Genomic DNA, 259,645 nt, shown 5'->3' with positions numbered 1-259,645 from the left:
AGACTGGAGAAAACGGGAACGCTCACACTCTGTTGGTGGGAACAGAAGTTGGTACAGCCACCTTGGCAATGTCGAATCAAGTCTAAAATGCACATGCTCATCATTGTAATCACAGTAGCTAACCCGCAGGGAGTGTCTCTGAAGTACTGTTCTAAGCACTCTATCTACATCTACTAACTCATTTAACCTCTACAACCCATGAGGTAGAACTTCTGCCCTATTTTACAGATGATGAAACTAAGGCAGAGAGGTTAAGGAGCATTCCCCAAATTACCCAATAAATAACTGAGAGTCTACATGTGAATTCCACTAGTACATAAATTCTTGTTCGGGGATTGCTAGGTAATAGAAAATACATATACTGGTCCCCAACCCCGGTTCCTGGCACAGAGCTCCTAAAACCCTTGTAATTTCCTAAATGGTAAGAACACTAGGAGCATCTTTTATTCTAGTGAGGTGGCTCTGGGTGGGCTCCTGGATGGGGCTGGTCACCAGAAAGACCAAGCCTCCATCCGAAGCTTGGAATTTTCTGCCCTGCTCCCCATTCTCCAGAGAGGGGAGGGGGGCTGGAAATGGAGTTAGTAACTGATCGTGCTTATGTGAAGAAGCCTCCATAAAATTCTAATAGTAGGGGTTCAGAGAGCTTCCAGGTTGGCAGACACACCCACACCAGAAGGGTGTGCACCCCAGCTCCCGTGCTCAGGACCCTCCCAGACCTTGCCAATGTATCTTGTTCATCTGGCTGTTCATCTGTGTCCTTTTTTTTTTTTTTTTAAGATTTTATTTATTTGAGAGAGAGCACGAGTGGTGGGGAGGAACAGAGGGAGGAGAAGGAGACTCCCCGCTGAGCAGGGAGCCCGATGCAGGGCTCCATCCCAGGATCCTGAGATCATGACCCGAGCCAAAGGCAGACAACCAACTGAGCCACCCAGGCGCCCCTCATCTGTGTCCTTTATCATACCCCTTAATAAACTGGTAAACATGTTTCCTTGAGTTCTGTGAGCCACTCTAACAAATTAATCATGCCTGAGGAGAGGGTCATGGGAACCTCCACCCTGTAGCGACATCGGACAGAAGTTGTGGGTAACCTGGGGACCTACTACTGGTGATGGGCATGTGTGTGTGTGGTGGGGGGCACGCTCGTGGGACTGAGCTCTTAATCTGTGGGATCTGATGCTATCTCCAGGTAGGCAGTGTCAGAACTGAGTTAAATTGTAGGACACCAGCTGGTGTCACAGAGAACTCCCTGGTGTGGGGGAAACCTCCACACATTTGGTGACCGGTAGTGAAGTGTCATGTGTGAACACAGCAGTATTGTAAAAGTAAAGGAGACATGCAGCAACACAGGCTGGGCTTTTCAACACAAGGATGTTCCCTCAAGGTTGTTTGCTAGAGAAACTAGAAATGCCGAAATGTTTGCTATTGGAAATCAATACACAGTGGCGTAGTCAGAGAATACAGAATGCCAGGTAGCAGTTAAGAGGAATGAACTAGGGCGCCTGGGTGGCTCAGTTGGTTAAGCGACTGCCTTCGGCTCAGGTCATGATCCTGGAGTCCCGGGATCGAGTCCCACATCGGGCTCCCTGCTCGGCAGGGGGTCTGCTTCTCCCTCTGCCCTCTTCCCTCTCATGCTCTCTCTCATTCTCTCCCTCTCAAATAAATAAATAAAATCTTTAAAAAAAAAAAAAAAAAAAAAGAGGAATGAACTAGGGCGCCTGGGTGGCTCAGTCGTTAAGCGTCTGCCTTCGACTCAGGTCATGGTCCCAGGGTCCTGGGATCGAGTCCCACATCAGGCTCCCTGCTCCATGGGAAGCCTGCTTCTCCCTCTCCCACTCCCCCTGCTTGTGTTCCCTCTCTCACTGTCTCTCTCTTTCAATTAAATAAATAAGTAAAATCTTAAAAAAAAAAGAGGAATGAACTAGATATATATATATGTAACCACATGTTATTAAACTAATACTGAGTGAAAAACTCATTTGCAGAATGAAGTGCACAAGATATCCATTACATAACATTTTAGATATACAAAATAAGGCTACAAATTGATGGAGAATATATATGTATATAAATATACAATTTTTTTTAATGGACAGAAAGGATCTATTACTCTCATTTCTCAACAGTGATTGTCACTACGGAGGGCGGGCAGGGAATGGAACCTGGCAGAGATGTGTAAAAGAATTCAGTATTGGACGGGGCGCCTGGGTGGCTCAGTTGGTTAAGCGACTGCCTTCGGCTCAGGTCATGATCCTGGAGTCCCTGGATCGAGTCCCACATCGGGCTCCCTGCTCGGCGGGGAGTCTGCTTCTCCCTCTGACCCTCCTCCCTCTCATGCTCTCTGTCTTTTATTCTCTCTCTCTCAAATAAATAAAATAAAATCTTTAAAAAAAAAAAAAAAAGAATTCAGTATTGGGCACCTGAGTGGCTCAGTCGTTAAATGTCTGCCTTCAGTGCAGGTCATGATCCCAGGGTCCTGGGATCGAGTCCCACATCAGGCTCCTTGCTCAGCGGGAAGCCTGCTCTCCCTCTCCCACTCCTGCTGCTTGTGTTCCTGCTCTCACTCTCTGTCAAATAAATAAAATCTTAAAAAAAAAAAAAAAGAATTCAGTATTATCTGAAATGTTTCAGTTCTTAAAATATCTGAAGCAAATATGACAAAATATTAATTTTAGATCTTAGATGACATTACTCTCTCTACTTTTCTGAACAGCTGAAAAGTGCCGAAGTGGATGCCTCAATATTTCCAGAACGGGGAGCGGCGAGTTGAGGGCGAAAGTGTGGGGAAAGCGGGACAGCTGGGGATAAGCACGCTGTGAGAGCCATTGGGGGCACAGGCCCCGACAAACCCTGGGCACGCAGGGCTGAGGGCCACGGACCAAGGACAGGGCCACCTGGGAGAGCAGGGCGGGCACAGGGGAAGAGGAGAAGCCAAGGCCAGGCCGGCACTGCTGTACTCACTTGGCAGGGAGGGGCGCAGTGAGTAGGACAGCAAGGAGGAAACCGGAGCAAGAAGAAACCCAGGAAGGGCTACCAGTATCTCAAAGGAGAACTAGAGGGCGGATTTCACATCCACAAGGTGAGAGAGAGCTGTCACGCTCACCATTCCTCATTGCTGCCCCCACCGAGCCAGGAGCAGGTGCTGGAGAAGTCCCTCCTCACTGGCTTCCCAGGGGACTAATCCAATTCGCTTTGCTAAGGTTGAATGATCTGAACAGTGCAGAAGACACCTTCTGGGGGTCTCCGCCTAAATCAAAATCAACTCTCCCTCGTCTGGGAACTGCACCCTTCCCCGGGCCCACCTTCTTGTTACAGGGGCGGGTACGGTTGGTACCGTGTGGTCTCACTTGTCTGGCCGCAGCCAGTGATGGAGATCTGACCTGAGCTGGGACATGGTCCCTTCCCCAAGAAGCTGGACTGGGACTGAGAGATTCCAGCCCCTCCTGAGATAATATCCTAAGCAGACACAATGAAAAACTTGGAAGCTGGGGGTGCCTGGGTGGCTCTGTCAGTAGAGTGATGGTCTCTTGGTTCCAGCCCAGGTCATGATCTCGGGGGTTGTGGGAGTGAGCCCCGAGGTGGGCTCTGTGCTCAGAAGGGAGGCCGCTTGAGATGCTCTCTCCCCCTACCCCTCCCCTGCTCCTGCAGGCACTCTCTCGCTCTCTCCAAAATAAATAAATAAATCTTAAAAAACAACCAACCAACCAACCAACTTAGAAGCTGGGCAAGTCCACCTTTCACCGGTGGGGGGCCAGAGAGGCTGGTGAGCACACAGAGGCAGCAGCAACGCCAGTGGGAGAGACAGACCCAGCTCTTGGTGGCTCCCATTTCTGGATTCTAGTCCCTCTGAAACCCTGGGTACCAAAAGACTATGAACTTCTTTAAAAATTTACTTTGGTTGGATGTGGTTATTTTCCTACAACCAGAATCCTCCCTGATACAAAGGGCAGCCTAGGACTATACTGCCAGAAGAACGTGCTCTCCTTCTGTCCCTCCCACCCCTCCCCACCCCCTTCTCGCCTCTACCGGGGCTACTTGCCTTTTTTTTTTTTTTTTTTTAAGATTTTATTTATTTGAGAGAAGGAGCGCACAAGCTGGGGAGCAGCAGAGGGAGAGGGAGAGGGAGAAGCAGGCTCCCCACTGAGCAGAGAGCCCAACGTGGGGCTCCATCCCAGGACCCTGGGATCATGACCTGAGCCGAAGGCACACGCTTAACCGACTGAGCCACCCAGGCGCCCCATACCCACCTCTTTAAATCTCATACTGGCCATCTGCTAAAATGAGATATACAGGGGCGCCTGGCTGGCTCAGTCGTTAAGCGTCTGCATTCAGCTCAGGTCATGATCTCAGGGTTCTGGGATCGAGCCCCACGTCGGGCTCCCTGCTCCACAGGAAGCCTGTTTCTCCCTCTCCCACTCCCCCTGCTTGTGTTCCCTCTCTCGCTGTGTCTCTGTCAAAAAATAAATAAAATCTATTAAAAAAATAAAAGGAGATATACATATAAATACAAAGAACTTTTAAAAAGAAAAACCAACTCCATAAAATTAGAAAAGTATCAATCTGTAATTGAGCCACTGAGAACTCAGAAAGCATTTCCCAGGGAAACCGTGTTATAAATGCTGAGCTGAATCCTGGCTTGCCAGTCTCGTTCAGCTACGACATTATGAAACTTATCTCAGGTCATTCCACTTCTCTCCATCTCACCCCAGTATCCACACCACCATCACCTCTTACCGAGACACTGTGACAGCCCCCTGCTTTTCCTCTACCCGCTTTCCAATCCACTGTCCACAAAGCAGTGGAGACCGTCCAAAAACATGGATCAGGCCATAATATTCCCTTGCTTAAAACCTCCCAACAGTTTCTCTTGATGTTTAGAAGGAAACCCAAATGGCTGATGTGACCTTCCTGTCCTTGCGGTATCACCCCTGCCAACTCCCGTCTATCACTCAACTTTTCACCAGGGCCTAGAACAAGTCAAATGTGTCCTAGGACCGGGCCTTCGTGCCTACTGTTCCCTCGGCCCCAGGGCTGTTTCCTTAGCTCCTCCCATCCCTCTCAACCTCCAGACCCCAGCTTAGATACCTCTTCTCCAAAGGCCATTCTGTCCAGGGTAGGTACCTCCTCCACACTCCTCTCCACCACTGCACCCTGTTTACTTCCACCACAGCCTTAGCACTATTAGAGGTGACCCAGTGCCTCTGTTTGCTTGCAGCTCCCCTTTCCCCACTGGTATGTTCTTTTATGGGAGCAGGGACCCTAACTGTCGTATTCTCCGCTGTACCTGCCGGACCTACCACAGGGACTGGCGAACTGCAGTGCAACATTTGATGGAATTATGAAATACTTTATAACCGCAACCGAAAAGAGAAAACAAAACCACAGCAACGCTTATAAATAAAGGAAACAGGCAGCTCAAGTTGAAAAAATATTTTAACTATATCACTTAATATCACTTTTAACTATATCATTTAATATCACTAGCGATAACGGGCCCATCTGCCTACTTACTATGAGCTGAGGGCCCTGCACTGAATCTCGGTGAGGGAAAGTACTACAGTGAACCTCATGCTGGGGATGAGGAGGAGGCTCAAAGACACACCATGCCATGCAGCACACGGTGTGGAACGGAGTCTCGCCAACACCTGCCCTGAAAGAAGGTCATTCTTTTTTTTTTTTGGTGTGTCTGAAGAGGCCTTTATTTTCCCTTCACAAGTGGTTGCTCCTTAAATTAAGGTTCGGCATTGAACTCTAGGATGGAAATCACTTTCCCTCAGAAAACTTCTTTTTTTTTTTTAAAGATTTTATTTATTTATTCATGAGAGACAGAGAGAGAGAGGTAGAGGGAGAAGCAGGCTTCCCGTGGAGCAGGGAGCCCGATGCGGGACTCGATCCCAGGACCCTGGGATCATGACCTGAGCCGAAGGCAGATGCTTAACCATCTGAGCCACCCAGGCGCCCCCCTCAGAAAACTTCTATAGGCGGTGCTGCTGAGGAGAGTGCGCAGTCATTGGAATGGACTCTGGGCGGCCTCCCTGGGGCCCCCTCTTTCTCCTGGTGCTCTGAGAGGTCACAGGGGGGTACCTCCGTGTGAGGCTTTTTTCACTCCTTGCCTTGACCACTTAGTGAGCCCTTTCAAGCTGGAAACTCATGTCCTGTCATTCTGAGACATTTTCTTGTATTACCTCTTTGATAATTCCCATCCACCCTTTTTCCTCTGGGATCTTTTCGGAACTCCTATCAGGCAGATCCTGGACTTCCTAAATGGCTCCTTTAATTTTATCAGTTCTCTACTTTTTTTTTTTTTAAACCTCTTTGAGGTTTTTGTTCTCATTTCTAGATTTCCTCAAGTTTGTATTCCCATATCACTCTCACATTTATCTTGGTTGTCTTATTTTTAATTGCCAGGAGCTCTTACTCTCCGATTGTTGGTTTTATTCACATTCTTTTCCAGTGCCACAGATGTAATTGCTTATCTCTGAAGATAGTAATTCTAGGCTTTTTTTTTTTCTTTTTTAAGGTTTTCTTTGGCTCCCTGAGTTGTCGTATTTTCCTTCCAAGTTGCTTTTTACTTTTTGTTGGTTTCAGTCTATCTTTCATGTTAGAGGCTTTCCTCAGATGTCTGGCTGGGGGTCCCCAGCTCATGGTTCATGCTGAAACGAGGCACTACAAAGCTAACTGGAGGCTCCTCATGCAACAGAGCTTACCTTCTTGTGGCTTCACCTCACGGGAGTCAAGAACAATCCTGATTTCTTGAAGGACTCCAAAACCTCAACCTGTAGATCTTTTCTCTAGGGCCAGTCAGGTTTTCCAGAGACAGGTCTGCCAAACATCAGCCTAGCAGATAATAAGCCTAGTGGCTATCATTCTGGGAGCTGAGTGGGAGGAAAGGGGAGGGGGAGGGTATGGGTTTTCAGTGTGGTGTCTCACCACCATCCTGTGCTTATTACCTTAGTCTTGTACTTCTCTACTTAAATTGCTCCAGAGAATAAATTTTGCTTCTCTTGTCATAGTGGGGGAGGAGCAGTAACTTAGATGTGCACTTAGGGGAACTGGCAGTTTGATCATTCCTTATATAGAAATGATTTTTTTTCGACAAGAAGTCCCATTTTTAGCTCCATGCACTGATCTCTACCTTCCAAAGGATCTTATGCATCTAATTCCTGACCCTCTCTGGAGCTATAAAAAGTGAATCTGCTCCCTTCCTGTCAGTGCATCCTTCAGAAGCATAAAGGTTTCAGCTTTTTCAGCTCTGCTGAAACAGTTACCACTCATTCATCTGCTTTCTGCGCACTCCCCTCAGCAGCACCGCCTATAGAAGTTTTCTGAGGGGGGCGCCTGGGTGGCTCAGATGGTTAAGCGTCTGCCTTCGGCTCAGGTCATGATCCCAGGGTCCTGGGATCGAGTCCCGCATCGGGCTCCCTGCTCCACAGGAAGCCTGCCTCTCCCTCTGCCTCTCTCTCTGTCTCTCATGAATAAATAAATAAATAAAAGACATGTTGATGTCTTTTATTGACTCCCCTCTCCTTTCCTGTTCTCTTGGCCCTTGTGGGTTTATCACTTTTTATTCTTTGGCTACCGGGTTATTATTACAGTTTAAGGAGGAAGTGAAGACAAACACATCAATCTACCCCTTTTAATCAGTACTTAGGTGTTACTGTCTCCTCCCCATGACTGCTCATTTCTAGTCACTAATAATTCTGATTGCCAGGCATTGTGTTTGGTTCACAAAAGAAACACAAAGAAAGAAAAGGATGAATTTTTTCTGAGGCATCTGGGCAAGAGTTAGAAGAATAATGAGTAAAGAATAAAAAAACAATGAGGGCACATGGGCGGCTCACTCAGTTAAGTGTCTCCTTTCGGCTCAGGTCATGATCTTAGGGTTCTTGGATCGAGTCCTGCATTGGCCTCCCCGCTCTACGGGGAGCCTGCTTCTCTCACTCCCTCTGTGCTCTCTCTCAATCTCAAATAAATAAATAAAATCTTAAAAAAAAAAAAGGTATCTTAGTTTCCTTCACTGACCATCAGGTGGCACTACGGACCTAACACAGCCCTGTGGCTGGGCATGCGGCCAGTGGGTAAGAAAGGAAGAGCAAGGGCGCCTGGGTGGCTCAGTTGTTAAGCGTCTGCCTTCGGCTCAGGTCATGATCCCGGGGTCCTGGGATCGAGCCCCACGTCGGGCTCCCTGCTCTGCAGGAAGCCTGCTTCTCCCTCTCCCACTCCCCCTGCTTGTGTTCCTGCTCTCGCTCTCTCTCTGTCAAATAAATAAATAAAATCTTTAAAAAAAAAAAAAAAGAAAGGAAGAGCGAGCTGCAGGTTGTTTCCACATGCAAATCTGGGGCAGGGCTGAACCTTGGAAAACGGTTTAAAGGAAGTGTTAGATTGAAGAGCTGTTATTAGACAAGAATGATACAGTTGGAAAACCTGTAGGAGAGCTGCTACAGCCAGACTAGTCAATCCCAAATCTCAGTTACCATCTAGAATACTCCAGACCTACTGAATCCAAATTAAATCCCTGATCCCAGGGATGGAGCCCTAGGATCCATTTTAAATGAATGTCCCAGAGGTTCTGATGTATAATTTAAGATTGGAAACAACTGAAAAGAACAGGCTCCAAAAGTGATGCTATTTTTTGTGTATGTGTGTGTCTGTTTTTAGAGGAAGGTGGGGAGGGGCAGAGGGAGAGGGAGAGAGAGAGAGAATCTTAAGCAGGCTCCATGCCCTGTGCAGAGCCCGATGCAGGGCTCAATCTCATGACCCTGAGATCATGACCCAAGTCAAAATCAAAAGTCGGATGTTTTAACCGACTGAGCCACCCCAGAGCCCTGTGATTCTGTGTAGTTTTAAACACCCAAACACATCTGAGTAGTGGGGACACTGACATAGAAGGCTAACCCTTTGCTGCTGACAACCCAAAGAATCTGTCCCCCAAATATGTACAGTAATTCTTGGTACTTTCTTTCTTTAAAAAAAAAAATAAATAAAACAACATATAATGTATTATTTGTTTCACGGGTACAGGTCTATGATTCATCAGTCTTATATAATACCCAGTGCTTATTACAACACATACCCTCCCCAATGTCCACCACCCACTTACCCCATCCCCTGACCCCCTACCCTCCAGCAACCCTCAGTCTGTTTCCTAAGATTAAGAGTGTCTTATGGTTTGTCTCCGTTTTTGTCTTGTTTCATTTTTTCCTCTCTTCTCCTACAATCCTCGGCCTTCTTAAATTCCACAGATCAGTGAGATCATGTAATGGTCTTTCTCTGATTGACTTATTTCACTTAGCATAATACCCTTTAGTTCCATCCATGTCATTGCAAATGGCAAGATTTTTTTAATGGCTGCATAATATTCCTGTGTGTGTGTGTGTGTGAGTACACATACCACAAACATACCACATCTTCTTTAGCCATTCATCTGTCGATGGACATCTGGGCTCTTTCCATAGTTTGGCTATTGTGGACATTGCTGCTATAAACATTGGGGTGCATGTGCCCCTTTGGATCACTACATTTATATCTTTGGGGTAAATACCCAGTAGTGCAATTGCTGGATCATATGGTAGCTCTATTTTCAACTTTTTGAGGAACCTCCCTACTGTTTTCCAGAGTGGCTGCACCAGCTTGCATTCCCACCAACAGTGTAGGAGGGTTCCCCTTTCTCCGCATCCTCGCCAACATCTGTCCTTCCCTGACTTGTTAATTTTAGCCATTCTGACTGGTGGGAGGTGGTATCTCATTGTGGTTTTGATTTGGATTTCCTTGATGACAACTGATGTTGAGCATTTTTTCATGTGTCTGTTGGCCATTTGGATGTCGTTGCAGAAATGTCTGTTCATGTCTTCTGCCCATTTCTTGACTGGATTATTTGTTCTTTGGGTGTTGAGTTTGGTAAATTCTTTACAGATTTTGGATATTGGGCTTGGTACTTTTTTTTTTTAATGTTTATTTATTTTTTATTTATTTGTCAGAGAGAGAGAGGGAGGGAGAGCATGAACAGGGGGAACAGCAGGCAGAGGGAGAAGCAGGCTCCCCGCTGAGCAGGGAGCCCGATGTGGGACTCGGTCCCAGGACCCTAGGATCACAACCAGAGCCGAAGGCAGACGCTTAACCGACTGAGCCACCCAGGCGTCCCTGGGCTTGGTACTTTCTAAAGGCTCTTTTGTTTGTTTTTTAAAAATGGAAATTTACTGTGTTGTAATTATATTTTTTCTATATTAAAAAAAATACCCTCAAAATAAAACCCCTCCCCAAGGGCACCTGGGTGGCTCAGTAGGCTAAGTGTCTACTTTTGGCTCAGGTCGTGATCCCAGCCCCACGTCAGGCTCCCTGCTCAGCAGACAGTCTGGATCTCCCTCTCCCTCTGCCCCTCCCCCTGCTCATGCTCTCTCTTGCACACTCTTTCTCTCTGGAATAAATAAATAAAATCTTTAAAAAAAAAGCCTCCCTTCCTTTTTTAAAATTAATATTAGAGCAGTTTTAGGCTTATAATATAACTGAGTAGACAGCACAGAGATATTTACGAAAAGCCTCTCGTGTGCATATCACCGGCCACTACTCCTGAACTCTCTGCTGGCATGAAAGTCAGCATGGTATTTTCATGCAGTGACAGTTCTACATCCTTTTCAGCCAACCATACGTACCGTTCTTGAATAGCTTTGTTGTAAGCCCCAGCATTCAGTGTTTTCCTGATCAGGTCACAGATGTGAGAGCTCTCCCCTGGGCACCGAGGGAGTCCATAAACACCTACAGCAGAAGGCAAAGATCCGTTCCTTCAGTAGCGGTGTACTGAATACCTACTATGTGCAAGGCATGGTGAGGAACACAACAAACCAGAGCTAGCCTCTGATCTCATTCATTTATTCCTCAAGAAAATAACATATTGAGAATTCATACCATAGCCAGCTTCCCCCTGGTGCTCCTTTTTCCTGATCATAGTTCCCATTATCTGTATTTATTTATTTACTTGCTTCATTGTCTATTTCTTAGCCCTCACCCCCCAGAACGGAAGTTTCCTGAAGACAGGGACCTTGTCTGTTTTATTTATAGATTTTCAATAAATATTTGTTGACTGAATGAGTGAATGATAAAGTTGTTTTTACCAATTTGCATTTGAATATTACTTGTGTTTTTAAAAAGTATTTTTTGGGGGCGCCTGGGTGGCACAGTCGTTGGGCATCTGCCTTTGGCTCAGGTCATGATCCCAGGGTCCTAGGATGGAGCCCTGTGTCAGGCTTGCTGCTCCGTGGGAAGCCTGCTTCTCCCTCTCCCACACACCCTGCTTGTATTCCCTCTCTGGCTGGGTCTCTCTCTGTCAAATAAATAAATAAATAAATTTTTAAAAAATAAAAAATAAATAAAAAGTATTTTGGGGGGCACCTGAGTGGCTCAGTCAGTTAAGCGTCTGCCTTCGGCTCAGGTCATGATTCCAAGGTCCTGGGATCGAGCCCTGTGTCGGGCTCCCTGCTCAGAAGGGAGTCTGTTTCTCCCTCTCCCTCTGCCCCTCCACCCACTTGTGCTCTCTCTCAAATAAATAAATAACATCTTAAACAAAAAAAAAAGTATTTTTCTACTTATTATCTCACTTCATCCTCTGAAAAATTCCCACAAAATGGGAAAGGCCTTCTTTCAGTTTCCCTCATCTGCGAAAGGGATTTAAAGTACCAAATTATTTGCCCATCGGCAGCAGTTAATTGGGTGAATCCAATTTCCTGATTATAAGGAGAATCCTTCTGCTCTTACACTATGCCACCTGATAGCTGTATCAGAGAACAGAGATAAAAGTTGTATCAGCTGTATGAGAACAGAGATAAAAGTTCTATCCCAAAGACGCATCCTTCCCCAAAAGTATATAATTCTGCCTAAACAGAAAGCCTGTTGTTTTTCAAAGGATTTAATTTCTACTGTTAAGTTTACAGACAAAAAAGCTTAGATGCTACTGTTTGCCTGAGTCTAAATTCAATAAGACATCACCAATGTCAGAAAACAGGGAATGCAGGGCACCTGGGTGGCTCAGTCCGTTAAGCGTCTGCCTTCAGATCAGGTCATGATCCCAGGGTCCTGGGATCGAGTCCCACATTGGGGGTGGGGGTGTCCCTGCTCAGGGGGGAGTCTGCTTCTCCCTCTCCCTCTGCCCCTCCCCCAGCTCCAGCACACGCCTGCACACGCTCTCGCTCTCAAATAAATAAAATCTTTAAAAAAAGAAAGTTTGTTAGCCCTTCCTGACTCCTCAACCAGCACCTGCCATGTAGCTGCAACCACCGCACCTGCAGGAAATCATGTCAATTAAACCGGAGAGAAGCAGCAGGCAGTCCACTGGTTCACCTGTGATCCTGGCTTCTAGAATCCAGTCTCTTCCTATTTCTTCAATTCTGGCTAGTTTGTTATGAGCCGGAAAGATGGGATTCTCCAAGGATGGCTGCCTTCTTGTACAAATAGAGCTGCTGGAATGTTTTAAAATCAAGTGGTCACATGGATTAGAACAGAGAAAAAAGGAGGCAAAGAGGCCAAAGTTACCTTGATGTTGTCCCCCAACCGAGATCAGATTGATCATGGGAGGTGATGGGCATCTCTGAGCCACTGCCCTCCTGGGGAAAAAAAAACGATTATCAGCTCCAGCTGTCAGATAAAAATGTATCATCAACAACCAACTTCGCAGATTAAGCTATTTCATCCTCTGTGAATCCCCAAAGCCATGGAGTGTCAGGATTTCCCCCGATAGGGCCAAATGCAAATCTTTATTCTTTCATAGAAAATAAATTAAGTTCCGGGGCGCCTGAGTGGCTCAGTCGTTAAGTGTCTGCCTTCGGCTCAGTTCCTGATCCCAGGGTCTTGGGATGGAGCCCCACATCGGGCTCCCTGCTCGGCGGGAAGCCTGCTTCTCCCTCTCCCACTCCCCCTGCTTGTGTTCCCTCTCTCGCTGTGCCTCTCTCTGTCATATAAATAAATAAAATCTTTAAAAAAAAAAAAAAGAAAGAAAATAAATTAAGTTCCATAAAGCTTTTTACATGGAGACATTTTAGAATAGTTTTCCTTCCAAGAATAGACAAAATGCTCAAAAGAATTAGAGGAGTGGATCTACCTGAATATAAGAAAAAAATCAATTCCATGTAAATGGTACGATCGAACAAAAAGGGACTTACAGAAATTGGCCTCCCTGGGAGAATCCCATAGCATTGTAGCCTTGCTGCAATTTAGGATCCTTAGCAAGAATCTGACACACTGTTGTTACTTGGGAATTGACATTCAAGAAGAAGCTGTTCTCCACATCCTGTAAGAGAAGCCACAGAGAAAGGTCGGGATGAAAACCACCAATGGCATCTTCCCTAAGAGGCCAAACTTATTCAGGTTGGAATCCTCACATAAGCCACTCGAGAGTTAAAGTATCATTGTATGACCCACTACTAAAAATGCAAGGCAAAGCATTTTAATAGTACATTTTATGAAATCAGTCAGCAAACCTTCAAAGGAACAGAGCTGTGAAGGGCCTTACCTCCGTCAGGGTCTTCCCAATCTCTAAGGATAAGACATAAATTCCTGGTATTTTCTTCTCAACCATTTTTTTAATAGCACCCATGCTTAAGGGATTACAACAACTGTCTCCTAAACAACAAAGACAATGGCAGATACTCGTGAGCCAAAACATTACACTTTTTTTTTAAAAAGTTCTATACTTCAAAAGGCCATTATTAAGAATGTGAAACATACAGAATAGGAGAAAATATTTGCAAAACATATACCTGATAAGGGTTTAATACTCCTGATATACAAAGAACCCCTACAACTCAACAAGAAGTTAATCTAATTTAAAAATGGATAAAGGACTTGAACAGACCTATCTCCAAAGAAGATCTACAAATGGCCAACAAGCACATGAAAACATGCTCAACATCACTGGCCATTAAGGAAATGCATATCAAAACTATAATGAGATACCACTTCATACTTACTAGGACAGCTTTAATAAAAAAAAAATTAATTAAAAGATGGAAAGTAGCAAGTGTTAGCAAGGATGTGGAGAAATAGAAACCTTGTACATAGCTGGTGGGACTGTAATATGATGCAGCCACTGTGAAAAGTTTGTGGTTCCTCAAAAAATTAAACCTAACAATTACCACATGACCCAGCAATTTCACTTCTAGATTTCTACCCAACAGAAATTAAAACATGCCCACACAGAAACCTGCACATCAATGTTCATAGCAGCATTATTTGTAACAGTTAAAGGGTGGAAATGACCCAAATGTCCATCAATGGATGAGTGGGTAAACCATCTATAGTATACACACACCGTGGAATATTATTCAGCCATAAAAAAGAATGAAGTACTGACATGCTACAATGTGGATGAACCTAAAAAACATTATTGTACGTGAAATAAGCTAAACACAAAAGGTCACATAATGTATGATTACCTATATACATACACATATATCCAGAAGAGGCAAATCTATAGAGACAGAAAGCAGATTGGACATTTCCAGGGGGTGTTGGGAATGGGGAACAGTGTAATTACTTAAGGGGTACTGGAGTTTTCTGGGGCAATGAAAAAGCTTTGAAATTAGAGAGAAGCAGTGGTTGTACAACATTGTGAATCCACTAAATGCCACTGAATTGTATATTTTAATATGGTAAATCATAGGTTATATTTGTTTCACCCCAATTAAAAAGAAAGAACATTTTTTGCTTGGCACATGTTTATCAAATAATAACGAACTTCAAAAGCCCATACAATATAATTAGGACACCGAATTCATAACCGAAAAATAAGCAGAGGTACATATTATGCTCCCTTATCATCTGGAACATTTGGGGTTAATCGACTCAAAAGCACTCAGGAGTCAGACTCGAGGGCTAGGACAGGGAAAGGCAAGTGAAGCGCCTAGGACACCAAATTTGAGGAGGTACTCACAGCCTTGTGCAAGTGCTGACCCTAAACTTCTACAAACTAGAGAGTGAGTGCCTTCTTAAATTTTGCACTGTGGGGGCCTCCCTGCCTCACTCTACTCCCAGTCCTGTTTCCTGTTTCTAGGAACCAAAACTAAAAACCGGAAGCGAAGTGACCAGCCACTCAATCAGAGAAATAGGCTGAGGTCATTTCCCATTTTGAGCTGAATCATCACATTTCTAACCTGAGAAGAAGCTCAAGAATTCCTTTTTAAGGGAAAAGCTAAGGCTTAGAGCACCTTCTTTTTCTCTCATAATTTCTTTTTTTTAAATTAATTTTTTAAAAAGAATTTATTTATTTATTTGACAGAGAGATAGAACAAGTACGCAGAGAGGCAGGCAGAGGGAGAGGGAGAAGCAGGCTCCCCGCTGAGCAGGGAGCCCGATGCGGGGCTCGATCCCAGGACCCCGGGATCATGACCCGAGCTGAAGGCAGCCGCTTAACCGACTGAGCCACCCAGGCGCCCCTCTCTCATAATTTCTTTTAACTCTACTGCGATAGCCCCAGAGCCCAGCACACAGTGCTGAAAAAACTGTCTATATTTGCTGACTCTAATTCCTCTGAACAGTTTTAACTCAATCCAATAAGGCTGTCATCCTCATCATGTTATCCAAACTGCCTTGGTTAAGGTCATTAGTGATCTTCAAATTGCTAAATCCAATAACCCATTCTCAGTTGCCCTGCCCATAAAATTCCATACAGCTGATTGCTCCCTTCCTCTTGAAACATTTTTATTGGACTTCCTGGACACTGCACTCTCCTGACGTTCCTCCACCATCACTGTCTCCTCAGCTCCCTTCCACCTCATCTCCTCAACCTCCAAATGTTGGCAGTGCCTCAGGGCTCAATCTTGAGACCTCTTCCCTCCTGTGGACACTCATGCCTATGATCCTGCCCAGTTTCATGGCTTTAAATGCCAGCCATATGCTGAAAACTCCCAACTTAAATCTCCAACTCATATCTCTGTTCTACCTTCTGAACTCCAAATGCCTCTACAACACCTCCTGGATGTCTAACGTGCATCTCACATCTAGTAAGTCCCAAAGCAGATTCTTGATCTTCTACCCACCCCAAATTTGCTGGCCCTACAGGCTTCCCCATTTTGGTAGAATGACAACTTCTTCCTTCTACTTGCCCAGCCCCAAACCCATGGAATTGTCCTTGACTTTTTTCTTTCTCTCATCCTGAATCTAATCTGTTAACAGATCCCATTGGCTCTGCCTTCAGAAGATATCCAAACTTTGACCACTTCTCAGCATCTCCCGTTACTATATTGTTTCATGCCACCACCATCTCTTGTTGAAATGGTTGCAATAGCTTCCTAACTTGTCTCCCTGCAAATGTCTGAAACCTCCCTACAATCAATTCTTTTTGGATTTAAGTAGGCTCCCCGCCCAGTGTGGAGCCCAACATGGGACTTGAACTCACGACCTTGAGATATAATATATAGCAATCAGAGTGGTCCTTTTAAAATGTAAGTCATGGGCGCCTGGGTGGCTCAGATGGTTAAGCCATCTGCCTTCGGCTCAGGTCATGATCTCAGGGTCCTGGGATCGAGTCCCGCATCGGGCTCCCTGCTCCTTGGGATCCTGCTTCTCCCTCTGCTTCTCTCTCGCGCTCTGTCTCTCATGAATAAATAAATAAAATCTTAAAAAAAAAATAAAATAAAATGTAAGTCATATCATGTCACTCATGTGCTCAAAACCCCCCAAGGACTACCCATCTCGAATTCTAGCCAACTCCCTTAGTTGGCCCAACACTGGCACCCCCCCAACCTAAACCCCCATTTTCTTCTCCTTGCTCACTCAGTTCCATCCCCACTGACCTGAACGTTGTTCCTTCAACATAACAGACATACTTCTGCCTCAGGGCCTTTGCATTTACTGTTCCTTCTACCACCATGGCATCTTCCCTCATCCACTTCAGGGCTTTGCACAGATGTCACTTTCTCAGTGACTACTTTCCTGACCTTGCTTATAAAATTGCAAGCCCTACCTCCCATTTCTATCCCCCTCCCTGCTTTATTTTTTTCCATTGAACTTATCACCATTTTACTGAAAACCGATTATACGTTTTACTTATTTCTTTATAGTCTGCCTCTCCCCCTGGAAAGTAAGTTCTGAAAGAGCACAAAGAATTTGGTCTGTTCACTATCTTCAGCATCTAGTAGGTGCTCAGTAACTACGTGTTAAATGCAAAAATGAACTACAGGTGCCTAACACATCTCTATTCAATGTGTCAATGAATAAAAGGCTGGATGCCCGGGTCATGCAGCCACAGCCAGGACTGGCGACCAAGTGCCAGACGCCGCACCCTGACACCACTGTCGTGAGGGTTAAACAAGAACAGCCCGAAATACCCTAACGCAATGCACGGCTCCCTGTGAGCACTCCCCAAAAGACAGTCCCTTCCCCTTCTCCCTTTCCAACGCAAGAGCAGCCCCCCAAATCCTAAGACGTCGGGCCAGCCGAGCGCTGTGCGACCTCGGTCCTCGCCCTACACGCTCGCATTTTGCAGACGCGAGCCCAGGCTGGGAAAGGGAAGGAGTCGCCAAACCCTCCTGACTCTCTTCTCCCTCACTCACCCATCCCATGCCAGATCACCAGCGGCAGCGGCGCGGCCGGGTCGAGATGCCCCAGCGCCCGGGCAGCGCAGGACCCCTGCAGGAGAGCGGCGGCCAAGAGCCACAAGCAGCCGGGCGGCGCCATCTTGACCCAGTCATGTGACCGCGCTCCCCCGGCCTGGGCTCGGCGCTTGCCCGGGCGCACCGCCCGCTCCGCACCTCCTGCCGCCGTCAATCAAAATGAACGTGCGGGTTTATTCAGCGCTTACTGCACATCAGACATTATTCTAAGTGCTTTATAGCAGTGAACGGATTTAATCCTCATAACAACGCTGTATACACGTCTCCCCGTTGTACACGTCTGGACACTGAGGCACTGAGACTTTGGGTAAGGTGCAAAGTTCACAGAGATAGCAAGTTGGTGGGTCCCAGGTTGGTACTGAGCCACAGCACTGAACTACCTGGGAGAGAAAAATGCTCTGTGGAAGGAAGAAAGGAAGGAGGGATTCAGCTCCCTATTAGCAGTGGAAGGGGAGGGATCATTTCCAGCCAGGGATAATAATGACCAGGAGTGGTATTTGTTCTGGATGTTGAAGGAAAATAGGATTTCAGCAGGCGGAGATGAAATGCAGGAGGACTGGAACGAGCCCAGACGGAGAGGTAGAAAAGAATGGTGTGGCAGGGCAGCCAGACTGACAAGAACATCTGTTGGATGTGTAGACCACTGGCACTTTCTGGTTTAATTTCAGAGCTGGATGACTGCAGGAGCCTCTCATTCACCATTTCTCCCTTTTCCATCCTCCCCTCTTTAATCCACTTCATGTTCTGTTGCCTGTTTCATTATCTTAATCCACTTTCATCCTCTCAATTCCCTGTTCAAAAAAATTTTTTTTTCAGAAAATTATCAAAATAGAGAATTTGGTAAGTAAATTAGGATGTATCCACTATACAATGGAGTATTATGAAGTGAGTTTTATAAAGGATAAGGTAGATTTTTATATAGCTACATGAAAAATGTCCTCAAGGGCGCTTGGGTGGCTCAGTCCATTAAGCGCCTGTGTTTGGCTCACGTCATGATCCCAGGGATTGAGCCCTGCTGCATCAGGCTCCCTAGTCAGCAGGGAGTCTGCTTCTCCCTCTGCCCCTCCCCCTGCTCGTGCGCGCTCTCTCGGAAAAAAAAATAAATAAATAAAATCTTTCTTAAAAAAAGAAGAGGGGCGCCTGGGTGGCTCGGTCGTTAAGCGTCTGCCTTCGGCTCAGTTCATGATCCCGGGGTCCGGGATCGAGCCCCGCATCGGGTTCCCTGCTCAGCGGGAAGCCTGCTTCTCTCTCTCCCACTCCCCCTGCCTGTGTTCCCTCTCTCGCTCTGTCTCTCTCTGTCAAATAAATAAATAAAATCTTAAAAAAAAAAAAAAAAGAAGAAAAATGTCCTCAGTATATTGTAAAGGAAAAGCTGGTTATACACCAATCTGAAGCCCTTTTAACTGATGCTGTTGGACCGGATGGTTAGTTGTTACTTGAAAAAAAAATCAATTAAAATTCAGAATTTTAAAACATTATACAGGGCGCCTGGGTGGCTCGGTTGGTTAAGCGACTGCCTTCGGCTCAGGTCATGATCCTGGAGTCCCGGGATCGAGTCCCGCATCGGGCTCACTGCTCGGCGGGGAGTCTGCTTCTCCCTCTGACCCTCCCCCTTCTCATGTGCTCTCTCTCAAATAAATAAATAAAATCTTAAAAAAAAACAAAACAAAACATTATACAGCATACAGTTTTGTTTATTTTAAGAAAAGTAAGTTTATGGGCGCCTGGGTGGCTCAGTGGGTTGAGCGTCTGCCTTCGGCTCAGGTCATGATCCTGGTATCCTGGGATCGATCCTGCATCAAGCTCCCTGCTCACCTGGGAGCCTGCCTCTCCTTCTCCCTCTGCCTTCCCTCCCCCCACTCCCGCTTGTGCTCTCTGGCTCTATCTCTCTGTCAAATAAATAAATGAAATCTTAAAAAAAAAAAAAAAGAAAAGTGAGTTTATGGTATATTATAAGCCACTCTGTTTTCTTTAAACTTAAGACTCGTAAATGTAAATTGCTTCATCAATCTTTTGAGATAGCCTCAGGCTTTTCCTGTGATTATGCGGCCAGTGGTTGAAGTGTTTCTTAGAGTGATCTGTACTTCTTGCCTTTAACAAATCACCCATAATTTCTTTAAATGTTTATTTAAAGTGGAGCAGTAACTGGAAGGCACTTGTGAAGCAATCTGAATGCAAAGTTCTAGATGTATTTCTTCCAGTCACAGAATTCTCATCTATACCGAATTTAACAAGTTTTTAGCAATTTGGTTTTAACAAGCCTTTCCAAAGCATTCAACTTAGTTTTCATAGAAACATCTTTCTTTATGCTCACATATTATAAATTTTCCAAAATTTAATTAAATTACAATAGCAAATTTCACTGACATAAGAAAGTGGAATAAACCCAACTGACATTTGGTAGTCAGGTAGCTCAACTGGCGAGAACAGAACTACCCAAAAGCTTTCAAAAATAGCCTCCTAACCATGTTTAGCATGCTGTGGGCATTGGTAACTACACTTTAAAGTTTTTGTTTTAATTTCTCCAACCAATGGGGGGCTTGAACTCATGACCCTGAGATCAGGCGTTGCATGCTCCACTGATTGAGCCAGCCTGGCGCCCCTTTTTTAGAATTGGGAGAATAGGTTAAATAGGAACGAAAAAAGTTACTATTTATTTTTGCAAAAAGTATATATGTTGTGGTGATGGTTGTACCACTCTATATTTACTAAAAATCATTGGATCATACACATGAAATGGGTGAATTTTATTGTATGTAAAATCTACCAGAATAAAGCTGTTCTTAAAACATCTATGTATTCACGTATTTCTAGATTTTCACCAAATTTCTAATTTTCACTGAATGGCTAAAGCACTGACAAAAAACCCCAGAATTTTCACTATTCACTTCTTCTTTTTTAAAGATTTTATTTATCTGTCAGGGAGAGAGAGAGATCACAAGCAGGGGGAGTGACAGACAGAGGGAGAAGCAGGCTCCCCACTGAGCAAGGAGCTTGATGCGGGACTCCATCCCAGGACCCTGAGATCATGACCTGAGCCGAAGGCAAACACTTAACCAACTGAGCCACCCAAGCGTCCCCACTTTTTTTTTTTTTGGAACACTTCACCAATCTGTGAGTCATCCTTGCGTAGGGGCCATGTTATCTCCTCCGTTTTGTTCCAATTTTATTATATGTACTGCTTTTACTTTTTTTTAAAGATTTATTTATTTATTTATTTGAGAGAGAGGGAGAGAACACACGTGCATGCAAGCAGGGGAAGGGGCAGAGGGAGGAGAAGAAGAGAAGCAGACTCTGGACTGAGTGTACTGATCATGGAGCCTGACTCAGAGCTCCATGTCACGACTGAGATCATGACCTGAGCTGAAACCAAGAGTCAGCGGTCGCTTAACCAACTGAGCTTTTCAGATGCCCCGCCACTTTTTATTTTTTATACTTTCGTATGGTTTGCATTTTTACAACAAAAGATACATAATGTTTATTTTATTTTTCCCCAGGCTTTTTCCCCCCAGTTTTACTGATATAATTGACATACAACATTGTATTAGCTTAAGGTGTACAACATTATGATTTGATATATGTATAGATACACAACTTTTTATAATCAGAAAAATTTAAGATATACATATATCAAATGTATAATGAACAAATGTATAATGTATATATACATTAAAAATTATTGTACTTTTTGTTTAAGATAATGAAATAAAGCTTCCTTATAGACTCTGCTTCTTTCAATACCTAAGAAAGTTAAAATTTCATCCACAACAAACAAAGGGTCACAACTCAGTATCTTAAATGTCAACAAGTGGCAGTCAAGGAAAGAAATAGAAGATTCTGGTCTGGAGTAAGTCAAGGCTTCCAATCCTGCCTCCATTCTATCAAAATTCATGTTGTTGGGTTCACAAAATCCTGGGAATTAACACATACATATGCACATATACCCAAGAGAAAGGAGAATTAAGAGGTTTCTTTATCTTCAACCTCTTCTCTCTGGAAAAGTAAAAATGACAATTGGGGAGAAGGTGAAGTGAGAGGTGGAGAATAGGTTAGGTGTTTTAGGTGGCTGTGAAGACTCCAGGAAAACATACTAAATTGGGGGAGGTTTCAAGGATTGAGACTCTTTTGTATCGGAATGAAAGACCACAACCCCTAGAAGAGTGAATCCTGAAATAGACTCCTAAAACTTCAGAAGACGTGGGGGAATGTGTGTATTCTAACAAAGGCTGCATACCACTTCCCTTGAGTTCTGCCCTCCTCTCTTTCAGACAAGCTTATAAATCATAGAAAAAGTGCGTACAGCATTAAATAGCAACCTTCAAGCTGCAGTTCATTAGGAAAACCAAGTCCATTTCAGATAAAGAGGGAAGGAATTCAGGAGGCAAGTAGAGAAACAGAAAACATTCCCGCCAAGTGCTTTGAGCACTAGAATAACCTAAAAAGAAAATGAGCTCAGCAGACTAAGAACTCAAAAATGAGATAAACTGAAAGAGATGAATAGGGAAATTACACATCTTACAAAACAAAGACCAAAGTAATATCATTTTAGAGCTAATAAATACATCAAAACCACAAGGAGAAGAGTAGACATGGCTGGAAATGGAATTATTGATGTGGAAAGAAGGCTTGAAATAATCACAATAAAGGCAAATGAAAACCACAAAGAGATTAAAACAATCACCCCCAACCCAAGCATTTTTTAATCAAATACTTCGAAGTATCCATGTAGAAAATACCAACAGAGTTCTTACTTCCTCTGGATTTGGTTTTAAGAGGAACCATTTAGGGGCGCCTGGGTGGCTCAGTCATTAAGCGTCTGCCTTTGGCTCAGGTCATGATCTCAGGGTCCTGGGATCGAGCCCCGCATCGAGCCCCGCATCGGGCTCCCTGCTCGGCGGGAAGCCTGCTTCTCCCTCTCCCACTCCCCCTGCTTGTGTTTCCTCTCTCGCTGTGTCTCTCTCTGGCAAATACATAAATCTTAAAAAAAAAAAAAAAAAAAGAGGAATCATTTGGTGAGAGACAACTAAGATTCTTTCAATTTAAGTCAATGCCAAGTTGTTATTTTAATAAACAGCCTCTGAAGCTTATTAATACTGTAACAGTAAGTGAGAACTTGCAGAGCCTGAATTTCAGTGTGACTTCAAAGAGTACTGAAAGTTAGTAAGATACATATCTATTCCCAGAATAGACAAGGAACAGTGAGAACACGGAGTAGTACCTGAATGCTCATAGGTTTCAGTTGTGTTTTGTTATTATTATGGGCTTTTTTTTTTTGCACACAAGAAATGAAACTGCTTTATATAAATGAAATTTTTAAATTAAATTGCTGGCAATTAAAAACATATCATGCTTATTAATAATCCAGAGTTAGATGTCTACTGGCTTTTAAATAAAATGAACAGAGATTTCACCAAGTGACCACTTACAGTGAATACTTTCAGACTGAGAAACAATATTTCCTGAGCCATAAAAAAAATCATGATACCATTACCTAGTGGCAGCAATGGATAAAAGTAATACCAAAATTTCTTGGTTTGGGGGGGCACTTGGCTGGCTCAGTCACTAGAGCATGCAACTCTTGATCTTGGGGTTGTGAGTTTGAGCCCCACAATGGGTGCAGAGATTACTTAATGTAAAATCTTTAAAAAAAAAAAGAAAAAGATTTCTTGGTCTGTTAACTATTGGGAGCTACAAAAATGATTAATAAAAGTGAAAAAGTTATATTAGACATGCCATCTACGTTAAAAAACTTTTGAGAAAAATGCTTTCTTCTTGCCCAATGGAAAAGAGTATCATCCCTTTTTTTGTAACATTGAGACAACTTTTAAAGCTTTTGATATTTTTTGTCATATATAAACACATACAGTGTTTAAATTTTAAGAAGGACATGAAAAAGAAAATAAGGTCTCTCTTCCTCCCCATTTCTTATTAGGTCTCACTCCCTACAGGCAATTCTGTTAGCATTTCTGCGGTTTTGTTTTCTTGATATCTATCATGATTTCTTCAATTGATATTATTTGTTGGTTTGTTGATTTTAAACTGTATCTCTCCGCAGTAAAAGATAAATTAACAAATTTCCCCTTCTTTCTACTTCTCCTCTGCACCTCTAAATTTTTGTTAATTATTGTAAATAGTTATAACATTTATAGCATGCGCACAAGCAGGGGGAGCGGGAGAGGGGGAAGCAGGCTCCCCGCTGAGCAGGGAGCCCGATGTGGGGCTTGATCCCAGGACCCTGAGATCATGACCTGAGCCAAAGGCAGATGCTTAACTGACTGAGCCACCCAGGTGCCCTAACATTTATATTATTTTTGTGACTAAATTAAATACTAAATTAATTTGTATATAGATCAACTAAAAATTAAAAACTAAAACCCAACACTTACCATATTATAATTTTATAAATATTAACTATAGAATCAAGTAGTATGATTAGACCTTAGTGATGAAAATATATTCCTAGGTCATTAAAATTTTGCAACTCAAAAGGGAGGCTTCCATGTATCCGGATCTTATGGATCTTTTATTTTTTCCCAAGCTTTTTTTTTCCCTCAAGCTTTTTTAACTTTGGTCTTATACTTCTATTACTTAAATTCCCCGTGGTCTTCTTTGTTAGATTCCATTTACATTTTGCTGGAGTATATCTATTGATGTGAAATGTTGGCAGGTTCGGGAGCAAATGGTCAAGAAAAAATTCTTGAGACATCTTCAGTGCAAAAAAGGTGGTTTAATGAAGCATGGGGACAGGACCTGTGGGCAAAAGAGAGCTGCACTGGGATTGTGAGGAGTGACTGATTATGTACTTTTAAGTTGGGAGCACAATTAGGGATAGTGTAAATCTCTAAGGAATTTGGAAACAAGGTTTCTAGGACCTTGAGCGGCTAGCTGTTGTTAGGAAAAGGTCATTTATGACTGTCTAGTAAAACTTTAGTCATGAGACCCTTCAGGGTATATCAGGGGGGCCATATGCATGGAGAATGATTGCTAACATATATCTTGGGGGTAGAGATAAAGGAAATTTCCAAGGGGATTTTCACAGGATCCTGGAGGTCAGGCTAATGTCCAAGCTAAGGTTGCCTTTTGCCTCTAGCCAAGTATTAACATTGAGGCAGTTGAGCCCCTTGAGGAAGGTCACTCTGCCTGTCTCAAGGACTTGTCAAAGGGCTACAAGATGTAAGGAAATCTAATTTTTTTCTACATTTCTTTTGCCTTTGTTCTCCGCATCATCTATGAGTAAATTTTTTTTCACAGCATTTGATATTAAGCATTTTGAGTTCCTACATATTTCTTATTTTCTCTCACATTCAATTGGCAGTTTGGCTAGGTATAGAATTCTGAAAAAGTTTATCTCCTTGACCCGACTTCAGACTCCTTTGCCGTTCTTGGGATCTGTCCTCAGCCTGCACAGTCCAGTTTTAGCAAGAATCCTGCTAAGTCAGTTTGGTAAGAATTCCATTGATATCTTTTTTTTTAATTCCATTGATACCTGATCACCTTTGATATTTGATCAAGTTCCTCATTCCACACTCTTGTTGTCTAAAGAATCCGGTTAGACAAGTTTATCAAGAATCCCCCTACCCTCAGGGCACGTGGCCGGCTCAGTCAGTACAACTTGCAACTCTTGATCTCAGGGTAGTTTGAGCCCCATGTCGGGTAATAGAGATTACTTAAAAATGAAATCTTAAGGGTGCCTGGGTGGCTCAGTTGGTTAAGCGACTGCCTTCGGCTCAGGTCATGATCCTGGAGTCCCGGGATCGAGTCCCACATCGGGCTTCCTGCTCAGCAGGGAGTCTGCTTCTCCCTCTGACCCTCCTCCCTCTCATGCTCTCTCTCATTCTCTCTCTTGCAAATAAATAAAATCTTAAAAAACAAACAAACAAATAAATAAATAAAATAAAATAAAAAGACTAAAGAATCCCCTGAGTCCCCTTGCTGTGCAGCTGTCTTTGCTGCATTTGGAGTTGAGTTTGTCTTACGGAAGCCTCTTTGCTCTATTGCAATAGTACTGAATAAAATCTATCTTTGCTGCCTTTAACTACTGTCTGGCTCTCTTTCTTGACAACTCTGGGTTCAAATAGTTTTTCCCTCACAACTTTGAAGACATTCATTACTAACGATGACAAGTCTCACTCCTTTACAGAGAACTTGTTTTGTTTGCTTGCTTCCCCCCCCCCCCCCTTTTTGGATGCCTGGTTGCCTACTCATATCCCTATAGAGAGAGCTAGCCTGAGTTTCCTCTGCCTGTGTGTTTTTTCAATAGACCTATCCCTTAACCTTGAACTCTACGTGAACAGGAGGTATGCATCATATCATCAGGCAGGCTTCTTCGTAGGTTGCCTGGGGAGTAGGCAGGTTGTCCAGTGACATGACTGACTCCATCATGAGGGTGGAGTACACTGCATGAATCATCCCTGAATAAAGCCGTCGTTACCCCACCCACACTACCTTTTATGCAGAACTGATCTGCTTTTTGTCAGGCTAAATATTCTGTCCAGGAGCCTGCTCTAGGTAAATCCTCACTGTCTTCAGAAAGCATCTATGCTGTGATTAGCAGACAAACCTTTAAAAGGAAGCAGTGGGTTCTTCCTCTGGTGGATTGTCTTCCTTTGCCAGATTGTCGGTTGGAAATTCACCCTCCTCTGTGCTATTCCACATCACAAGGACTGGAAATTTGGGATCTGCATTTTCCCAAATCCCTTCTCAGTGGAGTTCAGGTTAGTGCCAGTCAATGAAAGGCATTCAGAAGAGATATGGGCAGAAAACAAGAAGCAGAAACCATGCATTATTCTTCCTCAGGCAGCAGCAAGAAAATAGGTTTTGCAGTGGCTTCCAGGTAATTTCCCACAAACTGCCCACCTAAAACTTCTAGTGGCAAGTCTGAGAGCAAAGGATGACTTTCTCTGACTTTGAATCCTCCAGTTCTTCTAATGGTTTGGTAAAACAGCTATTTTCCTGAAATAAATTCCTTCCTGCTTAAAATATCTAGAGTAGTTTCAGTTTCCCTGACTGATCCCCAACTGACACAATGACCAAGACAAGGAAAGCTGGGAAGATAAGCCTACTTTCAGACAAAATTGGCTGGAGAAAGTCCCATGCTGTGAAGGCAGGAGGTGGCCACTCTGAGAAGAAACAAGAGCCATGTCACTAGAGCTCACACAAAGAACAAAGGGCCAATAGCCCTTAAAGGAAAAGGTGACTGGGAGGGTGGGGGCTTTTAGACTGTGAGGACACAATTTTCTTTGTTTACTACTGTATCCCTAGTGCATGGCATGTGCTTGATACAAAATTAGTGCATGAACATGTTTAATAAATGAATAACCCAGTAGAGGACTGCACCTGTCTTTTGTGCTTCAGTTAGGATGCTTTTGGTTGGAAAATCCAACTTGAACTGGCTTGAGCAATTAAGGAAATACATTATTCCACATACCTGAAAAATTTTTAGAGCTATGCTGAAACTTGATACTAGAACTTCAGGCAAGGCTTTTCCCAACAGCTCAACAAAGATCTAATTTCATTTCATCCCTTAGTCTCTGCCTTCTAAAATGTTGGCTTCATTAAAACTAACTTCTTTTGGGGGTGCCTGGCTGCCTCCATCAGTAGAGCATGCGACTTGATCTCAGGGTCATGAGTTCAAGCCCATGTTGTATATAGAGAGTACCTTAAAAAAAATACTTTTTTAAAAACAACGACAACAACAAAAACCCTGACTTCTTTTGTCGTTCCAACACTGATGCCTATACTTTCACGGTTACACACTTTCTCTTTCATGTCTTATAGAAAACAGGGTATCTTTGGTCTAGCATTCCTAAAAAGCATAGATTGGATCGTATTAGATCACATACCCACTCCTGGACCTATCGCTGTGGCTAAGTATTTACTGATAACGCTCCACTCACGAGTCAGAGTCAGCTTCCTTGGTCAAAATGAATGCTATGAAGGGAGGCAAAAAAAATGTTTTCTATTCTTAACATCTGGTCTACTGTGTTGCCAGTTCTTGGGAGACCCTCATCTCTTGTATAGCTGGGGCTGGGCACAGGAACTACTTGCATGGGGAGTCACTGGGTAGATGGAGACTCCACAATGGATGAGACATATCCAAATGACTCCACTTAGTGGGAGAGGAGCCTGTCTACCTCAACAACAAGCCCCAGCCATTTTCCAGGCAAAGATGTTCATTCTCTGGAACCAGTGTTGATAAGGAAAGGGTATGCCTCCATCTAGGATCCAACCACAAGAGGCAAGGCCTGGGGTCTTTAGAATTTCCAAAGCTACTGAAATGAGTGATCTAAAACCCTGGATCCCACTTCTCTTACCTACTCCATGACTTAGCTCATTAATTTGTTCCCTTTCACTTGTACATCATCAGAATGTCCCTCCCTACTTGACTGTTTCCAGGAGGGTATAAATACGTTGTAATTTCTCCTATCATAAAAATGTACCTCCTTTGAACTTTGCACCTTCTTCTGGTTATTGCCGTTTCCCAGATCCCCTTTTTTAGAAAAAAAGATCCCTTGTAAAGTTGTATGTACTTTAAGGCTCTGTTGCCTCTCCTCTCATTTTCTCTTGAACACATTTTAATCAAGCTCATATGCTTATAACTCCACTAAACTGCTCTCATCAAGGTCACTGATAATCGCCACTTTACTGAATCCAAGGGTTACCTTTCAGTCCTCATGTCTCTCAGCTTCTCAATAGCATTTGGCACAATTGATCACACCCTCCTTCTTGAAACCCATTTTTCACCTGGCTTCCAAGACCACATGCTCCCCACACCTTTTCTGCACCTCACCTGCTCCTCCTTTTCAGTCCCCTTGGCTTGTTCCTCCTAACTTCTAAAGGCAGAATGTCATGAATTGGTCCTCATAACTCTTCTCTATTTATACGTATTCCCTGGGTAATATCATCTGGTCCCATGACTTTAAGAACGGTCTATTAGATACTTAAGTATTTACAGGGAGAACAGTAAATATCCAGAATTTGCTTTAAAATACTTCAGCCGTGGGGCGCCTGGGTGGCTCAGTCGGTTAGGCGTCTGCCTTCTGCTCAGGTCATGATCCCAGAGTCCTGGGATCAAGCCCCACAACGGGCTCCCTGCTCGGTGGGAAGACTGCTCTCCCTCTCCTACTCCCCCTGCTTGTGTTCCCTCTCTCGCTGTGTCTCTCTCTGTCAAATAAATAAATAAAATCTTTAAAAAAAAAAAAATACTCCAGCCTTAGGGTCACCTGGCTGGCTCAGTTAGAAGAGTATGTGACTCTTGATCTCAGGGTCGTGAGTTAGAGCCCAATACTGGGATTAGAGATTACTTAAATAAATAAACTGAAAAATAAAATAAAATAAAATAATAAAATACTCCAGCCCAGGGAGGAATGAGGAGGGATGCGACAAGACTAACAAAATATTAATCATTGATAAAACTAGGTGATGGGGGGCGCCTGGGTGGTTCAGATGGTTAAGCGTCTGCCTTCGGCTCAGGTCATGATCCCGGGGTCCTGGGATCGAGTTCCACGTCAGGCTTCTCGCTCAGCAGGAAGCCTGCTTCTCCCTCTCCCACTCCCCCTGCTTGTATTCCCTCTCTTGCTGTCTCTCTCTCTGTCAAAAAAAAAAAAAAAAAAAAAAAGAAAAACTAGGTGATGGATACACAAATATTCATCATATTATTCTCTCTACATTTGTATATGCTTAAAATTTTTCTATAATAAAAATAAATGAATAAATAAATACAATCTGTATACTGAACACTTCTATATTCATGCTTCCAGGCCATTTTCCCTAAACTCCAAACATGTGTTTTCAACTGCCTCCTCAACATTTCTACTTGATGGTTCAACAGTCATTGCAAACTTAACATGTCTAAAATGAACTACCTACCACAACCTCCCCATCCCATAAAAAACTCTGCCTCTCCCAGGGTTTCCTGTCTCTGTAAATGACATTACATTCACCCAGTTGTTCAGACCAAAAACTTTGGAGTCATCCTTCCCTCCTCTCTTTCACTTATAAGCCACATCCAATCCCATCAGCAAATTACACTCAGTATCTGACAACTTCTCACCACCTCCAGAGTTACCATCCTTGTCTGTCATTATACCGAGTCTCCAGCCTCACGTCCGGGGCTGCAGCTCTCCGTGCAGCTCTCCCTGCCCTCCCCCTGTTTACTGGGCTCCAGTACACTGGCCTCCTGCTGTTCCATGAGCCCATGAAGCAGACTCCCACCTCCAGAGATCTGCTGTTCCTTCTGCCTGGAATGCTTTTCCCCCAAGCATTTGCCTGGTGTAAACTCTCTCTTCATTCCAAACTCCATTCAATCATTACCATGCAGAGCTTTCCCCAAACAATATATGTGAAACAAATGCTGCGTTCACTGTCTGTCTCCTTTCTTGTTTAATTTTCCTCCTACTGTTTTATATATCTATTTGTTACCTACTTTGTAAGCTATGTAAGAACAAGAACTTTGTCTTGTTTACTGCTATATCCCCAATACCCAATGGCTTGTGTTATGGCACAAGGAGTATAAGTAAACCGTATTTGTTGAGGGAATGAATGATTAGATGAATGGGTCTCAGATAAGGGGAGAAGATAGCTCTGTATTTGAATGCTTCAGGATGAGGGGAAGTAACTCTTCCCCACTTCCAACTTCTCCTGTGCTCCCCAGAACCATTCTCTGTCCCTTTAACAACCAAAAGGTTTTTTCTTAGGGTGGAATCAACTAAGTGGGTGTAACCTTAGACCTACTATCCTTTCAGGAGGAAGGCAAGGAGGATCTCTCTGTAACCCCATGAAAGCACCAACTTGCCCAAGTGAGTCTATCACCTGATCCAATAATGGGTTTGTGAATGCTGCTAGCGAGTCCCTCAACTCCTATTTGCCTTGGTAAGCCTAACTTTTATGACACCACCTGCTGCTCACTTCTAAAACGTTTGCCAGGCTCTGCAACTCTGCTCTGCTTCAGGATCTCAGGTGACTGAATACACAATTCATAGACGGGCAGAGGGTAAATCCAAGCTCTTTCATCATGACCTACAGATTCTGCCTCCACCTATCTTTTCAAACTCGTCTTGGACTACTTTCCTTCTTGCTCACAAAGTTCTAGCCAAAATAATCTTTCTGTTTCTCAAATACCCCAAACTCATTCTCACTTCAGGGCATGGGCACTTGCCTCTCCCTCCTCCTAGAATGTTCTATCCCCAGATCTTGGCATGACTGGCTCCTTCCTTTTATTAGTTTTTCAGCTCAAATGTCAGCTCTTCAGAGATGCTTTCCCAAAGACCATCCATCTCTATGGCATCATTGTCTTTCATTTTCTTCAGAGTAATTTCTTTTTTTTTTTTTTAAGATTTTATTTATTTATTTGAGAGAGAGAGAGAGAATGAGAGAGAGAGAGCATGAGGGGGGGAGGGTCAGAGGGAGAAGCAGACTCCCCGCCGAGCAGGGAGCCCGATGTGGGACTCGATCCCGGGACTCCAGGATCATGACCTGAGCCGAAGGCAGTCACCTAACCAACTGAGCCACCCAGGTGCCCTCTTTTTTTTTTTTTTTTTTAAGATTTTATTTATTTATTAGGGAGAGAGAGAGAAAGCACAAGCAGGGGGAGTGGCAGGCAGAGGGAGAAGCAGGCTCCTCGCTGAGCAGGGAGCCCGATGTGGGACTTGATCCCAGGACCCTGAGATCATGACCTGAGCCGAAGGCAGACGCTTAACCGCCTGAGCCACCCAGGCGTCCCTCTTCAGAGTAATTTCTATTCTTGTCCATTTTTGTTTACTTGCTTATTGTCAGACTCCTTTCTCTAAAATAGTGCTGACTAATAGAACTTTCTGCAGTGAAGGAAATGTTTTTATATCCAAGCTATCTAGTACAGTAGCCACTAGTTGCCAAAAGACTTAAGCAGTTGAAATGTGGCTGGTGCAACAGAGAAAATAAATTTTAATTTGTATTGCATTTTAATTAATTTAAATTTAAATAGCCTCATGTAGCCAGTGGCTATTATACTGGGCAATGCAGTTCTAGAATGTAAACTCTTTTTTTTTTTTTTTTAAAGATTTTATTTATTTATTTGACAGAGAGAGACAGCGAGAGAGGGAACACGAGCAGGGGGAGTGGGAGAGAGAGAAGCAGGCTTCCCGCGGAGCAGGGAGCCCGATGCGGGGCTCCATCCCAGGACCCTGGGATCATGACCTGAGCCAAAGGCAGACGCTTAACGACTGAGCCACCCAGGCGCCCCTAGAATGTAAACTCTTAGAGAACAGGGACTTTGTTCATTTTATGCTTTGCTGCAACCCCAGAAATTAGAACAATTAAATAGTCCTAACCAAGATATTCTCTAGAAGATGAATTCTTGCCAAGGTCTAGGGTGTGGGTTGGATACAGCCAGCACTAAACCCTCAATTGATTTGACTTTCGTCTTAAGAACATCAAAGTGAAGGTCAAGATCCCCTTTCTGAAAAACAAAATGTTGCCAAAAAGTCAGTATAACAACATCGAAAAAATTTCTTACGCAATTAACTTCGTAATTCCCCCAGCAAACATTGCAACTATTTTTATTTTTGCATACCATTTTCCAAATTTTGTCCACATGCAGATAGATGTATTTTCAACCTTTGCAAACACAGAAGACACCATCAAAATTTTGTCCCTGGGGGAACAACTCCAAGGCCAAGGTCTGTGGCTCAGATGGAGCCTGATTCCAGAGTCATTTGCCTGTGGCTCACCCAGGGGGGAGGAGCCTTTGCTTCTCACAGGCACTGGGAAAGATCTGTGAGTGGAGACATGGGGCTTGGCCCTGGGTTTGCAGCAACTGATGATCCTTTGTGGCCAGACATGGACCACAGCAGGTGTTCTGCTAGTTTATTCGTTCATCCAGTAACCACTATACTCTGCTGTAGAATCTCCTAAATATTCTCTTTGATTCTAAGTGCTCTATTTTTTCCCTTAACATGGCTGGATAGTAGACCAACCATAATTTATTAAACCTATTATGTACTCATTTTTGGACCTTACAGAATTTTACAATTGATTCTTCCTACATGGAACTTTTTACTTTCATTGTACCATTACCTTACAGGGTAGTAGTTAGGAGTGCAGGTTCTAGAAAGAGAATGTCTGTTTTTTGACACTAGTTCTATGACTATCTGTGGTACTTTGGGCAAATTACTTCTCTGTCTCAGTATTTCCTCTCTAAAATAGGGTCACTGGAGGGGCGCCTGGGTGGCTCAGTTGGTTAAGCGACTGCCTTCGGCTCAGGTCATGATCCTGGAGTCCCTGGATTGAGTCCCGCATCAGGCTCCCTGCTCGGCAGGGAGCCTGCTTCTCCCTCTGACCCTCCCCCCTCTCATGTGCTCTCTCTGTCTCAAATAAATAAATAAAATCTTAAAAAATAAATAAATAAAATAAAATAGGGTCACTGGGATGCTTGGGTGGCTCAGCTGGTTAAGGGTCTGCCTTCAGCTCAGGTCATGATCTCAGGGTCCTGGGATTGAGCCCCTCATTGGGCTCCCTGCTCAGCAGGGAACCTGTTTCTCCTTCTGCCTGCCACTCCCCCTGCTTGTGTGCTCTCTCTCTCTCTGATAAATAAATAAAATCTTAAAAATAAAATAAAATAAGAGTCACTAATACCACCTTCCTCAGGATTGTTGAGGGAATTGAGAGATACATTACATGTAAATGCTTGGTCCTAAGTTTGTACTCAGTAGGGGTAACGACTAGTATTATTACTTATTGACACAGGAATAATTTCAAGGATACTAGTATCTTCAAGACTGTTTCTAGATTGTTGCAATGGGTGTACAAACTAAACATATTACATATATGGTAAATATATTAAAAAACATTGAATTGTATACTAAATGAAAGACTATGGCTGGTTATGACCATTCTGTTTTTCCAAATGGTATTCTTTTTATTTTTTAAGATTTATTTATTTATTTTAGGGAGTGGAGAGAGGGGCAGAGAGAGAGGGAGAGAGAGAATCCCAAGCAGGCTCCATGCTCAGTGCAGAGTCCGACGTGGGGTTTGATCCCATGACCCTGAGATCATGGCCTAAACCGAAATCAAGAGTTGGACATTCAACCGACTGAGCCACCCAGGCGCCCCACCAAATGCTATTCTTGTCTTCATTTCTATTCTCACCTCAATTTTATCACAGTCGCATCAGCAGTAGAGGATATTATTTTAAATACAGCATTCTTTTTTTGCGAAGGGTCAAACGGAATCCTAAATGTGCTTTCTGTGGGGTTTTTCTCCCCTCATTACTAGCAAGGAGGAATATTGTTACACGTATTGTTTACAGTTTGTTCCTCTTCTTCAAACTCTTTGCCCACTTAATTACTGCAGCTGAATCCCTTTTTAACAATCTATTCCTTAATACATCTATTTCGGGGGCGCCTGGGTGGCTCAGTCATTAAGTGTCTGCCTTCAGCTCCGTTCATGATCCCAGGGTCCCGGGATCGAGCCCCGCATCAGGCTCCCTGCTCAGCGGGGAGACTGCTTCTCCCTCTCCTACTCCCCCTGCTTGTGTTCCCTCTCTCGCTGTCTCTCTCTGTGTCAAATAAATAATAAATAAAGTCTTTAAAAAAATACATCTATTTCGGTCACAGGAATGGATTGGTCTCCAACAGGCGAGCTTCAAGGAAGCCCATTGTTTCTCTGTAAAGGACTCCTCAGTGTTCCACCAGACCCATTTTCCTCATTAACCAAGGATCTTCCCATTAACTAGAGCCTCTCCCAGCATAGTCTTTCTATCACGAAGTACCTACAGAACAAGAAAATTGTTTGAATCACACTCCTCTCTTCTTGATCTCTGCAACTGCTGATTGGGCCTGGGAATTCTTCCAAGGCAAACATATCCTCTATTTCAGGGAAGTGCAAGGTTCTTAACTATCTTTGAGGGTCCTATTCCAGCTAACAGTTCCACAGCATGCTCACAGTATAGCTTCGGGTTGACAAGACCCCCATTTTGGAGACAATAAAGCTCCAACTGGAAAGAAGCCACCACTACCTTTTCCTAGCAGGACAGTGTTTATTAAAATATATGGAATGTTGTCATTGTTAAGGTTGCATCTAAATAAACTGAGGATGACATGCAGAGAAGTTGGTCACATGCCCAAACAGGGGCCTCCTAGTCCAGAGTCTAAGCTCTGTTAGTGAACCAAAGAGGATCAGGATCAGAGAGTTGACTCACAGTATCCAAATTCACAAGAGTCGAAGCCTTCATAAAGGAATTCTGAAAGTTCTTGTTTGCGATAGTCATGCCCTGAGAGATGAGAAGCAGAGTACAAGTGTTAGTTTGTTTATGTGGGAAAAGGGGATGGTTCAGCGGTAGAGGAGATTGGATGCTCTGGGGGTGGGCTCCTGTTGGTGCATCCTGCTTGTTCAGATGATATCCTGAGACCATAGATAACTCAGTGGCTTTATTCCTTCTAAAAATAGCCCAGGAACAGTCTGTAGTTCAGGAGGGGCCACTCTCAGAACTTCTAGCCACCCCCATGCTGAGGGAGAACACTGCTGGCAGAAGTGAGCAATTAGGGAGAATGAGGTTATTGGTGCTATTCCTTATTCCTTTGTCTGCTGGTACCCAGTAAATAAGCACCCTTCCCCCTCTTATTAATAGCCTTGTGTTAGGAGAGATCCAGTCAATGGTCTCTTGTGGGTGAATTAGAAAGAATTGGAAGTTCTTCTATCTTTAATTCGTCCGGCTCGTTTGGGAGCCGTTTAGGACAATACAAATGCCAACTTATTAATAAATATTCTCTTTGATGAGATAATCTTGTCTGCTGAGAAGCAAAATAAAAGGCTAGCCATTTAGCCCTGAAAAGCACTGGGATGCTTCAGGCTCAGCTTTATTGGAGATCAGCCAGAAACACTAGGCCATCAGAGTAAACAGAGTCTACTCAAGTGGACGTAGTTTTTTTCTCAGAACAAATAAAAACTGTTATTTCTAAGTGAAATAGAAAATGCACACAAGGTTATTTCATCATAAGAGCAGTTATCAAAATTTGCAGACTACACAAGGTAATTAAACTATACAGAGGTCAGCAATCCCTGACTGCTTGCTGCTTGCCCTCAGAGTTATCACAGTAGGAAACTTGGAGAATGTAGCTTGTCTCAAATATACCTTCTATTTGGGACTCATTCTTTTTAAGGTCACCGCTGCCAGCAAATCAGAGGTTAGAGTACTAGGATTTTACCAGAGAACACAAGCTTCAACTCTATGCTGCCAACACCCTTAAAAGTCTATTGTAATAACTGTAAAGCATATTTTTCAACTACAAAATAGTTTTTTTTAAGATTTTTATTTATTTATTTGAGAGAGAGAGAATGAGAGAGAGCACATGAGAGGGGTTAGGGTCAGAGAGAGAAGCAGACTCCCCGCCGAGCAGGGAGCCTGATGTGGGACTCGATCCAGGGACTCCAGGATCATGACCTGAGCTGAAGGCAGTCGCTTAACCAACTGAGCCACCCAGGCACCCTACAAAATAATTTTTTAATATTAAAGTCTAACTAAAAGAACTTATATTTATGGATGATTCCATGAGCCATATTCATCTTCAAAACATGTTTTTAATTTTTTTAAAGATTTTATTTATTTATTTGACAGAGAGACTCAATCTCCAGCCCCTTACCCCTTCCCAGAGGATGGGTGGGGGGCTGAAAGTTCCAAGTACCTACTCATGGCTTGGTCTTTCTGGTGACCAGCCCCATCCTGAAGCTATCCAGGAGTCTACCAAGAGTCACCTCTTTAGAACAAAAGACACTTCTTTTGCCTGGGGAAATTGTAAGAGATTTAGGAGCTCTGTGTTAGGAACCAGAATCAGAGATTATCTAATTTAAGCCAACAACAACATGATGAAGTGAGCTCAATCATCCCCAACTTGCACATGAAGAAACAGACACAAAGCCCAATGTGAGACAGCAAGTAAGAAATAGAATGATAAACTTAGACTTTTTCCAATTTGACAATTACCACACACTATTTAACTTACTTCAACTTAAGTGATTAATAAAATTCATAATTTTTCAACATAAAAATTTCAGAATGATATATTTGTGGACCAAATATATTACAAAGTGAATAATAAATAAAAGTTGCCTTAAGTAATTATGGTTAAAAATTAAGAATTAGCTGATTGTATGTGGTGTAGTTGTTGATTGCTAAGTAAGAGCTGCGTGACACATGGGAATAATTTGGAGTTTTTCTAAGTTCTTATTTTAGACATTTTACAAAATGAACATTTTAACATTTAACAAAAATAAACTATTGTTTTTAAAGATAAATTATTGCTGCAATTTGTGCTCATGTGTATGTATGTTTATACCAGAGGAGTGTTTTCTGTGTCTGCAGTTATTTGGAAAATTTGGGGGCAAAACAAAAATGAACAGAGATTGATTTAGTTAATTTTCTTAATATCTAAATGCAATGTGTTTTTAGAATGCAATGGGCAGAGCTCAGGTAAGTAGGCTGGCCCAGAATGCAATTTTGTCTTGAATCCTCAATATGGAAGCAGTGAGATTCTGGGAACTCAGAGTTTAATTTATGCAGTTTATTTCCTGCAGACCAGCATAGTGAAGTAAGATACTGGTCTATGGACTTTTAGAAAGTTTTGTCTGCAGGTGAAAGTTTACTGTTGGGTATAATTTGTAATATGTAATTGGATTTTTAAAACAATTCTTGAGTTTTAAAAGTCTTTTGGAAATTTGGGATTGGTAGTGAATAGAAAATACCTATGTTTTAAAAGGCTTTCAGGGCACCTGGTTGGCTCAGTCAGGTAAGGGTCTGACTCTTGATTTTGGCTCAAGTCTTATCTCTGGGTCGTGAGATCAAGCCCCACATCGGGCTCCCCTCTGGGCGTGGAGCCTGCTTAAGATTCTCTCTTGCGGCGCCTGGATTGTTCAGTTGGTTAGGCGTGCAACTCTTGGTTTCCACTGGGGTCATGATCTCAAAAGTCCTGAGATCTAGTCCCACTCCGGTTCTGCACTCAGCACGTGCCCCTCCCCTCTGCTTGTGCACTCGCTCTTTCTCTCTCTTTCCCTCTCAAATAAATAAATGAAATCTTTTTTTTTTTAAAGATTTCATTTATTTATTTGACAGAGAGAGAGATAGCGAGAGCAGGAACACAAGCAGGGGGAGTGGGAGAGGGAAAAGCAGGCTTCCCGCTGAGCAGGGAGCCCCATGTGGGCCTCAATCCCAGGGCACTAGGATCATGACCTGAGCCAAAGGCAGATGCTTAACGACTGAGCCACCCAGGCGCCCTAAATAAATGAAATCTTAAAAAAAAAAAAATTCTCTCTCTTCCTCTCCCTCTGGCCGCCCCCCAACTGTTTCTCTCGCTCAAAAAAAAAAAAAAAAAGGCTTTGTAAATTATGAAGTTCATCCATTTAATTCATTCAATTAATATTTATTGACAGCTCCTATCTGCCAGGCATCATTCCAGGCACTTGGAATAGGTGAGTGAGCAAATAGGACAAAGATTCTTGTGGTGCTTGTAGGGGAAATGGACAACAGCAATAAACATAATAAATAAGCAAACTCAATAATATGTTGAAAAGTGATGAGTACAATGGAATTAAAAAAATACAACAGGGCAGGAAAGGATTGCATTTTATTTATTTTATTTATTTATTTTTGGGGGGGTGTTGTCATTTTAAATAGGATGGTCGTGGTAGGTCTCATTGAGAAAGGACATTTTTTCAAAGACTTTTTAAGGAGGGGAATTTAGCCATGTGGTTGGGGAAGGGGGAGGCCCTTAACAGAGGAGCTGATATGTGCAAAGCCTCCAAGGCAAAAGTGTGCCTAGTGAGTTTGAGAAACAGTGAATAGGCCAGTATGTCTGAAGGAACAGGAAGCTAACAACAGGGGCAGACAGCACCAGATCAAGGAGAGCTTCATAGGCCATTGTAAGGACTTTGCTTTCTTTGCTCTAGATCAAAGTGTCTCAGTCTTAGCACTGTTGACACTTTGGGCAGGACAATTCTTTGTTGTGGAGGACTAAGATAGTAAGCAGCATCCTTGGCTTCTCCCCAGTAGATGCCAGAAATACCCTGCCAACGAGACAACCAAGAAGGTCTTCAGACAATGTCCAATGGCCCCTGGAATGGAACCTTCTTCCTCTCCCTGGTCAAGAACCACTACTACAGATGCTATGGGAAGCCACTGGAGGGTTGAAAGCAGAGGAGTGACATCTTACGTATTTTTAAACAGCTTTATTGACATATAATTGCATGTCATAAAACTCGCCTATTTAAAATTACATTTCAATGCTTTTTAGTTTATAGTTATGTAGTCAAATCATTTGTTGAAAAGACCATTCTTTCTGATTTAATTGTTTTAACACCCTTGTCGAAATCAATTGACTGTAAGTATAAGAGCTCATTTCTGAGCTCTCACTTCAATTCCGTTGATCTGCTTGTCCATCCTCATGCCACTACCACACTGTTTTCACTCCTGTAGCTTTGTAATAAGTTTTGAAATCAGGAAGTATGTCTTCCAACTTTGTTCTTCCTTTTCAAAATCGTTTTGGCTATTCTAGAGCTCTTGTATTTTTTTAAAAATATTTATTTATTTGAGAGAAAGAGTGCAAGCAGGGGAGGGGCAGAGGGAGAGGGAGAGAATCTCAAGTAGACTCCTTCCTGAGTGCAGAGCCTGATGTGGGGCTTGATTTCACAACCCTTAGATCATGACCTGAGCCAAAACCAGGAGTCAGATGCTCAACTGACTGAGCCACCCAGGTGCCCTGAGATCTCTTGCATTTTCATATGAATTTTAGGATCAGCTCATCAATTTCTGCAAAAAATCTGGCTGGGATTTTGATAAGCATTGCCTTGAATCTGTAGATCCACTTGGGGGATATTTCCATCTTAGCAACATCAAGTCTTATGATCCACAAATATTTAGCTTATTTGTTAAATAAGCAAATCTTTTTGCTTATTTAGATCTTTAATTTTTTAACAACATTTTTAGTTTTCTTCCTTTTTTTTTAAAAGATTTATTTATTTATTTATTTGAGAGAGAGAGAGCATGAGCAGGAGGGGCAGAGGGGGGAGAGAGAGAGAATCTCAAGCAGACTCCATGCTGAGCTTAGAGCCCAACCTGGGGCTCGATCTCAGGACCCTGAGATCATGACCCGAGGAGAAACCAAGAGTCAGTCACTCAACCAACTGTGCCACCCACGTGCCCCGACATTTTTAGTTTTCATTGTACAAGTCTTACACTTCTTTTTTCAAATTTATTCCCCAGTATTTTATTCTTTTTGATGCTATTATAAATAGGCTTGTTTTCTTAATTCTACTTATTTCAGCTACAAAATAATTTTTTTAAAGATTTTTATTTATTTATTTGAGAGAGAGAGAAATAGAGCACATGAGAGGGGTTAGGGTCAGAGAGAGAAGCAGACTCTTTGGATTATTCATTGTACAAAGGCACCTGATTTTTTTATATTAATCTTGTTATCTTGAAATCTTGCTCAATTTGTTTATTAGTTCTAATAGTGTTGTGGTTTTCCTTTTCCTTAGTAAACCTCTTTTTCTTGAGACACCTAGGCGGCTCAGTTGGTTAAGCATCCGGCTCTTGGTTTCGGCTCAGGTCATGATCTCAGGGTCCTGGGATTGAGCCCTACACTGAGCTCAACACTCAGTGTGGAGTCTGCTTGTCCCTCTCCCTCCCTTCTGCCCCTTCCCCTGCTCTCTCTCTCTTTCTCAAATAAATAAAATCTTGAAGAAAAAAAGCTTTCCCCCTTGTGCTTATCTTCATATTTCTAAATAATACACTATGTCACCATTTTTTTTCTTTTTAAAGATTTTATTTATTTATTTGAGAGAGAGAGAGAGCATGAGAAAGTGGGGTGAGGGGGTGAGGGGGTAAGGAGCAGAGTGAGAAGCTGACTCTCCACTGACCAGGGTGCCCGATGCAGGGCTTAATCCTGAGACTCCCGGATCATGACCTGAGCTGAAGCTTAACCTACTGAGCTGCCCAGGTGCCCCAGTGTCATTATTTCTTGATTTATCATCTATTTTTGGCTTCCTGTTATAATAGATAGGGGTTTAGCTTACTTAAAGACAACCCATCTCCTGCTCTCTTCTTAATTAGTAATTCTAATCAGTATTTTACATATTTATTTTATGTCTAGGCAACAATAGAAAGATATCTAGACTCCACATTTTTGTAAAACACAAATATCAGCGACCTTCCTTCCCTTCAGCATTCTTCGCCACATTCACCTCCCAACTTCTATCATTTGTATGTCTACTTTTATGTGACCAAGATGAAAAATGTTTACATTCAGTCTTCTGTGCCTTGTCTAGAAGTTGACTCCAAAAGTTGAAGTCAACAACATAATATTTCTACTGTTTTGACTGTGTACTTATCATTCATAGCAAAGCCAAATCATAACTTGTAATTTACATAAATTAATTATATTTTCTTTCTTGCTTATTTTTTTCTTTTGTGTTTTTTAAAATTAAATTATTGGCAAAGTTGTTTATGATGAGCAAAGGAACTCATTTTCCCCCTATTGACAGGAAATAGCCAAAGTAGGGTTTTTTTGACATGATCTCCTCGATGTGAAAATTCAAAGAGAGATGAAAATAAACAAAAGATTTTATTCACATGGTAAAAATAACATAAATTTAAGATATATGGTAAATTATGGGACATCTCAATTTATGTTTTATTTATTTATTTATTTTTTTAAAGATTTTATTTATTTATTTGAGAGAGAGAATGAGACAGAGAGAGAGAGCACGAGATGGGGGAGGGTCAGAGGGAGCCCGATGCAGGACTCGATCCAGGGACTCCAGGATCATGACCTGAGCCGAAGGCAGTCGCTTAACCAACTGAGCCACCCAGGCGCCCCTCAATTTATGTTTTAACACCATGTTAGTGACCTAGTCTAGTTTATAGGCAGCTATTTGTTGTGATACGGATTTTATGCAGTGTTTCAATGTTTTTTATTCTATGTAGTAATCTTTTTGAATCAAATGTATATTGTTTGTCAAATGAGTCTATACATTAGTTCAAATGTCTAAAAAATTATTCTATTGGATCCTATGTGCCTGCCCCTGAATATTTCTTCATAATGTCCTTAGATAAGATCAATTTTAGTGAATTTGGTATTGCTACTAGTATCTTGAATCCGTTACCTATGAATATATTAATATTTAGTTGAGTAAACTGGAAAGGTTAAATTCATTTCCAAAGGAAATGAAGAGTCATAGCATAAATTTAATGGGAACAAGTTGCCATATTTAAAATGGAATATAAATGTTTCTAAAGGTTTGAGTTGCATTGTAATTTTATTTTATTTTTTTTTAAAGACTTTATTTATTTATTTGAGAGAGAGAGAATGAGAGACGGAGAGCACGAGAGGGAAGAGGGTCAGAGGGAGAAGCAGAACCCCCCCGCTGAGCAGGGAGCCAGATGCGGGACTCGATCCCGGGACTCCAGGATCATGACCCGAGCCAAAGACAGTCGCCCAACCAACTGAGCCACCCAGGCGCCCTGCATTGTAATTTAAACATAAGATTTGGTGTGGCCATATATGGCGTGTGTCGGTGTCTGCCAGCGGGAGACCAGAAGGAACACACCTGTAGTCAATCAAAGTAGGGTTTATTGGCTCATCGCCATCCGGGAGGCAGTAAGCCATGGGGTCAGTGGGGTGTCTCCCTAAGAAGATGTCATAAAGGACTTACAAAATGTGAGCTTGGGCTGGATGATTTGGGAAAGGGTTTAAGGAAGTGTGGCTTTGCCCTGGACTGGATACTTTCAGGAAACAAGAATAATTCAATGAGAGAGTAACTTAATAATGTTTATCCGAAAGTCAGAAGGAACAAAGCAGAGTTAAAGCTCTAGGGGTAAAGGAGCAGAAACAGTCATATTATCCGGGAAAAGGGCATGTGCTCACTCGCTTTTGTGATTTAGACAACATTATTGTTTTTGTCTATTCCGATGTGATCATGGAGTGGTCTTGTTTTGTATGCCTCTATCATAGAGTGCCTTTATCTGATGTCTGTGTTTTGCAAAGTGTTTTATGGTCAGCAGGAGAACACCATGGCTAAGCCATGAGTACCAGGCCAGCTCCCAGCTGTGCTAAGGCTGAGGTAAAAGTACAAGGACAGCTCCACATGGAAGGGGCTGCTTTTCTCTTTCTCATGATATTAAGAATGTGTATAGTAAAAAAAAAAAAAAAAGAGAGAGAGAGAAGAAGAAGGTAGCAGGAGGGGAAGAATGAAGGGGGGGAAATCGGAGGGGTAGACGAACCATGAGAGACGATGGACTCTGAAAAACAAACTGAGGGTTCTAGAGGGGAGGAGAGTGGGAGGATGAGTTAGCCTGGTGATGGGTATTGAGGAGAGCACGTTCTGCATGGAGCACTGGGTGTTATGCACAAACAATGAATCATGGAATACTACATCTAAAACTAATGATGTAATGTATGGGGATTAACATAAGAATAAAAAAAAAGAATGTGTATAGTATTGGGGGGGTCTGGCTGGCTCATTCGGAAGAGCATGTGACTCTTGACCTCGGGATCATGAGTTCGAGCCCCATGTTGGGTATAGGGATTACCTAAATAAATAAATAAGTCAAAATTTAAAAAGAAATGTATATGGTATGGATACATCATGTATCACAAATTAAGCAGCTGACAGTTCAGATAAGAAAATAAGTGCAAATTGAGAGAGGTATATTGAAAATTTTAAGTACCATGGTAAAAGTAGAGCAGATGAGGGAATGTTAGAGAGATGGAATTGCACTGTTGAGGAATCCAGATTTTTGCATAATTTTGTTTAATTTCTATTCAAATTATTATTTGTATTAGACTACGATAAAAATAATGAAGTGAGGGCTAAAGGGAGCTTAAGACTAAAAGCCTTCCACTCAGTCCATAAGATGGTTAAAGTCTGTTTTGTTCTAGGCCAGCTGACACCCCACAGTCACTGAGAACAGTACAGATGCCGCCTTAGGTCCTAAATCCCTCACATTCTCCTTCATGAAAAGAAACCAGGGCTTCTTGGAGGGCAGCCAGTGCCAAATCTCCAGGCAAAGAAACTCCTGGTACATCTTGTTACTGACGGGAAACAGCAGTTCGGGGATCTCACGCATGGTGTTGGAGGAGGTAAACAGGCCGGTGTGAGTAGATGTTCACACTTGGGGACAGTTACACCACATATTGAAATCAATGACTGTCATCAAATGGAACAAGTTAAATCTATAAAAAAGCCTTAAATCCAGGATAATATGAAAAAAAGAGATATTAACATGAAGTAGGTTTGTTTTTTATTTCAATGGTTTTTTAACTTGAAGTAGGTTGAAAATATAATTGCTATGTAGAGGTCAATGATCAATGTATGTTTATAAACATTTGGAAATACTATTTACTGATTAAGCCAAACTATGAGAAGTCCACATTAAAGCTAAATAATCGCAAATTGTTACCCTGCAAGGCAGCACTAGAGATAAAATGTGAGCCACATATGCATCTTTAAATGTTCTAGAAGCCACATTTAAAAAGACCTGAGCCAAAGGCAGATGCTTAACTGACTGAGCCACCAGGCGTCCCATTCTACCTTTAATCCTTTTTTAACATCAGAGTTTGTTCTAGTCTTTACCATTTCCATATTTGTAACTGTCTCCCCCAACAGTGAGAAACTTGGCTCTCATAATTCTTGATATATTCACTTTTTACTCAATCTCCTGACCACAGGAGCCATCTGCTTGGCCCCATCCCCACTGATTCTGAATGAGAGAGCTGCCTCCTTTGCCCTGAGGGCCTACTGGTCCTGACGTTTCAAGCCACACTTCAGCCCCAGCCCTGACAGCCCAGATCAACCCACCAGAGTTGCCTTCTTAGCCTGGGCCCCATCAGCCTTAAACTCATTAGCTAAATCTTGACTTTACCTCCTCACATTTCCTTGTCTCTCTTCCCATTAAACATGTCTGTTTCCCTATTGTTTTTGAGCTCATGGTTTTGAGTAGTTAATTTATTCATATGGGTTGCCAGATAAAATACAGGAAGCCCAGTTATGTTTGAATCTGGGACATACTTATACTAAAAAAGTATTTGTTGTTTATCTAAATTGGAAATCTAACTAGATGTGCTGCATTTTAATTTGCTGAATCTGGCAATCCTAGTTAGAGAACTACAAATAAGCTTCCTTTAATCCTAATCACAGTCCCTGGGTCATCTGAAACATGATCTGTAACTCCAGACTTCCCTGCACACACTGGCCTTCTGTTTTTCCTGGACCAAGTCCTATCCAACTCCTACCTCTGCTTGAAAGACAAAGGTAAGTCCCCCTTCCCGGTCTCACTTCCTGTACAGCATCCTTTCTCTATCCTGCTTTTGCTTCCCATCAAACAACCACCAGATTACAGACAGAAGCACACAGTTTAGTATACAACTAGAGGGTTTGGTTTACTAATGAGTTCGCGTGTTTTTATCGTGGAATACACACAAAGAAGATGAGGCTGTCCCATCAATCCTCCAGGAAGCTTTACCTAAGCTAAGCTAGCTAGTAATCTGTGGTATTCCGCGGAATCCACTGCATTCTTTTCATCCCTCTGCCACGATTTTTACGTCCTTATATTGAAAACTCTGGAGTGGGGGGAGAGGGGGAAAGAAATAAAGAAAGGAAGGAAGGAAGAAAAGAAAGAAAGAAAGAAAGAAAACCATCTGTTTGATATGTTTTATTATGGAATTATACATATACATATACCATACTGAAACGGGGGGACTGAGACAGGGATCGCAGAGAGACTTATTTTTACTATTTTTCTGTGCAGATTTTTTTTTAAGATTTTTTATTTATTTATTCATGAGAGAGAGAGAGAGAGAGAGAGAGGCAGAGGCAGAGGGAGAAGCAGACTCCCCGCGGAGCAGGGAGCCCGATGCGGGACTCGATCCCAGGACCCTGGGATCATGACCTGAGCTGAAGGCAGACACTTAACCGACTGAGCCACCCAGGCGTCCCTCTGTGCAGATTTTTAAAAAACAAGGGCATATTTTAATTATTCAAAAATATTTAATTTTTTTAAAAGACAAATTATCTGTTTATGTGTGGGTCCCTCACTACACAGTAAGCTGCTGCTTGAGGTGGGGGACCATGTCTATTTCAATTTGTAGTCCAAGAGCCCAGCACTGTATCCAGGTCAGAGTCATCATCTGGCCTGTTCACATGTATAATAGAAACAGGATTTCCTCCCACTGATTCATTTCTATTACTGATAGTATGATATTATCATGATGTTATTTAAGATAAATTAATATTTATTAAATTATTTAATGTCAAACATAAGTTAATGAATAGTAAAAATAATTTCAAATTCAAATACTACTTGAATCAATTTAAATAAAAGAAGTATTAAAATAATAAAACCTATGAAAGGATTGGATTTTTCTTCTTTTTTTTAAAAGATTTATTTATTTGAGAGAGAGGGAGAGAGTGCGCATGAGGGGGAAGCACACTCCCCGCTGAGCAGGCACTCCATCCCAGGACCCTGAGAACATGACCAGAGCCAAAGGCAGACACTTAACCAACTGAGCCACCCAAGCACCCCGAAAGGATTGGATTTTTAGAAAGAATTAGCTCCACTGAGGTAATAACTAGCATACAGTAAAATAACAACATAAATGTACAGTTCAATGAACTTTGATAAATGTATATACACATGTAACAATGACCACAATCAAGACATAGAACATTTTTGTCAGCCCAAAAGGTTCTGTGTGTCCCTTCTCAATCAATTTCTATTCCCTATCCCTGGCCATTGGCAACTACTTAATAATTATATTACATCTATTAATGGATTTTAAATATATTTAATTGCACACAATAACAGAATGTCTGTGTTTCCTTTTTAAACCAAAAAGCAAAGGGCTGCCTACAAAAAAGTACATAGTTTGACCGTATTCTTGTTTTGTTTTTTTTTTAAGATTTTATTTATTTATTTGACAGAAAGAGAGAGAAAATGAGCAGGGGGAAGGGGCTGAGGCAGAGGGAGAAGTAGGCCCCCTGCTGAGTAGGGAGCCTGACATGGGGCTTGATACTGTTTTGAAGACACTTAACTGACTGAGCCACCCAGGCGCCTCGACCCTATTCTTGTTTTAATCCACTTTTTTCTGATTCTTTATTTTTAGAGAATAAATTTGCCATTTGGCATAAGCAAGAAAAGTGGAAAGGCTGCCTAATTTTCTTTTCTTTTCTTTTCTTTTTGTTAAGATTCTATTTATTTTTTGCTAGAGAGAGACACAGCGAGAGAGGGAACACAAGCAGGGGGAGTGGGAGAGGGAGAAACAGGCTTCCTGCAGAGCAGGGAGCCCGATGCGGGGCTCGATCCCAGGACCCTGGGATCATGACCTGAGCCGAAGGCAGACGCTTGACGACTGAGCCACCCAGGGCCCAAGGCTACCTAATTCTCAAGAACAATAGTACCAGTTGCCAATTATCAAGCATCTATTATGTACCAGGCACCATATTCACACTTTACACAAATCCATCTTCTCATTTGATCCTCACAACAACCCTGAAAGGTGGGTATTTATTATTATCTTCATTTACTGTGTGGCTCAGATACACCCATAACCTCATCTAATCATGGTTAGCACAAATGTACCACACATGTAGCAATAACCCCAATTTTTAAGCTCTAAGCATCCCACCAAATGCTTAAGTGGCAGTAAATCTGGTCTTTCAACCAGGTCCCCTCCCCAATTCTCAAAAATAACTAGAACTACCACTGTCACCCTGCTGCTCAAGGATTGCTGCCCTCTTCCAGGCCTCTGAACTTTTCATCTGTGGCCCAGCGTCTATGCTGGGGGCCGACTGCCGCAAGGCTGCGAAGGGCCCCACCCCCCCTCTGTCGGGGTCAGTGTAGCTGGCAAAGACCTTCAAACATTCCTGGGATTCTGAGTCCACTATTCCAGAAACAAAAGCCCTCTAGGGGGCAGTGTAGCTTAATACCTTGGCCCAACCTAGCAAGGTACCTCTGCCCACGTTAAAATTCTGTTACATATGAAGCTTGAGGCTCAGAGAAGTTCAGTAACATGGTCGAGATTGCCCACGAGTCAGTAGCAAGATTAGGGTTCGATCTCAGTCTGTCTGACTTCAAAACAGTAACGGCTTTTCACTCTGTTGGCTCTCTTTCCTGACCATTCATTAGACAGAAGGGAAAAGGACATAGCAGAAAGCAATTAAATATATAGAGAGCAACTACTCTGTGCCACACCCCAATCCATGAAGGAAACAAAAGAGGAGAGACAACACTTGAGGGGTGGGGAGAGCCAGGTGTAAGTTAAAGCAGAGAAGAGACTGAGAATACAGGTGGTTTTGCTGATGATGGACCACGAATTCCGCACATTATAACCCATTCAGTCGCTCCAGTCAGGCATCCAGCGAGTGTTCATGCTTGCCATGGCCTCTGTGTTAGGCCCTGAAATAGCGCGGGGAACACAGAGGCCTGCACGTTTATGATCTAGTGAGGTGGTGGCAGGGGGTCTTAAACAAATAAACTAATACTTACATGCATAATTACAGATTTTAGTAAGTGCTAGGAAGAAAAAAAGAACAGGCTGCTAGAAGAGAGACAAGCAAAGGACCTACTTTAAGAGCAGAACCCTGAAGATTGAGAAGGAGCTGGATAGGTAAAGAATGTTCCAGACAGACAGAACAGCAAATACAAAGCCCTTGAGGTAAGAAAAAGATAAGGGTTTGAGGGGCTGAAGGAAGGGCCAGTCTACCATGACTGAATAATACTATCTCTTCATACCATTTAGTCTAAGTCTCAGGGAGTTCCACGAAGAGGTGACAAATTGAGCAAAGACACAAAGGTAGGAAAAATGTATAAGGGGTGATGGTGACATGTTTGGGGAGCTAGCCAAGAGCTCTGTGCTCTTAGGAATAGCAAGTGGCAAGTAGTTGGATTTAAAACCCAGGCTGAAGATTTTTATTCTTTTTGAAGCAAGAAAGGGCTGAACATTTTTAAGCCATGGAGGTGAATTTAGGAAGATGAATTTCAGGGAACAAGTGGGGTGACCTAGAAACAGGGATAACTGTTGGGACACTCTTGCGATAGCTCAAGCAAGAGAAAAGTAGGGCTTGTCGAATGGTGGTGGGACAGAGAAGGAATCGGTCCTTCCATAAATCCAACAAATGTAAAATCCCCCAAAAGGAAGAGCAAAGAATAGTTCTCTGGGGGTGGGGGGGATCTCTGGCAGGAAGGAAGCCTGAAACAGCGTCTGTGAGGTTTTCGAGTTTGCATCTCCTCTGAGGGTTCTCTGCCTTTGGGGCCCCCCAGCCCTTCGTCAAAACACAGCAACAAAGCCTCCCAGAATAGAACACTAGGCTCCTGGGATCCCAGGGAGGTGATGAGTCCAAAGGAGAGAGACTGGGAGGGTGTGGTGACAGTCACGGGGGCTAAGCATTCAAAGGAGGTTCTGGAGTATAGACACTGCTCCCTCACCTTGCAGCTACTCTCTCCCCCTCCCTGCTCTTCTCAGACCTTTAGAGGACATTATGCTGTGTTCTGTATATGTACCCATTCCCAGGGCATGAATCGGTAGGAATGGGTCAGAGAAAAGACGGTTGGAAGAAAGTTTCCTGAGGACAAATGGATAGGATTTGGAATCTAACCTGATTAGATCTTGAGGAAAGGAAAGAGAGAGAATAGAAAATAATTATGCGGGTGCTGGGTGGCTCAGTCATTTAAACATCTGCCCTCGTCGGGCTCCCTGCTCAGTGGAGAGTCGTTTCTCCCTCTGTCCCTCCCCCTGCTCAAGCTTGATTGCTCTCTCTCTCTCTGAAATAAATAAAATCTTAAGAAATAAATAAAAGAAGTAAAAGAAAATAATTATGAAGAAGCCTGGGTGTGGAATGGGGTGATTTAAGATCTTTTAGCTCTCTTTACACCCATCCTACCCGCCCTAAGCAAACTTCTGATGCTAATTTTGTTTCCCAAGTTGACTTTTCTATAGGGACGCCATTATATTTCTTAGGGTGAATTAGTAAATTGGGCTCTTGTGACTTAATCACCGCCTAGGTGAAATGATAGAGTCAAGTTCTTGAACTTGCAAATTGGAAATTCTAGCCTAATCAGCAACTTTAATGATCCACAATATAGGTCTGTCCTCTGATCATTTTGTGTCTCACACAACAGTCACGAAAATAGACTGTTTCCATAGTCACAATGTGTGGGAGTCTACAATAAGGGAAGCTAAAGTTATTCTCCAAGACTCAACCTCATAGAAACAATAGTAATCATATTTATTGAGCACTTATTATGTGTCCAGACCTCTTCTGGTCACTTCAACGATCTTTCTCTTTTATTTTATTATTATCATTTAAGAGGTGGGGAGGGGCAGAGGGGGAGGAAGAATCTTCAGAAAGTTCCACACTGAGTTTGGAGCTCAACACAGGGTTCAATCTCACAACCCTGAGATCATGACCTGAGCCAAAATCAAGAGACAGATGCTTAACCGACTGAGCCACCCAGGTGCCCCTAACGAAAGCTCTTTAGATGCATGCTAATATTATGTCCATCCTAAGATGAAGAACCTGAGGCTCAAAGAAATTAAATGATCTAAAGGCCCACAAATAGTACACAGTGGAACTGGGATTCAAACCCAGCAAACTTAACTTCAGAATCCTCTGCTTTTCATGTATTTTGAAAAGAATTTACCACAACCGTGGTAGATATCCACAATGTTTTTTGAATCTGAAAAGATGAATCTGCAAAATGAAACTACCCTAAATCATCACTTGTAAATGTATTACTGATGGTGTATTGAGGGATACCCAGCTTCATCAAGGAGAACTGGGTGTATCTGTAGAACTAGAATTGACTCAAAGTTGCAAATAAGTTAACTGTATTGTAACTTCTGGGGGAAAAAAAAAACCAATATGAAACCCAGGGACATCCTTTATTCATGACACTTTTTTTTTAAGTAGGCTCCACACCCAATGTGGGGCTTGAACTCATAACCCTGAGATCAGGAGTCACATGCTTTACTGGCTGAGTTCAATGTTCAATGACCTATTTCTGCCCCTAGGACAGTACCTGAAACATAGCAGACTGGCTATGAATATTTGTTAAACAAATGAAGAATACCACTCAACACTGCCCTTCAGTCTTCATGCATGCATTAGTAAGTATTCTTTCCCATCTCGCTCTGAAACAGCTCTAACTCTGAAGTTTCTTCTCTCCTCCAACGTTCAACATTGCCTCTCCCCACCTCCTTAGTGTCAGCTCAACACTTTATCTTGTACTTCATGGAGGAAGAAGCCCTCAGGCAGCGACTCGAGTCTTCCACTGCCACATTGACACACCTCCCCACATCCATACCCATATTTGCCAGCGTCCCTCCTGTTAAAATTAAAGCATGTCTCTCATTTCTACCCTAGACCAAACCTTTCCCTGTATTCTGGATGCCATCTCCTCTTGCCTTCTCAGGGACTTTTCTCTTTTCCTCTTTTTTTTTTTAAGATTTTATTAGTTTATTTGAAAGAGAGAGAGAGCACGAGGTGGGGAAGGTCAGAGGGCAAGGGAGAAGCAGGCTCCCCGTTGAGCAGGGAGCCTGATGTGGGGCTCGATCCCAGGACTCTGGGATCCTGACCCAAGCCAAAGGCAGATACTTAACCAACTGAGCCACCCAGGTGCCCCTGTCCTCTTTTCAACATCACATTTTTTCCTGTTTTCTTGTATCATTTCCATATGCACACAACCATACTATTTTGAAGTAAGATAAGAATTTCCTTATCTTTAAGAATTCCTTCCAAAATCTCACATCCCCTTATAGCACAGCCCCATTTTTATGTTCTTTTTTCACAGAAAAAACTTCTCAAAAGTTTAAAATTCCTCTCCTCCCCATCCTACCCTTTTCACTTCCTTACCTCCAGTTAATTGTTCAACTGTCACGAATCAGGCTTCCTTCCAGAGGTGCACAGAAACTTCTCTAGTCAAGGCTATTAACAATACCTATGATGTCATATCAAATGGCCACTTTTCTGTCCTCATCTTACCCAAATTCTTGTTAGCAGTCTATACACCTGACTCTTCTCTTCCTGCCACTTTCTTCCTTTGTCTTCAGGAATATTCCACCCTCTGGTTTGCCCTCCACCTCTTTGGTGGCTCCTTCTCAACATTTTTGCTAGCTAGATTCTACTCTTGTGTATCAATGTTGGGATGATTCTGGACCCTCCTCCTTTTTTTATGTTTGAGGTCACAAATTATGGGTTCATCATCCAAACCGAATGCATAGGTGGACATTATATGGCCTGCAGCTTTAAAAATGGGGAATTATGGGGCGCCTGGGTGGCTCAGTTGGTTAAGCGACTGCCTTCGGCTCAGGTCATGATCCTGGAGTCCCGGGATCGAGTCCCGCATCGGGCTCCCTGCTCGGCGGGGAGTCTGCTTCTCCCTCTGACCTTCCCTCCTCTCATGCTCTCTCTCTATCTCATTGTCTCTCAAATGAATAAATAAAATCTTTAAAAAATAATAATAAAAAAATGGGGGGACGCCTGGGTGGCTCAGTCGGTTAAGCGACTGCCTTTGGCTCGGGTCATGATCCTGGAGTCCCGGGATCGAGTCCCGCATCGGGCTCCCTGCTCCACGGGGAGCCTGCTTCTCCCTCTGCCTCTGTCTCTCTCTCTGTCTCTCATGAATAAATAAATAAAATCTTTAAAAAAAAATGGGGAATTATGTTTAAAAACCTGGATTTCCAATTTCTCTGGGAGAATTCGAAGATCTAACAAAATGGGATCTACATTCTCCCATAGCAATAATTTGCTGGAGCTGAGTACTTGTGGCCTGGGTCATTTCTTAATCAGTTTATTATTTCAAATACCTGATATCCAGCCTGCTTCATTCACTGAGGTTATTTGCCAAAGGTGTATAAGAATATGAGTTTGTTGGGGGACACCTGGGTGGCCCAGACGGTTAAGTGTCTGCCTTCGGCTCAGGTCATGATCCCGGGCTCCTGAGATCGAGTCTTGCATCGGGCTCCTTGCTCAGCGGGGAGCCTGCAACTCCCCTTGCTTGTGCTCTGTCTCTCTCTGACAAGTAAATAAATAAAATCTTAAAAAAAAAAAAAAAAGAATGAGTTTGTGACCCTTAATTCACACTTTCCCTAGGAGAGCTCCTCCAATTCCATTTATTTATTTATTTTTAAAGATTTTATTTATTTATTTGAGACAGAGAGAATGAGAGAGAGCACATGAGAGGGGGGAGGGTCAGAGGCAGAAGCAGACTCCCCGCCGAGCAGGGAGCCCGATGCGGGACTCGATCCAGGGACTCCAGGATCATGACCTGAGCCGAAGGCAGTCGCTTAACCAACTGAGCCACCCAGGCGCCCCTCCTCCAATTCCATTTAAACACTCAAACTTTTAAAGTTTCTCCTTGCATTTAACATACAGTTGCCCACAATATGCCAGGGCCTATTGTACCAGAGGCACTAGGGTTACAGCATTGATAAAGTAAGTCACCCTACTTTCAAAGACCTTACCTTCTGTTATACGTCAGTTATATCTCAATTAGAAAAAACCAACAAACAAATCTACCTCCTGGCAAGGGGAGACACACAAAATAATGATAAGGTAAAGCCAATTAATTTGAAAAATTTAAAGAAGAGAAAGGGATAGAGAAAGCTATTTCAGATAGGGTCATGAGGAAATGCCGCTCTGAGGTGATACTTGAACCTGAATAAAATGAGAAAAGGAAACGTACACTAGAGAAAGGAATAAGTAGGTGCGAAAGTCATGGACCTGGTTTGTCTTGTTCAAGCATGCTAAGGCCATTGTGCCTGGAGCCACAATGGAGTGAATAAGAAGTGGTGGGGAAGTGAATTTGGAGAGGTAGCAGGGGCCAGTAAGGTAGGACTTTGTGGGCTCTGGTAAGGATGATGGGAAGCCACTGGAGTATTTTGAGCACAAGGATGCAATCTGTATTATGTCTTAAAAGTATCAATGTGGCTATTGTTTGGAGAATTGACTGCAGAAGGACAAGAATAGAAGTAGCTAGTTCACCAGGAGGATTATCACCTATGTTTAGATGCCGGGGCGGGGCGGGCGGCGGGCGGGGGTGGGGGGAGCGGATACTAGTGAAGAAGTCTGTGGGGTAGAGCTGAAGAGGTAAGAATGGATTCGATTTGAGAATATATTTTCAGTCTAGGGCATGGATTAGATAAGGAGTGTGTGAGAGAGAATGGAGATGAGCATGACTCCAAAGTCTTGGGGCGCCTGGGTGGCTCAGTCAGTTGGGCCGCTGCCTTCGGCTCAGGTCATGCTCTCGGGGTCCTGGGATTGAGCCCCGCATCGGGCTCCCTGCTCTGCGGGAAGCCTGCTTCTCCCTCTCCCACTCCCCCTGCTTGTGTTCCCTCTCTCCCTGTCTCTCTCTCTCTGTCAAATAAATAAATAAGAAATCTTTGAAAAAAAAAAAGTCTTTGGCTTATGCAGCTGAATGAGTACACGGTCATTTACTGGGAAAGGCAAAGTTTGGGGCATGTTTTGTATGAGATGCTTGTTAGATATGTAGAGGAGACAGGAGGCAGAGTCTGGATGTCAGGACAGTGGTAATAGTAGGTTCACTCTTATTATTTGTGATGTCAGGAATAAGAGCACAGAAGGCCATCCATATGCCATATGTTTAGCTATTTAGAAGTTATAACTAGAGGCTCCTGGATGGCTCAGTCGGTTAAGTGTCTGCCTTTGGGTTCTGGGATCGAAGCCCCCATTGGGCTCTCTCTGTTCAGCAGGGAACCTGCTTTCCCTCTCCCTCTGTTGCTCCCCCTGCTTGTGTGCTCTTTCTCTCTCTGTCAAATAAATAAATAAATAAAATCTTAAATTTATATTTATAAACTGCCAAAAATTGTTTTTTGTGTTTTAAATGTTATTTTTGTCTTAAAATATTCAAATTACCCATTAAAATGCAAAATAAAATACAAAAATATCAGAATTTTAAAGATTTACTTATGTAAGTCATCTCTACACCCAGTGTGGGCTTGAAATCACAACCCTGAGATCAACAGTTGCATGCTCTACTAACTGAGCCAGCCAGGTGCCCCCCCCAAATATCAGAATTTCAAATAAAAATTATATAAACAATGCTGGAAATAGAAAGTTATCCTTTAAAAACCAAATTGCCTTATTAAATATTTTTTTACTTTATTTTTTGCCTTATTAAATATTTTTATACAAATAAAGTTACTCCCAATATATTCCCAACTCATTGCTTATCTATTGACAATATAAAGAATCAGTCTCTCCACCTATGTTACAAGTTACATATGAATATAAAATTTAAGCGTCAAAAGAATTGTTTAGTATTGCAAAATTTTCTTCAGCCACTATGGAAAATTGTGCTAATTCATCAATTGTTTCTGAACCATGAATTTGAACATGAAAAGAAGCAATTTTAAAAAAGGAACATTCACTATTACTGAGAAATAATACTTGGTTATGCAAGAATATGTTGCATTTGTGCTCTAAGAGGAAGAGTATGACAGATTAATTTGTGTTGTCTCTTACCTAAGTACTTCTGCTGTTCACATTCTCTTGGCACTGCAAAGCGGTACCTGTTTCTCTTAAGTGGTTCCACCCAAAACCGTAAAGGCATTAGGATGCAGTTGCCTTTCGGTTTTGTTTTGTTTTTTAAAGATTGTATTTATTGGGCAACCTTTCACTCTTGAGAGCTTTTTCTGTACCTTCACTTTAAATAAACTTCTCGCTTTACTCACAGACACACACACAAAAGATTGTATTTATTTATTTGAGAGAGAGAGAATGGGAGAGAGCACGAGCAGGAGAGAAGGGGCAGAGGGAGAGGGAGAAGCAGGGTCCTTGCTGAGCAGGAAACCCAACCCCAGGACGCCAGGATCATGACCCAAGCCGAAGGAAGACACTTAACCGACTGAGCCACCCAGGCACCCCTCAGTTTTTTTGTGTGTGATAAAACATGCATAATGTAAAATTTACCAGTTAACCATTTTTTTTAAAGACTTATTTATTTATCTGGGGGGGAGGGGCAGAGAGAGAGAGAAACCCAAGCAGACTCCACGCTGAGCCCTGAGCCAGACACAGGGCTTGATCTCACGACCCTGAGATCAGGACTTGAGTGGAAACCAAGGGTGAGACACTTAACCAACTGCACCACCCAGGTGCCCGCCATTTAACCATTTTTAAGTATATGGTTCGGTGGCATTAAGCATATTCACATTATTTTTTTTAAAGATTTTATTTATTTATTTGACAGAGAGAGACACAGTGAGAGAGGGAACACAAGCAGGGGGAGTGGGAGAGGGAGAAGCAGGCTTCCCGCTGAGCAAGGAGCCCGATGCGGGGCTCGATCCCAGGACCCTGGGATCATGACCTGAGCCGAAGGCAGGCGCTTAACGACTGAGCCACCCAGGTGTCCCGCATATTCACATTATTGTGCAACCATCACCACCATCCATCTCCAGAACTTTTTTATCTTCCTAAATTGAAACTCAGTGCCTATTAAATACTAACTCCCTATTCTCCCTTCTCCCACTTGCAACCACTGTTCTACTTCTTGTCTCTGTTTTTAAAATCTTAGGGTACCTCACATAGGTAGTATCACGTATTTGTCTCTGTGACTTACATATTTCACTTAGTATAATGTCCTTGAGGTTCATCTATTGTGTAGCATGTGTCAAAATTTCCTTCCTTTTCAAGACCAAGTAATATTCCATTGTATGTATACACCACATTTTGTTTATCCATTCATCTTGGGTTGAAAATGAATGCTTGGGTTGTTTCCACCTTTTGGTGATCATGAATAATGTTGTTGTGAACATGAGTATACAAATAACTGCTCAAGTCCTTGCTTTCAATTCTTTTGGTGCCTTTCAGTTGAGGACATAGAGCAAAAGATATGGAAAAGATGTTCCTGAGCTTAAATAGTGGTAGTTACAAAAGCAAATATTTAGAGTTGTACTTTGTGGTGAGTGCTAGATCTTGAAAGACAGAGAAACCTGTGTTCTTTAATATAGTTATAGAGTGTATGTGTGTGTGTATGTGTATGTGTACAGAGAGAGAGAGAGAGAGAGATTTTTGCCAGGGCATGGTGCCTTTGGATAATATTAATGGACATAAGTATGTAAATGGTATTAGAACTGGGTGAGTATAGCAATGAGTGTAGAAAGAAAGGTTAGGATGCCTGGGTGGCTCAGTCAGGTAAGTGTCCAACTCTTGATTTCAGCTCGGGTCATGATCTCAGGGTCGTGGGATTGAGCCCCGTGTTGGGCTCTGTGCTCAGCATGGAGTCTGCTTGTCCCTCTCCCTCTGCTCCTCCCCACTGGCCACACTCTCTCTATCAAATAAATAAATAAAATCTTTAAAAAAAAAAGTTTGAAGGGCTGTGCTTGTGACATTTAGAAATTAGAAAGAGAAGGGAGAGCAAGAAAAGAAACCAGGAAGAAACACCAGGAGAATATGGAGACATGGAAGCCAAGTGAAATCCAATGTTGTGGAATGATCAAGAAGCCCAAACACTGCCAAGAGACTAGATAAAGGACTGATAATTTGCCATTTGATTCAACAAAAATGGAAATTACTGGTAACATTAAAAAAAGCAGTTTCAGGGGCACCTGGGTGGCTCAGTCGTTAAGCGTCTGCCTTCGGCTCAGGTCATGATCCCAGGGTCCTGGGATCGAGCCCCGCATCGGGCTCCCAGCTCTGCGGGAAGCCTGCTTCTCCCTCTCCCACTCCCCCTGCTTGTGTTCCCTCTCTCGCTCTCTCTCTGTCAAATAAATAAATAAAATCTTAAAAAAATATATCTTTAAAAAAAAAAAAGCAGTTTCAGGGACGCCTGTGGCTCAGTCAGTTAAGTGTCTGCCTCTGGCTCAGGTCATGATCCCAGGGTCCTGGGATCGAGCCCTGCGTCAGGGTCCCTGCTCAGTGGGAAGCCTGCTTCTCCCCCTGCCTGCTGCTCCCCCCTGCTTGTGTGCTCTCTCTCTGACAAATAAATAAATAAGTAAATAAAATAAATCTTTAAAAAAATAAAATAAAAATTAAAAAAGCAGTTTCAGTTAGGAGTGGGGATGAAAGCCTGGCTGAAAAGTGTTCAAGAGAGAATGAGAAGAAAAGTACAAATGGAGGGTTTGGCCAGCTCTCTGTAGGAGTTTTTCTATAAAAGAGAGCAGAGAAATGGGACGGAAACTAGAGGAGGATGTGGTGGAGTCAAAGAAGGTTTGTGGTTTTCTCTGTTGTTGTTGTCTTAATAGCAGGAACATAACATGGCTCTGCATATCCAGCCCTGCCCTCCCTGAAGTTCCAAAGACATATATCCAAGTACATCCATTTGGATGTCTTACAGGAAAATTAAAATTAACCTGTACCTATCCCAAGCAGAACTCTTGGTTCTCTCTCCCCTTTTCCCCAACCTGTTCTTTCTCTAATTCTTCATTTTTCTCGGTAAGCATCATTGCCAACCATTCAACCCCAAAGCCATGTGGCCATTTCAGATTCCTCTTTCCCTCACTCCTCATAACCAGTGCGTTGTCTGTTGGTTCTGCTTCCAAAATGTTTTCTTAATCTGTTTACCTTCACAATTGGGACTGCTACAATAGCTTCATTCTTGCCTCCCACCACCTATTCTGCATATGGTGGCAGCAAGGGTATAAATCAGATGATATCATACAACCACTTAACACTTTCCAGTGGTTACCTGTCACACTTTATAAGATTTATTTATTTGAGAGAGACAGTAAGAGAGAGCACGAGTGGGAGGGGGGACAGAAGGAGAGGAAATCTCCAGCAGACTCGCTGCTGAGTGCGGAGCCTGTTAACGACATGGGGGCTATATCTCACAACCCTGAGACCACAACCTGAACCAAACTCAAGAGTCAGATGCTTAACAGACTGATCCACCTAGGTGCCCCTACCTGTCACACTTTAAATCCCCACTGCTTGCCTTGAGCTATAAAATCCTATATTATCTGGTCCTTTTCTCCTCACCACCTTCCCTGTCTCGAACCACACTACAGATACACTGACCTTCTCTCCACTCCACCAATCCTGCCTTTTTAAAAACCTAATTATTTATATTCTAAAGATACCAAAAAAGTACAGAGAATATTATAGAAAACCATGTGTCCACTACCTAGATCTAACCCATTAATATTTAGTCACATTTGTCCATTAGAATATGTTGTTCTCTGAATCTCTATTACCTGGGAAAGTGTTCAGCACACAGTAGGTGCTAATCATCAATGTGGATGTATGCAGTTTACTATGCTAATATCTGAAGCTTTCATTCATTCATTTACTGGCTGTATATTTCCATGTGTGAGTATACCATAATTTGTTTATCCATCTCTCTACTGTTGAACATTTAGGCTCTTTTTGATATTTTATCATTATAATAGTGTTGCAATGAACATCAGCAACATAGTGGTTAAAAGGTCAGATTCTGGGAGTGCCTGGATGGCTCAGTCAGTTAAGCGATGGACTCTTGATTTTGGCTCAGGTCATCATCTCATGGTCGTGTGATCAAGCTCACTGGGCTCCGTGCCAGAGAGATTCTCTCTCTCTCTCTCTCCTGCCCCTATCTAAAATAAAAAGAGGTTAGATTTTGGAGCAGACTACTTGGGATTGAATTCTGGGCACCATAACTTACTAGTTCTGTCACTTTGGTCATGTTACTTAAATTCTCTGTGACTGTTGCCTGAATTATAAAATGAAAGTAATAATAGTAACTTTTCATGGTATTGTTAGTAGGATTAAATGTGTTGAAATATGTAAGGAACCTTAAAAAGTGCCTGACATATTAAATCTCAATGAATATCAACTCTTATTATTATCATTAGGAATTGCTGAGTCACAGGACATGTATCTTCAATTTTATTAAATATTACACATTCTTCTAAGTGATGTACCAGTAAGTGCCTCCACCAGCAATATATAAATTCCATATTCCTAAATCCTAAAACACGGTACTAATTTTAAAATTTCTGCCAATCTAATGGATATGAAATTATATCTACATGTATTTTAAGTTTATTTAATCTCTACACCCAACATGGGGCTGAACTCACATCCCTGAGATCATCACATGCTGTTCTGACTGAGCCAGCCAGGTGCCCCATATATTGTTTTTAATTTGTACTTTGATAATTAACAGTGAAGTTAAACATCTTTTCATGGGTTTATTGGCCATTCATATACCTTTTTTGGTGAACTAGTTCTGTATATCCTTTATTCACTTTTCTACTGGATTGTATGCTTTTTTTCCTTTTGATTTTGGGAAATTTTTTGGATATTAATCTTTTGATGGTTTTGTATATATGAATACCATCTAGTTTTTGGCTTTTGTGTTGCATCTTTTTAAACTTACGTTGTTACGGAATTAACAAATTTTAATGCAGTCAAATCTAACAGTATTTTCCTACATGGTTTGTGCTTTTTGGATCCTATTTAAGAAATTCCTCCTGATTTTGATATCACACAGATATATTTCCTGAAAAATATTTCGAGGCCTTTAATCCATCTGGGATTTATTTTTGGATATGGATTGAAGTAGAAATCTAATTTTATTTTTTTCCTACTGGAAAAAATTTTTTCAGCACCATTTCTTGAAGAGTTCATCCTTCCCCTACTGATTTGTAACGCCCACTGTTATAAACCACCTTCTCACGGAACTAGTCTTCATTTCAGCTTCATAACCTTTGCTTATGTTCCTTCTACTGGGGATGCTTTTCTCTCGTTCTTTAGATAGCAGCTCAAGTGTCATCCCTCTCATATCTAGGTTATGTCTACATGTATGTCAGGCCCGGTGACTCCGTGACTCCAAAGAGTCTGGAAAGGCTGAGACAGGTAGGAGTGAGGCCAGTTGCTTCCAAGCTGTTGCCAGGGCGGCTGTTAGGAAGGCCGCCGAGAGGAGGAACACCCTGAGTCCCCGTGACGGAATCCGGTCGGCGCCCGCGTCGCCAAGGAGTGCGTCACCACGTGCGGTCGGCCGGGGGCGGGGCCAAGTCTGAATCACGTGGCTTGGTTGCCTACGCGCTGCTGGGCCGTGGGAAGATGGCGGACGGAAAGGGAGACGCCGCCGTCGCCGCCGGGGCCGGGGCTGAGGCTCCGGCGGGAACGGGAGCCGGAGACGGAACCGAGACTGAGTCCATGGCTCGGGGTCATCGCCCTACATCTCCGGCGCCGGGAGCCCCGGGACTGCGACCGTGTCTGTGGCAGCTGGAAACAGAGCTGAGGGAGCAGGAGGTGTCGGAGGTCTCATCTTTGAACTACTGCCGGAGCTTCTGCCAGGTGAGGGGCTGACTGGCTGGCTGAGGGCGGCGGGGTGGGGAGGCCAGGGGAAGAGGCCCCCGGATCCGTTGCCGCAGCCGGGGCCGGACTGAAAGGCGCCACCTTCGTGTCTCGCCGCGCCCCCGGGCCGGGAAGGCCCAGCTTGGGAAGCTCGACCGCTGGCCCCCCTTCACCACTGCCCGACTTTGGCCACCGCCAGGGCGGGTTGCGCTGGGCCAGACTGAGAGCCCGGAGGGCGCCGGCGGCTCCCTGGAAGGGCCGTGCCCTGTCGCCGTTGCCTGTCCCCCTGCCGGGTGGTTGGAGCGCCATTGCCTCCTGAGAGATTGATTGCTCGTTCCTGCTGGGAGATCCTTTTTTGAGTGCATTTCTCCAAACTGGAAAACCTGGGTTTTCCTGAATAATCCGGAGATATGTGTTGGGGCCAGAGACTTATCTTTGGAGTCAACGTCATGTGGGCCCCTAAAAGGTCTGACAGTTGGCTTTGAAAGGCGTCTAGGGCTTTCTCATTAGGGATTGTGGAGCCCATTGGTTGTTGTTTTTTTTTTTCCTTATTTTATTTTATTTTATATTTATTTATTTATTTATTTTTCTTTGAGGCGGGGAAGGGGGAGATTGTTAAACTGTTCTTTCGCCTCTTCTGTATTCCTTTGAGGATTGTGCTACCAGGAATGAGGCTATGGAGCTTTGTAGTGGTTATTACGGTCTTTGAGTAGAAGAGGATTGAGAAAGATGTGGAGTGTGGTCTCTTTTGGCAGTGGTATGACCATTTCTGTGCTGTAGCGGGTCCTAACCCGTGGTTACATATTTATTGGTATGTTTAGTTTGGTCTCCATGGCCACTTCGAGATTTTTCTCTATAAATTTAAAGATATGCCATTATTACTTCTACGGTTTGTTCTACCAGGTTTCAGGGCAACCCTCTGCTCCTCACCTGGTGTATCTTAGAAAATGCAAAATAATAGTAGTATGTTGGTACTTGGACTCTTGATGAGTAGTTGAGTGTGCTGAATAAATTGCAGTGTTCCAAAGTTGTAATTTTAGGGGACAGTTTGCTCTGTTGGTCCAGTGGAAAATAAGAAGTAGACTTGCTTGATTGCTTTTCTTCATCCACTCTGCTGAGCTAGAGACATCTCACCTTTTCAAATGGAATTTTGTCCTTGCTAATACATTGTATCATTATAGTTTTTATGTATACACTCTGCAGCATTTCCCTGCACTAGGAAGTGTGGAGGTGTAATTGTTCTTTTGCTTCTTCCCTAGTAATGAACCTTCCTACTTTACTACACACATTTATTCTACAAACTTTTACTGACTGCATTGGATGGTGTCAGGCACTTTACCAAGTGCTGAGGAAATGAGTAAGACAGCACTTACCCTTGATGAGCTTACAGTTGGGAGGAGGTGATAGAAATAACAGTATTTCCAAAAAACAGTTTTGGTAATGATGGAAAAGGAGGTGTTGTAGAGACAGTTGAGAGGGGAAAGCCATCCTGGGACATCCTGATGGGAACGGCAGTTAACTAGTAAAAATAAATTAAAAGTTTAACTATGGGTTGTAGTTACGAACTTAGAAGTAACTGGGAGAGGCCACTTTAGATAGGGTGGTCCAGGGAGCCCCTATGTCTGAAAGGATAAAAATGAGTCATGGGAATGTTGGGGGAGGGGAGGAGAGAGGAGCAGAGCATTTCAGCGCCAAAAGGTAGAGATGAGAAGGAAAGTTGAAGCTTTGGGAGAATGGGGAGCCAATTGGACAAGGAGGAGGAGTGAGGAGGAGGACAGGAGAAGAAATGTGGGTTTGGGGGAATCCTTCTTAGCTTGTGTTGTTATCTTAGAAAGATAACAAGAATGGATGTAACTAGTCAAATTGAAGCTTGTCAGAGGATACCATATATATATATATATATATATATATTTTTTGGTTTGTTTGTTTATGCCTGGTGCTTTCAGCTTTCATCTCATTTTAACAATGTTTTAATATCTTGAGTCTTGGTGACACCTAGAAATGTAAGGCCACAGAAGAATTTAAGAAGGAAAATACTTTTATAATTTTTTTCTATGAGTTTTCCTTTTGGCCTAAAATTTTTCCCAAAATATTTTTTTGGACTAATAAATGAAATAAGAAAGAAGTTCCTATGATGACGATATGTTATAATAGGAAGCACATTGGATTGAGAGCTAGTTGGGTCCTAATTGTAACTCTACCACTTATTAGCTAATAACCTTGGGCAAACCGTGCCTGTGGAATTTATTTTGTTTTCTGGCCTTTATCTCCTTATAATGCTTTATACAAACAGTAGAATAGAAAGTTTATATACAACTCTTCACAATATTTGTCACAATATTTTTGTCACTTTTTTTTTTCAATAGCTCAGATAAAATCAATTCAGGGTGTCCTTGTTCATAATTTTATGATGAAGGAGGAACAATATCACCATTCAAATTTGGTTGAATAGCTCTTGGTTTCACATTTGAAAGGCAGAATAAGATTTATTCATCCACTCACTGTGGTGTGCCTGACATCGCACTAAGTGCTAGCCATAGGAACATGCCCTCTAGGAGCACTTAATATGTAAAGGTAGGTAGCTTGGCTTGTGCTCTCTGGGATACTTAACTACCACAAAAGTATTTTCATCAGGTATTTAGTTTTTTGGGGGTTTTAAAAGATTTTATTTATTGATTTATTTAAGAGAGAGAGCACAAGCAGGTGGCAGGGCAGAGGCAGAGGGAGAAACAGACTCCCCTCTGAGCAGGGAGCCGATTAGGGGCTTGATCCCTGAACCCTAGGATCATGACCTGAGCCAAAGGCAGATGCTTAACTAACTGAGCCACCCAGGTGCCCCATCAGGTATTTAGTTTAGAAGTGTTCCAGAGACTTAGGTTGTACCAAGTAGATCCCTCCTGCAACAGGCTGGGACCATATTCTCTCTAGCTCTTGCAGTATGGCTCTATCTTTGGAATTGCACCAGATCAAGAAATAAACCAACATATGAAAGGATAGAGAGCTTGTCTCATTCTGGGCATGTTTTCAATTTTCAGAAGTTTGTGAAGATGATAAAAATGAAACTTCAGAAGTAATAGTTACTAAGAAAATGATACTTAGATGAACTTGTATTCAGTGAACATTTGTATTCAATGACAGTGGGATATGGCTTTTCCCTCCTTTCCCTTAATTCCTTTTCTGAAAACATTGTCTTCCAAATGGTGTGGATAAGATTAACTCCAGAAAACAAGTCTTTGTTTTGTTGAAAAATTGCTAATATCCTCTCAAGTTTCTGCTGTATTTTGGGCATCATGATTCCTAAAGTTTTACAACTGGTAGTTTCTTTGTAATACATATTTTGAAGGTTTTTTAAGTAACATTAACAAACTTGAAATTATTGGATGAATGATTATACTTTGAGAATACCAGACAAAGTAGTTTTATGAGTAAACCTTGTTTATATGAAACAGTTCTAGGTTCTAGTCTAATAGTGACTTTATAGATTTTTAAATGTTAAAATAAGTAATTACAGCATATATTTAAGTTTCTCCTAGGTCAGTGACTGAGTACAAAGGGTCTAAGTCAGATAGGCATACTGGCTTCCCCATTTAAGCTAGAGATGTGACCTTGGTATGTTACTTTCTTTAACTCTTAGTTTTCTCATTGGCAAGTAGAATAATAATAGTACTTGTTATCCATGTAAATGTATTGTTGTATGGACTAAATAAGATAATCTGTAAAAAAAACAATGTTCCCGGAATTGTCGAGTTGCCCAGATTTCTTAACTTGAGAATAAAAAGTCTTCACCACCTTACCCCCAGTTTACTTATCAGCTCTTAACCAAGCCAGTCCCATCACCATAATCCTACTCTTCTTTAGGGGTACTGTACTTGGGGTTCTTGGACCAAATGTGATCTCAGTTACTCCTGTGATTAAAATTTTGCCTGTGAATTTCCAAGTGTGTTATTTTGGGAAAGGTGATCTTAATTTTCATTTGATTCTTCAAGATCCGAGGCCTGTCTTAGGCTTTCAGTAAATATTTACCAACTGCTTGATCTCCAAAAGGATAGAATTGCTACTTTTACAAGATCTCAGGTCATTAAGCATTCTGTCTTTCCCTTTCACTGTGCTGTTCTGTCCTTTTCTCTCATTTTCTGTAGGGCAAATTTTCCTTGTTTAGGGCCCAGTGCAAATACCACCTCCCCTGTGAAGCTTTCTCTGATTTCACTAGATAAATTTCCTCTTAGATGTTTGTGTTCTTTTGACACTTTGAACATACCTATGCTTTTAACTCTTGCTTTTCTTGCTGTCACTGTCTTAGTTCAGCCTTCATAATGTCAGTGGAGCAATGTTTTCACTAATTCTCTTGCTTTCTGACTGGCTTCATCTACAGTCCATCTTGGTATTCTTTCTAAATTGTAAATATAGTCTCATTAGGCACTATATTCCCTAAAATTCTTAAATAGTTTCTTTTTTTAAAAAATTTTTATTTATTTATTTGACAGAGACACAGCGAGAGAGGGAACACAAGCAGGGGGAGTGGGAGAGGGAGAAGCGGGCTCCCGTGAAGCAGGGAGCCCGATGCAGGGCTCAGTCCTAGGACCCTGGGATCATGACCCGAGCCGAAGGCAGACACTCAACGACTGAGCCACTGAGGTGCCCCTTAAATAGTTTCTTACTCCAAAGACGAGATAAAATTCTGACTTACTAGCCTAGCCTGGCAGACAAAGCCTTTTAGAATCTGGACACTGCCTCCCCCTTTACCAGCTCCTAGCTCCCACCTTTCCAGCTTCTTTTTTTGGCAGGGCGGGGGGTGTGGGGGAGTCTACCTTCACTACAGTATCCATCTCTCAGTTGGCCTAATTAACCTCAAGGTCCTCCCTTCCCCATCTGCCTATTTATCTTTTAAGAACAGGTTCAGATTTTAAGTCTTTCAGAAGTGTTTTCTTTTTTCAGCAGACAGAATGAGGTGATTCTTTCACTTAATGTACATCTTTTATGTAGGTGTGGTACCTGAACAGTTGTTTCTGGTTTTTGTCTGTTATTGACTAGTAAGCCAACCTGAGCAGGGGTCTTGTTTAGTCTTTTTTGTATACTTGGTACCTAGCAATTAATACAGTGCCTGGCATAAAACTAATTTGTTGAATGAATTATATGTAGAACTTCATGATATACTCAAGAGGTGAGTACTTCAAAAAGAACACTTGATGTAAAATCTGGTATGTTAAAAAGCAACTTTATCATAAGAAATTACTGTAAAGGAACAGGAGAGGACACTTGGCTCATTTCTTGGAAACATAACTTGTCAACTTAGCCTACATTCATATAATAATGTACACATTTACATCGGCGGAACGAGGAGTAATGTTGTTGGAGGGAGAAAATTGGAGGCATTATAGTATTGAGGAAGAGTTAGCAACCTAATAAGGTAACAGTTTGAAGATGTTGAGCTGGAGAGGAATCAGTCTTCCTAACTCCTTGAGATTGGTGGTCATGAAAACTCTTGAGCTCTTGCTCTTTATTTTAAAGGATTTTTAATACTTTACCTTTTCTTTTTTGTGCTGCCTTCTCTTGGGAGATGTCTAGAGACTAGATGACAGGTAGTTATAATGGCAGAAGCTAGCATTGCACTGCATTATGACCAAAATGTAATTATAAATGTGACTTGTGAAGCAGTGAGAACTTTGGATGCTGTCATGTACTTGGTACCACCCAGTCTCTTTTATAGTAGTGATTCCTGTGTCTACCTGTGGATCATGCTCTTCTGAACAATGTTAATAAAAAGTCTAATACAAAGCACCATTTATTTCAAGCCTGCAAAGGCATTGGTAAACTGAAGTGTGCTTTGTTTTCACTTAGTTCTAGACACCTGTCACCTCTCCCAGAGGCCTTCCTTGACTGTCTTATCTTAACGCTTCCCCATCTTCCAACTCCTTAACACTGCTTTCTGTTTCTTTAAATCACCAGCTACTATCTGATGTCTATGACAAATATGTCTGTCTCTCTGTCTGTCTCTGCATCTGGAATGTAAGCATCATGAGGGTGTTGATTGTCTTGTTTGCCCAGTGCCTAGAATTGTCCCTGACACTTACTGGGTATTCAATCAAGATTTGTTGATCTTTTTTTTTTTTTTAAATATTTTATTTATTTATTCGACAGAGAGAGACATAGCGAGAGAGGGAACACAAGCAGGGGGAGAGGGAGAGGGAGAAGCAGGCTTCCCCGCGGCGCAGGGAACCCGATGTGGGGCTCGATCTGGGATCACGACCCGAGCCGAAGGCAGACGCTTAACGACTGAGCCACCCAGACGCCCCAAGATTTGTTGATCTTTTATCTCCTCCCTTCCTTAAATCCCTGACTAGACTTCTTGAGAGTACCAAGTCTTACCTGTCTTTATTAAGAAATAGGGACATGTTTTGGTTAGCCAGTTTATGTTGCTTCCCAGTAGAGATCCGGTCTTATTCTTTGTTATCTTGATTACTAAAGAGTAGAAATTAGGGCGCCTGGGTGGCTCAGATGGTTAAGCGTCTGCCTTCGGCTCAGGTCATGATCCGGGGGTCCTGGGATCGAGTTTGAGTCCTGCGTCAGGCTCCCTGCTCAGCAGGGAACCTGCTTCTCCCTCTGCCTCTCTCTCTGTCTCTCATGAATAAGTAAATAAAATCTTTAAAAGAGTAGAAATTAATTTTATTTATGCTTTTTAAGAATTTCCCATGGTTGGGCGCCTGGGTGGCTCAGTTGGTTAAGCGACTTGCCTTCGGCTCAGGTCATGATCCCGGAGTCCTGGGATCGAGTCCCACATCTGGCTCCCAGCTCAGCGGGGAGCCTGCTTCTCCCTCTGACCCTATCCCCTCTCATGCTGTTTCTCTCTCTCTCTCTCAAATAAATAAATAAAATCTTAAAAAAAAAAATTTCCCATGGTTATCTATATTCCACAAATATTTAAAGTAAAGCCCCCCCCCTTTTTTTTTAACAGAGTTTGCTTAGCCAGATTGAAACATTTATTTTGGATATGATTGACATCAAACTGGAAAACTTGTACATAGATAAGGGATTGGGCAAGATGGTATAAAAAGATCCCTCAAGCTCTCATTGCTCACTAAAGCCAGTTATAAGCCATTATGTGAAAAATTTAGAGGGACTATTTATTTACTTATCAATCTTTTATGTGCCAAGCACTCAGGTAGATGGTGTTATTTTCTTTCTTTTTTTTTAAAAGATGTTATTTATTTATTTGACAGAGTTAGTGAGAGCAGGAACACAAGCGGGGGAGTGGGAGAGGGAGAAGCAGGCCTCCTGCCGAGCAGGGAGCCCGATGTGGGGCTCGATCCCAGGACCCTGGGATCATGACCTGAGCCGAAGGCAGACGCTTAACGACTGAGCCACCCAGGCACCCCTAGATGGTGTTATTTTCATTTTACAGATAGAAAACTGAGACTCAGGGAAATAAAGTAACTTTCCCAGGGTCACACAGTTAGTAAGCTGTGGCAGTCTTCAGATTCCTAAGTCCATGCTCTTTTTCCTATATCAGCATTTCCTAAACTGTTTTTTGTTCCATGAGTTCTGTGTATTAGTAAGTACTTCTTGAAGTAAGGATTGTATGTTCATGTAAGTTGGGATAAATGTTTTTTAATGTGTCATCTTATATATGTTAGGATGCACTGTGAGTCTCCTAGAGAGCATTAAGTGTTGTGCAGCATTTGCCAAACTTAGCCGGTCCAGAACATTTAACATTTTGCCGTGTTCTAAACCTGGTATCACCCCCTATCATATGTTTTTCTTTCATTATAGCAAAGTAAATCACTGGGGAAGAGTGGATTGCTTTATGTCTGCATACCACTGAATTTTGATTCCCCAGTTTCAGCCTAAAACATGACTATGAGCTTTTTATGAAAAAATTTCCCTTCAAAGTTTTTGCAGGTTTTGAATTATACTTACTGTCCCATATGAAAAATATTTCCATGTATTGTAATTTTTTGGAAATTAAGATTGAATTCTATTTCAGACCTATCTTTTTTTTTTTTTTTAAAGATTTTATTTATTTATTTTGACAGAGAGAGAGACAGCAAGAGAGGAAACACAAGTGGGGGGGTGGGAAAGGGAGAAGCAGGCTTCCTGTAGAGCAGGGAGCCCGATGCGGGGCTCCATCCCAGGACCCTGGGATCATGACCTGAGCTGAAGGCAGACGCTTAATGACTGAGCCACCCAGGCGTCCCTATTTCAGACATATCTTGAGTTAAGGGGTTATTCATTTAGTTTTACCTGTATTTCTGCAACATAGCTAGCTGGAGAACTACAAATGTGTTTGTCTATTTCTTCTCATTTTTGTGCTATGTTTGAATTCTTTAATATGTTTTTTTAATGCCTTGCTTGTCCTTTTTGGGGGGAATCTATTAGGTTATTGTGCTGACATTTGATTGCATAGTATTTTTACTCCTAAGGAAATAGCCTAAGCGTGTAACATTAGTCAGCACAATAATGCTTTATTAATACGGACACACGTAGGAATTATTATGTGTATGATAGATACGATAGAATGAATGGCCTAGTTTTGAAATTGCATTTTTATGGTATATGGTTGTATAAAATAGGCATATTTTTAATTGTGCTTTCATTTTCTTTAGTTTGCTTTTTAAATATGTATGCTTAAAATACATAAGGTATCTTAAAGTAATAAAACTCAATATGGGGGCCACTAGGTGGCTCAGTTGGTTAAGCAGCTGCCTTCGGCTCAGGTCATGATCTCAAGGTCCTGGGATCAAGCCCTGCATCAGGCTTCTCCCTCTCCCTCTGCTCCTCCCCCCACCCCCCCACCCCTGCTCGTGCCTGCACACTCTCTCTCTTCCTCTCTCAAGTAAATAAATTCTAAAATCTTTTAAAAAGCCTAAATATTTACATTAAAAATTTTTTGTGATTCTTATATGTGCTCATTCTAAAAGCTTAAGACAGGATGTATAAATGAAGAAAGTGAAACCACTATGTAATCTCACTGGTGTTTCACTCTGATTTTTGGAAAAATATGTATACAGTATGTGTGTATATATAAGTATTAAAATTAAAAAAATTTTGAGTATAGTTGACAGCATTACTTTAGTTTCAGGTGTACAAAATAGTGATTCAAATTCTCTATATGTTATGCTATGCTCACAAGTGTAGCTACCATCTGTCACCATACATGTTATTACAGTGTCATTGAGTATATTCCCTATGCTGTCTTTTATTCCCATGACTTATCCATTCTATAACCAAAAGCCTGTATCTCCCACTCCTCTTCACCCTTTATTTCCATTGTCCTACTTCCTCTTCCCTCTGGCAACCATCTGTTTGTTCTCTGTATTTATAGGTCTAATTCTCCTTTTTGTTTATTCATTTGTTTTTTAGAATCCACATGAGAGTGAAATCCTTTGTTATTTGTCTTTCTCAGTCTGCCCTATTTCACTTAGCACCATACCCTCTAGATCCAACCATGTTGTCACAAATGGCAAGATCTTATCCTTTTTTATGGCTGTGTAATACTCCATTATATGTATGTATATGCATTTGTCTGTTGATGGACACTTAAGTTGTTTCCATATCTTGTTTATTGTAAATAATGCTGTAGTAAGCATAGGGGTGTGTTTATCTTTTTGAGTTAGTGCTTTTGTTTTCCCTGGGAAAATACCCAGAAGTGGAATTATTGGGTCATACCTACTTCTATTTTTATTCCCCCCACCCCATTTTTACTTTTTGAGGAGCTTCCATACTGTTTTCCATAGTGTGGAAAAAAATTTGCTATACCAGTTTACATTACCACATGTACAAGGGTTCCTTTTGCCCCCACATCCTCACCAGCACTTGTCATTTCTTGTCTTTTTGATTCTAGCCATTCTGATAGACGTAAGATGGGTATCCTTGCGGCTTTGATTTGCATTTCCCTGATAATTAGAGCTGTTGAGCAATTTTTCGTGTGTCGACCATTTGTGTGTTTTCTTTGGAGAAATGTCTGTTTAGGTCCCCTACCCATTTTTTAATTGGATTATTTGCTTTTTTGGTGTTCCGTTGTATAAGTTCTTTTTTTTTTTTTAAAGATTTTATTTATTTGACAGACACAGCGAGAGGGAACACAGGCAGGGGGAGTGGGAGAGAGAGAAGCAGGCTTCCCGCTGAGCAGGGAGCCCGATGCGGGACTCAATCCCAGGACCCTGGGATCATGACCTGAGCCGAAGGCAGACGCTTAACGACTGAGCCACCCAGGCGCCCCTAATAAGTTCTTTATATATTTGGGATATTAACCCCTTAGCGGATATATCATTTGCAAATATCTTGTCCATTCAGTAGGTTGTCTTTTTGTTTTGTTGATTGTTTCCTTTGTGGTGCAAAAGGATGTAGTCCCAGGAGTTGATTTTTGCTTTTGTTTCCCTTGCGTTAGAGATATATCTAGAAAAATGTTGGTAGGGCTGATGTTAGAGAAATTAATACCTGTATTCTTTTCTAGGATTTTTATTATTTCAGGCCTCACATTCATTCATTCATTCATTCATTCATTTTTAAAGATTTATTTGACAGAGAGAGAGAGACAAGTGAGAGGGAACACAAGCAGGGGGAGCGGGAGAGGGAGAAGCAGGCCTCCCGCGGAGCAGGGAGCCCGATGTGGGGCTCGATCCCAGGACCCTGGGATCATGACCTGAGCCGAAGCCAGCTGCTTCACCAACTGAGCCACCCAGGCACCCCTCAGGCCTCACATTTAGGTCCATTTTGAGTTTATTTTTGTGTATGGTGTTAGAGAGTGGTCCATTTTCATTCTTTTACATGTAGCTGTCCAGTTTCCCCAGCACCATTTATTGAAGAGACTGTCTTTTCCCTATAGTATATTCTTGCCCCCATCATCATAGATTAATTGACCACATAAGCGTGGCTTTATTTCTGGGCTCTTTTTTCTGTTCTGTTGATCTATATGCCTGTATTTGTGCCAGTATCATACTGTTTTGATTACTACAGCTTTGTAGTATATCTTGAAATCTGGAATTAATGCTATCTCCAGCTTTGTTTTTCTTTCTCAAGATTGCTTAAAGATTGGAATTTTTAATTGTCCAAGCAATTCATAAATACATTCTAATTGTTAAAGAAAAATTAGAACAATGTAAAAGAAGAGAGTAAAGGTTGAAAACTGTCACACCCTTATACTTCAGTACTATGTTTTTCTAGGTTAATAGTTTTCTTAGGTTAACAGTTTGGGAATGTATACTTACAGAATTTTTCTATATATGTACATATTTTTAGAAAAATAGTGTCGAGCTTGTATATTAACAATATATTACAGACATCTTTCTTGTGGAATACACACATTTACTATTTTAGAAAAAACTGCATAGTATTCCATTGAAAACTACCTTGATTTTAAATTCTGCAGGTAGCAAAGCCTTCAACACTTTTTTAAGAATAAAATTATTTATTTTTTAAAGATTTTTATTTATTTGAGAGACAGAACACAAGTGGGGGGAGGGGCAGAGGGAGAAGCAGGCACCCTGCTGAGCAGAGGGAGCCTGATGTGGGGGCTCAATCCCAGGACCCTGGGATCATGTCCTGACCCAAAGGCAGCCGATTAACTGACTGAGCCACCCAAGAACCCCCTTTAACACTCTTTTTTTTTTTTTGACAGAGAGGGAGGGAACACAAGCAGGGGGAGTGGGAGAGGGAGAAGCAGGCTTCCCGCTGAGCAGAGAGCCCCATGTGGGGCTAGATCCTAGGACCCCGGGATCACGACCCCAGCCTAAGCCAGATGCTTAAGGACTGAGCCACCCAGGTGCCCCTCAACACTCTTTTAACTGGAAAAAAAAAAAAAAAATCAACTATAAAAGCATGCTCAAAATATATAATGTTACAGGAAGGCTTAAGGAAAAAAGTAAAAGCCCTCTTCTGCCCCCTCAGTCCCTCCAGTCATTCCCCAGAAGAGTTAAATCTCTTGTGTATTCTTAAAAGCTCAAATCTGCAGTTTAGGTTTTAATTTAATATATTGAGAACAATTTTCTATATCAACACATGTTGAGCATGTATCATAATTAAGCCATTGTGTTCTTTATTGTTATCATAAATAAGGTTGCATTGAACATCCTTAAACATTAAGCAGTGGTTATTAATACCTATAGCATAAAGTCTTGGAATTGAAATTACTGTATTAAAGAGAATGTTTATTTTAAATTTTGCTGGATACTGGCCTACAAGAAGTTGCATATGTACTCCTATCAGTAGTGTTTGGGAGTCCCTGTTTGACTATATCCTTGCTAACTCTGGTGTTACTAAACTTTTTAATATTGGCCAGTCTGATAGTGGCAAATAATTGCTCTTATACCATTTTACTAATTTTCATTTTAACAGCATTTGCATGCTTTTTCACATGTATTAGATATTTGAAATTTTTTCCTTTTGAGGTTTGTCTTTACTTTTTTTTTTTTTACATACCTGTATTTTAAAATGTTACTAGTTGAAAGTCACTAAAATGTGATTGTCTAATCATTGAGTATGATCATGTAATCTTAAGATTCCATGCTGCTTTGAGGTTCTCAAGACACATAGTTAGTTGCAGCCTAACCTGAAGCCATTGGAATATATGATACAAATTAGTGATTGATTGTTGCTGTGAGAAATGTCCGTGTACTCATTTCCAGCAAACATATATTGATGTTTTATATACCAGTGCTACTAGACTCTAGGAAGACTAAGTCATAGCTGAATAACTGGAAAGACCCTAATGTTTTCCATTAGTTAACTTTTTCTTGTATTGTTATTTTGATAAGTTTTCAAATAATGTGCCACTGAGTGGATGTATGACCTTGGGCCAAATCAGTTTGTTTTGGGGGTTTCAAATTGCTGCTTAAATGAGATAATCTCACTACGTCAAAAACTAATGATGTATTGTATGGTGACTAACATAACATAATAAAATAAAATTTTTTAAAAAAAGGAAAAAAAATGAGATAATCTTTAAGGTTTGATTCTCCTTCAAAATTATATAATTCTGTTGAAAAACATTCGCCAAGGACTATTTTCTAAGTCGTCTCCAAACATTTGTGTATCCTTATTGAAATAAATGAATAATAAATGTTTTATTTATGCAGTACCTATGTTATAAGCAATCACAGAAAAATATAAAAGTGATGAAATTTTTGGGGCGCTTGGGTGGCTCATTCGGTTAAGCGTGTGCCTTTGGCTCAGGTCATGATACCAGGGTCCTGGGACTGAGCCCTGCATCAGACTTCATGCTCAGTGGGGAGTCTGCTGCTCACTCAGCCCCTCACCCCTCTCCTGCTCTCTCTCAAATCTTTAAAAAAAAAAAAAAAGTGATGAAGTTTTTGAAAATCATTTAAAGTGTTAATACTATATTTCTGCCCCCAGTGGGTTATTACTTATCCCTCTAGTATAAATGCCCACACAGTGGAAACCACTCTACTAATTTGAACTGAAGTTATTTGTTTACATTAGTTAATGTTCATTATCCTTATTTGGCTTTTTCCTTCAGAGTGAAATCTTTATTTCAGTGTTTAAGGGACTTGCTAAATGAAAATATTAAATCTAGAACAAAATTATCCCATAAAGATCTAACAGTAAGTGTGGATACATCAGATTTGGTCAGTCTTATGTTTTATTGTCTTATGAAATGGATAGCATATTCAGTAGAAAGTAGATTTGAAGTTAGGCGATTTCACTCTAAATCCTCATTCTAGGGGCGCCTGGGTGGCTCAGTCCGTTGAGCGTCTGCCTTCAGCTCAGGTCATGATCCCAGCGTCCTGGGATTGAGCTCCCTCCTCTGTGGGGGGACCTGCTTCTCCCTCTCCCTCTGCCTGCTGCTCTCCCTGTTTGTGCTCTCTCTCTGTCAAATAAATAAATAAAATACTAAAAAAATAAATCCTCATTCTAACATTCTTGTGACCTTAAACATTGCCTTGGATCTTTTTCTTGTTATAAAATTTGGGGGTAATGGAAAGTTCCCCGATAGGTGGTTGTGAATATCAAGTGGGACAGTATAACACTACCGTTAGCATAGGTTTTGGTAGCAGATAGGTACCCAGTGTGTCAATTTCTTTATTTCCTTTCCATCCTGAATAATGTTTTTTTTTTTTTTTAAGATTTTATTTATTTATTTGAGAGAGAGAGTGAGAAAGAGTGAGCACGAGAGGGGGGAGCGGGAGAGGGAGAAGCAGACTCCCTGCTGAGCAGGGAGCCCGATGCGGGACTTGATCCTGGGACTCCAGGATCATGACCCGAGCTGAAGGCAGTCGCCCAACCAACTGAGCCACCCAGGCGCCCATCCTGAATAATGTTTTTTTTTTTTTTTATTTGAGAGAGAGAGAGAGCACATGAGAGGGGGAGGGCCAGAGGGAGAAGCAGACTCCCCGCCGAGCAGGGAGCCCGATGCGGGACTCGATCCCGGAACTCCAGGATCATGACCCGAGCTGAAGGCAGTCGCTTAACCAACTGAGCCACCCAGGCGCCCCCTGAATAATGTTTTAAAGAAGTATTTCATGGGGCACCTGGGTGGCTCAGTTGGTTAAGCGACTGCCTTCAGCTCGGGTCATGATCCTGGAGTCCCGGGATCGAGTCCCGCACCTGGCACCCTGCTCGGCAGGGAGTCTGCTTCTCCCTCTGACCCTCCTCCCTCTCCTGCTCTCTCTCATTCTCTCTCTCGCAAATAAATAAAATCTTAAAAAAAATTAAAAATAAAATTTTTCATGGAGGGCAGCTTTCCACCATTTTCCTGTTAATGTACAGCTCATTGAAAAAAAAAAAGTTTCCTAGATGTTTATAGAGCGTTTGCAGTATGGGTTTAGATTCAGAGAGCCTGTGATGAGCTTTGTAGACTAGAAGTGTAATTTACAGTAAATTTTTTTTTAATGTTGAAACAATATGGATCCATATATAGTGGATATAATGAGTTTGACCTGTTGTAACTAACAGATCATTCTATATACAATTTTTTTGATTCATTTGATTATTGGTTTTAACTTGGTTTATTGTTTGGCATTTAAATTATGTATTTCATTTTATTGAAATCCATACATATCAAAAGTGATTTGAATTTGTAACACATTGGGTTTGAGTCCCTGGGTAAAAGGTGGTCATGTTTTCATAATCATATGTTTGAGGGAAGAACTTTAGAAGTTACCTTGTTCACTCCCTTTGCAGCTTAAAACTTTTAAGGGGGAAAAGATGTAGGCTGAGGATCAAAATATAATATCAGTAAAATTCTGAATATTGACATATTTATTTACCACCAAACAAAATTCATGGCTAGTGCATCATTAATCTGATGTGAACACCCACCTAAAAAATAGGATCTAACCATTTCCTTTTAAAAATTCCCAGAAGTGCAGTTTGGTCAACATTATGCTGCTCTCCTTTATAGGATTTGAATGAAGCAGTGAGAATCTGGAACCAAATAAGTTGAATTTGTTTTATTTATTTATTTATTTAGAACTTTTTAAAAAGATTTTATTTATTTGAGAGAGAGAGAATGCATAAACGGGGGAGGGGCAGAGGGAGAAGGAGAAGCAGACTCCCTGCGGAGCAGGGAACCTGACATGGGGCTCAATCCCAGGACCCCAGGATCATGACCTGAGCTAAAGGCAGACACTTCACCTACACGGAGCCACTCAGGCACCCCCGAATTTTAGTATACAGTTGTATTTTACTCTCATCAAAGATACGTATCTGAAAAACTGTCTTAATCAAGCTTCAAAAATAAGTTAGCAAATCCTTTAATAATAGTACAAAGCATCAAAAGCAAGTAATTACAGAATACCTGCTATATACTACTCAGTATGCTGGGTTCTGGTCTACAATGATGAAAAAAACAGATGTGTGTGGTTCTTGCCTTCCTAGTTTATTGTCTAGTGGAGAAGATAAACATTAAACAATTTTTATGTTATCTTTGCTTATTGATACAATAGAGCCGTAGTCAGTGTTTGATTATTTATCCACCTTCAAATTAGTTTGTCCTTAGGTAAGAGGAGCGTAAGTGAAACAATTCCATGCTTAATGATTGTGTAATAATTTTGAGATCTAACATAAATGGTTTTGATTAAGCATTATTGTTCTTTTCCAATTGGTATAGATTATAAAGAAATGATTTTCCATGCCACTTTTCTATAGTCAGCTTCATTGGTCTTGGTTGCCAAACTAAAAAATTGGAAGCAAGTATACAGTTAAGAAGGGAAGCCTTACTAATTTAAGGGAGAGTAGGAATGCCAGAAATCTTTCATATTTTAGGTTTGGAAATGCCAAAAAATAAGTACCCTTTGAACGTTCCCAAACCATAAGACATTTGAGTCCAGGAGATTATTACAAAGAATTGGAAAGCTTTTGTTTATGTACCTAAGGCATTTGTACCAAATTATTTATAGGGGTTATTTGGAGGTGGGGAATTGGGAGTGGAATTAGGTGGAATACAAGTGTGATTTTTCACCTCTTTATTGCATACGAAATTTTAAAGTGGTAGGGTTGCAGGTGGATTTTACTCTTTTGTTGTATTTCAGTATTTTTTCAAATAAAATTTAAACAGATGATAAGGTAGTGCTATATGTATTAGTATGAAAGGATATCCAAGATATAAAGCAGTGATGTATAGAAAAAGTTTTGAAAGAATTACTAAAGTGTTATGTGTTGCATGAATTAGTAGGAGATTCACTTTGTTTCTTGTATTTTTATATGGTTTGTACTTATCCTGTTACCCTTTTATTTTTATTTTATTTAAAAAAATATTTTATTGGGGCGCCTGGGTGGCTCAGTTGTTAAGCGTCTGCCTTCGGCTCAGGTCATGGTCTCAGGGTCCTGGGATCGAGCCCCGCATTGGGCTCCCTGCTCTGCAGGAAGCCTACTTCTCCCTCTCCCACTCCCCTCGCTTGTGTTCCCTCTCTCGCTGTCTCTCTCTCTGTCAAATAAATAAAATATTTTTTAAAAATAAAATAAAATAAAAAAATAAAAAAATATTTTATTTTTAAGTAATCTCTACACCCAGCATGGGGCTCAAACTTACAACCCCAAGATCAGGAGTTGTATTCTCAACTGACTGAGCCAGCCAGGTGCCCCACCTGTTAACCCTTTTAATTTTCTTTTTTTTTTTTTAATTAAAAAAAAATTTTTTTTTAGGGCGCCTGGGTGGCTCAGTTGGTTAAGCGACTGCCTTCAGCTCAGGTCATGGTCCCGGAGTCCCGGGATCGAGTCCCACATTGGGCTCCAAGCTCAGCGGGGAGCCTGCTTCTCCCTCTGACCCTCTCTCCTCTCATGCTGTTTCTCTCTCTCAAATAAATAAATAAATAAAATCTTTAAAAAAAAAAATTTTTTTTTTTAAAGATTTTATTTATTTATTTATTTGAGGCAGAGAGAATGAGAGAGAGAGAGAGCACATGAGAGGGGGGAAGGTCAGAGGGAGAAGCGGGCTCCCTGCCAGCAGGGAGCCCGATGCGGGACTCGATCCAGGGACTCCAGGATCATGACCTGAGCCGAAGGCAGTCGCTCAACCAACTGAGCCACCCAGGCGCCCTTAATTTTCATTTTATCAGCTGTTGTTTCAGTACTTGTCTTTGCTTCTCTCCCTCCTCTCTGTTTCCCTAGCCCTTGAGTCTTTTTCTCCTTTTACTCCTTTACTTTGGGTCTGAAGGAATACCCTCTGATAGCTTTCTGAGATCTCTCCTGTCTCTTGTTTGTGTTAGGCTTGGTGTAAGAATCTAGGTTGAAAACCAGTTTTGCTCAGAACTATGAAGCATATTAAAAGTCAAATACCTCCAACATACAAAGCAGTAAAGAGTGTATAAAATGAACATGACCTAAGAAATTAAATGATGAAGCTACCTATGTCCCTACCCTTTCACAGATTCTTTTATCTCCCACCACCATCCTGATTTTGGTATTTAATCATTCTCCTGCATCTCTTTACTTAGCATTTGTGCATTTTAATACAGTCTTTAGTATTTTATGTATTTTTCAGCTTTACTTAAATGCTGTACTATATGTATTCTTCAGAAGCTTTTTAAGTTCAACATAATGGAAAAATAAATTCAACATAATGTTTCTAAGATTTATCTGTATTGGTATGTGTAGCTTTGGCACATTCGTTGTTCAGTGGCGTGTAGTGTCTTATTATGTAAATATATTATAATTCATTTGTCCATTCTTTTATTAATGGATTTAGAGGCATTTATTTACATTAACTGTTGGGGTGGACATCTTTCCAATATATCTTGATACATGGGTACAAAAATCTCTTCAGGGTATATGCTTAAAGTGGAGTTTCTGGGTTCATATATAGGCCTGCCTTCAACTGTAATAAATACTGCCAAGTTATTCTCCGAAGTATCTGTAGCAGTTTATGCCAGTTACCAGTGTATGAAAGTTAACATTGCCCCACATTCTTGCCAATACTCAGTGTAGTTAAATTTTAGCCATTCGCGTGGGTGGACTGCGGTATCTCATTGTGGTTTTAATTTTTTTTCCTGTTTACTTGTAAGGAGTTACCCGTTTAGTTATATTTATTGCTATTCATATTTCCTCTTCTGTGAATTGCTTTTGATTATTTTTTAGTTGGGTTATTTGCCATTGTATTTTATCTAAGATTTTATTTTTAAGTAATCTCCACACCCAACATGGGGCTTGAACTCAGAACCCCAAGATCAAGATTTGCATGCTCTACTGACTGAGCCAACCAGGCGCCCCTTATTTGTCTTTTTCTTTACCTTTTTTTTTTTTTTTTAAGATTTTATTTATTTTTTTGTGAGAGAGACAGAGAGCGCACACAAGTGCAGGGAGGGAGAGGGACAAGCAGAGCGTGGAGACCAATGTAGGGCTTAGTTTCACGACTCTAAGAATCATGACCTAAGCCGAAATCAAGAGTTGGCCACTTAACCACCTGAGCCACCGAGGCTCCCTTTTTCTTTCTTTTTTTTTTTTTTTTTTACCCCAACTTCTTCTTTACAGTTTTTATGAAATTATGTATGTTAGACATAAATGTTTGGCTGGTCATATACCTTAGGGTTATCTTCTCTCCAGTTTATTGTTTCATTTTTTATATTTATGCACCGAAGTTTTCTATTTTTTGCAGTAAAAATTATAAATCTGACAGTTGAAAAATAAAATTTATTTAAATTCCTTTTTATGATTTTGTGTACTTTTGGCCCATATGTCTTCATTTTATTTTTGGTGCACCTAGTTGGTTTAGTCAATTAAATGTCCCACTCTTGATCTCAGCTTAGGTCTTGATCTCAGGGTCGTGAGTTCAAGCCCCACGTTGGGTGCGGATCTCTATGCCCAATGTGGGGCTCGAACTTACGACCCTGAGATCAAGAGTCACACATTCCACCGACTGAGCCAGCCAGGCGCCCTGTGGCCCTTATGTTTTTTAAAAACAGTGTTGTTCGGGGTACCTGGGTGGTTCAGTCATTAAGCGTCTGCCTTCGGCTCAGGTCATGATCCCAGGGTCCTGGGATCAAGCCCCACATTGGGCTCTCTGCTTGGCGGGAAGCCTGCTTCTCCCTCCCCCCCTCCCCCTGCTTGTGTTCCCTCTCTCGCTCTCTCTCTGTGAAATAAATAAATAAAATCTTAAAAAAGAACCAGCATTGTTGAATTATAATTGACATACAATAAACTGCTCGTAGTTAAAATGTTCAATTTGATAAGCTTTGGCATATCCAAACACCCATGAAATCATCACCATAATCAAGATAATGAGTATATCCATCACCCCTAGAAGTTCCTTCTCACTCCATTGCATTTCCTCTTTCCCTACCATCTTGCCACCATCACTCAACTATTGATCTGCTTTCTGTCTCTATAGGTTAGATTGCATTTTTAAGAATTTTATATAAATAAAACTCTGCAGTGTCTTTGGCTTCTTTCACTTAGTATAATTATTTTGAAATTCAAGTTTATATTACTAGTTAATATGTTTTCTTGCTGGGTATTGTATGGTTCTGTCATGATTTGCTCATTCACCTGTTGATAGACATTTGGCTTATTTCTAGTTTTTGGCTATTACAAATAAAGTAGCTGTGAACATTTATGTATGAGTCTTTGTGTGGACAAATGCTTTCTCTTGGGTAAATACCTAGGTGGAATGGCTGGATCACATGACAGGTTTTTCAGAGTAGTTGTATCATTTTACATTCCCACCAACAATGTGTGAGAGTTCTAGTTTTCCACCTCCTGATCAACACTTGGTGTGGCCACTCTTTTTCATTTTAGCCATTCTAGAATTAGTGGTAGCTCTTTGTGGTTCTAATTTACATTTCCCTAATGACATTTTTATTTTATTTAAAGATTTATTTATTCATTTGAGAGAGCATGGGGCAGGGGCCGGGCAGAGAGAGAGGGAGATGCTTAACTAACCATCCAGGCCCTCGTTTTTTTTTTTTTTAAGATTTATTTATTTATTTTTGAGAGAGAGAGAGAGAGAGATAACCCATGCGTGGATGTGTGAGTGGGGAGAGGGGCAGAGCGAGAGGCAATGGGAGAGAGAGGCAATGGGAGAGAGAGAATCTTCAGCAGACTCCCCATTGAGTGTGGAGCCTAACATGGCTTGATCTCGCGACCTTGAAATCATGACCTGAGCTGAAGTCAAGAGTTGGATGCTTAACTGATTGGGCCACCCAGGTGCCCCACTAATGACTTACTATGTTGAGTACTTTTTCATGTGCTTATTTGCCATCCTTACATCTTTTTTGGTGAAATATCTTTGCCCATTAAAAAAATGGATTGTTTGTTTTCTTATTGTTGAGGTTTGAGAGAGGTGTGTGTGGGGTCTGTTTCTGGACATAAACCCTTCATCAGATGTGTGTATGTGTGTGTGTGTTGGGTTTTTTTTGTTTGTTTGTTTTAGATGGCAAAGAGTGGGCAGAATGGGGATGGTGATTTGTATCACTTCTAAGTTATATACATTCTGACTCTGGTTCACTTGGGACTCTGGAGGGAACACCCTTGGCCATGACACAGATTTCATTGTGGTGATGTGGCCAACAGGGAAAGCCTGAGGTGCTGTGTACCTGCTTATAGGGAGCAAATCACAAGGATAAACTGAGGTGGGTGTCACACATTCTGGACAGAAGTGTGGGTGAACTCATGTGAGATACTGTCAAGAACTACTAGGAAATACTGGGTAAGACAGGAAAGAAAAGTCCTACATAACTAGGTGGGCACACGAGCAGCCAGGCCATGGTTAATTTCTATTAAGTTGATCCCTTCTATAACACAGAGTTGATGGGTCAGGGGAAAAAATGGAATCGAATATATTCTTTGCAAAAATACTCTCCTAGGCTGTGGCTTTTCTTTTTATTCTCTTAACAGTATCTCTTGGAGAACACAAGTTCTTAATTTTGATGAAGTTCTGTCTATCAACTTTCTCTTTTATGAATTATGTTTTTCATGTTATATATAAGAAATCTGCCTGTCTCAAGACTACAAAGATTTTCTTCTGTTCTTTTCCAGAACTTTGTTTGAGGTTTTACATTTAGATCTATGATCCATTTGGAGCTAATTTTTGTGTATTGTATGAGGCGTGGATGGAAGTTTTTTGTGTTTTTAAAATGAATAGCTAAATGTTCCATATCTTTTGTTGAAAAGACTGCTTTCTCATTGAATTAAGAAATTGCCTTTGCACCTTGTTGAAAATCAATTAGCCATATGTATGTAGGTGTATTTCTGGATTCTCTTCTGTTCACCGATCTATTTGTCTACACCCTGATGCCATTTTCCTACTCTTGTGTTGCTTTTTTGAACAGAAAATATAACATGAAAGCAATATTGCACATAGAGATAGGAAGTAGGATGGTGGTTGCCAGGGGACTGAAGGGAGGGAGTAATAGGGAGTTATTGTTTAATAGGTTCAGTTTCAGTTTTGCAAGGTGAAAAGAATTCTATGGATGGATGTTGGTAATGGTAGCACAACAACATAAATACACATCATGCCACAGAGCTGTACTTTTAAAAATGGTTAAGATGATAAATTTTGTTACGTCTTTTTCTTTTTTTACTGTAATCTTTTATTAAAAGCTGTATTGTACAATGTCTGGGGCAAAATGAATACTCAGTTTCAGTTGACTGATTTTAAAGTAATTGAGACCCAGAGAGGTTAGCTGGCAAATGATGAGGGTAAGAGGTTTGAATGCATAGCCACAGGGCATATTATTTCACTATTTTATACAGCTACGTCTGAATTGTAATACTTTTCACCAGTGTGATAAAGCTTGGATTTTAAAATCTCCAAACTTAAAAAGTATTCTAGATCAATCCTTTTATTAATGATAATGCACTAAAGCAGAAATGGGAGATGTTTGAATTTATCCTCTCCTTCTCACCATCTTCCTGTTGTATGCTCACCCACTTATGTTTCTTGAAAGTTGCTAATCGAAAATCTCAAGACATAAAGTTGACTCTTTTTTGGGGTGCTTTTTAAATTGTAGTGAAGTGGGCATAATATAAAATTTACCATTTTAAGCTTTTTTAAGTATACATTCACTGGTGTTAAGTATATTCCATTGATATGATACCATCACCACCATTCATATCCAGAACATTTTCATCTTCCCAAACCAAAACTCTGAACCGTTAGACGCTAATTCCCCATTCCTCCCTCTATCCAGCCTCTAACAACCATACTTCTTTCTGTCTCTAAGAATTTGACTGTGGTACCACATATGAGTGGAAACATACATTATTTGTCTCTTTGTGATTTGCTAATTTTACTTAGCATAATGTCTTCAAGATTCATCCATGTTGTAGCATGTGTCAAATTTCCTTTTTTTTTCTTTTTAAGATTTTATTTATTTATTTGTTTGTTTGTTTATTTATTTATTTGTCAGAGAGAGAGAGCACAAGCAGGGGGAGTGGCAGGCAGAGCAGGCAGAGGGAGAAGCAGGCTCCCCGCTAGGCAAAGAGCCCAATGTGGGACTTGATCCCAGGACCCTGGGATCATGGCTTGAGCCCAAGGCAGACGCTTAAGCAACTGAGCCACGCAGGCGTCCCTCAAATTTCCTTTTTTAAAGAAGATTTATCTTAGAGAGAGAGAGTGGGGGTAGGAACAGAAGCAGAGGGAGAGAGAAACTCAAGCAGATTCTGCCCTGAGTGCCGACAGAGCCCCACGCGGGGCTCAGTCTCACAACCCTGAGATCATAACCTGAGCCGAAACCAAGAGTCAGAAACTTAACCGACTGAGCCACCCAGGTGTCCCAAGTTTCCTTTCATTTTTAAGGCTGAATAATATTCCATTGTATGTTCATACTACGATTTGTTGATGGATTCTTGGGTTGCTTCCACCTTTTGGCTATTGTAAATAATGCTGCGATGAACATGGGTACGAATACCTCATCATGTGCCTGCTTTTGATTGTTTTGGATATATATCCAAAAGTGGATACTGGATCATATGGTAGTTGTTTTAATTTTTGGAGGAACAACCATGACATTTTCCACAGTGGCTGCACCATTTGACATTCCCACCAGCAACACACAGGCGTTCCACGTTCTCCATTTCCTTGCCAGTGCTTGTTATTTTCTGTTTTTGGTTTGTTTTGTTGTTTGATAATAGGCATCCTAATGGGTATGAAGTGGTTATCTCATTGTGATTTTGATTTGCATTTTTTTAAAGATTTTATTTATTTATTCAGAGAGAGAGCACAAGTGTGGGGGAAGGACAGAGGGAGAGGGAGAAAGAGCATCTCAAGGAGACTCAGCACTGAGAGCATGGATCCGATTCAGGGCTCGATCTCATGACCCTGAGATCATGACCTGCGCCAAAACTGAGAGTTGGGACGCTTAACCGACTGAGCTGCCCAGGTGTCCCTGATTTGCATTTCTTCTTCTAATTTGTTTTTAAAGATTTATTTATTTATTTTAGCAAGAGAGAGTGTGAGTGAGCATGAGCAGGAGGAGGGGCAGGGGGAGAGAGAGAGAGAGAATCTGAAGCAGACTGCCCCACTGAGTGTGAAGCCCAATCCAGGGCTTGATCTCATGACCCATGAGATCATGACCTGAGCTGAAATCATGAGTCAGGCACTCAGCTGACTGAGCCTCCCAGGTGTGCCACCCCCGATTTGCATTTCTTAATTAGTGATGTTCAACATGTTTTTATGTGCTTTTTGGCCATTTGTGTATCTTCTTTGGAGAAATGCCTTTTCAAATCCTTTGCCCATTTTTAGTTGGGTTGTTTGATTTTTTATTGTTGAATTTTAAGGCTTCTTTATATATCTTGGATATCAATCCCTTAGCAAATATATGATGTGCAAATATTTTCTCCTGTTCTTTGGATTGCCTTTTTAGCATGTTGATAGTGTCCTTTGGTGTATAAAAGTTTTAAATTTTGATATAGTCCAATTTGTTTTTTACTTTTGTCATCCATACTTTGATATCTTACTCAAGAAATCATTGTCAAGGGCGCCTAGGTGGCTCAGCTGGTTAAGCAACTGCCTTCGGCTCAGGTCATGATCCTGGAGTCCCGGGATCGAGTCCCGCATTGGGCTCCCTGCTCGGCGGGGAGTCTGCTTCTCCCTCTGACCCTCCCCCCTCTCATGCTCTCTCTATCTCATTCTCTCTCTCAAATAAATAAATAAAATCTTACCAAAAAAAAAAAAAAAAAGAAATCATTGTCAAATCCAATGTCATGAAGCTTTTCCCCTGTTTTCTTCTAAGAGTTTTTAGCTCTTACATCTGTATTGAGTTAATTTTTGTATATGGTCTAGGGTAAGAGTCTAATTAATTCTTTTGTATATGGGTACCTAGTTTTCTCAACACTGTTTATTGAGAAGACTGTCCTTTCTCTCATTGAGTGGTATTGACACCCTTGTGGAAACTCACTGTACATGTAAGGATTTATTTCTGGGCTCTCTATTCCATTGGTCTGTCTGTCTTCATGCCAGTATACACTGTTTTGATTAATGTGGCTTTGTAGTAAATTTTGAAATCAGGAAATGTGAGATCTATAACTTTGTTCTTCTTTTCAAGATTGTTTTGGCAATTCAGGGTTCCTTGAGATTCCATAACAATTTTGGGATGGATTTTTCTATTTCTGCAAAAAAAAGTGATTGAGATTTTGATAGGGATTGCATTGAATCTGTAGATTGCTTTGGGTAGTATTGGCATCTTAACAATAGTAAGTCTTCCAGTCTGTGAACATTTCCGTGTCATGTCTTTCCATTTATTTGTGTCTTCTTTCATTTCTTTCAGCAGTTTTGTAGTTTTCAGTGTGCGAGTCTCTTTGGTTAAGTTTATTCCTAAGTGTATTTTTGATGTTACTATAAATGGAATGGTACTTCCTTTTCAGATTATTCATTGTTAGTGTATAAAAATCAGCTGATTTTTGTGTGTTGATTTTGTATCCTGCAAGTTTGCTGAATTTGTTTATTCTCATTGTTTATTTTTAATGTGGAATCTTTATCATTTTCTGCATATACAATCATGTTATTTGCAAGCAGTAGTACTTCTACTTTCTCTCAAATTTGGGCCTTTTATTTCTTTTTCTTGCCTAATTGCTCTCACTAGGACTTCCAGTACTGCGTTGAATAGAAGTGATGAAAGTGGGCATTTTTTTTTTAAAGATTTTATTTATTTGTCAGAGAGCACAAGCAGGGGGAGTGGCAGGCAGAGGGAGAAGTAGGCTCCCCACTGAGCAAGGAGCCCAATGTGGGACTCAATCCCAGGACCCTGGGATCATGACCTGAGCCAAACGCAGATGCTTAACCGACTGAGCCATCCAGGCCATCCCTTTTTTCCCCGATCTTAAAGGAAAAGCTTTCAGTCTCACCATTGAGTAAAATGATAGCTGTGGGTTTTTCATCTAAGGATCTATATTATGTTGAGATAGTTTTCTTCTATTCCTTGTTTGTTGACTGTTTTTTATCTTGAAAAGTTGTTGAATTTTTCAAATACCCTTTCTCCATTAATTGAAGTGATCTTGTGTGGGTTTTTCCCTTTATTCTGTTAATGTAGTTTACATTGATTGATTTTCATGCACTGAACCATCCCTGCATTCTAGGAATAAATCCCACTTCGTCATGGTATCTAATCTATTTTAATATGCCATTGATATTAGTTTACTAGTATTTTGTTGATTTTTTTAAAATCAGTGCTTCTAAGGGATATTGCTATGTAGTTTTCTTGTAGTCTTTTTCTGGCTTTGGTATCAGAATAATGCTGGCTTCATAGAATGAATTAGAGAGTGTTTCTTCCTCTTTGATTTTTTTTTGGAAGATTAAAGTTAACTTTTGGAGCTGTCCTCATCCAAGCTCTCTTCCTTACTGTTATTGATAACTCAGATGAAGATACCTTATAGATGCTATGGTAATTTTTAAGATGATCTCATAAAAGAAATATATGAAAATTTTACTCAACTTCACCAGTAAGGATTGTAAGTTGAATAAACACAATAATTGTATTTCCCCTATCCAGTTGATGCTCAAAAAATTGTATTTAGATTGTAATATACAATAATTTTGACAGCTTCCAATCTGTCACTGTCTTAATACTAATAATAGGAATGTAAATTGGAACATTTTCTGGAGCAGAATTTGGCACTATGTGAAGCCTTAAAAATAATGCATCCTTTGACCCAGCAATTCCATTCATAGGATATTATTCTGAGAAAATTGTCATGGATACATGGAAGAAGTTAGAGCAGTGCTTTCAACATTATAATAATGCAAAGTTAAAACCATAATGTCCAGAAACAGAGAATTCGGTAATAAATTGTGGTGCCACATACAAGGCTGTGCAGCTATAACATACTGAGGTTGGAGAAAATTTTACAAAATAATGTGTAGTATAATTCCACTAAAATGCTTCTATTTAGGCATTATAAAAACCTCTCAAACTTAATATTATCTGTTAACAGTGGTGTATTACCTGGATGGTAGTATGGATTCTTGATATTTTTATTTCTTTTTTTTTTTTTTAAGTTTCTTTTTTCAAAGATTTTATTTATTTATTTGAGACAGAGAGAATGAGAGAGAGCACATGAGAGGGGGGAGGGCCAGAGGGAGAAGCAGACTCCCCGCCGAGCAGGGAGCCCGATGCGGGACCCGATCCCGGGATTCCAGGATCATGACCTGAGCCGAAGGCAGTCGCTTAACCAACTGAGCCACCCAGGCGCCCCTTGATATTTTTATTTCTACTTCTCCATCTCTCTATTTTTTAAACAGTAAGTGATACTAGTTTTATGACAGAACAATAAAATTCTGTTAGAATTCAAAATGAAATGATTTAAGAAAGTATAGTTAAATCTTATGGCAGAATCAGTATCTAAAAATAATCTTGGTAGGCTGAGATGATGGACTGAATCCAATGAAATTTAATCAGGATGGATGAATTAGGTAAGTACGATAGAGTAGTAAGTCATATTTCTGGGTTTAAAAAACCAACTATAACCAGTATGGAAAGTGTGAGGTGGGGCCCAATAGCAACATATGTGAAAGACTTAAAGGTTTTAGTTGACTTTAGCCACCTTCTGTGTGTGAGCAGCCAGCCATTTTCCTCCCCTTCTTTTTCATCTCACACCAGGCTTAGTCTCTTTATGGGAAACCTCACTGAATGATGTTAAGTCTTGTCACCATTGGACCCCATTTGTTTTAGTCATTTCTGACTTTGTTCAACATTGCTATTTAGAGTCCTGTTCCTCTTACTTTTGCTTATTCAAACTTGACCCATATTTCAGAAACCGAACTTAGTCTTGCTGGAAGCCTGTTTGTCATGGTGCGGTCACATTTTACTCAAATATATTTAATTCTGGGACTTTTGATGTGTTGAGAAATTAAAATCAGTAAGGTTTCTCGCTTTATGTGCAAAATTTGAAAAATGCAAATCCTCTTCTATTATTAAAAGTGACATAATTTCCTTTTGCCATAGGACATGTAGCTTTAATGATAAATACCAGATACCTTTTTTCATTTCTTTGTGAACCACCAGCATGTGGGGTGTCAATCAGCACCATTGCCGCAAAACCTTCCCAGAAGCAGTCACTTTAATGATTCTGCTTGCTGCAAAATATTAAAGATAGTGCGAAGGGGAAAAAAGCAGAATTTAAAAGCACACTTAAAATAGTTGTAGAATTGTACATTCTGAGAATCTCAGACCTGAAGCAAAACAATGAAGTGTGGGCTCTGGAGCCAAATGACCCTGAATTCAAATTTAAATCCTGAATCCAGCACTGGATGACTGGGCAAATAACTTAATCTCTCTGTGTCTTTGTTTTTTCGTTAAAAAAAAAAAAAAAGATTTTAGGGGTGCCTGGGGTGGCTCAGTCGGTTAAGCAGCTGCCTTCGGCTCAGCTCATGATCCCGGGGTCCTGGGATTGAGCCCCGTGTCGGGCTCCCTGCTCAGCGAGAGCCTACTTCTCCCTCTCCCTCTGCCTGCCGCTCTCTCTGTCAAATAAATAAAATCTTTAAAAAAAAAAAAAAAAAGATTTTATTTTTAAGTAATGTCTGCACCCAACGTGGAGCTTGAACTTACAACCCTGAGATCAAGACTTGCATGCTCTACCAACTGAGCCAGCCAGGTGCCCCTTTGTTTCCTCATTTTTAAAATGGGCTGGTAATAAGTCACCTAGTTCACAGGGTTGTTGTAAATTGTGTTAGTAGCATGTAAAGCTCCTAGGAGAATGCCTAGCTTATACCATGTGCTTAAAAATACTATGAGTATTCCATTGGGAATATTAGTCTTGAACCATTTGAGTTTTACTTATTATTATTATTTTTTAATGGCATTTTTTAAAAGATTTATTTATTTGAGAGAGAGCACGCACACACATGAGTAGGAGCAGAGGGAGAGGGAGAGAATCTCAGACTTCCTGCTGAGTGTGGAGCCCTACCCATAGCTCAATCCCAAGACCCTGAGATTACAACCTGAACTGAAATCAAGAGTTGGATACTTCGCTTAACTGACTGAGTCACCGAGGTGCCTCACCTTTTGAGTTTTAAATTGCGATACATCTCTACATAAAATATGACCATTCTATAAAATGCTCCCTCTTTGGGGCTCCTGGCTGGTTCAGTTGGAAGAGCATGCAACTCTTGATCTTGGGGTCATGAGTTTGAGGAAGTTGTGTGTAGAGGTTACTTTAAATAAATAAACTTAAAAAAGAAATGCTCCCTCTTTGATAGTTTTAGAAAATAGGATGCCGCCAATCTCTTTGAATCCATGCAGTGAGGAATATAGAAAGAATTCAGATGAGGGGAGGGGCACCTGGGTGGCTCAGTTGGTTAAACATCTGCCTTCGGCTCAAGTCATGATCCCAGAGTCCTGGGATGAGCCCTACACCAGGCTCCCTGCTCAGCAGGGAGTCTGCTTCTCCCTCTCCCTCTGCTCCTCACCCACTTGTGCTCACTCTGCCTCTCAAATAAGTAAATAAAATCTTTTAGGAAAAAAAATTCGGATGAGGGGAGATTTTTTTTTCCCCTCCTAATCGTAAACCTAGTAATGTTCATTAAACTTTGGGAAGTTCAGAAAAATATAAAGACTCAAAATTGTTCATAATGCTACTACTATCCCAGTGCTAGCCATATTAGCATTTTAGTTGAGTTCCTTCTAGGTTTTTTCTTGTGCATTACTTTTTTTTTTAATGTACAAATATGTTCTGATTATAACACATATACAGAGGGGTGCCTGGGTGGCTCAGTCGGTTGAGTGTCTGCCTTCGGCTTGGTCATGATCCTGGAGTCCTGGGACCGAGCCCCACAACCCTATGTTGGGCTCCCTGCTCAGCGGGGAGTCTGCTTCTCCCTCTCCCTCTGCTCCTCCCCTGCTGCTTGTGCTCTCTCGCTTGCTCATTCTCTCAAATAAATAAAATCTTGAAAAAAAAAAAACATATACAGAACTGGAGGGTATTTAGCCTAGAGAAGTAAATTATTGTATAAGTCAAGGTGAGTCCATAGTACTATGTTGGGGGCCTGGTCAGGGTTACTGGCTATAGAAATAAAGTATAGGGGCAGGAAAAAGGTATTTCTGAGGTTGAATCAACAAACTTTTGGGGCAGTGATGTCAAAGATACTTTTTTTTAGCTGTCGCTCATGAAAAAAGGCAGATAGAACATAGGAGGAAGAGCATATTTGCTGGGGAAGATGTTTGTTTTGTACATATTGAGTTTGAGAATTGAGGACATTCAGATGGAAATGTCTAATAGGCAGTTGAGGTATATAACAAAGACTTGAGAGGTAATCTGCCTGGGATATGAATGAGAGCACCCCAGTAAAAATGTTTAAAATTAACAAAGATGGTATCTATAAAGATATAAATGTATTTGACCTTTCAGTATACCTTGCTCTAAAAGGGCAGGTACTCAGCATAGTATTGCTACATAGAAGGCTTTTGTGGAATAAATGAGTTAACTGAAAGAGAGGAGCCATTAATTTGGTCTTTGTAGAATCCTAATGAACTTGTGGGAGTCATATTTATTTTAATTTTTTTTTAAAGATTTTATGTATTTGACGGGGCACCTGGATGGCTCAGTTGGTTAAGCATCTGCCTTCAGCTCAGGTCATGATCGTGGAGTCCCAGGATCGAGCCCCACATTGGGCTCCCAGCTCAGTGGGGAGCCTGCTTCTCCCTCTGACTCTATCCCCTCTCATACTCTCTCTCTCAAATAAATAAATAAAGTCTTAAAAAAATAAAGATTTTGGGGCACCTGGGTGGCTCAGTCGGTTAAGCGGCTGCCTTCAGCTCAGGTCATGATCCTGGGGTCCTGGGATTGAGCCCCACGTCCGGCTCCCTGCTCAGTGGGGAGCCTGCTTCTCCCTCTCCCTCTGCCTGCCACTCTGCCTACTTGTGCTCTCTATCTCTCTGTCAAATAAATAAATAAAATCTGTAAAAAAAATTAAAGATTTTATTTATTTGAGCGTACAAGAGCCAGGGGGGAGGGGCAGAGGGAGAGGGAGAAGCAGACTCACCGCTAACAGGGAGCCTGACATGGGGCTTGATCCTGGGACCCTGAGATCATGACCTGAGCCAAAGGCAGACACTTAATTGACTGAGCCACCCAGGCGCCCCAGAGCCCTATTTATTACTTATCTTTCCTTTCAGTTTTGTTGGTGTCTAAAATTTAAATTTCTTTTTTTTTTTTTTTTAAGATTTTATTTATTTATTTAACAGAGAGAGACACAGTGAGAGAGGGAGCACAAGCAGGGGGAGTGGGAGAGGGAGAAGCAGGCTTCCCGCGGAGCAGGGAGCCCGATGCGGGGCTCGATCCCAGGTCCCTGGGACCATGACGTGAGCCGAAGGCAGACGCTTAACGACTGAGCCACCCAGGCGCCCCTAAAATTTAAATCTCTAAAGATAAATGAGACCTCTGTTTTTCTTTACTGCTTCTGATGGAATGTTATTTGGATGTCTGTAATTCATTTAACTTAATCTTGAATTTTTTTTAAAAAAGGTGATAGTGAGGAAGATTGTTCCAGTGATTCTTCACATGCTCAAAGGATGTCATAATGGATATGTTAAAGGGGACCTATTTATTTGGACTAACACATGAGGGTGAAAAGATTCAGGAATATAAGAATATATAAATCAGTATAGGGCAAGCTGTAAACATAAATACCCATGAGGTATTGAATCTTTGAAATTGTGTAACTTGAAGAAGTCTTAATGGAATGACTGTGTCAGAAGATCCTAGGTTGGTGTCAGGAGCATTCTGAGTGGGAAGGTGGACTTGGCAAGACCCACCTCATCTGTATGCACTGTGCCCTTCTCTTTGTATACTTCAGGCAGCAGTTGGTTAATTTGCATGTGTGGTTTCAACTGTCACACTGTATTGACTCATTCAGAAAGCTCCATGAGGATAGGCCCCCCCATGTCTTTCTCCCCAACACCTAGCATAGGTTAGAGTAGGCTCTCCGTAAATATTTGTCCAGTGAAGAAAATGGTGAATGGATCAGAAAACATTTAGTCAGACTTGAGAGAATATTCTGTGGTGGTGGAAGTGGGTGGAGAATTGTTAGGCCTGTAAAGATTGATAACACATAGTATCTGACCTCAGGGAGCATAAAATCTGGTATTGAGTATAAATTTGTCAAGTTCTCTGGTTTTAGATTAACCAGTGCAGACAATAAGTAGTTCGCTGACCTGAAACAGACTTTGTTTCTATCAAAGATTTTAATAAATTTCTTGAGAGATTGTGTGAACTCTTATTTTTATATAACAGATAAGCACATATTCTGTGTTCCTTCTCTGTACTCATTTAGCTGCAAAAAGAATTGCTATGGGGTGAGTTTTATGATCCTGTGTTATTAAGTTTTTTTATTAAAATTTGGAATTTGATTAAATGAGGACATAATGCTGTTCTGAAAATATAGAAGGAGCTCACATCTCTAAAGTGTGGTACGGCAGCAAGATACTTAATTGAATTGATATACTAAAATAAATGGCTTGATCATTCAGATGTGCAAAGACCAGATAATCCAGTGTGTTAGCTAACAGTTTTTACTATATATGGTGTAATTGTTTATTATATATTTCCTTTAAGGTTCTTTTTTTTTTTTTTTTTTAAGTAATCAAGACTGTTCTTAATTATCGGAACTGATATGGAGACTGTTAGTTTGGAAACTAAAGCTGCAGAAAATCCAGTGGAATCCTGCAATGCTACCACAGCTATTTGTAGTGCTTCAGGCAGAAAAATTAAAGACAAGAAGTTAGGACTTTTTGAAGACATTATTTTGGGGCAGGGGCAGGGGGTAATGAATTCAAGTCACATGTAATTCACTCAAGATAAAGTTACCCTCTGAAAATAAGCCTTTCCTATAGAATTAGCCCCAATCAAAGAGTTAGGACTAACCCAGTCAGAAAGTAGAGGAAAAAACTTGTATCCTGCCTATGCGTAATTCAAGTGGTAACCTAACTAGATACATCAACTGGCCATAAGCAAAACCTAATCAGTTGTTAGGAGGAAGATATATATTAAGAGAGTACAACTCTGTGGAACCTAGAGAATCCCCAAACAAGAATTCAGTAGTGATTTTCTAGCATTGTCCAGAGAGAACATAAGCCAGCTTTCCACCATCATTTGAACAAATTCCTTGTGTTGGACAGATGTAGTTTATCAGGCTTGATTGTATTCCATTTTCCTTTGTTTTAGATTTCATACTACCAGGTACCGTCTTAGATAACCACAGTATGGATAATGGGGTACTCTGTGTGGTAATATGACTATCCCTTATTATAAACAAATTGGCATTTGGCCTACATGTTAATTTTTAAAAATAAACTTAGTTAAAAATACAAATATAACATCATTCTTTCATAAATTGGTTAGTGTAAATCAGGCCTAATTAGTTCTGTGTATGCAGGGAAAAATGGATTTTATGAAGTTATAGAGCTGAGGATCATACTCAGGAATAAGTCTCTTTTTGTAGAAGGTAGGGATCATAGTCTTATACTCGGATACCCAGTGCTTGGCACATGGTTGGGGCTCAATTTAATGTATTAATGAAACTCATCATTACTGAATTTCAGAGATTGAAACTCCAGACCTCTATTGAGAACAGCTATAGACATTTTATGGCTTTACTCTTAGATTTATTCTCATGTCAAAAGAGCAGTTTTGGCTTTTCTTTAACTCAGCAGAATCAGTTCATTAAGTGATGAAAATAGAATCCTCTAAACAAATCAGAGCCTAAAAAGGCAAATAAAAGGTGTATGCATTTATTAGAAAAAGGGGAGGGACCGTGTATTTGAGAACAAAGACAGTCTGTTTTATTGTTTTTATTGTTTAATTAATACTTTAATTTTATTTTTTTAGACCTTATTGCAATATGCAAGCAACAAGAATGCCTCAGAACATATGGTGTATCTTCTGGAGGTATATCGACTTGCCATCCAAAGCTTTGCCAGTGCACGCCCATATTTAACTACTGAATGTGAAGATGTCCTCTTAGTTCTTGGCAGATTAGTACTGTAAGTTTAAGTACTTAAGTCACTGTTAAAATTGAGTACTTTAGATTGTAATGTTTGCCTGACTTCTCTTTACTGTGACATCACGTTATTCAGAGCACCGAAAGTCATACCTTTGAATGAAATTTCCTTTGCTCTGAGTCTTCATACTCTGGTTCCCAGGAGATAAAGTATAAGTGAAGCTCCAGCCAAACATAATCAGCATAATCTTTAATTGCCTTCAGAGTCTCTTTTTACTCAGGCTTAGCATCCAAGAATGATACATTTTCTTTCTGTCCTTAGGTATAGATCAATATAAGTAACAGAGTATCTGGAAACTGTAGTGGTCTTTGAGGGGAAATAACTATGAAATTTTTCAGTTCAATTACATTATTTGAACTAAGAATAATTTTACTAGCAGAAAATATCAGGATATATATAAGATTACCACCCTGAGTCCATGATAATTTAGCTGCTGTTTTAATATTTGGCTGCCTAGTAGCAGATAAAATTACACCTTTAACGTAATTTTCATCTGCAAATTGAAAAGGTACAACAGCTATTCAGTTTTTAGATTGGTTTAGTTTACAAGTTGTTTGGAAGGATAACTTCTAATCTTGAGAGGTAAAGAAATGGCCTTCCCAATCCTTCTTTTCCTCTGCAAGTGACAAGAACCTACGTAGATGACAGTTACATATATTTATCTCTTTATCAGCTGAATTGACAGTAGCATGAGCTCCTGTTTTTGTCTTCTGGAATCAGAACGGTTCTATTCAAGTACCCTCCTATACCCTAATAAACTAAACTGCTTGGAATATTTTTTCTAAAAGGAATATATTATTACCAAATGTTTTAAAGCCACAATGTAACTATAAAGCCTCCTGGTTTTTCTTTTTTCTCTTTTTTAAAGTTGAAAAGCCAATATAACTATGTTGAAGAAAATTTTAAAGAGTAAGAAACAAATTTCAAATAGTCTAAACAAATGTAAAATGTATATTCAGTATCATTGTCATACTGTATTTGATTATGCTTATAACCACATTTATATCCTGACTTCATTATTTTACATTATAGGAGTTGTTTTGAATTACTGCTTTCAGTGTCTGAAAGTGAACTGCCATGTGAAGTCTGGGTACTCTTCCTTCAGTCTCTACAGGTGAGTTGATTTGGGCTGAAAAAAGATGACTGTTTAGGTATCCAAGACACCTAATTAATTTCTCCCAGCAAACTGAAATGGAAAATTTGGAAGAAAAACAAGTATATTGTATATTGATATTAAGTTCATGAAATTTTGAGAAAGAGGTCTTCCAAATGAAGGGATGTGTTAAAAATTGCTTTTGTCTTTCATTTGGTTTTGTTAGTCTTTATATAGCTTAGGAATCAACACAAGTTTTCATTACTCAGAAACAAAGTTTAAAAGCAAAAGCAAAGTTTTAGACAGAATAAAGCTATTAAAAATGTAAAATTGTATGTGGTTATAAGGTAGCAGTATTTGGATCATTCTAAGTACACTTATCTAGTAATTTCCCCCTAACACTTCAGGGATTGTGTCTAGCATTGTAAGTCTCTCAAACAGCCAAAATAGTCATCATAGATTCTATTCATGCATTTTACTTACAGAAGAGCTGCATTGGCTCTCATATTGGCTTGATTATCAGCTTTCTGAATAGGTGAGCACATCAGAAAGTTTATGGAGGATAGAGTAGGATAGGAGGAAAATACAACAGGAGGCAAATTTGCGTGTTACTGATAGAGACAGAAAAACTATTCTAAAAAATAGACACAATGGTAATAGCGGTCATTCATTATCACTGTGTACTAAATACTGCTCTACTGTTTTATGTGTTTTGTGTCTTATAATCAAATTACAAACCTTATAATGTAGGGATCATTTGAATCTCCATTACAAACAGGGAAACAGGAGAGAGTGTTGATGAGCTTGCCCAGAGTTACACTCAGATTTATAGCCAGAGCTTGCTTTTTGCCAGCTGCTCCTCGAGGACACAGACTGTGTAGTAGTCTGGACCTGTGTCGTGTAGGCACAAGTAAGGATTTGAATATTAACAGACATACTTCATTATCTGGAAACTTCTTTCCTCTGGGATATATAACCCAAAATGAAATGATAATAATGTTAATCTTTTTCTTTTTGGGGAAAAGAGGATTGTTTCTGGTTGTGTCCTTGGCCTATTTTAAATTTTTTTTTTTTAATTCTGTTCATGAGAGTCAGAGAGAGAGGCAGAGGCAGAGGGAGAAGCAGGCTCCCCGCCTAGCAGGGAGCTCGATGGCGGGACTCGATCCCAGAACCCTGGGATCATGCCCTGAGCCGAAGGCAGACGCTCAACCTCTGAGCCACCCAGGCGCCCCGAGAAATTCCTTGGCCTATTTTAATCCCTGTGATGTTATCCTAATTCCTCACATATTCATAAAACTGCTAAAATCATCTTTCATACATAACACACTGATTTTGTCACACCATGTTTTGAGGCCTGCCAGTTTTGTCCTGTCATACAACAGTCTAGAAGGGCAAATCTCATTATTCTTATTTGGGTTGTTACTATTATTTATAATAGTATTATTTGCAGAGAGAATACTGTCATATTTCTTTATTATTTTCTTAAGATTGTATGCCTGCATAAAATATTTGCCTTTTCCCTCTACCTGTGTGTCTTTTCCTACTATTTATCATACAGGATATATTTTTGAATATGTGTTCAATAAAATAAATGCAGTAGAGGTACAGATAAATGTAAGACATGGTCCCTGTTGAAATCTAAAAGGTTAAAACCCTGAAGTTTCGTTATTTTAGTGATAGATGGACAAGGCAGCAGATAGTTTTGAGGAAAGTTTTGGTCAGAGAATAGTTTTATCACAGCAGGCCACAGAGAGAACCCTCTCATTCACTGTTCTCAGCTTGTGTAACCCTTCCGGGTCTTTTACCTATGGATATGAAAATATATCCTGAAATGGATTTTCTAATAAACAAAAATGAGATCCTATTTTTTGCAACTTTTTTAAACCTAATTTTATCACAGATGAATAAGTTTGTATGTATAGTTCTCCCTTATTTGGAATGCCTGTGCTTCTGTTATGTGGTTGCACCGTAAATTATTTTGCCAAATATTTGTTATTTATTGTAAATAGTGCTAAAGTGAACTTCTTGTGCTGGTATTTCTGTATCGTAGATTTCAAGATGTGGACTCGTATATTTTTTTACCTTAAAAAAAAAAACAAATTTAAGTTTTGAAATGATTTTTAAAATTCTACCATAGTTTTTTTTTTTTAAGATTTTATTTTTTTATTTATTTGAGAAAGGGAGAGTGAGAGGGAGAAGCAGACTCCCCGCTGAGCAGAGAGCCGGATGTGGGCCTCGATCCCAGGACTTTGGGATCATGACCTGAGCCAAAGGCAGACACTTAACCGACTGAGCCACGCAGGCACCCTCTACCATAGTTTTTAAAGACTTAAGTATTACCCTTTAAAAGTAACATTGCTATTACATATACCTGTTGGTAACAAAGGATTATACACATCATTCTTATGCAGAATATACTGTATTTTGAACAGATGAAAAATAGAAAGCTGCTTTTATTTTTAACCCAGACTGTGGTCTTTTATTTTAGTTTCTGTGATCATGGTGGATAGTACTATTTTCTGCCAAAGTGTGATGACACAGGTCAAATATTACATATAAGGTAATCAGACACTGCAAATTCTGAAATTTTTACATGGAATCTTCATCTTCACTGTAGAATAAATGCCTGTCAGCCTAAGTTAAGGAGAAAGAAGCCTGAGGACAGTTCAAGCCCTTAAAGGGAAAATTGCAGCGTCGGTTAAATACTGCTGTTAGTAAACTGTTAATTGGAAATAGCACTTTCTGTGTCAATTCTCAATTTTAAACCCTTTCTCTGCAGAAGGTAACTCAGCACATTGGGAGTGCGTGTGTTAAAAACCTATAATTTTGACATTAAAGTTAAGGGAAAAAATGAATTTTATTTCTTATATTTCACTTAAGTGGCTATAAGATTATATTCTTAGGTCTGTGGACATCATTAACTTATATTTTCCAGAGAATATTGCTGTAAATGGGAGCTTATGTTTCTTGAGAATTTCAGCATTCTAAAGTAAGAGAAAACACATTAAAATTTTAAAAGATGGGAACAACCAATAATCCTCACTAGTAATAGAGGACAGTGGAGACATATACTTAATCTTTTATGTCAAGTTAGATTTCTGACCCCTTTCTCCTGACCCTTTGTGTACATAAATATTTTAAAGAACAAACTATTGACAATTATATTTTGTTTTCTGAGGACATAGAATGATAGCCAATAACTTAGACTTACCATGACATTTTATATAGAGCCACTGTTCATTTAAAAAGTCATTTGATAGAAGAATTTAAACAATGAAAAAATGTATCAATTGGCCTCATTAAGTAATATTTCTATTAGAAGGAATAGGTTGTCTTTGTGAGTACTGCAGAATCCTTTAAAAGAAAGCTGAACAGTGGCCTTAAAATAATTTAGTAATGTGAGGTTGTAAATTGAATTGTGGTGAAAATTTTACCTAAGGAGAATTTAAGAAAACATTTTAAAGGTGCCCTTTAATTTAGTGAAAACACCCTGGTTTCATTTTTTAAAGAAAATAGTAATAGGGGCGCCTGGGTGGTTCAGTCGTTAAGCATCTGCCTTCAGCTCAGGTCATGATCCCAGCGTCCTGGGATTGAGCCCCGCATCGGGTTCCCTGCTCAGCGGGGAGCCTGCTTCTCCCTCTCCAGCTCCCCCTGCTTGTGTTCCCTCTCTGTCAAATAAATAGATAAAATCTTAAAAGAAGAAAAAGAAAATAGTAACAATTCACAAAGCTTTGAGGATAGGTTTTTTTTCTTGCTTATTTCTTTTTAGGAAATGCAAGATAATAGTTCCTTTTATAGATGTTCAGATACATTGAAAAGGCAAAACTCTTTTTTATGTTGCTTATTAGCCTGTTTTCTGGATGTGCTGTTTTTGTTTTAGGAGTCACATGATGCATTATTGGAATTTGGGAATAATAACCTACAAATATTGGTTCATGTTACCAAGGAAGGGGTGTGGAAAAACCCAGTTCTTCTTAAAATTCTGTCTCAACAGCCAGTAGAAACAGAAGAAGGTAAGCCTTAAAACTTCACTGACTATATTGAAGGAAGATTTAGATCTAAGAGAATTAGAATTCATTAATGGGTTAAAATTTTGTGAGTATCACCTGTGTATCTATACCCAGTCTGTTCTCCTTTGAATAGTAAAAACTAACCGTTAGCATTTAATGTTTTGCCTAAATATTCTTGCATTTTTAGTAGTGTTTTAAATATTTCTTGTACTTACTTTAAAATGTTGCATTGAGTAACAGTGTTCATATGAAGTTCCTGAGATACAAATGAATAATCTGTTTCTAGTCTTTGGTATATAGTAGAGCTTTGCTCATATATTGTTCACTGGTTACTACAACTAAGACCATGAAAAAAATTACTTTTTTATTTTAAACGTATGAAATATTGGAATTTAGCATTTTGTAGAGAAATGCAAAGAATGAACATTTTTATTTACAAAATTATTAAAGACCAGAAGATTTGTGGATTTGAACTGATATTTGCATTTTAGGCACACAAAATTATCTCATTTAATACCACCAATTGTGATTTCATTTGTTTTAAGTTAGTAGAAAATTAAAAGGATCACATTCTGTTAAGTATGTTTCTGGAATAAAAATGAAGTTCAGAAGAGTTTTTATACTTTTGGCATGTCTTTAATTTAGGTCTTGAACAGACAATTTGAATATTGATGCCTTAAAATATTCCAGTTATCTTATTCATTCATCAAGTTTGACAACCTACTATATACATGCTGTTTGGTTTTTCTGTATAGTGAGAAGATTGGCAGTAAGGGTACTTAAGAGTTTTCTCTTGGTTCCTTTTCTCTGCTAATTCTACTGCTTATTAGTCACACTGATGAGGGAAAAAAGAATAAGAGAAAGAGCTGTTAAATAGAAAAAGGTTGGTTTTACTGTTTTCTGTTGAGGTTCCCAGTAAATGTCATCCCTTTTCATACATAGACAGATGGAGGCTAAAATATCACTTTTCTTATTAATTTAAGTTGCTTAGAGGACAGAGCCAAATAGTTTCAGAAGAATCCCAGAATTAGGCAGATCCCAGTCCAGACGAGGCTTGACTAGGGCCGAGAAGAACGCTTACTGTCTTGTTCTCTATAGGCAAGCCTAAGCCCAAGAGGAGGAAGGGTGGAGTGGTGTTAAATGTCCCCACTTTATTTTCTCTTGATGTACTAATCAAATACATCACCCCACCTCAGGAATTAACAGTACTTAATTTCTTTTCATATAGAAAAAAATCAAGAAATGGGGAGAAGCACTGTTCTCCTAACGTCTCATGGTATCATATCTATTCAATAAAAATTAAGTACCCACTATCTATAAGACTCTGAGTGGGTACAGAACACCTACATATCTAAGGAATTATTCTGTGAACTGCCATATAAGTGGCAGTTCATATAAGCCTATATAGTCTGCCTACTTTCTCAGTTGGCCCTTAACTTAATTTCAGGTCAGGAGATTAGGAAGATTCTTTTATGGCTCCACTGCCCTTGTCGCCCAGGTATTAACATATATTTGAAACTAAAAGCAGTGACTGTCATCTCATTGATTGTCCTCTGTTCAATGATGTACTAATCAGAAGCATAAAAGTACACATTTTTTTTAGCCTCCAAGGAACTCAGTAAATGCTTTTGTTTATTTTTTGGATAAAAAAAGATTTTTATTTTTCCTGGGGTGCCTGGGTGGCACAGTTGGTTAAACATCTGACTCTTGGTTTTGGCTCAGTGTGATCTCAGGGTGCTCGGATCAAGCCCTGCATTGGGCTTCATGCTCAGAGTGGAGTCTGCTTGAGATTCTCTCTCCTTCTCCCCCTGCTCCCCCTCCCCCACATTCTCTCTCTCTCCTTCCCTCCCTCCCTCTCTGGAATAAATAAATAAATAAAAGATTTTTATTTTTCCTGCTTTGAATTCTTGAATTTTGTGTCCTCCCCATCCCCTAAAAAAACAGTTTATTACTGAAGTATGTAATAAGTACCAGTTGTTGGCACTTCTGCCTGGCATAGTTGGCAGGGAAATAATGGGTTCTTCCACCAGATGTTAGCCCAGGTACTGAAGGCCTTTCCGTCCCCAACGGCCTATCACAGAAGGTGGGGATGGCAAGACCACGCCCAGCTAAGGCTGCACTGATGGTTCCCATCCTGAGCCCCAGGACTCACGGAACTGCCCCTCCTCGCAGCGGTGATGGCAACAGCTGCCTGCATCCAGGCAGCCCACAGACCAGGAGACCTCAGCCCACCATCAACAGTGGGGACCCCACCACCATAAGGGAGTCATTCCAACTCCCAACTCAAAGGACACCCAGAGCTACCATCTGGTATCTGCTAGTTTTTCCAATTAACTTCTACCCTACCCAGCACCCTCTTTCCCCCTACTTTCCCATAACTTATGACATCAAAACAATGGCTTTTCCCCTTTTTCCTTGAGGCTCAGGAGGGCCAAAGCTACAGTCTTTTGGTTTTTTTCCTCTGTCCCCTACTAAGGGTTGAAGGAAGGGTTCCGTCCTTGTTCAGAGTCACCAACTCCTTTCCCTAAATCAGGCTGACAAGGAACCAGCTCCTGTACCTCCTCCTGGTTGTTTTAGTCCCACCCCAGTTTATTTTTTGTGTCCCTTCTACCCCCTACCTCTGAAGCCATTTTATGAATTGTCATGTGCCACTTCAGCCTCCAGTAAAAACAAAAATGGGCTTTCCTGTTAAAAAAGGGGGGAAAAAAAGGCTGTTTTTAACGATCTTAAATGTTACCATTTTTTTACATGATGAAGTATACACAAGGTAAACTCTCATGATCTTTGCGATTTATTTTTAAATGGTTCAGGAAAAGAAAAGCTAAGTAAAGAAATAAAACAAAACAGTTCAATTGTTGAATATAGATGAAAGAAAGGATATATGATTAAAAATTATTTTGTAAGGGCGCCTGGGTGGCTCAGTTGGTTAAGCAGCTGCCTTCGGTTCAGGTCATGATCCCAGGGTCCTGGAATCCAGCCCCGCATCGGGCTCCCTGCTCAGCGGGGAGCCTGCTTCTCCCTCTCTCTCTGCCTGCTGCTCCCCTTGCTTGTGTTCCCTCTCTCTCTGTGTCTCTGTCAAATAAATAAATAAAATCTTCTAAAAAAAATTATTTTGTACTGGGGTGCCTGGGTGGCACAGTTGGTTGAGCATCCAACTCTTGGTTTTGGCTCAGGTCATGATCTTGGGGTCCTGGGATTGAGCCCTGCACAGGGCTGTGTACTCAGCGGAGAGTCTGCTTGGGCTTCTCTCTCTCCCTCTCCCTCTGCCCCTCTCACTTGGACTCTCTTAAATAAATAAGTGAAAATTAAAAAAAAATTATTTTGTACTAAAATGACAAAAATACAGAAAGAATACAACTGGGAATGAGACTTGTCATTGTACGCTTTATTTTCATTTTAAATATTGAAATGTATGGGTGGATTTCCTTTTTAAAAAACAAAGTTAAGGGGCGCCTGGGTGGCATAGTCAAGTTAAGTGTCTGACTCTTGGTTTTTCTTCAGGTTGTGATCCCAGGGTTGTGAGATGAGCCCCACATCGGGCTTCGTGCTCAGTGTGGAGTCTGCTTGAGATTTTCTCTCCCTCTTCCTCCGCCCCTTCTGCTTGTGCTGTTTCTTGCTCTCTAAAATAAATAAATGTTTAAAAATAAATAAATAAAAAAGTTAAGATGTATAACTTGAAATGAATTTTAAAATGCAAGATTAGGGATGCCTGGTGGCACAGTTGGTTGAGTGACTGACTCTTGGTTTCAGCTCAGGTAGTGATCTCAGGGTCATGAGATCAAGCCCCGTGCTGGGCTCTGTGGTCAGTGTGGAGTCGCTTGAGACTCTCTCTTTCTCTGCCCCTCCCCCATCTGTACTCTCTTGCTGTCTCTGAAATAAATAAATAAATCTTAAAAAAAAAAATAAAATGTAACATTGGTTTGTGTGTTAAAAGTTGATACAGTGGTGTAATTGGTTGTAGTATATTGAGTAAAGTAGTTTTACCTCATAGAAATAATAGCTACAATTTAGGGTGTTTGTTATGTGGTAAGCACCATGTTAATGCTTTCCATATCTCATTTAGTCCATAAACCAGGTAAGATTATACATGCCCAAGTCCACATAGTTAAAATTGGAGGGCAGAATTTGAACCCAGGTGAGGAGATATTAAAAGTTTTTGATTCAAGAGTGATAACCACTCAGTTGCAAAATACATGGTTTTATTAAACTCCTTTAATAATGTAAGGCATCGTGCTTAGTGCTGTAGGGAATACAAAAGTTAACAAGACATAGTATTTGTTTACAGATTGCTGATGGTGTAGGAAGGGAGATGACAAACATAATAGCAGCTAGTATTGAGCATTTACCCTGTGCCTGGCCCTGTGTTAACTATCTGATCTGCATTACTGGTATTTCATTTATGATTGGTCTGTGAGGTAGCTATTACTAACTTTTTTACAGATGAAGAAACTTGAGGCTCAGAGAAGTCAGTTAATTTGTCCAAGGGTCTCACAGCTTAGTATGTGCCAGAATCATGATTCAGCCTCACATTGGTGATTCCAGAACCTGAGCTCTTAACCTCTTTACACTGTAATCCTTTATTCCTGTACTTAAAGAGAAAAGTAAGTGTAGTGAAAGAAGTAAAATGCTGTGAAAATTTAGAAGAGGGTAGGATGTATAGATGACATGCCTGTATTCATGGTGGGATTTGTGAATATGCTTACAACCTGGTAGGACAAATAAACAGCAGAATCTGATGTTAGGCAGAATAGGATATTGGGGTGGCAGATGTGGCAGGCAGTATATGGAAGAATTAAATTGGAGAGTTTAAAAAAGAATTGCTAGGATACAATAAGGATATAGTAATAATTGAAGGACAGAGTTGGTAAGGAAGGATAATGCCAAAATTTCATTTCTGTATGATTGAGAGAATACCATTACTGAAAATAGAAGGAATGAGGAGCTATTTGGGAGATATGATTATGAGTTCATTTTGTGGAATTTAGTGCTTGTGAGACCAAAATGGAAAAATCCAAGTGGAAGTGATCTGTTTTCCATCCATACTTTTTGACCTTGACTACATATTAGAGTATCTATGGAATTTAAAACCAACACACATACTCTCCCTCCCTTCTCCCTCTCCTCCTTCCTCTTGCTCCCTTCCTCCCTCTCCTTCTCTTCTTCCCTCTCTCCCTCCTCCCACCCCGGGACCAGGCTTTACCTGCTAAATCAGAGTTGGAGCTCTAGAATCTAGACCTTTTTGAAGTACCACAGGAAATGGGCACTTTCCACCTATATAGAATGAACTGTATGATATATTTTAGTGGGAAAATAAATAGGTCCTCTGTACTCAGAATATTTCTGGAATGATAAACAAGAAATTGGAAACAATTGTTTTTTGGGGAAGGAGACTAGAGTACTGGAGTTAGGGCAGAAAGGAGACAACTTTAACTTTACAGCATTTTTTGTGCTTTTTGAATTTTGTGTCATGTGCATATACGGTTATTACCTGTTTTTGTAAAGAATTTTAAAAACTATAAACAATAGCCAGCTGATGAATGGATAAAGATGTGGTGTATACACACACATTGCGCGCGCGCGCGCACACACACAATGGAATATTACTCAGCCATCAAAAAGATTGAAATCTTGCTATTTGCAACAACGCAACAACGTGGATGGACCTAGAGTGTATTATGCTAACCGAAATAAGTCAGAGAAAGACAAATACCATATGATTTCATTCATGTGTGGAACTGAAGAAACAAAACATATGAATCTAGGGGAGGGGGAAAAAGAGAGGGAAACAAACCATAAGAGACTTAATGATAGAGAACAAAATGAGGGTTGATGGAGGGATGTGGGTGGGGGGTGGGCTAGATGGGTGATGGGTTTTATGGAGGGCATTTGTTGTGTTGAACACTGGGTGTTGCATGTAATTGATGAACCACTGAGTTCTCCTGAAACCAATAATTGCACTGTATGTTAATTAGCTAGAATTTAAATGAAAATTTGAAAAAATAAAAAACTGTACAGTTTTGATGTAGTTAAGACTGGGCCAGTGGTTTATCCCTCTCCCTGCAGTGGTTATCATTAATATTAATGATTTCTACTCCATAGATGGCCTGTAGACATAGTAGCATGGGCACCATCTGAGAGGCTTGTTAGAAAAGCAGAATCTCAGGTCCTATTCCAGACCTAGTGAATTAGAATCTGCATTTTAATAAGATACCCCTAGTTATTCAGGAGGCACTTTCAAGTTTGAGAAACACTATTTTAGATGAAACACCTAAACAGTTTGTTTGCTCATGACTTGTATTGACATACAATATTATCCATTCTTTAAATAATGGTATATAATGATGTCACATACTTTTGAGTATCTGCTGTTCATAAATTGAGGGATTGTCTGGAACACTGTAAAAGTCAGTGGTCAGATGTGTAATATTTAATACTGCTCAGAGCAGCGTTTTCCAAAGTGTGTACTGAACCAGGAACATATATTTTACATTGTACTAATAATATGTGTAAAAGGGTTCTCTGGTCAAATCAGTTTGGGAGACATTGGGTTAAATAAAAGTGAACAGTTTTCTTTATTGCAGGACTGTTCAGAGATTTGACCAAGGAATCCTTTTTTTTTCTAGGACTATCTCTCAGGTCTTTTGGTCGGTGGAACACACTTTGAGAAATTCCTGGTTTAGAGGAAAGAACACCACTGGCTTTGGAATCCTTGGCAAGTTACCTAATTTCTCTGAATATTAATTTTCCTAACCTTAAAGTGGGGATAATAATACTTGCCTTGGTGGTGGTGTGAAGAATAAATGAAAGGTATATAGAAACATTCAGCCTAAAGCTTGGTACCTCCTAAAAGTGTTCAAGTGGTAGTTGTTAATATTACATAGGTTACTTCTTTTTCTTGCACTTATGCTTACAGTTCAATTCCATATTCCTTAATATCCTTATCAGAAAGTGAGGGAGGAGAAAGTCAAATAATTAATTTTGATAAAATGTTAGTAGTTTTATTAAGAGGTTTGGTGTTCAGAATAAAACTACTAAGTAATGTGGGAATCATTAGCAAATTTATTTTGCTCTCTGCTCCATTAGATGAGTATTGAGGTCAGAATAAACTTCCTAAGTATATCAACTGAATTTTTATTCAGTTGATACAACAAGCCAACAACAAAAGATATCAAACTTTCATCTTAACCTTGATGTGTTATGAGGTATGTTATCAAACTTTTATTTTTCCTTTTTTCTAGTCAATAAATTGATTGCACAAGAAGGACCTTCCTTTCTGCAGATGCGAATAAAACATTTGTTGAAATCTAACTGCATCCCTCAGGCCACTGCTTTATCAAAACTGTGTGCAGAATCAAAAGAAATTTCAAATGTGTCATCTTTTCAGCAAGCCTATATCACATGCTTATGTTCCATTCTCCCTAATGAAGATGCAATTAAGGAGGTGAGTGAAGCAAATAACTGTTCTTGTCATTCACACTTACGAATTTAATAGATTTTGGTAAATGTTGCATGGTAGGATGAAAACCAAGACTTATTTTTTTTCCCCTGACTACTGAAAAGTGCCATTTTACTTGCATATAACTGTTCAACAGATTGAATATATAGTTGTCTTGTAGGTGGATTTGAAAAGTGGATAATTAAAGAATATGCAGATGGGTATTTATGTGTTTGGGCAATGGTTTGCTTTGAAATCTTCAAATGTGAAAGTTATTTTAATTGATTTCTCTGTGTTTGGGGAATGCCGAAATTATTAATACTGACATCAAGGGATAAACTAAACAGAATGGCACTTAGCTTTAGTTTAAGTTACTTCATACATACAAGTGTAAGCAGAGAAGTGTAGGACTTTAGAACCCATGAATACATTTTGAACTATTAAGTGGACAAACTGGATACCGTGGAAAATAATAAAGCAGTTGAGTCTTTTTAAAAAACTATTTTATCAGTCAGATTACATTTTTTTAACCTGAATCATTTTCTTTAAAAAAGTAGAATTTGCTTTCTGTAGTAGTTTTTGATAAATTATACAGAGAAAGATGAGGAATTCCTAGCTATATTCCATCATCTACCTATAATTCTCTTAGATCTGATAGATGGATTCTCACTTTACCTCTACACTGAACTTTTCTTATTAAAGGTAAGAATTCCAAGGGTCTGGTTTATGACATAAAGTAATTCTTAAACTTTAATGACAATTTCAACTTACAGTTTTATATATAATTTCCTGTTCCAAATGCAACTCTCTCTTTCTACCTCCCTCACTCCGAGACCAAAAATCTGTTAATCCTTTCACCTGTTCACTGTCCCTCATCCTTCTCATGTACTCATTTCCCTCCTTACTCTCCTTTTCCATAGTCAGTCAAAATTATCACTCCCTCAGCTCCTCCACTGGTTTCTCCCTTAATTGTGCTTATTTGACTAACTAGCATCCTGATTATCACTAAATCTTTACCTCCTCTATATCTTTACCTGCACCAGTGGGGTCAGACTTGGGTGGAGAAAACCAGCCTACTGATTTTACTTGAAATCAGTCACACTAAATTTTTTTAGGCCATTCTCTTTCCACTTCATAGATTACTATTTCATACTTTGTTATTTTTCTTCAGACCTATATTGTAATGCCTTCTGCCCCATTGCACTTTCCATTGGTGAACTTTCTCCCTATTTCTCTGAGGAAATTGAGGCATTTGGAAGAGAATTTCCAAAGCTGCTTCCATGACGTCTGTTCACCTACCTTTATCTATGCATGCATACCTTTGCTTCCATTACTAAAGATAACTCTTATCTGTTCTCCTACCTAAGGCAATCCCCTTGACTTCAGTATCACATCCCATCTGCCCTCACCCCCTCAAGAATAATGCTACACTACTTCTTTTCTCTACTGCATCATCAGTTACCCCTCTGCTATAACCATCCTGTCAGCATTTATGGTGTTCTTTCTTTCATCTTTAAAAAGGAAATCTTTAGATTCCACTTCCCCTTTCAGAGACCGCCCCATTTTTCTCCTGGCCTTTCAGCATAATTTCTTGATTGAATTGTGTGAATTTACTGTTCTGACGTTTTTCTCTTTGAACACATTGTTTGTTTTATAAGATTTTATTTCTTTATTTAGAGCTCCAGATGTGGGGGGCAGAGGGAGAGAGGGAGAGAGAGAGAGAGAGAATCTTAAGCAGACTCTGTGCCGAGTGCAGAGCCTGACATGGGGATCAAGCCCCATGACCCTGAGATCATGACCTGAGCCAAAATCAAGACTCGGATCTTAACTCACAGAGCCACCCAAGCACCCTTGAAGACATTGTAATACGGCGTTCGCCCCTGCCAGTCCACCACATCACTAAATCTAATGATGATTTCTCAGTTTTCATCTTAGTCTGACTTGTTTGTCTTTTAAACTTTTAACAGTTTTCCCGCTTGGATTCTAGGATATAACTTACTCTCTTGGTTTTCTGTGCACTTGACTGGTCAGTCTTTCTCACTTCTACCTTGCTCTTCCTCCTCATCTCTCTGATGAGTAAAAGTTGCAGTACTCTAGGACTCTCCTTGTGCGTCCTCTGTTTTCTACCTATACATACTCCCTCGGTGATCTCTTTTAGACTCATGGCTTTAAATACCAACTATGGTCAGTATCTGAAATCTCCAGCCCAGCCCTCTCCTCTGAACTCCAGACTCATATCCAGCTGCCTAATCACTATCTCTACTGGCATAGCTAATAACATCTCCAGACTTCACATGTCCGTAATTAAGCTACTGATATTAGGGCTTTGTTTTTATGGGCTTTCTTCTGAATGAAGTCTGTAGCCGTCCAGTCTCAGTGTTGGAAGTGGAGGTGGGCAGGTAGTGAGTAACTAGCTGCCATTTTTTTGAGTCCTTACTATATGTTAAGCACTATGCTAAATGCTTTATATAGATTGTCACATTCAGGGGCGCCTGGGTGGCTCAGTCATTAAGTGTCTGCCTTTGGCTCAGGTCATGATCCTGGGGTTCTGGGATCGAGCTCCACGGGAAGCCTGCTTCTCCCTCTCCCACTCCCCCTGCTTGTGTTCCTTCTCTCGCTGTGTCTTTCTGTCTGTCAAATAAATAAGTAAAATCTTAAAAAAAAAAAAAAAAAGATTGTCACATTCAGTTCTCACAACTCAGAGGTAGCTCCATTTTATTGGTGAGGAAAGACGCTCAGATCAAGTAATAGGTTTATGTTTACATGAAAGTGGTTATGCTGAGATTCAAACCTGAGTTTGGTATACTATCACTAATATGATATTAAAGATACAGGATAATAAATATTATCCTAGGTGATACATACCTAAGGGTTTATATGCCAAATGGTGTCTTAGGCATTGGGGAATCCACAAGCCTCTGAACTGGCCTACTTGTTTACACTCTTGCCCTCTACATTTTATTCTTCCCAAAAGTAATTAGAATAATCTCTTTAAAACTTAAGTGGGGCCATGTCACTCCCTTGATCAGAACCACTCAACAGCTTTCCATCTTCTTCAGAATAAATCCAGAAGTCTTTATTGTGTCATGGTGTCTGGCTACTTCTATAAGTATCTCTGACAGTATCTTGTACAACTTAATACTCACTGCTCTCTAGCCACCTTGTCTTTGCTGCTGTTTGAACAAACCAAGCATATTCCTGACTTAGAGCTTTGTAATTGCCATTTCCCCTGCCTGGAATGCCCTTCCACAAGATCATTTGGATGGCTTGTGCCCTTAACATCATTCACATTCCTCTTCAATATTGCCATATCAGGGAGACCTTCCTCACTGTCCCATCTAAAATAGTATCCTAGGGGCGCCTGGGTGGCTCAGTCATTAAGCGTCTGCCTTCAGCTCAGGTCATGATCCCAGGATCCTGGGATCGAGCCCCACATTGGGCTCCCTGCTCCGCGGGAAGCCTGCGTCTCCCTCTCCTGCTCCCACTCCCCCTGCTTGTGTTCCCTCCCTCGCTGTGTCTCTCTCTGTCAAATAAATAAATAAAATCTTAAAAAAAAAAAAAATAGTATCCTATCCCCCAACTTCGCACTCTTTTTCTTCAAGTAATACCTGTTGTCATTATTATAAATATATACAGATACATCTAAAATGGCCCTTCATTCTCTGTCCCCTTACCTGCCTGTTTCTTCTTTATGTTTATATTACTACTACTGCTAGACATCATATTTGCTGCTGCTTTTCCTTCCACTAGATTGAAAACTGTTAAGGATAGGGACATAGGTTTGTTCACTGCTGTATCTCTACACTCTAGAAGAATACTTAGCAGCGTAATAGGCATTCATGAGAGACTAACTATAAGCCTGTTTGCTAATTTATTTGTTTGCATTGTTGAGAAGGGTAAGGGGATAGGAGGCTGCTTACCTCAAATAACACCTGCAATATTTTGTGTTTGGGAAACTTAATCATAATTAAGTTACAGTAATTGTTATATTCAACACCTGATATACACCAGAAGAATTCAGAAGAAGCAAAAAATACTAGACCATGGGTTGATTCCTCTTCATTCTATAACAGTAACAACTTTTCCTTTAATGTCTCAGCCTTTGTTTATTTAAAACTTGTTTTATTTTGTTTGTAGCATTGTATGAGACCTTGATAAAAACAGAAGAATATGTATTGCCTAGTTTGGTTGCCAGAAACAGTTCTAGGAAGATAAATACTAAGCTGTATGCTATTGCCCCTAAATTCAGTAGAAGTGTAGAATCTTTGTGGACTGGCATATAAGGCTTTATAAAAATTGATCCTTTAGCTGGACCTTGAAATGATGGTAGGGTTTGGACGGGTAGAAAGAATGTTTTTGGGATAACTGCCTGTGATAGTAAAGGCAGAGAAATGAACGTATAAATTACCAGGGGCCACTAGAGCACGCCTTGCCACGGCAGAGTACGGGTTGAGGTCTTAGGAGAAATAAGACCTCTTGGGTGGGGAGAAGGGGAAGTCCTTGTGGACTCTAGTGCATTAGAACTTAGGTTTGAGGGGCGCTTGGTGGCTCAGTCGGTTGAGCATCCAACTCTTGGTTTCAGCTCAGGTCATGATCTTGGTCATGGGATCAAGCCCCACATCAGGCTCTGTGCTCAGCATGGAGTCTGCTTGAGATTCTCTCTCCCTCCCTTCTACCCCTCCCCTCGCTTACGCATGCTCTCTCTCTCTTAAATAAATAAATATTGGGGCGCCTGGGTGGCTGTCGGTTAAGTGTATTCCTTCCACTTAGGTCATGATCCTGGGGTCCTGGGATCGAGCCCAGCATCAGGCTCCCTGTTCAGTGGGTAGTCTGCTTCTCCCTCTCCTTCTACTCCTCCCCCCCACCAGTGCTCTCTCTCTCAAAGTCTTAAAAATAGTAATAATAATAATTAAATATTTTTTAAAAAAGAAAGATTTGATGCAGTAGAAAGTAGGACGGTTTTGAAGGTAGGAAGTAAAATGACTGAAATAGTGTTTTCGAAAGCTTAGACAGAAAGAGGATGTATTAGGTTTAGAAGCGGTTGCATTTAGGGGCACCTGGGTGGCTCAGTCGTTAAGCGTCTGCCTTCAGCTCAGGTCATGATCCCAGCGTCCTGGGATCGAGCCACGCATCGGGCTTCCTGCTCTGCGGGAAGCCTGCTTCTCCCTCTCCCTCTCCCACTCCCCCTGCTTGTGTTCCCTCTCTCGCTGTGTCTCTCTCTCTCAAATAAATAAAATCTTAAAAAAAAAAAGTTGCATTTAGCAAGAGGAGAAAGAACAGGACTTGCTGATAGGACAGAAATAAGAGGATAATGTGCAGAGACGCTGTCAAGAGCCTCATAAGGCCTGGAAGACCAGAAGAATGGTAGTGTTCTGCTAACCGACTAGAATGGCAGAGGTGTGGACAACAGGGAGGACTTGGGAGAATAATCGGCTTTGTTTTATTCATGACCTGTCCTGGTTTAATAACAAGACAACAAAACAGGATTTTTTTCCTGAAGTTACATAATTAATTCCTTTCAACAAATTTGTTGAGTTTGTAAGGAATGGAGTTAGAGGAAATGTGATTTGATTCTGTACAACAGAGGTTGGCAAACTATGGCCTGTGGGCCAGATCCACCCAACTGCATGTTTTTGTAAATAAAGTTTTATTGGAACACAGTCATGCCCATTTGTTTATGGTTTGTGGCTGTTTTTACTCTACAGTGGCAGAGTTGAGTAGCTGTAACAGAAACTACCAGGCCCACGAAGCTGAAAATATTTTATATCTGATACTTTATAAAAAATGTTGGCTGGCCTCTACAAGAATCAGATTTTCCAGTGTATAGAAACATTAAATATCATTTAGTGTAACCCTCTGTGTTTTACCAGTGATGAAACTGAGGCCAAGATGATAATGTTTCCAAGGCCCTACCTGCATTAAACTAGAGAGTTCAAACCCAGGTTGTAACACAGATCTCCTTGCTTCCTGGCAGTACAGTACAACTTATTTCCAGTTGGTAAACATGATGAGCCATGTTAAAATAGGAAACATCTTAGTGGTACATCATTCTGTTCAGATTTATACATTTATATACAGGTGTGATTTAAAACAGTTTTATAATGATTGGGATTAATTAGTTAAATATATCAATGTAAAAACATTTAGCACACATCATAAAATTATTTTAAAAGGAACACTGCTACCATCATAATTAGTCTCTTCTCCAGTGATGTTTTCTTTTGCAACTGACAACAGAATTAAAGAGAATTTTTAATATTTGCTTTGGAAAAGTACTAATGAATCACTAGATGTTCATTAATTGGAGTTTAAAATCAGCATATGTTCTAAGGTAACGAGTTCTATACACATTTGCCATCTACTTCAACTGAGTTCAGGAGAAGAGTCAAATTAACTTGAGCAACAGCTGGGAATAAAAGTACTTGTATGTTGGCTCCTGTGGGTATCACTATAATGGTGTGTGTAATAGGAAACCTCTGATGGGGAATATTTAGCCAAACACATAACAGTTAAGATTAATTGAGGGGATCAGCTTGAAAGCCAAAATTCAGAACCCTGAATTCAGAAGTCAATGGAATCCTCAAGTTCTAGTTTCATTTAGAGTTGAATGAGATGGTATTGCTATTAATTTTACATATAAAAGGTTTTTATTTTATTTTATTTTTTTTAAGATTTTATTTATTTATTTGACAGAGAGAGACACAGTGAGAGAGGGAACACAAGCAGGGGGAATGGGAGAGGGAGAAGCACGCTTTCCGCAGAGCAGGGAGCCCAATGCAGGGCTCGATCCCAGGACCCTGGGATCATGACCTGAGCCGAAGGCAGACGCCCAACGACTGAGCCACCCAGGCGCCCCCATATGAAAGGTTTTTAATTAAAGTTACAGATTTGGCCATGGCCTAGTGTCCCACGTGGATATTTCCTATATTTTTTTCATTACTGAAAGAAGAAATCTTTGCAAAGATCAAGTTTTCCATGTATAATATAAGAATAATGATGTTTTAAACATGAAACACTTCTGTTATTATGAAGAGCCAAGGAACTGGTCAGTAGAACTCTAGGCATAGTTAAGATAGGAGTCCATTTCAGTTTTAATCCCTGAATGAACTGTATCTTCAGTGTCTAATGTTAATAGACACAGCAGGAGAGGTTTGTTTCTTCTCTTGATGGGGAAATGAAAAGACAAACAGGACTTAATTTACTCACTAGTCTAACACTGTTGGGAATTGACACAGTCACTAGGTATAGATGATAAACAGAGCAAATATATTTAAACAGGACCCATTGAGAATTCAGTTTGGGAGTAGAAGAAAAAGTAAACAGGAGCATAGAAATTTGGGGTGTAGCTTAAATAAGAATCAAGATTAAGATGGATCCTGAGCAAGGAATAATAACAAAGTGTATAATTAAAATTAAAATCTAAATAATTTTACTTTATTATATGGGAAATGAATGGTACATTCAAAAAATACATTAAAGGTAAAACGGCTATATGAAGAAATTGAGGATTTGCCTATTTAAATAATTTCTTTCCTAAGGCAGAGTTCTTTTAAATAGCTTTGAAGAGGTATCTTCCCAGGTGCCCCAGTTTTAAAACGTTATGAGGAACAAATTATTTGCATTATGCCTTAGAACTGATCAGGAAAATACTAGATTGAAAACTGCTAATCTAGAGAAAGATAAATGATAAACTATTTCAGTAATGGCACTGACCAGAATACTAGTTTACCTTGGTAGCCTAATCATGAAAATAAGTAGGCAGATATGCTGCCTCTGCTGACCTCCTCTTATGCCACTTGGCTACCTGTTGTACCATTGGTGTTTAATTGACTGATTATTATGAAAGTCTTCTAATTGTATCTGTACTTGTTCCCACAGTTCATTTCCTACAATATCCAAAGTTGTCTTTTTTCTTTTCTTTTTAAAATAAAAGTAGACAGGGCGCCTGGGTGGCTCAGTTGTTAAGCGTCTGCCTTCGGCTCAGGTCGTGATCCCAGGGTCTTGGGATCGAGCCCCGCATCGGGCTCCCTGCTCCGCAAGAAGCCTGCTTCTCCCTCTCCCACTCCCCCTGCTTGTGTCCCCTCTCTCGCTGTGTCTCTCTCTGTCAAATAAATAAATAAAAAATCTTAAAAAAAATAAAAATAAAAGTAGACATTGGGACACCTGGGTGGCACAGTTGGTTAAGCATCCAACTCTTGGTCTTGGCTTAGGTGGTGATCTCAGGGTCGTGAGATTGAGACTTGTGACGGGCTCTGCCCTCAGCAGAGAGTCTGCTTAAGATTCTCTCTCCCTTTCTCCCCCACCCCCATGCTCTTGCATGCTCTCTCTCTCTTAAATAAATAAATCTTCAAAAAATAAATAAATAAAAGATACTTTGTTTTGAGATAATTTTAGATTCACATATTATTGTAAGAAATAGTGTAGACCTGCTTTCCAGGCATTTAACATATATTCATTGGAGGACTCTTGTTAGGCACTAGAGACACAATGATGAACAAGACAAAAAGGAGAAGAAAGGAGACAGTATTCACATACTGTGAGACTGAGAGGGAGAGGTCTGATGGGAAATTAAGAGATCCAAGTTATCAGCATTTGAAACCAGAGAGCAAATAAGATTAACTTTTCAGAACCCCAGAAATTAGCTAAAGGCTTACTGCAGTCCATGGAGGTTTTATTCAAGGAGAACACATGAATCTCACTAAGAACAGTGAAGTTGGTGGCATTTTAACTTGCCCTACTTCTCATGTCCTCCCCAGTTTCACAGTAATCTTGAAAACAAACACCCTCGAAACTACAGTAGCTATGAAAACCAGCAGCCTAGCAGCCAGCTGAGGAAGCAGAATGGATTTTGGAACTCGGCAAAAGCTCATCCCCAGAGAATTGTCAGTATTTGATCTTTCTGGCATCTTTCTGAAAAGCTCCATTCTCAAGACTTGTCTTTATTTGGCTCACAGCTCACCATGCCAAAAGCTCTGTCTTCAGTGTATTTGCCAGAAACAATCAGTGGTAATTGTTTAACATGACAATTTTCCTCAGACAATTGTCTGAGGAGGCGTTACCAGTCAGGCCAACAAGAGACTGGCCAAAAAGATTAAAAAGAAAAACTGGGATATGGGTTGTCCATAGGGGATTTTGAAAACCTCTGATATATTCCTAGAATTCTGTAAGGTAACATGCATGTACAGGGCTATGTGTCTGGTGAGGAATGGGCCAAGATGGTCTTAATCCCTCACCTCCTGTGTACCCTGAGGCTCTCTGCACAAGTAGGAAAAGAAAGGCAAGGCAGAATTTTAACCTGCCTACTGAAATATTGAAAGTATGCCCCAACACACAGAGCCACTTGGCAAAAGCAGGGACTTACTTATTCAGGTATTTAAGTAAATTTCTTGAATATGTTGAACATGTAGCCGCCCATTAAGCTAACCAGGCAGAGACTCGAGTGGCCACACATCTGACAAAGAATTCAGACTTTACAGAATTATTCTAAGAAAGTCATTAAACAAATAGTAATAATCACAAGCCCTAAAGAGGTGGGGGAATCTGATTTCCACAGTTGCCACAATATATTACTTAAAATATCCACTTACCATGTAAAGAAACATGATAGTCCATACACAGGGAAGAAAACAGCCAGTAGAAACTTTTCCTAAGAACACCCAGATATTGGGGCGCCTGGGTGGCTCAGTTGTTAAGCGTCTGCCTTCGGCTCAGCTCATGATCCCAGGGTCCTGGGATCGAGCCCCGCATTGGGCTCTCTGCTTGGCGGGAAGCCTGCTTCTCCCTCTTCCATTCCCCCCTGCTTGTGTTCCCTCTCTCGCTGTCTCTCTCTCTCAAAATAAATAAATAAAATCTTAAAAAAAAAAAAAAAAGAACACCCAGATATTGGACTTACTAGACAAAGAATTATAAATCAGCTATTACAGCTATAGTCAATTCTTGTCATTTGTGGTAGTTATGTTCTATATACTGACTGCAAACACTGACTTACCAAATACCGAAACCATTGCTCCTAGGGGAAATATGTGGTTAGGTTCTTGCAAGGCTCTGGTCGTGACATTTTTGTCAACTGAAGAGTACATAATTTTGTTCTAGGTGTGCTTTTGTTAAAAGACACCTTATTTAATATATATTGTTGATTCATTAACATTGAACTCAAAGGCAATAGCATGGTAACTCAAGCCTGAATGAAACTTATCTAACACATGCATTTTTTTCTGTGAGGCACATCAAAGCTTCTTGCACTTAGACAGCATTTCGCTACTCTGGGGGGCTATTTTAAACAGCGAAATCACCAATGAAAAGCATAAAAATGCAAAAAAAAAAAAAGCGCCACTAAATAGAACATGAAAAAGACACTTGTTAGAGTATGAGAACTGAAACTAGAAGGCATAATGTCACTTTGGCCTTACCTGGGAACGTGCACACCAGAGGACTCACATTTTTCACCACTCTGTGCATGCTCATGAATGACTCTGAAAGCATCATGAGTGGACTTTGGAAATCAAAAATACATTTTAGCAAGTAGTCAAATTTGTGATTACAGAATCTGTGAATAATGAAGATCAACTCTATATTCAGAGAACCAAAGGAACCGAGTGTAAAGAATGAAGGGAAAATATGAGAACAGTGTCTCAGCAAGTATAGAATAGAGAAATAAGTACAAATTACAAAAAGGAACCAAAGAAAGGTCTAGAGTGGAAAAGTATAATAATTGAAATTATTTTGCTAGAGAGACTCAACATCAGATTTGAATTAGCAGAAAAAAGAATCCGCAAACTTTGAACGAAAGAGGTCAATTGAGATTATCCAATCTGGGGAACACCTGAGCCCCAAAATATATGTGTTGACAGAATTGAAGGGGGAAATAATAATTCAAATATAATATTTGGAGGGGGTGCCTGGGTGGCTCAGATGGTTAAGCGTCTGCCTTCGGCTCAGGTCATGATCCTGGAGTCCCGGGATCGAGTCCCGCATCGGGCTCCCTGCTCGGCGGGGAGCCTGCTTCTCCTCCCTCTGACCCTCTTCCCTCTCCTGCTCTCTGTCTCGTTCTCTCTCTCTCAAATAAATAAATAAAATCTTAAAAAAAAAAAAGAAAAAAAATATAATATTTGGAGACTTCATACCCCACTTTCAATAATGGATAAACCACTAGACAACAAAGAAATGTGAAGGGTTGAGCAACACTGTAAACCAACTAGACCTAGCAGACATCTATAGAATACCCAGCAGCAGCAGAATATACATTAGTCTCAAATGCACAGGGATCATTCTCCAGGAGAGACCACATTACTAGGCCACAAAAGAAACCTTGAAAATTTTAAAATTTGATTGAAATAATACAGAGTATGTTCTTCAGCCACAGTGGAATGAAATCAGAAATGAGTAACAGGAGGAAATTTGGGAAATTCACAAACATAAAAATTAAACATCATCTTCCCAAATAAGGATTGGATCAAAGGAAAAAAACAAGAGAAATTAGAAAATATATTGAGATGAATGATGAAAGCACAACGTACCCAGAATTTATGGGGTGCAGCTAAAGCAGTGCTTAGAGAGAAATTTATAGTTGTAAAATGTCAATCTTGAAAAAGAAGGTCTCAAGTTAAAAACCCTACCATCTACCTTAAAAACTAGAAAAGGAAAAGCAAAGTAAGCCCAAAGCAAACAGAAGGAAGGAGATTATTAAAGATTAGCATGTAAGTAACTGAAATAGAGGACATAAAATTAGTAGAGAAAAGTAGTAAAGTTGGTTCTATGTAAAGATCAATAAAATTGATAAACTTTTAGTTGGACTGAAAAGAGGAAAGAATACTCAAATCACTAAAATTAGAAATGAAAGAGGACATTACTACTGACCCTACAGGAATAAAAAAGATTATACAGGAATGCTATGAAGAATTAAATACCAAAAAATTAGATTTACTTAGATGCAATGGACAAATCCTTAGAATTTTTTTTTAAAAGATTTTATTTATTTGACAGAGAATACCCTGGACAAATCCTTAGAATTGATAGAAACTATTAAAATTGACTCACAAAGAAATAGAAAATCTGAATATACCTATAACTAGTAAAGAGATTGGTAATTTAAATTTCCCACAAAGAAAAACCCACATCCACATGGCTTCAGTAGTGAATTGTACAAAATATATATAGATCATAAAGTCTTGCAAATAATAGAAGAGAAAGGAATGTTTCCAACTCCTGCTGTGAAGCCGTCATTATCCTGATAACCAAAACCAAAGACATTACAAGAAAGAAAGCTACAGACCAAAATCCCTAAAGAATAGTGATGCAAAAATCCTCAACAAAAAACAGCAAGATGCCTGGGTGGCTCAGTTGGCTAAGGGTCTGCCTTGGCCTCAGGTCATGATCCCAGGGTCCTGGGATCGAACCCCATGTCAGGCTCCCTGCTCAATGGAGAATCTGCTTCACCCTCTCTCTCTGCCCCTCCCCCCTGCTCATGCGCTCTCTCTCTCTCTCTCTCTCTCAGTAATAAGTAAAATCTTAAAAACAAAACAGGGACGCCTGGGTGGCTCAGTTGGTTCAGCATCTGCCTTTGGCTCAGGTCATGATCCTGGGGTCCTGGGATTGAGTCCTGCTTTGGGCTCCTTGCTCAGTGAGGAGCCTGCTTCTCCCTCTCCCTACCGCTCCCCCTGCTTGTGCACGCTCTCTCTCTGATTAATAAGCAAAATAAAACAGCAAGCCAAATCCAGGAACTTATACTTTGATCAAGTGGAATTTATCACAGGAATGCAAAGTTGGTTTAAGTCAGTCAGTGTAATACACTACATTAATGGAATAAAGGACAAAAGCCACATGGTCATCGCAAGAGAGGCAGAAAAAGCATTTGAAGGTCCTACACCTTTCGTGTTAAAAACACTCAACAAATTAGGAATAGCAGGAAACTTCCTTAGCCTGATAAAGGGTAGCTATGAAAACCTGTGAGTAATGTATTTAAAATAAAAAATTCAGTGGTTTTCCCTTAAGATCAGGGACAAGAATGGTGCTTTTGCCACTTTTATTCACTATTGTACTAGAAGTTTTAGCCAGGACAGTTAGGCAAGACAAGGGGAGGTGGGCATCCAAATTGGAACTGTCTCTGTTTGCATGTATTATCTTGTATAAAAATAATCCTAGTAAGATCAATATACAAAAATTACTTTTCTTTATATACATCTTAACAGTGAACAACATGAAAATGAAGTTAAGGAAACAATTTCATGGACAATAACATTAAAAAATAAAACATTTAGGAACAAATTTTTAAAAGGAAGTAGAAGACGTAGTAGCCACTGGACTTATAAAATGTTGAAAGAAAATAAATGGGACAACATTCTGTGTTCATGGATCAAAAGACTTGATATTGTAAAGATGGAGGTATCCCACCTTCCTCTTTCGCAGAAATTGAGAGGCTGATCCTAAAATTCATGTGGAAATTCAGGGGACCCAGGATGGCCAAAACAATCTTGTAAAAGAACAAGTTGGAGGGGCATCTGGATGTCTCAGTCAGTTAAGCATCTTGATTTTGGCTCAGGTCATGATCTCAGGGTCTTGAGATAAGCCTGGCATCAGGCTCCACTCTAGAGGCTGCTTAAGATTCTCTCCCTCTCCCCCCCCCCCCCAACTCATGCCCCTTCTCTCTCTTAAACTCACACTTCACTAAAAAGTTAGAGTAATAAAGTCTGTGGTACTGGCAAAAAATAGGCAGAAAGATCAATGAACTAGAATCTAGAAATAAGCCTTCACGCTTACGGACAAATGATTATTTATATGAATACCAAGACAGTTCAATGGGGGAAAGAATAATTTTTTCAATGAATGAGTCTTTGACAACTGGATATCCACTTGCAAAAGAAGGAAGTTTGACTTTTAAAACCATATATAAGGTGTCTAGTACCATTGTAGGCACTGAAGATACATTGGTGAATAAAAACAAATTTTTGCCCTGACAGAACGTATATTCTACTAGGCAAGACAGTAAACAAAGACTTAATTATTTGATGCATGTGTCCTACTTGTCTTAATAGCTATAGAATGTAAACCACAGGGATATGAATCATATTTAAGACAAAAAAATCTTTCAGTACCTATGCAGGTATTTCCTTGGTACTCATTGAAATTCTCAGAAGCTTGTCAGTGACCTCAATTTACAGTAACTGAAAAGTATTTTATGGCATAAATTTGGTTTTTAGTGTGTGGTCTTAAGGTATTTATTAGAAAAGGTTGGGGACCAGTAGTATAATCATACTTACTATTGAAGTGTTAAAAGTGTGTCATTTTAATTTACTGGATTTTTCTATTTTTTATTTTCCTGTTACTTTTGTTTCTTTATCGTAACTCTTTTTCTTCTATATTCAAGAAAATACGGGGTTTGGGGGAAAATACTGATATTCTTTTTAATTAACTAAAAATGTTAACTGAATGCTTACTTGTCACATAAAGATTCTAAAGCAGGCACTAAGTGGGATAAAAGCATGAGATAAGATACAGTACCAGCTTTCAAAGGATTTAGAATCAGGGAGAGTAGGTAACAGATTGAAGGATTCAATTTCTTCATTTGTAAGAACGATCAGATTTTTTTTATTACTTAAACGAAAGTGAAAAAAGTCTAGAAGGATGCCCCTATGTTAGTAACCATTGATAAGTATGTGTGAGGCAAATGAGTTCTTGAATTGGAAGGTTGTACAAAACCCTACTATAAACTAGTCCTATTTTCTTTTTTTTTTCTTTAAAGATTTTATTTATTGAGAGAGAGAGAGCACCTGCACTCAAGCAGGGGGGAGGGGCAGGAGGAGAGGGAGAAGCAGGCTCCCAGCTGAGCAGGGAGCCCCACATAGGGCTCGATCCCAGGACCCTGGGATCATGACCTGAGCCAAAGGTAGGCGCTTAATTAACTGAGCCACCCAGGCACCCGCAAAGGTAGTTTTAAAATACTTTGTACATCCCCATTGTAGCAGTTAACATGCACTGTAATTCTCAGCAATTGCCTGCTTCCTCATTTATTATCTGTGACTCAGCTGTGAGTTCATGAAGGCAGAAATCAGGCTAGTTTGTATCCCCAGTACTTAGTAAATACCACTGCTTTGAAAGACGTGTATATTTTAATTTTAACATGGCTGTTTTTTTCCTGTGGATTTTGTGCACAGAGGATTTTGGATATCATTTGGAAGACTATGGTCTTGTCTCCAAGGAATTCTAGTTGGAGAGCTTAAGTTAAAAGCTCAAAACAGGAAAGTAATAAAAAGGCCAGTATGAGTCATTAGTTCTAAAGTTGACCCAAAGTAGAATAAAAAATATCCCAATTAAAAATGTTGATAAGATGCTGTGAATTCACAGCAGGGCAAGAGATCTTGGACAGTAGAGTAGTCTATAAGGAAGACTTCATGATGAAGAACGTTTCCACTGAATGTTGAAGGATGGGGAGGATCAGCTTGTGCGAGAGGAGGAGAGCTGTTTGTTTAGGCTTACTATATACTAACAGGTAGTGTTCATCCATAGAGTATTTGTAATAAATGGAAATAATAGAACTATATATGCCTTATAAACTACTAGTCTGGGTTTTTCATATCATCTCCTCCCCCATTGTTTTAGGTTAGTGAATTTTGACTTGAAATCTGTATTTCTAGCTTCCTTCACTTTTGTCCTGTTTTTCTTAACACTTTGGTTCCAAGGTGAAAGCTCCTCTCTGAATTGTACCCCTTTAAAATGTAAGAGCTTCCCTGTGGGAATAAAATAACATGAGATTCATTTTTCATTTTGTTTACTCTTCTGATTATTAGCCACAGTTGACTGGAGATGAGAAATAGTCTCTTCTTAGGCTCATCTTTTACTTGTGAAGTAGAAATAATATTGCCTCCCTTGCCAATTTTACATATTTATCATGCTGATAAAATGAGATAATACAATTATCTCATTCAAGTTATTTGAAAAGGATAAGAAATGTTCTAGAAATGCAAGTTGTATGTTCTTCCCATTCTGATTTATATGTCTGACTTAGAGAGTTTTTCATGCTATTTCTCAGTGTAGAGATGTGATATTGCTGTTACACTGCAAAATCAAATTTTAGGATTCTTGGTTTTGGACAGGAGCTTGAACATGGCCTGGATGGTAGATGGCTGCTGTGGAACAGCTGTTGTTTTCTCTTGCTGTGGAATTCTCATTTTGGTCCCTCAGTCACTTCAATTTTAAACACCCTATCGTGGGCCTTTTGTCTCTGGATGACCCTTCTGATATATTTAGCTGTGAATGAGGTTATGGTTGTTTAGGGCATCAGTAAAATTCCATCTTCATTAAGTATGGTGAGGTCTTTTTTTTTTTTCCCCTTACCTGAAAACTGAATTTAACTTTATGTTTTAGGCTTTAACAACTTAACTTTACCTCTCAGTACTCCTTTGATACAGATTTGCATCAAGTGTGATCTTGCATCTGAGAGTGATCTTTTGAAATGCTTTCTAAAGTATTAAGGTTGACTTTCTTTTTTTTTTCTTATATGTTTCATGAAAACAGTTTTTAACAGCTCTTCTAACATGCTCCTAACTATTAGCTAATTCCTGTTAGAACATATTTTTTAAGACTTAGCTGTAACTGTAATAGGCACAGATATCACATTTTTAATTGATGTATAATTGACATATTAACATTGTATTATTTCATGCATACAGCATAATATCCAGTATTTGTATATGTTGTGAAATGGTAACCAAAATAACTCTAGTTGATGTCTGTCACCGTACGTAGTCACAAATTTTTTTCTTGTGATGAGAACTTTTATGATCTATTCTCCTAACAACTTTCAGATATGCAATACAGTATTAACGATAGTCACCATACTGTACTAAAACATATTAAATTCTTACAATAACTCCATGAGGGAGGTCCTATTATTTCCTTTTTTTTTTTTTTTAAAGATTGTATTTATTAGAGAGAGACAGCGAGAGAGGGAACACAAGCAGGGTAGGAGTAGGAGAGGGAGAAGCAGGCTTCCCGTGGAGCAGGGAGCCCGATGTGGGACTCAATCCCAGGACCCTGGGACCATGACCTGAGCCGAAGGCAGACACTTAATGACTGAGCCACCCAGGCATCCCTTGTTTCCATTTTCTAGATGAGGAAACTGATACATAGAGTTAATAAGTTATGTGACTTATCCAGGGTCACACAGCTAGCAGCTATAGAGCTGAGAAGAGAATATACACAGTCTGGTTTTAGAATAATTGCTTTTATTTATTTATTTTTTTTAAAGATTTTATTTATTTATATGAGAGACAGAGAGCATGAGAGGGAGGAGGGTCAGAGGGAGAAGCAGACTCCCTGCTGAGCAGGGAGCCCGATGCGGGACTCGATCCCGGGACTCCAGGATCATGACCTGAGCCGAAGGCAGTCACTTAACCAACTGAGCCACCCAGGCGCCCCTAGAATAATTGCTTTTAACCACTGTACTATACTGCTTACTGTGTCATTGCATTGTCTTTGAAAACATGAGAAAACACAGAATTGTATGAGGTTCACTTTGTAAACATGAACATTTTACCCTGATTAAAGTTGATTCATTTACTCCATTCATCAGCACCTACTTTTTCTTTTATGTGTTTCAGACACTATTAGGTGCTGAGTTTTGAGCAAGGTATACATAGCCCATGACCTCATTAATTTTACATTCTAGCAGAGAAGACAAATGCTAGTAAGTTCTTCATCTAATGATTGAATTGTAGTTGTGATAAATGTTACAAAAATGTGGGTTTGTCTTTTTTTAATTGAAGTATAGTTGACTTTTAGAGTTGTTTTTTGTTTTTTTTAATTGATGAGAATAGAGTTTTTGATGGGGATTCTGACATGGTCTTAGAAATGAGATGATTCTCTGAGAAAATGGCATTTGAGCTAAACTTTGAAAGAAGCCTTTCTGTGCCTACCTGAGGGTATGACTAAAGTTAGAGACTTAGAACCACCTATTGGAACTGCATAGCACTTTGGAAGAGATGAGCTAACTCTTACATACCTCATTTACCCTGATATATGCTTCATTTATCCTGAAATTTAACATTGTTTTGTACATTTGGTGTCTGATATAATTAACATTTATAGTGCTGACACATAGACAAATGACAGAGAGATTATCCTTCATCTTCTTTATTAAGATAGGGAAGTGATAAAAAGAGTTGAGAAAGGGTCTTTAGAGGCCTTATTCTCCTGTTTTATTAGTATGTAAAAAGAGCCCCAGAAAACTCTGATTTGCCCAGAGGTGGTAAGATTTCTATATATAGCATAAATGAAAAAATGTATTTCTAAGTGTCTTAGTTGTTTGAAAATCCACTTATACCAAAGATTTTTTTTTTCCTTAACTGTATGAGAAAGCCTTTGAATTTAAAACAGTTTCTCAACCGGCCTCCTTTAGGCTTACTGGCAGTAAGGATAAGCCTTGTATTTTTCTATCTGTAACTAGAGTGACTTGAATAAAAGTGAAAGAGAAATAGGGGTGCCTGGCTGGCTTAGTTGTAGAAGTATGCAACTCTTGATCTTGGGATCGTGAGTTCAAGGCCCACATTAGGTGCGGAGATTATTTAAAAATCTTAAAAAAAAAATGATAGTACTTCAGGTGAAAATCATCTGAAGTTACTATGTATAATTTGACTTATTTATATGGTAGCAGTGTTCATGAATAATTCTTTTTTTTAAAGTAGGCTCCACGCCCATTGTGGGGCTTGAAGTCACAGACCCGAGATCAAGAGTTGGATGCTGTACCAACTGAGCCAGTCAGGCGCCCCATGAATAATTTTTTTTAACTGTACAAAAATGTTTTTGTCTGCATTGGGACTACAGTGGAACCTCCTTATAGTGTCTACTGTGTTCTCTTTAATATTTTCTTTATGAGATATTCCAGAAGACTCAGCCATGAGTTAATAGAAGAAAATTATATCCCTCTAATTGCCTCATCAATTATTAAAGATAGAAAACATTAAAAGAAACTTCATATCTCGTAACAAAATTTACAGGAAAGTCACCATTTTCTTTTTGACTCCATCTTCTCATTTTTGATAGATTGCAAAGGTCGACTGCAAGGAAATACTAGACATCATATGTAATCTGGAATCCGAGGGTCAGGATAACACAGCATTTGTTCTTTGTACGACTTACCTTACCCAGCAGCTCCAAACTGCAAGTGTATATTGTTCTTGGTAAGTATATTTACTTTTCATTCTCTTTATTTGTTTAGCACAGAGTAGGGCATTTAGAGTTTATGTAAAACATTGGCTTGTTTCAAATTTAAAGCCTAACTGATGTGAATTAAATCTTGTTTAGAAGCTAAACCATTTAATTAAAAATATTATTGTTTTTTTCCAGAAGAGTCCAGAAATAAAGTGAAGGTAAAGTTTGAGCTCCTCTTGATCATTCTGTTAACTTTAAGATACATTGTCTTTGAAGACAAAATTATGGCAACATGAAACAAATTGGTGTTAGGTCGTTTTCCTTTACACTTAGAATATCTTCTGGTAGTCATTTTCCCCCTCTTATTTAGAAACCCACTAATTATGTAGGTTTCTAGGTCAACCTTGCACTAGAGAAGGAAATCAATTTGAATAGTAATCTCTTGCAATTTTGGTACTATATTAGCAGAATTGCACTATTTTAGTTTTAATTCAATTTATATCTTGTTTGCCTACAGAGTACTTAGTTGCTAAGAAGGAAACAGTGAGTGTAACCCACGGATCTTTCATTCTAACTGTATGGAATCTATTTAGGCCAAAGGGACAGACTGGTACACAGGAAACCTCTAGAATGTAAGACTGTCAATAAGTATCATATTAGTAGTATGGATAATGCTATAGGATACTAGAGAAAGGTGCTCTCACTGTATGTTTAAGAAAGGTGTCAAGGAGGAGGTATTACCAGCTTTAATTCAAAGAATGGGTTGTATTTGCATGATCTTGATGGGAGAAACCTTGAGCATTTTAGAACCTAAGGATGGCTTGAAGTTGAAAATGAGCATTTTGATTATAGGAAATCCCAGGAAAGCCCTTGGTGTACTTTAACCTTCATTGGTCTCCTTTTGGAGCATCTGTGTGTATTTGTACAATTTTATTATTATTAGCATTTTATGCTACTTTATTTCTTTTTATGTACTATTTTGCATAGAAATATTATTTGTGGGGGCTCCTGGGTGGCTCAGTCGTTGAGCATCTGCCTTCGGCTCAGGTCATGATCTCAGGATCCTAGGATCGAGCCCCGCATCAGGCTCCCTGATCTGCAGGAGGCCTGCTTCTCCCTCTCCCACTCCCCCTGCTTGTGTTCCCTCTCTCACTGTGTCTCTCTCTTGTCAAATAAATAAATAAATAAAATCTTTAAAAAAAAAAAATATTATTTGTGTACTGTAAATTATCCTACCCAATCCTCATAATTAGCATTGTGCAGATGAGGCAGTGGAGGACAGAGGAATCCGAGAAGTCTTGTGATTGCCCAGGATCTTAAGGCTAAAGTGTTAGAGCTAAGATTCACATCCAGGATTTTTGACTGCTAATCCAGTGCTTTTCTTCTCCTTTGGTTGTTTTCTTGGGACAGGGCCAGAATTCAGATTGTAGTCTTCTACCACTCAGTCCACAATGCCAGAGTTATATCTCCTATGAGAAAGGAGATAGTGGAATAGGGAGTTAAATATATTTTGTAATAATCATTGTGGGCATTTTGTCAAGATACTAAAAAAGAGGTGATACAAATAAAAAGTTAGGTAGCAGTAAGGGTTTTGATCATTAAATTAAGTAGAGGAGGTTTTTTTTTCATACATTACAGATTAGAGATCTTAGCAAGTATACTCTTAATCCCTTTGATCTGTTTTACCCATTCCCCCCCACACACACTTCCCCTCTGATAACCACCAGTTTGTCCTCTGTGTTTAAAAATGTTGTTTTATTTGCCTCTTTTTTTCCCCTCTGTTCATTTGTTTTGTTTCTTAAATTCCACCTATGAGTTTAGTCATGGTATTTGTCTTTTTCTGCCTGATTGATTTCACTTAACATTGTACTCTCTGGATCCATCAATGTTGTTAAAAATGGCAAAATCTCATTCTTTTTTATGGGATATGTATATATATTGTATGTACACACACACACACATATATATATCACATCTTTTTTATACATTCGTCTGTTGATAGACACTTGAGCTGCCTCCATATCTTGGCTATGGTAAATAATGTAATAAACATAGGGGTGCACATATCTTTTTGAATTAGTGTTTTTGTGGGTTTTTTTGTAAATACCTAGGAGTGGAACTACTGGATCATATGGTAATTCTATTTTTAATTTTTTGAGGAACCTCCATACCGCTTTCCAGAGTGATCGCACCAGCCTACATTCCTACCAACAGAGCACAAAGTTTCCTTTTTCTCTACATCCTGGCCAATACTCGTTATTTCTTGTGTTTTTTATTTTGACCATTCTGACAGGTGTGAGGTGATATCTCATTGTGGGTTTTTTTGTTTGTTTGGTTTTATTTTTTATTTTTTAAAGAGAGAACTCTCAAGGAGGGGGGTGGGCAGAGGGAAAGGGGGAGAGAGAGAGAGAACCTTATGCAGGCTCCAGGCCCAGTGTGGTGTCAACTGCTGGGCTCCAGCTCATGACCCTAAGATCATGACCTGAGCCGAAAGTTGGACACTGAATTGACTGAGCCACCCAGGCGCCCCTCATTGTAGTTTGATTTGCATTTCCCTGATGATTAGTGATGTTGAACATCTTTTCAGTGTGTCTGTTGGTCATCTATATGTCTTTGGAAAAGTGTATTTTTGTGTGCCCATTTTTTTTTTTAAAGATTTTATTTATTTATGTGTCAGAGATAGAGCAAGAGAGCAAAAGCAGGGGGAGTGTCAGGCAGAGGGAGAAGCAGGCTCCCCACTGAGCAAGGAGCCCGATGCAGGACTCAATCCCAGCACTCTGGGATCATGAGCTGAGCGGAAAGCAGACACCTAACCAACTGAGCCACCGAGGCGTCCCCTCTGCTCATTTTTTAATTGGGTTATTTGTTTTTGTGTGTGTTCCGTTGTATAATTTCTTTAAATATCTTCTCCCATTCAGTAGCTTGTCTTTTCATTTTGTTGATGGTTTCCTTTACTGTGAAAGCTTTTTATTTTGGTATAGTCTTCAATAGTTTAATTTTGTTTTTGTTTCCCTTGCCATAAGAGACATATCTAGAAAAATGTTTCTATGGCTGATATCAAAGAGATTACTGCCTGTGTTTCCTTCTAGGAATTTTATGGTTTCAGGTCTCACATTGAGGTCTTTAATCCATTTTGAGTTTATTTTTGTGTATGGTCTATAAGAAAGTGGTCCTGTTTCATTCTTTTGCATGTAGCTGTGTTGGTTTTCCCAACACCATTTGTTGAAGAGATTGTCTTTTTCCTAGTGTATATTCTTGCCTCCTTTGTTGTAGATTAATTGACCATAAAAGTGTGGGTTTATTTCTGTGTTCTTTATTCTGTTCCATTGAATAATGTATTGGTTTTTGTGCCAATATCATACAGTTTTGATTACTATAGCTTTGTAGTATGATCTTGAAATCTGGGGTTGTGATACCTCCATGTTCCTCTTTTTCAAGACTACTTTAGCTGTTTGGGGTCTTTTGTGGTTCCATGCAAATTTTGGGATTATTTGTTCTAGTTCTGTGAAAAATGCTATCAGTATTTTAATAGGGATTGCACTGAATGTGTAAATTGCTTTGGGTAGTGTGGACTTTTTATTTAACAGAGTGGGAGAGGGGTTGGGGAGGGGCAGAGGGAGAGGGGGAGAGAGAGAATCCCAAGCAGGCTCCATGCCTAGCACGGAACCCGACACAGGGCTCAATCTCAGAACCCTGAGATCGTAACCTGAGCTGAAATCAAGTCAGACGCTTAACTAACTGAGCCACCAAGCCGCCCCAGGTAGTGTGGACATTTTAACAATAATTGGTTTTCCCAACTCATAAGCATGGAATCTTTCCATTTGTTTGTTTCATCTTCAATTTCTTTCATCAGTGTTTTATAGTTTTTAGTACAGGTCTTTTACTTCCTTGGTTATGTTTATTCCTAGGTATTTTATTCTTTTTGGTGCAGCTGTTAAATGGGATTGTTTTCTTAATTTTTCTTTCCACTACTTTATTAATGTATAGAAATGCAGCAGATTTCTGTATATTAATTTTGTATCCTGCGACTTTACTCAATTTTTATCAGTTCTAATAGTTTTTTAGTGGAGTCTTTAGGGTTTTCTGTATATAGTGTCATGTCATTTGTAAATAGTAAAGTTTTACTTCTTCCTTACCAATTTAGATGCCTTTTATTTCCTTTTGTTGTCTGATTGCTGTGGCTAGAACTCCCAGTACTGTGTTGAATAAAAGTGGTGAGAATGGACATCCTTGTCTTGTTCCTGATCTTAGAGGAAAAGCTCTGTTTTTCACCGAGTATGTTTGCTGTGGGTTTTTCATATATGGCCTTTATTATGTTGAGGTATGTTCCTGCTAAACCCACTTCGTTGAGAGTGTTTATCATGAATGGACATTGTACTTTATCACATGCTTTTTCTGCTTCTGTTGAGACAATTATATAGTTTTTATCCTTCCTCTTATTAATGAGACATATCATGTTGATTGATTTGTGAATATTGAATCACCTTGCATCCCTGGAATAAATACACTTGATCATGATGAGTAATTTTTTTTAATTTATTGTTAGATTTGGTTGCTAATATTTTGTTGAGGATATTTGCATCTGTGTTCATCAGAGATATCATCCGGTATTTTTCTTTTTGTGTAGGTTTTACCTGGTTTGGGTATTGGGGTATTGGGGTAATGCTGGCCTGCCTCGTAGAATGGATTTGTAATCTTTCCATCCTCTTCTGTTTTTTAGAATAGTTTGAGAAGAATAAGTATTAACTGTTCTTTAAATGTTTGGACATATGAAGCCATCTGGTGTTGGACTTTTGTTTCTTGAGAGTGTTTTGATTACCGATTCAGCTTCACTGCTAGTAGTTGATCTCTCCACATTCTCTGTCTCTTCTGATTTGGTTTTAGAAGGTTATATGTTTCTAGGAATTTATCCATTTCTTCTAGGTTGTCAAATTTAATGGCATATAATTTTTCATAATATTCTTTTGTAATCCTTTGTATTTCTGTGGTGTCAGTTATTATTCCTCTTTCATTTCTGATTTATTTATTTGAGCCCCCCCTTTTTTTCTTTTAAATGAGTCTGGCTGAAGGTTTATCAATTTTGTTGATCTTTTTAAAGAACCAGCTCCCGGTTTCATTGATCTGTTCTATTTTCTTTAGTTTCTATTTCATTTATTTCTTCTCTAACCTTTTTTATTTCCTTCCCTCTACTGGCTTTGGTCTCTGTTCTTTTTCTAGCTCCTTTAGGTGTAAGTTTAGGTTGTTTATTTGAGATTTTTCTTGATTACAAAGTAATTTTAAAACTATAGTCATACAGTTCTTTTAATATTCCTGATAGAGCTTCCCTTTTAGAGTGACCCTAACTTTTTTTTTCTTCCTTTCTTCACTCAGCCACATTAGCCCTTCCAAGAATGTTAGTGGCTCTAGGATTAATGCTGCTCCCCTGCAGCAGGAAGGGATTAACAGGGATTTCCCTCTTGGCCTCCTGAGGAGCTATAATGAGTAAAGAAAATATTAAGTCACTTCACACTTTGTTAAAACTAAGCTTCTTCCAAGCAATTCAAAGAGAATAGGATCTAAAGTTTTCAAATTTGGAAACATTTTTTTTTTTTTTTTACCCTTGTGTTGTTTTCATAGTTGTTTGTTTTGCTTTGGGATATTGGACATTGGAATTAGAATAACTACAACAAAACAGTGAATTTTACTAAAGAAAATGAAACTCAGGGATTCTGTTCAGATAGGATAGATTCTTTTGTTGTGCTAGAAATGCTAGAAATTTCCTGTGTTGAAGATAGTGGGTTATATGGAATATTTGGAATCTGACAAAAGCAGTCACTTATTTTTTAAAAAATATACTAGGGGTGCCTGGGTGGCTCAGTTGTTAAGCATTTGCCTTCGGCTCAGGTCATGATCTCAGGGTCCTGGGATCGAGCCCCAAGTCGGGCTCCCTCCTTAGTGGGGAGTCTGCTTCTCCCTCTCCTTCCCCTGCTCATTCTCTTCCTCTCTCTCTCTCAAATAAATAAAATCTTAAAAAAAAGAGAAATTTTCTTCAGAGATATTTATAAACCACAATAAAATATATTACTTCATATCAGTCACCATATTATTGATCTCAGAAAGTATATTGCTTAGCTTCTTCATTAACCCTGGCCCCAAATGAGTTTTGGCTCTCTGCAAAAATCAAAGATGTGCTGGAGGAATGAGTTTCCTATAGATGTCTGCAGTGGTAATGTTAGAGTAACCACAAAAATTATAAAGATAACCATTTTTGAATGGGACAGTATACATATAGATGTGTAATTACTATTGCTACTTTTATTTTTTATTTTTATTTTATTTAAATTCAAGTTAGTTAACATATAGTATATTATTAGTTTCCGAAATAGAATTTAGTGATTCATCAGTTGCATATAACACCCAGTGCTTACTTACATAAAGTGCCCTCCTTAATTACCCCAGCCCGCCCCCCCAGCAACCCTCAGTTTGTTCCCTATAGTTAAGAGTCTCTTATGGTTTGCCTCCCTGTTTTTATCTTATTTTATTTTTACTACTGCTACTTTTAAAATAAAGTTCATACAGGTGAACCTTAAACCTCTACAGAAAGCTTTCAGCAAGTTTGATAAGTTGATCTTTGCTTTCTTAGAACTTAGTTTAAATCTTGTATGTTGTACATTTGTGTTTTTCAGATATAATTTCATGCCTATTCTTTCCTAGCCTTGAGTCTAGGCTTTGATATACCAGGGTCAACATGTATGTTGCCCTCAGTGCCTGTCAAAGACCACCATGTATGTTTTATTTAACCTAATTTTGTTGGAAATAAAAAGTTAAAAAAAAAAAATCATGAGAATCAACTACTGTATTTGCAGGAGCTGCCTTTAGGGATGGTCACTCCTTAATTCCATAGTTTTCTTTGCCTCATTCCCAAAGTGCCTAAGTTCTGGATATCAGTGTGACGTATTAGCTGGACTCCACGGGCTTCCTGCTATGCTGTAACACAGTGTAGTTTAAAGTTCTTGCTTGGTAGCTAGATCTCTGCCAAAATGTGTTTCCCACTATTAATAGAACTAAATTTCCTTTCCAGTTTTTATGAATTTGTGTATAATTTGTTGACTTGAGGTAGGCAGGGGGCTAATTTGAGGCATTGGGTTAATAAATTATCTGAACATTGGAAGCATCCATACAGTGGAATCATTTTCAATATATATTCTTTAATGGCTATCCATTTTATTTTATTTTTTAAAGATTTTATTTATTTATTTGACAGAGAGAGACACAGCGAGAGAGGGAACACAAGCAGGGGGAGTGGGAGAGGGAGAAGCAGGCTTCCCACCGAGCAGGGAGCCCGATGTGGGGCTCGATCCCAGGACCCTGGGATCATGACCCGAGCCGAAGGCAGACGCTTAACGACTGAGCCACCCAGGTGCCCCATGGCTATCCATTTTAAAAAATCGTATCATTGTAGTAACTGAAGAAGTATTTGTCCTTCCTAGTGCTGCATGTATGATCCAGCAGGCTCTGAGTTACTATTTATTGGTGGTTTCAGTTTTCCAGTGTGCAGATGTGAATGGATGGCATCATGGCATTTTCAAGAGTAATATACTGTTTGTTTTGGTTTCATTCAGGCAAGTTTATATGTTTGGGTAGGTAATAGCAGTTCTAAATTATTGAAGTGTAATTGTGTAAATAAGTATAAAAACAAAATACATGATAACAATGACCTTTTCTGGTCATGGGTATTTGGATTTAAGATAACTATATTGAAATATTTAATTTGGAATAAATCAAGCCCTAGACATTCTGATTTGTTTGTTTTTTTTAATATTTATTTTTTTCTTTATTTTTTTTAAAGATTTTATTTATTTATTTATTTATTAGAGAGAGAGAGAGACAGCGAGAGAGGGAACACAAGCAGGGGGAGTGGGAGAGGGAGAAGCAGGTTCCCCGCTGAGCAGGGAGCCCGATGCGGGGCTCGATCCCAGGACCCTGGGACCATGACCTCAGCCGAAGGCAGATGCTTAACGACTGGACCACCCAGGCGCCCCTAAATATTTATTTTTTATTTAGAGACAGAGCGTGTGTGCACACAAGCGGGGTGGGGTGGGGTGCAGAGGCAGAGGGAGAAGCAGGCCCCCTGCCAAGCAGGGAGCCTGATGTGGGTTTTGTTTCCCAGCACCTTGAGATCATGACCTGAGCTGAAGGCAGACACTTGACCGACTGAGCCACTCTCAGGTGCCCCTGATTTATTTTTTTAATTTAATGGGTGCCTGAGTGGCTCAGTTGGCTAAGCGGCCAACTTGTGATTTCAGCTCACAAGTCATTTTCAGTCATGGGATCGAGCCCCGTGGTGGGCTCCTCACTCAACAGGGAGTCTGCTTGAGATTCTCTCCCTTCCTCTCCCTCTTTTTCTCACCCCTAAAACAAATAAATCTTAGGAAAAATTTTTTGAGGGGGACCTGGGTGGCTCAGTTGGTTACGCATCTGCCTTTGGCTCAGGTCATGATCCCGGGGTCCTGGAATTGAGTCCTACATCAGGCTTTTTGCTCCGTGGGGAGACTGCTGCTTCTTCTGCCTGCTCCCCCTGCTTGTGCTCGTGCTCTCTCTCTGACAAACAAACAAACAAATAAATAAATAAATAAAATCTTTTAAAAAAAGTTATTTGAGAGACTTTTAAGTCTTAAACTCTACTTAATCACTTTATCAGATTTGCCTAACTTTAAACTTCTAGCCAATTGATGAATTTTAGATCGTAGATATTCCTTGTCCTTTTCTTTTCTCTTCATAATCAGGTTTTACTGATTTGGTAATTTTGTTCTTTTCAAATAGGATAGATTTTATACACGTATTTTGATAGAACTCCTTTTTATCTCTGAGCATATATAATTCTCCACTTCCTTTGTTATTCTGAATTTTGCACTATTCTCAAAACTTTTTATTTCTAAGGTACTTAACATCTAAAAGAAGCAATCTTGTGAGTTTAAAAATGAACAGTCATCCCAGTTACTTGCCTGGCCAGTAGCTCTTTTCAAAGCTGACCTGTCTCAATTTTTATTTTTCCTGGTTAGGAAAGCAACACTAGTCACCAAAGACAAATATTTAAAGTCATTTCAAGTTAATTTTATTTATTATAACTCAAATTTGCCATCACAAAATATTATAAGCTTTCATCATGTATCTTTTAAGGTGTTTATCCATTTCAATCTTTGAGGCAAGTTTTGTATGTTTGTAAGAATTTCACAGTATGAGAACCCCAGTTACCTCTTTAAAAGTATAAGTTCTGTTAAATATGTTTATTTTCTGTTATAAAAAGAAATATGTTCATTTGTTAAGCTTTGTATTTGTGCCCAGCTTCCTAGAATAGTCTTTTAACAGCAGTAAGACATTAGTGTTCTAGAACTGGCTTGTGAAAATAATACTTTTTTAATGAAAATTATTTAACAAATACTACAGTATATATTGGAGTGTACAGAAAAAAAGTCACTTTTTTTAAATGCTAACATTCTCTCTTTAGTTTTACCAAGTAACTTACCTTGCATTCATATTTTACGTTCATATTAGCATTTTTATCCTAGGCATTTTTGAGTTTCTAGTGTTTTTCCTTAAGAGTTTTCTCTTAACCCATTCAGGCACCCATTAAATTAAAAAGCTTAATCTTTCCAAGCTTTTCTTTGTTTCCATGATGAATATTTGTAGGATTCTTGTATTTTAGCCATTTCCAAGAGTGCCATTTTACTAATTGTATTAGTAAATATTTAAACATCCCCAAATACATGCCTAAGTAGCATCATGACATTTTAGAGCTGGAAAGGGGCAGGAGATTAGCGTGGAGAAGTATACTATTAGGATATTTATTATGTGTATATATTTTGTTAGCGGTGTAGGGATGTTTGATGATCCCTGCCCACTAGGATAAGGTTTTAATTCAGTCAATATAATTACCAGTGTAAGGGGTAAAACCTTTTGGAACACTACGGGATCTTAGTGTTTTAAAATGTCAACATAAAGGGGCGCCTGGGTGGCTCAGTTGGTTGAATGTCTGACTCTTGGTCTCAGCTCAGGTCTTGACCTCAGGATTGTAAGTTCAGGCCCCTCGTTGGGCTCCACACCTAGCCTAACATGAAGCCCACTTAAAAAAGTCAACATAAAGGAAGTAGTCTTTGTTGTTTTTACTTTTCCCCACTGCAAAGAAGAAAGAAGTGGTGGAATTATCAGGGAGGATTCTCAACAATTTTACCAGTTTGAGAGGACACAATAGGGAATATAGATAGCTTTTTTTCCCCTAGTTTTTGCTTATTTTTACAAATAAACAAAAGACCAAAATGGAATGGGGAGGTGGACAGCAAATACCAGTTGCTTTAAATGTTTTACCTTAATCTTTCTTTTTATAGGGAATTGACTCTCTTTTGGAGTAAACTGCAAAGAAGAATTGACCCTTCTTTAGACACTTTTTTGGAGCGCTGTCGTCAGTTTGGTGTCATAGCTAAAACACAGCAGCATTTATTTTGCCTGATTAGAGTTATACAAACTGAAGTGAGTAATTTTGCTTTTTTATGATGATTGTCCTGAAACGAAGAAATGAGTGGGAAGATAACTTCTCAGGCAACTCCTCTTAGATGAGGGAAAATGAGAAATAATGGACTTTAATAAGATTATGGAATTGGACATATCTAGCCGTTTCTGCAGATTGACCTTCTGGAATCCACAGCTTTTCTTAATGGAAAATAATGATTTGACGTGACAGACCATTAGAGGAAAGGAAGATTATGTTTTTGGGCTGTCACCTCAACTACTCTATATCTACTTTTACTAGGACGATTTTCTGTTTTTTATGCAGGCATGTTTGTTTACATGTTAACATAATTATTATAAATGAAGAAAATACATTTGTATTTTTTGTATTTTCCTTAAGAATGGAGTGATACATTTTCTAAGTTTTGAAATAATAGAACAGTTCCAGAATCAACTCTATACAAATAGTAAACTTCTGTGCAGAAATATTTATTTCTTAAAAAGAAATGAAGTGCCATGTATAAAGCCTTGTGTTTTGAGTTCAGCCCTATATATATATTAAGACCAGCCTAGAGATTCAGGATGAATCTTATACTGTGCTCTATTTTTATGTTGTTTTTAGTATCTGCTCATGACTGAGCTCTCAATATACCCATAGCTGTAATGGCTGATGGGTATGTTTTATGGGTTACTTCTTTGACAACATCCAAGGATTGTTTATACTGAAGTCAAGGCACAGTTGTATCGTTGATAAATCCAGTCTCCTTTAATGTTGTAAGCGTCTGTAGCCTATATTTTATTTGAAGTTTGTTGGTTTGGACTTCTCCAGGGAAGACTGGAAAAGGTAAAATATTTTATTAAAAGTAAATTTGTGGTCAGATAAGTTAGGTGATAATTATTTCTAATCACTGTGAATGCAGTTGTATCTTCTATCACAGAAACAACATGTGCAAGTAATTATAGAACTTACTTAAAAAATTAGTTTTAGAACTGGCCTTTAAAAAGTTTTGTAACCTTTAAGGAAAGTATTAGTTTTCTATTATTGCATAAGAAAGTACCACAAACTTAGCACTTAAAACAACACCCAATTTGTTAGCTACAGTTTTGTAGGACACAATGTAGCACAGCGAGGCAAGGTTTGCTGCTCATAGTATCACAAAGGTGAAATCAAGGTGTTGGTCAGGTTGCGTTCTTATCTAGAAGCTTTGTGGAAAATCCGCTTCTAAGTTTATTCTTATTGCTGAAAGAATTCAGTTCCTTTTGATTGTAGGACCGAGGTCCTCATTTTCTTGCTGGCGGTCAGCCACATTCTGTTTTCAGTGGCTAAAAGCCTCCCTCATCCCATACCTGCATTTTTTTAAGCCAGCAGAGGTATAAGAAATTCTCCTAATTCGAATCTGCTTCCAGACCTAGATTTAAAGGGCTTAAATGATTAGGTCAGGCCCACCTAGGTAATGCACCTATCTACATAATCATAGGAATGGGTACTGTATTTACAAGATCCACTTAAACTTGAGGAGAGGAGATCATACAAAGGTGAGGGTCACTTGGAGGTCATTTTAGAATTATACTTAAATGAGAAACCACAGAAAATGGGAAAGCTACTAGAGAACTAGGGAAAATGGGTTTCTGACACAGACTAAGGAATTTGCTGTCCACTTGCATAACCAGAACCCATTTCTCTTTAAGTCTAGTCTAGGGTACTTCCACTATAATCATTCGTGATAACTAGCCTGAAGGGTAGAAAAGGTGTGGACTGGTAGGTGGAAGGGGAGTGAGTGTAGAATTCTTTACAAATTGAGACTCACCTGTAGGTTTTTAAGGAGAGATGATCTAACCTATTGCAATGAGGATCTAGTTCTGCAATGAATGGTAGATATCCCACAATAGTAGTGGTCTAAAGAAGATGGAAGTTTCTCCCCCTCTCATATAGGTAGATAAACCAGGCAGAGTGGCCAAAGTTGCTTTTAGTGGCTCCACATACCAGAAACCCAGGTTCCTTTTGTCTGTCTGCCATCAACACAAGTTTCCATCTCATATTCTAAGACCTAACTATTCCAGTCCTAGGTATCATGTCTCCATTCTAGATAGCAAGGTGGCAGGGGGCGAGGAGAGAGGGGCAAACTACACAAACCACACTATGATAAATCTTTTCTCACTCCCTCCAATACACACACACACCACCATATCTAGCTTCAAGGGAGATGAGATATTCATTATTTCAGATTACTTTGTAACCAGATAGAAATCAGTCATTCTGTTTTTGTAGTAAAAGAGGGGAGAGGATATTGGGAGACAACTAATAACCAGTGACATAGCCCTTGGGATGGAACAGGTTAATGATGCTGAAAAGCTTATGTGGGGTTTAGGCCTCTTGCAGAAGGCAACAGTGAGTGTGTAATGGAGAGGGCTTTATATAGTACCTCTTTATTTTCTGGGCTTCCATTTTCTATAAATAGCTTAAACCAGATCATCACATAAAGGTGCTTAGAGTAGGGGCACCTGGGTGGCTCAGTCGGTTGAGCATCCGACTCTTGATCTCAGCTCAGGTCTTAATCTCAGGGTCATGAGTTCAGGCTCCAAGTTGGGCTCCACGTTGGGCATGGAGCCTACTTTAAAAAAAAATTGGGTGCTTAGAGTTGTTAGACTTTAAAAATAGTATGACAGAATGGATGTAGATGAGGTTATATTTTGAAATGAAAGTAGTAAGAAGGATCATCTTGAATCCAGTTTATTTGGCCATATGGCCCTTTTTGGTGGAACATATGGTGCTTACTGTTTGCAAAATAAGACTTTGTCTAGTTGAATTCCTTCTCTTTAGTAATGAAGAAGCTGAAAATTAGAGGTGTGTGACTTGTAAGGATCATAAAACTAGTTTGCAGCAGAGTCAGGACTAGACCATGGGTCTTTTGACATTGCATAATATGATAGAAGATTATCATTTGTAAATCAGAGCACAGGGGACTTGAAGGGTCTAATAAGTTTTAAAATAACTCATAGGTTCTCAACAAATTATTATTAATTTGTTAAAACTCCTTTTTAGAAGACTGAGATAAACAGCAAAGAATGTCCAATCTTTCCTAAACAGCCAAATCTGGTTGAAATGGTAAAATCTATGAAATCACTAAGCACTTTTCAAAAAACAGTCTAAAAACACTGTTAATACATTCTGAACAGGTATAACAAGAAGTTACTTGTTAAAACAGTGGTGAATAAATTAGAATTAGGTTATGGAATGTGGAGCTGAATTTTGAAGGCATTGATAGACATGACTAAATTGATTTTAAACCAGGTAGCTGAAAACAAGAGTGGTGTGGCATATTATATCCAGAGCACATAGGTTATAGCCATGTCAGATAACCTTTGGAATTCTTATAGGCTATAAAGTGGTTAAGAACTGAGGTTATGCACAAAGATTGCTTTAAGTTTAAATCCTTGTTCCTCTGCTCACTACCTGGTGACATTGGGCAATTAACGTGATGAGCCTTGGTTTCTTCATCTATAAAATGAGGATAATGTATAAAAAGAGTATTTGGAGTAGTGCCTAGAATGTAGTAAGGGTTTTGTAAATTGATGATAGTTGTTTCGTTGTGTTCCTAGAATTTGGAATGGTGCCCAACACAGAATAATTGCTTAACAAATTGATTACCGATTTGAACAGTAGAATTTATCCTGTTATTTTACATGGTATTCATCAGAATACTTAATATGCCAGCAATGTAGTAATCACTTTATATTATCTTCATTTTTATAATAATGTTAGGAGGGAAATCTAGTATTACCACTACTGTTATCATTTTATAGATGAGGCAGCAACAGCTTAGGAGTTAAGAACTTGTCACTGCAGTGAAGCTGGGGTTCAAAGGCCATCAAAGTCTATTTGAAAATTCTATGCTCTTGGGGCACCTGGCTGGCTCAGTTGGTAGAGCACGCATGTCTTGATCTCAGGGTTATGAATTTGAGCCCCACATTGGGCATAGAGATTACTTATTTGTTTGTTTGTTTGTTTGAGATTACTTTTTTAAAAAACTTTTATGCTCTTAAGTACTGTATTTTAAGCCACTCTGCCATATAATTCCACTTGTCTTTGCTCATAGTATTTTCACATTCCATTTCAGCCTTTCACATAAGTCATCTTGTATGCACTAGCCTTTTATCACATATGACCAGATCTTTTTCCTGATTTTTGATTAGTTTCTGAGAACCTGTTGCTATAGAGAGATTTTAAAATTTCTCTTGTTTTCCCCATGGGAAGCTGAGATACAGTACACCTCTAGCTAATTAGTACTAAAGTACTAATTCTTTTAGGAGAAAATGGGGAGGGGCCCTTGGGTGGCTCAGTCAGTTAAGCATTGGACTCTTGATTTCAGCTCAGGTTATGATCTCAGGGTTTGTGAGACCCAGCCCCACACTGGGCTTGATGCTGGGCATGGAACCTGCTTAAGATTCTCTCTCTTCCTCTGCCCCTTCTCTCTCTCTAAAAAACGGCGGGGGAAGAAATGGGGAGAATCATTTATTTTAGCCTTGAGATTTTGAAAACACCCAGCTGTTCATGACACACGTGTTTCTTCAATTGAATTCAATCCTAGACTCACTTTTATACAGGTGTTCCCTCTTATACCCATTTATTTAAGCCCTGTCCTTCCTAACCAGCTTAAGACAGTTCTTTTTTGAATCCTTCAATGACCTTATTTATCCTGAATTCCTTTGAATTCATGTACCTTTATTGTTTATACATTTGGCATATAAGCAAATTCCTTGAGGGTTAGAGATTGCTTTGTATGCAGTGCCTTATGAAGTTGGACATTCTGTAAATGTACATTGTTATTGTTCATGGTTGTAACATCTAATCCAGTCCTTTGCATGTTGAGACAAGAAGGATCTAAATGTAACTTGCAGGAAGAAAGATTAAAGATAATTTTAAGAACTCTAAACATTTTGAGAAGTGTATGTCTTACCAGTGAAAGTTACATAATATTTCCATAATGAAAAAGAATAATAACCCCCCCCCTCCGTTTTTCTTATAGGCACAAGATGCTGGTCTTGGGGTGTCAATTTTACTATGTGTCAGAGCTCTTCAACTCAGATCAAGTGAGGATGAAGAAATGAAGGCATCAGTTTGTAAAACAATTGCTTGTCTTTTACCAGAAGATTTAGAAGTCAGACGAGCCTGTCAGCTTACAGAATTCTTAATTGAACCCAGTTTGGATGGATTTAATATGTTGGAAGAACTGTATTTGCAACCAGATCAAAAATTTGATGAAGAAAATGCACCAGTTCCAAATTCTCTCCGATGTGAGCTCTTACTAGCTTTAAAGGCCCACTGGCCTTTTGATCCTGAATTTTGGGACTGGAAAACTTTAAAACGACACTGCCACCAACTGCTAGGACAAGAAGCCTCTGATTCTGATGATGATCTAAGTGGCTATGAAATGTCTATTAATGACACAGATGTTTTAGAGTCATTTCTCAGTGACTATGAGGAAGGTAAAGAAGATAAACAATACAGAAGAAGAGATTTGACAGATCAGCATAAGGAGAAAAGAGACAAAAAACCCATTGGTTCTTCTGAACGATACCAGAGGTGGCTTCAGTATAAATTTTTCTGTTTGTTATGTAAGCGGGAATGTATAGAGGCCAGGATTCTTCATCATTCTAAGATGCATATGGAAGATGGAATTTATACCTGTCCGGTTTGTATTAAAAAATTCAAGAGAAAAGAAATATTTGTTCCTCATGTGATGGAACATGTTAAAATGCCGCCAAGCAGAAGGGACCGCTCTAGAAAGAAATTACTGTTGAAAGGCTCTCAAAAGGGAATTTGTCCCAAGAGCCCCTCTGCAACCCTGGAGCAAAACCAGTCATTGGATGAACAAGCCAAAGGAGAGTCTCATGAATATGTCACATTCAGCAAATTAGAAGATTGCCACCTGCAAGACAGAGATTTGTACCCATGTCCTGGCACAGACTGTTCCCGTGTATTTAAGCAATTTAAATACTTAAGTGTACATCTTAAAGCTGAACACCAAAATAATGATGAAAATGCCAAGCACTACTTGGATATGAAAAACAGAAGAGAGAAGTGTACTTATTGTCGACGACATTTCATGTCTGCTTTTCACCTGCGGGAGCATGAACAAGTGCACTGTGGTCCTCAACCTTATATGTGTGTATCTATAGATTGTTATGCAAGGTTTGGATCAGTGAATGAACTACTTAACCATAAGCAAAAACATGATGATCTGCGTTATAAATGTGAATTAAATGGCTGTAATATTGTTTTCAGTGACTTGGGACAGCTTTACCACCATGAAGCACAACACTTTAGGGATGCATCTTACACCTGCAACTTTGTTGGCTGTAAAAAGTTCTATTATTCCAAAATTGAATACCAGGATCACCTCTCAGTGCATAATGTGGAAAGTTCGAATGGAGATATGAAGAAATCGGTGAAACTTGAGGAGGCTGCACCAGGTGAAAAGCAAGATTGTATTGATCAGCCCCATCTACTTGACCAAACTGATAAATCACATTTACCTGAAGATCTTCTTTTCTGTGCAGGATCAGCTAGTTCTCAAATAGAAACTGCAGAAAATCTGAAAGAAAACAGTGACAGTAATTCTAGTGATCAGTTAAGTCATAGCTCTTCAGCTTCCATGAATGAAGAGTTAATTGATACACTGGATCACTCTGAAACCATGCAGGATATATTATTATCTCATGAGAAAGTCTTCGTGCCCTCCAGTTTAAAAGAAAAATGTTCCAATGTGGCAGTTTGTTTTGATGGGACTAAGTTTACCTGTGGTTTTGATGGCTGTGGTTCCACGTACAAAAATGCAAGAGGGATGCAAAAACATCTACGGAAGGTTCATCCATACCATTTCAAACCCAAAAAGATAAAGACAAAAGATCTCTTTCCCTGTTTGGGTAATGAACATAATCAAACAACTGAAAAGTTTGATGCAGAACCTAAACCCAGCTCAGATACAAACAGTGACTCTCCGGATGAAGGTCTAGATCACAATATTCATACTAAATGCAAACGAGAATATCAAGGTTATTCCTCAGAAGCTTCCATTTGTGCTTCTAAAAGGCCATGTACAGAGGATACCATGTTGGAACTTTTGTTACGCTTGAAACATTTAAGCTTGAAAAACTCAATAACACACGGATCTTTCTCAGGGTCATTGCAGGGGTACCCATCCAGTGGTGCTAAGTCTCTTCAATCGGTTTCACCTACTATCTCAGACCTTAATTTTCAGAATCAAGATGAGAATATGCCAAGTCAGTACCTTGCACAGTTGGCAGCTAAGCCTTTTTTCTGTGAGCTTCAAGGATGCAAATATGAATTTGTGACCAGAGAGGCTTTGTTAATGCATTATCTTAAAAAACATAATTATTCAAAAGAAAAAGTCCTTCAGTTAACCATGTTTCAACATCGGTATTCCCCATTCCAGTGTCATATTTGCCAAAGGTCATTTACAAGAAAAACACACCTTAGGATTCATTATAAAAATAAACATCAAATTGGCAGTGACAGAGTAACTCACAAACTGTTAGATAATGAAAAATGTGATCATGAAGGCCCATGCTCAGTAGACAGATTGAAAGGTGATTGCTCTGCAGAACTTGGCGGTGATCCCAACAGTAACTCTGAGAAGCCACACTGTCACTCTAAAAAGGATGAATGCAGTTCAGAAACAGATTTGGAGTCATCTTGTGAAGAAACGGAAAGTAAAACCTCTGATATTTCATCACCAATAGGTAGCCATAGAGAAGAACGTGAAGGACGAGAGGGACGAGGTAGCAGGAGAACTGTTGCCAAAGGAAATCTCTGCTATATTTTGAATAAATATCACAAACCATTCCATTGTATCCATAAAACTTGTAACTCCTCATTCACCAATCTAAAAGGCTTAATTCGTCATTACAGAACTGTACATCAGTACAACAAAGAACAATTATGTTTAGAGAAAGACAAAGCAAGAACCAAAAGGGAACTTGTCAAATGTAAAAAGATATTTGCTTGCAAATATAAGGAATGTAACAAACGCTTCCTGTGTTCCAAAGCTCTTGCTAAGCACTGTAGTGACTCTCATAACCTAGACCATATTGAAGAGCCTAAAGTGCTTTCTGAAGCGGAGTCTGCAGCAAGGTTTTCCTGTAACCAGCCTCAGTGCCCTGCTGTTTTTTATACATTCAGCAAGTTGAAGCACCACTTGATGGAACAGCATAATATTGAAGGAGAAATACATTCAGATTATGAAATTCATTGTGATCTTAATGGCTGTGGCCAGATTTTCACCCATCGGAGTAATTATTCTCAACATGTATATTACCGACATAAGGACTATTACGATGATCTGTTTAGAAGCCAAAAAGTGGCAAATGAAAGGCTACTAAGGAGTGAAAAGGTGTGTCCAGCGGCACTCACTCAAGGGCATGAACATCAGACTACCAGGAGGTCATTTAATGCTAAGGCTAAAAAATGTAGTTTAATCAAAGAAAAGAAGGCTCCGATTAGTTTTAAAACAAGAGCTGAAGCCCTTCATATGTGTGTGGAGCAGTCTGAGCACACACAGTACCCCTGCATGGTTCAAGGATGCTTATCTGTGGTGAAGTTGGAGAGCAGCATAGTGAGGCATTATAAACGCACCCATCAGATGAGTAGTGCCTATTTAGAGCAACAGATGGAAAATCTTGTCGTCTGTGTTAAGTACGGTACCAAAATTAAGGAGGAGCCACCTTCTGAAGCAGAGCCTTGTATAAAGAAAGAAGAAAATAGCTGTGAATCAGAGCACACAAAGCACAGCCATTCCCCAGGTGACAGTAGCGTGACTGCCCAGAACACGGATTCCCTTCATCCAGGGGAAAGGGAGGGAGGTCAGAAAGGATGTACAGAAAGCAAACCAGTGTTTGATGCAGATAATCTGCTCTACAGAGGAACTTTGAAATGTAATCATAGTTCAGAAACCACTTCTTTGGAACAATGTAATATAGTTCAGCCTCCTCCTTGTAAAATAGAAAATTCCATACCTAATCCTAGTGGGATTGAAAGTGGGACTTACTTCACAAGTTTCCAGCTGCCTTTACCAAGGATTAAAGACTCCGAAACTGGGCAGCAAAGTTCAGGGCAAGAAAACACTGTAAAAAATTCAACCCATGTCCCAAAAGAGAATTTTAGGAAGCATCCACAGCCCAGGTCATTTGACTTGAAGACTTACAAACCTATGGGATTTGAATCTTCATTTCTGAAATTTATTCAGGAAAGTGAAGAGAAAGAAGATGATTTTGATGATTGGGAGCCTTCGGAGCACTTAACATTAAGTAATTCTTCACAACCCAGTAATGACTTAACAGGGAGTGTTATGGCAAATAATATGGTGAATGACAATGACCCTGAAGTTGACATACCTCATTCTTCCAGTGACTCTGCAATTCATGAGAACCTGACTGCAATCCCACCTTTGATAGTAGCTGAGACAGCAACAGTTCCTTCCTTGGAAAACCTGAGGGTTGTATTGGACAAAGCATTAACAGACTGTGGAGAGCTTGCCTTAAAACAGCTTCATTATCTTCGGCCAGTGGTTGTCCTTGAAAGATCTAAGTTTTCCACACCAATTTTAGACTTGTTTCCAACAAAAAAGACAGATGAGCTTTGTGTAGGAAGTTCCTAAATAGCAATTTTGTTTTAGAAACAGACTGGCTCCAACACTGCAACATGGGGACAATTGCCAACTTGAACAAAGGCTGAGAACCAGCCACACCGTTGTTTAGGGTAGAATAGGCTGTGTATTTACATGAATGTATAATATCTATGTCAGCAGTATTGGCTGAGTCCATTAGCTCTCCAGTTGGTTTATTGATTGGGGTTTTTTTTGTTTGTTTGTTTATTAAAAAAATGGAACTGTACTCTTGTTTGGTGCTAATTAATACATCAAAATATATTGGGGCTTCCTTTTTCAAATTAAGTGTGCATGATTGTATATGGAACAAATACTAAGATCCCAGGGTGGGAGGGCTAGGGAAAGGGATATGGAGTTCTTACTTGACTTGAATGTGCACCTGAGGGTGCTTTGTGTAATATATTGTACACTACAGCATCTTATATTTTTTGAGTTGAGTTTCAATAAATTACAATTTTTCACCCATTTCTTGTTTACTCATAATGAGTTTTCATGCCATACGTAAACTGAAACTGCACTTGTATTTTCTGGAATGTGCACTTACATTTTGCCCCAGTAGTTTTTTGTTTCTTATTAACCAAACCATTTAGATGAAGCTTCTTTTTGAATGACTATTGTCTTAAAATTTTTGTGCAAAGAAAATTCTGAAATTGAGTAATTAGCTCTGAGAGTCAAGGTAGCTCCCAAAAGAGGATGTCCAGGGTTTACCTGGGTAGAAAGAGAATACCAAGCAGGACATGAAGAGCATAGATGGATGCAGTCATGTTTCCAGAGAACTACAAATAATTTGGTAGGCTGCAATGAAAGGGGAGCACTGAGGTGGATGAGATTATTGTAGAGAGAGATGGGCAGGAACCCAACCATGAATGCTAAGAAGTTTGGACTTGAGTCCACAGGCAGCTGAGAGCCTTTGAAGGATTTGAACAAAATAACATGATATTAATTGTAATAATGTTAAATTAATAACAATTTGTAGATCACTTGAGTATGATTTGAGGAGCTGAGAATGGAAACAGATACTAAGACTGTTGAAGTACCTGAGGCAAATGTGATGAGATTTTATGCTGATGGTTGCAGCACAAGGAAGAGGAGATGAAATTGAGAAATTTTATTAAAGAGAAGGTTGTTAGGCTTTGGAGGGTGAAAAAAATATTTTGAGGAAAACCGGAAGATTCAGTAGTGATGCATCCAATTGGGGAGGGAATACAAAAGGAAGAAATGAATTTGGGGGAAGAGGATGGAAAGCCAAGATGAGCTTGGTCTTTGGATGTGTTGAGCCTCAGTGGACTGTGAGCCATGTATGTCTGATGACAAGGAAAGCAATGTGTTCTTACAAATACAGCAGCTTTATTCTCTGTTCCTTGTGAGGTTCTCAAGTCACTTTCATTAGCTAGTAACGAAGTGATTCTGACTCTTAAACCTTGTTTTTTTGGCTCTTAAGCAATTTCATTCTGCTACCTCCTTACCGTAAGTCTAAAGCACACCCCTGCCCCATGCCCAAGTGGTTTCTTAGTTCAGATCCTAGTAGGTAACAGGGGGTTCTCAATCTGTTCAAAAAGTGGCAGAAACCGTGGACCATCCTAGAGGCTAAGGCTACTACTGACTCCTGAGGACCTTTAGCTAATTTCTGTGGGCTTCAGTTTCCTCACCTGTAAGTGAGGAGATAAGGGATATCCTCTTGAAAAATCACTTTCTATGATGTGAGTATGAGAAACATCTGGTGGCTTCATTCTTAAAATTCCTTATACTAGAGATTCTTAGCCCAGAACAAGAGAAAGTTGCTAATTGCTTAAGACTGAACTACATCCATTCAACTACTCCTAACTTCTACCCCTGAAAGGACCAAGTGAGTCATTTGTAATGGAACCAAATCCTAATTTTCAGAACTCTACTGAAAGTTTGCTTCAAGTACAAGCCAAAATGGTTCATCATAAGATTACTTTCTGTTCCAGTTGGAGCATCTTGCTTCATTTGATTTTTATCAAAGACAATGTTTTATGTCAAACACAGCATGTGCAGTTCTATGATAATACAGAAGGTCAGAGCTATTTTTGTAGGTTTTAGTACTATCATTTTTACTTGATATGTCTTTGGGATTTGTCCCAATGCTGGTCCAAACCTGGAAGCATTGACTTCGTTTTTAAAGCCTTTTTATTTTTATTTTTACTTTTAAAGATTTTGTTTATTAGAGAGCAGGGGGAGGAACAGCGGGAGAGCAACAAGCAAACTCAGCACTGAGCATGGAGCCCCATGCAGGGCTCTATCCCATGACCCTGAGATCACTACCTGAGCTGAAATCGAGTTGGAGGCTTAATTGACTGAGCCACCCAGGTGCCCCTCGGAGCCTTTTTAAATTCAAGAATGCCCTCTAAATGGTGGGTATAAGGGTGTGCCAGACACTTTCATTCTATCATTTTGCCCAGGATTCTCTTGTTTCAGGGTTTCCCCATGTTCATGAACACCTGTGAAAGAGAGAGGGTGGGGAATGATGGAGAAGAAAGTTTTTGATAGTATTCCTAGAGGTTCCATCCCAAATTTGTCCTCTTCTTTGTCCCAGGTTGCCTACTTCTGACCTGCATTGCCAAGAACATAGTCACTGGAGGATGGAATTTGTCATTAACCAAATATTTAAGTGCACCCCTATTTAGAGACAGTTTCAGATGCTTTGGGAGATAAAAATACCAAAGTAAATTTATCAAGGCATCTGCCAGTGTGGAGCTTTCATGTGAGGGCTGGGGTAGCTTAAACACTGTTAATCAAAGTGTGGCAGTGGACCAGCAGCATGGGCATCACCTCGGAGCTTGTTAGAGATGAATGTCAGGCCAGGCCCCACTCCAGACCTTCTCGCCCCAAATCTGCATTTTAGTAAAATCTCCTAGATGATTCATAGGCACAGAAAAATCTGTGAAGCAATGACTAGAACAAAGTGGAAAGTACTGTGAGAATTCAGGATAATTATACTTTTTTAAAAGCACTTCACATAAAATTATCTTGTTGAATTTTCATAACTTCATGAAGTAGGTACTGTTACCCTCATTTGACAGATAAAAACTTAAGGGTGAAGTGTTTTGAGTTGCCGATAAAAGCTGGGAATAGGGGGCGCCTGGGTGGCTCAGTCATTAAGCGCCTGCCTGCAGCTCAGATCATGGTCCCAGAGTCCTGGGATCGAGCCCCGCATCGGGCTCCCTGCTCCCTACTTCTCCCCCTTCTTGTGTTTCCTCTCTCACTGTGTCTCTCTCTGTCAAATATTAAAAAAAAAAAAAAAAAACTGGGAATAGGCAGAGCCTAGTCTCCCAATTTCTTGATATCAGAGAGGGGAACTTAATGTGAAGGAAGAACATTGGAAGTTGCAAGTGGCATTTAAAGAAGTACCAAAAAACCATAGTTCTGTAATTGAGTATATTGTTTGTGGAAGTGAATAATGGGAAATAAAGTTTGAAGTATAAGTAAAAGCCAGGTCATGCAGATCCAATTCCAATCACACATCTATTATTGACATTTTCTCATTTGAGGAAAGAAAGGAAAACTGGTTCATACTGTTTCTGTGAGTCCATTTTTCTTCCTGAGAGAAACTTGTAAAAGAAGAGTTGCTCAGTCCCTTCTCCCCACTTCCCACCCCCACAATAGACTGTGATGCCTCCTGGCTTTATACTCCTAACTCCGGGGCAAAGCCTCCTCTTAGGTAGAGCTGAGTCTGGAAAGAGTGCCCCACTCTAATCTAACCTGCTTGGTTTACACCTGCAGGAATAGATTCTGTGACAGACTGCATTTGGAGGTCCGAACCACTTTGAGAAAGGTAACCAGGATAGGAGATTTAAAAACCTGTCAACCTGTATTTGACAGGTTTAGCCTGGAAAGTAGAGAAGACTGGAAGCACAGGAAAGATAGCCAAATATTCACTAAGCACGTACCATCTGCTAGCTCCCGGTGTTGAACATGACACAGTAGGTTTCCTGCATTGTGGAGGTTATAGTCTAGTAAAGAAGATAGACAATAAACAAAACACTACAAATGAAGTGCTACTAAGAAGCTATGGCGGTGATGGGACCTCAAAAAAGTCCAGGAAAAGCTTCCTTGAGGAAGCGATGTTAGAACTGCAACCTGAAGAACCAGTAGGAATTAGCCAGAGAGGATAATCCTATTATGTGCAAAGGCTTTGTGGTGTGTTCATGACATTGACAAGTCTGGTATAGCTAGTGCTGAGAGTCAAAATGGGAAGGGGAAAGGAGAGAAGGCTGGGTAGGTAAACAGCAACCAGGTAGTTTAGTGCCATGTAACCAGCTTCTAGATTTTGGATTTTGTCTGAAAGGCCATGAAGAACCTTCTGAAGCCATGAAAGTAGGCACTGCAGGAGTCATAAGTTAGAGTATGTATGCCAGTCCTAATACGGTCTGATGTGGAAGACTACTGGGTGGAAGTGACTGACTGCTGGCTGGTTGGCTGGATAGATGGATAGATGACTCTGTCTAAAGGTGGGCTGAGATGCCTTGCATAGTGATAATTCTTCACTGGAGGTTTTCAGGTATCTAAGAAGGGAGTCAAACTATAAATGGGCTTTTTGGACTAGATTCTTTTAAGGCACCATACACAATTGAGATTGACAATACCTTGTATTTGGTCATGGATGTCACTACAAATAATAGTTGCACTTATCTATACGGGTAGCTTGTTCTTTTATACAAATTATCAAATTCTCGTTACAGGCCTACAAGGTAGGAATTACTCCCACTTCACTAATGAAGATATTAGGGTTCAGGTTAAGTAAATTTGCTCAAGGTAACAAAGTTAGTGAGCAGGAAAGTCAAAAATTTTAACCCAGATCCATTGTACTCCCAAAGGCCTATGCTCTTAACAGCTACTCTGTAAAGATTCTATCCGAACAAGTACACAAATAGGGTAATAGGCACTTGATGAATGAACAGTTTAGGCCATAAAGGTATTTAGAATTCTTCCAGGGGACTTTGCATTCACCTAATATTTTATTTAATGCCCGCTATGTGCCAAGCCCTAGGGATACAGTAGCCAATTAAAGGGACATGGTCCCTGTCTTTCTTAAGTTTACAACAGTCAGGGAAGACATGTTAAATCAAAAATTGCACAAATAACTATAACTGGGTTAAATGCTTTGAAAGGAAAGTGTAAGGTGCCATGTAACAGGGAGATCTAATCTAGTATTGAGAGTCTCAAGTAATGATTTAGTTGTCACAGCCCCATCTTTCTCCAAAAAGTTTCTGGTTACCATTCTTTAATGATAACCTGTAATAGCCAAATCCAGAGTCTTATCTGAGTCACTTTTATTCCTTGCTAGAAAGGATTCTGACTATTGTCACTCACTAGCAGACTGTGGGTCTAACATCAATAGCAGTCAGTCATATATCAGTAGGTCATTTCACCCTGACATAAGTACTGCATTTCCAACAGCACTCTAGACTCCTTTTTCTGGATGTGTCTCTGACACCCCAAGCAACTTGTCATACCACTTCCTACAAGAACAAAACAACCATTCCTCCTATTCCAAGCCTCCCTGTTACTGTTCTTTCAACCAGAATGAACAAATTGGAATAGCATCAGACAGTGTTTTTCTAAAAATTGTCATAACCTTTTCTCCTCTTCCTTTTTTTTTTTTTAAAGATTTTATTTATTTATTTGAGACAGAGAGAATGAGAGAGAGAGAGCACATGAGAGGGGGGAGGGTCAGAGGCAGAAGCAGGCTCCCTGCTGAGCAGGGAGCCCGATGCGGGACTTGATCCTGGGACTCGATCCTGGGACTCCAGGATCATGACCTGAGCCAAAGGCAGTCGCTTAACCAACTGAGCCACCCAGGCGCCCCTTCTCCTCTTCCTTTTTGCCTCTCCCCTCCTATTGGTGCAAACCCTCTTTTGGATTCTTGCTGTCTTCACAATTGATCTCAGTTTAGAATATACACGTTGAGTGAACTCTTACAAGTTTTTTGGGTACAGACCGTAGATACTGTATTTTCATACCTCCTTGCTGAATGTATATAGGTACTAGTCAGTAAATAATTGATTTGATAACATGTCATATAAGTTATTATACAGCACACTACAGTTCACAAAGTGTTTAGAAAATTACACCATCTGTTTCTGATACAAACCTTGCAAAGGATGTGGAATCCCCATCTGTAACCAGATGAGCAAAATGAGGCTCAAATATGTTTAGTCTTCTCAAAGATCACAATTTCTAAACAATAGTGACATGTGAAAAAAGGGAATGCTACAAAATAATCCAGTAATAACCTCCCTACACATTTACCAAGTAAACTATTCATTCTTTAGGAAAGATTTCTTTAAATTCTCTCCTCAAATCTCCACTTAACCTCAGTTTTCTCATTTGCCATGTGAAAATAATTGCTGTCCCTTCCATGTATCATTGGAAATCTTCTATATCTACACTCCCTGAGAAGGTAACCACTAGCCACATTGGCTACTTAAATGTAATTAAAATTAAATGTAAAATTCAATTCCTCGGCCACACTATTCACATTCCAAGTGACTAGTGGCTACCATATTGGACAGAGCAGATAGAGAATATTTCCATCATTGCAGAAAGTTCTATTGGACAGTGCTGTGCTACAGCTAGAACTTGCCAAAGATCAAGGAAAGCAATATGACTGAACTGAAAATCCAGGCCATGTCTGGTTGGTTTGGAGTGAGAAAGTTCACTGGGTGAGTGGGAAGCAAGCTGACCTTTAGAACAGTGACATCACAATGCACAGTTCACTGGCTCTAGAACACCTGGGCTCCAGGCCACTCTCCCTAACTCGTATCTAGGTTCCTGAAGCTTCTCTACATGTAGTTCCTGGAGCTGCTGTCTTATTAAAATGTCAACATCTTTTCCTTCATCTGTCTGGGACAACATCATAGATTATCTTTCTCTGAGCTCGATATGGAATTGGCTACAAGCAAGTCTTCTGGGAGAGACTAGTCCACCTCAGCAAACAAATTTGGGTCTACTAGATAATTTTGCTCCAACTGTGCAAGTTATCCTGGGGATTTCCTTTTTGCTTTTGTTGGGAATAGGAGTATATGCCTTATGGAAACGAAGTGTTCAGTCAATTCAGGTTATACTCTTTTGTTACAGAGGAATTTAAATAGTTCTAAATTGAAATTTGGTTAGCTCTCTCCTGCATTGTGCTACCCAGTTTTAAAATCATGCAGATGAGCAAAGATAAACCCTAGTCTCTGAAATTGGTTGAAACTAGGTTAACCTTAAAAACTTTACCAATTAGGTTTTGAGCATAAAATGCTCTTTCTCACAGTAGTCTTCGGCTTGTTCTAGAATAAAATAGATCAAACAAGTTCATAAACTGAGAAGGCAGCCTAACCCCAAATTTATATGATCACATACTCATCTTTGATTTTCTACTATGTGCCAGACACCATGAGGGGTACCTTTTAAAAGAATAGGCATTACAAATATAATTGGGATCTTGGGTTTGGCCTTTCTGTTCTTACTGTGACATTGTTCTGTAACCGATGGCAAGGCATGTATATTCATTTAGGCATCACAATATTTTCATTATTTCTTTGTTTTAACAATATCAGGCTCAGTAAATATACAGGGGTTCTTTTTGGGAATAGGAGTATAATTGGTTGGGATTGTAAGAAACATTTAGGATTTTACATACTTCTAATCACCAATAATAACTTAATAGTTTAATCACCAGCAATAATAGCTATATTTACAATATAGTCAAAATGCTTTTAGAATCCCAACAATTCCATGAAATGGATAGAGGTTATTTTCATATGACAAACAAGGAAACAGGTGCATTGAGGTTCAGTGGAAATCTAAGGGGGTAGGATTTTAAAAGGACTTTCTTAAAGTTTACTTGGTAAATGCTGAGAGAAGTTATTACTGGATCATTTTGTAGCATTCACTTTTCATATATCACTACTGTCAAGGAATCATGGTCACATGCATTCTCTTAACCTTTCAAAACCCTGCATGGATCATTCTGTAGCATTCACTTTTCATATATCACTATTGTCAAGGAATTATGGTCACATGCATTCTCTTAACCTTTCAAAACCCTGCATGGTAGGCAAGGCAGAGAGTATCATATCCATCTTGTGGGTGAGGGAACTTTGTTATCATTGAACCAAGTTGACATAGATTGTAAAAACTGGCAAATCTGAGATTTGAACCTAATTTTTAGGATTCCAAATTCAAATCTTCTCCAAAATCTCATTTACTATAATCCAACTAACCTAAATCCCCAACAGGGATATGTGGGTACACACACATTTCAATTAGCTAATAGAAGAATATAAGGTCAAAACAAAACAAAACAGAGCTATTACTGTAATTCTCGGTTCTGCTCTTGTTTGGTTAATGTTCAGCTCAATTAGATGAATTTGCAGCCCTCCAGACACCTCAGCCAAGAAAGAGGTAGTATAACAAGTGATTAATAGCATGGGCTCTGGAGTTGGACTGCTGGGGTACAAACCTTGGTCCCATCACTTGCTGTGTGAACTGAGAGCAGCCAGCCTCCAAAACCCCACTTTCCTTATCTGTAAGATGGGTTTGTCAACAGTCCCTCCCTTACGGTGGTTATGAGGGTTAAAGGAGATACTGTGTGTAGAAAGCTCAGCACACAATGAATGCTCAATAAACAGTGCCAGTTATCATAATAAGGAAAAAAGATGATTGGTTTTTAATTTTTCTCCTGACAGGAATCTGTCCTAGGTCGTTTTTAAAAAATGTTTTTCCCCATGACCAGGAAATACAGTTTTTCAGACCACAGTGTCCTGAGGGAACTTACATGGAAGTCAGAATTCCTGGATTTCAGTCCTGGTTCTGTCATTTCCAAATATATGAGCTTGGACAATGTTAGGGTCCAAACGGGAAGGTATTTAAATGGTTACCCAGTTCTGGGCTTTTTCTACATAAATAGGTCATTCGTAGGCAAAACAACCTCCTAGCACAGAGCCATGCGTGTGGCAAATTTTTAGCAAATGGTATCTGTTATTATCATCTTTATTAATTAAATGCAAATAACAATCCCTGACCTGCCTGTCACTCTATTTTGTGATAAAGATCAAAAGACAAAATAGATATGAAGATGTTTTGCTAAACAGAAGGCTTGGCATAGGAATGAGGGATTATTGTTACTACTAGGTTTTTGCTTTGAATCTGAGGCATTCCCATGAATAAACAAGTAACGTTCAACTTCTGTTGTTTTATTTTAGAAAATATTGTTGTTTGTAATCACCCTCTACAAACTTTACAAGAAGGGCTCAGATTTTTTTCAGGCTTTGCTGGTCAGCCCAGAAGGGAATCATCTCCCAATTCAAGACAATAATCTCTTTCTGTCCTTGGGTCTGCAAGAGAGAATTTTGAAAAAACTTCAGGCAGTGGAAAACAAAGTGAAGGACCTGGAGGGGATGATCATTTCCCACAAACCTGCCACGAAGAGGGATTGCTCCTCAGAGCCTTACTGCAGCTGTTCTGACTGCCAGAGCCCCTTGCCCACATCAGGGTTCACGTCCACGTCTGAAATGTGACAGACTCCAATCTTTTCCAGAGAAGCACTGTCTTTCCCTCGTGTGTGTGGTGGTGTATCAATAAAGATAGAGAATTATATTGAAATGACCCTGCAAGGACTGGCTCTCTATTCAGTAGGGCCCGGCTTCTATGTGTGTGGTGGGATAATGTGGCGTGAACTAGTGGTCAAAAATGTCTCAGAGATGATGATGCCACTGGGTAGGCTGGAGGCCATAAACAGCCATATAGAAAAGGAGAGCCAAACTGGGATCCATGGGAAAAGAAGGGAAAGTGGGTCAGGTATATGGCCTTGAGCTCCATGCTGAAGAGGCTGGGTTAGATAGAATAAACACAGCAAAAAAGTGCTGCTGAGGGGTAGTGCTGTGTGCTGTCCTATAGAGGAAGGCTGGCTCTTGTGCTGGCCTTCAGCCTAAAGGTCTGTCTGCATTAATTACCCAGAGATGGACAAGGATGGGGTGGACATAAAGGACTCTTTACTTCTATCCAACTTTTATTGATACTTACTCTGGGCTAAGCATTATGATAATCCTTAGGAATCTGTCCTTTGTGTTTCAGGAGCACCCGGTTTGGCTGGTTGGGCAGCTAATTTCAGAACAAGGAGTTATATATAACACAGTGGAATCACATCATCTTGAACTCAGCTGAATTCTCCTTTGTGAATCCCAGCTTGGCAGGGAGGGAAGGAGGCACCTACCCGTCATTTCACTTGATGAGTGTGTACTCTGACGGGGGTGGGGGGGTGGCAGCAGATCATCCCCTCAGCGGGTGGTTCTCAGATTCCACAAGCCTTATAGTGTGTGCATTTTTGCCACAGTAAATGTGATTATACAGCCATTGAAATACTTTGTAAGTATCTGACACCCAAATGAAATACTTCATTTGTGCAAAGAAAGACACAGTGATTTATTGCCATGCTGAAGAAAAACCTGGCTGTACTATTCAACAGGAGACAATATAACAATCTCCTTAGTGGCATCTTCCTAAGGGATTATGAGGGTAATTTTGATCATAATTTTTGTCCAGTGCACGGCATTAAAATGCAATCTCTGTATAATACAGTGTACTCAGTGTAAAAACAGGTCGGTGAATACAGAGTAGGTCCAGGAAAGGCTTTGCTAAGGAAGTGACACTGAGTAGTCCCATAAAGGGTTACATGGGCAGACGATGAAATGGAAGGTATTCATGCTTCACGAATTACCTTGGAGCCATATAAAAAAGAGGGAGGCTTGGCTGGAGAACAGGAGAATTTCAGGGTGGCTGAAGCACTGGCTATTTCCTAAGCTACAGTGAAGAATTTTGGCTTCAGGGTAAGACACTAATCTCATCCCAGGTCAGATTTAATTCATGATGTGGTGAACAGAACAGATGGAAGTTACCAACAATGTGCATTATCTGACAGTGTGGGTGAGTAGTTTGTTAACTCTGCTGCTGAAGGTGTGCCATGCAATCTTTTAAAGTCAATTTCTCAGGGCACCTGGCTGGTTCAGTTGGTAGCACATGTGATTCTTGATCTCGGGGTCATGAGTTCGAGCCCAACGTTGGGTGTAGAGAGATTACTTTTTAAAAATTTAATTAAAAGAAATTTGGAAAAATTGAAGTCAATGTCTCAATTTTTTGCACTGTCTACATTTCAGTGTCTTCCTGTATAGTCCCAGTCATCTTGTCTTAGTTACATCTCTGGGGTATTTCAAAGGGAAGTGTCAGAAGAAGGGCCTAGAAGAATAGACTGATGTCAGGTAATGAAGGCACTTAAAGGTCATACCATGTTGTTGGAAATGGATCATTGTAGGTTTTTAGACAGGGGAGTAACATAGATATGGTAGTCTGTGTGGGAGATAGAATAGAATGAGCTAGATGTAGAAGATAAAACAGGCTGGCTGCTTCTTTGAGGATACACAGTGTTGTAGAAACTGAGGGAGCCACCTTGTTTCTGGCTCTCAGCTCCCCAGAAAGGGTGTGTGATTCACACCACAATCACAAGAGATTGACACCAAATATTCATTCCCAGTGTGGGGAGTCGGTCATTCTTGAGACCAGAGCACTTACGTCCAGGGCATCAGTTAAGGAAACTTGGATGCGTGGTAAGCAGAGAATCAAGGCAAAATGGAGAAAGGGCTTGAGAGCTACTTTATCCTTCAGGTTAGATGGGGTAGATGAACTATTCTACACCAGTGTCCACCACTCTAGAGAGGAGAATCCTTATCCTCCAAATTCAGGCTGTCTCCTTTGGCAAAATGCTGACAATAATCTGTTTTGAGGCTCCCATTTCAGTCTTTACACACACCAGCCCCTCTATTTACAAACACTATCTGCAGTGAACAAATGATTCACTTTCCATACTTTATTTTCCCTCTGCTGATACCACCCTAGTCTAAGCCCCCATCATTTCTCACCTGGATTCTCAAAATGGCCTCCTAACTGGACTCCCTGCTTCCATCTGTGTTCCCGTTCAATTTATTCTCCACACAGTGGGCAAAGAGATGTTAGTTCTCTGCTCAAAACCTTCCAATGGCTTCTCATTTCACTCTGAGTAAAGGTCAAGTTCTTAACTAAAGGATTGTGCATGTTGACATGATCTGCCCTCCCGCTCCTTCTTACTCTCTTCTTTCCACACCCTCTTATTCCTCAAATATGCTAACCATTGTCTGGTCGTAGGGCCTTTGCACTTGCTATTCACTGTGGCACACTTTCCCCAGATACCCATGTGGCTTCTTCTCTTACTTTCTTTAGGTTTATGCTCAAATGTCAATCTGAGAGGTCTTCCTTGACTACTTTAAACTTTTTTTTAAAGATTTTATTTATTTATTTGAGAGAGCGAGCAAGAGAGCAAGAGAAGGGGGAAGGGCAGAGGGAGAGAGAATCCTAAGCAGACTCCTCACTGAGCCTGGAGCCCAACATGGGGCTCAATACCACGACCCCGAGCTGAAATAAAGAGTTGGACGTCCAACGGACTGAGACACCCCATCTAACCTGAAGGATAAAGTAGCTCTCAAGCCCTTTCTCCATTTTGCTCCTTCTTTGACTATTTCATATAAAGAAGGTGCCCTCATACCAACATGCTGTATCCCCTTTTCCCTGCCTTTTCTGACAGCACCTATCACCTCCTCCATTTTTACTGTTATGTATTTGGATATTATCCATCTTCCCCTCCATCTACCCTAGCCCACTAAGAATGTAAGCTTCAGGAGAGAAAGTTCACTGTCTAGTTCACTGCTATATCCCAGGCACCCAGAATAATGCCTGGTACTTAGCAGATATTCAATATTCATTGAATGAATGAGTGAATTCCAGTCTTCCCTTGAGAAACCTCTTACCAGCTTCCTGTTCCCTTATCTCTTCAGACACATGGTGACAGATCAACACTATGATGAGGTTCTCCCAAGTACGGAGAGCTAGTAGCTAGTCTTTATAGGGCCAGATACATTGCTAAAAGCTTTACATGATTTTTCTCGTTTGTTCCTCACAATAGGAGGTGGTAAGTACTATTACTCTCATTTTACTGATGAGAAACTGATGCACAGAGATATTAAGTAACTTGCTAATATGTGGTGCAACTGTGACTGGCACTCAATCAGCCTGATTCTAAATCTGTGCTCTTAGCCACAAAGTTTGGTTGGCAGGAGTTTCTGTGAGGCTTTTGGACAAACTGCAGCAGGATGGAGCTGGATGAACCCAGACAGATGAAGCAAGAAAACCGAAGAGGGCATGGCAATGACAGGCCAAAGGAGAGAGAATTTTGAAAAAATGTTTATCCCCTCATATTTTTAAGTTGATAACTAAGTTTTCATCATAGGGGCACCTGGGTGGCTCAGTCGGTTAAGCCTCCAACTCTTGATTTCAGCTCAGGTCATGACCTCAGTGTTGTGAGTTGGAGCCCTGCTGGCTGTGGAGCCTGCTTGGGATTCTCTCTCTCCCTCTCCCTCTTCTCGCCCAACCCCTGCACATTCGTGTGTGTGTGTGTGTGCACTCTTTCTCTAAAAATACAAAAAAAGTTTTCATCATAAATATAAATAGCTACAATAAATATAAACTCTGGCAAACTATAAATAATGACATTTGAAGATAAAGCTGTTAAACCCTTTTTATAGTGTATCCAACAGATTCTACGTAACAATGGCCATCATCATCCATTTAAAATTACACAAATGAGCTCTTTTTAAATTTTTAAAAATTAACATATAATGTATTATTTGTTTCAGGGGTACAGGTCTATGATTCATCAGTCTTACACAATTCACAGTGCTCACCATAGCACATACCCTCCCCAATGTCCATCACCCAGCCACCCCATCCCTCCCACCCCTCTCCACTCCAGCAACCCTCAGTTTATTTCCTGAGATTAAGAGTCTCTTATGGTCTGTCTCCCTCTCTGGTTTCATCTTGTTTCATTTTTTCCTCCCTTCCCCTATGCTCCTCTGTCTTGTTTCTCAAATTCCTCATATCAGTGAGATCATATGATAATTGTCTTTCTTTAATTTATTTCACTTAGCATAATACCTTCTAGTTCCATCCACATCATTGCAAATAGCAAGATTTCATTTTTTTGATGGCTGCATAATATTCTATTGTATATATATACCACATCTTCTTTATCCATTCATCTGTTGATGGACATCAACAGCTCTTTCCATAGTTTGGCTATTGTGGACATTCTGCTATAAACTTTGGTGTGCGTGTGCGCCTTCGGATCACTACATTTGTATCTTTGGGGCAAAGACCCAGTAGTGCAATTGCTGGGTCATAGGGTAGCTCTGTTTTCACACAAATGAGCTCTTTAACATTTGGTAATTCTATATTGTTCTTTTATCATCTCTACATTATATTTATGTTCTACTCTCCCATAAAATGTTATCCAAATAATTTTTATGTTTCAAAAACCTTTTATTGATCACTTAATCATGATACAAATATGTATTAAGGGAATTTAAAAAAAATTCCTGTAATTGTATAGCTCTCTGTATTAGAATTCTGAGTTGAGTAATCATTACAAGTATCTTTAATTTACAGCTGCTCAAAATGGCACGATTATAAATTTTGATAATAGATAAATATAAAAGGTAAAATTGTACTGGAAATGCATCTCTCAGTCAGATGGATGGGGCTTCCCCACCAATTAATGAATGTATCTAAATGACTATTTCTTACTGCTAGATTAACAGGGTTCAGTTTCAATTTTCTCTTTTCATAGATACAGTGCCAAGAAATACTACTCACATAAATAGATGGGAATGCTGGTAATTTTGTTATAGAAATATCAGTTGGGCGCCTGGGTGGCTCAGTTAAGTGTCTGCCTTCAGCTCAGGTCATGATCCCAGAGTCCTGGGATCGAGTCCCGCATCCGGCTCCCTGCTCCTCGGGAAGCCTGCTTCTCCCTCTCCCACTCGCCCTGCTTGTGTTCCCTTTCCCGCTGTGTCTGTCAAATAAATAAAATCTTTAAAAAAATGTCAATCAATTCTTTGGTTTCCTTCTGAGTGATATGCCAGAAGTCAAATAGTGTTCCTTCCTCAGCTGACAGTTCAATTAGGTCTACTACTAATTCTGTTGAAGGCAAAAAACAAAAAATAAAACGGAAACAATCTGTCTAGCAAAAGAATTTATCCTGTCATTACAGTCCTTCACTTTCTCAAGTGATTTTTAATTATACTGATTACTTTCTCTTAGAGGCATTTAGAAAGAGTTGGGAAGTTGGAGATGTTAATTTCAACACATCTTTAGCATTACAATATTAACTGTAATTTAAATATATTTTAGTTGCAGCTGCAGATTTAGCTCAATTTATTGTAAATAATAATTATGCAAATTAGCAACGCCAGTCTCTTTGACAAACCAATTAACCAAATTAGACTTTCCTTGGTGAGAAAAATTTTCCCTTTTCACGTCAAACAAATGTGTTAACAGGTGTTCCCCTGACCACATTTCACTTCTCAATTCCCAAGATAAACATGGCACCGGGCTTTGACTGAGTTTGTCCTTAGAGAAAGTAAGGCGCTTTCAGTTCAGCTGTTTTTTGTTTTTAATTTTTTTTTTTTTTTTTTTATTCATGTGACAGAGAGAGAGAGAGGGAATATGAGCAGGGGAGAGGGAGAAGCAGACTCCTCGCTGAGCCAGGAGCCTGATATGGGGCTCGATCCCAGGACCCCGAGATCATGCCCTGAGCTGAAGGCAGACGCCTAACCATCTGAGCCACCCAGGCGCCCCAGTTCAGCTGTTTTTAAACCTATGCTTTCCTTGCTTTGCTCCAGAACACCCTCTCAGGCAAAATGCCACCTCCACCTTCACTTGGGGGGGCAGAGGCAAGGTCTTTAAACGAACATCTCATCACTACCGCCCACTCTCCAACAGGCCTGCACTCAGAACACCCCGATGCGGGCCAAAATACTGCACTTTTAATACCAAGTCTCGCTCCTAGCTATCCCTTTAGGCCTAAGGTATCCCGGGCGTGGACACGGGTCGAAGTCAGCCCCTCGGCCGTGCTTCCCAGCCACCTCAGGGCGGGGGCGGGGGCGGCGGCCCCGTCTGCGTCAGGCCCCGCTTAGTCCCGACTTCCACTGGGCTCGCCTCGGCCGGGAAAGCCAGCGCAAGCCCCCGACCGAAGGATGCGCCTGCCGCTCGGGAGAAAGCGAGAGCTTCCCCGACCCAGGAGGGAGGCCGGAACCCTCGGCGGGAACCGGGCGTGGAGGGGAGGGAGGGGGCAGAAAGCTGGCGTCACGCAGCTCGGCACGATCGCGCCGAGCCGGGGCCGGCTGCGGCCGGAACTCGGCGTAAGGACTTCGGCACGTCTCGGGCCGGAAGTGGGGAAGGCGCGATTGTCCTTTTCCGGCAGAAAGTAGGAGGCCCTGGGGGCGTCGCCATGGGGAAGAGTGTTGGTGTAACACTGCGGGCTGCGCGGAGGGGGTGGGATGGAGGCGGGTGTCGGTGTAGGGGCGCTCGGAACGGACGGATATCGCTGTGGCGCTGCGGGGACGCTCTGAGGGGACTGGTGTCGGTGTGGCACTGGTGCACGCTGAAGGAGCCGGCGGAACCGGGTGGCCATGGGGATGTGGGCGTCGCTGGACGCGATGTGGGAGATGCCAGCTGAGAAGCGTATCTTCGGGGCTGTGCTGCTCTTCTCCTGGACGGTGTATCTTTGGGAGACCTTCCTAGCACAGCGGCAGGTGAGCCTAGACAGGGCCCACCCGACCCCGACACCTGGGCAGCCCAGGCCGGCGTCGATCTCGACCCCGAGTCCCTGGATGATTGCTGTGGCCCCAGCACCCGCTTCGACCCCGGGGGTCCCTGAGAGGCCTCCTAACTTGGCCCGATGGCGGGCTTGGCCTTGAGGGTATCTCGTGCCTCTGGGAGGTTTTCCGCAACGTGATCCTGGGACCTAGGAGGGTCAGGGCCTGGTGAAACGGAAAGCAGGGCTGCCGCCTGGTCAACTTGAGCTCTGTCTGGCCCACAGCTTTCTCAGGCCCCTCAAAAGGAAGGCAGGCAGGCAGGCAAATTTTTGGTAATGTTGTTATAGAAATGTCAGTCGGGGCGCCTGGGTGGCTCAGTCGTTAAGCGTCTGCCTTCGGCTCAGGTATTGATCCCGGGGTCCTGGGATTGAGCCCCGCATAGGGCTCGAAAGGAAGAGGTAAAATTTTTAGAACCACAGCTTCCCCATGACATTCGTGTAATCATGCTCAACTCCGGGGTTAGGAAACCATTTTCTGAAAGTATAAAGACTTCACAGACCTTCCTGAACTTTTTTTCTTAAAAAAAAAAAAAAAAAAAGGATACAGTATGTTGTTTTGCCCAAAGAGCAATATTTTCTTGTTTTACTTAAAAACGTCTTTATTATTGTTTAAGCAATTAGAACTGTAAAGCAGGAAGTGAAAGTTACTCAATAACAAATTTCTGGAGATAATCACAATGAACAGCCCTCTGGGTTAGAGATCTGAACTTTTAAGTGAGATTTTAAGTTTGTCTCCTTTATTGCAATCTCTCACTGCTGATTTGCTTTACCTACACTCTTCTATGTTGTCACTGAATTGTGTCAACCGTGATGGTTATTTATGAGAGCCTTTCTCTTTTTAACTGCTGGAACTCTTTTTTCTTGAGCATTACAGCCATTTTCCTCTGCAAATTTCTTCTCAGATTACATTCTGCATGAATATATTGAAATTTTTAGTTTTTCGTCAATGTCTGAGTTGTATCTTAATCTCTTCTTTTAGTCCAGAATCTTTATTTACTTATTTTTAAATAATCTTTTGAGTCATTTTGTTTGTCTTTTTAAAAGTAATCTCTCTGCCCAACTCAGGACCCCAAGATCAAGAGTCACATGCTCTACCAACTGAGCCAGCCAGGTGCCCCTAGCCCAAGTGTATAGCACTGGGTTCTCGGACACAAATATGTTTGGCTAACTTCATTAGTACAGAACCTTGAGGGCCTAGAGAAGATCCTTTGCATAAAGTAAACACACAGTATATACTGTCTAAATTGGGGATGAGGCACTGAACATCTGTCTTACTTTAATGATAAACCCAATTACAGTAACTACTTTTCAGTAATGTCTCCTTTACTCTCTTATGCTTTAAAGTACTGCCTTTTATTGAGGGTTTGGTAAAGTGCCCAATAATATATAGAGAAGCCATGTGTCATAAAACCATTGCAGGAGATGCAGTCCATTATATTGTTTCGTTTCTGTGCCCTGTATTATGTCCCATGGGCTGAAATTACTGTTTAGAATTTGGTGTAATGATAGAGTTTGTCTTTCTTGAAGACCTGATCTGTTTCTATTTGTCATTCCTCAAATTTCCCTTAATTTGGTTTCTAGGACCACGTTTAATAACTAGTCACAATATCTGTTAATACTTACGGCTAGCATATTTGCTTCCTTCTCCTTTCCATGAATTTGTTTTCTAAATTATATAGGATGTATGTTTTACTTGGAGTGAGTGGTACCCTTTGTGATGTACCATTTTGGTTTACATATGCAGACTGAAGTGCGATAACCCCGATTTTAATTTTACCTAGTCAGCTAGCCGCAGCTTCTCGTTTTGCTTTTACTTTCCTGAATCAATTGTTTTAGTGATCAGTGCACTTGATTAAATGCAGTATTATGTATAAATAAAGCAAATTCAGTAGGCTATACAATAAATGCTATAAACCACTCAGTGTTTGATCATAAATGACTACTGTAATAAAAAATGAGTTGGTTTGACTCTCTCAAAGTGTTTTCTTCAAAATATTTCAGAGACGGATATATAAAACAACAACTCATGTACCACCGGAGTTAGGACAGATCATGGATTCAGAAACCTTTGAGAAATCCCGACTGTATCAGCTGGATAAAAGTACTTTCAGCTTCTGGTCAGGACTCTATTCAGAGATTGAAGGCACTGTGAGTAATTTACTTCTTGGAGAGACTATCAAATTGTTTAATACTTTGTAATGTTTGTTTTTATCTTGTATTTTTGTAACACAAAAGAGGGTACCATATCTACAAATCCCAGAATGCTTTCTTTTTTTTTTTTTAAAGATTTTATTTATTTATTTGAGAGAGAGAATGAGAGACAGAGAGCACGAGAGGGAAGAGGGTCAGAGGGAGAAGCAGACCCCCCGCTGAGCAGGGAGCCCGATGCGGGACTCGATCCCGGGACTCCAGGATCATGACCTGAGCCGAAGGCAGTCGCTTAACCAACTGAGCCACCCAGGCACCCCCCAGAATGCTTTCTTAACCTTTGTCATCAATAGTAATGGGTGTAGAGCAAAAGAGGCTGAAACGTAATTGTTAGGGAGTTGAAAACTGTGGTGTATGATAACTGTCATAGGTCAGGTGTGAAAAACAACCTTGTATTGTTAAGTTATTCTTATAGCAGTCCCTCCTCATCTTCCTGCCTCTTTTTTTTTTTTAAAGATTTAATTTATTTATTGGAGAGAGAGAGGCAGAGGGAGAGGGAGAAGCAGGCTCCCTGCTGAGCAGGGAGCCCAATGTGGGGCTCAATCCCAGGGTCCTGAGATCATGACCCAAGCCCAAGGCAGACACTTAAGCAGCTGAGCCACCCAGGCGCCCCCCTTCCCTTTTTTAAAGTACCAGTTCCTCCTCCTGTTCCTGTCTCTGTCTTTTTTTTTTAAAGATTTTATTTATTTGCGAGAGAGAGAATGAGAGACAGAGAGCACGAGAGGGAGGAGGGTCAGAGGGAGAAGCAGACTCCCCGCTGAGCAGGGAGCCCGATGCGGGACTCAATCCCGGGACTCCAGGATCATGACCTGAGCCGAAGGCAGTCGCTTAACCGACTGAGCCACCCAGGCGCCCTTTTTTTTTTTTAATATTTATTTAAGTAATCTCTACACCCAACATGGGGCTCAAACTCACCACCCCAAGATCAAGTGTCACTCGCTCCACCAACTGAGCCCATCAGGCGCCCCCTCAGAATGGTTTCTTTCTTTCTTTTTTAAAAAATTTTATTTATTTATATGAGAGAGAGAATGAGCACAAGCAGGGGGAGTGGCAGAGGGAGAGGGAGAAGCAGACTTCTTGCCGAGCAGGGAGTCTGACCCAGGGCTCCGTCCCAGGACCTCAGGATCAGGACATGAGCCAAAGACAGACACTTAACTGACTGAGCCACCCAGGCGTCCCCTTCCTGCCTCTATTTTTTTTTTTTTTTAAGATTTTTATTTATTTGAGAGAGAGCACGTGCGCACGCATAAGCATGAGTAGGGGCAGGGCAGGGGCAGAGGGAAAGGGAGAAGCTGACTCCCTGCTGGGAAGGGTGCCCCTTCCTGCCTCTATCTTAACTCTAACTGTCCTTCACATTGTAGCCAAAGGAATTCTGAAGCACAGTTCTGATCATGTTATTCTCCTGTATAAAACCTAACACTGGCTCACTGTTTCCTTCAGGGTGGAGCCCATATTTCTTCATATGGATTTTTGAGGTCCTTTTTTTTTAAGATTTTATTTATTTATTTGACAGAGACAGGGAGAGCGGGAACACAAGCAGGAGGAGTGGGAGAGGGAGAAGCAGGCTTCCCGCTGAGCAGGGAGCCTGATGCGGGGCTCGATCCCAGGATGCTGGGATCATGACCTGAACTGAAGGCAGACGCCCAACGACTGAGCCACCCAGGCGCCCCTTTGAGGTCCTTTTTGACCTGGCCATTGCTTACTTCAGCTTCATCTTTTTATTCCTTCCCCTGAATTCTTTTCCCTTCTTTTTTGTCCATCTCATACCCAGCATGGTTTCCTGTGACTTCAAGTCTTTTCACATGTTGGTATCTTCCAGTGGTGCCCACCTCTTCAAGTCCACTCTCACTGGAAGCTGATTAATCCCCACTCTTCCTATTAGGTTCCAGCTGAGACATCATCTCTTCTAAGAAACAGTTTGAAACTTCCCCTGTCCCTCAGGACTGAATAAGGTATCGTCCTATCATTATTCCTATTAGAGTACTTATCACATTGTATTGAGTTTTCCTGTTGACAGGCAGGGCGTTCCTTAAAGAAAGGATACTTTAAGGTTTTATAATCTTTTGGTACCTAGTGCCTGGTATAAAATAAGCACATAATCCGTATTTATTGAGTGAAACAGGTGACAAATCATTTTTACTTAGTAAAACAGACCCAGTGTTACCCCCATGCCAAAAGAAGAAAGGCTCTATAGTGTAGAGCAGTGTTCTCGGTCTTTTTTTCATGATTGACTCTGGCCTCTGGCCCTGTATATTTTTAGATTTTTTTTTTTTTTAAAGTAGGCTTCATGCCCAACATGGGGCTTGAACTCACGACCTTGGGATTGAGTGTTGTATGCTCTACCAACTGAGCCAGTCAGGTACCTCTAGACATTTTTTTCTTAATCACCCCTCCATGAAATTTTGATACCACAGATATATTATATATCTCTTTCTGAACTATATGTATGTGTATCTGTGCTTTATAAATAAAATGAGTAAGATTTTTTTCCATTCCCAAAAGCCAGTTCTTGGTTTTTCACCTCTAAGAACAATTGAAAGTGCATGGTGCAGAGGTTAAGAGCAGACTCTGAATTCAGGTGGCTTGAGTTTGAATCTCAGCTATGGGACCTCAAGCAAGTCACCACTTCTGTGCCTCAGTTTTCTCGTCTTAAAATTGTGTGGCAATGGGGCGCCTGGGTGGCTCAGTTGGTTAAGCGCCTGCCTTCAACTCAGGTCATGATCCTGGGGTCCTGGGATTGAGCCCTGCATAGGACTCCTTGCTTGGCGGGGAGTCTGCTTCTCCCTCTGCCTGCCACTCCCCCTGCTTGTACTCTCTCTCTGTCTGACAAACAAATAAATAAAATCTTTGGGGCGCCTGGGTGGCTCAGTTGGTTAAGCGACTGCCTTCGGCTCAGGTCATGATCCTGGAGTCCCGGGATCGAGTCCCGCATCAGGCTCCCTGCTCGGCAGGGAGTCTGCTTCTCCCTCTGACCCTCCCCCCTCTCATGCTCTCTGTCTCTCATTCTCTCTCTCTCAAATAAATAAATAAAAATCTTTAATAAAAATAAATAAATAAATAAATAAATAAATAAATAAATAAATAAATAAAATCTTCAAAAAAAAATTGTGTGGTAATAATTTCTCATTTATAATGTTGTTGAGAGGATTAAATGAGTTAATATATGTAAAATGATTAGAACAGTGCCTGATCATTGTAAGTGCTCTGTAAGTGTTGGCTATTATTATTTTTATCATGATCATGATTATCATCACTCTTCCTCCATAACTCTCTTAGATCTCCTAGTACCACTAAGAGGAAGATTCCTATTGAAAATAAATGAGATCAGCTACCACAACTGTTTCATCAATTAAAGAGAAAAGACCAGCTGTTCGTGGCTTTGTTAAGTAAGAGAAACATTGTCTAGCTAGGTACAAAATTTTCCTTGACAGTTATGAACTAGTATGGTTAGAACCAAATATTAGAAAACTTTCCCATCTCCTCAGGATGATGAAAAAGTAACAGAGTTAAGAAGAAGAGTTAGATCTTCCTATTTTAGAAAAATTAGTGGGGCGCCTGAGTGGCTCAGTCGGTTAAGCGTCCCACCTTCGGCTCAGGTCATGATCCCAGGGTCCTGGGATCGAGCCCCACATCAGGCTCCCTGCTCAGCGGGAAGCCTGCTTCTCCCTCTCCCACTCCCCCTGCTTGTGTTCTTGCTCTGTGTCTCTCTCTGTCAAATAAATAAATAAAATCTTAAAAAAAAAAAAAAAGAAAAATTAGTAAATGATCTGAAAAAATTGCTTTGGTTTTTGGCATACATAGCAATTGCTAGTAATTAGTCTTTTCAGTATTGATTTTTTCCTCCAATATTGATTTTTTAATTATACTTTTACTAGTCCAAGCCTATTTTAGTTACTGAGACATTGAAGATTAGTATTGAAACCTGATGCTTTCCAACCAAGCCAGGAAAGGTAGCTTTATTGTGGATTATATTTGGCTTTGGTTAATTTATCTGAAGCATTTCTTCTGTTAGGGTCCAAGCAGGAAATCAGCCTTTAGAGAGAGATGGAAGTAGAGGTGGTGAATTTAGACACCATCTTCTTTCCTCACTAATGTTTGATTCTGTGATATTCTTTGGCTTACCCCCCACAGGGCCATTATAAGAAAAACAGGCAAAATATTTTCAATCTCCTTGGTTATCACTAAGAAACAGTTCCAGGAAAGATGGGCAATAGCTTGGTGGTTATGGTTGGTGAGCATGGGGATGGCTTAGTTTGTTCTAGGAGAGGACAGAGGCAGGGAGAACACGTAGAATGAGAGCTTCGTAGTGTGCTGTAGCTCGAACCAGAAGCAGTACTGGTTTGTACTGGGCTAAAGCTGGGGATAGTAATCGTCACCATCATCATCATCATGTGGGTAGTAGTGATTTTCACTTCATATATTGTTTTTATATTTATTGTTTTGTTTGATGTTTACAAGAGTGCTTGGAGGTAGAAAGTATAGGCATTGTTATTCCCTTTTTATGGACGAGAAAGCAAAGGCTTAGAGAAATTAAATGGCTAGTCTATTTAATGGCCAATGACATTAATAAGTGGTAGAACTGGGTTTCAAACTCTGCTCTTCTGAGTCTTTAAAATTACATTGAAGAAACCATTCTTTTTTTTTTTTTTTAAAGATTTTATTTATTTATTTGACAGAGAGAGACACAGCGAGAGAGGGAACACAAGCAGGGGGAGTGGGAGAGGGAGAAGCAGGCCTCCCGCAGAGCAGGGAGCCTGATGCGGGGCTTGATCCCAGGACCCTGAGATCATGACCTGAGCCAAAGGCAGACGCTTAACGACTGAGCCACCCAGGCGCCCCGGAGAAACCATTCTTTTTTTTTTAAATTAATTTATTTTAGAGAGAGAGAGAGAGAGCTGGGGGAGGGGCGGAAAGAGAGGGAGAGAATCCTCAAGCAGACTCCCCATTGAACCCGGAGCCCATTGCGGGGCTTGATCCCAGGACCCTAAGATCATGACCTGAGCCGAAACCAAGAGTTGGACCTTAACCGACTGAACCACCCTGAAGAAACTTAAAACTCCGGGGACCATATCATAAATGTGCTACATTTATCCTTGGGGAATTAGTAGCTATATTTATCACAGGAAGCATTTTGTGTTACTTTGAAATCCTGTTCTGTTTGAAAACAAGTTCATTAATTCCTATTTTGTCTTGATTAGAATTAATAGGTTTTTATCTTTTGGTCACAAAGAACAAGTGGAAAGATTAAGTTAGATTTTTTTTGCCTCCTTTTTTCTACCTGAGGGAACATAAGTGTAGGCCTTATGTGACCAATTACAGGTGCCACTGTTCACACAAATGTGACAGAGGACCCACAGAGAAGATGTCCAGCCTTTCTGAGACAGACTTTCTTGATAACTCACAGATGTCAGTGAAGACTCGTCAGGAAGTGGAATGGCTGGGCAGTCAAGGAGGGCAGTGTAGAAAAGTTCAAATTGTTGCTTCTCCAATTTCTACGCATTTCTGAGTGAGGACCTTAGCCTTTTTGAGCTTCATTTTTTTCCTCTTTAAGGTGAGAAGTCGAGGGGTGCCTGGGTGGGTCAGTCCGTTAAACGTCTGCCTTTGGCTCTGGTCATGATCCCGGGGTCCTGGGATTGAGCCCCGCATTGAGCTCCCTGCTCAGCAGGGAGCCTGCTTCTCCCTTTCTGTCTGCTGCTCCCCCTGCTTGTGCTCCTCTCTGTCAAATAAAATCTTTAAAAAAAAAAGGATGAGAAGTCGATACATATTACCATGTCTCACGTGATTTGTGGCAAGGACTAGGTGAGTGAGACCATGTAAATGAAGCAGTTAATACAGTGCCCAATACATAGCAGTGACTTTAACCTCTCTGAGTTTCAGTTGCTTCTTCTATAAAGTAGAGATGACTATATGCCATGCCTGCTTTTCAAGACTGTAGTGAAATCGTATATGTAAAAGTATTGGACTTGTTTTTGTTGGGTTCATTAGTTCTAAGACATCTCCAGCAGCATGCTCAGTGAGATTATCAATAGAAAGAAACTTTACTGTTTACTGGGCTTTATATTTCATTTCCCAAAGTATACTAAATAAGGCTTGCAACAGCAGTTTCCAAAAGCATTCATAGATGCATTCAAAGTTCATATTAAAGCTACCCTTGAGGGGCGCCTGGGTGGCTCTGTCGGTTGGGCGTCTGCCTTCGGCTCGGGTCATGGTCCCGGTGTCCTGGGATCGAGTCCCGCATCGGGCTCTCTGCTCAGTGGGGAGCCTGCTTCTCCCTCTCCCTCTGCCATTCTGTGCTCTCTGTCTGTATCTCTCTGTCAAATAAATAAAATCTTTAAAAAAAAAAAAAAAGCTACCCTTGATACATACTTAAAAGCTGGACTTTTAATAATAGGTGTTTCAGCCTTTCACCAGAAGACTTATAAATCCTTAATTTTGCATTATATATTAGTTTTGAGAATAGGCTGAAAGAAGTGCCATCTCAAGTCAGTTAGTTCAACAAGTGGAGCATATACCATACAGTGGTGCCAAAGCATGTCTTTTGGGAAAACAGGGTTTATATCCAAGATTGAGTGAGGTGCAGAAGAATGGAAATAGCTGGACGTAGAGTTAAGGAAGCCTTTAAGACAGCAGTTTATTAAACCAATTATTTTCAGACTTCGGTGTACATCATTTTACCTGGGGACTGCTGGGCTCCTCTTTCAGTTTCTGATTCAGTGGCTCTGGGGTGGAGCCTGAGTATTTGCATTTCTAACACATTCCCAGGCGATGCTGCTGCTGCTATACAGAGACCATATTTGAGATCCATGGCATTAAACCAAGCCAGTGTACAGGGAAACATCTAAAAGATGGATAGCACCAAGTATGCTTGTGATTATGGGGAACAGGAACCATCAGGTACTGCTGATGAGAGTGTAATTTGGTATAAACACTGTAGAGAAGGAACAAGCTGGTAATATACCGAATAAAGTTAACGGATCACCGTGGATGGATCTAAAAATTTGTAGAGTGTAAAAAGCAAGTTGTAGAATGATAAGTACAGTATGATGTCATTTATATGTAGTCTTAAAAAGCATATATAAATCACCATAATATTTATGGACACATATGTAAAAATGGAAAGTAGATTGGAAGGCTACCCATGAAATATATAATAGTGCCCAAACTCCTCAAAACCGCAAGGAGCCATGTGTGAACCAATGAGAAAACTGTGCTTCTAACCAAGGAGTGTGATTGACCATTGTGTTCCTGAGGCTCCACAGAAAGGAAAAATAAATTGATTCCTTTTGAATTTAATATCTGTTGGGGGAAGTTGTGTTTTATAAGCATGTATTCTTTTCAGATTTTAAGACCAGCTCACTCATTCGAATGTCATGGTGATTTGGTGAATATCTTTATTCACTTTATCTGCCCAAGACAAAGGGTGGTGCTGAAAAGGGGGCCTCCTCCTATGAAACCCTGATTCCTACCTCAGGATTCACCTTTTCATTACCTGGGGAAAGCACAGATACCCCATTCTGTCTCTCAGTTTGGTAAGTTGACCTGACTCCACCAACACTGATACTAATACTTTGTCCTGATTGAAGGGGGCTGTTTCCTTTCAAGGAAAAGCCACTTAGGAAGCCACATAGCCTGGTTCACATCCCATTTTCGTTGCTTATCAGGTGTGGGATTCTGGACAAATTGCTTACTTTTTCTCTAAGCTTATTTCCTGATTCATAAAGCCTTTGTTGTGGTCTTTGGCAAGATGTTTTTTTTCCCTTCAACTTTATAGAGATATAATTCACATACCATACTAATTTATCCATATAAAATGTACAGTCAAGGGGCACCTGAGTGGTGCAGTTGCTTGAGCATCCGACTCTTGGTTTCAGCTCAGGTCTCAGGTCTCCCTCTGCTTTCTCTCTCTCAAATAAATAAATCTTAAAAAAAAAGTAAAATAAAATGTACAGCAAAAATCTTTACTGGTCTAAACTTAGTAACTCAATTGGCTTGTATTCATCTAAATGCATAGCTTATCCTAAATAAGATAGGTCTCTTTTTTTCTTTAGAGATAATTATTTTGTCCTTCTTCTCTTTTTTTTTTTTTTTAAGATTTTATTTATTTGACAGAGAGAGACACAGCGGGAGAGGGAACACAAGCAGGGGGAATGGGGGAGGGAGAAGCAGGGTTCCCACCGAGCAGGGAGCCTAATGTGGGGCTCGATCCCAGGACCTCGGGACCATGACCCAAGCCAAAGGCAGACGCTTAACGACTGAGCCACCCAGGCGCCCCTGTCCTTATTTTCTTTATAAAATGCTCTCATATGATAGTTTTTAGTCTGTTCAAATGTAACCAAAGTATGTCTTGTTTTATAGCTAATTCTTCTTTTTGGAGGGATTCCTTATCTCTGGAGAGTTTCTGGACGGTTCTGTGGCTATGCTGGCTTTGGACCAGAATATGAGGTATGTGATTCATTAGCATATATTTTTTAGAGTCTTTTTGCTTGACCAGCTTTATATGAAAATTAATTTTTTGACTCTGTCTTTAGGCTTGCTTCTCTGTTTGTACAGTCATTGTCCACACATGCTTGTTAGGATAATGCTGGTTATTGTAGCAAACTCCAGAATTCCAATGGCTTATCACAATAGTTTATTTCTCAAAAACATAATAGCCTAGTGTGAGTATTTTTGGTCAGCAGGTGACATTCTTCTATGTGGGAAGCCAGGGACCTGGTCTTTTTTAATCTTATGACTCTGCCATCCCCTGAGTGCCACAGAGTTCTCTGCATCCAATAGGCAGATGGAATGAGGGGGTGGAGAAAGTACGTCCTCTTCTTAACTCCCTTGTCTCTGAAGTGTCCTTTGCATTCACATTTTGTTGGCTAACCAGTCATTTAGTATCAGATGTAAGGGAACTGGGAAATGGTGGTCTCTGGTTAGGTAGCTATTTCTCTGGACAGCCCCTTGCAGTGAAAGGGGAAGCCTGAATTTTGTTGAACCCACTAAGCAGATACTCTTTGCCATATGCACTTAGCAGATACTTCAAACAAGGATAGAGGGTGTAACTTCTAGAATCTCCATGGAGCTACTTGAGTTGACTACCCAGTCTTACAGAAGCTCCATTTACTGGGCAAAGCCTTAAGCCTGAGACTCCCCACCTGTGATAGATGCTAGGACACTGTCTCCTGACTTTTTCTTGGGAATTGCCAAGTCTCTTCCCTCTTTCCTGATTATTTATTTGAAATGGTGGCTCTCTTTACATATGTATAGGTACCTTGGGTTTTAATTCAGCTCATCCTGTGTCCCATTTCTATATACCTTTTTCGAAAGCAGCCAAACTCTTTGAAGACCTCTTCTTCCTGGGGTATTTCTGTATCTTCATTGACTCTTGTCCTGGTCTGTTCTATGTGGCATTGTGGTTTACTTACATATTCTCTGCCCTGTTTCAGAAATTTGTAAAGATTTTATTTTTTTAAAGTAATCTCTACCCACTGTTTGGGGCTCGAACTCACAACCCCAAGATCAAGAATCGGATGCTCTACTGACTGAGCCAACCAGGCACTCCATTGTTTCAGAAATTATTTAAGGTGGTTTTATGTAAACATCATGACTGACTCCTTATGCAGTTCTCATCTTAAATGTCTCTTTCTCAGAGAGGCCCTCCCTGACCACTCCATCTAGAGTAACAATTCTGCTGTCACTCCTCAGTGACACACATCACTGTGTTTGTGTATTTCTGTATAAAGGCACTTACCACTCTTGGGGCACTGGGGGGGTCAGTCGTTAACCATCTGCCTTCGGCTCAGGTCATGATCCCGGGGTCCTGGGATCGAGCCCCGCATCGGGCTCCCTGCTCAGCAGGAAGTCTGCTTCTCCCTCTCCCACTCCCCCTGCTTATGTTCCCTCTCTTGCTGTCTGTCTCTCTGTCAAATAAATAAATAAAAATCTTAAAAAAAAAAATAAAATAAAGGTACTTACCACTGTCTGCATTTACCTTGTTTACTTTTTATCTGTCTCCCTGACAAGAATTTTAAGCTCTAAGGGGACAGAGACCTTGTATATTTTCTTCACTGCTGTGTCACCAGTGCCTTCAAAAAGTTTGACACCAGACATTTAACTTTTTTGAATTCATGGAGAATGAATGCATGAATGTATGTATAAAGGGTTCAATATAGCATTGGAATGACTGCTATCATGGAAGTAGCCTAGGTGTCCACTTATACAATGGAATAGTCTAGAGTCATTAATAATGAAGAAATAGCTATATATTGATATGGAAAATTTTTATGAGATATTATGTGAGAAAAGCAAGTATTCACATAATCAGTACAATATGATTGCATTTTTGGAAGATGGGATTCTGATTCAGTAGGTTTAAGGAAGGTCCTAGAATCTGTTAATTTTTTTCCCATCTCCTGTTTGGGAACAGTGCTGAAATAAACTGCCCTGCATGTTATAGCCAGATAAACCTTCCTTTCTTATCCCCTCTCCCTTCTTCCTACATTTAGAAACTTATATTGGCTGCATCTTTGTTACCGAATCAAAGGTGTTTTGGCGGTGGGTGGTATACTGACATTTACCTCCGTGTGGTGAGAGGGCCTCATCACCCTTTCTCCCTCCCCAACTCCTTTCATACCAAGTAGCCCTTTTCCTCCACTATCCTAGGAAAAGTTTGGAAAGAGAAATGAGGCAGTTCTTGGCTTTTGATTTCATAAGGATCTGTTGTGAAGGCACTTAAAGTAGTTCTTGAGGGTAATTTCCCCTATTGGTTTTTGGCTTCTTGTGAAAACTTTAGGACACCCCACCCCACCTGCCCTAGTCCAGCTTTTTTGATGCTCTGGGATAAATTTCTCTGCCTTACCCCAACCTTGTCCCAAAGCCTGTCATCTTGTCCTCTTCCTCTTACAGGGTGCTCCATGCTTTCGCAAATTGCAAGGCATTCCTCCTCCTTTCCTTGTCTTTCCTGTCCCATTAATTCACCTCTTTCTTCAGAGTGGCATCCCGAGTGTCCTCAGCCTAGTAAGTCTTGCTTGAATTCACCAGTGTATGTGGTTGTTTCTCATTTTTTAGTTCTTCTTTGTCTGTATGGCTTCAGGTAACTTTCACATAGTGCCTGGGATAAAAGAGATATTGTTTTATTGTCTCCTTCTCTCAAGTAAACTCAGAGGGTAGAGATGTTTTCAGACCTTGCATTGCCCATAGAATCAAGCACATTGCTTGAGATGTAGTAAGTGCTCAACAACTACTTGTTCATTTGTTCACTAATCATTCATTTGAAGAACGAATTAATATTACACTATAAAAACTGCCATTTTTTTCTTCTTGTGTTTAGATCACTCAGTCCTTGGTGTTTCTCCTGTTGGCTACACTTTTCAGTGCATTGACTGGTTTGCCATGGAGTCTTTATAATACTTTTGTGATAGAAGAAAAACATGGTTTCAATCAACAGGTAAACTAGAGAATACACATGTTCTCTTTTAAATATAAAGACTTTTTTGTGCTTTTTTCCCCTCTGCTGGTAATAATTGAAACATAATTTGCTACTTTATTTTTTTAAAGATTTATTTATTTATTTGAGAGAGCAGGGGGGAGAGGAAGAGGGAGAGAGAGAGGATCCCAAGCAGACTCCCCCACTGAGTGCAGAGTCCATGATCCTGAGATTATGACCTGAGTCAAAATCAAGAGTCCGATGCTTAACCAACTGAGCCACCTAGGCTCCCCCATAATTTGCTATTTTAGAGCATGAATTAATTGAAGGAAAAGGAACTGCAGATATGGTAAAGCTCATAGCTTAAAGTCTTGCCGTAAACTTTTCATACTAAAGTCTAGTGTTTTTCTGCTAACATTTAAATGGTGTATTTTGAACTATAAAATGCCAGACATTTACTTACTGTATTAGGCTGCCTATTGTCCTATAATATAGACTCACTGCCTTTTAACTTTTAAAATTGCTTTAATAGCTTACCTTCTGTATTCATTTATTAGTTACTTTAAAAGCATTTTTTCAGTTTCTTGTGATAATCTTTTCTTTTTTCAGACTTTGGGATTCTTCATGAAAGATGCAGTCAAGAAATTTATTGTGACTCAGTGCATTTTATTGCCTGTGTCTTCACTTCTACTTTACATTATCAAAATTGGGGGTGACTATTTTTTTATATATGCCTGGCTGTTCACATTAGTTGTTTCTCTGGTGAGTAAAATCTTTGTTTCATTTTCTTTTACAAGATATCCTTGGCGAGATAACTATGATTTAATCTTCATTAGCATATGAGCAGTTCTTAAGAAGCAAATGAAATATAAATAAGTGGTCATATAAATTTCCCTCTTGGTTTCTGCTTTTGGGTATAGAAATAGAGAGCTGACTCTGACCATAGATTTTCTCCTCCTAATGCTGACTCAGATCCTAGAAGCTGGTTGTTAGTTATTGTTAATGATCCAGTTGTCAGGCAATTTTGGGCTGTGCATTTGTGAGTTGTCACTAGAATGGATGACTAAGTTTGATCATTTAATGACTCTACTGAGCTCCAGTGCCTAAAATATTGTGGATGTTTTAATAGACTTTATTATTTATTTATTTATTAAAGATTTTATTTATCATTTGAGAGAGAGACAAAGAGTACACAAACAGGGGGAGAGGCAGAGGGAGAGAGAGAAGCAGGCTCCCCTGCTGAGCTGGCAGCCCGACATGGGGCTCTATCCCAGGACCCAGAGATCATGACCCTAGCTGAAGGCAGACGCTCAACCATCTGAGCCATCCAGGCGCCCCTATTGTGGATTTTTTTTTTTTTTTAAAGATTTTATTTATTTGACAGAGTACACAGCGAGAGAGGGAACACAGGCAGGGGGAGTGGGAGAGGGAGAAGCAGGCTTCCTGCTGAGCAGGGAGCCCAATGTGGGGCTCGATCCCATGACCCTGGGATCATGACCCGAGCCGATGGCAGACACTTAACTGACTGAGCCATCCAGGTGCCCCAGCCTATTGTGGATGTTTTAGAGACTAGATTTAAGAGGGATAAGAAAAAGAAAGCATAAACTTACCCAATTTTTTTTCTGCCCTCCTTCCCCTGCCTTTCCCCTCCTCCTTTCTCCCTTCTTTAGCCCTTCTTCTCTGTTCCCTTTTCCCTTCCTCCTCCCTTCCCTTCTCTCGTTTCTCTCCTCCCCTCCTTCTGTTCTCCCTCCCTTTTCCTCTCACCCCCTATCTTCCCTTCCTCACGTCTTTGCTTCTTCTCTCTACCATATTCTAAACCACTTCACAACACACACTACAACACAATGAAAGCGGTCTGTTCACAGCCTCCAAAAAATAGCATCTGTTAGCTGTTCAGCTCCTCTGATGATGAGGTTTACTTTAGTCTGAATTGCCATGATGTTCACTGCTTTACTTTCTACTGGTGGGATCAAACTCTGAAAACAGGTGCTAGTTGGATTTATGCACATCTGTGTATGGCAAATGAAGTGAGAGGAAAGAGAACAGAGGAAATGCTCCTGAAATGCTTAAGGAAGTGCCATTCCAAACACAGTGGATAGTTGTGCACTGCAGGTAATTAATTTTAGCAGACCAACCAAAAAACAGCACACAGTCAAGCTCTAGTAATTATTTTTCTAGCAAAGACTGCAGGTCTCTCATGATTACTCTCAAAGGCAGAATTCTCAGTTATGATGGGCTTATGAAGTGTCAGAAATTCCCAAGATAGTTTTGAATGGACCATTTGACTTTTCAGTTATTACCACATTAGAGACTACTCACTTTGATTTAGTTTAACAGATATTGAGCACTTACTATCTGGTATTATTTGGGGCTGGGAATACCAGAGCAAATAAGAAAAGATCCATGTTCTCAAGGCTGGATCTCAAGGCTGTTTTAATATAATCTATATATATAGCAGTTTTTCTTTAAGAACATTTTCATAGGTTGTTCTGACATTTATTTTTCAGGTGCTTGTCACAATATATGCTGATTATATTGCCCCTTTATTTGACAAATTCACACCTCTGCCTGAGGGAAAGCTTAAACAGGAAATTGAAGTAATGGCAAAGAGTATTGACTTTCCTTTGACTAAGGTATATGTTGTTGAAGGTAAGGCTACCTGGGGGTAAGGAAGTTTTATTCAAGTGATTTGTTTTGATTTGTTAGGATTTTACATTTTGCCTTTTTAAGATTTCTAGGAATTGATGACATAGTCCAGGGATAGAAACTAATAGCCCGATACCAAGCCTGCTGTTACCTGCAGCTGTATTTGGTTGGCTTTACAGTGTTGTTTGGCCAAAGCCTTCTTCACTCCTTGTTTATCATGTGTATTAGATTGATTTATGTACTTCTGTTACCTACCTGGCTCCCTCAGGTAATTGAGTTGGACTTTTGCATAGTCAAGTTTCATTTAGCGCTAGTTTGGGGGCTCATAAATAAAACCAGTGTTACTGGCTTTGTCTCATCCAACAAAACTTCCAGTGTTCTGGAGGAGTATGATTTCACTTGCACATTACCAAAAACTGTAGTACCTTTGGAAACTTCGGATCAGTATTCTCTGCATTTTTGATAATTGCTTTTTTTTTTTAAGATTTTATTTATTTATTTGAGAGAGAGAGAGAGAGAAGAGTAGGGGGAGAGGGAGAAACAGGCTCTCCGCATAGCAGAGAGCCTGATGCGGGACTCGATCCTAGGACCCCGAGATCACGACCTGAGCCGAAGGCAAACGCTTAACTGACCGAGCCACCCAGGCACCCCTGATAATTGCTTTTGAGAGTTAAGCTATGTATTAGTTTACATAAAACTACTAAAGTCTCAGGCCCAAAAAGATGTAGAGTAAAAGTGTTGTATGATACCATGACTTTTGGAATCTACAAATTAAAATCCTCATAAATGCGTGAGAGTGGTTCTGCCTCTGCCACTTAGCAGCTATGGGATCTTAGATGAATCCCTTCACCCCTCCAGGATTCAGCTTTGCTTCCCCTAAACCATGGTTTGGCAAACATTTTCTGTAAAGGGCTAGTCAGTATTTTAGGCTTTATGGGCCACATGGTCTGTCCCTGTTACAGCTGTTCAATCCTGCCATTACAGTACAGAAGCAGTCACAGATAAGACATAAACAAATGAGCATGGCTATGTTTTCTTGGGTTTTTTTTAAGATTTTTTATTTATTTGACAGAGCGAGAGAGCACAAGCAGGGGGAGCAGCAGAGGGAGAGGGAGAAGCAGGCTCCCCGCTGAGCAGGGAGCCCGATGCAGGGCTCAATCCCAGGACCCTGGGACCATGACTTGAGCCAAAGGCAGATGCTTAACCGACAGGCGCCCCATGAGCATGGCTGTGTTCTAGTAAAACTTTATTTATAAAAATAAGTGGCAGATTAGATTTGGCCTGCAAACCATACTTTGCCCATCCCTCTTCTAAACTAAAAAAAAAAAAAAAAAAAAATCACCAGTGAGAAACAGCTGTATTGGATGAAGGAGTGGAAACTGAGAAGTAATTATGGGGTCCAGAAGAACAGAGATGGCCACAATGGGAAAGAATGAATTAACCGCAACTAGAAGAGTATAGAAATCTCAGACATCCGTGGCTTCTGAGGTTATACAGCCCAGCTAATGACACAGTTGGGACATTTCTATGGGGGAAATGGTAGAATGACAATCCCACTACTTTTTAGGCTCTGAGATCACTATTCTTTTTTTTTTATTTATTTTTTATTTTTTAAAGATTTTATTTATTTATTAGAGAGCGAGCGAGAGAGAAACAGCATGAGAGAGGAGAGGGTCAGAAGGAGAAGCAGGCTCCCTGCTGAGCCGGGAGCCCGATGTGGGACTCGATCCCAGGACCCTGGGATCATGACCTGAGCCGAAGGCAGTCCGCTTAACGAACTGAGCCACCCAGGCGCCCGAGATCGCTATTCTTTTAGTTAGTAAACTAGAAGTATATGAATCAGTACAGTAGGACCATCTTTTAGGGACTTTTACTGATGGGGCAACCTAAGTTGCTTATCACTTAAGTGATAATCAGATAATATGAAATGACAACTAATGATATCACAATAGAGGTAATTGATAAGATATGTAATATAGACTGTCAGTGCCATGTGGTTTTAGATGAAATAGGGAAGGCTTTATGGAGAATTATAACATGAGCTGGTACTTTATGGAATATCAGGATTTAGCGTTTTTTTCCTCACTCCCCGACCATCTTGTGGGGCCGGCTCGCACCTAAGGCAGGAAGACAGTGGCTGCAAAGAAGACAAAAGAGCCACTGGAGTTGATCTACTTTGGGCTCCAGATCAATATGAAAAGTGGAAAGTATGTGCTGGGGTACAAGCAGACTCTGTTAATGATCAGACATGGCAAAGTGAAACTGATCATCCTCACCAACTCCCAGCCTTGAGGAAATCAGAAATTTAGAGTGTTGTGCCATGTTGGCCATAACTGGTGTCCATCACTCAGTGGCAGTAGTATTGAATTGGGCACAGAAAGTGGAAAGTACTGTGGAGTATGCACACTGGCTCTCATCGATCAGGTGATTTTGATATCATTGGAAGCATGCCAGGACAGACCGGTGAAAAGTGAGTCATACAAGACTTTTTCTTTAATAAAACTGGCCAGAGCTTGCTTAAAAAAAAAAAAAAAAAAAGAAGGGGCGCCTGGGTGGCTCAGCCGGTTGAGCGTCTGCCTTCGGCTCAGGTCGTGATCCCAGGGTCCTGGGATCGAGCCCCGCATTGGGCTCCCTGCTCAGCGGGCAGCCTGCTTCTCCCTCTCCCTCTGCCTGTCTCTCTGCTTACTTGCTCTCTCTCTCTGTCAGATAAATAAATAAAATCTTTAAAAAAAAAAAAAAAGTTTTGAGTAAGTGGAGGGTAGCATTTCAGAGGTCAGGCTGTGAGGTCATTAGGCTTGGGTTTGAATCGTGGTTTTATCACAAATTTCCTGTGTGACTTTGGCAACTTATCTTTGCTAAACAGAAGTTTACTGATATGTAATATAAGTTTTTGTTAATAATGGTAACAATCCTCAGAAATATTTTGAATGATTAACTGTTGTTACTAATAATAACAACATACATTATGGATTTGTAAGTTGATAGGGATATTGTAGTGAAAAGCCAGCATTCTCCCAAATCATATCAGATAGCAAGTGTTGTGCAGAGAATGAAACTAGTGTGATGTGATCAAGGATGACTGAGTAGATACTTTAGATTGGGTCATCAGGCAAGAGCTCTCTGAGCGAGTGAATCTGAGTTGACGCCTGAAGGAAGAAGCCATCCATGTTGAGATCTGGGAATGTGGTAAGCCCTTCTAGAGCTTTGTGTCTGCAAGAAACAAGTCCAGTGTGGCTGCAGCACAGCAGGAAGGTGTTATGACATGAAGTGTGAGACACAGGCAGGAGTCAGACCACATAGCACTTGGTAAATCAGGATAAGGGTTTTATTGTGAATTTGGGGGGAAAAGCCATTGAAGGTTTTAGTGACATGGTCTGGTTTGTAGTTTTTAAATATTGTGGGTTGCTCTATGGAGAAGAGATTGTAGTGGGAGGGCAAGAGTAGCAGCAGGTGAGCAGTTTGGAGACTGTGGCCGTGGTCAGGGCGGAGATCAGGCAGCTTAGACTAGGACAGAAGTAATTTATGCAGAGAAGTAGATGCACTGGGGATATGTTTCAGGGGTAGAGTTGATGAAATTTACTTGTAGGTTACCTGTGAAGGAATTGAGGAAAGGGAGACATTAAGGGTAATGACCTAGGTTTTTGGCCTGAGCAGCTGGATAAATGGTGGTTTACTGAGATGGGAAAACTGAGCAAAGAGCAGGTTTGTGGGGAATTCAGTTCTGTTGGATGTTACGTGTTGCGGTATCTATTGAACATTGGATTAGAGTTCCTCAGGCAGTGGTTAGCTCCAAGTAAGCAGTCAAACCAACTGTGGCTGATTGAAGCAGGAAAATTCCTTATTGAGACAACCTTTGATAGCTCACAAATCACCAGGAAAGTTAAGTTTACAAGCTTGGAAAATAGGCTGTTCCCAGGGAGATGGGGAGCTCAGAATCTCGCTGTAGAACTGGTCTGGTGAGGACCCTGCTGTTGCCTCCTGCTGTTGAAATCGGCAGTTTGCTCTCTTAACATCCCGCCACTAGCACCCATGGCATTAATTCCTCACTGCCCTGCTTCTTTGCATAATTAGCTAAATCTTCAGTCCCCAGTGGGTGTATCTGATTTACTGAGCCAGGGCATGGGCTAGGTGCCAGGAGTGCTGGGGACACAAATATCTGGCCTTTTAGATTTCTCAGAAGCAGTCTCCCACAACACTCACATGGTGAGAAAGTCCTTGAACTCTGAAAGGAGGGGGAAGAAAAACCACACACACACACATAAGAATATAAACAACAAATCTGCATTATCAACATCCTTATGGAGATGTAGAGATGGCAGATAGGCAGCTGGATTTACGAGTCTGGAGTTCTAGGGAGAGGTCAGGGCCAGAATATTGATAGGAAAGCATCTGGCACAGAGATGGTGTTTAATGCCATGAATGGGGGCATTTAGAGAAGACAAGGGGGCTCAGGCTGGAGTCAGCGGGGGAAGAAGATCCAGTTAACGAAGGTTGAAGTAGGAAGAAAGCCAGGAGAAAGTGGTATTTCTTTTGAGACAGGAGAAAGTCTTTCGAGGAGGGAGTGGTCAGCTGTGTCAAATGCTGCCGAGAGTTGAAGGTAAGACGGCATAAAACATAAAGACACAGATGGCAGTGCCTTACGTTGGTTTTCAGGTCCTCGAGTATATTACTTCGTACCTCAAGTGGTCTCATCAACCCATTCGGTAAACACTCATTATTGAATATATATTACATGCCAGCACAGTGATACAAAAAGCTTATGGTCTAGGGCAGGGACCCCTAAGCTTTAGTGACTGTAAGAATTTTCAGGAGAGTTTGTTAAAAGACAGATTCTTGGGCTGCATTCCCAGGTGTTTTAGTATCTACTTTTTTTTTTTTTTTAAAGATTTTATTTATTTATTTGAGAGAGAGAGAGCATGAGAGGGGGGAGGGTCGGGAGGGTCAGAGGGAGAAGCAGACTCCCCGCCGAGCAGGGAGCCCGATGCGGGACTCGATCCCGGGACTCCAGGATCATGACCTGAGCCGAAGGCAGTCGCCCAACCGACTGAGCCACCCAGGCGCCCTTAGTATCTACCTTTAATAGGCGCCCCGAGGTGACTCTGGTATAGGTATTCCTTGGGCTACACTTTGAGAAAGTTGGACCAGTGGGAGATACTAAAACATTACTTTTATTTTGTTTATAAGCATACAGTCTGCCTACTTCCATAAATAACTTAAGGCAGCTTCTAAGAAATATTTTTATTTAAAAATTAGAATCAGAGAAGACAGAAATGAGAGAGAAGTGTAAGACCTCTGAATGATGATACATAGCTTTCCAGATGCTGAGGTCCTATACCACTGTCAAAATTGGACCACGTGTTTGGCTCTTCTCTGCAACGAAACCAAAAAATGAGAAAATAATAAAATAAATAAAAAGCTACTATTTGTCAAAGCCTTCCTAAATGCTAAACATACTGCCAAGCATACTGCTATATATGTAGAATATACCGTATCCTAAATTTATTGCTAATCATACTTTATAGTAGAAGTATGAGTAGATACAGAATACATATTTTCTGTGAGACATCTCAAATTCTCAAGAGAAACAAATGTTTTATCATTTCTTTGAAAAAATGTTTGTAAGTAATAGTAGTAGTTTATGGATCAGGCAGTACATGCATTGATTTGCTTAGAATTTCTCATGTAATCTTTAATCCAGCTCAATGAGGTAGAGATTAGCCTCACGTTATAAACAGGTAAATAAAGCTTAAAGAAATTAAGCTTAAAGAAATTAAGGAAGTTTCTTATATTTACACAACTACTACATGGCAGAGCCAAGATTTGAACCCAAAGTCTGCTCTTAACCACACAGGTCCCTGCACAGTGTAGAACATTTAGGAAATAAAGAAAAATATAAAGAAGCAAATAAAAAATCACCCATAGTTCAGCTTCTGTTAGCCACGTACTGTTAGGTATGTTTTTTTTCCCAATCTTTTTAAAAATAGCTTTAACTTTTCCTGATTATAGAAGTAAGTGTACTTATTTTATAAAGGAAGGAACAAAAATCCATAGTTCTAGAAGCCAGTGGTAAACACTTCAGTATTTTGAAATATGTCTTCATAGGCTTATTTTATGCTTTTCTATTTACATGTACTTTTTTTTCATGACAATAATGGAACCTTATATATATGAAGTTTTATATCCTTCACAGTATATTGGTGAGCTTTTTCCTATCTTGTTAAGTTTCTTCAAAAGTATTGCTTTTTTTTCTGGCTGGTTAAAATTCCATTTCACAGCTCTACTATAATTTAACCATTCCACTACTGTTGGATATTTAGACTTTATTTATTTACTTATGCTGTAAAGCTGCAACGAGCACAAGTATTTGTTGGCAGGACTGTAGGAAAGCAGACACTCTCCACTGCAGGTGGTGATTTATGTTGATAACAGTTTTCTTCAGATATTAAACAGTTTGAAAATGTTAATGTCCTTTCCACTAATGCAATTTCTAGGAGTCTCTCCAGAGAACCCCAAACTTTTTAATTATTTTCCATGCTTTGAACTGTCTTTCCCTTAGGATCTAAACGCTCTTCCCACAGCAATGCTTATTTTTATGGCTTCTTCAAGAACAAGCGAATAGTTTTGTTTGACACTCTACTAGAAGAGTATTCTGTACTAAACAAAGACATCCTGGAAGAGCCTGGCATGGAACCCCGCAAAGATGGAGAAGGGGACAGTGAAGAAATAAAAGCTAAAGTTAAAGTGAGTTCTTCTTTTCCTAAGAGACCCTGGCTTAGTTTTTATAAACAGTTCCTATGACAACTCAAAATAACATCAGTTTCTATGTAGTGAGTGGTAAATTCAAGGAGACTATCAAATAAGAACCCCGTGGCCCCGTTATAATTCTGGTATTTGGGAGAGATTATTATTGTTATTACATGCTAACTACCTCTCAAGCTTTTACAGAATGTACCCATGAAAATTAGAAGCATAAGATAGGAAAATTCTTATGATTATAAGCTATCTTTAAAACAGGGACGTTGTATATATTCCCTATATGTTTTTGTTCAAAGAATTTCACCAGGCAGGATAAAGAGAAGATAAACATCTGATTTTTAGCTCATTGAGATTTTTAGCTCATGATAGACTTTGGCAATGGAGAGACTTGAATTTGAATCCTGGTTCTGTCATTTAGTAGCTGTGTGTCCTTGGGTACACTGTATAGTGTTGGTCAGTTTTCTATTGTTTGTTTGACAAATATTTATGGAACACATATTCTGTGCTGAGATACTTTGCCTGGCACTAGAAGTGCAAGAATAAAGAGGGAAACTTTGCTCTCGAGGAGCTGATGGTCTGAAGGGGAGAAAGTCATCGAAGCCCAGTACAATATGATAATTGTAATAGTGAAGCTGTGTATCCTGGATGCAGTGGGAGCACAAGAGAAGACATTCTTAAATCTGACCTGAGTCTCAGAAGCTTTTTCTGAGTTCTCTCCTGGATGAGGTTAGCTGAGGCTGATTAGCAAGATCTCAAGTACCAAGACTAAATGGGGGAGGAGGGACAATGATAAGAAACAACACAAATTTAATCAGAAACAGTTGCCAGTATTTGTATATATATGGGAATGTGCTATTGGCTTTGGTGTCATCCAGAGATGATTTTGGATCTATGTAACTCTGGATAAGTAAGTTCTCTAAATCATAGACTTCTTAACTAAAAGATAATGCTAGCAGGGTTTCTCACCTTGGCACTATTGACATTTTGGGCCAGGTAATTTTTGTTGTAGGGGGTATCTTGTGCATCATAGGATGTTTAGCAGCATCCCTGGCCTTTCCCCACTACATGCCAGTGTCAACCTCCCCTACCCTCAACAGTTGTTACAACTGAAAATATCTCCAGACATTGCGAGATAGCCTGGGGAGGGCGGGGTGTCAGGGATTGGGGGGCAAGATCATTCCTGGTTGAGAAACACTGGGCTAAAGATGCCTGTCTTTTAGGGTTGGGAGGATTAAATGAAACAATATAGGGGAAATACCTTGTACTCCATTTTATACATTCTAACTACCAGAAAATAACTATTATCTTTTGAACATCCATTTTGATCCTAAAAAAGAAAGTCAAGTAAAGTGCCTAGCCTAGTCATAAATATGTACATGAGGCAAGATTCTGTGAAGGGATTAAGTAACATTTGGAGAAGGCTAAGTGCTTTGATTTTGCTTATTTTTGAAGTGGGTTTATCCTGCCAGTTAGGTTGCTTGGTCTGACCAAGCATCAGGAGTTTAAGCTAGGAAGAGATCTTAAGGTCATCTTATCAGTAGGAAAACTGAAGTCCAGAAAGGGTAACTCAGCAGTGGCAGTGGGGAATCATGCAAGTTTAGCAAGTCAGCCTGCTTAAGAGGTATCTACATACCGGCGTGTGGGGATGGGGGTGGATAACATCATAGCCAAACCATGACGTTAGATAGTGGTCCATTGAGTTCAAACAATGTAGTGAAATTACTGACCTTTAGTATCTAGGGAAACATTATTCTTGGGCTTAAATCTTACAAAAGATTAGATAGTCTTTAGAAGTGTGTTGAGCAGAGTTTGAGTTATTTTGCTGACTTCTCGAAAAGCCTGCTTAATTTTGTTGATAACTACAAATTTTTAGCATCTAGGTATAGGTTACATGATGAAGATACACTAGACATAGTCCTGCCCTGAAGAACCTGTAGTAGAGGAGACTAGCCATGTACACAGATAGCCCATAAATTAACACAGGCTGTGGTAAATAGTGGCTGGAATAATGTGGCTTTTAGAAGTTAAGAAATTAATGAGAATTCTAGTGGTAAATAGTGGCTGGGATAGTGTGGCTTTTAGAAGTTAAGAAATTAATGAGAGTTCTAATAGACATTTTCTTCAAAGAGAAGATATTTGACCTAAGTAGAATTTTGACTTGGGAATGGGGCTTTTCAGGTTGAAGTTATGGAATGAATAGAGCTGTAGAGATTAAAAAAAAAAAAAAAAAAAAGCTACATGCTGGCTATTCTAAGACTAATGATTATGTGGATTTTTGTAGATGGAGATAGAAAGGTAGACTGGGACCAGTTTATAAAATTCTTCCTGAAGACATCGAGTGGTTGTTTCAGTGGCCTGGAAGGTTTAGATTGATTTGGGTAGAAGCCAAATCTTGCTTTAGGAAGATTACAGTTTGGTGGCAGCATACAGGATAGAGCAGACTGGAGGCAGGGAGACTTCTAGGGGCCTATTGCATCAAAGTAACCAAGATAATGAGGGTCTGCAGTAGAGTGAGAATCAGAGTAAGTGCAAGAGTCACAGTAAAAGGTGGATTTAAAGTACCTGGTGATTGCTATTGTGGGGAGTGAAGGAAGTCAAAGATTGACTCAACACAGAGAAAGACAAATACCATACCATTTCACTCATACGTGGCATTTAACAAAACAAATGAGCAAGGGGGAAAAAAAGAGGAAGAGGCAAAGCAAGAAACAGACTCTTGAGGACAAACTGAAGGTTGCCAGAGGGGAGGTGGGCAGGGGGATGGGTGAAATAGGTGATGGGGATTAAGGAGTGCACTTGTGATGAGTACTCGGTGTTGTATGGAAGTGTTGAATCACTATACTGTACAGCGGAAGCATAACACTGTATGCTAACTATACTGGAATTAGAATAAAAAACTTCATGAAAACAACAACAACAAAGATTGACTCAACACTCATTAACTATAGTGCTTTCCGGTGCATGTGCCACACTACTATTTTAGGTAGCATAGCAGGATTTTAAATTTGAATAGCTATATATTAAGGTAAATAAAACTAGTTCATGAATATGGCCATTTAGGACAAGGCTAAGTTTTAAAAAGTGAATTGGTTTAAAGAAAGCTATTGCGTAAATAATCACACGGAGAGCACACAGATGTAGCAGAAGTTTAGGAAACAGTGGTTTATTCACCTGCTACTGAACACCAACTGTGTACAGCGCAGTGCGGGGGGAGGGGTCGCAAAGATGGTTTTCAGTCTGGATGAGGTAGAGAAAATGAAGCGATTCATTTAAAGTTTAAAAGAAAAAAACCTAAGTGATCTGAAATCCCTCCTCTCAGAGAGCGCTAGTAACATTTTGATGAATGGCTCTATACTGGTTATTAACATTTTAAAAGATGCTGAGGAAACTTAACTCTGGGATTTTACCCTTCTGGAGACAAACAGAGTATTTGGAACAACCTGTCTTGAAAGTAGTTTGAATAAAAGGAAAGGTAAAACTATAGAAAAGCTGCCCCTTTGTAGAAGAAAAGAAGTATGTCCCAGCAAGTGCTAGGGTTATGTGTAAGTCTCCCCAGTTAATAAGGGTAATAGAAAGGGCAGAGGCCCCAGAGATGTGGGTTCGGGGTTTACCCACTACTCACTAGCAAGATGATCTGAAGCCAGACATTCTTAATTTGTCAGCTTCCTTTTCTTCATCTCTAAAATGAAGATAATACCCCCCATCCTGCCCAGTTTGGGTGGTATTGGGGTCAAATGAGTCAGTGGGTGAATCTTGTGAAAAAGAAAGTGCTATAGAGAAATAAAAGATGTGTGATAGTTCTCTCTGTTCCTTTATGTGAAGTTAGCTTGGGAAGTAGAGGAAATCCAGTTTTGTCCAAGAATCTGTCATAAGGAAGTAAGTCTCCTTTGTGTGGAAAGTGACCCTCATTTAAGCTCGCATCATTCCAAATCTTTGTGACTGTGTACTTCCAAACAGCGTCCTAAACCCAGCCACCTGCCACGACACAGAGGCCTGTGCTGTCTAGTAGAGAGCTGGTTGTTCTGTAAAAGAATTCATAGTTCGTATCAGGAAGCTGGCAACTAGTAAAAACAGAAGCCCGAGGACCGTGTTACTTTATCTACAGTGAGGCTACTGAGGGCTGCCTTACAGCAGTGGGGGGTAATGAGCCGCACATAAACTGTCTGATACATCCGCGTCTGCCACATAGGCCATCGCTGAGTGGGAGCTATTATATTATTACTGTTATTAAACAAAACAGCCATATTTTTGCTTATTGTGAAAGCAACAGAAAAGAAAGCATGAATAATCTAGCTGACCATAAATATCTTACTATATGTATTTCTCATCTTTATAAACTATCATTTTTTTCATCATTCTCCTCCTATTGGACATATGGGTTGTTTCCAGTTTTTTGCTGTTAAAAATATTCTTGTAGTGAATATCTTCATATGTGAATCTTCACTCTTAATTTCCCCCTTAGAATAAGATGTCTGTTAATTGGTGCTTAAAATTGGTACTCTTTCTTCATGGCCCTGAAGGGACAGGTACACAGGTGGCTCTGCCTTTTAAAGAACTAGGTCAGTTTTTCATTCTTTTGTTCCCCTACCAGATATGCTCTGACCTAAATTTCAATATTTGAAAGGAAAAGAGATAATAAATGTCAATGCTGTTTTGCAAATCTCTTTATCTTCTTTGTCATGTATCTACCCGGAAGAATTGGGGAAGGAGAGGAAAGTGGTAGAATAATCTGGCTGCTTGTGTTCCCATTAGGTTGCATTTTTCTAAATTGTATAAAACAAAATCAGTTCCACATTCATCAGTTTTTTTGTACTTCACCCTTTTAAGTAGCTGCAGTTTATTTCAAAACCCTTAGCCTTCACTTTTCTAGAATGTATGTTCTCTAATTGTTGCAGGATACTGTGTGTGTCAGTAGATCAAGCTTGTTTATTATTTGGTTCATATCTTTATATCTCTTTGATACTTTATTTGCTTGATGTTTCATTATTGAGAGAGGTATGTTAACAAATCTATTAATAGATTTGTCAGAATTGATATATTGTGAAGAAATAGTATTAGGTACATATAAATTCAGAATTAATGCATCTTCCTGGTAAATTCAATCTTTGACCATTCTGTGGTGACCTTCTTTAATAATGCTGTTAAGTCGTCTTTTTTTTTTTTTTTAAGATTTTATTTTTAAGTAATCTCTACCCCCAATGTGGGACTCGAGCTTACCACCCTGAGATCAAGAGTCCCATGTTCCACCAACTGAGCCAGCCAGGCACCTCTTGAGTCACCTTTTAAATTGATTTTGTCTGATGTTAATATAGCTACAGCAGTTTTCATTTGGTTAATGTTTGCTAGATGTCATCCGTTTACTTTTTTAAAAAAATTATTGAGCTAAAACTTACCATTTCAACCATTTGTAAATGTACAGTTCAGTGGTTTTTAGCATATTCATCATGTTGTGCAACCAGCCACCACTATCTCATTCATCCTCTTACTTCCCACCTTAACCATCCTCTGTCTTAGATGCCTTATACAGGACATGTAGGTAGGTTTTGTTGTTATGGTTGTTTTTATTTTTATTTTTATTTATTTTTTAAAGATTTTATTTATTTATCTGAGAGAGCAGGAGTACGGGGAGGGGCAGAGGGAGAGGGACAAGTAGACTCCCTATTGAGCGGGGAGCCCAACATGGGCTCAATCCCAGGACCCCGAGATCATGACCTGAGCAGAAGTCAGACGCTTAACTGTCTGAGTCACCCAGGGCCCCCATTATGGTTGTTTTTAAATCCAAACTGAGACTCACTATCTTTTTTTTTGTTAAAGCTTAGTTTATTTATATATGTTGTGATTACTGATATATTTGGAATTCTTTCTACCATATTATTTTATGCCCTTTCCTTCTGTCCTTTCCATACCCCCACCCTACCTCCAAACATACACATGTACACCTTCCTGCTTTTTTTTAAGAACTGTATGAGGGTTTTTTAAAAATTATATTTTAGTTATTCAGATTGGAAGGTTCTTGTATGATTGTTCTTTCAATGACCGCTGTTAAATATTAAGCTTGCCCATATAACTTAAAATCTTAAAATATCCAGTATCTTCACTGCTTCCTGAACAATCCAGGGACCATACACACTTTGATCCAGTTATTCCTTTCATCTTGTGTTTTAGTTTTGTTTTAATTTTTAGCCCACAAATTAGCATTATTATTATCTTATACAGTCACTATTTCGATTTATCCCTATGCTTACCTGTTTCTTTGCTTACCATTCCCTGTTCATCTTACACCTTCCTTTTAGACATAACTTTCCTTCTTCCAGAAGTATATGTTTTAGCAACTTTTTTTGAAATTTCTGGGTTTTGTTTTTATTTCCTTCTCATTTTTGGATGTCAGTTCAAGACTATCTTATTGAGTTATTTATCTTAGTACTTTATTTTTATTTTTTTAAGAGATTTTATTTATAGGGGCGCCTGGATGGCTCAGTCGTTAAGCATCTGCCTTCGGCTCAGGTCATGATCTCAGGATCCTGGGATCGAGCCCTGTGTCGGGCTCCCTGCTCCTTGGGAAGCCTGCTTCTCCCTCTCCCACTCTCCCTGCTTGTGTTCCCTCTCTCGCTGTGTCTCTCTCTGTCAAATAAATAAATACAATCTTTAAAAAAAAAAAAGATTTTATTTATTTGAGGGAGAGAGAACACAAGTAAGGGGGAGGGGAAGACGGAGAGGGAGAAGCAGTCTCCCAGCTGAGCAGGGAGCCCCACGTGGGGCTTGATCCCAGGACACTGGGATCATGACTTGAGCCAAAGGCAGACACTTAACCAACTAAGCCACCCAGGTGCCCCATTATCTTAGCACTTTATTTATTTATTTTTAAAAGATTTTATTTATTTATTTGTCAGATAAATAAATGGGGGCGGGGGGCGGCAGGCAGAGGGAGAAGCAGGCTCCCCATTGAGCAGGGAGCCTGATGCGGGACTTGATCCCAGGACCCTGGGATCATGACCTGAGCCAAAGGCAGACGCTTAACGACTGAGCCACCCAGGCATCTCGTCTTAGCACTTTAAAGATGCCATTCTGGGATGCCTGAGTGGCTCAGTTGGTTAAGCATCTGCCTTTGCCTCAGGTCATAATCCCAGGGTCCTGGGATCAAGCCCCACTGCTGGCTCCCTGCTCAGCCGGGAGTCTGCTCCCTCTGCCCCTCCCCCTTCTTGTGCTCACTCTCTCTCTCAAATAGATAAAATAAAATTTAAAAAGATGCCATTCCATTATGTTATAGCTTCTTTGTTCCTGTTGAAAAAGTCTGCTCTGAGCTTATTGTTAACTTCTTTATAGTTCTCTCTGGTTGTTCTTAAGATTTCTGTTTGATTTTCATGTTCTGCAAGTATGGACTTCTTTAACTCAGTCCTACTCGGGATATATTGTCGTTCCTAAATCTAACAACTTAGATCTTTCCTGAAGTTTTGAGAATTCTTAGCCAATTAGACCTTTGAGTGTTGCCTCTCTTCCATTCTCACCCGTCTGTCTTTCTGGAATTCCAGTTAGATGAATGTTACACTATCGCATTCTGTCTTCCACAAGTGATAATCACTCTTTTTATCTTTTCCGTCTTTTTGTCTCTACATCCCAGTGCACTGATTCTTTCTCTGGATATATTTACTCTATTCTTTAACCAGCCCATTGTGTTTTAATTTTAAAGCTCTATTTGTTTGGGGCGCCTGGGTGGCTCAGTCGGTTAAGCGACTGCCTTCGGCTCAGGTCATGATCCTGGAGTCCCGGGATCGAGTCCCGCATCGGGCTCCCTGCTCGGCGGGGAGTCTGCTTCTCCCTCTGACCCTCCTCCCTCTCATGCTGTCTCTCATTCTCTCTCTCGCAAATAAATAAAATCTTAAAAAAAAAATTTAAAAAAAAAAAAAAAAAAAAAGCTCTATTTGTTTCTTTTTCAAATCAGTTTGGTTGTTTCTGGGATGTCTCCTGTTCCTTCTTCATGTTCTTAGATCTCTTCTTTGTGTAAAGTAGGCTTTTTTTTTTTTTAAAGATTTATTTATTTATTTATTTATTTATTTATTTGACAGAGAGATAGCACAAGTAGGCAGAGCGGCAGGCAGAGGGAAAGGGAGAAGCAGGCTCTCTTGCTGAGCAGGGAGCCTGATGCGGGGCTCAATCCCAGTTCCCTGGGATCATGACGTGAGCTGAAGGCAGCCGCTTAACCGACTGAGCCACCCAGGTGCCCCTAAAGTAGGCTTTTTAAAATATTTTATATGTAACAGTTCCATTATCTAAAGTCTTATGGAGCTAATGATGCTCTTTATTTTTTCTGCTCTTACTCATTGTTCCATCATTTTCTGAAGTCTTTGGCAATTTTTATTGTGAGCTCACAATGCGTCACTGATTTTAATCTTTAGGAATCCTGAGGGGTCTGGGTTTAGGGTACAGTCCTCAATTAGAGGATTTGCATTTGCGTCTGTCATCTGTCCCCAGTGCTACCAAACTGGAAGTACTTTCATCTTTCAGCTTGGGATTTTTCTGGACCATACAGATCATGATTTTGAATTTTAATCAGAGACTTTTTTCCCCACTTTAGGTAAGACTTGACACAATTGGGTGATTTTACCACCATATTTTTTTCTAGCTCACTCTTTGACTCAGAGTGTAGTCCTTCATGGATTTGTGCAAGGGATCTCAATTTCATCTCCTCACCTTTGGCTTTCCCTTACTTTCTAATGAACTAAACTCTATGTCTAAAAGGATATTTATGGGGTGCCTGGGTAGCTTAGACAGTTAAGTGGCTGCTTTTGGCTTGGGTCATAGTCTCAGGGCCCTGGGATTGAGCCCCACATCGGGCGCCCTGCTCAGCGGGGAGCCTGCTTCTCCCTCTCCCGCTGCCCCTCCCCCCACTCGTGCTCTCTCTCTCTCTCTCTCTCTCTCTCAAATGAATAAATAAAATCTTTAAAAAAATTTTTTTAAAGGGTATTTATAATCTCTTTAGCATTTTTAGATGTCTGAGAGTTTTTCAGACTAGTTAGTAACATTGCCAGAAGCAGGTGTCCAGTGGTGGGTATGTATGTATGTTTGTGTTGGTGAGTGAATATGTATGTGCACGTGTGTGAGTGTGTATAAGATTAAGTTGTTCATTGTGTCTTGGCACTATTTAGATTGAATCTGGGAAGTTATAAACAATTTTATTTGGCTTAGTAAACATATTTCATCATTGATTTGACCACCATTTATGTTTAATTATTTTGCAGTACTGTAATAATATGCAAATGGTTACACATGTGTCAACTAACATTATTTTATTTGATTGATGAATATTGAATAATTTACTTTTACATTCATAATTGTGTAAAAGTTGAAAGCACAGGTCTACCAGACTACCTGGCTTCAAATGCCAAACTTCGGCTGTGTGGCCAGAGGAAAATTAGTTAACTTCTCTGCCTAGATTTTCTCATCTGTAAAATGGTAATAAGAATATGTCATATGGTGGTTGTGGTATATAAATGAGATAATTAAGTATTTAGCACAGAGGGTCTATGTTTGTAGTCATTGTTTAATAAATGTTAGCAATTTTTGTAGTTATTTTTTTCATCTTTCCTGGCCCAGTCTTCATATGTGTCGAAGGGGAAAAAATTAAAAGTTTTCTCCTTATATAATGTCTGTTTCTTCCATATTGCTTTTTTCTGGATCTAATCTTCCATCTTAACAACTTCCCTAATATATCTGGTAATTCTTGGTTGTCTACTCCTTAGTAAGAGAATGGGACTAAAAATTTGCCTGGAATCTCTGAGCCTATCGATAAGGTGTTTTCACTTTGGGCTTTGCTGTAGGCTGGCCTGGGTAGGCTTTTTGCTGGGCAACACCTGGTGTTAGTATCCTCCAGTCTTTCGTGGTGGAGTGGTCAGAGTTCCCAGGGAATACTCTTTTGATCTTCTGCCTGGAGGGTAGTGTTCTGGGAGCCAGGTGCGGGGTGAGGGCTGGGTCAGGAGAGAGAGTTGTCAGTATTCAGCATACCCTACCTACAGCTAACCAGTTACATAGTCTGTTGCTAGTGCACTCTAGTCTTCGCTGTGCCCAACCCTTGGCTGAAAAGTTCTCTTCTTTTGCCCTATCCAGAGAGAATAAATGTTCAGGCTCCTGCCACAATGAGGGAGGAGCAGTTGCCTTTTGGTGTGGAGCTGGAGAAGGAATCTGAAGCTTTTTTTTTTTTTTTTTTTAAGATTTTATTTATTTATTTGACAGAGAGAGACACAGCGCGAGAGGGAACACAAGCAGGGGGAGCGGGAGAGGGAGAAGCAGGCTTCCCGCTGAGCAGGGAGCCCGATGCGGGGCTCGATCCCAGGACCCTGGGATCATGACCCGAGCCGAAGGCAGACGCTTAACGACTGAGCCACCCAGGCGCCCCGGAATCTGAAGCTTTAACTACTTCTGAAACCGCTCTTACCCAATTCTTATTTTAGGGCCTTCCCCTTTTCTCCCAGTTCCAGAAGTACCTAATGTTGTTAGTTCCCAAGCCCTTTGCAGACTGTGTGGTATAAATCAGGCTGGTTCTCTTTGCTCCACTGCTGGCTTGTGAGTCAGCTTTCTTTAGTCTGCTAAGTCTGTTCATATGCCCGTCTGATTTCCTGCTTCCAAAATGTTGCTGTTGTCACCTCTCATGTTTTCCCCATCCGTGTGGGTTTATATCTTCTAAAAAAGTTCCTTGACTATAGTTTTAATGGGGATTTTGGAGGGAATAACAGTTGTGAATTGTGAATGTTCTTTCCGCCATCTTAACTTGGAAGTCTCAGTTTTTTAAATGGCAATTCATGGTGTATTGGGAGGTGACCATAAGTGATATGTGCTTATTTGTAGATAATTTGGAATATAGGAAAGATATAAAACAGTTAAAACACCACTATAATTGTATCATATAGAAAAAACTGCTGTTAACATTTGATATATATCCAGTTTGTTTTCTGTATTTGTTTTTATATACACATTCACATTTTTTCAAAATTGGAATCATTATTTTTAGTTTTGTATCATGCTTTCTTCACTTAATAAACCATTTTCCCATGTCAGAACATAATTTTGGAAACATTTCTAATGGGTTTATAATATGGCTGTCATATAAATTTGTCATGATTTATTTAAATATTGTCTGTTGATAAAGATTTATATTTTTAACATTCTTTTTTCTAATCTAAATTAGACTGTAAGCTTCATGAAGTCAGGGAATGTCTGTCTTGTTCATGATTCTTTCTCCAATGCTTAAGTTAGTGTCTACCATGGAGTGATTCAGAGAATGTTTTATTAAGTGGATGAGAAGTTTTGCACAAAAGTCTGATTGTTTTCTTAAGTTAGTTAGAATCTAAGAAGGGCTCTTACTTGATTAAAAGGCATAAACTTTTTGAAGGTTGTTAATTTATTTTCAATGTGTTCTTTGATTTAGAATAAGAAACAAGGATGTAAAAATGAGGAAGTGCTTGCTGTACTTGGCCATGAACTGGGGCACTGGAAGTTGGGACACACAGTCAAAAATATCATTATCAGCCAGGTAAGTTGGGAGTGACAGTTCTCTTTTTACGGCACGGTAGTCAAAGAAGTATGGCAGACAGGAGAGGTGGTCTGGTGGAGAGGTGGCTTCATCTCACGGCTTCCTGACCTAATACCTGTAATCTTAGGCAAGTTCCTTAAGCTCTCTCTGTCTCCAACCCTTACTGAATGATAATACCCCCTAGGACTGATGTAAGAATAAATGAGTTAAGGCATATAAAGAGTTTGGAGTAGTATGTGGAAGCGGTAAGGACCGTGTCATTTTTATTGCTGTTACCACCATCGTGGCCCCCTCCAGAATCCCTCAGCTCTAGGAACTGTGAAGATCAAAAGCCATGAGTCTTGATAAGCTGGACATTAAAATGCTTTATTTTTAAACTTTTTTTTCTCATTTACAAGCCATTATATATCTATTGAAGAGAACTGTAGTAGCTATAAAGAAGAAAATAACAATTCCTGTAACATTCTTCCTCTGGGGCTCCAGGCAAAATACCACTATATCCTGTTGACTGGTTCTGAGCAGGTGTGGCCTTAACTAAGTCTGAAGTGGGTGTTTGTTTTTGTTTTGTTTTCATGTCAGACGGGTAATGTGCTAAGGTCATAACAAGGTTTGAGGGAGGCAGATGTCACACAACGGCATAAACATCCAATCATCATACTTAAGAACTATAAAAGGATCAGAAGTGGGTCTTTGTACTTTTCTAAAGGCCTGCTGGTTCTGGATGGTGGTCTGCGTGGGAAGATCTGTGAGCTCCTCTGGGCCCTTCCTGTTTGTTGCCTTGCATCTTTCAGTAAAAAATGAATTCCTTGGCTTGAAGCTAATTGTATGGATAGCTGGCAGTGAGTAAGACAGTAAATAAGTCCAAATCCAAGTTTAGAGTATTTAGTCTAAAGAGGAAAATCACTGCTGCTTTCATGAAGGAAGGGGTGCAGTGGAATCAGGCTACCACAGGGTAGTAGGCTAGTCCCGGAGGTGTGGTACCCGATCCAGGGAGGGGTTGACTGCCCCTTCTAATAGATTATGCACTCAGCAAAAGCCAGTAGGGGGATGGATATCTGGGTTGTTAACTAATGCACTGACTCCTTCCCTGGCACCTTGGCCATTTTGTTCAAGAGCACCTTGACCAAGTCCTAGAGTGGCTGGGGAGAGAAGCTAACATCCACAGAGCAGGTATCTTCTCCACCTTATTGAAAGCCTCCTTTACCGTGGACTCTTTTAGTGAATATTCACATTGGACCAAAGTACTATCATACTCTGGGCTAATTTTGGAAGTTTTTTCACATACCTCTTTTCCAGATCTTGTTAGCCATCCTTGAGTTCGTTTCAAGGCCCTGATCATTCAGCCAAACTATTATTTGCCCACTGCCAATAATTATATATTTTTAGCTCAGGCCTTCTATCCTTCCAGACTGAGTGGGCAATGAGATATACTACCTAAAATTTCCCTCATTGAGAGTATTTCCTTCACCGCTGTCTTCCAGGAACAGCCCCAAGTGATTCTCTAATGCCACAGCAGTCCACTTTCAGCCGGTGCCAGAAATATTGTATTGTTTGTAAAATGGGTGTTCAACTTTTTCATCCTCAAATGATTATAGGGAGCTCCCCGTGAGTAAGGGTTGATTGAGGGGTGGCAGGAGTTGGTATACTGGGCGTATGAGCCACTTGCCCATTTAACTTCTCTCTTCATGACATCCTTCATTCCCACTTGCATAGATACCACTTAGACCGGATGTTGGAGTGCTTCAGGGCATACCAGTTTCCTGGCTAGGTGGATCAGTTTAGGAGGGGCAGCTCAGGCTGCAGAATCAGTCTCTGGGAGGACCCAGTAGCAAACCAAAAGTTGTTTTTCAAAAGGCAAGTAGTTACTTGACCTAAATGGCTCGCATAGCTTCTGATCCTAGGGGCCTTCCCCGTGCTGAAGTTTTCTGTTGGAGCTTGTCATGTTGGATCCACTGAGTTACAAGGACTGAATGGTAGAGCTGCTTGTGCTTCATCCTGGGCCAGCGGGCGAAACTTGTGCTGAGCCCCACTCTAGGCTGGTAGCTTTTGAGGCACCTGGTGAATGGTTTGGAGCAACGCAGTCAGATATGGTACCTCTGGCCTCTAAGATCCTGACCTGCCAAGGGAAGGAATGGTATTTGTTCTCCAGCCTTACTTTAGTACCCCTTTGCTCATATTTTGGTGCAGACTTTTAGTTTTTTTCATCTTGTTTATTGTTAAAGATACATCTACTTTTTTCTTGGACTAACTACTCAGTACAGCTCCAGTGGTCCTCCAGAGTATTCAAGGGACTCTTGTTTTTTTGGAGCTTCCATATCAAGGTGAGGTGAGGGGCCTTGTGTCTGATTATGATTTAGTGCAAACAAAGCCAGAATCCATTCTAGCCCTTTAACTTTTTACAGAAAGAAAATATTCCATTGCTATTGGCCACTTCAAACCCTCAGTCATAGGAGGCTCCATTAGGCCTGTCTTTAAAGAAAACTATACAGGTTAGACATTTGGGGAAATTTTATTTTTCTTTCTAGAATAAAATTATAAAGTTACCTAAATGACTTTTTCTGTGATTACACTAGTACCATTCTTAGAATCACACCATGATGTCTGATTCTAGTTTTTTGATGCTTCTGAAATCACCTTAGTAATAAGTTAGAAATTTTGTGTCTTTCTTTCTAGATGAATTCTTTCCTGTGTTTCTTCTTGTTTGCTGTATTAATTGGTCGAAAGGAGCTTTTTGCTGCATTTGGTTTTTATACCAGCCAACCCACTCTAATTGGATTATTGATCATCTTCCAGTTTATTTTTTCACCTTACAATGAGGTAATGTATAATTGTTAAAATTATCTCACATATGCCCTTGCATTTCAAATCTAGAACCTTTAAGATAGTGAAAAAAGGAATAAACAAAAACTATAGTTTTAACAAGTAGATGAAACAAAGTCTTTTAGTCCCTTGATTGACTGGCCTGTCTAAGAAAGTAGCAGAAAAACCCAAGCCCAAATGAACAAATGCTTGCATACTGTTAGCAGGGGGAAAAAAGTAGAGGACTAGACTTTAGTGGTGGAAACCTTGATCTAACGTGTACCTCAGAGACTTGGTGGATGGAGATTAACTATTAGAATGCTATGTCCTAGATCACATATTCACCAGTGCTTGGCTGAAAATCTTCTGTGTGTGAGGGAATGAAACAATGATAGTTGAGTATATGTAGGGCTAGATGTGGGAGGCTGTATGACACTGTTCCTCTGATCTGTTCTCTGACTACCTGCTTCAGAATAGCCTTGTCGGGGGGGAGGGGGCTGGTGGCTCAGTTGGTTAAGCGTCTGCCTTTGGCTCAGGTCATGATCCCAGGGTCCTTCCTGGGATTGAGCCCCGTGTTGGGCTCCCTGCTCCACTGTGGGGAGCCTACTTCTCCCTCTGCTTGCTGCTCCCCCTGCTTGTGCTCTCTCTCTCTGTCAAATAAATAAAATCTTTAAAAAAAAGAAAAAGAATAACCTTAGGGGTCACACCATAGGCCCTTTAAATCAAAATTGGGTGTATTATGGTAAGTGAATTTCAAGAACCACTGCTCAGATTGCTCAGTAGGGGGACTCCATGCAGGTGGTAAGGCATGGATTAATGAGACTGTATATTAACAAATCTGATGATGGCAACATGTCATGATATTTGATAAATTAAGTCAAATTAAGCTAAGAAATAATATTGGGGATTTTGAGTTGTCTCCATTCAGAAAGATTCATTCTTTGAGACAGGTTGTAAAGATTTTAAGGTAAACCAAATGAATCCTCTTTCTCCATTACAAAGAGGGAAGGGATTCAGAAAGAAAAATAGAGAGGAATAGATGATATCTGCATAGCGTTGTCCATATAAACTAACAAAGTTTTCCAGAGCACTGAGATTTACTACCTTTAGAATCTTTTTTTTTTTTTAACTGGGGAAAAAATATTTGTAAAATATTTATAAAAATTTAATGTTTATGGGGCGCCTGGGTGGCTCAGTCGTTAAGCGTCTGCCTTCAGCTCAGGTCATGATCCCGGGGTTCTGGGATCGAGCCCCGCATCGGGCTCCCTGCTCGGCGGGAAGCCTGCTTCTCCCTCTCCCGCTCCCCCTGCTTGTGTTCCCTCTCTCGCTGTATCTCTCACTGTCAAATAAATAAAATCTTTAAAAAAAAATTTAATGTTTATTTAATATTTATAAAAAATTTTATAAAATTTTATATATAAAATTTTTATAAAATATTTATAAAAATGCCTTATGCAGTTTGTTACTGCTTAAAGAAGTTAGAGACACTTTTTTTTCAATTTTATTTTATTATGTTATGTTGGTCACCATACATTACATCATTAATTTTTGATGTAGTGTTCCATGATTCATTGTTTGTGTATAACACCCAGTGCTCCATTCAATATGTGCCCTCCATCATTGAGCTAACCCATCCCCCATCCCCCTCCTCTAAAACCTTCAGTTTGTTTCTCAGAGTCCATAGTCTCTCATGGTTCATCTCCCCCTCCAATTTTCCCCCCTTCATTTTTCCCTTCCTACTATGTTCTTTTTTTTTTTTTTTTTTTAACATATAATGTATTATTTGTTTCAGAGGTACAGGTCTGTGATTCATCAGTCTTATATAATTCACAGCGCTCACTATAGCACATACCCTCCCCAATGTCTATCACCCAGCCATGCATTCCTCCCACCCCCACCACTCCAGCAACCCTCAGTTTGTTTCCTGAGATTAAGAATTCCTCATATCAGTGAGATAATATGATACTTGTCTTTCTCTGATTGACTTATTTTGCTTAGCATAATACCCTCTAGTTCCATCCACGTCATTGCAAATGGCAAGATTTTGGGGTTTTTTGTTTTTGTTTTTGTTTTTGATGGCTGCATAATATTCCATTGTATATATACACCACATCTTTTTTTTTTTTAAGATTTTATTTATTTATTTGAGAGAGAGAGAATGAGAGAGAGAGCACATGAGAGAGGGGAGGGTCAGATGGCAAAGCAGACTCCCTGCCGAGCAGGGAGCCTGATGTGGGACGCGATCCAGGGACTCCAGGCTCATGACCTGAGCCGAAGGTAGTCGCTTAACCAACTGAGCCACCCAAGCGCCCTACACCGCATCTTCTTTATCCATTCATCTGTTGATGGACATCTTGGCTCTTTCCATAGTTTGGCTATTATGGACGTTGCTGCTATAAACATTGGGGTGCATATACCCCTTCAGATCACTACATTTGTATCTTTGGGGTAAATACCCAGTAGTGCAATTGCTGGGTCGTACGGTAGCTCTATTTTCAACTTTTTGAGGAACCTCCATACTGTGTTCCAGAGTGGTTGCACCAGCTTGCATTCCCACCCACAGTGTAGGAGGGTTCCCCTTTTTCCACATCCTCGCCAACATCTGTCATTTCCTGACTTGTTAATTTTAGCCATTCTGACTGGTTTGAGGTGGTATCTCATTGAGGTTTTGATTTGGATTTCCCTGATGCCAAGTGATGTTGAGCACCTTTTCATGTGTCTGTTGTCCATTTGGATGTCTTCTTTGGAAAAATGTCTGTTCATGTCTTCTGCCCATTTCTTGATTGGATTATTTGTTCTTTGGGTGTTGAGTTTGATAAGTTCTTTATAGATTTTGGATACTAGCCCTTTATCTGATATGTCATTTGCAAATATCTTCTCCCATTCTGTCAGTTGTCTTTTCCTTTTGTTGACTGTTCCCTTTGCTGTGCAAAGCTTTTTATCTTGTTGAAGTCCCAATAGTTCATTTTTGCCCTTGCTTCCCTTGCCTTTGGCGATGTTTCTAGGAAGAAGTTGCTGCGGCTGAGGTCGAAGAGGTAGCTGCCTCTGTTCTCCTCTAGGATTTTGATGGATTCCTGTCGCACTTTAGGTCTTTCATCCATTTTGAGTCTATTTTTGTGTGTGGCATAAGGAAATGGTCTAGTTTCATTCTTGTGCATGTGGCTTCCAATTTTCCCAACACCATTTGTTGAAGAGACTATCTTTTTTCCATTGGACATTCTTTCCTGCTTTGTCGAAGGTTATTTGGCCATAGAGTTGAGGGTCCATTTCTGGGCTCTCTATTCTGTTCCATTGATCTATGTGTCTGTTTTTGTGCCAATACCATACTGTAGAGACACTTTTTTTTAAGATTTTATTTTTAAGTGACCTCTGCACCCAATGTGGGGCTTGAACTCACAACCCCGAGATCAAGAGTCACGTGCTCCACCGACTAAACCAGCCAGGCACCCCTAGAAAACACTTTTTAATGACATTGCCATTTCTGTCTTCTGTCACAGTTCAGGCATGCCTTAAGGACAGTGAGCTATGTCTACTTTGCTTTTTAAGCAGTTATGCTCTTTATTTAACTAATTTTTTGTCTCTTCCTCACTGTCAGGCTGATAATCCTTACTACTGTCAACGTGACTTTGCCTTACATTGTTATCCCTTTCTAGTTTTCATCCTTAGCCTACCGTAGGTGGGGAAATCAGATCATCAAACTCATTAAGTAGCAGTTACTAGATTCTGACTGATTTGAAAGGTCCTATTCGAAGTATAGGCATGCCCAGTGTTAGTGGTTATCCTTTGTGTTAGCTAATTTGGCTACGCAGCGGGTTTGTGTTTTTCTTGTTTGCTTCCTTATATTGAGTGGTTGAGTTCGCTTCAAAAACCACCTAAATAAATGTGGGTATTAGAGTAATTTGAAATATGATTAATCTGCAGAGATACTAGCAATTGTTTAAAAAATCTTAGCTCAGAAGATTTGTTTCAAAAAGACTAGATATATTGGGCGCCTGGGTGGCTCAGTTGGTTAAGCGACTGCCTTCGGCTCAGGTCATGATCCTGGAGTCCCTGGATCGAGTCCCGCATCGGGCTCCCTGCTCGGCAGGGAGCCTGCTTCTGCCTCTGACCCTCCCCCCTCTCATGTGCTCTCTCTCTCTCATTCTCTCTGTCTCAAATAAATAAATAAAATCTTTAAAAAACAAACAGACTAGATATTTATTTATTTATTTATTTATTTATTTTTAAAGATTTTATTTATTTATTTGACAGAGAGAGATACAGCAAGAGAGGGAACTCAAGCAGGGGGAATGGGAGAGGGAGAAGCAGGCTTCCCGCGGAGCAGGGAGCCTGATGCGGGGCTCGATCCCAGGACCCTGGGATCATGACCTGAGCTGAAGACAGACGCTTAATGGCTGAGCCACCCAGGCGCCCCAAAAGGACTAGATATTTAAACAAACAAACAAAAAACTTACGCTAATGTCAGTGTTTCAGAAGGCATGATAGGAGGGGCGCCTGGGTGGCTCAGTTGGTTAAGCGACTGCCTTCGGCTCAGGTCATGATCCCAGGGTCCTGGGATTGAGTCCTGCATTGGGCTTCCCACTGAGCAAAGAACCCGCTTCTCCCTCTGCCTGCCACTCCCCCTGTTTGTGCCCCCCCCCCCCCCGCCACAAGAAGATAAATAAAATTTAAAAAAAGAAAAAGGAACCCTATATGACATTGTTTCTTTAAAAGACAAAAAAGGCATGATAGGAAAGAGCTGTTTTCCTGGGAAAGTTGGGGAAAATGACCTATTGAGAAGAGTTTGGAAACCTACAGCAGAGCAGGAAAGTGCAGGTATGGTATCTGCTTATGTTTTTACTTATTTAATAAGAGATTCAAAGAATGCTTAAAATCAGGTAGGTTGATAGGGACCAACCACATAATGATTCTATCCTAAAAAACTATTCAAGATGGAGAAAGAAATTTCAGGCAGAATTCAGATAGCTTTGAATATGTTTAAGAAGGTATTAGGAACTCCCAGACTTTATTTTGAAACTATTTGCTAGTAGAAGTGAGAGGTACAAATGACTTTTTTTAAACTTATTTTTTTTAATGCTGAAGTATTTTAAGGTAAGACTAGAATTCATGTCGTTCATCCTGAAGTACTCCAGTGTGCAAAGAAATTGTTTTTCCCTCAGAAATTTATAATGAAATTTGACTCCTTTGTAATGGTCATTTTCAGTGACTGGAAATTTATTCTTGCAATGCTGCCATAGCTCAGAACATTGTAGAAAATTCAATTTTGAGGTTGTCATTAGAGGCTGAAGCCTCTTATGTGGAATTAGCAAGAATATGTTTTTATAGAGAAAGAAAGAGTCTGAATGAAAATCACCACGACTTAACTCTGACCCTGAGGAAGGTGATGTGTGTGGTCTGTGGAGCCACTGAGACTCTCAGTGCCACCACCTGCTAGCTGTGTGACTTCCACCAAGTTACTTCACCCCTCTGAACGTCACCTTCCTCATCCGAGAAACAGCAGTAAGAGTAAATACCGTGTGGGATGGTTGGGGAATACGTACAGTGCCTACCTCAGTGGCTGACACATGGCAGATTCTTAAAAATTCATGTTTTTTTGGTCAGAATAGCATTCATTGGGATATATATCTGTTTCTGGTCTGTTTGCTTGGGAGGAAAAAAAAGCTCAATTTATAATTCCCCACCTCAGGTTCCCTAAATACGAGTGATCTTTCTTTGGGCCTGCTGCCTCTCCTATCTTGAGCTGACCTCCCCTGCAGGCCTTGCTCATGTAGCCGTCGGGGGCAGCAAAGGAGGGGGCAGTGGTTAAAACCCTTCTGTTTACTTTTTCAGGTTCTCTCGTTCTGCCTAACTGTCCTAAGCCGCAGATTTGAGTTTCAAGCTGATGCATTTGCCAAGAAACTTGGGAAAGCTAAAGACTTATATTCTGCTTTAATCAAACTAAACAAAGATAACTTGGGATTCCCTGTTTCGGACTGGCTGTTTTCAATGTGGCATTATTCTCACCCTCCGCTACTGGAGAGGCTTCAAGCTTTGGAAAATTCAAAACAAGACTGAGGTGCCCAGGGTCTGTGACTGAAGACATTTCTGATTATTTCTGTCCTGGCAGCATGTTCCAGCTCTTGATGTTTTTAAACTTTTTTTTTTTTTAAAGAAAAGTTATTAAGTACAGAAAAACCCAGATTTAAATACATTTAATATCTCATGTCAAAAATGACTTTAATGATCCATTTCTTAAAGAAAACACTGGATGAAATTTTGAGGCTTAATGTTCTTAAAGGCATAATTTTATCTTTAGCATCTAATTTACCATCGACTTTTAAATTTCTTTGAGAAAATACAAAACTTGTTTTATTTACACACTAATATGGAATCTGCATATAATGTGTTCAGGGGCGTACGTTTAAAAGAGGAACACCACCTCAGAGTCCTCTCTGAGGCAGAGACAGTGTCCCAAATCATTGTGCTCATATGTAAGTTGAGATTTGTTTTTGCTTTCATGCTATTGTGATCTAACGTGGCCAATCAGTGTTTTAAATAAGGAAGAGAATAATCGGTAAGGCTGATGTTAATTAAATGAAAGCAGTGAGAAATATGTTCTACTGTTCTGCCAGATTTCTCAGTTCCCTCTCTTGCTTTACACTGATCAGGAGCTTCTAATAGTGCTTTGAAATTAGAAATTATGTTTAGAATGTTTTAAATCACTGGGTTTTGTTTTTGTTTTTAGGAAAATATCAGTCTTTATCTTTCTTTCTACATGGTGGGTATAGTCCCATTAGGGGTAAACTAGTATTTTTCAGAACATTCAACTTTTTCCTCATTTATACTCTTTTTATTAAAAAATAGTGCATCCTTTCACTTAGCAGAAATTGCCCTATCGAACAGGTTTTGCTATTTTTAAAGTGGCAGAATGTGGAAAGAAGAAAAAAGGAAATGTTAAGAGACATAAGGGTGAAATACTGATGTTTCTTTTAAGGTATTTCAGGAAAAAATATAGTTTTATATCTCTTTCAAGGACAGAAAAGTTTTAGTTTTTATTTTTGTAATTTTTATCGGGAAGTCATAAGTACTATTTAATCGATTAGGCCTGATTCCATTTTTGAAAATCAGTTCTTGATGAGCAGCTAATTTTTATTTTCAAAACAAATGTCATGAAAGATTTCCAGTTTTCAAAGCTGTGTGTTGGACTGCTTCGAATCCCTGTCCATTTTCTGAATGAGAACTGACTTTGTGCCAGAGCTCCCCCGCTCTGGTAATGTTTCCCTTCTGGGCGTTTATTCCAAAGTGGAATCAGCAGTGCACCTTTGGTATCTGGCCAGAAAGTCTTTTACTCAGCTCATATTTGGGTAATGTCTTTACATGGAAATATAATAAAAATGAAGGTCTAGTTAGTGCTGCATTATTTATTTTCCTAAGGCTAAAGAGGAGCAGTTTTTTGCTTTTATCCGGCATCCTTTGTCCGTGAATTCACGCTCTGATAACTGCCTTTCCTTCCTTCTGTGCCTTTAAATACAAATTTCAGTTCTGCACAAGTGAAACATTAAAAATTGCCAATGCAGATTGATGGACTTTGTCTTTGATTTGATAAAATTGTGTGTCATTTGTTACCTAGATGTGTATTTATTAACCCCAGAAGAACTGAGGGCTAGTCATGAAGAGTAGGAAGAAGCAGCTCCACTGCTGAGAGATGTCAGCGCCACCCTGTGCCTGACCCGCACAGTCCTCCTCGGTGCCTTCCTCCTGCCCCGCTCCAGGGCGCCTGGTTCTTGATGTTTCCTCAGAAGCTGCATCTGGAAGCACTCTTCCATTTCCGTCAGCTCAGATGGGCCTGGGCCTGTCTGGTCTGCTCCAGCTGCCTCTTTGGGCTCCTTTACCTGTGGCAGCAATAACTAGCTTTTTAATATGTGATTGTTTTGACCTAGTCCCCTTCAGTTTATGGATCGCGAGGCATAGGGATGGCGGACAGTACCAGTGGGTTCCTGAGGTATTGACCAATCGGGGCAGGAGGAGAGAGGCCAGCACGGGAGGTGGCGCTCTGTACCCTAATACTCGGTGGATATGCAGGGGGCAGGACGAAACAGATCCAGGCCTCGGGTAAAATGGCATGACCTCAGCAGTGTTGATCTCTGAATCGAAGGTAGAGTATACACTGCCTTTGTCTAACTTGGCCCTTTGTGGAAGTCTGAGAGCTACTAGTAAATTTTACCGCTGTTTAGGATAGGAGCAGAGTTCCTAGGATTAATTCAGTAATTTTAGTTCCAGTGATGGTGCCAGCTTGCCCTTGGCCCTGACAGTCTCACTGTCATCCTTAATCCTTTGTGTGGTATTCCCCTCCCTGAGGAAGCCTTCTTCTGCTTGGTCTTCATCAATCCTTTGGATTCTTCTGCACATATATGCATTATGTTGCTTTGACTGTTTTGAGTGTTTTATCATCAATAGCAGGAAGCTAACTAAGTACTGAGAGCCTTAAGTTCTGTCCTAGGTGCTATACAAAGAAAATTACAGGGAACTTAGATCCAAAAACTCATGTTTCAAGACTACCATGATGTGAGCAAGTAACTTGTATATGAGGCTATACATAGAGTTTGGTGGGAAGGCAGAAATAACTCATAGTGGAATGGTATAGTCCTGTTCAGACAACATGGATAGGGAAACCTCTGGGTCTTCTCATCCAGGATGGGTTCCAGGGAGGAGGATTTCCCAACAATTTGACCAGAGACAGATAGGATGATACCCCCATGTTTTCTAAAAATCGGTGAAACCAGAATTGCCCACACCCGGTGAGCAGGACGAAGCCAGCATCTGAGAGACGAGCCTGTACCTTCAGGTCAGAGCTCCTCTCCTGGCTCTCTGGAGGATGGTTGACAAACAGGGAAGATGTAACTTCAGGTTAAGACCCGGGGTTCTACAATCCAATATCCCACATACCACTTCCTAGTAAAATCTTGGGTAAGAAATGTGAGTCTTCATTTCTTCATCTGTTACTTAGTCAGCAAATACCAACCAAGTCCCTACTATGTACCAAGCTGTGCTCTCGATGCTGGGGGATACGTTAGTAAATAGATGATAGAGAAATCGCTACTTCATGGAGTTTACATTCTAGAGTGGGGGAGACAGACAATAAAATATATATATATATAATAGATATTAAACAGTGATACATATTTTGGAGAAAAAGGAGAGCCTGAGGTGTGCATATGTGTGGGGAGTGGGAGTTGCAATTTATTATATTTTTTAAAAATTTTACTTATTTAAAAAAATTTTTTTAAAGATTTATTTATTTATTTTGGAGAGAGCACGCGTGTGCACACAAGCGGGGGAGGGACAGAGGAAGAGAGACTCGTTTCAAGCAGACTCCACGCTCAGCGCGCAGCCCCATGTGGAGCTTGATCTGGCAACCCTGAGATCATGACCTGAGCTGAAACCAAGAATTGGATGCTTAACCAACTGAGCCACCCTGGCGCACCGGGAGTTGCAATTTAAAATAGGGTGGAGGTGCCTGGGTGGCTCAGTCGTTAAGCGTCTGCCTTCAGCTTAGGTCATGATCCCAGAATCCTGGGATCAAGCCCTGCATCAGGCTCCCTGCTCCGTGGGAGGCCTGCTTTTCCCTCTCCCACTGCCCTTGCTTGTGTTCCCTCTCCTGCTGTGTCTCTCTCTGTCAAATAAATAAAATCTTAAAAAAAATAAAATAGGGTGATCATAAAGAGTTGCTAGAGGTGATGTCCGAACAAAGACCTTACAGAATTGAGTAGGTGGTTTGCAGGAAGCAGGTGTTTTGGGGAAGAACATTCCAGGAGGAAGGAATAGCAAGTATAAAGGCCTTGATATGGGCGTGAGTCTGGTGTGTTTGAGAAACCCCAGAAGGCCAGAGTAGCTGGTATGGGATGTACCAGAAGGAAATAGGGAGAGATACAGTCAGAGAGGTAGGGACAAGGCAGATTTTACAGGGTCTTGTGGACCATTGTAAGAACTCCAGCTTTTCCTAGAGTACAGGGGAAGCCATCAGAGGGTTTGGGGCCAGAGAGCAGATCATCTCTGTTTTAACAGGATCACTCTGCTTGCTCTGTTGAACAAGGGTGCCATCAGTGGACTAGTTGAGAGGCTCTCGTAATACTTCTGCCAAGAACTAAAAATGGTGCCTGGGTCGTAGTCAGGGAGGTGGTGAGTAGTGGTTGGATTTTGGATGTATCTTCAAGGCTGAACCAACAGGATTTGCTGATGGAGCAGATATGGGGTGTGAGAAAAAAAAGTAGAGGATGATTCCAGTGTATTTAGCCTCAGTAACTGAAAGCATGGAATTGCCAGTAACAGAATGGGAAGGAGGAAGGAGAAGGGCATTCTGGAGGGGCAGGTTGGGACTTGCACTGTGGACAGCTTAAATTTGAGGTGCCTTCCAAACTTCTCAGGGGAGATGTTGAGGAGGCAGTTGGAAAAATGGATGGATTTAAGGGGAGAAGTCTGGGTTAGGGTTGTAGAGATGGAATTTAAAGCCATGAAGCTGAAGGAGATTACGAGAGGAGTGAGAGAACAAGTGGTCCAAGGACAAGCCCCGTGGCCCTCTGACCTTCATGTACGGGGAGATGAGAAGTCAGCAAAGGAGTCTGAGAAAGGCAGTATGGAAAGCTAGAAGCCAAATCAGACAACACTTTGGCCCATAGAAGGGAGCAAAACTATGGGATGGAAGCAGTAGGTAGAAGTGGGGTTGAGAGTGACTGTATTTTGAACCTGAATGGGGCTACTACCTGTGTCATAGGGTTGCTGTAAGGTTAGAATGAGATCATGTTTGCAGGGTGCTTAGCACAGATATCTGATCATAAAAGCTCAGTAAGTGGTTAATAGTAATAATAGTTACTATTAATAATTTACTATGACTGCTATGGTGTAAATAAGCACAAGAAACAAAAGTGCCTAACCCAGCTGTCAGTTGGGGAGGAGAGGATCCCCAGAGGACATGATCAGGTTTTGAAAGAGGAGTAGGAATCTGCTAAAGAGGGGCGGGAGTGGTATTCCAGGGAACAGGTACAAAAACATGAGAACATGGGGGCATTTTAGGAATTGCAAGAAGTTAGGAGAAATGAGCCTGAAGAGGGAGATGGGCCAGGCCCGAGGGGCTTTTGTGCCATAATAAAGCATATGGATATTATCCCGAATAATATTCATTTAGCTAATAGGTATTAAGTTCCTGCTAAATACCGTATATTGTCAAAAGCTCAGAGGATCCAGCAGTGAACCAGACAAAATTCCCTGCCTTCATAGAGCTTACGTTCTAGCTGGGGAGACAACAGTATTTGTGGAATGAATGGATATTTGCTGAACAAATGCGTGAAAAGGAGAGATCACCTGGTTGGAGACGAATTAGTGATGGGGGTGAAAGCCAAAGGAGTTAAAGATGATCCAGGTTTCAGTCCTGGGCACCTGGGAGATGGTAGAACTAGTTACTGAGATAGGGTACGCTGAAGAAGCAGTTTGGGAGGAGGGGAAAGTCTGCCGTTTGGGACAGATTGAGTTTGAGATCTTTATCAGATAGGGTAAGAACACAGGTCTCCTCATCCACCTAGAGCCAGACCCACTAGACTTTGGTTGATTGTGACCTCACGGTCATGACATGACAGACAGAGGCCCAGTAACCAGAACAACTGGCTGTGGGTCCTGTCACCAATCGCAGCCTTGCTCTGTGGATAAGAAACAAGCTCTCCATTTACCCTGGGGCTATTTTTGCCCTTATACAGATCCTTTAGGGCAGCCTCTGGACTGCTGCTCCGCTCTTCTCGGGCCGTGCTTACCTGGCAGAGGACCTCGTCAGCTTTTAAGTCCGCCCGGCCACCATATCAATGCCCACTTCAGAAATTGCCAAAATACCCAGCAGCCAACTCGAGACCCTGTGTGTCAGTAAAACACCAAAGCTCTGGCTGAAAGCCCTTGTCACTGTTGATTTTAGCAGCGTGGGTTGGACGCTGGCCATTTGGGTTGGAAGATTAGTGACTCACTAAATTACTTGAAACAAAATCCCATCTTCCAGACTCCTGGAGCTCTGCCAGGGGCAGGTTTGGGACCCTGAGTCCTCAACAGGCTACGTTATGGAGGAGAAGCTGTTAAACCTCTGGGAAGTAGCTGGGCTGACTTGATGCAAAGCTCCATTAGGCTTCCTGCATCTCCCTTTTCCTAATTGCAAACAGGGGAGTTGAGTTCCTACTTCATTTTTGTTATACTAGACTTTTGTCTCTTGGTTCAGATGGGGAGGTTCATTCTTGATGGTGAAAGAAGTAACCTGGGTGCTGTGGGCCATCTTGGAACATGCCTCAGCCCCACACAAGCTGAGACCAAATCCCTTCCTTCCTGGTGTGATGATTGGTGGAGTCTCCCTTTCAGCATCCTGAACATACTATTTATTTACCTAATAACTATTGAACACTTGCTATGTGCCAGGCATGTTTTTTGTTTGGTTTTTGGTTTCAGTTTTGAAACTGTTTTTCTCCTTTCAAATGCTTCTTTCGTGTGTGTGTGTGTGTACCCTTAAGTTCTCAGCAAGTTTTAATTATACAATACACCGTTCCCGGCTGTAGTCACCATGTGATTAGATCCTCACACCAGGCACTGTTATAGGTGTTGGGGAATGGAGCAGCAAACGAGAGACCAACGTCGCTGCCCTCTGGAGCTTATATGATGTTGTTGAATAGTGACAAGTACAAAGGAGAGAGAATAAAGCATGGGAGGGGAACCTGGGATATCAGGGTGGGGATGAGAAGGTCACTTAGGAGTAAGGACCTGCAGTGAGGGCACTGGCAGGGATGGGATTTTGGGGAAAAGCAGTCCCAGCAGGGGCGCAATGTGTGTGAGGAGCAGCCCAGGGGCTGGCATGGCTGGAGTGCAGTGTAGACATGAGGTCAGAGAGGCTTAGGAGAGTCTTTTTTTTTTTTTTTTTTTAAGATTTTATTTATTTGACAGAGAGAGCACAAGCAGAAGGAGAGAGAGGGAGAAGCAGGCTCCCTGCTGAGCAAGGAGCCTGATGTGGGACTCGATCCCAGGACCCTGGGATCATGACCTGGGCTGAAGGCAACCGCTTAACCAACTGAGCCACCCAGGCATCCCTTAGGAGAGTCTTGTGCATCAGACTAAGGACATGGGATTCTCCTGGGTGAAATTCAGCCTCCAGGAAGTCTTAGAAAGGCTGCCAGGTGCTGGTGTCTAGGAATCAGCAGCCTCCTTTCAGCCCTTCTAGATGCCTGAGTCCTAGGAATGAGGTGTAACTCTTAAGGTTCAAAATCATCCTCCAGTGGTGACGGAAACCCTCCGGTGGACCTGATTTCTGGAAAGTTGCAGAGGCACATGGAAAGCCCAGGGCCAGCATGTGAGGAAACCTCAAGGCGATCCCTGGCTCCCTAAGCCCAAGGCTTCTTGCACCACAGTGACTTGGCCGAGGAAGGAGGAAGCCCCTCCCCACCAGGTACAAACCCCGGCCCTGCTGCTCCCACCCTCTTCCCCTTGTCTGCGCCTGCTCCAGTAGCCACAGCAGAAGTGGGGCCTCCTGGGGGAGGCGGGGTTGCTGTGATACAGGATTTGTCAAAGCAGCGAGGGTGAAGCCACCTCTGTGGCCCTCGGGGCTACCTCAGCTTATCTTTCCTGTTTGTCCCTCAGTTGGGACAAGGGGACTGAGACGTCACTCGTGTGTGTGTGTATGTGTGTGTGGTGGGGCAGGAGAGGGACAACTGGGGGTGGGCTAGTGAGAGAAGGGTGCCCCAGCTTGGGTGGGGACCTAGTGCCAAGTGTAGGGGGAGGTATAGGAGGGCCCAGACTTCAGCAAATGCTTGGATCTCACACTGGTGATTTCAGCCTTCAGGAGGGGCTGAGGCCAGCAGAACGCTTCATTTGGGAACAAATGCCCCAAAGCAATAATGGAGCCTGGGGATTGGTACTCCCTGAATATCAAAAGCTCTCATCCTCGCCTGGGTCCGAGGTACCTGTCATGCCCTTCCCTGCCGCTCCTGCTGCTTGGGGCAGCTTTGCTGGCCTACAGAGCTATGAGGCTGGGAGTGCCCAGGGTACCGATCAGATCTGAGCCAGTCTCCCCTAGACGTCCCGAGCGAAGGTGGTGTGAATGCACGTCCCTTATGCTCCCATTGTCCAGGTCCCACAGACCTGGGAACCCCTTAAGGCAAGAACCAAGTCTTTCAGTCTTGCATGACCAGCTCCTGCCCCAGGGCGAGCATACGGTGGGTACCTGGTCTCAAGAGGACCTTCCATGTGCTAGGCCCTGGCAAGATGCTGCGTGTGTCCTACTGGGACATGGCTAAGTCCCTGCTGTAGCCACACAAAGGCTGGGAAGGGATTTGCCCAAAGTTACCCAGCAGGTCACCGTCCTGACTCCACCCCAGGTTCTTCCCACAGATGCTCCTCAAAGGTACCATGCCGTCCTCTTGCTCACAATTCAGGGAGTGCCCAGAGGAAGGTGCATGCATCCAGCAGGAATGAAGCCCAGCAACTCCCATCCTAGTTTGTACCCAAGTCAGGGGCTTTTATTTACAGAAAGGCCTGGGTGGATCTTGGGGTGGGTGAGTAGGTGGGAGTGGGTCCTGCCAGGAAGAGAAGGGGGATGGGTGTTTAAATATTCAGATGGGAGGAAGGCAGGGAGGAAGTAGTGGGGCTGGCTTCAGGATGGCCACCTCGGGGTAGTCACCCAGCAGCAGTCACCCAGAAAGTCCAGGGGAGGGAGGTGGGGTCAGGGACCCATACCCCAAAGAGGGTAGCCACTGGAGGATGGCACAGATTAAGGAGACGTTTGTTTTGGTAACTTCTGAGTCAGGTTCTGGGAAGGAAAACCACCCATCTCTTGGGAGCTGGGACTCTCCAGTGACACTTGCCCTGTGTGTTGCCTCCACCTTTCCATTCCAATGCCCTCCCTTCCCTTCCCCCCCGTTTTAGAATTTCCTTCTCCTCAGGACTCCAGGGGCCCAGATGGAAGGTTCTGGGAAAGCTGGCTTCCTGGTCTGAGCCATGGGATGTGTGTCCACCCAGAGGGAACCTAGTCCTCTCCCCGCAGGATGCCCGCCAGGCTCTGTCCTGGCCTCATGCTCATGGCCCTTTGATGGATCCAGGCTCCGTGAGGCGTGCAGAGGTGTAGGCTGAGGCTCCAAGGCAGGCCGCAGGCTCACAGAAGCCTGGCAGCCCCACGGGGCCTGGCAGGCCTGGTCGGCCTGCTTCTCCCAGGACCCCTGGGGACCCTCGAGCTCCATCCTTGCCGTTGATTGCCTGGCCGGGCCGGCCAGGGAGTCCTGTGTGAGGGAGAAGACCGAAAGACATCAGGGTCTTCTCCTGTCTCAGCCCTAGGATTCTAAGTCCCGTTTCTCAGGGAGGTGGGGTGGGGGTGGCGGGGATGAGATGGAGATTGAGGTCCGGAAAAGATACTGCCCCAGACACAGGTTCTGAGAGAGTCGCATGGCATTGTCCATCACTCCCAACTCCCAATCTGTGAGTTCTGGGAGCAAATGCCTCCTCGTTTTCCTCCATGAAGAAAACTTCCTGGTGCAAGCCAGGAAGTCCTCAGCATCTCAGCTGTCCAGTTCCCAGCCAGACCCCCCCCAGGGCTCCTGGGCGCTCCAAAGGGATGCCAACACTGGATGCACGGGACTGAGGCAGCCGAGCGGGAGGCCTCCATGGCAGAGACCCCGGTGTCGGCGGGGCAGGAATCCCAGAGCTGAGGGACAGGGCTGCTGGGCAGGGCCCGGGGCTTACCGGGGATCCCCGGGGGCCCAGGCATCCCGGGGTGCCCGCGTCCCATCTCTCCCTGGTCCCCCTTCTCTCCACGTTTTCCTGCAGAGAGAGAGAGAGGCTGTCGTTTTTCAAAACTGGAGAATGTTTTTTCTACTTTGGCTGCTATTTCATTTCTGTTTCACACACAGCAATTATGCCTGTTTTGTGCTAGTTTATACCAGGGGAAAGTTGGAAATGCCTGCAGAACTGGTTAAATAAAGGAAGGTCCAGACAGGATGGAAGGCTACAGCAATCAAGTTCGTGACAGGAAAGTGTCTAATAATAATCACAGCTAGCATTTACTCTGTGCCAACTCTACATAAATTACCTCCACATGCACTCCTCAGGACAATGCTATGAGGTGGTTGTTATTAACATCCCCCATTTTACAGATGATAAATCTAAGGCCCAGGGAGATTATCAGGTAAGCTGTCCAAGTCTACAAGGAGAAAGTAGTAGAGTCCGGACAGACAGCTGTCTTGTGACTCGAGTTTGCATGCTTTACTACTTTGCTAACCTGCCTCCGGGCTTCCAGAGACCCGGAAAGATGTTTAGGGGGCACCACAAAGCAAATTTATAACAAAAACACCACCCCCAAGAAAACCCCCAAGTTATAAAATAATATATTGATCTCCATCAATTTGCTACTGAGAAAGCAAGCCCAGGAGTCACATATGACTTCTGGAAAACTTTGCTGAGGGAATGGGGGAAAGTGTACCTCATCCTGAGAGGGGGGATGATGAAAGAGAAAACAAGAGGCTCAGCCATCAGCCCACATAACCCATAACCCAACCCGAGCCTGGCCTTGGCCAAGTGCACATCGCCCGGCCCCCACCCCCACCACAGAACAGCACTCACCCTTGGGCCCTGTGTTGCCAATCTGACCCACGGCGCCCACGATGCCAGGAACGCCCCGAGGGCCAGGGTGCCCGTGGGGTCCCTGCTTGCCTGGGTACCCAGGAGGCCCAGGGGGTCCTGGAGGACCCACCATCCCGACTGCACCCAGGGCCTCCCGCTTGGCGCTCACAGCGACCTCTGCCAGTTGCTCTGGAGGGAAGGAGGGCGGGAGAGGAGAGGTGAGTGAGATGGGGGTCAGCTCAGTAAAACGGGAAGGCAGAGCGCCCCCGCGCCGGGTCCCTGGTGTGCAGACGCAAAAGGTGCGTGCTTCATCTCCCCTTCCTCCGCGCTCTGCGGAAACCAAAGGTCCAGCGAGGGCAGAGATGTACAGGGGTCCCCGGCCTCTTGGAAGCAGAGCTGGAAGGAGCACGCAGGCCCGCAGCCCCTCGGCAAGGCCGCTTGGAGGAGCCCCCGACGGGCGGCACCGCGCGGACTTGGAGTGGGAGGACGGTTGCCGCCCCGCCCTCACCTTGCATCATCTTCATCATCACGGTCACGATGTGCTGGTCACTGGCGTCTCGGCCCTGCAGGCAGACAAGGCCTCAGGAAGAAGCCCCTGGCCGCCCCCCCTTCTCCCACCGGAAGTACATGCAGCGTCTGACGGAAATCCCTCCTGCCGCACCCACGCCCAACCTGTCCGCTGTGGGGCCGCCTGGAACCAGCCTCGGGGAAGCCAGCGGCCCCGGGAACTCCCCGCCTTTGGGGCATCGGCAGCACCCGCAAAGGGATTTCCTCGCGGGAGACCCCCCGCTCCGGCGGGCCGACTCACCGCCACGCCCTGTCTCCCGGGCAGTCCGGGCACGCCTCGGTCTCCAGCCAGTCCTCGAGGGCCGGGGAGCCCGGGGTAGCCCTGCACCCCCGGGGCGCCCGCATCCCCGCCGGGGCCCGGGTAGCCGGGTTCTCCGCGGACTCCTTGCTGCCGGGCGGGGGGTGGTGCAGAGCGGGGGTGAGAGTTGGCCTGCGCCGGGGAGTTGGGGGGGTGGGTGGCGGGGAGGGGAGATGGTGGGGGAAAGTAGGGGTGGAGGGGAACGGTGGGCGGCGGGACAGGAGGAAGGCGGCGGCGTCGCAGGGGCTGGACTCACCTGTCCTTTGGGCCCCGGCTCGCCAGACTCGCCCTGCAGGTACAGGGCAGCTGGGTCAGGACCCGCCGAAGGCCCGCCCCCCGCCCCCCGCCCCGCCGGCCGCCCCCGCGCCGCCCGCTCACCTTCTCGCCTTTCTCTCCCCGGAGGCCGGCCACCCCCGGGTCGCCCTGCAAATGAAGCCCAGCGAGTCAGGGCACCTGCGGACCCCCACCCGCGCCGCCGCCGCCGCCCGGGACGCGGGGAGGGGAGGCGCGGCTACTCACCACGCTGCCGCGGGGGCCGGTCTTCCCTGGGGAGCCCTGCAGCAAGCGGGGAGTCAGGGACTTAATGAGTTCCCCTCTCGAGGGACGGCTGGGTCCAGGGGGTCCCCGCCGCCCAACCCCGGGTCCTGGCCACACCCCTCTGCAGCTCTGCCTCGCCCCCCAGGGCCGCGCGGGACCCGCCCCAGTGCTCTTTTTTTTTTTCATAAAGATTTTATTTATGTATTTGACAGAGAGAGAGAGACAGTGAGAGAGGGAACACAAGCAGGGGGAGAGGGAGAGGGAGAAGCAGGCTTCCCGCGGAGCAGGGAACCCGATGCGGGGCTCGATCCCAGGACCCCGGGATCATGACCTGAGCCGAAGGCAGACGCTTAACGACTGAGCCACCCAGGCGCCCCCCGCCCCAGTACTCTTCCCGGGAAGAGCGCTCAAGGGAAGACCTAATTGAGCTCCATTCTCCACCCACCCCCCGCCCCACCCCGCAGATCTTGGGGCCTCTTTTCCAGGTATTTTCCAACCCCACTGGGTACCTTGTCTCCCTTGATGCCTGGCAAGCCTTGGGGCCCTGGAATTCCGGGGGGGCCCTGATCCCCCTTGGGGCCCTGAGGAGAAAAGAATCCAGAGCAATAAATCAAATGAGGTGCCCAGGCCTGCTCCCCACGGCCCCTCACGGCTGGCCTCCACTAACCTGCCGTCCTTGAGGGCCTGGCTGCCCCACCGGCCCCCTCTCACCCTGGTCACCCTGCAACGGAAAGAGAGGATGACCCACAGATACTCAGCAGGGGCACCCGGTCCTCAGCCCCCTCTCCAGCCCCCCGACCCTGCTGGGCAGGATGCCCTTCCTTCCTGCTGTCCCAGCATGGAGGTCCCTTGCTCCACTTCACAGACCAGCAGCCAGGCCGTTCTGGGAAGGCCTCACATAGGCTGGGCAGGACTAGGCAGATGCTGGAGCCATTGATGGCACCCAGATCCTGGGTCCAGTAGAGCCAGCTGCTGCAGAGGCCCCCGGGGGAGGGGGTACCACTGTTACCTTCTGCCCTACGATGCCTCGGGGTCCGATTTCTCCTGGAGGTCCCGGCTCTCCCTGGCGGACAGAAACTGGGAGTGAGCAGTAGGCCTGGTGGACCTCTCCCTTGCACAGCTGGCTAACCCCTACCCACCCTGGTCACTTCCTCAGGGAAGCCTTCCCTTACCCCTGTTCTCTGGGTCCCTGTACTTCTCCTTTACTAGGACCCCACACAGTTGTAGTTAGTCATCATGTGATCATATATTTAAGATCTGTCTTCTCCACTAAACTGTAAGTTCTGTCTGAGTAGGAGACTATCTCAGCATCTAACACATTGCAGGTATTTGGTGAATGTTTATGGAATGAATGAATGAATGAATGAATGAATGAATGAATGAATGACTCTGCTGGATTCTTAGCCCCAGTCAGCTTGGCTATCTGAGGAGATCACGCCCACACAGGACAGAGCCGATCCCCACCATTACTGCATTGTACATAGAGAAACAAGGCTGCAGAGAGGAAAAGGGAGTGTCCCTGGGTCAGTGGGTCAGTGGCACAGCCCAGACTGGCATCCACGGCACCGCCCAAACTAGGCTTCACCACACACTCTCACCCAGGCCCATATGCTGAGTGCAGGGTCTTCAGGCCTGGGAGGGGGACCAATGCAAGAGCCCTGTGTCAGGGGTCAAGCACTTACCTCCTTCCCAGGAGGACCAGAGAATCCAGGGAGGCCCTGCTGGCCTGGTTCACCCTGCAAGAAAACACAGGTTTAAGGTGAGTCTGGGGGACCCAGTCAAGCTCTTGACCTTGGAGAAGGCTGATGAACCCTAAACAGAATCTAGAACCACATGAATTGGGGAGAAGGTGTTCTTGGTCAGGTCCTCTGGATTGGGAGCCATGCCATCCTGTCTCCACAGAGGGTGGGGTTAAGCGGCAGGAGGGAGGTGGTTAGGCCCAAGAGACTTGTGTCCAGGCCATGTCCTTGAGCCTGGGGTGAGGCCTGGGCCTTGCAGTCTTTTAGCCACGCCCCTGGACCCTGCCCGCAGGCTCCCTTGCTCACAGGAAGCCAATTCTGTCCCCAGCTTGGAGTCACCTTACCTTGTCTCCTGGGTCTCCTTTTGTCCCAGGCTGGCCCGGCACACCCTGGAGAAAGAAGTTGATATCAGTTTCCACTCTGGCATTGGGGAGCCCCAGGCACCTCCTGCTTTACCTCCCATCCCCAATCCAGATCCCCTCCCTTCTTCAGCCCTGGCCTGTGGGAGCCAAATAGCAGAAGGCCCAGCCATGGCATCACAAACTTGACTGTGCCCTGAGCCCTGGGGGGAGCGGAACGGGGTACAGAATGGCCTGTAGTCTATGGGGAGAAGAGAAGCACCCCGCGCTCACAGGCACACGTGATACAGGAACATGGTCTACACCTGGGCGTGTTATCTGGCTTTGGCCTCAGTAGCCCCAGCAGGGAGGGAGGGGGGCTCCCATGGACTGGGCTCCCGGAAGGTGTGGGATGGAGGTGACCCTGAATGGTGAGAAGGCACAGAGAGATGGGGAAGGGCATTCCAGGCAAAGGCACCTGCAAAGGCCTGAAGGTATGGGGGTAGAAAAGGCAAGGCCGTGTGGAGAAAGGAGAGGACACAGAGGAGCAGTGGCTGATGAGGACCAAAGGGTAGGGTGGCGTCAGATTACGCTGGTCCTTGAATGCGAAGAAGAGCTGTGAGGACAAGCATTGTGGCTGTCCTGTTCACAACTTTCCCTGCCACTCAGCGTGCCTTGGGGACTCAGTAACTAGTTCTTGGATGACTGGATGGGATGACTCTCCTGGAGGCAATGAGGGCCATGGAAGGTGCTGTAGCAGGGAACAGCCAACATGGAGAACTGAGTTGGTCAAAGAGAGGGCTAGAGCAACTGTCCAAATGAAGAGGCCTAAGCCAGGCCAGAGGCCACAGAGCGCTGGGTGGGGACAAGGACTAGAGCAAGGACCCTGGCTGTGTGGATTTCTGCCTCATCAGCCATTCATGCCACAATGGGGAAGTGGGCAACAACTGAGGAGGAGAAGCAGTTTTCCCATGGGGCAGCCCCCGGGGACTCCGCCCCATACTCACCGCTAGGCCCTGGTGGCCCTGGTTTCCTGGCCGCCCAGCCTGTCCTGCATTGCCCTGGGGGAGACGGAGAACCAGAGGCGCAAGTGAAAGCTCCAGCTACGTCTATGGCTTCCACCCAAGGGCAAGTAGAGAAACTGAGGCCCAGCGGTGAGCAGGGATGTGTCAGTGACACACTTGAGGATCCCAGGCCCCTGGGCCTCTGGGATCAATGTGATGAGACTCAGGGGCCCTGACCCTCCCCAACCCACCAGCAATCCCCACTCCTACCTTCATGCCAGGTATGCCTGGGGCCCCGTCCTTGCCATCGATGCCTGGGGGGCCCTGCTCAGAAGGAAAGTTGAAGGGAGACTCACAGTGGGGAGATGCCTGGGGTCCGGCCACCCACCCATATCCCTCTGTGACCGCTGCAGTGTGCAGCGGAAGTGGGTCTGGTTATCTCGAGGACCCCCACCAGCCAACTGGGAGAGGGGAGCAAAAATGGGAAGAGGATTTGGAGGGATGGACCACAGTCCTTCCTCTGTGTGGGTGACAGGTGTTCCAGATGACCCCAAGCTTCCCCAAACTTCTGCCCTATTTACAGGTGAAAGAACTAAGGCACAGCAAGAGGCTGTTTCCCAAGGTCACAGAGCAGCCCGCCTGCAACAGAGTTCAGTCTAGAATCCCAGGCTCTTCGTCCTCTAGGAGCTTGGACAGAGTTGACCCTGCTCTCTGTCTGGGTAGGCCCAGGCTACTTACGGTTGCTCCCTTCGGGCCTGTTATTCCCTGGGGTCCTCGAACACCTGGGCTGCCCTGCAAAGTAGATAGAAATGAGGTCACCTTCAGGATGCTGAACCCCCATCTGCCTGTTCAGAGAGGGGAGCAGCTGAGAACAGTGGCCTCCAGGTCCCAGGATCTCTCTTGGCACAGGCCACACTGTGCAAGGGCTGGAGGAGAGGGGCCTGGGAGGGAGTAGAGGTCAGGGCCGAGGTGAGGGGCCTGGGCTGGGCTGGGCAGTACAAGGGAAGGATCCAGTACTCACTGAGACCTCCCTCACCTGCGCTCTGAGAGCACTTATTGAAGAAACACAACTAAATACGACGTGTGGACTTTGTTTGGGTCTTGATTTGAACAAGAACCCTGAAGAGACATTTTTGAGATAACTGGGAAACACATAACACAGACTGGTTATTTGCTGATACTAAGGAATCATTGATAATGTTGTTGGTCATGGTAATGAATGATATTGTGATTATCTGAGGAAAAGTCCTTATTTTTAAGAGAGGCATACAGAAGTATTTAGGGGTGAAATGACATGATATTAAGGGATTTGCTTGAAAATATGAGCAAGAGTGGTAGATTAAGTGAGTGTGGCAAAATGTCAATTTGGGGAGACAGGTATATGGAGGTTCATTATATAATTCTCTCTACTTTTATGTATGTTTAAAAACTTCCATAATAAAAAAAGTTTACTTTCTGCTCAATTTTTCTATAAACTCAAAGCCGCTCAAGAATAAAGTCTATTAATTAAAAAAAAAAAAAAGTTAAGAGAATTGGGATGTGGGCCAAGTCCCATTAGCCCCATGGCTGATTTGCTGGAATTTCATCGTCTGGCTGCAGAGAGCCTGGGACTGGATCCCATGACTTCTCCCAAATTGAATTTGATCGGCACAGGCTGGGCTTGCCGGAGTGGGGGCTGGTGGGGTGACTGGGCCCCCAGCACAGAGGCTCCCGCCCCACACCAGTCACTCACCCACACAGACACACACAGTAATGCTCACACACACACCCATGCATCCGCACCGACACAGAGTAGCACATACTCACACACACGCAGCTGCAGAGACACACAGGTAATGCACACACTCGCTCACACATGAACCCGGGAAGTGGGGGAGCTGAGTCCCTCCTAGTACTCTCCAGGGGCCCTGATTGGACAAGGGGTGGCTGAGGACTCACCACATCGCCCTTCTCCCCTGCTTGGCCTGGTGGCCCCCGCGGACCTTCCTCACCCTGGCAAGAAGGACAAACAGGAATCCAGATCACATGGGCTCAGGGGGAGCCACATGCCCTTTGCAGGCCCAGGAGCTCCAGCTGGAGGAGGTACGTGTGCAGGAGCAAGAGGACACTCACTGGTGACCCGGCGGCACCAATGGAGCCCACCATGCCTTTGTACCCATGAGGACCCTGGGGAAAGGAAAGGGTTACAGTCAGTCCTGGCTGGAGCCCAGAGGCCAGAGTGCTGGTCATGATGACTCTTGCAGCCCACCCCCGACTTACTCACCGTCTCTCCTTTGGGTCCCTCCATGCCCGGGTAGCCCCTGATGCCCTGGGGACCCTGTCGAGACAGAAGAATGACAGCGATGGCAATTTCAAGACCCACTTCATCACAGCTTCTCTGACCCCCACCCCCGATCTTCACAATGCCCGTCTGAGGCAGGCAGCATAGTCCCTATCTCAGAGAGGGGACACTGAGGCTCAGCGATGGGGGAGGGACTCACCAGGGTCACTCAGGGGACAGTGGCAAAAGCTGGGCCCCAGCTGGGTTTTCTGGATGACAGCCTTGGTTCCTGTCCCCCAATTTCTGACAGCCTCAAACCCCCTCTCCCCACCCAGAGACATGCCAACTGGACACAGGTGTTTCTTCTACAGGTTGGAGGCCAGACCAAGGGAATGGCTCCACTAAGATCTCCTAGATGAGGAGGGGAGGGCCCTGGGGGAAAGTGTCCCTTACCGGTGGTCCAGGGATGCCTTGCTCTCCAGAGGCACCCACATCTCCCTTGGGACCCTATGGGGCAGGAAGGAGTGATCAGACAGGCAGGCAGATCGAGAAACAAACATACAGACAACCAAAAATACCATCCCCTTCCCAGAAAAAGCAGACGGGAAGGACCCTAGAAGCCATATAGTCCCAAGTGACAGATGGATGGGGAAATGGAGGCCCAGCAAGGAGAAGGTACTTGCTGGGGACACATTGACCGAGAACATAGGCCTCCTGCTCTCAGCTCAAGGCTCAGTCCCCAGAGACCCACAGGGGAAGGAGAAGGGATGAAGAAGGGGAGGCTCTTGTAAGGCCCTCTTCCCACACACTTACCGGCTTCCCCTGGCGGCCAGAATCTCCCAGAGCCCCGCGTTTGCCAGGATGCCCCTGAAAGGAAGGAGGGAACTCCATGTGAGGTCCCCTCCCAACCACCTGCTCTGCCCCCCAAAGACTTGGGCCAGTAGCTTACCTTCACTCCCTGCAGCCCTGGGGGGCCTTTCACCCCCGCTGGACAGTTGGTCGGACACTGGAAAGAAAACCCCGCCGGGTTCTGTGCTCACCAGCCCGCCTCAGGCCAGCCGGGCCGTGCTTCCCCCTCTTGCCAACTCCCAAACCCTCCTCTCAGCCCACTTGGTTGAACCTCTGTGCAGCAACCCCCTGACTCTACCTCCAAAGAGGACCCACCCCTTCCCCACATTAGCCCCGCCCCAGGGCCGCCTCTCACCAAGAAATCCGCGCTGCCTTCTAGGCCCTGGATGGTTCCGGGTCGGCCCTGAGAGGAGATGTATGAAGATGGAGCCTGACCCGAACCTTTCCCAACCCAGGCTTGTGCCAGAGACCCTCGTCCTTCCCCTGTGGGAAGTTTGAGGACACTTACCGGTTTGCCGGGTGGCCCCGGGGGCCCCGATGGCCCCTCTGGTCCAGGATCCCCCTGGAAGCAAGAGGGGCCCAAATCATATTCCGGCTCTGCCAGGGTCACCGTGCCCCCTCCTCCAGTCCCTGCTCCTGCCCTACCCCACCCTGTCCTCCAGGTCGCCTTCTGAGATCTGGGATGGCCCCAGCCCTTGGTTTCCCTGAAAGACTTATAGCTGAGTGGGCTCAGCAGGAGGGGTTCTGCCCCAGGCCTAGAAGAGCTCCCTGCTGGCCAGAAGGAGGCCCAGGATCTGCTGGCAAGACTCCCCAACTTGCCAGCTTCGACGTAAAGGGCAGGAGGCAGAATGAGCAGAGGGGTGGCTGGGGCTCACCTTGGGGCCTGTGATTCCAATCTCGCCCGGGAGGCCGACAGGTCCAGGTGGCCCCTAGGAGCAGAGGCATCACTGGCCAGGGTGCCTCGGAGGGTTAGCCCACCCTGACACAAAGGTAGGGACTGGTACCCAGAGGCCCCTTCCCACTTTTATTTTGCAACCAAGCCCAGAGAGACCGACAACTTAGGGCTTTAAGGGCCAGAGAATCCCAGAGCCAGCAAATAGGCCCAGCGTGAGCTGGCCCAGAGTTCTCTGGCACGTCTGCCCGTTCCTGACACCATCACAGCATGCTGGCCCCTCCCCTGGATGGCCAGTCCCCCAGAAGCCCTTCTGTTTCCTCCTTCCCCAAGAGTCCCAGGGACCCTGCCCCATTTGGGAGGACTTACAGGAGGTCCAGCAAAGCCAGGGCCCTGGAACAGAAGGAAAGGAGATTGGATTCATGGCTCCTTCTACAAGTCCCCCCTGCCCCCCAACCAAAGGGTTCCTTGAAGGCCTTGCAGATTACACTCACCGGCAGGCCAGGGGGACCTGGGAGCCCGGGCTGGCCCTGAAAGAGCAATGGGAGAGGTTCAGAGGCTGGCGTCTCCTGTGTCCCCACTCCTCTCTAGTATAGTACCTCCCTGGGACTGCCCAAGCCGAGTCCCCAGCAGGCCACTTACCTTGACTCCAGGGATCCCCATGGGGCCAGGCTCCCCCTTGGCTCCAGTTAGACCCTGGGGAAGAAAGAGAAGGTAGACCAGTGAAGAGCAAACTTGCTCCCTGAACCATGGGACAAGCCAGGGCCTGAGGTCTCTCCTGGGTGGGCCCAAGCTGCTTTGCACTCCACTCCATGAAGGCCAAGGGGCCTCAACACCTTGCTTTCTCTTCCCCCAGTTCCCACAGCAACCCTGGGAGCCAAGCAGGCAGAGCGAATACCCTCTTTAGAAAGATGAGAAACCAAGGCCCAAAGATTTGTCTGCACAGGCCTCACATCTCCCAGTTTAGGAGCCTGGAAGACCTAGATATAGGTCTGGATGGGCCATTTTCTTGATGTCTGCCCTTGGCAACCTTTCCTGAGCCTTAGTGTTCACATCTGCAAAATGGGCTAATCATGTTCCCCTCTCTGCATAGATGTGAGAACCAATGTGCTAGTGGAAGGCCATGAGCTTTTTAATCTTTGCAGGGCGTGGAAAACTTGGAGAGGCCCTGGTTGGTGGCTGCCCATAGCCCCGACGGTACCTCTTGACAAAGGTCCCTCTGTCAGGACAAAGCAACTCATGGGACCTCTTTTTCCTCCCATCTTTTAGTGACTGACCCAAGTGTATTCCTCAATCAGGTGACTGTCCCAATAGCCCTGGCTGTGTCCAGGAGCCCGTGACCTTGGGGCCCCTGGGAATTCTGTGGTATCAGCCAATAATCTTCCTCTCCTGAGCTGCTCCTGGGACTTCAAGGGGGCAGGGTGTGGCAGGGAAGGGGGAAGGAAAGGACAGCTCCATCCACAGCATTTAATCTGACGTTTGGAGGCCAGAAATGTGAGACTAAATCTTGGCTGCTGCAGATGAACAGAATCCCTCTTTGGACCCCCATGTATCTGTGACTCATGTTTCTGGGGTGGCCACGAGGTCACGGGTCACATGAAGGTGAAGGGAACTCATAGCTTTACAAGTCTCCATCCTGCTGCCCTGCTCTGAACAGAGGAGCAGGGAAGATGCCAGAACGGGGCTCTGGAAGTCAGTGAGTGGAGCCCTAACCTGCTTTGGCGGATGCTCAGGTACTCACATCAATCCCAGGCTTCCCGTCCGGCCCATCCAGCCCTGCTTTGCCAGGCTCTCCCTTAGGTCCCTTAAAAACAGAAGTGGGGCAAATATGAGCCAGAGGAGGGCAAGAACTGGAAAGGTCAAAGGTTAAAGAGGAAGCAGCACTCACCGGAGGGCCAGCTTTCCCCGGGGGCCCCTTGTCGCCCTGTAAGATACAAGTTGGTCAGACAGCACCCTGTGGCTCATGTTACGCCACACGGGCACATGCAGGCCCTGACTGGCTGGTCCCACGTGCCGCTCTCCTCACTCTCCTCTCTCCTGCCCTGGGTCCCCTCAGCCTTGCATTTTTTGGGAAAATAACTCCCTTTCCCTCAAAACAAAACAAAACAAACAAACAAACAAACAAACAAAAGCCCCAAACAGGTGGATTGAGATCAAGCCCAGCCGGGCTGCAGAGGGTGCCGTCAACACGCAAGCAGGTCACAGACACACCCACGCTGCTGAGGTGCCAGTTACAGACCCGCAGAGAGGGCTGCAGGCTCCAAGTTACCTCAGAGACTGGGTGCTTCTTGGATTTGGGCAAGTGTGGGAGAAACTTGGGACTTTCAGAAAAACATGAAGGGGAGGTGAGCCGGGCGGGCAGCAGCTCTTTTTTGGATTGGGATGAGGAAAAGAAGAGACTGGGGCAAGGACAAGGACCAAGAGGGCCTACGAAGGGGGCCGATTCAGTCTGTTCCCAAGGCAGGAAGGACCTCCTTTCCCAGCGACAAAGGACTCCTGGTGGAGGACAGACAGGGCCTGTGGAGTCACATTCAGCCCCAGAGAGGCCTTCGGGCAGTTCAGGGCCTGCAGCAGCCAGAGAGCCTGGCAGGGACCCAGCGCCCTGTGTTTGGAGGGTGGGGGCACCAGGTTGAATAGAAGCCTGTCCAGATGGGTAAACATGGAGCTGGCCTCCCGGGGGAGCCTCCTGAATGAGGCATTTAACCCTCCCCATGCTAGGGAGAGCAGGGAACAAGGCCTGCTGGTTCTAAATCAGGAAGAAAAATGCAAAGGAAGAGACAGGAGTCTGGCTTCAGCTGGTCAGCGGTCTGCCCAAGGCTTCCAAGCCACCCTGGAGAAGCATCCAGACGTGCCAGGGGGCAGGGCGAGAGGTGAAGGCGTCTCCCACCCCCCAAAAAGTTGGGAGAGTAGGGGTGGGGGCTAAGGAATCGCTGTGAGCTCGGGCGGGCAGACGGAACAGCAGCTCCTTGTCCGCGGGCCGCTATAACGCGCTCGGCAGCTCAGGACCAGTTTTGAGGTTTTCCAAGAACAAACGGGCTCCTTGTGGCGCAGGCCGGCGCCGCCCACTGACCACAGGGGGCGCTGCATCTCCAGGCACTGACCCCCCCTACCGCCCGCAACCCCCGCTCACAAAGTTCCCCTTTGTCCGCCCCTTCCCTCCCCCTTCGCGTCCCAGGTTAGAGACTCACGTCGATGCCGTCAGATCCAGGCACTCCCGGCGGCCCTGGGGGGCCCGGGGGCCCCGGTTCTCCTGGCGGACCTCTCTGAAAACACACACAGGGGTGCAGCCCTCAGACTGTGCAGGGAGCGGGGCGGCCCAGCCGTGAGCCTCCCCAGGAAAGCTGCGTCCTTCTTTTTATTGAGCACCTACTGTGTCCCGCACTGTGCACCATTAAGTGTATCATCTTATGGAACGCTCAGAACTGGGAGGCGGATACTATTACCGGCCCCAGTTTGCAGTTTCGGAAACAGGCTCGGAAAGATTAGGAATGATCACAGAGAGTCAATGGGGGAGCCGGGATTCCTCCTCCTTCCACCGGACCAGGGCTGCCCTCGCGCTGCCGCGGTGGGGAAGAGATGAAGATGCTGATGGCGCAAGTGAATCACAGATGGTAGGCGAGGCGGTGCCCAGCAGACAGTTGGCTCCAATGAATGGCTGCTCGTATTATCATTTTTAGACGAACAACGGGTATAGATGGTGAGTAGGTACACCCCCCCCGCTCACCCTAGGGCGAGGAAACCCGAAAGGAAAGTGGGGGAGGCGCAGGGAGAGGGGGTGTAGGGAAGGGAAGTCTGTTCTCCCTTCGCCTCAGAGCACCCCTCTCCCAGCACCGTTCCACCGTCCTCCCTTGGGTCGTCCTCTTATGGGGCCAGCCCCGACCCAGGCAGGGGGCCCGCGCCCGCCAGGTGCCCGCGCCCTCCCCGGGCAGAGAAGTGCCAACCTGGCGCCCGGGCCCGGCCTCGTCGCGCCCCCGTCCCGTTGGGCTCCCCGGCGGCCCTCGGCAGCGCGACGGGGGACGCGGGAGCCGGAGCGGGCCCGAGGGGCAGCGGCCGGGGCCGGAGCGGCGTCTGGCTGGGGCCGGGGCCCCCTGAGAGGAGGCGGGGCGGAGGCTCCGGAGCCCCGTGAATGGGCACCATTGTCTCCCCCGCCACCTGGGCTCTCGGGGCTGCCAGCACCGGGCGCCAGCTCCTGGCCACGCTGCCTGTCCCAGGCTGGGCCGAGCGGCTCCCGACAGGGTCCCTCGGGCTCCCCGGCTCGTCCGCCTCCTTTCGCGGCGCGGGGACGCGGCCCCCGTGCGCACCCACCGAGGGGACGTGCGCCGCGGGGGCTGCGCCCAGCCGGGGGTGGGGGGAGACAGACCAGCCTCCTGGGCCCCGCACCGCAGACCCCACTCCCCGCACCCCGGCCCCCGCGCGGGGGCGGCCGCGGGACTTACGATCTGCGCCAGCGCGAGCCCGAGCACCTGGAGGAGCAGCAGGAGGCTGCGGGGGGCGGCCGCGGCGGCCATGGCGGGCGGCGGGGTCGCGGGGACGGGTGCCCGGGTGCACGCTCGTACCGGCCCGCAGAGGCTCCGGGCGCGGCGGCGCTGGCTGCTCTCGGACGGGGCGGGCCGGGCCGCCTGAATATGCGGCGGGGCGGGGCGGGGGCCGCGGGGTCTGTCACCTGAGAGGGCCGGGGGGCGGGGGGGGGGGGAGGGAGGCCGGCGCCCTGCGCCCAGCTCCGCCCCGCTCCGTCCCGCAGCCAGTGCCCACCCTTTGCCGTCCGAGGAGCCACCGGGGCGCAGGACTGAGACCGTGGTCCCGTTTCTCTGGGAGGAGGCACACGGCCGTCCGAGGTCCCCCTCCAGTCTGACCTCCAGGGCCCGGCACCTTCCCCCCCACCCGCAGTCCGCGCGCGGTCGCCTGGCCCGTCCTCAGCCACTTGTGCCTGCGATCCCTGGCCTGGGTCCATCCTCTCTCCTCCAGGGCCCAGGCCGAGAGCGAGCCTTAGGTCCCGCAGACCTTGTAGCAGAAGCCCCCACCCACCTCGCTCAACTCCACAGACGGTCGGGCCTCTTCTGTATGAAAACCTACCAGAGCCGTTCCTGGATCAGCCGTCCCGTGGCTGATACCCCCATCCCTGTCTTCCTTCCTGCTTCAGCGCTAACTCCATAGTGGAGTTGGCCTTACCCCACCTCCAAACTCCCTCATCTTCCTCTTACCTACCTGCGTCCGCCCCAGTTGGAACATCAGTCTCTTGGAGGTCACCAGTGAGGCGCAGCCCCTCTTCAGTGCCCCCTGAAACACTGAAGGTCCTGTTGCTGGGGAGCTGCTCTTGGCCATTCTCTCCCTGAAGCCTTCCCTGCCCAGGCTTCCACCATCCAGCCCTCCTCCTTCTTCTGTTGCCTTTTCTTCACTGCAGCTTCTTTAAGCACTAGAGTCTCTAGGGCCTGGCTTTCTCTCACTGGGGGTAACCTCCTCCATGAAACAACCACCGCCCCCCCCCCCATTTACCAGAGTTTCCAAAGCCCACCCGTCCAACATCTCCTCTCTCCCAGTCTCTTAAATTCCTTTTCATTCACTTAAGCAATATTGGTAAAGTGCTTTGGAATCTGTCACTAACTGTGACCACAGGCACCTAAAACTATGTAGTGCCTCAATTTCCTCATCTGTAAAAGGGGATAATGATAGTCCCTACCTTACGGGGTTTTTGTGAAGATTGGATGAGATGATGCATATGATGTACTTAGCAGCACACAGTAGGTGCTTCATAAATTTTAGCTTTCATTATGATTTATGGAGGACACTTTATTTACCAGTCCTGTACCCAGTGTGGGGGAGAAAACCACAAGATCAGCTAAAATAGTCAAGGAGAAAACCCTCTGGAACCTAGGAAAGTCCAATCCCATGCGGCAGGTGAGCAAAGGGCGCTGGGCTTTGAGAGGGGTTCCTGGAGCTGAGTTTGGGAGAAAGGGGGCTTGAGAAAATTTGATTGCTCTGCCTAAGGGAGTGCGGAAGAATTCGGGGGTTATAGGAAGTAAGATGAGTGGAGGAGGAGGAGGTGAGGGAGGGATGGTGGGCATTGCCCCAGGTGGGAGAGTAATATGTGTAAGGGACTTCTCTGAAAGGGGCTGGCCAAAGTTGTTGGTTTTTATGTTGTTCATTTCTTCATCTCTTTGTGGGCTGAACACACCAGGGCCTCATGTGAGTAAGTTTTCGTGTGTGTGTGTGTGTGTGTGTATGGAAAGGGGGTGCTCCTTACATCTGCACAGCACACATTAGTATATCAGTTGTCTATTGCTGCATAGGAAAAACACTGAAAAACTTAGTGGCTCAAAGCAGCAATTTCTTGAATCAGGAATTCAGTGGCTCTGTTGGTTGGTTCTGACTCCGGGTCTGTTATAAGGTTGCAGTTAGATGATGACTGGCCTTGGCTCATCTAGAAGGCTTCTTCACTCCTGTGTCTGATGTCTGTACTAGGAAGGCTCCAATAGCTGGGGCCGGGACAGCTGGAATTTCTTGGGAAGCTCTCTCCTTTTTCTGTTTGTGAGCTTTCCACAGGGTCTCTCCAGCCCGGCAGCTTCAAAGGAGCTGAACTTCCAACACAGTAGCTCAAAGAGACACGGAAAACACCAGACCGAAGCAGAATTGCCCCTAAGGACCTAAGTCTCACAGCATCAATGTCACCACATTCTTTTGGTCCAGGCAATTTCAAAGGTTTGCCCAGTTTCAAGGGGAGGGAACAGAGACTCCACCTCCTGATGAATGAGTACCAGTGTAACAACATCTCAAGAGGAGCATGGAGTATATGTGTGGGGGGGAGTGGGACTGGTGCAGCCATTTTTGGAAAATGTAACCTATCCCACTTGGGATTATAACCTGAACCAATTCAGTGGAAAGTGAAGCTCAAAGCAGGAGCTGATCAAGAGAAATCGTAGGGAGGGCTTTGGACCCACAAATCATGGACTAGAGGTTGGGGCCGGTCATACACAGCTCTTAAGGGGCAGGGAGACCATGAATAAATGGAGAGTCATATATTCACATTCCTGGATGGGAAGACTCAATGTTGCAAAGATGTCAAATTAATCTAGGGGCGCCTGGCTGGCTCAGTTGGTGGAGCACGCTACTCTTAATCTCGGGGTTGTGAGTTCAAGCCCCATGTTGGGTGTAGATATTCTAGGAGAGAAATGACATGAAATAGTCAAGAAAATTTGAAAAAGCAAATGAGAAAGATCTTTCCCCACCACAGATCAAAAGAGAGTGTATTCAAATAGTGTTTTATCAGCCCAAGAATAGATTTTTTTTTAAAAGAGAAAGACCACACACACACACACACACATACACATTTATCATATCTGTTTAATTTATGAGAAAGGTCTATATATTTAATTTACAATAAAGGTTAAATTTAAAGTCATTGAGGAGGGGCACCTGGCTGGCTCAGTCAGTTAAGCCTATGACTCGATCTCAGCTCAGGTCTTGATCTCAAGATTGTGAGTTCAAGCCCCGTTTGGGGCTCCACGCTAGACATGGAGCTTATTTAAAAAAAAAAAAAAAAGGTAAAAAAAAATGCCATTGGGGAAAGTAGCTCAGTCAGTACATGTTGGGGCAATTGGATACATATTCAGAAAAAAATTCAGGTTATGGGGCACCTGGGCGGCTCAGTCAGTTAAGCATCTGCCTTTGGCTTGAGCCCCAGGTCAGGTTCCCTGCTCAGCGAGGAGTCTGCTTCTCCCTCTGCCCCTCCCCACGCTCATGCTCTCTCTCTCTCGAATAACTAAATAAAATAAAAAATTTTATTTTTTTAAAAGATTTTATTTATTTATTCAAGAGAGAGAGAGAGGCAGAGGGAGAAGCAGGCTCCCAAGGAGCAGGGAGCCCATGCGGGACTCGATCCCAGGACCCTGGGATCATGACCTGAGCCAAAGGCAGACGCTTAACCATCTAAGCCACCCAGGCGCCCATAAATAAAATATTTTTAAAAAGAAAAAATTTAAGTTAAATTTCTATATCAGTATACAAAAATATATTCCTGGATGAATTAATTGGGGACCTAAATATAATAATGACAAACTATTAAGACCTGAAGGAAAGTGTTTTTTTAAAAAGTAATTTTGTAGTAAAATAAATCAATAAATCAATAAAAACAAATTTGTGATGGGGAAAACTTTCCTGAGCAATACACAAAACCATGAAAGGATGTTCAAGTTTGATTTCATAACCCTTAAACATGTCTTTATAATAAATATGTATGGAGAAAATTAAAAGAAAGGAAATATTTATGATATATACTACCAGACAAAGAATTAATATGGATAACATACAAAGAAGTCTTACAAGTCAATAAGGCAAGCTCTAGCAAACATTTATTTTTTTTAAGATTTTATTTATTTATTTGAGATGGAGCAAGAGAGAGAGCACAAGCAGGGTAGAGGGGTAGAGGGAGAGGGAGAAGCCGGCTCCCAGCTGGGTGGGGAGCCCAATGCAGGGCTAGATCCCAAGACCCTGAGATCATGACCTGAGGTGAAGGCTTAACTGACTGAGCCACCCAGGGGCACCTCTAGCAAACATTTAATGGAATATCTAATTTGAATCTCCTACAAGCTTTTAGAGAATGAAAGAAAACAAAGAACACTCAAACTCATTTTGTGGGGCTAATATAACTTTGATTTTCAAACCAGTGATGGGCAGTACGAGAAAGGATATTAGTGGCCAATCTGTCTTACGAACAAAATGGAAAAATCCTATTTAAAGTATTAGCAGATTGAATATAGCAATCTATTGAAAGATATATCATGACCAATTGGTTTCATTGCAAGAAAGTAATGATGATCTAAAGTTAGAAAATCTAGGGGCAACTGGCTGGCTCAGTTGGTGGATTGTGCAGCTCTCAATCTCAAGGTTGTGGGTCACTTTTCCTCACTCACTAATGATTTGGGCACCTGGGTCACACCTTCCTCTCCTTCAGAGTCCTGCCATTTAGGGTGCTTCATCATCTTCTCGAATGACTCCTTAACACCTTGGATTCCCAGTGCCTTAATCCCTTCCTTCCTTCCTTCCTTCCTTCTTTCTTTTTCTTTCTTTCTTTCTTTCTTTCTTTCTTTCTTTCTTTCTTTCTTTCTTTCTTTCTTTCTTTCTTTCTTTCTTTCTTCCTTCCTTTCTTTCTTTCTTCCTTTCAAGGAGAGAGAGACAGAGAGGGACAGAGGCAGAGGGAGAGAGAGAGATTCCCAAGCAGGCTCCATGCCCAGCCCAGAGCCCAACGTGGGGCTCCATCTCACAACCTTGAGATTGTGACCTAAGCCAAAACCTAGAGTAGGGCACTCAACTGACTGAGCCACCCAGGCACCCCTAACCACCTCACTTCTAGTGACCATCTCCTCAGCTCCACTTCAGCCATATTCTCAAGGCCATCCCTGAGGCTTTGGTCTCATTTAGAAGTGCCTCATCTCTGAGATATTAAAATCAATCAACACTGGGATCCCTGAGCCATAGTGTAAGAAGTCTGACCATTCTGCTGGGGAGACTACGTGGAGAGAGAGGCCCAGCTGAGCCCATCCTTCCATCTATCCACACCAAACCACCAGGCATTTTGAACCTTCCAGACCAGAGTGATCACTGCTCAGTGCCACTGAGGGCCTGAGCAAACACCACATGGAACAGAAGAGTTGCCCCTCTAAGCCCTAATTCCTGATCCAAAAAATTGTGAGGTTTTCTTTTAAAGATTTTAAAACGTTTTTTATTTTGAATAATTATTAATTCACAGGGAGCCTCAAAAATAGTACAGAAGGGTCCCATGTTCCCTGTACCCAATTTCTCTCAATCATAGCGTCTTACATAACTATAGAGTAATAACAAAAGCAGAAGATGGCAGCACAATCCCAGCACATTGTCATTTCCAGCAAACAGGCACTGCATGGGTTTCGGTAGTAGTTCTGTACAGTTTTGTTAGTTATATATTGTAAATATGCAACTTCCAAGTGATTGTGAATGGTATTGTATTTTAAATCCCTCATCCATGTGCTTGTTGTAGTAGATATAAATACAGTTGATTTTTGTATATTTGTATCCTGATACCTTGTTGAACTCACTTCTAGCAGGTTTTGCTTTGGGGTAGATTTAAACATTCTTTTTCTATGTAAACAACCACCTGCAAAAAGAGACAGTTTTATTTTTTCCTTTCCTCTCCATATGTCTTTCATTTACATTTCTTACTTCACTGCACTGGCTAGAACTTGCAGCACTATGTCGAGTAGGAGTGGAGGAAGTGGACATAACTCACCTTGTTCCTCATCTTGGGAGGCTCAATGGTCGGTTTTATGTCAACTTGGCTAGGTTATAGTCCTCTTTATTGAAACACTAATCTAGCTCTGCTGTGAAAAAAATTTTTTTAAGATTTTGTTTCTAAGTAATCTCTATACCCAATATGGGTCTCAAACTTATAACCCCGAGATCAAGAGTTGCATGCTCTATTGACTGAGCCAGCCAGGTGCCCCTGTGAAAATATTTTATAGATGTGATTAAGTCCAGTATTGGTTTTTTGTTTTGTTTGTTTTGTTTTTATTTAAGAGAGAGCGTGGGGTGGGTGGGAGGGGCAGAGGGAGAGAATCCCAAGCAGACTCCATTGAGGGCAAGGCTGATATGGGCTCAATCTCATGACCCTGAGATCATGACCTGAGATGAAATCACGAGCTAGACACTTAACTGACTGAGCCACCCAGGTGCCCCATTAGTAGGTTTTAAGTAAAGGAGCTTATCCTAGGTAATCTGGATAGGCCTGCTTTAATCATTTGAAAGGCAGAACCGAGGGTTCCCTGAAGAAGAAATTCTGCCTGTGCAGAGCAGCTTCAGCTCCTTCCTGAGAATTCCAGCTGCTTTTCCTGGTAGATTCCCAAATCTGCCTGGTAGATTTGGGACTTGCCTTCCCAGCCCCCACAATTGTGTAAAGCAGTTCCTTGTAATAAATCTCTTAATATGTGTCTCCTGGTTCTTTTCCTCTGGTTGACCCCCAAAGGATACAGGGGGAAAGCATTTAATTTTTCATTATTAAGTATAATGTTAGCTGTACTTTTTTTGTAGATAGTTTTTATCAAGTTGAGGAAGTTCCCCCTCTATAGCTGGTTTGCGGACAGTTTTTTGTTTTTTGTTTTTTGTTTTTAAATCATGAATGGGTGTTGAATTTTGTCCAACGCTTCTTCTGCATCAACTGGTATAACCATGTGATTTTTCTTCTTTAGTCTTTAATATGGTGGATTCCATTGATTTGATTTTTGAATATGGAACCACCATATTCAAAATGAATTTTGAATTTTATTTGCAAATATTTTGTTAAGGGTTTTGCATCTGTAGTCATGAAGGAATTGGTCTCTATTTTGTACCGTGTTTAGTTTTGATATCAGAGTGATTCTAGCTTTATAAAATGAAATGAAAAGTGTTCTCTCCTTTTCTATTTTCTCAAATGGATTATATAGAATTGGTGTTAAATCTTCTTTAAACATTTGATAGAATTCTCCAGTGAAACCATCTGAGTCTGGAGGGGTGCCTGGCCGGTGGAGCATGTGACTCTTGATCTTGGGGTTGTAAGTTCGAGCCCCACATTGGGTGTAGAGATTACTTAAAATAAAATCTTAAAAAAAAAGAAACCATCTGAGTCTAGAGATTGGGAAGGTGTCAAGTTACAAATTACATTTCTTTAATTAACTATAGTGCTATTCAAATTGTCTGTCTCATATTGAGTAAATTATGGTAGTTTGGGTTTTTTGAGGACTTGCTCCATTTCATCAGAGTTGTCAAATTTGTGTGTCTAGAATTGTTTGTAGAATTCCCTTATCCTTTTGATGTTTGTGAGGTTTGTGGTTATATCCTTTGTTTCATTCCTATTGGTGATTTGTGTCTTCTCTCCTTTTTTCTTTGTTGGTCTTGCTAGAGCTTTGTCAGTATTATTGGTCTTTTCAAAGGCCTAGTTCTTAATTTCATTGATTTTCTCTATTGTTTTCTGTTTTCAATTTTATTTCTCTTGTTATCTTTTTTAATTACTTCATTCTTCTTGCTTTGGATTTTACTCTTCTTCTAGGTTCTATGGTGGGAGCTTTTTAAAAAAAATTTTTTTTTAAGATTTGATTATTTATTTGAGATAGAGAGGGATAGAGCACAAGCAGGGAGAGCAGCAGAGAGAGAGGGAGAAGCAGGCTCCCCGCTGCAGGGGGAGTGGGAGAGGGAGAGCAGTCTTCCCACCGAGCAGGGAGCCCGTTGTGGGGCTTGATCCCAGGACCCTGGGATCATGACCGGAGCCGAAGGCAGACGCTTAACCGACTGAGCCACCCAGGCGCCCCGGTGGGAGCTTTTTAATAGACACGTAACCATATTTTTCATGGTTATTTTTAAGTCCTTGGCTGCTAATTCCAATATCTGGGGGTTGTCTATGGCTCTGTTTCTATTGACTTATTTTTCTATTTGACCTCGGATTACATTTTCCTGGTTTCTCGTTTGCTCATTTTGCATGTCTCTTAGTTTTTATTGTATACTTAGCACAAATGATGTGTTGTAGAGACTCTGAATTGTGTTCTATTCCTCTGGAGAGTGCCAAATGTTTTTTCAGCCAACAGTCAATTTACTGGTGGATCATCTTGAATTTATGTATGCTGAGTTTTACGCATTGTTAGGTTAATTCTGCTTTTAGCTTTGCTCCTAATCCTCAGGTATATCTCTTAGTTACACGAAATAGGATTTTCTCCTATATCACCTTCTGGGACTTCAATAGAATGCTCCAGGTGTTTACCAAGCACTTCTACGTTGGCATAACTTAAGCTCCAAACTGTCTTCCTTGCAGTGGGCAGCAGCTGAAATCTTCGCTCAGTTCTTTCATCCTCCCAATCACTGATTTCCACATGGGTTATTTGGAGTCTTGTCTGTGCCTGTGCAATTCAGGGGTTAGCCTTGAATTCGAAGGGAGTTGATGGACAGATTTTTGGCCATCCCTCCTTGTGGCTTTTTTGTTTTGGGAGGTTTTCCCTCAATCTTTTAGCCACTGTGGCTGCCCTGAACTCCGTCTTCTGATTCATCAAACCCATAGAATCCTGGGTTTTTACTTGAATTTTAGCTTGTCTGTGCTGTGAAGACTAAGGGATCCCCTTGGCAGACAATCCATATCAATGTGGACCATATCTAGTGTGGTTCCCTTCTTTTAAATGCTGAATCCTCCTCCAGTTTATGCTTGCTTTTGGCCACTTTACAGTTTTTTGTTACATATTTTGACAATTTACTGCACCATGATCAGAACTGGAACTCAGCCCACTTTAGCAATTAAACAACTATTTAGTGAACATCTGCTTTGTACAAGGTATGTATACTTTTGAGTAATATAGACATAGTTCCTGCCTTCACAGAGCTCACACTGGGCGACAAGGGCTCAAATAAGAAAGAAGTGTGCTGAGGGCTGTATTTGGGGGAAATCTGGAGGACCGTGGGGGCCTAGCATATATTGATATTAACTCTACTAAGCATTTTGCAAAGGATCCTGTCTGCAGCCCCTTCTTAGAGATCCTTAGCTTAACTCAAAACCTCCTTAAGCTTTTCTTTCATTCCTCTTCCTTTCTCTATTCCTCCCTCATTTCCTTCTTTCCTCATTCCCTCTCTCCTCTCTAAAGTACTTACTAAGCATTTCCTCTGTCCCCAGGCACTGTTCTGGGTGTGGTTATCCTTAGTGGGTCCTTAAAGACTCCACCTCTTCCAGACTCTACAAGCTGGAGTAGCCCAGAGAACATGAATGAAATTCATTTTTTTAATGTTTTGTTCCACTAATATTTCCCAAGGACCTGCTATGTATCAGGTCTATAGTGTGAGGAAATAAATAAATAATTGACATAATCATAAAAAGGGCAGCTAGGAACTACTAATTATTGCAAAGATTTAATTTAATTTAATTTTATTTATTATTATTATTTTTAAAGATTTTATTTATTTATTTGAGACAGAAAGAATGAGAGAGACAGAGAGCACATGAGAGGGGGGAGGGTCAGAGGGAGAAGCAGGCTCCCTGCTGAGCAGGGAGCCCGATGCGGGACTCGATCCAGGGACTCCAGGATCATGACATGAGCCGAAGGCAGTCGCCTAACTGACTGAGCCACCCAGGCGCCCTTAATTTTATTTTTTATTATTTTTATTTTTTTTTAAAGATTTTATTTATTTATTTGACAGAGAGAGACACAGCGAGAGAGGGAACACAAGCAGGGGGAGTGGGAGAGGGAGAAGCAGACTCCCCTCAGAGCAGGGAGCCCGATGCGGGGCTCAATCCCAGGACCCTGGGATCATGACCTGAGCTGAAGGCAGTCGCTCAACCAACTGAGCCACCCAGGCGCCCAATTTTATTTTTTTAAAGTAAGCTCTACACCCAATGTGGGGCTTGAACTTGCAGCCCCGAGACCAAGAGTCGCATGCTCCACGGACTGAGCCAGCCAGACTCCCCTCGGAACTACTAGTTACTACTAATAAAATGTATCACTTACATATTTATATTATAATTATTGTATATTTATAATCATACTTATTGAGCACCTGCTATAGGACAGATAGTGTACTAGTCTGTTCTGTGCCTTTTGTTGTTAAGTCCTCACAACCTCAAAGTCCTTCAGTCAACAACCTTAAGTCCTCAATGAAGTAGGTCCCGTGATTAACCCCATTTTATGTAAAGACTGAGGCTTAGAGGAATAAGTGGTTTTCCCAAGGGCACCCAGTTGTATTTCCACCATTTCTGGCTCATGGTGAGTACCAATTACGTGCATTTCCTCCCTTTTCCCCGAAGGTCACAGCAGTTTGGGCTCTACCCTAAAAAAAAAAAAAAAAAAAAAAAGGGCTGAAATCCAGCCCCAGCCACAAGCTTGCCACAAGCTTTTATTTTGCTGGTCCTCAATTCTTAGAATCTTCTGTTTGACTTGAGGCCGGGGCCACTCCATTTTACAATCCTCAGACCTCTAATCCCTAATCTTCGAATCTCTTGCTCTTTCCTCCCCAGCTCTGATGGGGAGGAGGGGTGGGCGTGGAGAACAAGAAGTAAAGGTCAGGCTCCCTTGTCCTCCCTACGCAACCCCTCATCCCCGCCGCGGTTCCCCGGTTCTTCAGGGAGTCCAACCCCTGGTCAGCAGGAAATCAGGCTGTCTGGTACTTTAGCGCCACCTAGTGGTTCTCTTCTGCAATACACAATGCCGACAACCTGACAAGTTGAATAAAAGCCCTTTTCTCAGGGAGAAAAATTCATAGGGAGATAAAATGGGGAGAGAAGAAAATAAAACACGGTGGGAACTCAGGGAGGGAGAGATCATGGCTTTTGCGGAATTAGAGCTTAGAGTTTGTATTCGGCTAGACTTGTGTCCTGATCGTGTGACCTTGGGCAAGTCATTTCACCGCTTTGCGTCTCGGTTTCTTAATTTTTTTTTAAAAGATTTTATTTATTTATTTGACAGAGAGAGACACAGCGAGAGAGGGAATACAAGCAGGGGGAATGGGAGAGGGAGAAGCAGGCTTCCCGCGGAGCAGGGAGCCCGATGTGGGGCTCGACCCAGGACCCTGGGATCATGACCTGAGCCGAAGGCAGACGCTTAATGACTGAACCACCCAGGCGCCCCGGTTTCTTCATTTGTAAGATGGGGAGAACACCAATGCCTCTTGATGTCCCAGAAGTGCTTAGCACAGTGCCAAGCAAGCTTTGGATATTTATTTTAGGCAGAAGGAACTTTGTAAGCAAAGGCAGGGAACAGGGCTAGTGTTTAGAACACAGTGTAGGTGACATGGGCCCCCTTCCCTGCTAGAATCCCTTCCTGGAAGGGAACCAGGTACCCATTCTAGGCTGAGCTCCAGTCGGCAGGTTTGCTCGCCTGTACTCTGGCCGCCCTCATTTGCCTGGGCAGAAAGTGTCAACCACTGTACTTGCTTCTTGCACTAGAGCAGAGCTCCTCCAAACTCCTCTGAGCTGCCCAATCATGCTCCTGGTTCCACCTGACCCCCTATTTGTTCCATCTGATTGTCTCCCAGTGCAGGTGCAACATTGACAGACTGTGATGCTGACTTCCATGAGCTATTTTCTCATGGTTTTCCTCTTACCTCTCTAGATGTTCCTTCTGAGGCTCCTTTGTGGGTTTCCTTTCTCTGCACACCTGCTTACCAGTCTGAAGCATCCTGTCCTGTTCTTCTCTTCCTACTCCCCATGTTCTTCCTGGCCCATCTTACCCCCTCCTCCGACTTTAACTATCACCTCTATGTCTTCTGCAGAGCTTCAGCCCCGCTTATCCAACTGCCTCTTGGATGTTCTGTAGGCCATTGATATGTTCAAAATGGAATTATCTGTTGGCTCCCAAACCCGCTCTTCTTCCTGTGTGGCCTACACAGCCAATGGTTTCTCTGTCCTATTGCTTACGCCAAAAATATGGGTGTCAGCCTTGACTCTACCCTCTTTCCTCTCCTGGTTTTATCACCACGCTCCAGTCACAATACTCATATATGTTTATCTAATCCTTCCACCTCTCTCTCTCTCCCCACTGCAACTGCCTCACCCTGGACACCATCCTCTTTTGCTTGGATTATTACAGCCACCTCTGAATTTGACTCTCGGCTTCAGTTTTACCCTTCTTAACTTCTTGTGTTTCCTTCTGGAAGCTCTAGGGGAGAGTCCATTTCCTAATACTTTTACCTTTTAGAGGCTTCCCACATTCCTTGATTTATGACCCCCTTCCTCTATCTTCAAAGGCAGAAAAGTTACATCTCTCTGATCATTCTCCCTTAGTTGGATGTCCCTCTACTTTTCTGTTTTCATCTTCTACTTTTAAGGACCCTTGTGTTTGCACTGGACCCACTCAGATAATCTAGGATAATCTCTCCATCACAAGATCCTTAACTTAATTATATCCACAAAGACCCTCTTGCCATGTAATCTAACAAATAAATCCACAGGTTCTGGGGATTAAGGTGTGGACATCCTTGGAGGGTTCCTATTCTGCCTACCACAGTCCTCTCTCTGACCCCCCAATATTTGTCTGACCTACATGCAAAATACACTTACCTCTTTCCAAACAGTTCCCAAAAGTGCCTCAAAGTCTCAGCCCATTAAAGTATCAACTCAAAGTCCAAAATCTAAATCTCATCAGCTCACATTCCCGAGTCTTATCAGCAATATCATCTCTATTAGGTATCGGGTGAGACTCAGTGTAATCTATGCTGGGTGGAGCTCCTCTCTATCTGTGGACCCATGAAACTAGAAAACAAGTTCTCTGCTCCCAGAATAGAATGTCAGGACTGGCATATGGTCACAGTTACAGACATTCCTGTGCAAACAGAGAGAAAATGGAAGAAATAAAGGAGTCATGGTTTCCACGTAATTTCAAAATTAGGTTGGACAAACTCCATTAAGCTTCAAGGCCTAAGATAACACTCTGTAGCTCAAGGCTCAGCCCTCTGTGTCATTTTTTTTCTTTCTCATGAAAGACAGTACCCACTTTCAGCCGGACCATTGTCTCCTGCCTGCAGAATTTTGGGAGTCCTGCAGCCTTCTTTCATTTCAGACTCTCTCTGTTCCTTTCAGTCCGGGTTCCACTGTTTCTCCCGGTATAAAAGTCTCAAGAACCCTGTGGGTCTCTGGTGTATGTCTCAGAGATTCGCTCCCTTATACCAGAGGCTCCTTCACAGGTGTTCCCTGGATAATCCCATTTCTGTTTTTGTCTGTTGAGACAGCTGATGTGATCTATGAGTCACACACTAAAGCTCTTCAAAAAGCCTTTTACGTGACCACCTACTTGGACCTTCGGATCTTTCAGAGATGCTACAGTCACACCCTCAGCTTTTTTTCTAGAGCACCCTTTTCCTGACAGTGACTCTCTTCATTTTAATATCATTTGCAATCTAGATAGGCTGCGAATTCCCCTACATCACCAAGCCCCGTTCGTTTTTTTTTTTTTTTAAGGTTTTATTTATTTATTTGACAGAGAGAGACACCGCGAGAGAGGGAACACAAGCAGGGGGAGTGAGAGAGGGAGAAGCAGGCCTCCCGAGGAGCAGGGAGCCCGATGTGGGGCTCGATCCCAGGACCCTGGGACCATGACGTGAGCCGAAGGCAGACGCTTAATGACTGAGCCACCCAGGCGCCCCTCCCGGTTCATTTTTGTTTGATGGTTCTTTTCTCAGTGTATCTGTGTCCCCTCCTGTTTACCACGAGCAGCAAGAAGCCAGGCCACACCCTTCAACGCTTTGCTTGGAAATCTTCTCAGCTAAATACCCAACTTCATTATTCATAAATACTGCTTTCCACATGACTGCAGGACATGCGATTTGAGGCTTCTTGCTACTATGGAATGGGTTTCCAATAATGTGTTCCTCATTTTCTTCTTAGCTGTTATGCGCAGAGCCTTTAACATCCTTTAACATCCATAGTCCTATCAAACTGGGATAAAATCAAAATGTGAACAGGTCTGCCTTCCTTTCTGGAGACTCTAGAGGGGTCTATTTCCTTTCTCTTTCTACCTTCTAAAGGCTTCCCACATCCCTTGGCTTGTGGCACCCTTCTTCCATCCCCAAAACCAGCAACGATACATCTTTGACCAGTCTTCCATCACAAAATCTCCTCTGCTTCTCTCTTCTTCCTCCCTCATCCACTTTCACAGATGCTTGTGGTTACGTCGAGCCCAGCTGGTTAATCCAGGACAGTCTCCTCAAGAGCTTTAATTTAATCACCCAAACCTTCTGCCGTGTCCTGTAACATATTCACTGGTTCCCGGGACTGGGACATGGACATCTGGAAGGAGCATTTTTCTGCCCACACACCCTCCAAGTGTTAGCCAATGTGGTCTCTCCGAACAGAATTGGTCATGTTTGTCTCCTGTTTACAACTTGTAATGGCTCCCCATGGACTTCAGGATACAGACCAAATTCCTACTTGGGCTGACCTAGAACAACTTTTGTGATCTGGTTGTTCTTTCTGTTAAACACTACCTCCCACCCTTCCCTCCCTCGCGCCCCAAGCACCCTGCTTTGCAGCCACACTGGCTGTTGGCAGCCTCGCAGTTTCCATGATGCCATCAAGATCACGGCTCAGCTAGCTCACTCTTACTGTTCTTCAGGTCGAGTTTAGGCATCATCCTCTTCCGGAAGCCTTCCCTGGGTTGTGGAGGGGGCCACGAGCCAAGGGATGTGGGAAGCCTTTAGAAGGTAGAAAGAGAAAGGAAAGAGTGGAGGAGGGAGAAGCAGGCTTCCCCTCCCTCTCCTGCAGCATGTTCCAGCACTTCCCCCATCAGGGTGTATCATATGGCATTGGCATGACCGTGAACTTCTCAGCCTCTTCTAGTAGACTGCAAATGCCATGAGGGCAGGACTGTGTCTGCCTCTTTGCTGTGTCCTCAGTGCCCAGCCCAGGTCCACTATGAAATTCTTCATGTGTGTTTGCTTTGAGAAGTTAATGGGCACGATTCCTTCCAGCTCACACCTGTTTTGTGAGCTCTCATTGCAAGACTTGCTCAAGGATTTTGGCAGAGGTGTTGAAGGCAATCATCATGCTAGGGGAAGCCATCTGAGCTGTGAATGGGAGTGGCAGAAGCGAGAAGGCTGAGCAGCGGGCCAGACCACTAATGCCTGTGCTGGTTTTAGCTCATTCCCAGCTCAGGAGGCAACACTTTGACCTGCTGCTGTCACAATCCAGATTAGTCAAGGAGGAGTTTCCTTTCTATTGATGGAAAGAGACTTGAAAGGTTGACGCTTATTTGCTTTAATTTTTATTGTTGTTTGGAAAAAAAAAACCAAAATAGTAAATAGCATTCAGATTCCAACCTCTTAAAAATGTCCCCTCTCAGCTTTCTTAATAAACTTAACCAAAGAGGTAAAAGACTTATACTCTGAAAACTATAAAGCACCGATGAAAGAAATTGAAGACGATACACAGAATTGGAAAGACATTCCATGATCATGGATTGGGAGAACAAATATTGTTAAAATGTCTATACTGGGACGCCTGGGTGGCTCAGTCAGTTAAGCGGCTGCCTTCGGCCCCAGGTCATGATCCCAGGGTCCTGGGATCGAGTCCCGCATCGGACTCCTTGCTCAGCAGGGAGCCTGCTTCTCCCTCTCTCTCCCTCTGCTTGTGCTGTCTCTGTCAAATAAATAAAAAAAATCTTAAAAAAAAACTATACTACCCAAAGTAATCTACACGTTTTTAAAAAAATTTATTTATTTATTTATTTTAGAGATTGCGAAAGCATGAGTGGGGGAGGAGCAGAGGGAGAGGGACAAGCAGACTCCATGCTGAGTGTGGACCTTGACATGGGGCTCAGCTCGATCTCACAACCACATCATGACCTGAGCCAAAATCAAGAGTCAGCCGCCTAACAGACTGAGCCACTGAGGGCCCCAGCAATCTATACATTTAGTGCAATCCCTATCAAAATACCAATAGCAATTTTTACAGGACCAGGACAAATAATCCTAAAATTTGTATGACACAAAAGACTCCAAATAGCCAAAGCAACCTTGAAAAAGAACAAAACTTGAGGTATCACAATCCTAGATTGCAAGATATACTACAAAGCTGTAGAAATCAAAACAGTATGGTACTGGCACAAAAATAGGCATATAGATCAATAGAATGGAAGATACAATAAATTAGCCCATGATTATATGGTCAATTAATCTATGACAAAGGAGGCAAGAATATGCAATGGGAAAAAGAAAGTCTCTTTAAATGGTGTTGGGGAAACTGGCTAGCTACCTGCCAAAGAATGAAACTGGATCACTTTCTTACACCATACACAAAAATAAACTCAACATGGATTGAAGACCTAAATGTGAAACCTGAAACTATAAAAATCCTAGAAGAGAGCACAGGCAGTAATTTCTCTGACATTGGCTGTAGCAACATTTTTCTAGATATGTCTCCTGAGGCAAGGGAAGCAAAAGCAAAAATAAACTATTGGAACCACACCAAAATAAAAAGCTTCTGCACAGTGAAGGAAACAAGGAACAAAACTAAAAGACAGCTTACTAAATGGGAAAAGGTATTTGCAAATGACATATCAGGTAAAGGGTTAGTATCCAAAATATATGAAAAACTTATACAACTCAACACCAAAAAACCCAAATAATCCAATCCAAAATGGGCAGAAGACATGAACAGATATTTTTCCAGAGAAGACATACAAAGGGGCAACAGACACATGAAAGGATGCTCAACATCACTCATCATCAGGGGAATGCAAATCAAAACTACAGTGAGATACCACCTCACACCTGTCAGAATGGTTAAAATCAATAACATGAGAAACAATAAGTGTTGGTGAGGATGTGGAGAAAAAGGAACCCTTTGGTGGGAATGCAAAGAGGTGCAGACACTGTGGAAAACAGTATGGAGATTCCTCAAAAAATTAACAATAGACCATTTGATCCGATAATTCTACTACTGGCTGTTTACTCAAAGAATATGAAAACACTGGGGCGCCTGGGGGCTCAGTTGGTTAAGCGACTGCCTTTGGCTCAGGTCATAATCCTGGAGTCCTGGGTTTGAGTCCAGCATCGGGCCCCCTGCTCAGCAGGGAGTCTTCTTCACCCTCTGACCCTACTTCTTGTGCCCTCTGTCTCTCTCTCCCAAATAAATAAATAAAATAAAAAAATCTTTAAAAAAAAGAATATGAAGACACTAATTTGAAAAGAGATAAGCACCCCTATGTTTACTGCAGCATTATTTACAATAGCCAACATATGGAGGTAACCCAAGTGTCCATCGGTAGATGAAAAGATAAAGATGTGGTATGTATATGTGCGTGCGCACACACACACACACACAGGAATATTACTCAGCCACAGAAAAGAATGAAATCTTGCCATTTGCAATGACATGAATGAATCTAGAGGGTATAATGTAAAGTGAAATAAGTCAGAGAAAGACAAATACCATATGATTTCACTCACATGTGGAATTTAAGAAACAAAACACACGAACAAAGAAAAAAAGGGACAAACCAAAAAATAAGACTCTTAACTATAGAGAGCAAACCGATGGTTACCAGAGGGGAGGGGGGTAGGGGGATGGGTGAAATAGGTGAAGGGGATGAAGAGGACATTTATCACGATGAGCACTAATGTATGGAATTGTTGAATCACTGTGTATGTTAATGCTGGCATTAAAATTTCAAAAAAAGAAAGAAATCAGCTTTCTTGGGGCACCTGGGTGGCTCAGTCATTAGGCATCTGCCTTCAGCTCAGGTCATGATCCCAAGGTCCTGGGATCGAGCCCTGCATCGGGCTCCCTGCTCCTTGGGAAGCTTGCTTCTCCCTCTCTCACTCCCCCTGCTTGTGTTCCCTCTCTCATGGTGTCTCTCTCTGTCAAATAAATAAATAAAATCTTAAAAAGAAAAGAAAAGAAAAAGAAATCAGCTTTCTTGAATCTCAGTTCTGAGCTATTTCCACCGGGTCATGCTGGCCCCCCTACGGCAGGAAGCAGCTGGCTGAGAATGGAACACCCCAGTTTACAAAATGGGCTTATGTCACGGTCTTCTTTTTTAGGTTCCTAGTTTCCTATTACATCTCTCTGAAAGAACCAGTCATGTCTCCATTCTACTGCATCCCATTACTTACTCATTCTGTAAGCTTTTTTTAGAGTGCTTAGTACTGAGCCTGCAACAATGAAAGTGATGTTTTGGCTGCACTGTGCAGATAAGCAGAAACACACTGGATGTTTCCTTGAGTGTCTGGGGCAGGATATTAATTTGGCACCACTTAAGCCAAGAGTCTTTAAATATTTATTCTAAATTTATTCAGAAATTTATTTAGCAGAGAGGATGAATACTATAAAAAGAAAGGTTGGAGAAGAAGGCCTATTGGGGCAAGTATTCTCTTTCTTTCTCATTATATCTTAAGCAATTCAGCTCTGGCCCCAAACTTGCAAAACAAAAGTTCTGCTATTGACTAGACTCACCCTTCCTCTTTATTTTTTTTTTTAAGATTTTATTTATTTATTTGAGAGAGAGAGAGAGAGCACAAGCAGGGGGAGTGGGAGAGGGTGAAGCAGGCTCCCCGCTGAGCAGGAAGGCTGATGCGGGGCTCGATCCCAGGACCCTGGGATCATGACCTGAGCCAAAGGCAGATGCTTAACCAATTGAGACACCCAGGCGCCCCTCACCGATCCTCTTTAGAAGTTGGTTGCGGGGTGCCTGGATGGCTCAGTTGGTGAAGTGTCTGCTTTCAGCCTGGGTGGCTCAGTTGACTGGGCGTCTGCTTTCAGGTTAGATCATGATACCCGGGTCCTGGGATTGAGCCCCGCATCAGGCTCTCTGCTTAGTGGGGAGTCTGCTTCTCTTCTCCCTCTACCACTCCCCCTGCTCATGCTTGCTTGCTCTCTCTCTCAAATAAATAAATAAAATCTTTGTTTTTAAAAAAGAAGTTGTTTACATCACCTTCAGTAGTTACTTGAGCAAAACCTTGGAGTCTCAAACCCTCCATCCCCACCCATCAGTTACACACAGTATTCTTGAGAGGAGTTTGACTTTTTTTTTTTTTAATACAACCAATCTTTATGTTTCCAGGGTTTAGGCTTATGATTTGGGGTCTAGATCTGAGTGGGAGCTGGCCAAAGGAAGAGGAGAGATGAGGCGAGGATGAGGGGTGTGGAGTAAGGTGTGGTCTTCCGGGCAGGGGGAACAGCAAATGGAGGCCCAGAGGGGAGGAGAATCCTGACTCTTAGAAGAACTGAAATTGCAGCTGGCTGGAAGGCAGGGGGAGGGGAAAAGTGTGAAGTTAGAGTTTTTCCCTCCTCTTATATATCATATTAGAAAAATAGTCTTCAGGGGCACTTGGGTGGCTCAGTCTTTAAGTGGCTGCCTTCTGCCCAGGTCATGATCGCGGAGTCCTGGGATCGAGTCCCATGACAATGGGCTCCCCGCTCCTTGGGAGCCTGCTTCTCCCTCTGCCTCTGCTGCTCCCCCTTGCTTGTGTTCCCTCTCTTGCTGTGTCTCTCTCTGTCAAATAAATAAATAAAATCTTCTAAAAAAATTAAAAAAAAGAAAAATAGTCTTCACACCTGGTATTTTTACTATATGTCATACTTTTAAGATCATTTTTAAAAAGATTTTATTCATTTATTTGAGAGAGAGAGAGCATGTGTGCACAATCAGGGGGAGTGGGAGAGGGAGAAGCCAGCTTCCCCTTGAGCAGGGAGCCCCATGCGGGGCTCGATCCCAGGATCCTGGGATCATGACCTGAGCCGAAGGCAGACGCTTAACCGACTGAGCCACACAGGCGTCCCTCAAATCATTTTTATATCTATCTGTGGTTTCCACCAGAATATGCATGAGGCACTAGATGAGACCAATGCAACTGGTCTCCCTGCCCTCCCCCTCCACCCCTACAGAAATACATAACTAGCTTCTACATTTGCAAAACTGTGAATGATGCTGTGAGGAGAGTTATAATATGTAATTCTTTATGGATTTTTGGGATCGTTTCCTTTGTAGAGTGCTAGCATTGGAACACAGGGTCTGATTTTTTTTTTAAAGCTGTTTAATATACTGCTGGTGGTTTTCCAGAAAATTTTTTTAAAGCAATTTAAACTTCCAATAAGTGAAAGTATATAGTTCCCTATATCCTTAACAGCACTGGGTATTATAATTAAACTTCTTTTGCTGACTTGGTGCCTTTCTTTTAATAAGGCTAAATATTTTTCTTACGTTTATTAACCATTTATACCTTTTCTGTGAATTGCCTTCAGAGAACTAACTCTTTGTCTATTTTTCTATGAGGGCTTTTCAATTTGTAGTGGTAGGATCTTAATTTGCCAATTTTGTGGTACATATTTTTCCAGTTTGCTGCTTGCTTTTAAATATACTTTTTGATTTTTTAACATATAGATTCAATTCTTTTGTACATGTGAATTCTACTATAGTTTTTATCCTTAGGAAACTCTGTGGTGATAACCTCTAGATAGTCACCTTTTAAAAACTGATTTTGGTGTGTTTCCAATTTTTCAGTATTATAAATAGTGCTTAAAGAATATCCTTGCATTCAGCTATAATTACTGCTTTAGGATAAATTCCTAAAACTGTAATCATCATGGATATGCACTATTCTGAGACATCTAATATATATTCCTAAATTGTTCCCCAGATTTGGGTAAATAAGTCACATATCCCTCCCTCCAGCGATATATAAGATTACTGGTTTTCTATCTCCCAGCCCAGATGAGGGTATCATAATTTTAAATCCTCTGCCAACATGACAGATGAAACTGATTTTATTATTTCATTAATTCATATTTGTTTCTAGTGAGAGCAAATTTTTTCATGTTTATTGATCATTTTTTTTCTTTAATCAAAGTGCCTGCTCATATCACCTACCCTGCTTTTCTACTGGGACTTTTAATTTATTAAATTCTCTCACAAATACATTTCTGTGAATTTTTCTGAGATCACTATTTCTGCTTTTTGTTGTTGATGTTGCTGCTGTGTTGTTTAATGCATAAGCTTTTATGACTTCAGTGATAAAGTGGAGGGCCAAATAGCTCTGCTGTTCTTAGTTAATAATAAAGATAGACATCACTTGTTAAATACTTACAATATCCCAGATCCATCTCATACATTATTTCAAATTTTTGTAACTACTCTTCTAATCCCATGTTAAGGATGAGGACACTGAGGCACACAGAGGTTAAGTAACTTGCTTGTCTGAGGTCACACATCGAATAAATGGAGGGGGCTCTTTATGATTTCTAATCCTCATGATATTTTCTCTGCAGTCCAAGCACCGTTCCCCCATCCTTTCTCAGGTCACTTACAGGTGCACATTTCCCAACATGGTAGCTCATAGACAGCTGTTGGAAATGGCAGAGGGCTGGTAAGTCAGAAAGAAGAGAAGTGTTGTCTTCAACCATTCCACAGGGTTGAGGTTGATGGGGTGGACTCTCCAGCCCTCTGAGAGGCTGTGGGGGTGAATCTCCCTCTAGTGAGGAGGAGCAGGTATGTGGCCATGGGATCCCAGTCTCAAAAAGCCATGGAATGGTAGCCCAGCTAGGTGCTCTGAATGTACTGAATGCACCACAGGAGGAAGCCAATAGCTGCACATCATCAGTACCAGAGACCAGGCCAGGTGAGCCAGCAGAGAAATCACTGGTTTCCCTGGCCATGACGTTCAGCAGGGATCAGCAGCGTACCCAGACAGAACCAGCTGTGCCTCAGGGTGCATTAGCATCAGATACGCAGGACTCAGATCTGACGCATCACACCATGTTGGAGATTAGCAAAGGGTACAAAGGGCAATGAACAAACCTGAGGTCCCTACCCCATGACACCATAAGAGCATGACCAGAAGAGATCCAGGAATCAGTGAGGACTTTGGGAATAGAGGAAAGTGGGCTGACATGTCTTTCTGGTAAGAGACAAAACAAGAGGAAGACAGTGCAAAACAGAATTTGTGTGGTAGTTTGCAAATCTGGGCCACTTCCTGTTCAGGCACTAGTTCTGTCATATGTTTGGGTAAGTAGGGCCCCGACTCGCTGGGTCGGGGGTTGTTCCTACCTAATCAAGGGCACTAACTGTTGAGGTCTGTTGAGTCTATTTGGATGAATATTTCCAAAGTTTTTTTTTTTAACTGATAAAATTTTTTATTTCACTTTTGAATTTTCACACTTTTCCTGATTATTCCGTGTTAAGGTGGGAACATAAAACTCAGGAATTAATCCAAAAGAACCAAAATAACATCATTGGTGAGCAGGTTTAGTCATGTGAAGGACATTTCTGTGTCCTCTTCTAAAACAAATGTTTTTAAACTTCTGTTGTTCACCGTGATTTTTGTAAAGTAATTTCTTTTTGAGTTAAGAAAAATAAGTGATAATATTCTGCCCCACCCACTGTGCTTGCCCACTCATTACAAATAATGATCGCAAGCCTCCAGAGATGAGACTTCGGAAGACTCAAGGTTGGGAGCAGACCCAGTGATCCTACTCTTTGCCAGGAATCACAGGGGTAAATCATGGACAAATTCCGTTGCACTCATCCCACTTCCCTTGGAAAAATCCACTCCTGTTCCATTTTCTGGTGCCTTCCTGGGGTGCCATTCTGGAGTGTCCCAGCTGTGATGGGAAGCCAGTAGATCTCTCTTCACAGATGTCCCATCCCTTCCTTTCTCATTGTATGGGAATGGTGACAGAGACAGGACTGAGAGGTTTTTGGAGAGAAAAGGAACTCTGTGACCTGGCTAGCATTTAGCATTTCTCACATACTGGAGGAGAACCTGTCCTTCTCTTGGCACTTCTTGGAGATTGTCCATTGCAAAAATTGCAAAGGAAAGGGCTCTGGATGGGAAAATGGAATCCTGGTTCTAGTCTGAGCTCTGTCCTTTTCTAGTTAACCTGGATCTAGAATCTAGAGTCTGAATTTATTCTGGTGATAAAAAAAAAATGACTAATTCCTTGACTCCTTAAAGAAGTAATTCCTAAATTAGTCTGGGTTACACATGTCTTTGCAAATCTAGCACCCACTCCTCAGAAAAGTACACATACCCACACAGCCATGAAACTTGTCATATAATTGCAGAGTGTTGACAAAGTCCCAAAGTCCATCTGTGGACCCAGATAAAGATACTCTCTGAGCTTTAATGATATTAGGAAAACTGTGGAGTCCAACCTCAGCCCAGCACACAAGGCCCTTTGTGATCTGACCTCTGCTTCTTCTCCAGCTTCTCCTGATGCTCGCCACATACATCCTCCCTAACAATTTGCAATTCTCCTTTCTCACTTCTGCACTTTCATGCATGCTAATCTCCCTGCCTGGCATGTTCTCCCTGATTGCCTGGAAACTGTGATTAACTCTATTAAGGCAGAGTTAAGCACTTCTTTTTTTGTGTGATGTGCATCCAAACAGGGTATTTTGATGGGCTGCTTTGTCAATGGTATCAAAGTGGTCAGAACGTCAAATCTCTATGTTAAAATATAAGAAGTTTTTCTTTAAGCCAATGTGGCTGGACAGGTTTTTGTTTTTGTTTTTTGGTCCTCTCTTGCCTCCTGTTCTTTCCCCTGCTCATTTTTTTTTTCCCCCTGCTCATTTCTGATGGAAAGGGATTCTTTTGACATAATGAACTATTCCATGAGAGGCAGAAAACATCAGTAAGAATGAGATTTCTATGTCTTAGATTCTCCCACAGGAAGAATTTGGAAGTTCTAAGCCTACTTTTGCAGATGAGTGTTAAGATCTTCTGCTGTTCTCCCAGGTGGGGTTCAGGAATGCTGTTATCTGTGGCCCTGACAACCATAGGCCCTGTGGCAGACGTTGTCTTCTGGCTGGCCACAGCCATTCCCAGCCCTTTCTCTCCTGCTGCCTCCCACTGAAGGGGCTGGAAAGCTAGATCCATGCTTCCCTGGCTGCCTTTGTAGTTAGGTGTTGAGCCATGAAATCTAGTTTTGGCCCAGGAGTCCTAAGGGAAAGTCTGTTGGGAGTTTCTAGGAAAAGTTTTGCTTTCCTGATAAAAGGAACAACCAGATTTGGAGACATTCCTTTTCCCTTCCTCCTGCCTTCAAAGATGTTGTGATGTTTGGAACTGTGGCAACTATTTTGTGACCATGAGGCGATTTGCATGAACAGTGGTCTCAAACTTGAGTGTGCATCAGTACCATCCAAAGGGCTTCTTAAAGTATAGACTACTATGCCTCACCCCCAGAGTTACTGGTTTCTAGGTCTGGAGTAGGACTGGGAATGAGCATTTCTGACAAATTTCCAGGTGATGCTGCTGCTGTTGGGCTGGAAATACACTATGAGATCCACTGAACATGAGGATGAAAATTCCACAGGCTGATGATGGCAAAACAGGATGATAGAGTCTGGATGCTGATGGCCTTGTCAGGAAGCTGAATAAATGTAAGTAACTGCCCTGCCTCTGGATTTCTTGTTCTGTCAAAAAGCCACTGTTTATTTAAGCTATGGTTAGTTGGGTTTCTTATGATGTATCTTCAAAAGCATTCTGGACTTACAGAGAGCTGGGCACTGTGGAACGGGCAAAAGGAGAGAAAAATCCAGAGGAATGCTCATCCAAGGCTAACTTAGCATGGAGTAAAAACTGCCTCAACAGGAAATAGTTTGAAACATCTCTTAGCATCAATGAGCATTCATAATGGTAAGATTGTGGGGTTTTAGGGCGCCTGGGTGGCTCAGTTGTTAAGCGTCTGCCTTCGGCTCAGGTCATGATCCCAGGGTCCTGGGATCGAGTCCCACATCGGACTCCCTGCTCGGCGGGAAGCCTGCTTCTCCCTCTCCCACTCCCCCTGCTTGTGTTCCTGCTCTCGCTATCTCTCTCTCTGTCAAATAAATAAATAAAATCTTTAAAAAAAAAAAGATTGTGGGGTTTTAAAAATATTAGGTTAATTAAAATTTTTTTAATCAAAGTAAAACTCGTACATAGTTAAAAAGTCAAGTAGTTATACAAGGCATATAATGACACATGATAATGCCCTGCGCCATCCTTACCAACCCTGATGCCTACTCCTCCAAGGCAACCATTCTCAACTTTTGTAAATTTCTTCTGGAATTTACAAATTTTCCTAAATGACATGCTTATACTACCATTATATACCTTTTCATCTTTGTTTATTCACTTCCTGCTATGGAAGATAAGAATTCAGATTTCTTTTTATATATTCTACTCCCTGTGCCATAAACTTCCTCTCCCACATTTTGTTAAATTAATGCTTGAGGTCTGTAATATTATGACTAAATAGTATTGACAGATAAACTTTGATTACATCTCTTTTCTGGTTAGACTTTTTTCCCCTTGGAGTCAATAATCACCCCATTTTTTATTCACTTCATTTTCTACGAATCTCTGATTAATCCATCCATGTATCCTCTGACAGAAGAGAACTTCCTTTTAGTTCCAACACATCAGCTCATCTATACATTTCATTTTTCTTGGTGCTGTCTGTTCTAAAGTTTCTGTCCCATGGCTCCAATCAGGAGTAGGCATTCTGCATAACCATCACCCTGGAATCCCCCTTCACCAGCACACTGGGTCTTTTTCTGTACTAAGTGCTGTGTTTTCTGGATTTGGTGTTTTCCTTTTTCTTGGTTTACTCTGTCATTTTTGACAAGATATGCAGGGGAGGTGACCTGGTTAGAGTTCCAAGAGGAATCATATGGCCAATGCAAAAGAGGCAATTGAAGAGAGTTTACAGAAAGGACTTTTTTTTTTTTTAAAGATTTTATTTATTTATTTGACAGAGAGAGTGAGAGAGCAAACGCAGGGGGAGAGGCAGAGGCAGAGGGAGCTGAGCAGGGAGCCCGATGCAGGGCTGGATTCCCGGACCCTCGGATCATGACCTGAGCCTAAGGCAGATGCTTAACAACTGAGCCACCGAGACCCAGGGTTTTGTTTGCTTGTTTGTTCATTTGTTTGTTTAAGTAGTCTCCATGCCCAGCACGGAGCCCAATGTAAGGCTTGAATTCACGACTCTGAGACCAAGACCTGAGCTGAAATCAAGAGTCAGATGCTTAACTGACTGAGCCACCCAGGCACCCCTAAAGAAAGGACCATTTAAAAAAGTATGGGCAGGGTTGGAAACACCAACAAGGGACATGATGTATGTTGGGGCTAGCAACAGCCAAAAGCTGTTATCCCCAAAGCCTGAAAGGGCAAGAGGAGAGGGTATTTCCAGAAGAACCTCAGCTGTAAGAGAGGGCCATGCTCACAAGACTCTAGCTGTCATTTAGGGATGTGATGGTTCTGCCAGCAGGGAGGGAGCAGAGAAAAGAGCTCAACCTCTCTCCACCTCTGCCCTCTGATTTCCCAGTCATGCCTCCTATTGGCTGAAGCCAATCAGAAGCCAGCCTGCCCTGGAGTTGAGTGGATGTCTCACACAGAGTTGGCCTTTGGGGGCACAGAGTAGGGTGAAGAGTGGAATGGATGTGGAGGGGCAAGGGGGCACAGCCAGCACAGGAGGTGAAAGTTTGAAATCTAGTGTATCTAGAAGTGTCTCTGTTCAATACTGCCTCTAGAGGAATGCTTTGGCTGGTATGGGATTCTGGGTTGGTGACTCTTTTTCCTCAGAATTTTAAAGGCAATGTTCCATTGTCTCCCGGCTCCCAGAGTTGCTGTTGAGAACTCTGTGCCACTCTGATTCCTGATCCTTTTCTTTTCTTTTTTTTTTTTTAAGATTTTATTTATTTATTTATTTATTTATTTATTTATTTATTTATTTATTTATCAGAGAGAGAGCGAGCACAAGCAGGGGGAGCAGCAGGCAGAGGGACAAACAGGCTCCGCTGAGCAGGGAGTCCAATGTGGGGCTTGATCCCAGGACCCTGGGATCATGACCTGAGTGGAAGGCAGTCGCTTAACCGATTGAGCCACCCAGGTGTCCCTCCTGATCCTTTTCATGTGACTTGTTTTTTCCTTCCTGGAAACTTAAGATCGTCTTTTCCCCAGTGTTCTGCTATGTGGTGAGGGGTGAGTTTCTCTCATTATACAACAGGGTCCCCAGAGTAGGCCCAGGCCAGGTATATACTTGCTCAGTCCCTTGTAGGCCCTGAAAATGCAAGAAACATGGCTATAGGTGCCCACTTTCCTGCATCAGTACATAGTTGGAATGCAACTGCTCATGTGTGATGTCTGGTCATTATTATGCCCCTGGGGACAATACATCGAGATTGCAATGGTGCTGAGTTAGGCTGGGATTCAGACACTACTACAGACAACTCTGCCTCCTCCCTCTCCCAGAATCTGTGCTGGCTGATGGTAATGGGCGGTTATATTGTAGAACCAGGGGTGAGGAGGGAAGGGGGAGATATTTAGTTGGAGTAAGGGGCACAAACTGTTTCAAAGAAGCAGGTTGGTATGGCATGAAGTCTGTTCCCATTAGGCTCCTCGGGTCCCTGGTGATGGGCCTGATCCCCTAGATTAGAGGGAGAGGTTCAAAAGCCAGCCAAGCTGTCTTTAACAAAGACTGTGATACTGCACACAAGTAGTTTGGGGCCCAAATGACAATGTGTGACACAGAGTTGGGGAGAGGTCATTCTTTCCTTCTTGGCAAGGGATTGCCTGGAATCCCGGGGAGTCCTGGTGCTATGAATACCAAGAAGTAGTGCTGTTGACATAGATACCAGCTTTCTCTTAGTGGGCTCCATCAACAATGGAAAATCAAGGCTCTTCCACGAGTGTCAGGCTGTGAAAATTGACAGCTTATGAACTAGGAAGTGGGGATTTCACCAGGCATGAAATCTGTTGGTAGGTTGATCTCAGACTTCTCAGTCTCCAGAATTGTGAGAAATATATTCTGTTGTTTATAAGCCACCCAGTCTACAGTTATGGCAGTCTGAGCTAAGACAACCACCATTTTGAATGCCGATGGTTGCCATGCCAGAGGGAAAGAGAATCAGAGGAGTCTCAAAGCAGCAAATAAATGATTTGGGTGTGAAGTGACATGTGTCCTTTCTGCTCAAACTCATTGGCCACATCCAACCATGAGAGGGCCAGGAAATAAAATCCTACCATGTGGCCAGAAGGCAGAAAGTCAGCAATATTTACCGAAGAGAATTAATAGTCTATCACTCACTTTGTGGCAAGAGCTGTTCTAAATATATTACAGTCATTAACTCAGTTAAGCCTCATAATAATTCTATGAAATAGGTACTATTAATATCATCATCATCCCCATTTTATAGATGAAATAACTGAGGTACAGAGAGGTTAAGTAACTTGATCAAAGTCACACAGACAGTAAAGATGAAGCTGAAGATTTAAACCCAGTCATTCTGGTGCTGTAAACAGACTATGCAGTCTCTCACTAGATGGGAAAATTTGAGATGCATGGTCAGAGATGATCGAGAGTCACTAAAGGAGTTTTAAGCAGGAGGATGTGATTCAATCAGATTTGCTATTGAGAAAGCGTTCTCCAGAGAGTGGGGTGAAAAATCAAATTGAACTGGGGTTAGACTAAGGCAGAAAGGCTATTTGCATAGTGAAGGGATGGAGATGAGGAGGATTGAACTAAGGCACATTTACTACAATTAACTGGGTAATCTTGAGCCTCCGTTCCATCAGCTTGAGCCTCTGTTTCATCATTTCTTGAAACATGATTATGGTAATACCTATCTTAGTGGGTTTTTCTGAGGATTATAAAAATAACATAAGCAAAAACTGACAGTACTAAGGCTCTGGAATTACAGACATCTGTGTTAAAAATCCCAGCTCTACTACTCGCTAGATGAGGGAGTTCATTATTCCAAGTCTCAGTTTGCTCATTTATAAAACACGTGTTAAAGTCAGAAACATTAAATAAGTCAAAGTAAGAAAGGTGATTACAAACTGGTTGCAGGTTGAGAAAATTCGCTCAGGAGAAATGTAAAATTCCTTCTAGAGAAATAACTGAGATTTTGTTTAGGAAAAATACCTTAATGAACTTACGTGTTGACGAAAATCAAGTCTCCTAGGCATGGCTAGAAAGGAAGAGGTTTAGATGGAGTATTAAACAATTTTGATTAATAAAGTAATAGAAAATGTTGGTTTTCCTCTGATGAGATGGAAGTTTTGAGGGAAGCTTGGGCTTGGGAGAAAATAAAAAGATGGAGGGGAGGGTTTCACTCAAGAGAACTGTGAGCATCTGTTTTTAATCAGTTTCCTTGATCCATTCTTCCCATGGCAGCCAGAGTGCTCTTTTAAAACCATTAATTGAATCATGTTGGTCCCTTTCCCCTAGTCCAGTGCCTGATACTTAGAAGTTTCTCAGTAACAATTTGCTGAGTAAATGAATGAATGAAAACATTTGCCAGGGAGCAGGTGAATCCCTAAAGAAAAGGACTTTTTTTTTTTTTTTTAAGATTTATTTGTTTATTTTAGAAAGAGAGTGAGAGAGGGTGAGTGAGGGGAGGGGCAGAGAGAGTAACCTCAAGCAGAATCCCTACTGAGCACGGAGCCCCATGTGGGGCTTAT

The 259,645-nt window shown here is 42.0% G+C and overlaps 5 protein-coding genes, 1 non-coding gene and 1 pseudogene across 8 annotated transcripts in view; 3 read left to right on the top strand and 4 right to left on the bottom strand.

The window, feature by feature from the left end:
• The window catches only part of PPT1 (palmitoyl-protein thioesterase 1), a 27,322-nt gene extending 9,629 nt beyond the window's left edge, over positions 1–17,693 (bottom strand). Inside the window, exons 1-5 of the mRNA XM_064589384.1 lie at positions 17,535–17,693; positions 13,496–13,605; positions 13,146–13,273; positions 12,520–12,590; positions 10,647–10,749 (exon numbers count right to left, since the gene is read on the bottom strand). Of these exons, the coding sequence (XP_064445454.1) occupies positions 10,647–10,749; positions 12,520–12,590; positions 13,146–13,273; positions 13,496–13,605; positions 17,535–17,658 (536 nt within the window). The 5' untranslated portion in view covers positions 17,659–17,693. The remainder of the gene's footprint in view (positions 1–10,646; positions 10,750–12,519; positions 12,591–13,145; positions 13,274–13,495; positions 13,606–17,534) is intronic.
• Positions 17,694–20,682: 2,989 nt separating this feature from the next.
• LOC123860669 (U6 spliceosomal RNA) lies at positions 20,683–20,782 on the bottom strand (annotated as a pseudogene).
• A 39,796-nt stretch (positions 20,783–60,578) lies between these two features.
• RLF (RLF zinc finger) lies at positions 60,579–147,038 on the top strand. Its single transcript, XM_045897986.3, has 8 exons — positions 60,579–60,845; positions 94,551–94,705; positions 95,756–95,837; positions 99,697–99,829; positions 107,065–107,267; positions 126,297–126,433; positions 136,769–136,910; positions 141,917–147,038. The coding sequence occupies exons 1-8, from the start codon at positions 60,609–60,611 to the stop codon at positions 146,564–146,566; spliced, it is 5,739 nt and encodes a 1,912-aa protein (XP_045753942.1). The 5' UTR covers positions 60,579–60,608; the 3' UTR covers positions 146,567–147,038.
• A 6,000-nt stretch (positions 147,039–153,038) lies between these two features.
• On the top strand, positions 153,039–157,705 carry TMCO2 (transmembrane and coiled-coil domains 2). Its single transcript, XM_045895446.2, has 2 exons — positions 153,039–153,656; positions 155,788–157,705. Exons 1-2 carry the CDS (start codon positions 153,417–153,419, stop codon positions 156,100–156,102), a joined length of 555 nt encoding a protein of 184 aa, XP_045751402.1. The 5' UTR covers positions 153,039–153,416; the 3' UTR covers positions 156,103–157,705.
• Positions 157,706–162,976: 5,271 nt separating this feature from the next.
• ZMPSTE24 (zinc metallopeptidase STE24) lies at positions 162,977–208,216 on the top strand. Of its 3 annotated transcripts, XM_045897984.3 has the most exons (10): positions 162,977–163,257; positions 165,321–165,467; positions 173,883–173,969; positions 176,839–176,955; positions 177,544–177,696; positions 179,442–179,583; positions 186,137–186,321; positions 197,756–197,860; positions 200,534–200,677; positions 206,489–208,216. In XM_045897984.3, the coding sequence occupies exons 1-10, from the start codon at positions 163,135–163,137 to the stop codon at positions 206,711–206,713; spliced, it is 1,428 nt and encodes a 475-aa protein (XP_045753940.1). In that variant the 5' UTR covers positions 162,977–163,134; the 3' UTR covers positions 206,714–208,216. The 3 variants fall into 3 exon arrangements, with proteins under 3 accessions (XP_045753940.1, XP_045753941.1, XP_064445444.1); XM_045897985.3 differs by lacking the exon at positions 186,137–186,321 and having other exon boundaries at positions 179,442–179,567; XM_064589374.1 differs by lacking the exon at positions 165,321–165,467 and having other exon boundaries at positions 162,998–163,257.
• Positions 198,434–198,537, bottom strand: LOC123860740 (small nucleolar RNA U13). The gene has a single exon (XR_006794853.1). It is a non-coding gene; the product is annotated as a small nucleolar RNA U13 (small nucleolar RNA).
• Positions 208,217–215,143: 6,927 nt separating the features above from the next.
• Positions 215,144–230,268, bottom strand: COL9A2 (collagen type IX alpha 2 chain). The gene is made up of 32 exons (XM_045897971.3): positions 230,182–230,268; positions 228,934–229,008; positions 227,634–227,669; positions 227,487–227,549; positions 226,388–226,441; positions 226,240–226,275; positions 226,115–226,138; positions 225,729–225,782; positions 225,362–225,415; positions 225,209–225,256; positions 224,954–225,010; positions 224,818–224,871; positions 224,458–224,511; positions 224,008–224,061; positions 223,857–223,910; positions 223,683–223,736; positions 222,483–222,536; positions 222,015–222,068; positions 221,748–221,801; positions 220,747–220,791; positions 220,346–220,399; positions 219,673–219,726; positions 219,331–219,384; positions 219,173–219,244; positions 218,646–218,681; positions 218,505–218,549; positions 218,383–218,415; positions 218,070–218,216; positions 217,770–217,824; positions 217,262–217,450; positions 216,386–216,463; positions 215,144–215,925 (listed from the first exon to the last, which is right to left on the bottom strand). The coding sequence occupies exons 1-32, from the start codon at positions 230,251–230,253 to the stop codon at positions 215,726–215,728; spliced, it is 2,067 nt and encodes a 688-aa protein (XP_045753927.1). The 5' UTR covers positions 230,254–230,268; the 3' UTR covers positions 215,144–215,725.
• Between the last annotated feature and the right edge of the window lie 29,377 nt (positions 230,269–259,645).

Source organism: Mirounga angustirostris, unplaced genomic scaffold, assembly GCF_029215605.1.
Source record: "Mirounga angustirostris isolate CCGP_5_RB_7025 unplaced genomic scaffold, mMirAng1.0.hap1 SCAF_4, whole genome shotgun sequence".
Lineage (NCBI taxonomy): Eukaryota > Metazoa > Chordata > Mammalia > Carnivora > Phocidae > Mirounga > Mirounga angustirostris.
Note: the sequence above shows the minus strand (reverse complement) of the source record. Positions and strands in the feature narration are given on the sequence as shown.

Excerpts from the sequence above, each read along its gene's own strand:
- RLF (XM_045897986.3), top strand. The coding sequence starts at position 60,609 with ATGGCGGACGGAAAGGGAGACGCCGCCGTCGCCGCCGGGGCCGGGGCT. Across the intron at positions 60,846-94,550 it reads ACTGCCGGAGCTTCTGCCAG|ACCTTATTGCAATATGCAAG; the intron begins GTGAGGGGCTGA and ends TTATTTTTTTAG. Across the intron at positions 107,268-126,296 it reads ATGAAGATGCAATTAAGGAG|ATTGCAAAGGTCGACTGCAA; the intron begins GTGAGTGAAGCA and ends CATTTTTGATAG.
- TMCO2 (XM_045895446.2), top strand. The coding sequence starts at position 153,417 with ATGTCAACATCTTTTCCTTCATCTGTCTGGGACAACATCATAGATTAT. Across the intron at positions 153,657-155,787 it reads GAAGTGTTCAGTCAATTCAG|AAAATATTGTTGTTTGTAAT; the intron begins GTTATACTCTTT and ends GTTTTATTTTAG.
- ZMPSTE24 (XM_045897984.3), top strand. The coding sequence starts at position 163,135 with ATGGGGATGTGGGCGTCGCTGGACGCGATGTGGGAGATGCCAGCTGAG. Across the intron at positions 179,584-186,136 it reads TAAGGTATATGTTGTTGAAG|GATCTAAACGCTCTTCCCAC; the intron begins GTAAGGCTACCT and ends TCTTTCCCTTAG. Across the intron at positions 200,678-206,488 it reads TTTTTTCACCTTACAATGAG|GTTCTCTCGTTCTGCCTAAC; the intron begins GTAATGTATAAT and ends TTACTTTTTCAG.
- COL9A2 (XM_045897971.3), bottom strand. The coding sequence starts at position 230,253 with ATGGCCGCCGCGGCCGCCCCCCGCAGCCTCCTGCTGCTCCTCCAGGTG. Across the intron at positions 220,792-221,747 it reads AGGGCCACCAGGGCCTAGCG|GGTGTGCCGGGCCAGCCTGG; the intron begins GTGAGTATGGGG and ends TTCTTTCTCCAG. Across the intron at positions 218,416-218,504 it reads GGGGAGAGAAAGGCGAGAAG|GGCGAGTCTGGCGAGCCGGG; the intron begins GTGAGCGGGCGG and ends CTGTACCTGCAG.